The sequence below is a fragment of the Elaeis guineensis genome, chromosome 5 (genome assembly GCF_000442705.2).
Source record: "Elaeis guineensis isolate ETL-2024a chromosome 5, EG11, whole genome shotgun sequence".
Classification (NCBI taxonomy): Eukaryota; Viridiplantae; Streptophyta; class Magnoliopsida; order Arecales; family Arecaceae; genus Elaeis; species Elaeis guineensis.
The window spans coordinates 114,109,632-114,397,989 of NC_025997.2; the positions used below are offsets into that span (position 1 = coordinate 114,109,632).

A 288,358-nucleotide genomic window follows, 5' to 3' on the forward strand; every position below is an offset into this window, starting at 1 on the left:
TAGAACTTTTAAAGGATCTCCTCAAAAAAATAAAAATACGAAAAGAAAATTAATATGAGAAATCACAGGACTGTCAGGCTGCTCGTTAATCTTGGTCTTGTCATCTCCCGTGAAGTTTCATCATCCATAGCTTTTCTTTTGTTGCTGTTATTATTGCTGCTGGTGTTGTTGTTGTTCTGCAGCACCTCCTGCTGTTGCTGCTCTTTATATTTCCCCTTGAGTATATGGGGTTTGAGCCTTTTCATGTCTGAGAGCTGTACTGGCTTCAGAAAGAATTCTTCTGCTCCTTCTTCCAAGCATCTGGCCAGAAAAGGTGCCCATCAGACCACTATCTCTTGATACGAATTTAATCAATTTATGTGTGGTGTGGAAGTCAGGGAACGAAAACAGAGCAAGAGTTAGGAAAAGGTTTCAGAAGAAGGCATAGTTTGGGAAGGCTTCCTTACCAATTTGGCTAAGCAAATTTCATAGGCATCTTGGAAGACATAAAGATTATATGAAAGTTGATACCGCAATCACTTTTACTTGATTTGGTTCTCAATGGAATATTGGATGATTGAGATTGGCAACAGAGAGGAGAAAAGACCCCAGATTTGTCTGACTTAAAGCTTTCATCTTTATTCTCTTATCAGAAAAGTTAATGACTTGGGAAGAGCATAAAATTTTCATGCATTCTTTAGTATCCATCAAACAGATTACTAACTTGAATGGCGGGAATATTTCACATCAAAATAGTTCCTCCAGTTGTGGGAATGAAAGGAGAAAAAGAAGAGACTTCATGGGAGCAAAAGAAAGTCCCTGTCACACTAAAAATCTCTTCAATTCTTACTGCTTTTTCATTCTTCCTGATTGCATCACAATATAAGTTACTAAAATTTTAAGAGGAATCACAGAGGTTAAACATATTTTTTCTAAAAAATCTATCTCCTTATTTTTTGTCTCCTTTGAAATATACCCAAAGATTGCAGAAATTCTACAAAATCAGAAAAGGAGATATTATGCTCACCTGTTGATCCTGGAAGGCACATTCTCAGATGACATGATTACAACTGGGATGTCTTTCAGAGAAGATGACTCCTAATTCAGCAATCAAAAAATCCTCATGAGTTCCACCATAGGTGATGCCAAAACCAGACTAAACAATTCCTCCATATCAACATAAAAGAATAAACAAGCAAAGAGTATTCATGGGAGACCATCTTTTACAAAGAAAAAAAGAAAAAAGGACTGTTGACCCAAGCAACAATAATAGGTACCTTAATTCTCTTGAGAAGATCATAGCCTGTCATTTCAGGCATGCAGTAGTCTGTGATAACCAAATTTATAACCTGAAGAAAAGTGACAAGACAAATCCAATTCATCAATCACCACTCCACCAAACATCTAATTGTTCACAATAAAAAGAGGGAAAAAAAAAACAATGAAAGGCATAAGAGAACCTATAAAGCCATACATGCTGGTCAGAAGAAACAGGAGGTGAATTGCTCTGATCATCCTGCAGACCCAGGAATTGCAAAGCTTTGCTCCCAGAATCCACTGTAGTAACTTAATAAAAACAATAAGAAAAACAAAACATCAGCTTTTTGAAACAAACCAATACTAAATACATTTCTTTTTTTTTTTTTTTTTTTCCCTCATCAGAATACCTTGGTATGATGAGGTCTTGAGGAGCCTCTCAATCAACTTTCTGTCAAGAAGGTTGTCATCCACAGCTAAGACACGGTACTGAGTCTCCGTAGCAACAACAGCCATGGTGGCTGACTACTCTCAAGAATAAGAAGAAGAAGAAGAAGAAGAAGATGGAGGAAAAAGAGGGAGGGATGGAATATGAGGAGGTGGTGTGGGGATGGCTTCAAGGATGTTTTTTATATGACTGATCCCCTGGGAAAGGATGGAAGGGAAATATTATAGAGCGCCACCCAAATCCCACCTCGTGGAAAGCATGATCCGACCAGATCTCCTCCATATCTTTCCTGGAATCCACCTCAATTGACCCATTATAACTTTGAATTGGAGAGAAGGAAAGGACCATGCCACCCCTTTCCTTTCCTTTCTTTCCCTCTCTGTCTCTTTGCTGACTCCTCTCTTGCTGTCCTTTTGCAGGTCATGTCTTCCTTGTTGGCCACCCAAGATCCGTTAATTGACTCGTAGATTTCACTTTAAACAGCATTGTGCTTGCCTCTCTCTTTTTTATATTTTGCTCTTTCCATTCATATATTATATATTTTTTTTAATAAGAGCCTAGGGTGGTGGTCGGTTGGATGTGGATGGGCTGAACGTTAATGACGTATAAAATCTTATTATTCTTTTCTTAGATGAAAAGTGTTGACTATATTTAAGCAAGCCAATAGAACATTTAGGGCTTCAAACGGGTCTGATATATCTGATCAGAGCATGCTTGATCCCCACCTAATCCGATTTCATATTCGGGTCTTGAGACAATGGGTGGTCATCAAGAATAAAAAGAGAGAGAGCAAGTGAGAAAGAAGGGAAGAGATAGAGAGAGGGAGAGCTAAGGAGAGAGAGAGGAGGGAGGGGAGTACTTATTATTGGAGATGAAGGTTACGATTGGAGAGAGAGAGAGAGAGAGAGGAGGTGTGAAGGCCAAGAGACAACAATGTGGACTAGAGAGTCGTAGACAAACAAGGAAGGAGGTTGGAAGCATTGTGTGAATGGTTGCTCTCATCTTTAATGGAAATCAACAGAAAACGCTGAGAAGGACCACTCTTGGTGGAAATCAAGATACTGAGGGTACTGTGGAAGATGAAGAGGCCAAAAGGAGTAGGAAGCTTACCATGGAGAAGGCTGACATAACCAGATGGCAATGTCTCGATCTAAGGATAGATTCGAAGGACGTTAGGAAAGGAAAAGATGGAGGAGATCACACAGCCTGTAAAAGGTTAGGGATGGACAGTAATACTACGAGTAAAAATAGTTTTTATTTCGCAAATTCAAAATCAGATCGAGCCTAGTTAGGTAACTAATATAGAAACTCAACCTAAATCTAGATAACATGCAGATTTGGTGGAGCCAGATTACGGTTCATAAAACTAAGACCCAACTTAAAATGTTGGATGGATCTAATTTTATAAACAGGTCAAATTAAGTAAAAATGGATTGACTTGGGGGTTGGTCCACAAGTCAATCCAACCCATTTGCAACCTTAGAGAGATTTAGTCCGCACTCTTAAATCTATGCTAGATCACAAATTGATTCTCATGGTCTACCTCAAACTATTGACCTACAAAACTATATTTACTGGCAGGAAAAATTATGAAAAAAGATAAAATATTTCAATTACTAAAAAATTTTTACAAAACTGTTTATAGACTTTCTAAGCTTATTTCAATTTTAAGAAAATAAATAAACTAGTTTAAAAAAAATATCACATCAAATACAATGCAAATTTTTCCTATTGACTCAATTTGATTGGCTACGCATACTAGCACGGATTCGGCCTATCTTAATTGGCTAGTTGGTATAGGCCTGGCTGGATGGAAGGAAAAGTGGTGAGGGCCCACCCGTTGCAGGCTTGAGATTCCCTGACGTTGGCTCCACCTCTTCTGTTTCCAAGTTGAGCCAAAACGAGATCATGCTGTCATCCCATTCTCTCTTTCTTTCGCTCCATCCCTTCTCTCACTTCACTGATTAAATTTTGTTACCACACAATTCCAAAACAAATTCATCACTTGTTACATTCTGGAGTTAGGGATGTAGTCAGCCATTCACACGTTCTAGCTTATAATTCACACATCTGCCTTCACTACATCAAAAAATTATTTTCTACATTGCATGCACCTCATGGCGGGCACACCATCAATCACAACTACTTTTTCTATACTAATACATCAAGATGCATGCTTGATGAATGAAACGATAGAAATGAGCGGTTATAATTAATAGCATGCACGATAATATGGTGCAGACAGTGTAGAATATAATTTCTCTACTACGTGAGGCTATCATACATCACTGGCATATGCAATATATATGAGATAGTGTAGATGACTATGATAACAAGGGAGAAATAGTTGGTGACTATAATCTTATCTCGTAAATTCATTATATCATTATTAGTTGATGTGCTTGTCTTCTTTTATTCACTTAAAAAAAGCTTAATTAACAGCTTTTTTTTTTTTTTTTGAGAAAATAGAAATGTGATCTTAATATATGGGATTTGCATGATGCATTTAATAAATAGGCACTTGATTGTACTATAGTAAGATATAAATGCAAGGGCTACAAATGAGGTTAAGATTGAGTAAATCATGTTATAGACATTTAATAGAGACAAAAAAACATTAGGTTGGCTATCTTACGAATAAAGATGCACATAAATAAATAGATGCATTATGAATATAAATTGAAAATAATCATCCCATATTTAAATTAGTCATATACTAAAAAGAATCTATTGATTTGAATATTTGTTGATTTCGAATTAGATAATAATAGTATACTAATTTATTATATAGCCACAAATATAAAAATATGGGTATCCACGTGCCAAAAGTAATACTAGAAATGGATACAAAAACAGCATGATGGAAACGTGAGTGTTCCTAAATCTTATGCATTTGGCTTTTATTGAGTAGGTCTATATTGATCATTAATTTTTTTAATTTCCTAATCATATCTCTATATATATTATCAATTTTTGTGGGACCATCTTTGTGCAACTCCACTCTAGTATTCCTTTCTCTCTTTTCCCCTTTGCAAGGTTCAAGCTACATTCTTCCCCCCCTCTCTCTCTCTCTCTCTACCAATGTTCATATTCATTCATCCTCTTTATGAAATCCTTTCGTCTACCAACCTTCCCTTGCACCCCTTGCAAGCCTGAAACATGCACCACATTGTGTTATCTAGCTATCAGGTGGGTGATTGGGTTCCATTGCTGCAATTTTAAGCGGATATGTTTAGCAATTTGGATATTGTTGTGAATAAATGTATTTCGACATGGGCGTCAAATGAAAAATATTCTAGTCTATCCTACAAATTGTCATATGTTTGAAACAGATATGGATATGATAAATATTCAATTTTATATCTGCATTTGCTCGAAAAATATGATTAATGCAAATATTCACTCTGATTTGCATTTATATTAAATATATGTTGTTCATATCAAATCCATATATTCATGCCATATAAATTGATTGACAAATGTATCTATGGCATGAATATTGCAAGTGACCTTTTAATAGAAAAGTATTTCTCGAAATAATTACGAGAAACAAAAGCTAATACGTATCCAATTCATGTCATATCCATTTTCAGCCATTCAAATTGAAAATTGCTCTGTGCGACTCAGTGACTTCAAACAACATAAACTTACATGTTGGCTCGTCAGCTAAATGTTTCTATAGAAATATAGAGAAATTCAGCTAAATGTTTGGAGATTATCAAATAATCATTGTATCCTAGTCATGTTTTATTTTTTGAGACAAAAGTATGCAATTTCTGGCTCCTATCCAATTTATTGAGATGATAAAGTTAAAGTAGCCTAGATATTAATCTATGTCCCCAGCACTAGTTATGAATCTTAAAATCTACCATAAAATAAATATAGACTTGCAATGGAATTAGAAGCGTCATTGTTTGACATGCCCAAGTTGCATCGAACTTATATAGGACACGCCAGCTCCAATCCATCCCACATAAATATGGTGTGGCCCAAAAAACAAACTGTACCAAAAACATGTTGCACTGATTTGTATCATCACGCCTATATCATAATTCACAGCCATGGCTGCTGGATCCCACCATTAACACCGCAAAAACATAGGATTTTTATCTAGGAAAAGATATTAGTCAAGATATTGGTTTATCTCACTCCATTTTGATAGTCTTCCCCACCATTTTCGTGAATAGGAGATATCAGATTGCATGCGTAGTTCGGAAATGAGATGAAGAGGTTGGACAAGTCTTTTACGCTGATAAATATTAAACATGAAATTGCTTATCCCTAATAGCATGGTCAAATTTGGATAATCATAGATCAATAGTACCTAAGATACAATAGAACAAGGATTATCTGGATGTTTTATCCTATTTATATTAGTAAATTGACCAGGCTAATCTTTATGAGTAAAAAATAACCATGAAGAAAATTGTGTTGGTGTCTCCAATCCAACAGGTTACGATTAGGGCCAGACTGGGCTGGGTCATATCCCTGCTCGATCCTGGCTCAAAAAAAATTTTTGGATTTCTAACCGGATTTAAGCCTGATTATTAAAAAAAAAAACTGGCTCGAGCCCGATTGGGCCAACCCGAGCCCTTCGTTCCCTTCGCTGAGCTCCACTCAAACCCTCTCCCAGTTCAATCTCCTTTCCTTCCACCACAACCCCAACCTCTGCAGCTCCCAAATCAAACTCTCCTATTCTAAAGCACCGACCTTTCCACCCTCCAACAGTCCAAAACCCTCCATTTCTTTGACCATGAATGCCTTTCCTCCTATTATCGCTTCCAATCACCAAAAATGCAGTATCAAAAGACTCATTGCCATCGTCACCAACTCCATCACCGAAGTTTTGGTCCTCTCTACATGCTTAGCATTAGCCGTATCCTGGGTGTTCAGAAGAAAACGGCAAATCATAGCAGCAGGAAGTAGAACTCGGGGAGTAGGAGTATGTAAGTCCTTAGAAGAAGGCTGCGGCGACGGAGGAAGAGGAGTGGAAGAGGGCGGTGGCGGCGGCGGAGGAGGAGCAGGAACGAAGGGGGTGTTCTTGTGGGAAAGAGAGGGGTTTGGAAAGGTGGTATTATGCAGCTGTTTGGGGGAGATGTATAGCCTGGATGAGCTGCTGAAGGCGTTGCCAGAGATGCTGGGGAGGGGGGCGGTAGAAAGCACGTACAAGGCGGTGATGGAGTCCGACTTCGTAGTGACAGTGAAGCAGTTCAAGAACTCGACCCAGACTATGTGGAGGAGTTCGGGCGATGGATGGAGGAACTCGACCGCCTCCATCATCCCAATCTAGTGCCTCTCCGGGCATACTTACAGGCCAAGGAGGAGCGCCTCCTTGTCCACGATTGCTTTCCCAATGGCGGCCTCTTCTCCCTCATCCATGGTACGCCTTCCCTGCACCTGCTCCTCCGTCGGTCGCCGCGTGTTCGCCTTGATCGCCACCACGGCCACTGCGTACTCTGCCTCGATCTCCATCGGCGGCGCAGGAGGAGGAGGCCCAGACCCCGAAGGGAGAAACCTCACGAAGGGTCGCAACTCGCGAGAAAAGGAGTGCAGGTCCAAGTGAAACCAGGGCGGATCTCGGAGCATATGCACGGTGGATAGCACGCCATCAGGAATTTGTGAAATACAAGTCGTAATGTGGCGTGTTATTGATCTATTGGATTTCCCTCTATAACTCCTAAGCGGACTGGACTTCTGGACCGGGCCGGTTCCCAATCATGCTAGACTTCGGTTCGGACTCAGATCATATCAAACATATATCCGAGTCCTGTCCCAAATACAAATAAACTCTATAATTGAGCCCAAACAGATTTGAACCATATCGGATCTAGTCCGAAGTCCGATTCGAAATCGGACCAGTTCGAATCCAGTTCTAGCCATATTTAAAGCCAGTTGCATCATAGTGCAGCGTAAACATGGTAGACTAGAAATTGTTTTTCTAAAAAATGAAAAGAAATATCGTGTAATCTTGAAATTAGCTATATCCCTACTCCTGAATTGGCTACCCTATGTTCTAAGGCCCCGGTCAATGGCCATTCCAGCTAGATATTAGCCACAAAGAAAGCAATAAGATTTCCAAATTAAACACTGCCAAAGCATGGTAACAACTGTTGCATACTAACTTCTTAAAATTTAATCCCAATATTGAAGTCTTGAATCCAATTGAGTCGAGGCTTAGAATATAGGAGGAAGAAAGAGTTTGGATCCTCTCCAGCTTGCCATCATGCGCTCAAATGCTGGATCCCTCCCTAGTCTACTCAAAAGAGAAATCAACTCTGCTTTTGGGTGGCAGGCCTGGGTACCACCTACCCTTCCAACATCATTACCAAGTAGCCTTCTGCTAGCTCTGGTTGCCTACACGTGTAACAACCGTGGAAGCTTCTTATCCCTCCTAGATTGCTACCCATTAGGTTATATTAACTTTAACTAATAACATATATTCTGTTGCAGTCGAGGATCCATAACTCGATTTGTGAGAAGGATAACCATAGGCCCCAATCAAAAATGTACGGATGGAAGATATCCTTATTTTTATCATAGCCTTCCTAGTAAAGTACGAACGGAAGGTGCCTTTATCATTTTTAACATAGACTGATATACAGATGGAAGGAGACCTACAATTACAATGGTGTTTTCTTATCTGATGTGCCACTATTACGATCAAGAGCTCATAGCTTGACATATGAAGTATTATCCATTCTGACCCATATGCCTCACTATTTTGTCTTTCAAAAGATACTTTGGTCGAGGTTGAAGAGAGGGCGACTAAGCCTCACATAGGGTTGCTGGCATTAGAGTGACCTGCAAAACAAGTTCAAACCAGAGGTTGTGGCTCCGATGAGGACCCTCCAAAGCTCAAGTTAGAAAGACAGAGAGCAAAGAAGCAGCAACAAATTCTCTGAGAAGGATAAATTGACTTACCTCCGGTCGTCGGAGCTCCGATTGTTTATATAGAAAACTGTCAAATAGTTGGTTGCATAGCTGCGAGATCGTACGATCCTGAAGCTACAGGGCCATTAGATATGTCATCGTAGATGAGATAATTCAGTCCTTAATCGCTCCCGCGAGATCAAAAGAGTCAGTTACGACAGAACCTATTCATTCGGGGTGAATAGCTGTTGCACACGTTAAGAAAATAAGTCGACCAAGGCAATAGGGGCAGCTCGTATGCGAAACGGACCGCACGGGCACTTCTGCTCTGCATAATAGTTGGCAACCGTGGCGGCATCTTGAAATGAAGTATATGCCGATCTAAGTCACTCATGATGACCATCGATCTGAGGCACTCATGGGAACTACTGTAATATTATCCCTATACTCCTGAGTCTGAGAGTCGGATGAAAGGAGTACCCAAAAGTGCCTCAAGTCCAGAAACGTTCGCGCCTCCGTATTCATACCTATCTTCAATATTTAAAGTGAGTGACGTCAGCTTAGCATAATTGATGCAGACGACTGTGATCGATGGGACCATTTCGACGACGGTCCTTTCAAAAATTTAATTATCCAATGGCCGCTTTTCATTGTCTTCTCCTCCTTTAAATTTGCACTTCAAGGGTGTTGAAAGGTGATAGCAACCTTTTTCTGCTCTGATTGTCTATTGTGATTTCTGAAAGCAAGATGGATCCCTAATACGTAAAGAGGCTTGAATTGATATCGACCCATGAGAGACAGGCCAGGGTTCTGCCTGCTGATCCACCAGCTCCGGTGAAGGGGCAATATTCAGGTTTCGACTATCGAATCGGAACCTACAGTTAGGAGAAATGAAGATCCCACTCCGATCGTCAAGCCTGCGATTTCCTTGCCAGCGATCGTGGGGGTCGCACTCGAGGAGAACCCATCAAAGAAAATATTGATGGAGCAAGCACAGAGAGAGGATGCGAGCAACCACCCATCAGGAGCTTCTGCAAAGGAGATACGAGTGGAGAGCACGATCGATCTCCTCGAAGGGATGCTGGAAGCGGGCATGGAGACTGATGAGTCCCAAGAGCTGGTGATGGCTGCCCGATGTACCCCTATGGCTATCCTCCATGTGGGTCCCTTGCAGTCGGCGTCTTCTGCTCCCTCAGTGATAGAGGATCTCCAAGCCATGGCAAGACTCCTGAGGGATTTTCTTCCTCCATTCAAGAGGCAGCCTTTGGATGGACGAGGAGTGCAGCAGTAAATGTTGGGCGCCCTTAGATATCTCATCCAGGTTTAAGGTCTCCAAACACTTTTCTTTCAATCTTCTACCACCTGCAATATTTTTTATGTTTATTTATAAAATTTTGCACATGTGGGATATTACCTTGCTAATTTTGTCAGCTCCATCACTAATGATCCATCCTTGGAACTTACGACAGTGAGGGAGGAGATTGATTTATTGAGATATCAATTAGAGTGGATGGAGAGCAAGAACGGTGAGCTGGCAAAGGAGCTTGACTCTTCTGAAGAGGCCCTTCATGAAGCCTGAGAGACAATTAGTCGTTGAGATGAGAAATTGAGGCAAGTTGAAAAATGGATTGAGGCTCTCGAGCGGCGAGATCTAAAGTCGAAAGGAAGGTCGAAGATCTCAAAAGACAAATTGAAGGGCTCGAGAGATAGAGGTTAGAGGCCAAGAGAGACTGTCACCGGACCCGTGATGCTTTAGAGTAGCTAAGGAGGACACTCAGGAGAAGGAGAAATCGAGATCCTTCCCTCTCCAAAATTCATCCTCGAAGGAGTCCCAGCGAGGGCCCATCCAAGAGAACCAGAACTTCAGAAAGGATGAGCCACAGAGAAAGAACGCCTCAGGGAGATGGGTGCTCTACTCCTAAAGGGGTCCAGGCATCTCCAGAGCTATCTGCTAAAACTCGAGAGATCCCGTCGGAGGTGGAGCATTTGAAGAAGAAATTGAAGGAGAAGAAGGTAAACCACAAACTCCTTTGAAGCAAATTCATAGAGCAGGGGCTTTTACTAAAAAATGCCGAAAACAGAGAAAGTCGGTTGGCTAAGAATGGAGCCAAAATCATAATCCAAGCTTGCAAGGCGGCATTCTTTGCGAGCTTCGAGAAGTGTAGAACCATTATCCGGGCATATTTTTCCTCAGTCCACGTCCAGCCCCTGCAAACCGACTGTCTGGATGAGAGTTTGTTGGCTGTGACGATAGATAGTATGGAGAGATTTACAAGGGCATCCCACTTCCCTACCGAGGCAAGTAAAATCGATGTAGCCGTCTAGACTAAGGGAGATGTTGGCATCGAGGAAACTGTTTCGAAGATAGTTGCCCAGGTGATGCTTTCAAGTAGTGACTCGCGTCTCCTCTCTTTTTTTTATCTTTTGTAATCTAAGCCTTCCAGTCTTATAATAGAATTTTCATAGGAACATATAAATATATTTGTTTTTGGTTCCTTGTATGGATGGATACGAGTCATGCTCTAACGCATACTGATCGAGTGTAAATACATACTAGGCACCTAGCTACAATTTGAAATCATAAAACTTGATTAGGGTTATAATTTAAGCAAGTGCATAATCCGAGCTATATTTCGAGCAAGGCATGGGTCGAGACATAATCTGAGCTGAAATCCGAGCTAAATTAAATTTAGCTAAAGTTAGAACCATAAAATGTAATATAAGTCATAATTCAAATTTTGATCCATACCAGATATCTTATACCTGTCGTACAAATTTTGAAAAGATTGGAACTCGAATCATATCCGTGTGAGAGGTGTTGGCGTACGTCTCCGCACATTCCTTCGAAAGTGGTGTAAAGCATGATTTGCCTGTCACTGACTTTAACTATCAAATCGATGGCAAAAATTATATCTGTCAGTGGTTGCCACGCATCATGCGTGCGTTCGTCTTCTGTCGATTCATGTCTTCTATAATTAATGCGCTGATGGGAGATGACTTTTGGAGTTTTCACTGATCTAGAAACTATTTAAAACATCAGACGAGACCAGATGTAGGCTCTACAGAGTTTCTGATCATTTTTTTTCTTCTCTTTTGGTGTAGGTGCTTCTTCTTTCTTCCACCATCCTCTGTATTTTTCTCTTCACATGAGAGAAATGGCCTCTAAAGATTCTGACTTCATGCCATTAGGATTCTGATCTGAGCTATCTAAGAGGGACATAGTAGTACTTCATGAGCTGTACCAGATTCTTCTGATGTTTCAGCTAGAAGTTTCGGATCCAGACGGTCGAGTCTGCACACCACCTTCGAGATGGATGAGCCTTTATGAGTATTTTCGGGCAGGGTTGTGACTTCCTTTCCATCCCTTCTTTGTGGCACTCCTCCGATTCTTCGAGATATCACTGTGCACGGTTGTGCCGAATGCATGATGACATATCCACAGCTTCGCTGTAGTATGTGTCTTGTCGGAGATCGATCCCAGTGTTGCATTCTTTTGCTTAGAATGCTTTCTTTTCAACCTTAGACAGCACCCGGACTTGCACGGGTGGTAGTACGTGACGCCACAGATGAGGAAGGATGGCTTTCATTTATCATTTTAGGATGTACCTTCTACCATCCATGGTTGCAAACAGTGATTCATCTTCATCTCTCAGATGTCAAGAGAAGATTGAGGCTTTGCCACCTAGGACGAACCACAAGAGAATGCATTAAAGGAGCCCCCAATGAACGAGTGCTTGGAGCAAGATTTGGCAATTTTGTATGGCTTCAAGGTCCCAGATCTGAAAGAGTTGCTATCAGTCCAGATACTATTGAATGTAAGCATCAGCCAGGCCATTCCCCAAGATATATATGGGTCGGCTACTTAGGCCTTGAATTCTTTTAATTTTCATTACTCCTCCCCTGATAATTTGATCATCTCGATTGCAGAGGTGGTTGCTGGGAAGAGCCCAAGTTCACCAAAGAAAATGGAGAAGAAGGTCCCATGAAAAAGGATAGCTGAGCCCACAGGTGGGTGGATCACTCATGTCAAAGTTGGGAGTCCTACGCAACCAACTCTAGAGTTAGAAGAATCCAGACCTCCTTGCGCTGGCGACTCTGGAATCGTGCGGGCGCATGGTGGCTCGCCTGCTGCCTTGCCGCGAGCAATCAGGAGGGCCAAGCAAACCAAGATTTGGAGAAGGTAATTCTAAGCTTGCCCGTTCCTCCAAGTTTGTCGGCTCCACCAGTATCCACCATTATTGATCCCTCCTCAGGCAAGGCAACAGCTGAGGCAGTCGGTGTGTCTGGAGCCACGCCGATCACTAAGGCTCGAGGCTTCAACCTTGAGGGACCCCAAGTTGGCGAGTGAGGTGCTCTCCAGAATGCTCCTTTCTGCTGATACAAACGAGCTGCTAAACATCCCTTGGAAGGAGATGAGGAAAGCATCCATGAACTATCTCATCCAGGTATGCTAGAACTCTTGTAATTTCATTTACTTTATATATATGTTTAGTGTTTACTCACATGGGTCATTTTTTTTTTACCAGCTCACCTATTATTTAAATGGGTACATAGAGAGTTCTCATGAGCTCGCAAAGGAGAAAAAGAAGTTCGAGCTTGAGGCTGAGATGCTCAAAGGTGCAAAGGAGAAGGCTGAAAGGGAAGCTGGACAGGCCTCCATGAGAGCCAACACCATCGATAGGAGAGTCGAGGATGCTGAAGCTGCATTAAGGAGAGCTATCGAGGAGAACTCCTGATTATGGGGGAGAATAAAGGAGCTTGAGGCCCAACTGGAGGCAGTGGAGAAGAAGATAGCGGAGGCTGCTTCCAAGACTATTGAAGACTTTCGGACGTCAGAGGAGTATGTGAAAGGTTGTGCAGGGGTTTCATGCATGTATTTCAAAATTTTTTAACGGAAGAATATTAGATTAAACTATTTAATCTATAAATGCATGCATAAGATTTAATCTTAAAATTTCTACAAATGGATCTATGACATGAATTGATATGCATAAAAATCTGAAACTAAAATGACAAGCATGTGAACTAAAAAATAATATTTAGTAATAGATCTAATCTACCACTTTTAGGATTTCGAACCCAATACTTGAGTATGGATAGTCGAACTCCACGATCGAGAATGTAGATCTAGAAGTCCTCTCTAGTCACTCGCAGTCACACAAGCGTCCGACCTCTATGGATGGTCCACACAAAGCCCTTGGACTGATCAGCCCTCCGTGGGAGTGCTAGCTCGCGTAGTCAGCTTCTGATGGTAGATCTGATTTGATCTCTTCCTTCGATCGCCTTGAACTTTTTTGATGTCGAAGATGGATCAGAGAAAGATGCTGGATGGTGGAGAAAAATCTGATGAAGACTATCTTTTCTTTGATTTTTTTCCCACCCAAAAATTCTAAAACAATTTTAGGTCTCTCATCCAAGAGGAGATCGGTCTCCTCCTTTGTTCATGCCAAGGAAGATAGAAGCCCACCCAAACCTCATGCCCCAAAGAAGGTTTTTGGCCCCTCTTTCCCTCTGGTATCTCACGATAAAAAGTTCTCTCTTATTGGCACACAAAATTATGGTCTTTTTATGGTGGTCGCACAAACCATATTAGATAGGATAAGAGCTGGAGTTTGTTGCAATTCAAATCATTTTAAATTTTAATTTGACTCTAACTTTTTCTTACCCTTATCTAACTTAAAGAGAGACTTATCAAAAAAATTTGGGCATAAAAAACAAGCAGAAACACTTCTTTTTCTCGCACACAATAGGCACCTTCAAAAGAAGCCAATGTGTGGAAGGATAGAGATATGGTTTTAGGTTGAAATTCAAACCATGTTGAATTCAATTCAAAATCAACCAAATCCTATCCTTAATGGAAGATAAAAGAAGAGTTAGCTTCTAATTTTCTCATAAACAAACTGATTTTGTAAGGTGAGAAAAGACATGAGATTTTTTGGGTGGCCCAAGGGAGAAAGTCTCATTCATCTGGGACTCTAGGGTTTAACCAATTAGATTTCTTTCAAACCTAATCCAATTAAATCCAAATAAAATATGATGAATCTAATCTAATTAGGCTCCTATAATCTCAATTAAATATGATTAAATCAATAAATTAATTGAGCCATAGATCCGATCAAATCATGATCATTTCTCTCTTACGGATTAGGTCATCTCATAACCTAATCAGACGTGATCTGATTGAATCCAATTCAATCAGACTTGATCCAGACTTTAATGCTCAATTAAATTGAGCTAATTAGTAATCTAATCACTAATTAATCTTTCATTAATGATATAATCCAAGTCCTATGGGAGACTTCAGCAGAGTACCCGTCCAGTAGGACTCTTCACCAGATTAGCCATGAGATCGGAGAAAAACTTCTAATGTGTGTGACCCCATAGGTTCAAACCTAATCCGATAGCACAGAAATAGATTTCTGTACCAATCGAAGTAACCATCTAGCAATGATATCCGACGTCCGGATAGGTCGAATGTATGCAAAGCAACACTCAAGAACCTATTTGGATATAGTTACCGTATAATTCATCCCTCTGACTCTTGATGCTATTAAACTGTCAACTCTCAACAGTACATCTATTATATGTCTCAACCTAATAATTTCTGTGACTCCTCATAAGGATTGCCCTAGTCAAGATCTTACTAAATTGAAATACAAAGCATTCTTTCCAATCCTTTAGAGTGGTCAATTTCATCTTGATTCACGCACCGACTTCACAAGTACTTGTCTATGCCCAAAAATCTTCTGATCCTAAATTAAAAAATCAGATAGTCTGGCACCAAAGCACAGTGAGTTGCTTGCAAATCATCGTGGTGATCTCAAGTTGGAGGGACATTTTTATACATATCCCTTCAGAGTGACTCTTGACTGCAGAGTACTCTAGAGTTGGTCACATTCAATAAAATATACTCCTACATTTCACCTGCATGCCATACCAACATCTATATGCTCCTTGGTTAAGAGGACAACCAACCTATATAGCATACAATGTCCTACACTTGATATATCTATCATCCTAGTAATAGCATATCATTTGGTCGCGAACTTATTTAAGGACTAAATGATAAATCCTCCTTTATCGATTTAAAATAGTCCTAAAGACTTTCATCGTAACACAGAAGCTCGATATAGAAGATGTACAAGTTTATGATGAAAAAATTATCAAATAAATATTTTATTAATTAATTTATATACAATTATATCAATAAGTTCAACCGTCAATAGACTGACGATTGACTTTGGGATACAATTTCCAACAACTCTCACTTGGACTAAAGCCAATTGATCAGTATCGTATACCCATCTTTGATTTATAGTCTTTGAACTCTTTGACACTGAGAGCTTTAGTAAATGAGTCAGTCAGGTTCTCCTTTCCATCAATCTTCTGAAACTCGATGTTATCTCGATCCATGATTTTTTGGACCAGATGAAAATGATACAGAATGTGCTTGATCCGTTGATGTGACTTCGGTTCCTTCGCTTGAGCAATGACACCAGTGCTGTCACAGTACAACAAGACGGGACCATCAAGGAAGGGTGTCACTTCAAGCTCGTTGATGAATTTTCGTAACCACACAGCTTCTTTCGCAGCATCGGATGTCACGATATATTCTATCTCGCAAGTAGAGTCGGCCACAGTGTGCTAGTTGGAACTCTTCCAGCAGATTGCTCCATTGTTTAGGATATAAATATATCCCGACATACTCTTGCTGTCATCATGATCCGACTAAAAATTGAAATCTGTAAACTTCATAAGTTTTAAGTTGGATTCTCCATAGATAAGCCACTGATCCTTAGTATTTTTCAAATACTTAAGGATGGTCTTTACGAACTTTCAGTGGTTCTCACCTGGATCGAATTGGTATCTGCTCACTATCCCTAGTGAGTATGTCATATCCGATCGGCATATATATCATGACGTACATAATAGATCTTACTATTGAAGCATATAAAATTCTACTCATACGTTCTCTCTCTTGAGGAGTTGTCAGATAATCACTCTTTGAGAGAAAAACTTTTTAGCCTATCAGAATATAGTCTTTCTTAGAATTCTCCATGCTGAACTTTTTTAGCACAATATCAATGTATGTCAACTGGGATAATCCAAGCAATCTTTTAGATCTATCTCTATAAATTTTCATCCCAAGGATGAAAGATGCTTCTCCCAAATCCTTCACGAAGAACTGTGATGACAACCAAACTTTTATTCCTTGTAATACAGAGATGTCATTCTTGATTAAGAAAATATCATCCACATACAAAATAAGAAATAGTATCATCGAGTTATTAACCCACTTGTATATGTAAGATTTCTCTCCATTCTTAATGAAGCCATACGTTCTAATCATTTTATCAAAATGCATGTTCCAACTCTGAGATGCCTGCTTAAGTCCATAAATGGACCTCTGAAGCTTGCATATCTTAGACTCATCTGTGGATATGAAACCTTCAGATTGTATCATATACACCTCTTCTTCTAGATCTTCATTTAGGAAGGCTATTTTCACATCCATTTGTCAGATTTCATAGTCCAGATATGCTGCTATCGTAAGCATGATCCGAATGGATTTGAGCATTGTCATAGGAGAAAATATCTCGTCATAGTCAACATCATAACGCTGACGGTAACCTTTGGCAATTAGACGATCTTTATAGGTCTCTACCTTCTCGTCTATGCCCCTCTTCCTTTTGAAGATCCACTTACACCCTATGGATTTTACCCCTTCAGGTGGGTCAACCAATGTCCATACATTGTTAATTTTTATGGACTCCATTTCGAATTTCATGGCTTCCAGTCACTTTTCAGAGTCAGACCTCTGTATCGCATCCATATAGATAATCAGATCCTCATTGTTCTCATCAAGTTTAATTGGATCACCGTTTCGGACCAAGAAATCGCAGTATCTATCCGGTTGACCCGGTACTCTACCAGATCTCCTTAAATATATTTTCATAACAGATTTTGGATTTGATCTAATCAAATCCAACTCTATGGGTTTACTAGATTGTGTCGGATCTTCTACCAATCGAACTTCATCAAGTTCAATCTTTGACGTATTAGTTCCTTCTCCAAGAAACTTCTTTTCTAGAAAGACTGCCCTATTACTGATGAACACCTTTTGTTCATCAGCGAGATAGAAGTAATACCTCTTGGTCTCTTTTAGATACCCTACAAATAGATACTTGTCAGACCTAGGTTCAAGCTTATCAATTTTCAAACGTTTCACATAAGTCGAACATCCCCAAATCCTAAGATGAGAGAGTGCTGGCTTATGCCCTGTCCACATCTCCTATGATGTTTTACTTATGGACTTACTTAAAACTTTATTTAAAATATAATAAATTGACTAGAGTGCATTCCCAAAAAGAGATCGACAGATTTGCAAAGCCCATCATGGATCAAACCATATCTAACAGGGTTCGATTCCTTTTTTCCCATATACCGTTATGCTGTGGTATTCCAGAAGGGATCCATTGCGAGAGAATCTCATTCTCTTCTAAATATGTCAGAAACTCACTGGAGAGGTATTCTCCTCCTCGGTCGGATCGAAGAGTTTTAATACTCTTTCCAGTTTGTTTTTCTACTTCATTACGAAATCGTTTGAACATTTTAAATGATTCTGACTTATGTGTCATTAAGTAGATGTACCCATACCTTGATAGGTCATTTGTAAATGCAATGAAATAATATTATCCACCTCTGGTACTGGTGTTCATCAGTCCACATATATCAGTATGTATCAGACTTAGAACTTCACTAGCTCGCTCATCTTTTTCAATAAAAGATAACTTGATCATTTTTTCAAGAAGACAAAACTTACATGTTGGAAGTGATTCACAATCACTAACTTCAAAGATTCTCTCTTGTGTCAACCTATTTATTCTGTTCTTGTTAACATGACCTAACCTATAGTGCCAAAGGTAAATATCAGAGATATCACTAATTCTAGGACGTTTGCTGCACGTGTACATTACATTAACACATTGTGACAATATGTAAATACCATTGTTCAGCTATCCATTCATCACATTAACATCATTCATAATGATATTAAAATTATTTTCTTTCATTGAAATTTCATAACCATATATGGCCAAGAAGCCTACAGAAATAATGTTCAATAAAAAGGAAGGACAAAAGTGACATTCACTAAGAATAATTATATTCAACTTAAATACAAACTTAATAATTCTTAATATTAGAACTGAAACTGATCTTTCATCTCCAACATTAAGAAATCTTTCGCCTTCTTCAAATCTCTTACTGACCTGCAGATCTTACAACAAATTGCAAATATTAAAAGGACTTTCAGTATCTAACACTCAGATAACAGAATCACAAATTGAGAAATTACAAGGTGTTATCATATAATTATCTTGTCCAGCAACAACTTGCTTCTTTTTCGATCTGTTTGGATCCAAGGAGGCAATGTTGAGGACAATTCCTCTTCTAGTATCCCTACTTCTTACAGTAGAAGCATTCCACCTAACTTTGATTGGACTTAAGTTTTTTGGTATAACTGGACTTGAGTACCCCAACACTTTGCACCTTTTTCTTATTCTTCTTATTTTCTTTCTTTTTTTAAAGGATCAACATCCAGAAGAAGACCCTCCCACTATATTTACCAACTTCTTGTGGAGCTGGTGATCTTTTTCAAAGTTCTACAGCAATCCCAGCAAATCATGGTCATTGACCGCAGGCTTTGTCATTTGAAAATAAGTAAAGAAAAGGAGGTAGGACTTGGACAGAGAGTTCAAAATGGCATCTTTTTTCAGTTGCTCATGCAAAAAAAAAGTCGAGCTTGTTTAAGTGCTCAATCATCTCGATCATGTACAGTACATGATCGATGATTGACGCTCCTTCCCTCATTCGAGCGCTGAAGATGGCACAACTAGTCTTGTGCCTCTCAATGTCGTCTGATGTGCCAATAGACTCGTTCAACATTTGCAACATGTTCTGTGGCTAAGCATTCTTGAAACGATGGCTGAACTCATCATTCATTATCGCCAGCATAATACAACGAATCGTAGTTCGATCGTTGAGCCACTTTTGATAAGTATCTCTGACCGTGCTATGAGCGTTCAGAGCTGGCTCCTCGAGTGCTGGATCTATCAACACATACAAGATCCGTTCGTGCTCTAGGACTATTTTGAGCTTTCGATACCAGCTATCAAAATTTGATCCCATCAATTTATCACTATCTAATAGTGATCGGAGTGACAAGGTGGTGGCTATAACTGTTAAAAAAAAAATCAAAACCTAATTAGTATACGAATTGATTAAGCCTAAAGACATAGATTTTAGTCTAAAGGTTCTCCCACTATTTTATTCAAATTATCTACCTCCAATTCAAGAAATTACATAAATTTCTTAGTGGGTACTAGAATCCACATGGACTGCATATGGGCCCGAGTATGGCTTGGCCAACCCCTATACACCCATGGGTAGGTTCTTAATCAATTGCTTTACCAAATAATTTTTAGTATTCAATTTTGCGCCTGACACCTCTTCAGCAGGCGTGTGGTGCCTCCACTGAAAGTTCTGGTTAGGTCTAACCACTAACATGCCAGAATTTAGTGCATCCGATAAATGAATAACTAGGTCTGAGTGTGGCTCGACCAACCCGACCATCATCAGAAAGACACAACTATATCAACATATTATGAATGATAATTCTGACAGCCATATGAGCACCAGATGTGTGGTGCCTCCAATGATCATCTAAACTGTCGGACTCATTATCATCCAACTTAATGAAAGGCTATGATCTAGTTATCACCATAACTATTTCATTTTAGAGACTTAACAATTTTAGAGGATTTCATTAGTTGAATTGAAAGATGAGAAGAAACTTGATCAGTTAATCTTAATCCTCCCACTGACTTCACCAAGTCAGATTAAAGAAGATCAAGCATAAGCTGGTCCAGCCAAGCAGTCATGAATCCTCCCACTGATTTCACCAAGTCATGAAGAAGACTCAAGATAAGTTAAACTAGGGGCACCTAAATCAGTCATATTGATTTCCTAGTTAGCATGGATCAACCTCAAACATTAAGTGATCTAATTAAAACATGATTTACTATATTGGCTAGGTAAGTGAGATCGATGGGAGGGATACACCATTAACTCAGTATAAATTCAATCTATGCAAATAGCTCTCAATTAATGACCACCGATCAAAGCTGTCATACTTACCGTAGACATCAACTGATTAGTCATTTTCAATTTGATCAACTTATAGACTTGAGTTCGACTACGGAACCACGATCAAAGTTCATATTGGTCTAATCAAAGATATAAACTTGACCAACTACAACTATTGAAATTGATCGAGAGAAGAAATTGATCCAATCAGAATTAATTTTTAATTAGATTTAATCAATTACTAACATGGTCCATTATCAATGATTTCTAATCCTAGATCTAATTCAGTTAAATGGATTTGACTCGAGCTAACCTATTAACCCATGAATTATGAAATTAATGCCTTAAATCTTTGATTCTCAATTCTAGATCATTTAATTCTTAATTAAGTTTTAGACTGACATGGGTTCGGATTCGATATTTAAAAATAGTTTTTGATTTTGTAAAATATTTTTACAATCAATCATCTAATGATCAAAATATTAATTTTAGATCTAATATATATTATTTTAGATCTAAAATAAAATTTTAAATTTTTTTTATTATTCATCATCATGAAAAAGATCGTGCAGCATCCCTACACGCCATAGGAGATCCCATCGAATGGATAAATAGAGTTGCAATATCTTGATTTCTCTAATGATCGGACGGCTATGAAGATCTATCCAATCAGATTACTATACTACTTAGATATTAAATTAATTATTTATATCTAATCTAAATAATTAAAATTAGATTATATACAAAAATAAATTCAGGTCATAAGAAAACCTTGCTCTGATACCATTGAAAGGTTGCGCAGGGGTTTCATGCATGCATTTCAAAAATTTTTAGCAAAAAAATGTTAGATTAAATTATTTAATCTACAAATACATGCATAAGATCTGATCTTAAAACTTCTACAAATAGATCTATGATATGGATTTATATGCATAAAAATCTGAATTTAAAATGACAAGCATGTAGACCAAAAAACAGCATTTAGTAATAGATCTAATCTACCACTTCTAGGATTCCGAACCCAATATCTGAGCATGGATAGTTGAACTCCATAATTGAGAACATAGATCTAAAAGTCTTCTCTAGTTGCTTGCAGCCACATAAGCATCCGACCTCTACGGATAGTCCACACGAAGCCCTCAGACCAATCAGCCCTCTATGAGAGTGATAGCTCACACAGTCGAGTTTCGATGGTAGATCTGATTTAATCTCTTCGTTTGATCATCTCGAACCTTTTTGATGTCGAAGATGGATCAGAGGAGGATGCTGGATAATAAAAAAAAATTTGATGAAGACTCTCTTCTCTTTGATTTTTTTCTCACCCAAAAATTTTAGAACAGTTCTAGGTTTCTCACCTGAGAGAAGATCGATCTCCTCCTTTGTTCATGCCAAGGAAGATAGAATCCCATCAAAACCTCATACCCCAAAGAAGATTTCTGGCCCCTCTTACCATCTGATATCTCACGGTGAAAAGTTTCCTCTTGTTGGCATATAAAATTATGGCCTTTTTATGGTTGTCGCACAAACTAGATTAGATAGAATAAGAGCTAGAGTTTGTTACAATTCAGATCATTTTGAATTTCAATTTGACTCCAACTTTTACTCATCCTTATCTGACTTAAAGAGGAATTTACTAGAGAAATTTGAGCATAGAAAACAATTAAGAACACTTCCTTTTCTTGTACACAATGGGTGCCTTCAAAAGAAGCCAACGTGTGGAAGGATAGGGATATGATTTTAGGTTAAAATTCAAATTATTTTGAATTCAATTTAAAACCAACCAAATCCTATCCTTAATGGGTGATAAAAGAAGGGTTAGCTTCTAATTTTCTCATGTACAAACTAATTTTGTGCGGTGAGAAAAGGCATAAGATATTTTGGGTGGTGCAAGGGAGAGAGTCCCATTCATCTGGGACTCTAGGATTTAACCAATTAGATTTCTTTCAAATCCAATCCAATTAGCTTCAAATAAAATATGATGAACCTAATCTAATTAAATTTTTATAATTTCAATTAAATTTAATCAAATTAATGAAGCCATAGATCCGATCAAATTAAGATTATTTCTTCCTTACCGATTAGGTCATCTCATAATCTAATCAGACCTGACCTGATTGAATCCAATTCAATCAGACTTGATCCAAACTTTAATGCTCAATCAAATTGAGCTAATTAATGATCTAATCACTAATTAATTCTTCATTAATGATAGAGTCTAAGTCCAGTGGGATTCTTCAGCAGAGTCTCCATCCAATGGGACTCTTCACCAGATTAGCTATGAGATCGAAGAGGAACTTCTAATGTGTATGACCCCATAGGTTCGAATCTAATTTGGAAGCACAGGAATAGATTTTTGTACCAATCGGAGTAACAATCTAGCAATGGTATCCGACGTCTGGATAGGTCGAATATATGTTGATGTATTATATTTTTATAGTAATTATTATTATTAGTTTTTAATGATTTTGATGAAATTGGTATAATAATTAACTAAATAAATATAAGAACCTGATATGTTTTATATCAATTGCAGGTAATTGAGCCAGGTCACATCTAATTGGGCTTAACCATGTTTTAAAGGTCAAATTAAGTAAAATTGGTTGAGTCCGATTCAGCAGGGTTTGTCATCCGGAGTCATCAGGTCTTGCATCAAAATCAGAGTCTATCTCAAAGCAGAATAACCAAATCAAGATATCAATAGATCCCACACCTTATCCTTTTTGGCATCATCAGCCAGAAAAGAAACTAGAGATGCAAGAAATAAATCAAGCAGTTAATCTCTCCCATCTAGTCAACCAATCTAAATTCTGGATATTTTGATGTGAGGACCCCTAAAAGGCAAGCTACAGGACTCCAAATTGAGCAAGATTAGATCCTACAAAATTTTGAGAGAAGCAAGAAAGGAACATAATTTACAGAATTGAATTTGGATTCTAGATGAGGTGGCAACGTAGGTTGAAGTTGGTAACAATGTTGGACACAACAAGAAACACCCGATACACCCAGATTCTTCTTAGTGTTTCTTGGCACAAAGATCTGATATGGCAATCAATTTTGGATGGCAAAGAGCTATCTTGGAAAGAATTAAATAAAAAAAAATCAGAATCCAAACTAATTCTGCATGAGGAGCAAACTTAGAAAGAATTGAAACCAATTCTTGAAAAACTTGATTTGGGCAGCCGAAACCTTACTTTGTTTTACAGATTTTGTGGACCCAGGAAGGAAGAAATTCTTCTCCTCTAATTAACCATGCCTCCTTTCCTTCTTTTACTATGAAAATTAGAATAAAATCAAAAAATTTGGGCAGCATAAAGAGTAGATGGCTGGTGGTTGCTTAAAGCCTATCCAAAGGAGGAGAGATTCTATATCAAATAGAAAGAATGATATATAGAATAAAATCATGAGAAAAATACCATCTTAACCCTAGCCCTAGCCCTATTTAAGAATCCTAAAACACCAACAAGAGGAGGAGAAGAATCATCTTTGAAAGCTAGAAATCAAGCAAGGAGAGTTTGGGGTATCTGGAAGATTTGAAGAGAGGATTCATTCGGCTCTGCAATTCCTTCAGAGTTTTTAATTCTTTCTCTTGTTTACTTTGAATTTATTTTCTAGAACTCATTGTTAGGATGATTTTGGAGTTTTATTCAAGTATACTTGAGTTTGATTTTGATATGATGAAAAGCTGAATTTCTAGCTAGGGTACCTGATGTAGCTTGGATTTAATTTTAATTTCAGAATCTTGTATTAATTTTCTTTGTTAATGTAATTATTTATTATTTACACTTAATGCTTTTAAGTATTATTATCTTTGGTACTTGATTGATTTTGATTTATAATTGGTACTGAGAAAGAAGATTATAAATTGGAGTTAATAACAAACATCATAGGAATAATAATTGGAGCGGGAGCAGAAGATTTGACTTGTGGGATTTTGGAAATAATCATTGTGCTTATTGAACTAATTGAAATCTATTTTACTATTGGAAGATAGATTATAAATTTTAATTAGTATATTTAATAAGACTCGAGAGAGATTATTAAATAATTTAGGATTATTTATCTTTGCATTAATAATTAAATTTGGATTATTAATCGAAATAGCTGGAATTGATAATTGGTCCAAGTAAAATCAGATATATCCTAGTGCTTTATCAATCGAATTTTGATTCAGCTTTCATTGAGTTCTTTAGAGTTAATTTTATTTTCCACTGTTATTTAGTTTCGATCGTTTAGATATTAGTAAAATTAGTATTCATTTTTGATAATTAAACTCAGTCTTCGTGAGAATGATCTCTTATTTATCATTATATTACTTGAGCAATTTCGTGTACTTACGAAATAGGCTATCAAGTTTTTGGCACCGTTGCCGGAGACTGGTGCTTTAATATCAAGAATAGTTGATTTTACTAGTAAACTAGATATTTTATTTATTAGATATTTTAAAAAAAAATCACTGACATTTCATAACGCTTAACTAATATAGTATAACCAAAAATATATAAAAAAAAATCAAACTTGATTGGACATCTTGTTTCTTTGCATTGCATCTCCATAATTAACTTTAAGGGCACTTAACCCATTAATCAGATAAGGTGGGGATTTGATCACCCTTCCTTAGCCCAAAAATCATATCCTTCATCCTGCATAACCTAGTCCTTAATCTAAAATCAATTAAACATTGGCCCTAGGATATTCGAGCTCAATAGGACAAGAAAGCCCTAAAGTTAGACCGGGTTCGAATTGATTAATTGCTCGATGTCTAAGGCAAGTGGTTTAAGAAGGTGGTTTTCAATTGGTTTCGTTGTCTGATCTGACCAACTCAGTTGGTGTCTAAGAAAAGCAACAAGCAGGAGACCTCCCACATCTTACACTTACCTGGCCGAGATAGTTAGTCAGTTTTGGGCTTGGAGTGCATGAAGACGATCTTGGAATAGTTAGGAGCTGTCTAGATCTAGATTAATCCTAGGATAGAAAGTTTATTTTGTGCTAACTTGTTTGTCATTAAAATTTAAACCTAATTAAAATACTCTTCTCTTTCATCTCTAGATTTAGGACTCCTCAGGACTCATCTCTAGAACTCTTTTCTCTCTCCTTCCTCTTCTCTCTTCTCTTAAAAAAAAAAGATAATAATCTTTCAAAATTACAACTTAGAAAAGAGAATTGGATCGACTTATGAGAATTGAATCAAATCCCATTTCAAGTCAAAAAATTGAACGCACTTGTAAACAAAACATTAAAGCCGTCAGAGAAGGGAAGAAATCTAAGGCAAAAGTAGATCCAAAAATGGCTGGAGATCCAAGGAGAGAAGTAATCCTAGTAGGAAATAATGAGGTTGCTAGAGAGGCAAACCCCAGGGCACTATGGGATTATGCCATGCCTACCGTGAATGGAGCTTCATCTAGCATCACAAGACCACCTGTGCAAGCAAACAACTTTGAGATCAAGCCTGCTTTAATCCAAATGATCCAGACAGCAGTTCAGTTTGGAGGATTGCCCAATGATGACCTTGATGCGCACATTGCAAACTTCTTGAAGATATGTGATACCCTTAAGCATAATGGAGTGTCAGATGATGCAATTCGGTTAAGATTGTTTCCGTTTTCACTTAGAGACAAGGCTAAAGCATGGTTACAGTCTCTTCCTGCTGACTCGATCACCACTTGGAATGACTTAGCACAAAAATTTTTGGCAAAATTCTTTCCACCTGCTAAGACTGCCAAGTTGAGGACTAACATCCAAACCTTCGTGCAATTCGACATGGAGACCTTATATGAAGCCTAGGAAAGGTTCAAGGATCTGCTTAGGAGGTGTCCACACCACGGGCTGCCTAAATAGTTGGTTGTACAAACCTTCTACAATGGGCTGAACAACCATACCAGAATTAATATTGATGCTGCTCTGGAGGTTCATTGATGGGAAAGTCGCTTGATGAGGCCTATGATCTTTTGGAGAAAATGGCCAACAACAATTACCAATGGCCCAATGAGAGAAACATGGCGAGGAGACCTGCTGGAGTTCATGAGATAGATGCTATTATTGCACTCAATGCAAAGGTAGACACTCTTTTCAAAAAATTAGATCATTTATCTATTAATGCTGTCAATACTCGTGTGCAGACCTGTGAGATGTGTTCTGGGCAACATGCTACTCGAGATTGCTCGATTGATAGCTCATTCATGCCTCCAGTACAAGAACAAGTGCAATATGTGGCAAACCAAGGAAGGCAACAGCACAATCCATACTCAAACACCTACACGCCTGCCTGGAAGAACCATCCAAATTTTTTCTGAAGAAATCAACAGCAACAACAGAATTATCAGAATAGAGGACCACCTGATTTTTCATAGCAAGAAAAGAAGTCTAACCTGGAAGAATTGGTTGCAACTCTCACCAAGGCCACTACTGATTTCATGGGTGAAACTAAGGCAAACTTTTAAAACCAGCAAGCTGCCATTAAAAACTTGAAAATACAAATGGGACAGTTGGCCAACATGGTAGCTAACAGAACTCAAGGGTCATTGCCTAGCAATACTGAAATGAACCTGAAGGAGCATGTGAAGACAATTACCTTGAGGAGTGAAAAACAACTAGGGGAACAACAAGGGAAAGAGTCTGTTAAAGAACAAGTAAAGGAACAAACTCAAGAAGAAACTATGATCAAAGAGAAGCTAAAAGAGAAAAAGGAAGAGCTAGTAAAGTCCTACAATCCACCAGTTCCTTTTCCTCAAAGGCTCAAGCAAAGTAAGGATGACATGAACTTTCTGAAGTTTTTGGAGGTCTTCAAGAAACTACACATAAATATTCCATTTGCAGAGGCATTAGCTCAGATGCCTAGCTATGCCAAATTCTTGAAGGTCATCCTTTCCAAAAAGAGAAGGCTAGAGGACCATGAGACAGTCATGCTCATCGAAGAGTGCAGTGCAATCATTCAGAACAAGTTGCCATCAAAATTAAAGAATCCAGGGAGTTTTACAATTCCATGCAATATTAGCAATATCGAATTCACTGAAGCATTGTGCGATTTAGGTGTTAGCATTAACTTAATGCCTTTATCTGTTTTCAGGAAGCTTGGACTAGGGGATGTGAAACCGACCAGTATCTCATTACAACTAGCTGATCGATCGGTGACATATCCTAAAGGCATAGTGGAGGATGTATTAGTCAAGGTGGATAAATTTATCTTCCCAGTGGATTTCATTGTCTTAGATATGGAGGAAGATAGAGAAGTTCCTTTGATATTGGGGCGTCCATTCCTTGCAACTGGCAAGGCACTTATAGATGTCCATGAGGGTAAGCTTACTTTAAGAGTGGGACAAGAAGAGATAATTTTTAACGTGCTTAATTCTTCAAAATACCCTCTTGAGAATGATGAATATTTTAGATTAGATGTGATTAATAAATTTGTTAGTGAAATAATTGATAATTTTGAATATGACTTGATTGATGGTGTTAAAAATAAATTTGAACAGTTAATTGAGCATGTTGATGTATTAAATGATGTTGAGAAAATACAGGATTCAGTAGAGGCTAAGCCAAACCCCAAGCTTAAGCTTAAGCAGCTCCCTTCTCACTTAAGATATGCATTCTTGGGAGACTCATCTATTTTTTCTGTCATTATATCTGCTCATTTGTCTGCTGAACAAGAGAAAAAATTGTTGCATGTGTTGAAAAAGCATAAGAAAGCACTAGGCTGGTCTATTGATGATATTAAGGGAATTAGTCCCAGTATATGCATGCATAAAATTTTAATGGAAGAAAACTACAAACCTTCAATTGAGCATCAACGTAGGTTAAATCCTAATATGAAGGAAGTAATTAGAGCTGAAGTAATGAAATTACTTGATGCAGGAATTATCTATCCTATTTTTGATAGTAGTTGGGTGAGTCCTGTTCAAGTAGTTCCTAAGAAAGGGAGGATGACTGTTATTATAAATAATAAAAATGAGCTAATACCTACTAGAATAGTCACTGGTTGGCATGTGTGTATTGATTATAGGAAGTTAAACAAAGCCACACGAAAGGACCATTTTTCTTTGCCTTTTATTGACCAGATGCTTGAGAGATTGTCTGGATATCCCTTCTACTATTTTTTAGATGGTTATTCAGGATATTTTCAAATTCTTATTGTACTTGAAGATCAAGAAAAAACTATATTTACTTGTCCATATGGAACATTTGCATATAGGAGAATGCCATTTGGGTTATGTAATGCACCTGCTACTTTTCAAAGATGTATGATGTCTATATTCTCTGATATGGTTGAAAAATTCATTGAAATCTTTATGGATGATTTTTCAGTTTTTGATCCTTCTTTTGATATGTGTTTGACTAACCTCTCCCAAGTTCTACAACATTGTGAAGAAACTAATCTTGTATTGAACTGAGAGAAATGTCATTTTATGGTGCAGGAAGGAGTAGTTTTAGGCCATAAGATTTCATCTAGAGGGATAGAAGTAGACAAAGCAAAGGTGGAGGTCATTGAGAAATTACCACCACCAACATCTGTTAAAGAAGTGAGGAGTTTCTTAGGGCATGCTGGCTTCTATAGAAGATTTATAAAAGACTTCTCTAAAATTACCAAACCTCTTTGTAAATTATTGATCAAGGATGCGCCTTTTAAATTTACTGATGAGTGTTTGGTTGCTTTTAACAGGTTAAAAAAAGAATTAATCTCAGCTCCTATCATCACTGCACCTGATTGGAATCTACCATTTGAACTCATGGGTGATGCAAGCGACTATGCTATAGGAGCAATCTTGGGACAAAGAAAGGAGAATAGACTTCATGTGGTGTACTATACGAGTCGAACACTGAATGATGCACAGTTGAACTATGCCACCACAGAGAAAGAGTTGCTCGCCATTGTTTTTGCTTTTGATAAATTTAGGCCATATGTTATAGGTGCAAAAACAATAGTGTATACTGATCACTCAGCAATTAAATATTTACTTGAAAAGAAGGATACGAAACCGAGACTAATTCGTTGGGTGCTCTTATTGCAGAAATTTGACTTGGAGATTAGGGACAAGAAAGGAGCAGAAAATCTTATAGCAAATCACTTGTCTCGGTTAGAGTTAAGTAAAAAAATTGAGAACACTGAGGTACCCATTAATGAGTCATTCCCTGATGAGCAATTATTTGTGTTACTCACATCTAGTACACCTTGGTATGCTGATATTATTAATTTTAAGGTATGTGATATTATTCCTCCTGAATTTAATTATCAGCAAAAAAAAAATTTTACACGATGCAAAATATTATTTTTGGGAGGATCCATATTTATATAAGTATTGTCCAGATCAGCTTATTAGGAAATGTGTGCCTGATGATAAAATTAAAAATATTTTAAAATACTGCCATTCATTAGAGTGTGGAGGCCATTTTGGACCCAACAAAATAGCTGCTAAAGTATTACAGTGTGGTTTTTATTGGCCTAACCTGTTTAAAGATGCTATTGCTTTTGTTTCTTCTTGTGACCGATGTCAAAGAACTGAAAATATTTCTTTTAGACAGAAAATGCCACTAACCAATATCCTTGAAGTAGAACTATTCGATGTGTGGGGATTAGATTTTATGGGGCCTTTTCCACCTTCTCATTCAAATCAATACATCCTGGTGGCGGTGGATTATGTATCCAAATGGATTGAGGCAGTAGCACTTCCCTCTAATGATGCCAAGAGTGTGCTCAAGTTCTTAAAGAAATATATATTCACACACTTTGATATTCCAAGGGCTATCATCATGGATGGAGGTAAGCATTTTTGTAATCGTTATTTGGATTCTCTATTGACAAAATATGGTGTTACTCATCGTGTAGGAACACCATATCATCCCCAAACAAGTGGACAAGTAGAGATCTCCAACCGTGAAATTAAAAGAATATTGGAGACTACTGTCAACTCATCAAGAAAGGACTGGTCCCTAAAATTAGATGATGCGTTATGGGCATATAGAACAGCATTCAAAATGCCAATTAGGATGTCCCCGTATCATCTAGTTTATGGAAAAGCATGCCATTTACCTGTGGAGCTAGAGCATCGAGCTTACTGGGCAACTAGGTTGCTAAATTTCAATATGAAAGCTGCTGGAGAGAAAAGGTCATTACAGCTTAATGAACTTGATGAGTTCCGCCTCCATGCATATGAAAATGCAAGAATTTACAAGGAGAGAACGAAAAGATGGCATGACAAGCATATTGTGAGGCGTGAATTCCAAGTAGGACAAAAGGTGTTGCTGTATAACTCCCACCTAAAGCTATTTCCAGGCAAGCTTCGGTCTAGGTGGTCAGGTCTATTTGAGATTATACAAGTTTTTCCACATGGAGCTGTTGAGCTGAAGAGTGGTGATAGGACCTTCAAAGTCAATGGGCAATGGTTGAAGGAATACATAGATGGAGGATTTGAGTAACCAAAAACCTCCATATCATTGACATAATGCATTGGGATAGTCAAGCTAACGACTATAAACTAGCGCTTCTTGGGAGGCAACCCAAGCAAAAAAATTTTTATTTTTTTTATTTTTTGAGTCAATTTTAATCCTCACTATATTTTCAAGATTTGAATGGACGTTGTTCACTTTTTGTAGGCACATTGAAGAAGACAAGAGAGATGAAATGACTGAGGATGAGTTGCAAACTCGCACAAGCGCATAGGCACGCTACAAAGGGGAGTACCCCTAACCTTTAAGAATGCCTTGCTATAATATGTATTGTGATGATGATCTTATCATTGAGCACAATGTCCAATTCAGGTTTGGAGGTGCATTTGCATGAGCATTTCGTGTTAATAATATAGGATTGCCATTATGTTTGCATCTTTGTCTTTATTTTTTTAATAAAATTTATTAAAAAAAATAGAATGTTGATTCATTGATCACTTGTAAGGATATAAAGGGGGACAATTTTGTCTTTGTGTTATTGTTTGACTATCTTAGCTTTAAATTTGAAAGTCAAATTCAGAGATTGACTGTTTTAAACTTGTAAATACTTAAATAAAATCTCATATAGGAGATAGTTACTTTGCTTCGTCAATCCTATTTGTGAGCTTTGTTGCGTTTGTTGAAATAAAATGTAGACAATTTACTTGAGAGAAATGATATAGGCATTCCTTTGGCATACTCTTTTTGATCCCTTGTATTTTCTTTTCATCCTATCTCATATCTACTGTTCATATTTTTTTTTGAGAATAAATTGATTATAATGGTTAGAGCATACTGAATTTTTAGTTTTCCTTCCATTCAAAAAAAAAAAAGCATAATCTACTCCGCTGTTTCAAGTTGCATAGTAACTCGGAGCTTTCATGAGCCCCATGTTTGCTTTTACATCAAACAGTGACTTGAATTATGAGTATACAAAGCACTTTGAGTATATAACTTGCTGAGTAACCGGGTGCCTTCATCGCTAATGTCGATATTCGCATAAAAAGGCAAATGATGACTTAAGGAAGAGTGCCAAAGTGTATAGGCTATTCTAAAAGTATAAAATAAAATAAATAAAGGAAGAAATATAAAGCATAAGTAATTGAGTATGCTCTGATTTATTGTGGTTAATTTATTTTCACTTATGTGACCATAACCATCATTCTTGTTGCTTGCTTTCCATTTTTTTTTACCCGAAAAAGTCCTATTGATCTCTTGAGTACGTTATTTGCACTAGTGGAGATGGGCTGATAGGATTTTGCATTCAGGATTGGATGTTTGAATCGAATTATTTTATTAAAACCTAAAGGAAGCAGGGTAGCTATTGATTGTGCGTAATTTTGTTTGAGTATGAATGAGTTTGGAATAGTTAGCTTGTGGGTTTGCCTTTCAGTTTTGAGTTGGCATGGTTAAGCCATGGCATTTGGGTATTACTTCTTTGTGTCTAGATGGATTTTAAGTATATTAATGTTAAATAAAGTTTTTAGCATTAATTTTTGTTTTAGATTCTCCTTTTTTGATTTGGACTTTTCTTTTGCTTGGGGACAACCAAAAACTTAAGTTTGGGGGTATTTGATGTATTGTATTTTTATACTCCAAAATCATCCTAACAATGAGTTCTAAAAAATAAATTCAAAGTAAACAAGAGAAAAAATTAAAAACTCTAAAAGAATTGCAGAGCCGAATGAATCCTCTCTTTAAATCTTCCAGATACTTCAAACTCTCCTTGCTTGATTTCTAGCTTTCAAAGATGATTCTCCTCCCCCTCTTGCTGGTGTTTTAGGATCTTTAAATAGGGCTAGGGCTAGGGTTAAGGTGATATTTTTCTCATGATTTTATTCTATATATCATTCTTTCTATTTGATATAGAATCTCTCCTCCTTTGGATAGGCTTTAAGCAACCACCAGCCATCTACTCCTTATGCTGCCCAAATTTTCTGATTTTATTCTAATTTCCATAGTAAAAGAAGGAAAGGAGGCATGGTTAATTAGAGGAGAAAAATTTTTTCCTTCCTGGGTCCACAAAATCTGCAAAACAAAGTAAGATTTCGGATGCCCAAATCAAGTTTTCCAAGAATTGATTCCAATTCTTTCTAAGTTTGCTTCTCATGCAGAATTAGTTTGGACTCTGATTTTCTTTCATTTAATTCTTTCCAAGATAGCTCTTTGCCACCCAAAATTGATTGCCATATCAGATCTTTGTGCCAAGAAACACTAAGAAGAATCTGGATGTATCGGGTGTTTCTTGTTGTGTCCAACATTGTTACCAACTTCAACCTACTGTAGCCACCTCATCTGGAATCCAAATTCAATTCTGTAAATTATGTTCCTTTCTTGCTTCTCTTAAAATTCTGTAAGATCTAATCTTGCTCAATTTAGAGTCCTGTAGCTTGCCTTTTAGGGGTCCTCACACCAAAATATCCAAAATTTAGATTGGTTGTCTAGATGGGAGAGATTAACTGCTTGATTTATTTTTTGCACCTCTAGTTTCTTTTCTGGCTGATGATGCCAAAAAGGATAAGGTGTGGGATCCATTGATATCTTGATTTGGTTATTCTGCTTTGAGATGGACTCTGATTTTGATGCAAGACCTGATGACTCCGGATGACAAACCCTGCTGAATCGGACTCAACCAATTTCACTTAATTTTATATTTAAAATATGGTTAAGCCCAATTAGATGTGATCTGGCTCAATTACCTATAATTGACATAAAACATATCAGGTTCTTATATTTATTTAGTTAATTATTATACCAATTATCAATTCCAGCTATTCCGATTAATTGCTACAAAGAGGAGTACCCCTAACCTTTAAGAATGTCTTGCTATAATATGTATTGTGATGATGATCTTATCATTGAGCACAATATCCAATTCAGGTTTGGGGGTGCATTTGCATGAGCATTTCGTGTTAATAATATAGGATTGCTATTATGTTTGCATCTTTGTGTCTAGATGGATTTTGAGTATATTAATGTTAAATAAAGTTTTTAGCATTAATTTTTATTTTAGATTCTCTTTTTTTTTATTTGGACTTTTTTTTTGCTTGGGGACAACCAAAAACTTAAGTTTGGGGGTATTTGATGTATTGCATTTTTATAGTAATTATTATTATTAATTTTTAATGATTTTGATGAAATTGGTATAATAATTAACTAAATAAATATAAAAACCTGATATGTTTTATGTCAATTGTAGGTAATTGAGCCAGGTCACATCTAATTGGGCTTAACTATATTTTAAAGGTCAAATTAAGTGAAATTGGTTGAGTCTGATTCAACAGGGTTTGTCATCCAGAGTCATCAGATCTTGCATCAAAATCAGAGTCCATCTCAAAGCAGAATAACCAAATCAAGATATCAATGGACCCCACACCTTATCTTTTTTGGCATCATTAGTCAGAAAAGAAACTAAAGGTGCAGAAAATAAATTAAGTAGTTAATCTCTCCCATCTAGTCAACCAATCTAAATTCTAGATATTTTGGTGTGAGGACCCCTAAAAGGCAAGCTACAGGACTCCAAATTGAGCAAGATTAGATCCTACAGAATTTTGAGAGAAGCAAGAAAGGAACATAATTTACAAAATTGAATTTGAATTCTAGATGAGGTGGCTATAGTAGGTTAAAGTTGGTAACAATGTTGGACACAACAAGAAACACCCGATACACCCAGATTCTTCTTAATATTTTTTGGCACAAAGATCTGATATGGCAACCAATTTTGGGTGGCAAAGAGCTATCTTGAAAAGAATTAAATAGAAGAAAATTAGAGTCTAAACTAATTCTGCATGAGGAGCAAACTTAGAAAGAATTGGAACCAATTCTTGGAAAACTTGATTTAGACAACCGAAACCTTACTTTGTTTTGCAGATTTTGTGGACCCAGGAAGGAAAAAATTCTTCTCCTCTAATTAACCATGCCTCCTTTCCTTCTTTTACTATGGAAATCAAAATAAAATCAAAAAATTTGGGCAGCATAAGGAGTAGATGGCTGGTGGTTGCTTAAAGCCTATCCAAAGGAGGAGAGATTCTATATCAAATAGAAAGAATGATATATAGAATAAAATCATGGAAAAAATACCACCTTAACCCTAGCCCTAGCCCTATTTAAGGATCCTAAAATACCAGCAAGAGGGGGAGGAGAATCATCTTTGAAACCTAGAAATCAAGCAAGGAGAGTTTGGAGTATCTGGAAGATTTGAAGAGAGGATTCATTCGGCTCTGCAATTCCTTCAGAGTTTTTAATTCTTTCTCTTATTTACTTTGAATTTATTTTTTAGAACTCATTGTTAGGATGATTTTGGAGTTTTATTCAAGTATACTTGAGTTTGATTTTGATATGATGAAAAGTTAAATTTCTAGCTAGGGTACCTGATATAGCTTGGATTTAATTTCAATTCCAAAATTTTATATTAATTTTTTTTGTTAATACAATTCTTTGTTATTTGCACTTAATGCTTTTAAGTATTATTATCTTTGGTACTTGATTGATTTTAATTTATAATTGGTACTGGGAAAGAAGATTATAAATTGGAGTTAATAACAAACATCATAGGAATAATAATTAGAGCGGGAGCAGAAGATTTGACCTGTGGGATTTTGGAAATAATCACTGTGCTTATTGAACTAATTGAAATCTATTTTACTATTGGAAGATAGATTATAAGTTTTAATTAGTATATTTAATATGACTCGGGAGAGATTATTAAATAATTTAGGATTATTTATCCTTGCATTAATAATTAAATTTGGATTATTAATCAGAATAACTGGAATTGATAATTGGTCCAAGTAAAATCAGATATATCCTAGTGCTTTATCAATCAAATTTTGATTCAGCTTTCATTGAGTTCTTTAGAGTTAATTTTATTTTTCACTGTCATTCAGTTTCGATCATTTAGATATTAGTAAAATTAGCATTCATTTTTAATAATTAAACTCAGTCCTCGTGGGAACAATCTCTTATTTATCATTATATTACTTGAGTGATTTCGTGCACTTGCGAAATAGGCTATCATATGTAAAGCAACACTCAAGAATCTATTTGGATATAGTTGTCGTACAATTCATCCCTTTGACCCTTGATGCTAGGATGACTTAGAGTTTAAACTGTCAACTCTCAACAGTACATCCATTATGTGTCTCAACCTAATAAATTCTGTGATTCCTCACAAAGATTATCCTAATCAAAATCTTACTAAATTGAAATACAAAGTATTCTCTTCAATTCTTTAGAGTGGTCAATTCAATCTTGATTCACACACCGACTTCATAAGTACTTGACTGTATCCAAAAATCTTTCAATCTTGATTAGAAATTTAGATAGTCCTACATCAAAGCACAGTGAGTTGCTTGCAAGTCACCGTGGTGATCTTAGGTTGGAGGGACACTTATACTCATATCCCTTCAAAATGACTCTTGACAGTAGAGTGCATCGGAGTTGATCACGTTCAGTGAAATATACTCCTATATTTCTCCTGCATACCATACCAGCGTCTCTATGCTTCTTGGTTAAGAGGACAATCAACCTATATGGCATACAACGATCTACACTTGATATGTCTATCATCCTAATAATAGTATATCATTTGGTCGCATATTCATTTAAGGACTAAATGATAAATCTTCCTTTATCGATTTAAAATAGTTTTAAGAAATTTCATCATAACACAGAAATTTGATATAGAAAATATACAAACTTATGATGAAAAAATTATTAAATAAATATTTTATTAATTAATTCATATACAATTATATCAATAAGCCCAACCGTCAACAGACTGACAATTGACTTTGGGATATAATTTTCAACAGTATGAGGACGAGAAAGTCGAATATTCTACTGATGCCTATAATGCTGGAAAGCAGTCAATCTGGGACAGAGTCTCCACCAAGTATTTGAAATTGGATCTGAACTTCTTAGATAAAATTTGAGATCCCATCACAGCGGATGTCTTCGTGACAGGTGCCTCAACTCCAGGTGCCGCTTTGTAGCCTTCTTGTTTTTCTTTTTTGTAATAGTACCCTTCATGGCCATTGTAAAATTTAAGAGAAATAAATAAAATTTATCTTAATCATATCTTGTCCTTTTTACTTGTGCATGCCGATCCGAGGCGATCATTTGTTAATACCGCTTCAAAGCAATTAGTTAATAATATCGCTCCGAGATGATTGGCCGAGTGGTAACTTCATTCTGCTCTTTTGATATGGGTGATCATGGGGAATGACAATCGTTGACTTTTTTGATAAGGTTATATCTAGGAGAGAACACAAGATGTGTAAAGGCATGCCACGTGGGTATGCCCCGATTTGCAAAGTGTCATTAAAATTTATTTTTAATAGTAAAAAAGTACATCATTAATTGCTTGATGGATAGCCATGCCTTTTGCGGCCATCGATTGATGATTGATGCGGACATTGGCATCTATAAATAGGGAACCAAGGGTGAAGGAGCCCTAACTTTCTTTTTCTATGAAAATCTCCCTCTTCATTTGCTGCGATGTCATTATCTCTAAAGTTTTTGCCTTTGGAGGAGGTCAAACGATGGGTGAAGGAGCGGAATGCCTTCGCGAGGGAGGTGAACAGAAGATACCTGGCCTGGGAGAGAGAAAGAGCCAGGCGGGCTGGTGCATCCTCCTCTCGTAGGGTGCCTTCTCATTCACCTCCCAGAGGCTAGCTCACCCCCTAGTTCAAGCTTATTCCTTCTGCAATCCAGGTGCGTTGTATTGTAGAGTTTTAAGGCTCTGTGGAGTATAGGAGAGAGGTGCTCAACATCGCTGCTACTGCATTCATCCAGAGCTTTGATGACTGAAAGATCCGTCAGTAGAAGATAGTGTCGTATCTGGAACTTCACGATATCCAGACTGGCAATAGTGATGAGAGGGCGAAAACCTCTTCGAGTGAGGATTGAGCTACCTTGTCTGATTTTCTGTTATTCTCTTTTCTTTTTATTTTTTTGTAAGGCAATGCTCGAGGTGCCCACCTTTTGTAAATATTTCAAATAATAAAAAATTATCTTGCTTTCATTGCGCTTGTCTCGTGTCTGTGCTTATGTTTCTACCTTAGCATATGGAGGCTAGCTCTGACTTGAGGAGCCCAGGATTACTTTAGTCGTATGCAGCTTCGATCTTAAGAATTTAGCTAGGCTCGCTCTAATCTAGGAGTTTTGACTAAGTAGTATCTTGAACCAACCTACAAGCCGTTATGTGCTGGGGCTGATTGAGAATAGTTGGAGAAAGCAGAGACCACTCTAATCAAGAGGCGGCTACTATTCAACTCATAATGCGAGCAACTATTCGTGTTCGGCTCAGATCATGAGAAGTGGTCTGTGCTTGGTTCGTCTTATGAGTGGCAGGCTCAGCTCATTTTGATCCAAGAGGTAGTATGTACCTACGTTATCTTGTACTTATGGCATCCTGTGCCCTCTTCGATGGTGTTCTGAAGGTTTGGTTAGTTAGTCCTCGCGAGAGGTATTGTGTACCTACAGCATCTTGTGTACTTCTCGTCGACATTCTGAAGGTCTGATTAGTTAGTCCTCACGAGAGGTATCATGTGCCTGTAGTATTTTGTGCCTGCGACATCTTATGCACTTCTCGTCGACGTTCTAAGGGTCTAGTTAGTTAGCCGTCATGAGAGGCATCGTGTGCCTGCAGTATCTTGTGCACTTCTCATCGATGTTCTGAGGGTCTAGTTAGTTAGCCCTCACAAGAGGCATCATGTGCCTGCAGCATCTTATACATGTGGCATCTTGTGCACTTCTCATCGATATTCTGTTGCTGCTGAAATTAGTCGAGGTCAGAGAGAGGGCGACTGAGCCTCGCACAGGATTACTGGCATTGGAGTGACCTGCAAAATAAGTCTAAATTAGAGGTTGTGGCTTCAACAAGGACCCTCCGATGCTCAAATCAGAAAGATAGAGAATAAAGAAGCAGCAACAAATTCTCTAAGAAGGATTGATTGGCTTATCTCCGATCGTTGGGGCTCCAGTTGTTTATATAGAAGGCTGTCAAATAGCTGGTTGCACAGCTGTGAGATCGTACGATCTCAAAATTGCAAGGCCATTGGATATATCATTGTAGACGAGATAATCCAACCCTTAATCGCTCCTGCGAGATTAGAGGAGTCAGTTACGCCAGAGCCTATTCATTCGGGGTGAATAGCTATTGCGTACATTGAGAAAATAAGTTGATCGAGGCAGTAGGGGTGGCTCGTATGCTAAACAGACCGCGCGGGCACCTCAGCTCTGCATAACAGTTGGCGGCCATGGCGGCAGCTCAGAATGAAGTATATGTTGATCCAAGTCACTCATAGTGACCATCAATCTGAGGCACTCACGAGAACCACCATAACATTATGATAATGTTATTCTAGATGCCAACAACTGTTAGCTCATAGGGTATGCAGACTTGATAAGAAAAATTGAGCTTGGAATCCAATTTGATTCTGTCCACTTAGTAAGCTCCAAGGTTTTACATCCAAATTCAAATAATAATTGGTATCAAATTTTTTAAATTTTGATTTGACACATGATTTTAGTAGGTTAACTAGCCAAGGATTAGCAATTTCCAAAACTAAAGAGATTTTAAGCACAAAAATTTACAGTAGATTGCAATATGAAAGGAGCGCATGATATGGAAAGTGAATTATCATTTTTGGAAAAGAATCTAGTCAACATTGAAACATATTTCAATTTCTATTTATGTTTAGTTTGATTGAAGTGTAATCAAAATCTAGATATCAGTTGGGGTTTTGGAATGAGTTAGCAACAAGCAAGAGTTATGGAGAGCATGAATGAGAAAAAAATGTAAATCCAAATATGGAGAAAAAAATTAACAAAATTATGTAGCCAATACACACATACATACATACATGTGTGTGTGTGTGTGTGTGTGTGTGTGTGTGTGTTTGTGTGGTTTGTTCTTCAATATTAAGGTTATCGAGTTTTTCGATTTGAAAATGGGTAACCAATAAGAAATCAGATTCTATATATAGATGTTAGAGTAGGGTATGCCTTAAAAATCATTTGTATATAGTTTTGAATATTACTTGAAATAATATATGCATATTTCATATGTATAAGAATTAAATAGTATTGGGTATGTATCATGCATAAATCATAAAGCTAGAAAAGAGTATACGAGGGTTCTAGGAAAGACACACTAACACTTGCACTTATCTTTGGATGTTTGATAAGTTCAAAATGATCCATAGACTCCATATCTTCAATATATAAAAGAAGTTTTAATAAGAAACTAGCTTCTTTAGCTGCATATTGAGAGCAAAAGATGCTTAAAAGTAAGTTTAATTAGAGTGTAGATTATAGATTTAAATTCATGGACTTGATCAAGTATCATAGGACCAACTAGATTAGTGGGAAGAGCAACTTCTGAGTTAATAAGAATGTTTCAAACTTGTTCATCCTTCACCTATTGAATTATATTAATAAAATGAAAACAATGAAAACCTATATAGCACATGATAGATGAATAATGACATGGATGCTAGAGACTCAAACCAACAGAATCTTCAACAATTAGCTATACTCCAACCATATGTAGAGTGTGTAAACTATGCAATTCAACCAACATTAATTGCATACAAAGGTTTCCAAGAACTAGCAGTTGCACACATACTTAAAAGCTCGAATTTCAAGCCATGTAAAAATAGACTTTAGCAAACCAATTTTTGCAAAAGGTCACTAAAGAAACAAATCTGAAAAAAATTCACATTTGTTTGTTTTAGTTTGGTTCAAGAAATATTTGTTCCAAAGAAATTTTAAATGTCTAGATTTGATCATTTACAAAAATAAGAAGAATAAAGCTCTGTGTACTTTGCTATAATAAGCAACTTTTATATTTGTATCTTTTTGAGGGTAAAGCATACTTTTATATACGATTTCTATACTTCTTTTGCTTTCTTTTTACATATTGAGAATACTTCAAAAGATTATATCTTCAATTCTAAAATTAATATTTTACTCCAGAGTCAAACTAAATACCATAGTTAAAATAATATTATGAATAATATAAAATTGCATTTGACTCTTGAATAGCACTTACAAGAACTTACAATTTTGTTGAACTAGTTAAAGCTAGCAAGCAAAGTCAAGAAGGGAAACATTAACATAATTAACAAACTACTGTACCAAAAATATCAAGGAAGGCTTAGTTGAAAATAGCACAAAGATACGAGAATATTGAGAGAGCAAAAATACAACAAAGTTCAACACAAACACAAAAGATAGCATCAAATATCAGTTCATTATTTTTAGACCAGCAATTTTAACTCGAAGGAAAGGCAAATCATGTTTCCACATACTTCTAAACTAGAAGAAGACCACCAGACATTAAGGGCAGAAATGCATTTGGGGGAATCACGTTTAATTCCCTATTATATGAAGGATAGAAGTCTTGTAGCCTCTTGAAGTTTTTTTGGCTACTACATATTCAAGAGCGACACTAGTTCTCCTATAAAACTTCACCTTGATCTCTCTTAGGTCCTCCTCATCTATGACTATAATGTGAGTTAGTGCATCTTTGTCAATGTCAGTTTTGTCAACTGCATATCGTAGAACATAAAATTCTAAAAGATCGAGATAATTAAGAAAATAATAGAGCAAGGATTATTCAAAAAAAGTTGGAAACATGAAATAAATAAGGAAGAACTTTTATTTTGATTGCTACTCACCTTAACAGAATAGTTTTTAGGACAAGTGATGCAGTAGATTGCTATGTGTAATGTCAAAGCAAATTCACTTGGTGATTCATTAGCCAAAGCCTTATCATTGTATATAAAAGAATGATATTATTACGATAAAAATATCATATCACTAAGACTCGCTAAAAGATGAATTCATCTAATAAAATATTCATCTGACGTCCTAATGCATACAACTAGATAAACCGATATATAGTTTCTAGAATATAGTGCTCATCAATAAGCTATCTAGTATATATTATTTACAGTACATATCAGTAAGAAACTCAAGAAAAACCTTATGGGCAGGAGAAATTATGCGTGGGATTTGAAAGAAGAGAAAGAGACTCAAGAGCAAGACCTTATGAATAGGATAAATAGCTTGATGAGAAAGATAATGGATGAAGAGGCTTGATGAGGAAGAAAGAGGATACAGATGGTCTTTTCTCATGAAAGGTCTCCCTTGGGCATGCAATTTTGTTTTCTTTTTTCAATTTTTCAGTTATGGAACCAATAGAATCCATTATTAGGAGAAGTTTCATTCCTATCTTATTCTTTATGCTCTTATATTGACAAAACCAATTGTACTTTCCCATTTGTTTCTCAACTTTAAAGAAGAGATTAAATGCCTTTTTATGGGACAATGCTTCCAATTTGTTCCAAGACAAGCATGTACCGCATTTTTCCTTAAAGTATATATTTTATTAATTGCCTTCATCTGGTTGTTTTAATACCTTTCTTATTTTATTCCTACACACATGTATACATACACATACATACATACAAACATATATATGTATGTATGCATGTGCATGTATAGTTTGATTGTTAAATACATTTTAAAGGTCCACAGTATTATAGAAATATCATTACTAAATAGCAAATAAAATTTTGTAAAAGATCTACTTACCAAAAACTATTTTTTTTTAAAAGCTTTATAAAATCTACTACCAACAGTAATTTCAAATAGAATCTTATGGGCCACCATCATAATAATTATAATGGTCATCATAGTAGCATCATAATAAAAGATTAGGAACAATAATAGAAAAATAACATTGTTATTTTCAAAGCTCTATCTATTAGTAAAAATATTTTAGGTAGTCTAAATATTTGAAAAAAAAATTAAAAAATAATTTCATGAAAAAGAATAATATTTTATTTTAAAAATAAGTTGCAATCAATAATATATAATAATGTCTCTAACATGAGTTGTGTTTTGTTACAATGACTATTGTTATTGCTAGTCCTCTAGCTAATGTCAGATCGATTGGAGAAGAGATGTAGATTGGAGCTCGATGGTGGCTTGACCTACAAAATAAGTCCTTGACTGATTCTCTGATACTCAAGTTGGAAAATTAAGAAATAGAAGAAAGGAGCATGTTGTTGGAAGAGAAGTGATTGCATCCCTTGAGGGTCCCTCTTGGCTCTCTATTTACAGACGAGGGCAAAAGTGCCATGAGGAGTTTGAAAAATTAAGTTCTTAGCCTTGTCTTATTGAGCGAGATATATTTATTATTTTCTACCTTATTTGAAGTGATGCATCGTTATCTTTTGCCTTATCTACTCACAGCAAGCTATCATGAAAATTTTGAGATTGTCCTGCTGGCATAAATTGGGCAACCACATCAAGTATAAAGATTTTTTGAAATACCAACTTGGGATGGTCTCGAGAATATCTTAGGTCAGTCAACATCAAGGTTGGATCGACCTGAGGTTCCCTATGCATCAGCATCAATTGAGGAAAGAATTTTCCATCTGCATCATATGCCCCTACTCTCAAGTACGAACTAAAATTAGGTTGGATGAAGGAAGTACTTTCCATCAATTCTCTCAGTCCTATAAGGGATGCATATCGTGTCTCCATTTTCTCAGATGAAACGTCATGCCTGACTTTTTCGACTAGATGAAACATCAAATTCCTTAATTATTTTATCAGTGAGAGGTCACTAGGATTTGCTAGGGAGCGCCAGTGTCAGTTATTTACTGGGCTTGGCAGAACCGATGCGCGCTTGTGCTGTTTGAGGGCTTCATAAATGAGCCCCCTGAGGAAGGTCTGCTCGGCCACCCAGATGGTGCCAAGTGGCAACCATCCAATGGTTCTAACTGAAACAACCTTTTATCTGGGCCATCCATGACTTCTATAAATGATGACCCTATTCTCCTCATTTTCACTTTCATTAATTTACAAGTTTCAAGTTCTGAGGCAATGATAATCCCTGGTGGAAGTTCGAAACTCTTTCTAATAGTTCTCCAGGGATCTTCCTAGCTTAAACGATTCCAAATCAGCTCTGGTGTCATTCTTCGATCCTCAGATCCTTTTCTTATCTTTCTTCTCTCCTTGTCTCCATACTTTTGCTTTCTATTTTTGCCTCTTTCTCTTCCCTCTCTTTTTTTTGTCACTTTAGGATAGGCAAGTCAGGGAACACAAAAGGGAGCTGGTCCTCCAACTCTTCTTCCTCGGGATATAGTTTTCAGGAGTCGAATACTGGGCACAAGACCAAAGAGGAGGCCTTTGTGCATAGGTGTTTTCCATCGGTGCTAGGCTCGGATGATCTAGAATTGATTTGAGCTTAGTTCCAGATCCCATCCGAGTACTATCTAGAAGTTTTGGGACTAAATGGTCAGATTTGTGACTCTCCCCTAGGTCAGCTCAAGCTTTAGGAGGAATCTTTTTGGACTAGGCTAAGACTTTCATTTCAACCTTTCATTGTTCAATTTTTTCAATTCCTCTACATGTCCTTGAGTTCGATAATACCAAACTCATGGCACTTTGTTTGCACTTCATAGATGTTTGCTTCTTCGCCAAAGTTCAGCCATCAATCATCCTATTCAAGGCATTTTTTTACCATGAAGAGGCATCTCTGTGCAGATGACTAGTGGTATATTTCTCCTTAGAGAGGAGTTGCTCCTCTAATCTAAGGTATCCCCTTCTCTATCCATAGTTGGAAGGAGAGGTTCTTTTTTATCTCTTGCCCTTCAATTGAGGATTGAGGATTTGCCTTTTGGGGTCGGCCTAAAAGATTGGTACTCTGAGCTCCAATTTTAGAAGATGAGGAATTTTGATGCTTCAAGATCTTGAGTGAGTATAAGGTTCTACCATTGAAGGAGCTGCTGTCAGAGCAGATGCTCTTTAATGTCGAACTTGGTGACACTAACCCTCAAGGTGAGTCTCCATCTTCTTTAGTTAGTTTTTTTTTTTTTTTGAAGCTGACTTACCTCGGTTCGGTACAAACATAAGGTCAGAAGAGATTGAAAAGCTGAAGAAGGCATCCCAAAAAAGAAAGAAGACCTCGAGTGCTCTCGAGGTTTAACAGAAGTTGTAGTGGGGTGATGCTTCTAGGAGTAGGACTGATCCTGGTCACGCATCGAGATAGTTGGGTGAGAGAAGCTCATCTTTTCCAATCGAGGTAGTCCTTGCCTTCCTAGTTCAAGCTCGTACACCAGGGATCACACCGATGCATCGATCTTCACCGCTCGGCCCCCAAGTGATGGGGGGCCTCATCAATCATCCATCCAAGTTGGAGTGGCAGGCTCGGAACCAACCCCTACTTTGGCTGAGGAGGGATTGGTTATCTCTTCGGTTATGCCTTGGAGAACTAAAGGGTCGCCCATAACATAGTTCACGGGTTTCTACTATCTGCCGACATTAAGAAGGTGGAGAAGTCGTGCTTCAACTTTCGATAATAGGACACTTTGGACTTCTACATCCGAATAAATTGTACTTTATATTTTCTTCTTCTTTGTATTTTTCTATTTTTGCGAACTAGCTAACCTTTCCTTTTTGCAGCTTGGCCATCATTTGATGAGATTTATGCAAGCGGACAAGTTGTCAAGGTCTGAAGTCATCGAGGCCCTTCATAGAGCTGAGGCAGTGAAAAAGAGGGCTTCCAAAGTGGAGGAAGCCAAGAAGAAAGCTTAGTCTAAGGTAGAAGAAGCTGAGCAGAGAGCCTGATCTAAGGTCAAGGTCGAGAAGAAGGCTCGATCCAAGATCAAAGCTGAACTGAAGCATCTAAGGGAGGTGCTAGAAAAAGCTGAGGCAGAGCTTGCCTTGGAGAAAAAGAGGTGATGCACGGCCCAAGAAAAGGATGTCAAAGTTGAGAAGAAAGCTACGGGACAGGCCATCAAAGTAGCTTATCAGACGATGGAGGGTTTCTGCACCTCAAAAGAGTTTACTGAAGAGAATGTCAACTTTATTATGAAAGCCTTCACTGTCGGATAGGAAGTATGTTGCCAGAAGGTGGCCAGCCATCTCCTTGAGCTAAACTTATCCTTCTTGGATGAGGAGAATGATGAGGTTGCCGAAGACCCACCTCAGTTGGAGCTCGCCGAACCATCACCAATGCAACTATGAAGCCCCCAGCCAAACATGGTCTCGATGTTGCCGCTGATGCCTCTACCGAGGCTTGACTCTTATATATCTTTTCTTTTGATTGATATAAAGAAAGTTGTCATAAAACCTTTTGTTAATGAAAAACCTTACCTTCCCTGATTGGAATCTATCTTTTCTTTGGTCTTCTTTTTTACTCACTTTCCATTTCGCACAACTGACCTCTTGCTTCTTCTATGGGCACTCGATAGACTATGATCAATTCAAATCTTCCATGGAGGAAAAGGTTCAGGAGGCTAATGCTTGGGTGAGGGCTACTGAGGGAGAGGCAACCGAGCAAATAAAGAAAGTAACGAAAGAAGTAAAGGAGACTATCAAAAGTGTAGTTTGGCTTGAGATCGAGATCCTAACTGTCATAAAAAGCCTAATCTCCCTTGCATATCCAGTTAAACTAGAAAAGTCGATGGATAGGGAGCTTAGGAAACACTTTGAGGATGTGATCAAGATGGAGAAATTGGTGATGAAGGAACTTGTAGTGAGACTTTTGAGAACATAATTAAAATAGAGAGATCGACAGTAGCGGAGCTCAAGGAGAAGATTAGACTGGTCGAGAAGTGCACTATCATAGAGAGGACCAAAATTCTATTTGAAGCCGCAGAAACTTCTTGGTGGACTTTCGACCTTAGTTTCAATGACTACATGACCATGGTCCAACAACTTCATTCCATGGCCAACTCTGACTCTCATATTCCTTCAGAAGGTGAGGACGAGATGGACATCAAGTTCTAGGTTGCTACAGTGTGCAAGCCGAAGTCATTGCCACCCCCAAAGTTTAAGCTTACTTGTTTTTCATTGTTTATTTCTTTATTTTGCCATGTATATATCAGGTCAGCATTTCCAAGCAAAGGTTGTAGTTGGTCATGCTGACCTTTTGGTTAAATAAATGGAATGCATTTTGTCTCCATTATCTTGCTCATTAATCTAGCAATATTAACCTTTGAGGGTCTATCTTGAAGTCAAGTGCTTCATAGCATGTTAGTAGCTTTGGGTTAAGGGCTGACGTTAATCTCACCTTAGATGCCTTTCATGCATAGGTCATAGACTACTTTAGGTAAGTAGCTTTCAAGTGACCAAACATTTCAGCATCCATTATTGCAAGGGTCTATGGTTTGCTCATTCAGCTCTTAGGTTAGGTCAAGTTCACAAACATGCTGGGCTGCCATGGGTCCTCTTCATGAGGTTACCCTTCACTTCCCAAACTATCGAGGCTTTCAGTTTAGCTCGTCTCAAGAAAAGGGGCTTTTCACCCTCAGTCGTTCAAGATTTTCGGTCAGAACCGACGCTTTAGGATTTCAAAGATCCTCTGATGGGTTTATCTTTCACTTCTTGGATGGATAAGATTTTCAATTTAGCTCGTCTTAAGATGAGGAGTTCATGCTCATGCTCATCCAAAATTTTTGATCTAGATCAATGCTTTTAGGCTTTTGAGGGTCCTCTTATGGGATTATCCCTCGCTTCTTGTACAGCGATTGAAGCATTTCAGCTCAGTTCATCTTACGATGAGTAGCTTCTTGCTCATGGTCATCCAAGATCTTCAACCTGGATTGATGGTTTTAGAGCTTTGAGGGTTCTCTTATGAGGTTACCCTCACTTTTCAGACGGCTAAGGATTTCAGCTCAGCTCATCTTAGGATGAGGGGCTTCTCGCTCATGATCGTCTGAGGTCTTTGATTTAGATTGATGCTTTTAGGACTTCAAGAATCATCTTATGGAGTTATCCCTCACTTCTCGGATCGACAAGAGTTTTAGCTCAGCTCATCTTAGGACGAGCGGCTTCTTACTCATGGTTGTTGGAGATCTTCAGCCCAGATTGATGCTTCTAGGGCTTCAAAGGTCCTCTTGTGAGGCTATCCCTCACTTTTTGGATAGCCAAGGTTTCAACTTAGCTCGTCTTAGGACAAGAGGTTTCTCGCTCATAATCATTTGAGGTCTCCAACCCGCATTGACGAAGAGCATTTTTTCCTATTTTGATTTCATAAAATTCAATGAGAAAAAAAAATACTCTTTATTGAAGGAAAATAGTTGTTATATTGATAATACTTTCGTAGATTTTCAAAATTCTATGGTTGAGGTAGTGGGATCCCATCAAGCTATTTCAGATGATAAGTCTATGGCCTAATGACTTCACCCACTTGATAGGGTCCTTTCCAATTTGTGACAAGCTTTTTCTAGTCACCTGATTGTGATACTTCGGCTCTTCGTAGCACTAGATTACCGACCTTGAACATTTTTTTCTTGACTCGAGCATTGTAGAACCGAGCTACCTTACGCTTGTAAGCCACCATCCTAATACAAGCATATTTTTAGATCTTATCAAGTAAATCCAAATTGGCTCGAAGTAGCTCTAGATTAGTTAGTTCGTTGAAGCTTTCCATCTGAGGTGATGGGACACCGATCTCGAGAAAGATCACCACTTCCATCTCGAAGGTGAGGTTGAAGGAAGTTTGCATGTTAGAAATGCATGGGATAGTTCGGTAAGCCCAGAAGATGTGATGAAGCTCGTCCGATGAATATCCTCTCATCTCATCCAATCTTGCTTTCAGGCCCTACAAAAGTATCTGGTTAGTTACCTCGGCTTCTTTGTTAGCTTGCAGATGGCCGACCAAGGTGAAGCGCTAAGTGATACCTAGCTCTCGACAGAACTTGATGAATCGAACATTCTAAACTATCGATCATTGTCTGTGATCAAAATCTGAGGAAGGCTGAAGTGGCAAATGATGGATTTCTAGATGAAGTCCCTTACTCTAGCTTCAACAATGCTGGCTAATGGTTCGACATTAACCCACTTGATGAAGCAATCAATGGTGACTAGCAGAAATTTTCATTGGCCTGATGCCTATAGAAAGGGGCCTAGGATATCCATTTTCCACTATACAAAGGGCCAGAGAGCTCCAATGGGAGTTAGAGACCCAATAGGTTGTCATTGTACATGGGCATATCATTGGCACTGGTTAGATTTCCTTACCAACACAGGTTCATCTTGCTATAAAGTTGGCCAGTAATACCCTTGAAGTATTTGTAAGCCAAGTCCTCCAAGTGATTCCCGTATATTTCTTTATATACCTCATATAATGTGTAGTCGACTTCGGATGGATGCAAGGACTTGAGAAGAGGTAGGGAGTATGACTTCTTGTATAGCTTATATTTATAGAGAACATAGGCGAGGCTTGCTATCTTATCTTTCAAGCTTCATTTTGGTTAGCTGATAATATCTTGTCCTTAAGGTAGTGAATTAGGGGATCAATCCAACTTGGCTCGGGATTGACCTACAGGACGGAGGTGGGCTCTTTGATGCTGGGCTTCTCCAGGACTTCAGAGAAGGATTTCTTATATAAATTGGCTAGTGTTGAGGTGGCGAGCTTGAGAGCAAGTCGGCAGGAAAATTCTCCATCCTCGAGACCTATTAAATGCTAAAGTACTCAAAAGCTGAGGTTAAGGCCTCATTTGGCTAAGCTTTTGGAGGATCAGAAAGTACTTTCTGACCCTTCAAAAATATTTTGGATGATTAGAGTAGTGTTTGATAAAAAAATATAAAAGTTATTTCAATTTTATCAAAAAACTGAAAATATCTATTTGAGAGAAGTTCTATTTTGGAGCTTTCCTTCAAAAGCACTTTCCACATTAGGTCAGAAAGCTGTTTTAACTTTTTAAAATTTTATATTTTGACCAAAATATCCATAGAATAATTTCATAATTACATTTATATTCTTATAAAATATAATACACCATTTAAGAATCCTAACACAGAAATGGAACTCTAATCGTCTTCCCCTTCTTTCTTTCATATACAATCAGGATATTTTTTCTGCATAAAAGGAATCCTAATCTATCTTGACTCCTTCATTTTTACACAATCAAAGTATTCTTTCTTATTTTTTTCTGATTGTTTAAAATTATAATTTTTTTTTAAAAAAAATTGGGTTCGTCTCTATTTGCTATTATTTTTTGGATTTTTTTCTTCCATGATTAATTTTTTTCTCCATATTTCTCTCTCCATCTTTAACTATGACAATAATAAGGTTTCCTTCTTTAACTTGCCGACGCACGTCTTTTCCCATATTTTATTCTTGTATGCCTCTCTCCATTCCTATCTTTTCTCCCGTCCATATCAAATTTTTTGTCTCTATCTTTTCATTTTTCATGTGTCCCTCAAGAGATTAAGAGTCTAAAGTTTTCATCACAAGGATTTGGATACATCCTTGCAACTCTGTACTATACAAAACTCATGATCATATATTCATATAAGAGTGGTGTTTCATTATAGTTATAACAGCGGTAATTGCCAATATTTATTCAATACTCTAGTGGTAATATGGCTATATTGATGTATTTAAAATACTATATTATTTTTTTGTATATGTCAATAAACTCATAATGTTCTACATGCATCAAACAAAATCTCTTCTACTACTATTGAGAACAGACAATATAATATTTTAAATCTATTTGGAGATCCAATTTAAATGGCATCTTTACATCAGCTAAAACAGTCATCACAATAATTACAGCCCACATCTTTACACTATCAATCCATTTAAGTACAAATCCCCGTGATTCCTTTCCTTTCCGACTCAGAGCATAGAGTACAATTTTTTTTAGTATAGCAATCCCATTTTAATTTTGAGTCTATTTTTATTTTAATTATTTTTTATTTTTATATATGAAACAAATAAGAATCTAAATATTCAATAATTATATTTATTATAAAAATAAAAAAGATGGAGAATATTATAGAAAAGATGTGGAATGTTTTGATTTAATATTATTTTATATTTATAAGATAGAATTTTTTTTTGATAAATTATGTTTCTAGTGTTGGGAATAGTATCCCAAAGCCAATCGTCAGCCTGTTGACGGTTGTGCTCCTTTTGTATTAGTACATGAATTATAAATAAATAAAAGTTATTTTGATATTTTTTCATCATAAATATTTCATCTTCTAATGAACTCCTGTGTTGTGGTGAAGTCCTTAGGACTATTTAGACTCGACAAAGGAGGATTTATCGCTTAGTCCTTAAACATGTTCGCGACCAAATGATACGTTGTTACCAAGGATGACAACGTTTATCGAGCATAGGTCATTGTGTACCATATGGGTTTGTTGTCCTCATAACCAATGAGTGTGGAGATACTGGTATGGCATACAGGTGAGATGTAATGGTACATCTGCACTGAATGTGACCAACTCCGGAGCAATTTCTGCTGTCAAGATTTGCTCCGATGGGATATGGGTATAAATGTCCCTCCGACCTGAGACCGCCATGGTGACTTGCAAGCAACTCACTGCACTTAGGCACTGGACTACCTGAATTTTTAATTCAATGACGGAAGGCTGCTGGGTGTAGTCAAGTACTTGACTTGTCGGTGCGTGTGTCAAGATGGGATTAACCACTCCAGTTTAGAAGCTGTGTACAGTCGTGTTTCAATTTAGCAAAACCTTGGCCAGGGTAGTCCTAGTGAGGAGTCACAGGACTAATTGAGTTGAGCATGATTCGGATGATATCATCAGGGTTGACAGTTTAACCCTGAGTCGTCCTAAACACAGGGGTCAAAAGGGATGAATTATATGGTAACCATATTCACGTAGGTTCTGAATGTTGTGATTGTGATTATTCGACCTATCCGGTCATCGGGTACCATTGCTAGATGGTCATTTCGATTAGTACAGAAATTAGTTCCTGTGCTACCGGCTTAGGTTCGAACCTGCGGGGTCACACACATTAGTGGTTCCTTTCTAATCAGATGGCTGATTATGAGTCTTATGTGTCTGAGACTCTATGATTTAGAATTAGGATTCTCTGATCATGAGTTTCACACATTTTAGGTACCGGGGTCAAAATTTTGAATTTTAAATTTTGAATTTGAAATTTGAACTCTTTGATTAGGGTTTCATATCGATGGTCTCTGATGCCTGATTGCCCATCGGATTTGGACTCAATATTTATGAGAGATTTAATTAGTAATTTGATCATTAATTAACTCAATTTGATTGAGTAATTATTTTTGGATCAAGTCTAATTGAATTGGATTCAGTTTGGATTGACCCGATTAGGTTAAATGTTGACCTAATCGCTAAGGTGGTTTAGTCCCTGATTTGATCAGGAGTTAGGTTTAGTTAATTCTTGATTTGATTAAGATTTTATTGAGCCTAATTAAGCCTAATTAAGTTGAATTTAATTTATTCTAATTGTGCTTAATCTATTTAGATTAGGTTGGCTCAATTAGGTTCAAACCACCTTGACTTTTCTCCCTGCGCCACCTCACTTCTTCTGTGCATATTTAAATTCACGAGAAGCAACTTCTCATGAATTTTCTCCACACAGAAGCCATCCCATGCCCACCCTTGTGTGCCAAATATTTAGATAAAAATAAGTTGGTTGGCCATTCAAATTCAAAAGAAAGTTTAAATTTGAATGAGCAACCAACTAATCCATGTGCCATGGTCTTATCTTGTGCGCCCCATATTTTACACGAGAAAATATTTCTCATGTAAACTCTCCATGCACAAATCAACTCACGCTCCTTCTTTTCTCACGCACAAGTGGATAGGGATGAGTTGGTTTTGCATTTAAATTCAAATTTGATTTGAATTCAAATGTGCAACCACTTATCTTTATCCTCTCACGTGGATAAGACACGTTCGACGATATTTTAAAAAGAGGAGAAAGGTGGGAAGTGCGTAAAAATTTTAGGAGAGAAACTTTGGGGTGTGAGGAAAGTTTGTGTGCAAGGTGAAGGTCCAAAACCTTCCGAGAGAAAAAGAAAGAAAAGAAAAAAAATTGAGCACAGGGTTTCTAGTGTGTACCCTAGGGTTTCTACCTAGGGTTTGGGAAGTGAGATTGGTGTGCCACGAGTGTTGTGAGTCCACCAAATTTCAGGGAAAGATCCATCAGCCTCTCAAGCAACCGTGCAAATGATCTGAAGCATCCGAGGAGTCGGCACACATTGATCGAAGGAGTTCGATCAACATCTGCCATCAAAAGGGTGAAATCACGAACTAGCATTCGTGAGGAGCTGATCAGATGGGAGCTTCATGTGGATGATCCACAGAGGCCAGACATTTATGTGGCTGTGACGTGATGATCAAAGCCCCCCGACGGTGATCAGATTACGATGATCGACTACCCGCAAAAGGTGATGTGTTCTGAACACAGTACTGTAAAAGGTTTACTGATTCAAATTTGAAAGACTCTATAGGGTTTACAGACTCTAGTTTCCAGTCTGATCGTGATGATAGCAAGAGTGTGTCAGGATTTATTTTTACCCTTTATGGTGGGACTGTCTGCTGGAAGAGTTCCAAGCAGCACACTGTGGCTGATTCAGTATGCGAGGCGGAGTATATTGCTGCATCAGATGCTGCCAAAGAAGCGGTGTGGCTGAGAAAATTCATCACCGAGCTCAGAGTAGCACCCTCCCTTGTTGGTCCAGTTCTGCTCTACTGCGACAGCTCTGGAGCCATTGCTCAGGCGAAGGAACCAAAGGCACACCAGCAGACGAAGCATAATCTGCGCCGCTACCATCTCATCCGGGAGATCGTGGATCGAGATGACGTCGACCTTCAGAAGATCGACGGGAAGGAGAACCTGGCCGACCCATTCACTAACGTCATTGCAGTGAAGGAGTTCAACGACTACAAGTCGAAGATGGGTATTAGATACTGCACCGATAAGCTTTAGGCCAAGTGGGAGATTGTTGGGAATAGTGTCCCAAAGCCAATCGTCAGCCTATTGACGGTTGTGCTCTTTTTGTATTAGTACATGAATTATAAATAAATAAAAGTTATTTTGATATTTTTTCATCACAAATATTTCATCTTCTAATGAACTCCTGTGTTGTGGTGAAGTCCTTAGGACTATTTAGACTCAACAAAGGAGGATTTGTCGCATAGTCCTTAAACATGTTCGCGACCAAATGATATGTTGTTACCAAGGACGATAATGTTTATCGAGCATAGGTCATTGTGTGCCATATGGATTGGTTGTCCTCATAACCAATGAATGTGGAGACACTGGTATGGCATACAGGTGAGATGTAATGGTACATCTGCACTGAACGTGACCAACTCCGGAGCAATTGCTGCTGTCAAGATTTGCTCCGATGGGATATGGGTATAAATGTCCCTCCGACCTGAGACCGCCACGGTGACTTGCAAGCAATTCACTGCACTTAGGCATTGGACTACCTGAATTTCTAATTCAATGACGGAAGGCTGCTAGGTGTAGTCAAGTACTTGACTTGTCGGTGCGTGTGTCAAGATGGGATTGACCACTCCAGTTTAGGAGCTGTGTACAGTCATGTTTCAAATATCTGGATATCTGGATAAAAATATCTGGATAAAAATAAGTTGGTTGGCCATTCAAATTCAAAAGAAAGTTTGAATTTGAATGAGCAACCAACCAATCCATGCGCCATGGTCTTATCTTGTGCGCCCCATATTTTACACGAAAAAATATTTTTCGTGTAAACTCTCTACGCACAAATCAACTCACGCCCCTTCTTTTCTCACGCACAAGTGGATAGGGAAGAGTTGGTTTTGCATTTAAATTCAAATTTGATTTGAATTCAAATGTGCAACCACTTATCTTTATCCTCTCACGCGGATAAGACACGTTCGATGATGTTTTAAAAAGAGAAGAAAGGTGGGACGTGCGTAAAAATTTTAGGAGAGAAACTTTGGGGCATGAGGAAAGTTTGTACGCAAGGTGAAGGTCCAAAACCTTCCGAGAGAAAAAGAAAGAAAAGAAAGAAAATTGAGCACAGGGTTTCTAGTGTGTACCCTAGGGTTTCTACCTAGGGTTTGGGAAGTGAGATTGGTGTGCCACGAGTGTCGTGAGTCCATCAAATTTTAGGAAGAGATCCATCAGCCTCTCAAGCAACCGTGCAAATGATCCGGAGCATCCGAGGAGTCGGCACATATTGATCGAAGGAGTTCGATCAACATCTGCCATCAAAAGGGTGAAATCACGAACTAGCATTCGTGAGGAGCTGATCAGATGGGAGCTTCGTGTGGATGATCCGCAGAGGCCAGACATTTATGTGGCTACGACGTGACGATCAGAACCCCCCGACGGTGATCAGATTGCGGTGATCGACTACCCGTAAAAGGTGATGTGTTCTTAACACAGTACTGTAAAAGGTTTTCTGATTCAAATTTGAATTTCAAATTTAAATGCATGCTGTTGTATCATATTTAGATCCTAGTGTAGGGTGAATTAGTATTAATTAATGAGATTAATTAATAATTTTACTGTAAAATAGTAATTTTGAAAAAGATTTAAAATTACCATTTTGCCCCTGCACTAAATTTTCGCTACATCTAGTCCTTAAACTATATCATATTTTTTTAAATAGTTCTTAAACTATAAAATCATAACTTTTGGTCTCCAAAGTTTTTGAACCGTTTTAATGTTACCCTTCATTCTATTTCTAGTAGCTTTCTCTCATCGAAAATCCTGTTTGGCATTACCGATGCATATGTGGCTGATTGACTTGAATAAGTGGCACCGACACTGAGCTGAAAATAAGTTAGTTTAAAAAAATGATGATGTGGCATCCATCCTCTTTCTCTTCCTCCTCTTCCTTATCATCGTCTACCTCTTCGCTATCCTGTCCCTTGCACAGCCGCAATGGTAGGAAACAGGAAGCCGCTACACCACCGGAGGATGAGCAGGAGAGACGAACAATGCAGAAGTAAAGCAGAGAACAGACCCACCGCAATCGGGGATGAATCCATTTCAAGATCAAAAAATAAAATAAAATAAAATTTCTTCTTCAGTCTCCATCTCTCCCTCCTCCCCATCACTTCTGACAGAGCCATCAGCCATGGCGGTCATCTCCCCCATGGCATCGGCTTCCCTCTCGGCCCTAGACCAGGAGCCCTTCGATCCTTCCATTGATCTCCTGGCCTGCTCGATGGACTTTGGGAGCCCTGAGATGCTGGTCCTCACCTGCTCCCTCTCCGACATCAGCACCATGACCCGCCTCCTTCACGAGTGCATTGCCTACCAGCATGGTCTCGATATCTGTCTCGAGTCCCTCCTCTCATAGCGCCCGAACCTCGACCACCATCTCCTCTCCCTCCACCAGTCCTCCCACCTGATTCTATGACATCTTTCCAGATTTGGCGAGTCTTTACTCTGGTTCTGGGATTATTTGCAAGGCCTACCCTTTTCCATCACCACCGCTGCTGCCACCACCCCCATCACCGCCATCACCTTTGCCATCATCATCAAGAAAGACTAGCAAGCGATGGCTGGCTTTCATGATCGTGGGATCAGACACTGGCTTTCATGCCAAAAATGGAGGGGCCCCTTCATCTCCCCTTCGGGGTCCAAATCCTGAATATTCCATCGGTAGGGTTCGCAAGTTCTGAGGCGACAGAGGAGCGGTCCATCATCATTCAAGGACAAGGCGGCAGAGTTCACCTTTGCCTTGCTCGCCACCGCCATTAAAAGTTTCTCCTTAGAAACCAAAATCGCTGATGGGGCCGGAGTTGAATGGCGGTCACCTATCGATGAGGGCAGCAGGGATGATGGGATATATGGACTCCGAGTACTACGGGCTCCACCATTTGATAATGAATAGCGATGTCTATGGGCTTGGGGTGGTGATGTTGGAGGTGTTGATGGGGAAAAGAGCGATCTTTAAGCATGGGGATGGTGGGGATCTGATGAGCGTGGTGGACTACATGGTGCTGAGGATTGTAGCTGGGGAGTTGGCACGGGTGCTGGATTCGCGGGTGTCGTCACTGGGGGTGAACGAGATGGAGGTGGTGGAGCTGGTGGCGTACACCACGATGCACTATGTGAGCCTCAAGGGGAAGGATCAGCCCTTCATGGCAGACGTCGTCGCCAACCTCGAGAGATTTCTTACGCTCTACGAGGATAGCCATGGCAGCATCTCCAGTGCCAGCATCTCCCTCACCTTCGTCGATTGAACATAATTTATCCAAAAAAAATTTAATCCCTCCCCATCATGTAAGCACGCTAGTACCAACTATTCAAAAAATTACTACATAAATACCAGTTCAATGAGAAACAACTAAATCGGTGAGACAAAATCATCGAAAATCGATCGAAGGGCAATATTAAGATGATTCGAAAAAATCTTGGGCCAAAAGTTACGATTTTGTAGTATAAGGACCATTTAAAAAAATACGATATAGTTTAGAGACTAAAAATATAATTTATTCCTTTTTTTATCTTTCTATATGCATTGTCATTGTCAATAGGTTATACATATATATATATATAAGGTGATGTTTTAGATGTTGGATGTTTCTATTGCCATGCCATGATATTATTATTATTATTAATAAAAGTGAAACTTATATTTATTAATTTTTAATATAAATTATCTTATAACATATGATTGAAATCATGATTTTTGATTGACAAAGTATTTTATGTCTTATATATCACTACTACAAAAATGGCCTATGGTAGTGATTTTAACCGCTGTCGTAGTACAAAAAATATAATTTTTTTTTTTTATCTTTCTATATGCATTGTCATTGTCAATAGGTTATACATATATATATATATATATATATATAAGGTGATGTTTTAGATGTTGGATGTTTCTATTTCCATGCCATGATATTATTATTATTATTAATAAAAGTGAAACTTATATTTATTAATTTTTAATATAAATTATCTTATAAAATATGATTAAAATCATGATTTTTGATTGACAAAGTATTTTATGTCTTATATATCACTACTACAAAAATGGCCTATGGTAGTGATTTTAACCGCTGCCGTAGTACAAAAAATTACTGTCATAATCTACAGCAGTGATTGTCTAACCACTGTCGTTGCAGCCATCACCATAGGCCTATGACAGTGGTTTTTTAGATATGGTAGCAGTTATGTCAACCGCTACCATAAATCACCTAAGGCGATAATTTTTTTACCTACTACAACGGTTTCTAAACCGCTCCACCATGGTTTATGCTAATCGCTACCTCAACGACGGGCAATCAAAGAACAATATTATACAATCAATGTCTCTTATGGGATTTGAACCTGGACCCTTACCCAAATTCGATGCTTGATTTTACCAAAGAGCTACCACTACCATTATGCTACAATCTATTTTTTTTATATATTTATACTCTTACTTTTTTTCTAAAGGCCATAACTTTTGATCCAGATGTTGGATTTAGATAATTTTTTTTTATTTCATATAACTTTTTGAGATCTATGCGACTGTGATGATGATTTCATAAAAAAAATATTATTTTATCTTTCAAATTGAAGTTTTATAAAAATTTAGACGATACTTATAAATAATTTTAGATGATTATATGAATCTATAATAGTGAAATCAAATTTTTAAGCATATCTTTATCGTTCATTATTTAAATAATTATCGTTAGAGTATCATTAAAAAAGACCACTTCGATTCAATAGTCCTAGCTATATCGATCATTAAAATTTAATTTCGATGGCTACGAACGACTGCATAATGATCTGATAGATAGAGACCACTAATGGGTTCAAAAATTTACGATGATGATCTCGATGATATTTATAGCATACTATCAAAATTTTATTTCAATCAAATATCATTATCATTATCAATTTAGCATAAAATAATATCATTCGTTAAATAAAAAATGACTGATCAAAAGACGAAACAACGTCCGATTAAAAAAAAAATTAGATAAATAATCTTTTCTACTACTTTAATTATTGATATGATGGTAATCATAAAATTTAAATTATACTTATATGAACTATCTAAAACTATATGTCGCTTGCTACTCATTCTTAAATTTCTTAAGTAATTATACTTATGCTTTTATAAGATATATTCAAGTAGATTCTAACATATACGCATGGTTTGAATTTTATGATCATCACTATATAAATAATTAAAGTGCTAACAAAGATCACTTATCCAAAAAATCATCTCAATCAGACGTCGATTGACCTTGTGATCATTCATTTTTTATTTAACAGTCAAAATCAATCTGTGCTAAATTGATATGCTAATGATATTCGATTAAAGTAAAATTTTGATAGTATACTATAAATATTATCGAGATCATCATCGTAAATTTTTAGATCCATCGATAGTCTCTATTTATCAGATCATCATACGGTCATTCGTGATCGTCAAAATTAAATTTTAATGATCGATAAAGCTAGGACTATCAAATTGAAGTGATCTTTTGTGAGGATACTCTAATGATAATTATTTAGATAATGAAGATATACTTAAAATTTGATTTCACTATTACAAGTTCATATAATCATCCAAAATTATTTATAAGTATCGATTAAATTTTTTTAAAACTCCAATTTGAGAGATAAAATAATATTTTTTTTATAAAATTATTATCACAGTCATGTAGATCTCAAAAAGTTATATGAAATTAAAAAAAATTTATAAAAATCTGATCTCTGGATTAAAAGTTATAGCATGACAAAGTTTTTACCTACGACAATGATTACTCATAACCACTGCGATAAGTATAACCTACGGCAGCGATTACAGTAACCACTATCGTAGATCACCTACCATAGTGGTTATTTCGAATCACTACGATAGGTCGAATTTATCGTAATGATTCAAAATAATCGCTATGGTAGGTCAGACCTACCACAGTGGTTCGAAATAACCACTGCGGTAGGTCAAATTTATGGCAGTGGTTACAATAACCACTACTGTAGATCTGATCTATGATAGATAATCATTGCAGCAGGTAAAATCTATGACAGCAGTTACAGTAACCGCTACTGTAGGTCCGACCTATGGCAGCGGTTATCCGTAACCACTGTCATAGGTTGTGCCTACCATAGCGATTATAATAACTGCTATCCTAAGTCAGACCTATGGTAACGGTTACATATAACTGCTACTGTAGGTTCTATGGCAGTGGTTTTAGAAACCGCTGCCGTATAAGCACTGCCATAGCTCCTTTTTGTAGTAGTGTTTGTTGTTGCATTGTGTCAAAAAAAATTACCCAAGAAGCATCAAAATATGTTTGCTGGTCCATTAACTTAAGATGACAATAAGAAGAAGGCAGTTTGGAATGATAAATTGATAAAAGAGTTTATCGATATTTGTGTTGATGAAGTTGAAGGTGGTAATCATTCAAAAACACATTTCAATAGGCTAGATGGGCTAATATAATTAAAAAATTTAATAAAAAGACTAAAAATCAATATGACTACAAATAATTCAAAAATAAATGAGATAATTTGAAAGCAAACTGAAGCATCTGGATGAGATTGGTAGCAAAAAAAACAAGGCTTGGATGGAATCCTGTTAGAAACACAATAGATGCATCGGATGCATGGTGGAAAAAAAAGTTGCATGTGCAAATAATAGCATATTGATGTTTGTAAGATTTTATATTATGATTTTAAAATAGATATTGATAATTATATATCCTTAACTTGCAGAAAATTTTTGATGCAGCTAAGTTTCGAGAATGTGGTTTACAACATACCATGAAGTTGGATAGGTTATTTAGAGATACTAGTACCACAGGAAGGGAGCTTGGATGCCAGCTTTACTGATATAGGAGAATGTTGACAGCATTTTTGAAGCTCATGATAGGCTAAATGGAGAAAATATTGATATGTTTGAAGATTTATGTGACATGGATGAAGATCTTAATCTGATTGTATATGGAATTGATGATCTTTTCATTGATATTGATAATGTTAACCCTACCCTTGCATCTTATCCCACCCATGGAAAAGGAAAAAAGAGAGTTAGCCCTAAAAATCAAGATAAAAAATGCAAGAAGATTGGGGGTGCTGTGCAATTATCTCTGGAGTTTAGTCATCTTGTTGATGTGATAGAGAGAGAAGTATAATATCATTCAGAATAACTGATAAGTCTAGATGTAAAATTGATGAGGTGATGAAAATAATACGTGCGATGCCTAAGATGGGAGTACAACCTGAATTGCTTCTACTTACTGTGGAAGTGCTTCTTAAAAGAAAGCATAGGAGATATTTATGGCTCTCGAAGATATCTATCTTTGGATTGAATGGCTCAAGTGAATGTCAAATCTATGAAACTAATTTTTGATATACTAGCATAATGATATATTTTTTGTAGTTTTAATTATGAACATTTATGTTAGAATTATGGTGGATTATATAGATCCGTATTATGTTTTGGATAATGTGTTGTAAATATCATGGCTATTATTGATATTATGGATGGTATGTGTTGGTATTTTATATTGTTTGTGTTATTTATATTTTAAATTTTTATATTATGAATTGTTTATTTTTTTATTGATATTTTGTTTTAACGTAATATTTTGTATACAGATATGGATAGCACTGATAATAGTTCTAAAAAAAATTATGTTAGTGAAGATGAGATAGTTGATGGTAATGAATTTTATACATTTGTGACTATAGCTGCTAGTATGGCTAATAAATATTACTCAAAATATGTTGATAAAGAGTCTTGTAGGATCTCTTATCAAACTAGATATAGATTTGTATCAAAGATTCTATAAGATAATCCAGATAGATGTCAACAATAATTTAAAATAGAGAAATATGTACTTATTGATCTATGTAAGAAACTGAAAGATATATATGGTTTGAAAGGTTCTAGAAATATTTTTGTTGAGGAGTTGGTAGTCATATTTTTGATGATTCTAGAATATGGGTTTGGGAATAGGATAGTTCAAGAAAGATTTTAATATTCGGGAGAAACAATTAGTAAACATTTTATTCATATCTTAAATGCTGTCTTCAAAATGACCAGGGATATTATTAACCCAATTGATAGACAGTTCAAGAATGTTCTCAGTAAAATTCATGATGATAATCATTGATGGCCTTATTTTAAGTATTGTGTTGGAGCAATTGATGGTACTCATATGGTAGTAAAAATTTCTCCATCTAAGCAAATACCATATATTGGCCGAAAAAGAATTCCTAGGCAAAACATTATAGCTTACTGTGATTTTGACATGGTTTTATTTTTGTTTGGGCTGGATAAGAGGGTACTGCTCATGACACTTATGTTTTCTTAGATGCTATACGCAAAGAAGAGCTCAACTTTCCACACCCACATAGAGATATGTATTTTAATTAAATATATTATAATAGTAGGCATATATTTTATCTTTCATGCATAAGTGTTAAATTCTAACTTATCTATATTTATATAGGTAAATATTACTTAGTGGATGCAGGATATCCTCACATGTCCAGATATATGGGGCCTTACAAAGGGGAAAGATATCATCTACTAGATTTTCGATGTGGAAGTCAACCAAGGGGTGTGCATGAAATCTTTAATCATATGCATTCCTCATTGAGATGTACTATTGAGAGAATATTTAGATATTGAAAAAGTAGATGGAGAATATTAAGTACAATGCACAACTTTTCTTATTATAAATAAGTTCAAATTGCGGTGGCTTCCATGGCTATTCATAATTTTATTAGGAATCATGCAATTAAAGACTTTATAGTTTCAGCTTATGACAATGACGAAGATCTACTCCCTCCAGCTTGTTTAGAGATTATGAATCACAAGAAGAATCGAGTTCGGAGCAAAGCCGAGCAATGAGTAACTATGTGATGGATGTTTTGCGTGATCAGATTACTACTCTTCTTATGACTCATCGACTTCTTTTTTTTATAAAACTATACATGTAACATGGATTTTATCCCATGTCATTCATATTTTGGGTTTGAGAAAACTTGCATCTTGCATTTTTATTACTACTAGAATCAAGAATGTTAAACAATTTGATGATATTAATAGTTAATACATATTTTAAAATTTGTTATGAATATGGTGGCATCAAATATATATTTGATTTATCAATATTCATTGATATTATTTTATTGTGTATAAGAAAAATATTGGATAGAAAAGAAATCTAAAATCTCATTTTTTACAAGTGTGATTGTATGCATTATATTATACTATAAATATAATGTTATATTACAATGTATCATACTATTACGATATTATATGATAATTTTTTTTATTATATTATAATAATATGCTATATTATATCATATTATAGTAATGTTATAATGCATAATAATATTTTAATATATAATAATCTCATAAAATTTTATATCACATTGTACTATAGTATTATATTACATTATGTTATACTATGTAATAATACATTACCATGTTATATCATACAATATTATTTTATATTTTTGCTAAAGTATACAATATTATATTGACTATATTATATTAATATAATATTATATTATACTATTATTATAATATATTTACATAGTAATGTATATTATATTTTGTTATATTCTACAGTATAATATTATGTAAAATTCTTTATAGTCATTTTATCATACCAAAAGTACTTTAATGGTTTGATTACTAAATACATATTAAAGTTTCATAGTATTTTAGAAATATAGTTACCGACCAACAAACTACTTTTTCTTAAAGCTCTACTTCTCAAAAGTTCTACTTTCCAAAAGCTTTAGATTTAAAAGCTCCAAAAGCTCTACTGTCAATAATAATCCCAAACAGGACCTAAATCTTTTGTCTTAATTTTTTCATCCATGCTTTATATTCACCTTGAACTTATTTGACTACAAACTATGAGTCACTGCAGACTTTCAAGCATAGTATTCCCACCTCCTTTGCCATTTTAGGCCTTATGGTTAGGGCCTCATACTTTGCATTATTGTTAGTGGTCGAAAATTAAAAGCATAAGGCATATTCAACGATGTCTTCCTTCGAACTAGTGAGAATCTATCCGGCTCTTGATCCTACTAAACAGGATGATCCATCCACATGCATGGTCCAAAACTCTCCAAATTTTTTTTTTTGAATTAGTTTCTACCGGCTCTTTTTCGGGAATAGTACATTCTAGTATGAAATCTATGATCAACTATGCTTTAATTGAAGGTCGGGGTTCAAATTTCTGTCAAACTCCAACAACTTGATGGCCCATTTGGACACCCAACTAGATGTATCAGGTTGGTGGAGCACAGTCTTCAAACATTGGTGAGCGAGATGATAAGTACGAAGATCATCTTTTCGAGTCTCAAATATCTTTTTTCCACATTATGCAAAACCTTACTGATATAATAGATCATTTTTGGATGTTTCCCTCTTCACGAACAAAGATCGAGCTAATTGCCATAGGTAAAATTACTAGATATAAGTGTAGCTCTTCACTTAGCTCAGTTTGCTAAGTGGGGCCGAGTCGAGATAACTCTTCAGTTCGTCGAATACCTTCTGGCACTCCTCGATCTATAGAAAGTTCTTTGATTATTTAAGAATCTTGAAGAAGGAAAGATACCATACAACTAACCTAAAAATAAATCAGATAAGGATAGCTATCTTACTGGTGAGGCATTGGACCTCCTTTACCGATCTTAATGGATTCATTTCTAGCAGAGCTCTAATTTTCTCAAGATTAGCTTCATTACCTTGGTCTTGACTAGCATATCATCCACATAGACTTTCATATTTTGTCAAACTGATTATTGAAGATTCGATCGGTTCACCAACCGCTGATAGGTGGCACCTACATTCTTCAAACCAAAAGGCAGAACTTTATAGCAAAACAAACCTCGATCAGTGATAAAAGTGATTTTCTCTTTATCCTCCAGTGCCATCCAAATTTAATTATAGCTAGAGAAGGCATCCACGAAGATCAAAAGCTTATAGTCTGATGTGGCATCCATCAACTGGTCAATTCACAACAGTGGACAGCTGTCCTTTAGCACTTTTTGTTTAGATTGATGAAGTTTATGTAAATCTATTACTTTTCATTTGTTTTCTTCACAAGGATCATGTTCACTAGCTAATCTGGATAGATCACCTTTCTGAAGAACTCGATATTGAAGAGCTTATCGATTTCCTTGGCAATTGCCTTCTGCCATTATAGGATGAAGCTGCATTTCTTTTGCTTGATGGGTCGATATGCAAGATCCATATGTGGCTGATGTACGATCATCTTGGGATCTATGCTTGGCATATCAGTGGTCGATCAGATAAAGATGTCCGCATTTTTCTACAAAAAGGTAACAAGATGATATTTGATTACCTCATCCAGACATGATCCAATCTGAACTATTTGCTCCTTGTTCCCATCCTGAAGGAGGACCGCAACAAGATCTTCTACAAGCTCTTCGCATTGGTCTATTGACTTGTCATGAGAATCTAATCCTTCGATAGAGTGATCTTCTGATAGTGTGACTCCTTGAAGAAATGTCATGTAACATTTCTGTGCTAGGGCTTAATCACCACGAAGCTTGTCAGTCCCATGTTCGATTAAGAACTTTATCATCAAGTGGCATGTCGCGACCATGGCTTAAAGCATATTTAGTCCTAATCATCCGAAGATGCCATTGTAGGCCAAAGGGGTCCTACTAACTAAAAAGTTAAGCAATACTTTGGCTTGTCGGGTGCTCGACCTATGGTTACTGGTAGCGTGATTACCCATTCTATGGGCATAACATTCCTAGAGAAACTGACTAATGGGGAGTCAAGCCTCCTCAATCGATCTAAAGTAAATCCTATCTTAAAGAATGCATCATAAAATAATATGTCAACTGAACTTTTATTATTGACTAAAACATGATATACATCAAAATTTGTATTATTAAGAGATACAACTACCGCATCATTATGTGAAAACTAGACTCCCTGAGCATCTTTTTCAGAGAATGTTATTGCCTCCCTGATCTTCTACCTTTTAGTTGGGGCTATTGATCTTTCTGCCATGCTACCGACTTGCCCCCCAGTAATAGTATTTATTATCCCGACAAGTTGGTTTTTTGTGGGTTCTTCTTGCTAAGATGGTTTAGGGAGATAAGGTGAATCTAGTGGAGCTTCATGTCGCTCTCTTCGATACTTCAGAAACTTATCCAATTGCCCGTGCTTGATAAACTTTTTGATCTCATCTTACAGTTGGATGCATTCCTTAGTGTCATGATTGTGATCCCAATGATGTTAAGTAGTATTTGATGGAATCACATCAGATTGGCTCGACCTATATTTTTTTTGCCCTCAATATCTCCATCAATGTTTGGGCATTCAGAGGAGCATAGTTGGTGAATCTTTTTGATAGTGACATATTCCACTGACCTTTAGGAGGAGTCCATTGTCATCAGTTTCATGACAACATTCTGGATCACTGGCAGTAAGGTAGAATCTTGGATCATCAATGATGAGGTGGGGTCCATGATCATTGGTCCCAAGATGAAGACCTTGATCATCGGTCTCGAGGTAGAGTCCTTGATCATGCAATAGTTAGAGATCTTTCCATCTTGGTGGGCTTCATCCATTTTCGCACTCTTTCCTCCTTTCTTTGACTTTCACCTTGGTCAGAGTACTGTGTAGTTCGTAGGCCTATTTTGTATTGGCATACTTTTCTGTTCGAGTCAGCACCTCAGCGAAATCCTTCGGATACCTCTTCTCGAACAAGAAGAAGAACTAACACTTCTGAAGTCCGTCCTTCAAGATAGACATTGTGATCGACTGATCAAGTCATGCACTTCAAGTGTGGTGTATTAAAGAAGCTCACACAAGCTCAGAGGGATTCTCTTTTTCTCTGCTTAATATTTACCAATGAGTTCGATCTCTGGGCTACCTCCTACTGCTAATGAAGTAGGTGGTGAAAGATTGGCTGAGCTGCTCAAAGATATGCATGGATTTCGACTTCAGACTAGAGTATCAATATGAAGCCACCTTTTGCAAAGTGGAAGAAAAAACTTGACACAGTATCCCATCAATGGCCTCGTGTAAGAGCATCAAAGCCTTAAAGCTCTTAAGATGGTCTATACGGTTAGTTGAACCATTATAAGCCTCCAATTACGGCATCTTGAAGTTGGTAGGGATTAATCCTATATGATCTTTATGCTAAAAGGTGGGTTAGCATTGAAATCAAGCTTATCATTTTGAGCTAGGATTTGGTTGCACAAAGCTTCAATTTATCGGTTCATCTCTTAAAACTTACAATCTATGTTGACATCTCGAGCAATGTAGGCTTCTGAGGGCCAAAGTGGAGATCAACGATGAGATCGGCTCGAAGTGGAGTCTTTTCCAGATTATAGAGTTGGGGATCGTCTCCTTTTCTGTATGGTTGAGGCTAGCTATTCAAACTCTGCCTCTCTTATCCTGCGATACACAGAAGCTAAGGCGGTGCTAGCTGAGGCTCCGTTAACCTGTTGCATCATCTACATCATAGCGATCAAGGTTTTCACCTGCTGCATAAGTGAGTTGAATCGACTGAGATCTACTCCCATGGTTGGTTAGGAGGGTGGAGGTGGCACCTCCATTTGTTGTGGGAGCACATGAGAGTTTGTAGGAACTTCGCCACCCTTGAAGTGGTGGCGTTGGAGCAGCACAATAAGGTCTCCTTACATTGTGCTATAGCAATCAAATATCTGCTCTTTGCTCCTTATAAATGGATCTAAACCCTTCTTCCAGCACCTGTCTGTGATGTTAGTCTTCTGGCTGATGCTGGATCGGCTAGAGAAGAGATGTAAGCTGACACTCGATGGCGGCAGCTTAACCTGCAAAATGACTCCAGAGTTGCTTCGATGGGGACTCTCCAACGTTTAAATCAAAAAATTAGGGAACAAAGAGAAGAAAAATATTATTAGAAGAGAAATGATTGCATACCTTGAGAATTCTTTTTGGCCCTCTATTTATAAATGAGGACGAAAATGTCATAGGAAGTTAAAATATCTCAGGTCGATCACCATCAAGGTCAGATCGACTGAGGTTCCATGTGTGTCATTATCAACTAAGAAAAAATTTTTTTATTTACATTAACTATTATTTTAAATCATTATCTTTTTCTTACAAATGCAGCAGAAATTCCTCTCTGATGGACCATGCCACCTAATATGTGTTTTGAAATATTTTAGTATTAAATGGTGGCAATTGTAATAGTTGTATAATAGTATTTAATTAAAACTATACATAACAGCACACTATTATTATTTTTCAAATTATTATTCAATTAATAGAAATTATTAGCTTTCCAAATATGAATTCTGAAAGTAGGATGTTAAATTACGATTATTAGAAACAATGCATATGCAAATAATAGCTGTACGATATAACAAGCGTCATCTCATTGACCATCACCATATAAAAGTAACGAAGAGGCCGAAAAAGTTATAAGGGCCGTCATTTTAGATTTTAGCAAATACAACGGAAATTCCTACCAGATGAAACACAAATACAAATAATAGCCAATATTATAACCCGCTATAACGACCATCAACTCATTCACCGTCACCATGTAAAAGTAACGAGGAGGCCGAAAAAGTTAGAAGGGCCGTCATTTTAGATTTGGCAAATGCATTGGAAATTGCTGCCAGATGAAACGCAAATGCAAATAATAGCCGTACGATATTATAACCCACTCTACCCGCTCTAACGATCGTTATCTCATTCACCGTCGCCATATAAAAATAACAGAGAGGCCGAAAAAGTTACAAGGGCCGCCATTCTAGACATTGGCAAATGCAAGGGGAATTCCTGCCAGATGAAACGCAAATGCGGCTGCAGCCAGTCAGACCGCAGCATTTGATCGACCCCTTCCCTTCCACAACCCTGGATGCGGACACTACACGTGGCGAGCCCTTACGCCACCACTCTCTGTGCCCGCCTAAACCAACTGTTGTCCGACACGTGGGCCGGACATGACTTTCTCTCTCCCCCCTCCTCGCTCGCTCTCTCTCTCTCTCTGTCTCTCTCTCTCCGTCTGGAGGTCTCGGTAGCGTTGGGGAAAATCAGGTGGCGGAGAAGAGAGGCGAAAAAACGGCGGCTGGGTTGTGCTTTCGGATATCCGCAGTGGATTCGGTGGTTTTGAGATGTTAGGATTGGATCCTGGTGGCTTGAAGGGTTTGGTTTCGGGGTTGGAGCTTCTCCACTGCTGCTGCTTCGAAGATGTTTGATTGGAACGATCAAGATCAGGTCTTGCAAGTCTCTTTCCGTCTCTTTTCCTTTGTTTTTTAGGATTTTCTTGATTTTTCCTCCTTCTGATCTTCTTTCTTGATGTTGTTTCGTTATATGATTGTTGAATCTCGGTTTCGGAGATCTGTAGGGGAAAATAAAGATTTTTTTGGACATCTTTTGACTTATTTTCAATTTGGTTTTTATTTGCTGGATGAATTTGTAGCTCTATCTGGAGGAAAGTTTCTTAGTTTGTAGTCATTTTGTTTTTATTTTTATTAAATTATGCGGTTTGTTCTGGGTTTTGAATCTTTACCAAGAATACCATTTTCTTGGATATCTGCAGTTTTCCAACCGGAAAAGTACAAATTTAGGATTTTAATTCGTCAAAGAAAAAAAAAAACACTAAAATGAGGAATAGGCGTAATTGAAAGGAATTTTGAAAATGTAAAAAGGAATATACCGGGCAAGCTCTTAGAGGTTTATTGAGCATGGAAAGATCACAAAAATTCATGGTTCTATTGTGGTTTGGACTGCATTGGGCTATTATATGAAAATTGCAGAGGATTTTATTAGTTGTTAATGACTTTTGATGGTCGTATTTATATAGTGTTTTATATGGGGAGTGTTCTTTGAGAAGTTCCCAACTGCCAAAGCTGATAATTGTAGCTGCTATCAGGATTTTGAGGTTTGAATAACATGATTATTATTTGGCGGTCAAAAAGTTTGACAGGACACGCATAAGTGGCAATATAAGCTCCTTCCTAGTTTATATTTAGGACTGGTGTGCAGGGAGATGAGGCTATTGGTTGCTTTAGACTGAAGCATATGATGAAATAAAGAAATAGTGGAAGAAATCTAGATATCTTTCCTGGCCTAGTAGACCACAAAGATTTATATATTCCTTTTTACAATATGATCAACCTTTCCAAACTGCTCCAAATTAAGCCAACTCCTCATTTTACTAACTTCAACTATGAAAGAGAAACATACTATAGATAGGCTTCGTAGACACCATCACAAGAAGGCACAAACACAAGGTACTTTTTGACTATCAGGACATCACAAGATTTTCAATATACTATGTTGGTTACTGAAGGCAAGTTTGAGTTTATATGCCCTTTCTTCTCCTTTTCTTGACAAGGATCTCGGACCTTCATAACCCTTTTTCAGACATGACATCTATTGTCTCCCAAATCGCTCCATCCATGGTAAATGAAACGAGAAATGGTTTTATCATCTTCACAACATCCACCTACCATTTTTTTTCATTTACCATTGTTTTGAAGGTGTCATAGGATAGGATTTACCCTTAATAACAAGCTGAAGGAAAAGGAGGTGAGAAATTAAAAGGGGGGAGATATATGTCAACTTTTCCTGTAGATGCTTGTTAAAGCTTGTAGCTAATGCACTCTATACTTGAAAAACAAAGTCCTAATTCTATTATGACTTTCTTGTGCAGCTTGTAATCAAATTGGGACTCCTCTGACTCTTAGGTTGTGTTTGGCTGTAGAATAATTTAACATAAAGTAAATAGGTTATTTTACTCTGAACCCACTTTGCTTTGAATATATTGCTGCACTGTACATGGTGGAATAATTTACTCCTAGTTATATGGGAAAGTAGCTTTCTACCAAGTACCAACATCCTAAAATGCTCACTTTAGGCCCCAAAATAAATTAGTTAGTTTTCTATGAAGGAAAAACATGGGTATGCATGCAAGATCAACAAAAATTTTAAAGCAGCGGAAGAGATCTAATCGAGCATGCATCTTTAAGATCACATCTCACAAGGCCAGATTTATCACGTCCTTAAGATCAAAACATAAAATTAAATCAAATATGAAGATCAAATCTTCACCTTAGCACAAATCGATCTTCATCACGGTTTGATGATCATGGATATCTTCTTCTCAAATTTTTTGAAGAGTCGCACACACATTCGTCCTCTACAGGTATCCACGGGAATGATCTAGGATGCTCCTCTTGATCTTGATCTTGATCTTTCTTCTTTAATAAAAATCAGCATGCAACCTTGAATCTATGGGAGAAAGAGAGAACACCTTTCTCTCTAGGCTTGAACATGGGACGCCCAACCCTTGGGCGTGTGGAACAAAGTGGACGCCCAAATCTTTTGGGTGTGGGATGTGAGGGAGAGAGAGAAGAGGCCTGAGATAGAGAGAGGGGGCGCAGGCTTTGGTTCTCCAGGTTAGGGTTTTGAGATCTCATCTCAAGGGATATATATAGAACCAAAAGGACTCCTAAAAGGTTTCAGACTATGACTCATTCAATGTCTTAATCCAGAAAGACTCTTGGTTCCTTGTCAAACTTGGTGTGCTCATTAGTTGGATGCCGTCCCTCCCTCTTTTCTCACGCACAAAATCAGATGGGGTGTGCGCCCCATCTCTCCTCTCCTTTCTTCACGCGCAAGACAAGGGTGCGCCAACTATTGGCGCCCCTTAAACCTTATCCACATGGGGCGTGAGCTCCTTTATTCCATAGCCAAAAAACTAATGAGGACCCAACTCTTGGCGTCTTTATGCATGCATTTAACTTGGTCAATCCCTATCCAATAGGGATTCCAAGTCTCAAGAGAAATTAGGTTTAACCATATGCTAGCATGATTTTCTTAAACCCAATAAGATTTCACAAATCCTAATCTAATTGAAACTACATAAGCTCGATTGCATAATCTTAGACCAATTTTTTTCGTGTGACCCCATAGGTTCAATTCTGTCTGATAGTGAGATATATTGTGATTCCATTAACAATATCATTGAAACTTCTTTCAATAGATTAAAATACTTTCAATTCAGCCAATTAAGAATTATTGATCATCTAAATAATTCTCATTAGTCTCATTATCCACTGGTGATATCTTGTAGTATGTAGTGACAATCTAGCAGAATTGAATAGATGAACCTTTAGATGCAGATACCGTGTGATTCGAATCTTCTATCGTGAGTTCCGACAAAATGGAGGTTATGGATAACTCGTTAAATCCCTCATCTGTCACATGTATGATTCAATCGATTTGAGATCATTTGTAAAATCCTATAAAAATTTTTTTTCATCATTCACACTGCCATGGTCATGGTCTTTGGAACTCAATCTCATGATCCACATAAGACTTCTCTTTATCTATCAAGATCGATAGATCTCATCTAGATGCACATCTTATTCCTACAATGAATCTACTACAGCCAATATACACCGTAAACTTTTGAATGACTAAAAAACCAAATGATAATGTGTCAAACTACAATAATCTCATTGTGAATGGCCGAGGCACCGCAGGTCTAAGAACTAATCACACCACTACAGCATCGAGTAAGTCACTAACGAGTAGGTAGATAGTCATATTCAGTATCCTTATTCTCTAACAACCATCTGTACTTTCGCTTCAGTATCTCCACACTATAGACTCGAGATTCATCTACTTTAAAAGGAAGCAATCCATGCATCAATCTATCCGGATCAATCACCGTCCCCATAATGATCCACTGATCAGAATTAATTTATGAATTAATCATTAATAATACATATCTCAAATTTTCAACTCTTGAGAATATGTGTCATTATCTTATTAATTCATTAGACGATTCATAGACACATTACACAATATGAATAAAAATATAACCCAATTTTATTTCATTATAAGTCAAAATTTTAAATTATATCCTTAGAAAGTTTATATGTGTCAGCCTAATTGGCTTCTAGGACATACATCTAACAATCTTCCACTTACATTAAAGTCAATTGGCCACAAATCTAAGTCCCATCTTCTCAAGATGGATTTCAATTTTTTGCTAGCTCAGCTACTTAGTCAATGGGTTAGCCACGTTATCCGTGGAGTCAACTCTTTGTATCTCGATGTATTTCTTTTCGAAGTAATCACAGATGAGGTGCAATCATCGCTCTATATGATTGGACTTCTGATGAGATCTCGGCTCCTTAGCAAGAGCTATGGTATCATTATTGTTGCAGTAGAGTGGAATGGCATTTGATGGCATCACACTCAGATCCGTAACAAACTTCTTGAACCAGAATCTCTCCTTAGCAGTTTTCGATGCGGCGATGTATTCAGCTTCCATGATGAAGTCCGCTATAATAGGTTGCTTGAAATTTTTTCAACTTACAGCACCATCGTTGCATAAAAAAATATTGCCTAATATCGATTTTCAATCATCAATATCAGACATAAAGTCTGAATCAGTATATCTTTCTATCCTTAACTCTCCTCCAAAGATCAAAAATATATTGTTAGTCCTTCTTAAGTACCTAAGGATACATTTCACAGCTATCCAGATTTTTTATCTGGATTAGACTGATATCTGCTTGTGACACTCATAGCATGAGCTATATTAAGTCGTGTACATAGCATGGCATACATAAGACTCTTTATAGCCAATGTATAAGAAATTTTGCTCATGCGTTCTATCTCTTTCGATGTGTTGGGGCACATCTTCTTTGAAAGATGAATCCCATGCCTTAAGGGCACAAGTTTCCTCTTGGAGTTTTCGATGCATAAATTTCAAATCTAATCTGAATTATAGATCTAATTGAAAGCATAAATTTCAGATGTAATCTGAATTTTAGATCTAATCTTGATTTTAAGAGCATGATACTGAACTTAAAATATGTAGTACCTTAAGCTAAGTCATATAGGAGAAGAAAGGATTAGTAGACTAGAGAAAGATGGGCTTTTAAGCCCATTGGCTATTGAGTCATATCCGATCTACGAATCTTGCCTTTAAGAAAAAATGACAAAGCTACCCCTTATGAGACAAGGAGAAAGGACCACTAACATGCTTGCCCTGATACATATTGATGTGTGCAGTCTATTCGACGTATCGGTTAGAGGAGGTTATCTCTACTTCATCATCTTTACCGATGATTATTCATGATCTGGATATGTATATCTAATGAAACACAAATCTGAAATTTTTAAAAAGTTCAAAGAATTCAGAAATGAAGCAGAGAAGTAAACTGAAAAATTCCTTAAGGCTCTTGGATTAGATCGAGGAGACGAATATCTTAGAGAAAAATTTTTAAGTTATCTCAAAGAATATGGCATAGTCTCACAATGGACTCCACTTGGAACGTCTCAACTCAACGAGATTTCAGAATAAAGAAATCGAATCTTATTAGATATGGTTCAATTCGTAATGAGCTTCACTAACCTTCTTTTGTTTTTTTGGGGTCATAGTTTACTTATAGCTTATTATCTGTTGAATAGGATTTTCTTTAAAACCGTTCCTACCACACTGTATGAGATATGATATAGTAAGAAATTGAGTCCGAATCATCTCAGAATTTGGAGATATCCAGCCCATATCAAAAGACTATAGGCAGACAAATTAGATGCTAGATCTTTGAGAGCTCGTTTTATAGGATATCCTAAAGAGTCTTTAGGATATTATTTCTATCTTTCAGAAGATGACAATGTGATTGTGAGCCGACATGTCATCTTTCTTGAAAAATAATTCATTCAAGATGGAGATAGTGGGAGACAGATTGGGCTCGAAGAGAAAGTCTCTGAAAAATAACGAGTCTCAGAACTTATAGAACCTATTCAAGCTGAGCCAATACACGCATCTCCTCCACCTAGCAGATCTAATAGGATTTCCTATCTTTCTGATAGATACTTAGGTATCATCATAAAGAATATAGAGAAAATATTTCTCGTAGAAAATATGGTATATAGAGATGACCCCAAGACCTATAGTGAGCTGATATCAAAAAATGACTTCGAAAAATGGTTAGAGACTATAAAGTCATAGATTGATTCAATGCACTCAAACCAAGTCTGGACCTTAGTGGATCCATCAGAAGGTATAGTACTTATTAGGTGTCAGTGGATGTATAAGAGAAAGATTGGTTTGGATGAAAAGGTAGAGATCTTTAAAGAAAAACTCGTGGCTAAAGGTTATAGTCAACGTGAAGGCATTAACTATCAGAACACTTTTTCGCCAGTGGCTATGCTAAAATCTATTCGAACATTGCTTACAATTACAGCATATCATGATTATGAGATATGACAAATAGATGTGAAAACTGCTTTCTTAAATAGGCATCTTGAGGAAGATATCTATATGGAGCAGTCTTTGGGTTTCACTTTCAGTGATAGGGATCACAAAGTCTGCAAACTACAAAGATCCATTTATGGACTTAAACAAGCATCTCAGAGTTGGAATGTTCGTTTTAATGATATAATCAAATCGTTTGATTTCATCAAGAATGAGGAGAAACCATGTGCGTTCAAGAAGATCAGTGGGAGCGCTATGATTTTTCTCATACTGTACATGGATGACATCCTTCTGATTGGAAATGATGTTCTCATATTGATCTCAATCAAGTTGTGGTTGTCTAAGGAATTCTCTATAAAGGACTTTGGGGAAACATCCTATATTTTGAAGATTAAATAGATCTAAGAGGATGCTAGGCCTTTCACAGAAAATGTATATTGAGGAGGTGCTGAAAAGGTTCAGTATAGAAAACTCTAAGAGAGGACTTGTGCCCTTCAGGCATGAAATTCATCTAACATTCTACGGTTTGGCATGTTAAATGGAATAAATGGAGTGAACATGGTTTTATTCCATTTAACCCTCCTTTAACCTGCAACCGAACACAGCCTTAAAGAGACTGAAGAACATAATGTGGCTTAAGACATGTTGTCTTCATGGTTTTGAATCTTTGGTGCTGTTTGGTAATAAGCAAAGAGAAATTGCTTAGAAAGCTTCTATTTCATATACTTCTAAATGTCGAGTTTTTCTTTATCATTTTTTTACTTTGTTGCTTGCCTAGCCATCTCTACTATGTTGAGGGAAATGAGGAAGCAGAAACAGCAATAGATGATCTCCAAGTCCAAAGTACCTGCCAACTCAAGTTTCAAATGTTAAGCATCCCCAACGGTGCATGAACTATATTAAAGGAATGAAGATAGAGTCACAGAAGTGAAAAGTACCTGTATCTGAAATTTGTATGGACAAGCCCCAAATCTTTGAGCAGACTGAATCTTAAATTGGCCCTGTTGAAAGGGCTAAGCCAAAGATAGTTTCTTTTAGTTTAGTTTATACTAGTTTAGGAGTAATTGGCCTAACTTAATTTGGAGATGTCGATTGTCTAAACCAGTTTAAATATACAAATTATCATTAGCAGGCCAAACTTGCAGGAAGAAGGTTCAACATTAAGTGTTGGGCTTTCACTAAAATCAATGCAATCAGTTAGACTTTTGCTGAAATCAATCCAACCGTGTAACTGGAAGGCCCATTAGTGCCAAGACTTGGCTAAGATTTGGCCAATGTGACCAATCTTGAGGAACAGGCTGACAATTTCAAATGTTGGAACTTGGAATCAGGCTAGTTGCACAGGGAGAAGGCTTACTAAGCATCAGATTTATACAATAGATGGTAAACTCTGCAAGAAGCATTTGAAATTGGGAAGTAAGAATTAGACCTAACCCACATGAATGCTAACTTTCTTAGGATATACAGTAAAATGACCAACCTTGCAGTAAGAATGCCAATGAAGCTATGTATTCTAACTGGCATTAGGCCAACCCTACAGAATGAGGCCAATCAAGTGTTGGACTTATCTAAAATTAGACTAACCTCAAGGAAGAATGCCAATCATGCTTAGTGTTGGAACTTGAGCTAGGGCAACCCTGCAAGAAGAAGGCTTGTCAGGTGTTGAAGACACAAAATGAAGCCCAGAGTTAACAAACTTAAGCCATCAGTGTAGGATGAAGTCCATGTTGTGGAAAACATCTCTTTGTTAGTTTTATCCATGATTAGCTAACTTCGTAGGAAGAAGGTCAGATCTACCTTGGAGAGGGTAAATGAAGCTAATTGCTTTACAAGTTAAGCAAACTTGCAGGATCATGGCCATGTAATTTAAAATATATCTTCATTAGGACTTTTTTAAATTAGGCCAGCTCCCCATAGAGAAGGCCCAACATGTCTTAAAGAGGGTAAATGAATCTATGCATTTGCACATCTAAAAGCCAGCCATGCAAGATGAAAGCTATGTTATGCAGAACACAGCTTCATGAGGTCTGAGATCAATTAGGTGAACTCTGCACGAAACAGGGCTAAATATATCCTGGAGAAGGTGAATGAAGGCAAGTGTTTGTAAACTAAACCGATCTTGCAGGGTGAAGGCTATATTATGCGGCAGGTATTAGTAACAGGCTAACAGCACTTGGTTAAAATTAAATCAACCCTCCAAAGCAAATGCATTTTCATCCACATTTCATTTGGATTTATTTTGTATGAGGCCATCATTGTAGGCAGAAGACCAAACTTATTTTGGAGAGGTCATGCATGCTAAACGTTTGTAAAGCATATTTTGCTAGCACTTTGTCAAAATTAGACCAACCCAGTAGGACAATGACCACGCTATGAGAAGCACATCTGAGAAATTTTCCAACCTTACAAGTGAAGGCTGTGCATCTTGAACTAATGTGCTTGACAATATTTTAGCATGGTAATATACAAGACTCAGTCTCATAAATGTTGATAAGCACTCTTACTTAAACTCTAGTATCAAAAAGAAATAACTTATGCTAGCCACATTCATAATTTGGGCCTCCTTTGAAGGAAGATAGCCTAGCTGCTTAGTGCTTACTAGACCCTCTTAATAACCTCAAGGTTCTCTAATTTAAAGAAATTTAATTAGCAGTGGCATTGATAGACTTGGAACTCAGACTGAAACAGAATAGATATATAAATAAGGGAAAAGAAAGGAAGGAGATTGTTCTAATGCAGCACAGCGTGCGTAATGATAGTTGGGATAAGCATGGTTCCTAATGCAGCATTAAGCAAGATGCAGGACCGTTGCACTGAGTATTACAAGAAAAGTGAAATACTGTGCTTTTCTCTTCTTGTTCCCCATATAAATGCCCTCTATACTCTTCAATAGGCCAAGAAGCTTGCTGAAATTGGGCGTATCATGCATATGTCATTATGATGATAGTTGAGAATTATGCAATGGTAGCCGTAATAGAATAACCTTGAATAGATTATACAAGAATGTTTGACAATATTGGATAGGAGTGGCCATGAAATAAGTAGAATATTAGTGAATGGAATATTAGTGGGTGGGTATCTACAGATATGGGACAGAATTCAATTGTGATAACTGGCAAAAAATTAAGAACTGAACTTGTAAAAATGAAGGGAACAAAATGCGCTAATAGCCTAATATAAAGATGAAATGATCAGGATCAAGGAACATAGGGAATGGCAAGTTGAAAATTGTTTAAAGGACTGTTAGTTGGTTTATATTGAAGGAAGGCAAGGGGTTTAACTTCCATCACATTAGGATGAGAAAAGGATGAAACAGAGTAAAGAACAGCAGAGGAGACTGTTATAACCAGCTTTCAACGTTGCCTTTTCTTTCCATGATGTTTCAGCTGCCTAAACACGATGGACGCTTGAAAGAAGACAGCAATAGGCATTGGCTGGATTAGAGGGGACATACAAAAGGAAAATCTTGATGAAGGTGGAAGTGGAATAGTGAGAGAGAGAGAGAGAGAGAGAGAGGGGGGGGGATTAAAAGTTTGCCACTCCTCTATTTCTTTTATTTCTGAAAAGAACTTTTCCCTGTCTATTTTTTTTATATTATCTGAGAATCTTATTAGAAAAATGGATGAAGTGGGACAATATTAAAACAACATGGAATGGTTGAAACTTGTTCGCAATGATGAGAAAGAATAGATAGAAGAATCTTATACCGGTGTACTGCCACATGTCAGTGTTGACATTAATATGGGTCCATTTGTATATTTGAAGTTTTAGGCATGCATTAGGTAAGAGTAAGTGGGCTGTTAGGGATGTTTGTGTAATATCGGAATATAATTTAAATTTAAATACATGAGGGAGGTGCATTGTTTATTCTGGGCTTTATAACTATTATAGAGGTATGGGGTGGACTGTACCAACCTAATAAGTTATTAGTACAAATATCGGTCTTGGTAAGCCTCCTTTCTAGAAACAATACTATTTGCTGTGCAGGCTGGTGTACTATACTGTACCAGAGAGGTACTGCTACAAGGCTTGATGCCAAGACTTAAACAGTGACAATCAGCACTCTTAGGTAAGTACTTTACAGTTTATACATAATAAAATGTATGGGGGTTTATTTTGTATTGGCCCATCGAGTGGGTTATAGTATCATGATGGGTCATGCATCTCAGATGCAGTTGTGGTCTGTCATGAAACATACAAAAGTGGATATGACAGCCATGACATATCATGCATCTTGTGTGCAAGCACATGAATAGGATTTGCCATTCATCATGAAAGTTACATAGAGTTGTTGTTGTCAAATGAAGAGTATTAGCAGGAAGAGTGCGTTGTGTTTAGATGGACTTGTAAAGGGCCATTATAACATGCAAGGATTATCAGGAAAATTAATTCAACTTATATTTTGGCCTGCCTTGAGCTCATAACAGTGTCCGACAAATTGAATCTTTGGATTCTCATGTTTCATTAAAAAAGGAATAAGTTGGTATTCAAGAAAAAGTAAGGGATTATCTTGTAAAAGTCCCTCTATAAAATTAGAAGTTTTTGAAGTAATTAGTCTTCTAATAAATTCTGGTACTTTGGCAAATTAAAATCTAAATATAAAGTGAAATTTATTGTATCCACACGTATCTTGCATATATGATTATAAACAAATAGCTAATTAATGAAAATACGATCATATTTTTTCGAAATTATTCTTTTATCTCATTTTTGTGGATTTTCATACTTAATTTCAGAATAATGTGTATTGTAAATTTCCAGATGATCTCTTGCTTTTAAGTTCTCAAATTCTACATGGATCGATCCTCCTTTGTTTTTTACGTATTATGATATACAGATTTTCTTGAATGCATGTGTGAAATTGATTTCTTGTAAAAGTCCCTCTATAAAATTAGAAGTTTCGGAAGTAATTAGTCTTCTAATAAATTTTGGTACTTTGGCAAATTAAAAGCTTAACATAAAGTGAATCTTATTGTATCCACAAGTTTCTTGCATATATGATTATTAAACAAATAGCTAATTAACGAAAATACGATCATATTTTTTCAAAATTATTCTTTTATCTCTTTTTCTTTTTGGATTTTCATACTTAACTTTTGAATAATGTGTATTGTAAATCTCCGGTTGATCTCTTGCTTTTAAGTTGTCAACTTCTACATAGATCGATCCTCCTTTGTTTTTTAAGTATTATGATTTACAGATTTTCTTGAATGCATATGTGAAATTGATTTCTTTCCCCCAAATATGATGGATATTTGTATTTTTCAAGCTGAAATGCATGATCTTTGCTGCTTGTCTACCATACAAGCTATCAAATATCAATCTTATGAAAGAAAGCCTGCTCCCACCAATATGCAGACCAAACAATCCCAGATCCTTGAGATTTAATCTAAGTATTTTATGCCTCCAAATGCATGATGTAGACTCACATTCAGTTAGGAAAGAAGTTGGGAAAGAATTGAGAGAGTGCAAAGCTTGACCTGTCAAACTAACATAGACGTGTTCAGATGATTTAATCATTTTATTAATTGTCCACTTTCTGACTGTGTGTTGATCTATGATTCAATGCAAGTTTTTAAATCCTGGTCCTAGGCCCTGTATGAGTCTAGAGCCAGATCGGGATGCTATCAGGACTAAGGTTCACATTTCACAATCTTGATACCAGACAGCATATCAATACCATGCTGATGCAATGTCGGCACATCCAGAATGGGGACAGTTCAGTACATCAAGACTCAATACGCTCCCTGTACCCACTTTTGGTCGGCACTGGTATGATATGGTTCACCTGGTATAGAGCAGTATGTATTGGTTCGATGAACCTTGATTGGGATGGTACCATCCTAACATTTGGGATGAGTTGGTGTATGATGATTCACTTAAATGCCTTTTTTTTTTTGTTTTTTGTTTTCTTTATTTTTTCTGTTGTGTGTTCTTTTGATGATTATTTAGAAGGCTTTTAAGGTTTGTTTGTCAAAATTCAAGGTTTGGTGGTTTCTAGCTAGATTTATTGACAATGCCAACGTGAGCTAGCTGATCTATATCAAATTTTTATATTTTACTTTGTGACTTGAGTATGTCTGCTTTGGAATCTTGTGTAGCATGAAAATTGTTTTAGTTGTATATGTAATATTTATATATTTGGAAGATGAGACTTTAAATGTTATGTTCAGCATGTAAACAGGGAAAGATATCATGTGTGTTTTGTGTATCTATGTACCTAACTACCTATTTTTACATATTCATCAATTCACAAGTGCAGATCCCATCAAGGGTTAATGTATTCTCATCTTATTCAAATTTGACTACTGTTATGGCTTGCTATCTGGTTATTATCTTCTCTTTCTTCAGTAACCTGGTTTTGAAATAATGAGGGTGCAAGTCTTTCTTTGAAAATTGAGCTATTCGCCTGCACCCAAGGGGATGAAATTCAAACTGTGAATCCTAAATGAAATGATCAGATCATTTTTAAGCATTCCAATGAATTCCACTCATCTCTTTCCAAGATCTGTCCATACATGTTTGAATTGTTTGTAGGATCTTTTGTTTGGTTAGTGCATTTACACGTGCCGATATGCAAGTTTTTAATGTTCTATTTTGTGTTTATTTTCTGGCCGAGCTAATTATTCCACAATCATCAGCAAGAAGGAAAAACAGTATTGTTCAATGTAGTTTGAATTTTCTTTCACAAGTATGTGCTAAGGTTCTTATTCTTGTTATTCTAATTTTTCAGGTAGGTGACACCATATGGGGTGAACTAAGTGAGAGTGAGGACCATATTGTACCTTATCCTAAGGGCACTGAACAGAGTACATTTCTTAATTTTGGAGATTATTACAAGAAACAGAAAAGCGAAGAAGCCAGCACTGTTTTAAGGTCCACTGAGCAGACGGCTGGAGCTAAAAATGATCTTTCTAGATGTAATCTGGAAAATGATTCCACCTTCAAAACAAATGAAGAAATTTCTACTCTGAGACTTGACATGGATTCATGGCCTGATTTGCCTTCCTTGAGTCCGGCACTTGGTAAAGGATACCATGATGAACATGGTCAGGATACTTTACCGATGGAATTGATGAACAATTTCGATGGAAGTACCGACCTGAACAAAGCAAGAGGTAATATGGGATATTTTTTCATTCTAGCGACATTCCTCATTACTATTATTTATTTTCTTTAAATGAGTCATTTAGTCTCAACTGGTGGTACAGTGCAGCTGGATGGTAAATCTGAAATGTTTGGCAACAATCATGAAGATAAAGAGAGTGACAGTTTTCTTGATTGTGATTGGGCCAACATCGGAGACTTTGATGATCTTGACCGAATTTTTAGGTAATGCATGTCAACATGGATTGGAACTAAACTGTTTATTCATACATCTTGATGGGTTCCTACTGCATATTTCGAGTGATGATGCCCATATTTTTTAATACAATTTCATTATTTCTCCCCCTTAGATTGATGATATTTACATCAAAAATGTACTCACATGTCATGTTTCTGCAGTAACAGTGATCCCATATTTGGACGTGAAATGGTTGGCAGTGGAGGGGAGTTTCTCTCTTTATCTTCAGATGTAATTAGTGGCACCGCACAATCAATTCTGGTGCCTGTAAGTCTCCATGTTTTACAGAACCTATTAAGAAGACACCACAAGTGATATCAAATTATCAATTATTCATGAAATCTGTGATATTGCCTCTCATTTACAATGATAAAAGAACACTGACACCTTTGGCCTGCAGGAGATGTCATTAAGCGGGGAACAGCCTTTTGATCATTATTCTTCATCCTTTCATTTTGATGATCTTTCTGGTGGAAACAGAAAGTCAGAAGAGAAGGTATGCTATGTTAAAATATTCACGTTCTTAGATAACTATGCAGGTATGCCTGTTGGGTACATTTCTTATCCATTTTAGCAGATAGCAGATAATGCCATGAAACCTGAGGAGCAAGCTGAATATAAAACCAGTGTTATCAGTGACTATTGTGGAACACACAACCAGTACCCAAGCAAGGTAGTTTACTGTCAAAATCACACTATATGATATATACTAAATTTAATCTTATGAAACAGAAGTCATTTGCATTTAACCAAATTCCTGGTCCGAAAACCACTGAAGCCTTTTTCTAATTTTTGATAATATAGGGTACCATTCTTGACTCAATTTTTCCTTCTACAAAGTCTCAGGATTCATATCCTCGTCTTACAATCGTTCTATCAATTTACTGACTGTAGACACAAATCTGGCTATAAATTTGACATGGGCACTGAGGATTGCAGTGCCTTAAAGGCTTAAACTAACCTAGTTTTATTTAGTATATTGTGAAGAAATGTATGGTAAACTGGCTGTGATTGGTTTTGGATTTTTCAATTCTGTAAGATCTGCTATCTTGGTTTATTTATGATGCCTGTTTGTTTTTAAGAATTAGCCATTGGAGCTAGCATCCACAATAATTTGAATTCCAAAGAATATTTTGCTCTTTCCCTCTTTGAGGACATGCTGACAATAATTTGTACCTGAGAGAATCTTCCATACATACATAAATGTCCTTTAATATTATTTTGTTGACTCTTCTATTTCTGGGTTATAATTTTTTCCTTAGAAATGAATGTGGTTCCTTGTATTTGACCTTGTGATTTCACGAATTTGTCTATAGATTCTCTCCTGGTGCTAGGTGAATTTTGAAGAGTTTTTCTCTAGTCAGAAGTGCTTAAATTTTGACCAACTATGTAGGTGTCTCTGAATGCTAGCTAGTTTTTGTAGGTCCCATGGTAGGCAACTTTCTTTTCTCAAGTTTTCTTGGCCAAGAGTTTGCATTGATTCTTAGATAGCTGATGTCAGGATGACAAATGTGAGTATGCTCAATTCTTACATGAAGCCTTCTTGACCTAGAGTTGAATTCTATAGCTGACCCCATTTCACTTGGAAAGGGATTTGATGCCGCTGCCAATTTTCTAATCCTGTATCAGTTGAAAACCCATCACCAGTAATATTCATCTCATATTTATTTCTGTCCTTGAATCCCATGTTAAATCCTATGTTTGGGGCATACCAAACTGTAATGGATCAGAACTGGAGCTTGGTACAGGCCCAAGAATTGACCTGAACTGACCCGTATTGGTCCATACCAGTCCAAACTAAGTGATGCCAACACATACTGGGGGTGTGTACCATACAGACCATGCCGACCATAACATACCAGACTCATAATGTACTGATACAATAGCCAGTACCAAGATTGCAGACCTTGAGCCAATTCTTGCTATGTATGTTAGATGCTGATGCACATCCTTAGACATGCCATATGGCTGTTTGTATTTCTGTCAAAGGTATACTTGTAAAGGCCATCACAAATTGTTAATTTGTGGCAGTATGGTTTGTTACTTTATTTTGTTTTTCTTTTTTTTTTTTTTCTTTTTTTTTTTTTTTACCTATGTCACATGTTCTTTTTGTTTAGGATTATATCTTGTATAGGGTGTTGCATTTCTTTTCAAATTTTAATGCATCAGCCAGAAAATATATTAAAGACTTTTTTGTAATGTGTCATGTTCAATGCATCAGGTATAACTCTTATTGTTGCCAATCTTGGCAGGATGATGGCCAGAAGAAGGTCTTAAGGTCTCATAAAAAGGCAGAAGAAAGAAAAATGAAAAAAACTCAGCCAAACTTAAACAGTACATGGTCCCATAATGTTCGCCAAAGCCATCAATCTCCAAATCCAAATATTGGTACTTTGGTTGAGACTCCTTTACAAACCTTTCAATGTCCTGCCGTCATTCAACAAAGGCAAGTTGGTGGTGCTGAAAGCATGGGACATCTTGGCCCCTCTAATCAGTTTCTGTTCTCTGGATATGGATATTCTCCTTGTCATTTTCCTGCCTTTCCTCTTATGCCACATATTCATTCTCAGAGGAACCAAATGAAACGAGTTGTTAATTGTAAAGTTTTTCCAGATTCCTCAAAGAATTCAAATTCTTTCGGCAAACCACCCGATATACCTTCAAGACCATTGAAAATGACACCTCAAGAAAAGATAGAGAAACTGAGGAGACGCCAGCAAATGCAAGCAATGCTTGCAATTCAACAGCAACAACAGCAATTGGGTCATCAAATTGCAGGTAGTGACGGTTTGGCCCCTCAAACAGGTTCACCAAAGAAACAAGGTCAGGAATCTATTACAAACTCTGCTGTAGTTGATGATGGTGCAAATAAGCTTTCTGCATCTAATATGAGCATGTTAGTGGATCAAGATGAGTCCCAAAGGATCTTGACATCAATTGATGATCGCTTGTTGGAAGAAAGCATATACTATGAACTTCAAGATGTCCTGGGGAAGGTAATATTGTCTTTAACACGGGGAGTTACCTTTAAAACATGCCTCAACCTTATTCTGTTTTATGACTTGTATAATTTTTTTCCTTGTTGAACTGCAGTTGGACATGCAAGTCCGACTTTGTATTCGAAATAGTTTGTTTCGTTTGGCCCAAAGTGCAAGCAAAAGACAAAGTGCTGGTGATAGAAGTAGTACCAACGAAAGTAGCAAAGATGAAGATGAAGTTCCAGCAAATCAGGAAACAAACAGACAGAACAGGTCTGTTATATCAAAGCATGACCTATTTTTGACTTTTGATATCATATTTGTGTGTGGTATCAGAAGAACAAAATATTTCTTGGTCATTCATAACCAGGCTATTGTTATTTTTTTAATCCTAATAACCAATGTTGTTCAATCAATCCAAAGAAATTATTTGAATGTGTTGTTCAGTCCATCCAAAGAAATTATTTGAATGTGTTATGTTGATCTTTGTGTAGAATATTATAGATATCTTTAATATATTAGTCATTCTGCTTGCAACATGTCTTCCAGTTCCCATTGAGGCATAAAATCTACATGAGACATGCAAATTTTATAGCTGAAATATGATGTCAGAATTTTCCATCTTAGGAAACTTAACTGTAAATTTGTGATGGTATCAAGTTCTAGATCATTTTGAAGTGCAAAGCATGCTTGATGCTTCATTTAAGTCAGCCGCCTTTTTGCGTCATAGTCACTATTCAGGAATGGACAAGACAGAACACCTGAACGTGTTATGTTTCTCTTAGATTTTTTGAATGAGACAAAAGAAACACCTTTTTGTTGATGAAAGACATTTAAAGTTAAGTGCTAATTTCTATTTATGAATTGGATATTCCCTTTTGGCTTGAACTAACATTTTGTTCATTGTAGCCGAACTTGCACAAGGTTTTCTTGCCTGAGGGCATATTTTACTCATCTTCATTGGTCGTCTCTACTTTTTATTCTTGATGGCCAAGATTTACCGATTTATCTTGTCTCGGAACTAAAAAAAAGATTTGAGATGGATGATGTTGTTCATAGTGGAGTCATTGTTGGATGATGGAGTGGAGATATGCTGTCAGGATGCTTTTTCTTTGATGCATTGCTTGGTGACTTTAGGAAAAAAATTATAACATGGTGACAATGTGTGTCAGTTTATATGGGTTAAAGTGTTGGAAAATATGTAGGGTTGAAGCATAAAAGATTAGCTGGGCATGAAGGAGAACATTGGGATTGATCTGTGGTAAAACTTGGAATGGTAGGCCAATTAAGTTATGGTGGCACGAGAGTTGGAGTTGTTAAGGATGAAGTGATGGAAAATTTTTAGCAATAGCATGTGCATGTATAATGAAGACAAAAGGAGGCCATGATACGGAGAGTTGCTTGAAGCTACGTCCAAGGATGAAAGTAAGAGTGATGACACACATTAACTTGGATGGATATTCTATAGATATATTAAGGAAAAGCATGTAACAACACTTATGTGTGCCTACATAGCAAGGATTGGCCAAAAAAGGTACATGAAGCCAATCATAGATAGTTAGAACAGACATGATGATTATGATTATGTACATTGTAATAAAACTATTTTGGCCAGAGTGCACCTTTAGGTTCATTGAAAACATAGTAACCATTATCAATTTTATGCCATTTAAGGCTTAAACTATATTAAAGGGTTTATCTAGACAATCAACTTTCTTTTAAATCATGGTTAGTCATCAATCATTACTAGTCTCTTAAGTTTTGGGGTATTTATCTCCTGCACTTCTATAATGGTGCTAGTCAAACAATTGTCATTCTTAGGTTTTCTGCTATTTATCTTTAGATTGAAAATTACTAGTGACAATTTATTGAGGTTAAGTAATCCAAACCTAAATGTTGCGTATCTGGCACTTGGAGAGCTCCCCATTGCTTCCTAGTCCTTCCTACCTTCACATAATGAAAACACAAAAAAGGGAAGTTGGTAGCTATCTCATTCACTATGAAGCAATAGCAAGCTGCTCAGGCTTATTCAGCCTCAAGGCCCTTGACCCTTCTTGATCAACTGCAATGCTAGCACTCAACGAGCGTAGGGTTCGGTCGCCACTTTGAGAATCATGCATGAGTTGGGGAGCTGGACCACTGTGGAAAAGGGCTCTCCGTGGATGGTGACATGCTCAAGGAAATTGCTATGCTGAAAGTGATGTTGAGAAGTTGAATGATACCATGGTCATCATTTTCACCCAAAGGATCTTGGCAATCTTAGGTACTTCCTTGCATGAAACTATGGAAGTACTAAGTTAAAGAATGTGATTAGCAATTTATGCTAAATGAAGCATCTTGTTGATCTTCAATTGAGATGCTTGAATTTGAATCTAACAATTGTCTATGAACAATCTTGGATGATCGAAGAAGGTACATTGGTTTTCCAGTTGTTGGCTTCTAGTTGATTTACCTTATGGCTATACAACAGTATGTTTCTAACATAGTTATAGATAATATGTTGGTAGTAAACTTAAAACAGAGAATCCAGTGATAGCTCCTAGTATATGCAACTGCTTTGTTTGAATATCTCTTCTACCTGAGATGAAAATAGAAGTCAAATTTCAATTGAAGTTGTAAAATGGGTGTATGACAAATAAATTGCTGATCAAAACAAACACTCACATACATAATAAAAGAAAAGGAACCTTTGCATCTATATACATTTTGGTTTCTCTAATTTTATAAAATTGAATTCTGGTTAATATGGTAAAAATTGGAGATTAAATTTGCTTTACCATATAACAATCCAACAAGACCTTAATGAAAAGATGTTGGTGAAGCAATCAACTGGTCATAGATTTTTTGTACTAAGAAGACTTCCAAGCAGGGTTTTCTCCGATCATAATACGGCTCTGTAATTCGCTGCTTCATGTAACATGAATGAATGCATGGTCTGCTAGTTCTAGGAATACACTTTCATGCATAAAAAGGAAATGTGCATTTAAAGTAATCCATTAATGGAACTCAGAAGGCTTGGTCACCTCTTTTTTCAGACAAAGCTCCACTTTGGCCTTTGGATTTTTTTTTTTTTTGGTTAAGTGTTCTGCCTTTCAATTTTTTTATATATTTAACATTTTTTTAAAATTTCCTTTAGACTCTGTTGACATGCCTGCTGACCATCTTTATCTCATTTTCTTTTCTGTGATTTTTCTGCCTGCAAATGCAAAAATAAAATGTAGAGAATCTCAAGTACTCCACAGGGATATAAAATCTTCGATTTCTATTGCTTACCCATTTGTGATATGTTCTACTTTATTACAGATATTCACAACATGCAATGGCTTTTCCGTCATGGAAGTCTGACATTTCCCACCAATTTTTTTTTTCTTAGTTTAGAAAATCATGCGGAAATCTTACACTCTCTGGCTTGGCTGCTTTGTATTACTTATATATTCTTAAGATGGACCATACTTTCATTTCTTCTTTGATATTTTTTCCTGTTTGCTTCACAAGCTAGCATAAGTTTCTTGTACTTATTCTTATGCTTTTAAATTCTCCCCTTCACACAACAGGGATATTTCTTGACTTCATCAGGAACTTTCATATATTGTTGCATTTCCTGGTTATGCGACCAAATTCATCCTCTTTATTTCAAGCAATAAGGAGATTACCTGTCTTCATTATTATGTTATTTGAGTTAAATATGTTTGCTATACTTATTGAAGAACTTAACACTCCATTAACATCCATAAACATTTTCTTTTATGCTTTTCTATATGTTGGAATGTATGAAAAGCTTCTAGATGTGAATTTCTCCTAAATCTGTTTTCTATGAAGAATCCATTATTTTTCCTTCCAGATGCCAAAAATTGCCAGGTGCAGAAGCAAATACAAATCCCATAGACCGAAGTGTGGCTCATTTGCTCTTCTACAAGCCTTCTGAGTCATGTATGAGATCTGTGAAAGATGAAATACCACAATCACCCATTTCTTTTGACCCTGGTAAGTCTTTCGTTGAGCTTGAGACAGGAGACTTGTCATATGCTCTTGAATGGAAAAACTTGATGTCTTTTGAACTTATATCCAACTTAAAATCATGAATATCGCTGCATTGCATGGTGGAGAACAGCTTCAAAGATGCCTCTACACACTCATGGGAGTAATTCTGTGGAAAATCCAGAGAACATTGGAGAAATGGATGCGCAACCTTCAGTCTGAAGTAAGATGTATTAGGTGAAGTTCTTATTAAGTCTCTACTTGGCACATTGTGTATGTATTTCTTTTTATGCTTGATGAGACTGGTTTCTGTTAATGAGTTGGTTTTCCTTCTCAGAATAAGCTGGTTGGATCTTGTTGTGGATGCTGGCGTTCTTTTGCTCGGTAATGGTCCTACAATACCGGGACAAGCTTTCCTCTTTCTATGTATATATATTAAGTGGCCCTACGGATCTTCGTTGACCGGACGATAAAAGCCAGTCAAGGGTGTTTGTATGCATGCTAGTGGTGTGCAATAAATTCTATACCTGAAGTGTGTATATGTATATGTTCACAATTATGCTGGAGATGGCTGCTGAAAGAAAATATTCGCCATTGTCTTTGTCAACTAGAATACATCAGCCAATCCGTCTCCTGACTAGTATTTATGTGCACCCTTTGTGACAGAAACTTCAATCTTTTGTCCTCCAGAAGACTTGGAAGCTGCCTTTATTTGACATTGTATGATATTATGTCCTTGATCTGGTAACTCGTTGAAGGCATTTTTCGCGAGGAATCCTTGTCCAATATTAACGTAAAACTTCCAGTGCTCCCGTTAAAGCTTATTTGAACAGAAGATATCCATATAACTACCAAAAAAAGAAACCATCAGAGATGGTGCTTCTTTATAATTGAAATAAGTGGCTGCTACTCGGATGTTGTCTATTTAAATAGAATAGCAAGGATGCGTACGAAATGACGCCAATATTTTTTTTTTTTTCTTTTTCCCTTTTGGGAGGTTGGGGAGGTGCTCCAAGCGGGTGATTTGCTTCATCAACATGGTCGATTTCTTTGATGTATTGCATTTAGAATTTATACAAAGCATAATCTGCATTTAGGATTATAATAGATTAAAGAAGAATCTATAGCAATTCTTTCATGACAGGCATCTTTCGTAAAGGAAGCATCGTTATCAAGTTCATCGGTACTACGTTGAATCAAGTCATCTATTTTTTGAAGTAATTATTGGTCGACATAACTTTCACTGGAAGGGCTTTTCGAAACGTCTCGAGCCAGTTCTTTGCTTCTGGGAAGAGTGAAGGCTGCATGTGCGCATGTGTTGGGTCCACCAATCAGGTCCAGAATCACACGGGAAGTCAGAGACAATCTCCCAGGGCGTTACGTATGGACACAACGACTGAAACGAAGAAGGTAAATCTCGATTCCTGGGCATCTCATTATAAAATATAATTAATCTTCCACCAAATGTCTTACGTCCATATAATCGTAAGTCAATCCAAGATCAACTTCATCACAACCACATCAGTTAGATATCTAATAATCTGTTATCAAAAAAAAAAAAACAATAATAAAAAAAAAAAAGTAAATGACGTGCCAACATCTCATAGAACAGCACCAATGGCCGAAAATGAGATACACTTCATGCCATGCTGTCACATTTCCAGCAACTATGGAAGATCAAATTTAAGTTAATAATCATACAAAATGGTTAACAAGCACATGTACATAATCGAGCCAAATCTGGCAAATTAACAGATTGTTCGATAGAAGATTGTGGTCAGAAAAAAAGTTCAGAAACTTAGGTGACATCCTATCGGTTTGTTAGCAGTTCCCTATGGAGCAAGAACCAGATAATGAACTAACAAAGACAGAAAACTAAGCAAATAAAACATGAATGATCATTGGTACCCAAAAAAGGGGGGAAAAAGGTCAATTCAAGCTAGCAATCCATGTGACATGCAGAGTTAGAAACAAACAGCGCATTGCAGAACTAACATTTGGTTATATTTCCACAAGTTGTTATCACATGATACAGCGGTAAGTGACATGAGACCGAGTAAGTTCTCCATCGTACGTCACCTTCACAACCTGTCCCTTCTGAAGACCATAATATCGAGCAATTGCATCAGTTTCCAGCATTCGAGGAAGCTGAAATACAAAAGTACAATAGTATTAGGTATTGAAAGAACGAGCTGGTTTGGGTTAGCCATAACCGATACCCAAATTTAAACAAGCTGCTGCCTAAAAAAAATAGAGCAAGTAACATGCACACCCTAGATATGCTACCATTTCTTAAAATATTCGAGCATTTTTTATTATTTTAGAAGATCAATGAAAAATCATGATTTCTTCTTCAATGCATAGACCACCCCTAAATTTACAACATATTACGAATCATGATATAGTTAAAAACAATGACAGATCTTCCCTTGTTTTAGCATTTTTTGGCCTATTTTAGGCTTTTAAAAGAAAAATACAGAGAGATAGAAAGAAGATTTTGCATTTTTTTCCTTCTTTGATATGAGCTGTCGACCTACAAAATATCTCCTTCCCCATCTTTTCCTCGTTCCCATACACTCCAAAGCCTTCTGAAATTCATAAGGAGAGAGTGGTTGGGAAGGCCATTTCTCCTCTTCCTCTTCCATTATTCATTTGGATCGGTTCCTGCCGAGTCCCAAAACCAATCACCCTTAGCTACCTGGTTCTGTACTGGTTCTGTGCAATATGCACCGAACCAGGCAGTTCAAGTCAATTTTGGGAACCTTGGTATCACCAACAATTGCTAAATTACTATGTTTGATAAAAGTAACATATATTAAGCATGTTTACCCTAGTTACTTATCTCAACAAATAAAAGAAGCAACTCACATCATAGTCCTTATCTAAGTAACTAGAGGCCTATTTGTTATTCATCCTGTTGAAATTTATCATCCAAAGCCTAGTTCTGCAATTCTAGATACCTATTTACTCCTTTCTAAAACTCAGCACATAACACCGTTTCCCTCAATTATATACTTCCAAATCATGGTCACATTGGAGACAACTCCTAAATCCCATACTTCAAAGTTCACCCATTTGTTTAATAGTTATATCAAACTGCTTTCACTACTAGACAGGTCCCTCTCGCTATGCTATATTGTCTATCATGTATGGTCAGCAGAAATAGAAGAGTTTTCGAGAATAAGAGTCCCGACTTGTTGTTTTGAGAGCCTTACACCATGCCTTGGACTTCATCAAGGCTAAATCATTAAATGGGTGGATGGATATTAGGAAAATCTGGGGTTCTGTATATGTAGTTTCTGTGTCCCGTTTAATTTATTTCATTTGGAGAACCCCACCCCCAAATTTTCTCAAAATCAACTTCAATAGCAGTGTTAGAAACAAGGGCCAAATTGGAGGAGGCTCATCATTCATGACTCCAGAGCAGCCTTTATGGTAGCAGGTTCTCATCTCCTAGACATTAGTCCCACTAGCTAAATTGAAGGCTGCATAGGAAGGGTTGGTGTACAACATCACTGTTCTGCAAGCTGATCACATCATATTGGAAGGGGGATTCTAGAACGGTCATCTTCCAGATCATGGCAGAAGATCATCAGCAATGGCTGCCTATTCATCCATTTGCTGATGGACATTTGGAGACTTAAATCGAGTATCACATCATGTATAGTCAAGCATATTTTTAGAGAGGCACATAGGGTGATTGAGCTAACCATAATGGATCCAAGATTTGGGATACCTACTCTGCATTACCTGGTTATCTTCAGGGCATTTTGATGGCTGATGTGACCGGTTGTATTTACTCAAAGTCTGTGTAAAGTAACTGGATCAACAACCAAAAGAAAGACAGTGCCCTTAATTTCATAGACCCAACAATCAGTTACACAAAAGGGCATTCTTCAGCTCCATAAATTTTTATCCATCAAGCCTTTTGCCCATTGCTTATTAGCACATCTTGTCAAAAACATCTTCAACATAATTATCAGTATAAGAAGAATATTGAATCACTTTGTCTTGGGCCTCTCAGGCACTAAGAGTTTTTAAACATTCCATTCACCAAGAGAAGAAACTAACCTTATGCAAATTTTGACCACATCAGTCCCTTTGTATTAGAAGCCCATCCCCTTTGCATCTAACCAACAGCAATCAAATCCATATATACAATGCATTTTCAAGGTCAATTTTAGCGAAGAACAACAGACTCCTCTTTGTGCTGCTGGGTAACCAATTTTTTATCCCAAAAGTTTAAGTTAATAGGGAAAGAGTCAACTATGTATATCAGGCTGAACACCTATCCAACATGTGGAGCAAACCACACAGCAAGGGATAATTGAGTCTGAAATAGACAAGAATCAAGATAATAAACTGGGGATAACTAAAGAAATAATTGAACTAGAGGGATTCAAACTTGACCTCCAATAAACCAAAGCTCTGATACCATGTTGAATAACCAATATCCAAAGGCTTAAGCGGATAGGTAAATGTTCAACTACGCATATCAGGCTTAGCACCTATGAATTATGATAACCTTTTAGATAAATCAATGATGCAGGGAAGTATTTATTTAACACTTGTATTTAGAAAAAAAAACGAAAAATATATCTAATGTATAACTAAAAAAAAATTGGATCAAAGTTTAAAATTGCAGATGACACGAACCAACATATGGCATAATTAAGCCATAATTAACCTGAAACTTGGATTTGGTCATCATCCAATTTCAGTTATTTTGGTAAAACCAGTAAATATGGCTAAGAATTCCTACCTTGAAGTTTCTTGGAGTAATTTATCACGGTCTCAGAATGTGTTTTCATAAGATTCAACTCAAATTTTGCAAATCTTAAGCAGAAAGCATGTAAGATTTGGATTGCAAGAAATCTAAAAGAAATGCTATCTTAATTTTTACATTTAAGACATAAAAATTAAGCAAGATCTTGTAAACCATGCTTACAATCAAAAGTGTCATATGAGTAGGCGAAATCTGCAAATTAGACTATTATTAAATGAAATATTGTACTTTTGAAATAACGCCAAATCTGTTCTCCTACTTGCAATTGCAATGTTTTTTAAATTGTTCTATTTTCGAAGTTTATATTTCTATTTTTTTAATTACTCAAACAATAAAAGATGTCAAACTGTTGATCTTCTAGAAGATACACCTAAATATTTTAAACAGTAGAGTAAATTCGAAAGAGACCATTTACTTTTCTTTATTTATTATGAACTTCCCATTTTTTTTGGATCTTTTATTACCTGTCAGCCAAAATTATGGAACTTTGAATAAATCAAATGATGCCATTGAAAATTCCACTACAGATACTCATTATGCTCAATTGGAAGTAGAATCAAAATCATTAAAGTCGACTGGAACTACATTATTAGAGTAGAATTTAACCCTGAAAGGATCATGAGGCAATAGATGTTTGAACTCAGAGCGAGAGTGTACAAATAGAAGAGCAGGCACCACACTGTATCCACAGAAATAGGATCTCATAACAATTTTCCAGAAATAAGACTGCAAGTAGATATTCACTGCAAGAAACTTGCCATGATTTCCTAAAGACCATCAAGCATGTCTCAAGTCTGAAGGAGAAATATCCAATGGCTATGTTCTAACATCATCTGCCTAAAGAGGACTAGTTTGGGTAGATGAAAATAAGTGATTGTTATTCTATGGGTTAAAAACAAAACATCATCTGAATTAACGATCTCTTAAGAGTAGAGAAGCCAAAATAGGATCTCATATCTCATAAAAAGATGGATATAACATTGGCAAATTAACAAGATGGAGAATTCATAAATGCAAGAAACACCACATTGATTGGAACCTCCAAGTCTGGCTGTACCTGGCTATCCTCCACGTTGTACTTCTTTAAAAGCTTCTGTTTCTCTTCTTCTGTAAGCACATCATGCCTTGGCTTCAAAACATGCTTTGTAATGTTGACCAGCAATTCAGTGATCTGCAATATAAAAGCAATACATACTGATAGAATACAGTAACCATCTAGATCTCAACAAACATTCTAAGTTGTGGTTACAACCTACATGGCCTGTTTATGAGGTAGGTTAAGTAAACTGATTCATTTTCCAAGGAACTATTATGACTTTTTTCCTTTACCAGTCAGATTATCATTGTTTTATGATTGTGCAACTTATAATTCTGATTTTTTTTAAAATAAAATAGTATTAATATAACAATCCACATCTATTTGGATCCAAAATGCATGTTTCGGGTCAGAGCAATTTTTTAGACATGTAAGAAAAGTGAGAACAATTCCTTCTTTTTTATAACTGGGATCTTCTTAGTGAACAACAATGCAGTAGAGATTCAATATATTTTCTACATATGGAGCGCATGCATAATTATAATGAAGGGTGAAGATGATCAATGAGCGTTTAATTTTTTGGAGGATAAATGGAAGCAAAAATTCAATAAAGAAAGAATTATGTAATGGGAAAATGAAAAGTCCACATTCTTAATCCATTTTTCAAAATGACAACGAAAAATTTAGATAGTAAAGATAGAAAGAAGAAGAAAGATAAGAACATATAACTATGCAAAAACTGGAGATGATTCTCTATGTAAGAATCTCATGGATGCAAAATTAAGGTGGAGTTTTTAAACCTACAATTATATGGTTAGCTGCAATTGTACTTGACAATGTGAACCCAAGGACTAGGATTTCATGAACAATGTGACAAGGACACATTCTTTTGAAAATGCATGAGGGTTATGAGCTTCAAGTGCTTTTTGTTTGGAATGTCTAACTTCTGAAATCTGGGAAATCAAGCTTTCAAATGAGAAAAGATTTAACAAAAAGGAACGTGTAGATTTTATCGAGAAAAAGACTGCTAGAGGGTTAATAGATTATCTGAACAGGATACGGACATTAGTACCTGCTTACAAATTTTTGTCATGAAAAGCGCCAAATGTGGTCCCAACCATGATCTAGGAGGGGGAAAACTAAAGTAAGAATAGCCATCTAGGGCAAAGAAACAAGAATTTGTTCTTGTTTGTAAGTTTAATGTATTGGTTATTTTTCGCTAGTTATTAGCACTAGGAAAACTACAAGACAGCTTGAGAAGCTGCTCATGCAAGAGTTGAAAGGGTCAGAAAAGGAAAAAAAAGAATAAAGAAAGAAGCTGAAGTAAGGTACAGGCTCAAGAGAATAGCAAAGGAGGAATTATAGAGCTACAATGAAAGAGCCCATGCAGGCATATGTTTAGTCCCATAATAGCTATGCATTGGAAGATCTTGGATACCCATACAGAGCCAAGAAACCCAAATAACACCCTCGGACTAGCATTTTTGGGTGAGATTATTACAAAAAGTATCAAAGCGAACCCAATCTATGGCCCAAATGAACTAAAAGACAATGTAGCATGGGCCCTTTCATTGCTGACCACAAGCTGATTATAGTGTTTATCATTGGATTTGATTGGATTTGGACCCTTAACCTAGCAAGGATACCAAAGCTTAAATAGGAAGAGTATCTGAGAGTCCCTACAAGCATGTATTTAGCCTTGGATTGGCTATGCACTAAGAAGATCTTGGGTACTTGCATCAGCCAAGAAATCAAAAAAACACCTTCTTGATTTGTTGGTTGAGGTCCTCATTCGTTACATATGATGCAAGTGTTTAGTCCGACATCGACTATGCATGGAAGATCTTGAATGCTTATACAAGGTTAAAGAATCCAAGTAACACCTTTCGACTAATCTTTTAGGGTGAGGTCCTAAGTCTTTACACACAATGAAACCTCTTTTTATTCTCTACTAAGAAAAATGCTTCATAGGTAGTTGTGCCTTTACAATACATAAGTAGCCAAGGAAGTTCACAGTGCTTGTGTGAAAGGTGGAGGGTTTACCAGGACATGTAAAATTTACTTTATAGATGATAGAATAAGTATTCATGAACATTATCAATAAAACATATTTGTATTTATTTTAAAATACATTTATGAAAACATGGGAATGTAAGATATATTTGTAAAATATATCTTAAAAATAAAATATATAAATTTTTGAGCATGTGTTCTTTGAAAGGTATATAATTGAGCACGTGAACTATGTTGGTTGAATATTCTTTTATGTTATTGGCACTTCAAGTGCAAGATCTGGTGAAAGAGACATTAGAAAACTAAACCCACTAGCAAAATTGTACAAAATTGTTCGAATTCAACGTCAATGTGAGTCATCCACTATCAAGAAAGGTCACTAACAAGGGGTCCCCTACTCCTTTATTTGTGATAGCTGCAACACAAATTGCTGATGAAAATAAGGCTCTAATAAGACATGATTAAATACTTTCAAAGTTGGGAACATTAGATATTTATGCAACAATATGAAGGAGACATCAAATCAAATAAATAATCACATCATTGCCATAGTTCGTGGATATCATGTGGTCGTGCCAACTTGTTGTCCTATAACAAAAATTAAGTTAATAAATTCATCTCTCTCTCTCACCCTCTCACATTCCTCACCCCTATGCCCTCTTAGCTTTTTGAGGTTTTTACTAATAGCAAACCTGGATATAGATCACAGTGCTCAAAACTAATATATGACAATTGATGTAATTAAGTTTGCCACCTAATTTTCATAAAAAGCCTAATTCTTTGCAATTAATGCTGGTGCCTTCAAGAACAACAAAAATAAGCTTCTTGACCAAATCAACATGCCCTTTAAATGGAAACATCTTCCCACACATAGTCTCTACTTAGCACCTCCCAATTAACACAAGTACATTACATCCATCTCAAAGAGTTTAGTCAAAAGTATAAGTTGATATTAACTATTTTCTGATTCTGAAATATGAACATTGAAGATTAAGCATGCAATGAAGCCAAACTTTCTTAAAAAAACATAAATAAACATAATCATGCTCCCTAGATACAACGAGCAGCGTTGGGACAATGCAGTTATATAAACAAATATGCAAGCAGGAACATGCTATCCACCTTGCACTTTTTCATCATGCAATCATGCCAGCTCAATCATCCATGGGCAACCATAAATAGATTATCCTGCAAAATCGGAGTCTAGGTATGCATATAGGCTCTATCTTGCAAAGCATTGTTGCTGAATCAAATCACAGTTTCTATCCTTTTATATATTATATATTGTATGGTGTGTATTGTTTCCAATAATCAAACACCTGTGGGTTCAGAAATTATTAGACAAGTAATACAATCAAGTGGCCTAAGAATCCTAAGATCAAGTCTTAATTAGGTTGCTGTTCCAACACATTGGTCATATCAACACGATAACCTTCACAAGTCCATTCAATAAAACTACCATATATCCCATGTTGAGACCTGACTATAAACTACATTGACTGCTCATAAGATCCACTGGTCAAGCCAAATCCAAGCCCAACCTCAATAATGAGCATCCAAACAAAGAGCTCAGTTTGTATTCTGGTGCAGTTTAAGCAAAGACTTAACTGCTTCTTGCCAACATAAAAGATGATATTGGCAGCGGCACATAGTAAATTATGAGGCAACTTCAAAAATTCATTGACAAAATGACATAACGTATTAAGGTTTCTGTAACTCAAGTCTCAAAATTGAGTACATGTCCCTAAAATATCTAACTCCCCATTATTCAAAGATTCCAACCGCCAACAATACACTAATAAAAAAGAACATAGCTATGTATGTTACGATACACTAACAGAAACAACAGCATAAACTAAAGGCTCCTTCCATGCAAATGCAGGAAGTATATTTTAAAAATGGAAAGATGAATAATTTGATTCCAATTTTAAGAATCACATAAAGAACCTAATGAGAGCAAAATACTGCACATCTTGCATTTTAAAGAAGCATTGTAATTAGACCATGTCTTCCAAAAGGTTTCATTATGTTAGTAAACCCAATATACTTTCAGGTTTTCCTCACAGAAAAGGTAATATATATATATATATATATATATATATATATGAAAAGTATGTGAGTTTGGAATTTCAAACTTACATGAAATGTCTCCACTTTAAATTTGAAAATATCTTTGATTGCTTCTCGAGCTTTCGATGTCATTTTGCTTTGGAGAATTAATATTAACCCATACAAATTTTCTTTACCAACTTGCATGTATATTTCACGTATCACTGCCAATTTGACAGGTTCAGTTCCACAAAATATAACATGAACCTGAAGCAAGAGAAAGGGCACACCACATCAACAAAGAGATGCCTAGGTTCTCCAAAAGGTGCATAAACAGACCTGAGCAATCATATTCTCCAACAACAAAAAATAAATGAATAAATACAGAAAACAACAGTAGAGGAAACCCACTCATAAAGAATAAAATCAATTATTAAACATAAAAAAGAAGATGAAACACTGGAAAAAAGGCATTTTGATAGAAGAAGGAAGCATTGCCATTTTTTAAGTGTAGGGAATACATGAAATTGATAGCTTAAGGAGGGGTATATCAAAATGAACAATACTTCAATCATCAAAATCAAAAACACAATATCAGACAACATTTCAAGATTACAAATTTAATAGCATCAAGATAAATTTGGCAGAATCTACTTAAAAAAAGGAACACATCTTCTATGAGGGTTTCAAGTGGGGAATTTGTGGTGGTGTTACAAATGTATTAGCCAAAACTAGGGATTTTAAAGATATCTCGTGCTAGACATACACTAGAGCTCCAAGTTGGATTCTCAAACACATGAAAGAGATTGGTTTCACAAGGCCATGAAATCAAAAGACTAACTCACAAAAAATAAACTCCATCAAAAGAATGCAGACATACGGTGCAAGATGACATGGGTAACAAAACTCTAGCACCAAAATGACATGAGATAGCATCAGGAGAACCATGTCTAGGGTTTTACAAGGGCTTAAGTAAATAAAACCTACATATATGATCATAATTAGGTTTCCAGAGTCTAAAATATGAAGGCGGAATTCATAGCTGACAGGCGCTTTATTGTTATGGTAATGATCATGGCCATAGAAATTGATATGGAGCAACCATTAGCCAGAATTCAGAATCGCGAAGCTAGAAACTAAAGATTTCATGCCAACCTGAATTAGGTTAACTTCGAAGCATCAGGTTCAAAGAATAGGAAAACTGAATTTAATTCATAACTTTAATGGCATATAATGAGATCATCACGTGGATCCGAGGGACTGTCACTTTCAATCGTGAACATTTCACCAAGAAAAAAGATTAAATGTCAACAACATACTGTTTCGAGTCCACTTCCTTTTCACTTTCCTCCCCTCACCCCCACAAAAACACAACAAAAAAAAAAAAAGGTGAAGATAATGGATGATAAAATGTGGGAATAACATCTGAAATCATACCAATCTTAAGTTCTATAAATTGTACGACAAAACGGAGGAAATGCATGTGGGTGAATGTAGCATTATTTGCGCACAAACAAAGCAAACACAGCGTAGAATCAAAACGAAACAGAAAGGCATCATCCTAACATAAAGAAGAAACTTAGATAAACCAGGAATTGGGGAAAAGAAAGGATTTCAGAGAGATAGCGAGAGAGAGGACCTTGTTGTTGGGCTGCGAGGAGAGGGAGTAGGAGAGGCTGAGGCGATTGCGATCGGGGCTCTCGCCGTACTCGGAGCGGAATTCGTCGAGGGTGAGGTTGATCTGCTCGGCGGGGATGGGATAGCCACGGTCGCGGAGCATCTCCAGGACGGTGCGCCGCGCCAGGAAGTAGCGGCAGCTCTCCACGCTCCCCTGGTCCACGAACGAGTTCATGCACCCAAGTCTCTCTACCTCCATTTCTCTCTCTCTCTCTCTCGGTGCGATGGAGCGGCGGTGGCCGAGCGACGAGGCGGCGCCGGTGGCGAGGACGAGAGTCGGAAGTCTCAATCCCGCCGGGGGAAGGGAAGGATGATGGAATGGGAAAAGGTACTTAGCTCACAGCTTTTGTCGTTATCTGAAATGCCAGTGGGCTTGACTGGGGATTCCAACCTGTTTCATCTGGACCGTCCCTTGAAAAAAGAACGGTCTGTATCTTGGTTTTTTTTTTTTTTTTTTTTTGGTAAAGAAGAATTTTTCTATTTCTTTTTAAACATTTTATCATGAATTCATCGTGATCAAGAAGGCAAGAGGGTACAAATGTGCGACTGATGTATTTAGCTCATAGGAAGTGTAAGCACCCGACTGAATGGGACTCGGGGAGGGCTTGCCTCATACAAGTTGTGTAATTGACATTTTTGAACCTGTGTTAGGATACCTGTGACTGTGAGGACTGTATATTTAAACGGACATTGCCTGTGGGGACAGCAATTTAATCTGTCTTAGATACTCAATCTGATCCTATTTGAATGAAATAGATTTTATCTAATCAGAAATAAATCCGAAGTAGGCATATATATAACGAAAAAATTTGTTCCGAACTCAATCTAAATATATATTTCTTCACAAATCTCTTTCACAAGATAAAAAAATAATTTATATTAAAAAAATTTATAATTTTATGCACTTTGATCTAGCCAATCCATCCCATCTAATTCTATTTGTCTCGTCTTGCCATGAGACAAATATGAAGTAAATATAAATAATAGTCTATTTAATCCATATCCAATCTATTACCACCTTTAATTGGCTGTGCACAGAATAAATTTTAAATATTGGATTTGAATATAAGTAGACCATGATGGTTGCTTATAGAATAAGACAATAATTATTGCTCATTTAGTTATTTTTTTGGAAAAAAATTATTTATTTGTTAAATTAATTTTGTGAAGGAATTGTGATTAATCTTCAAAAGGAAGTTATCATCTAGGACTAGAATACTCAACCAGTAAGACCCCTCCTAGTATTTATTATAATTGCTATTATTAGGTCGTTGCTTCATCACCAAAGGTAACTTTCTCCTTAAATGTTACAGTCAATAATCAACTTAAAATGACGCCAAGAGGAACATACCAGCCTTATGTACTGCACACAATTTAAAAGGTTAACCGCCTCCTGCTACTTTTTAATGTTAAGATACTGTATCCACGATTATTTGGCTTCATTTTCAGAAAACACCGCACAGTATTGAATTAATTTTTTCACCACTCTTATATAAAGGAAAAACATAGTAAAAGTTCATAATTATATACGCAGCCACATGAATCATGGTCAATGCAGTAGATTTGTTTGACAGGCCACCAAATCTAGTTGATCGAATTTTATTGAACATTAAATTTTTGAATTCCATCTAACATTAGCTTTACTGCAACATGGTTTGTTCCAAACATTTCCAGTATCCTTTTTGCCTCACTGCCTGATGAAAAGGTTATCAGATAGACATGGATTTTATTTGGGTAGGACAGCCCCCAATTATGTTTGACACCAGGTGGCTGCTTCATGTTTTCACTAAACACTATCAAATATGCATGTCTCTAGTGCTCTTCCATCTCTTGTTGAAGTACCTTATGACACACATCAGGACTATAAGGACATGTTTGGTTGAGCAACTCCCATTCTAATCATTGGATTAGAAGAGTTGCATTCTAATTCTGATTCCAAAAAGATAATGAAAATGTCTTAATCTCTTAAAATTCAATTCCTACTTTCTCCTTAGTATTCAAATCTCATTCCGATTCCGATCCCGAACCAAACACATTGAAAGATATGGCTATTTCAATTCCCATTCCAATCCATTCCAACTCCGGTCATACATCAAACATGCCAAAAAAGAGATTTCCACAGTAAAACCTCCCCAATTTTTTCAAAACTGAATATATTGCACCTGTCTTTTTATCAGAAGGATTCTGGTTGAATTGCCCATCCGCTACAACAGTCTTAGGGGATGTGAATGAGGCATAGAAAAGAGAGATTTCTCTTGGGTTCTCAATGTAACTAAAATAAGGTTACATCAGCCAACAGTGGTGCTCCAGTGTTGATTAAAATCATCGCCATTGGTTCCAAAACCAATCTTGCCTCAGAAGTGAATGTCAGAGAGGATATGATTCACTGGGAATCACCACAGAAATTGATGCCGACACCTTGATTTTTTTTTGTTTGCAATCCTGCCAATGATGGTACCTGATAAATGTTTTGCATGGAAGCTTGGGCATAGTGTGCCAAGGTTCCAGGGGTCACCCCATTGCCTATATAACAATGTACCTTATTATGACACTGGGAAACTATGATATCACATTCTTTCAAATCCAATCATTAGAAAATTGAGGATTTGGTGGCTAGATAGTTGAGCTCATGCCATATGGAACATCCAGCAGTATTTGGATGTTGGATCCCCTCAGGGACTTAAGAGCAGAATGATTTGGTTCATAGAGCCTCATCCCTATGTTGTTCTCTGATCTATATAATTGCACCACCTCAGAAGGCTGAGTTAGGGTATCAGCTACAATTCCATAACAAACACCAACACCTGAAATAAAGAGACCAAGTTTAAAAACGTACTCCTTTTGATTCCCTGTGAAAAGAACTTCTAAGTAACAGTTCAACTGGGGGCCTGTAATACTTACAAAGCTATATGCTTGTATTCTCATTTGTTTAAAGTTTGTACATTAACCAAGTTTGGACAATCTCATAAGATGCATACACACAATTAATGTTTTACTTACCAACAAACAAAAGGATTCATGTAGAACTGAGCAATGGAAAGGCTATTGGGAATTTGGCACATGCAAGAAGCTCGAGAACTCCAATATATGGAAATGTTATTGGAAGGTTGGCATGAGAGCTCCTTTATTTATATATATACATGTGTGTGTAAAACAAAATATGACTTAGAGTGCTTAATGGTCATTTCCAAGCAATGCATCCATGGTTTGAGTTCTCAGGTGGTGCTATCCTTTAAGATTTCAATCTGAATCATAATTTATTTCAAAGGTTCTGTTGGTGCAAATCCTAGGTTCACATCTCAAATCAACATATGTACCTTTTCTTTTCCTACAATGAATGGGACCGTCTTCTTCAACTTTACATACAGTTCATCCACCCTCCTAAAAAGATTGAAATCTCAATCCTATAGGTCAAAATCCATAATAGATATTTTGATTTGAGAATCTATACCATTGATTATATTCATAGAATTATTAAGAACTAAAAAGTCAGGCATTTGGAGTTCTCTTATCTCTACACAAAACAGGAATAAACCGACATCATTGTGATAGTATTATTGTGCCAAACTGTCATAAAACATATAAACCAAAATCCTATACTGTTGATCATGATTTAAACCTCATAAAACATGTACATACTATAATTAATAGACTTGGAGGCTTCCAAACCATATATCATGCAAAATATCATATCTTAAACAATATGTAAGTGACTTAGTTTCCCAGTTTTTCAAGTCTAAATACAATCCTTGTCAGACGACTCTATCAAAGATTTTAAAAAATTTATAACAACTCTCATTAAATTCCTCTTATAAAAGGCTTAAAAAATGCTAAATTCTATATAGGAAGGGATTGTGATATTAATGGTATAGGAAAATAAGAAATGAGCAGAGATGGTATGCAAAAACAAACATGTTCATATTAACCTCCAAATCAGCAGGAGAGAGAAAAGATGATTTAGCAAAAAGGAAGAATTCATAAATTTCTAAAAGGATATGTTACTAGATTTGAATTCTATGAACTTTTGAACTTTCAAGAGAGGAGAAAGATGAACCAAGAATTCAAAATGAGATCTAATATATTAAAAAAATAATTGAGTTAATTATTTTCAAGTTATTTTACACATTTTAATGGTATTTGTGAGATATTATGACTATCCACTACCATGAAACATGTCAAAATTTCCCTAAGAAGGAAGAGTACTGAAGGCTCAAAAGGCCATTTAAGGGCCACTTGGATCACTGTAGTGCAAAAGATGGCTTTTGTGTATAAATACAGTAAGTAATGGTGGTAAACCAGGTATATCAAACAATATTGGAAGAATGAACACTAGAAAGCCACTGAAACTACCTGATAATGGATTAGTGGTTAGATGCCACTGTCCACCATGTATCAAAGGAGACTTTAATTCACTTATATAGAACTAGGTAAAAGGATTGCACCCAAGGGCATAACCTTAGATTAAGCTGTTGAGAAGGCCAATGATGTATTCATATTGAAGTGTGGAATGGTCAAAATTTTAACCTGTCAAACTTATGGTGATGTGTAATGGTTGATGTTTCCCTACCTTCCTAAATAGATCTAAATAAGTTTATGCAAGTCAATAATCTGATAAACAAAAGGGTGGTTCTGGCAAAATAGGAGGAAAACCACTTGAATAGCACAGCCTAATCCTTATCATGACACTTGCAATTTATGTAAAGGTTTCGCTATTAAATAATGATAACAAGGTAAAACAATGACATAGCAATAGGAGTCCACAATATAAAAATCACATTTTACAAATTGTATCAAACACAAACACCGACATCATAAATAAAGATATCATAAAAGATCAGCATAAGCAGACAACATTTTATTGGATTACAAAAAACTACATGTCATAAAATTTAGACTAAATAACAGACTAACATGATTGGCTGTTTGACTTAAGAGGACATCAGGCTCCTGGCTAGGTTATACTTCTGTGCTCACCTTAGTCCTTGCATTCCCCTTACTCTTCATCTATCATGTCAGATTGGCTGAAAACATATGAACTTTACTTAGAAGAATATATTTTTCTAGATATAACCTAGAATTACATTGTAGCTGAGGTGTCCGTGTAAGAAACCTAGACAACACCAGGTGGGCTCGCCTTGACTCTAACCAATCTGCAATTGAACCTCCCAATGTTAATTACAGGTCTTTGCCAATCAACATCGGACACATTCACATAGATAGTATGACCAAATCATGATATGAGACAGATGGGCCTAAGGAGAGACTTCATAAAATTAGATTGATCTAAACACAAATATGATCCATACTATCTCCAAGACCCCAAAAAATAGAAGCACAAATACCAAGATTCAGAAGAATAATAGGATCATGAGCTTCAGAATAAATTATCTAGACTATCATTCAAAGCATATATTAAAGCACACTCGAAAGAAAACATTATCTTGCCATGTTTCCCTAACAAAAAGAGTTTTACCTTCAGATGGACTCGATAAAATAGAATCAGCAGCAGGTTCCCTATATCTGACATAACATGTATATGTTTTATGGTGTAACAGATTGGTTTTCCACTAATGTACTCATGCATTCTTGCAAGCCATTTGAGCTTGCCTGCAAGCTCGCAAGAATACATGATCAGAAAACACATTACATGGATCATCTGGACCCACAGATTCTCACTGTTCCTTCCAAATTTTCCCAGTCACCTTCAGCTTTAATTCCTTCCTATCCCCACCCGAGAAGAATAGGGCCATGTTTCGGTGGATGACAAGCCCATCATAGCTATCACGCACCTTCTTGTGGCTGTCTCTTATGCTTCGAGGCACCCCTTGCCAGATTATCTTGCGTCCATTACCACCAACCTCAAGGCTGTAGCTGTAATTTTTAGCCTCAGACTCATCCCCCATGAAGCGCAAGAATGCTATGTAAACAGGTGCCATGGCCATCTGGAAGGCCTCAAAATGAAGGCAGAAGTATTGTCCAAAGCAACTGAAGACCTGATATACCACAAAAAAGATGTGAATCATCACTGACATATATAGCACAGAAGATGAAACCACAAAAAAAATGATACCTGATATGTTTTTTTTTAAAAAAAAAAGTGAGAAACACAAAAAGAAGCTCTAAATCTCATTACGTAAGAAACTGTGGACCATGATATGTGAATCACTAGTGCTATAAATGGAGCAGAATAAGATTCACAGAAAGCTCATAAAAAGTGAAGCAAGATATCAGTAGTTAGAAACCCAAATAGGAGATCAGAAGATGCAGTGAATAGATGGATGAACTCAAATTAAAAAGATTCGTAAAATCAAACATTAAAAGCCTGAAAATGGGCCTAAGAAGCTTCATTGCTAAGTGTAGATTTCTTTTGTTGTAATTTCATCTCAACGGAAGACTAAATATCAGGTCCAAAATTTTCTAATAAAAGGTTTAATAACCATCCAAAAATGTCCAACCATAAGCAGACTTGAATCTGTTATGGAACTGGATTCAGATTCTAAAGAGATGATTTGAATCCAGATCCATCAGGATCTTATCCAAATCCACCCTGTTTCCTCAGTCCTAATTATTATCATGTCAACAACCATTATACAACTATAATCAAATAAAAATTAATACTTAAACAAGCTCTGGATCCAAGAAAGCAACCAATTTCTGGCCCTACTTCTTTGCGTCACCTGAATAACTGTCATGTGCGTCGATGGAGGACTCCATGGATGCTGGTCTATATTAGACTTGCTGAATTGGACCTGGGAGGAACTACATCGTGGAACTCCACCAGTCCCTGGTTCCTTGGGAAATATGTGCAAACCAATCAGTTTCACTCAGCACCATCCCAGGACGGACCAACCCAAGCCAAGTTTGCCCAATACCAAGCAATACCTACCTAAAAGGCTCCTGAAGCCTATTTTTCTGTTATTTGCTTTTGAACAACGAGAGGAGGAAAGATGGAGTGGGGAAGATGGAGAAGGCAACAAAGAGCTCAAATTCAGCACCATTAAAATAAATTCTAATAAAGTTGGTGTTAATTCTGCTACAGGTACTATTGCCACTGAAATCCAGAACTCGGTCGAAGTAGCTGGAGCGGTGGCGCATCCTTCCAGGGAGGTGACCTACAAGATAAGTCCTGACCGGAGTTGGCTCCAGTGGGGACCCTCCGATGCTTAAATCAGATTTCAGAGAAACAGAAGAGGAGCATCGAGAGAGATTGTGCGCACGTATCTTGGGGTCCTCTGAAGGCCAGTTTGTAGGCGAGGACTGAAAAGCCGTTTCAAATAGGTGGCATGGCCGATTTGGGTGCGATATTACGAAACTTTCGATCAAGATCTTCGGGATTGGGCAGTTACACTTGCCTTATCAGTTTTAGAGCCAGTTGTGGCACCGTAGGCACTTTTGAATTTAAAATGAGGGTGCCGATAGGATCGGGCCGACTTTGGTTGAGGAGGCTTCGAAGTGGCCCAATGCATGTAGGCACCGAATGATGGTAGCCGGAGTCAGTTGTATTCGCTGGGATAAAAATTGGTGAGTCTGAAGCATATCTGCTACCGAAGTCTGAAATCGGATTGTTCGGATGTTAGCCCACTGGGGGGACTGGGATTGGTTGGTGGAGCTTTGATTATCAGCCGAAGTCAAGGTCAACCAGACTCTGATGCTCTGATTGGGAAGATTGTCGAGTGTAAGGATTACCATGGGCCAAAATTAAGATCGGGGATGTCCGAAGCTAGGTACTGAACGACCTCCTTCAGAATCCTTCCAAGATTCGGAGAGACATATTTACTTTCGGGATCAGACATTCATCTCCAACAATACTGTGGCACCGACTCTATAAGCTTCACCATATGTCCGATTCATGTCTTCGGCCTGAATAACAGATTACCCCATAACACATGCCCCCTACTCCCGAGTTCGATTCAGAAGAAGGAAGTACATGAGTAGCCGAAGAGGTCACATCAATAGGTAATCATGACCATAGGAAGCGGAGTAATTGACGGAATTCGAAGGCTGGCATGCCTTGTTTCCAGTGCAAAATCTTAATGAGCCAACTGTCACCTCTTGCTGACCAACAGGAACATGCCAAGTGTCGATCATCGGACTGCTAGGCCGAATTTGGTATCCAAGCTGTTCTATCCTTCTGCGCCTATAAAAAGGAGCCGTATCCCTTGCCTTCTTTTTCTTATGCTTCTAGATTTCTTCAAGCCTTTCTTTTTCTTTCTTCTCCGATCAGCGTTCCTGTTTCAAGAGCTTTTTCGATCGTCTTGCTGCTCCGAGAGTCCTTCCAAATCGCCAGTGGCTCCCTTTTGATCCACCGTCTCCATCTCCTGTGCTGTCATAGGTTGGTTTTCTTCCCCTCTCTCTAATTTCTCCTCCATTTCTCAAGTCCGATTAGTTTTTCTTTCTTTTTCTGGAACAACTTTCTCCTATTTTCTTCCTATGCCTTCCAATGGCCGATTTTGGGAGTCTCAGCGAAGGCTGGTCTTCCAAGTCGTCTTCCTCTTTGAAGGAAGCTCCTATTAGTTCGGGCAAAGGGCGTGGTGTTGTACTGTCTTTTGTTTCCGACACAATCAGTTCCAAATTGGGCCCGAGGGACTTGAGTCTCATCCGCGCCCGATTTGGGATCCCTCCTTCATTTGAACTAGAACCCCCTGGTCCTAGTGATAGGATCAATAGTCCCCCTCTTGGTAGGATCGGCCTGTATGAAGAAGCCTTCAAGGTCGGACTTAGGTTATCCATTCATTCTTTTGTCACTGAATTTTTTCGCTTCTTTGACATCTCTCTTTGTTCTGTTATTCCGAAATTTTTTCGTTTCATCATCGGCTTTCTTATTCTTTGTTCCAAGACTAAAGTCCATCCTTCTCTCTCTCTTTTTCAATCCTTTTATACTATAAAAAGGCATACCGATGATTGGTGGTACGTCTCTCCTCCGAGGGAGGTCTCTATCTTGATAAAAGGGGCTCCTTCATCGATCCATGGTTGAAAAGATTGGTTTTTCTTTATTTCGGAGCCTTCCATTGAAGAGTGGAGACTTTCGTATTGGGGTCGGTTGAAGGATTCTGTCTCTCAAATCCCGAAGCTTGGGGATGAGGACTTACAGCGCTCCACAACTTTACGAGGGTACAAAATTTCTCCACTAAAAGAGTTGTTGTCAGAGCAGACTCTCTTCAATGCTGGCATCAGTACAACTGACCCCAAAGGTGCGGATTTCTCCAATCTTCCCAATGCTTAATCTTTTTCTTTTTACAGATGCTGATTTTTTTTAATTACAGAAATAAGGCCTAAGGAGCTGAAAAAGGGTTCGAAGAGGGCACCCTCTTCGACCACCGTCGAGGCCCAAAAAAAGTCAAGACTTCGGGCAAGGCGCAAAAGAAAGCATCCTCCACTCCTGCTCAGATGAGGGTGATATCAGTTCCTCCTATCCAGTCTCGCCCTCCGAAGCCCGCTGCACTTCCTGCTTCCTAGACTGATTCAACCCAAATGGGGTCCGACCTTACTGGAGTGTCTATGGAGCGAAGACAGGGTTCGGCTTCGCCATCTGCCGGGATATTTTCAACGATTGGAAGACTGCCAACAATGTCTTCCAACGAATGATTTTTGACACTGGCCTAGAGAAGGTCGAGGGGGAGAGCTCCACACGACAACAGAAGCGGATAGTAACCTCCTTTGTTCAGATGAGTTGTTCCTTCCTTATTCTTTTCTCTTTCTTCTTTTTTTTTAACTATTTGCTCCCTGAATGTAGATGGGTCACTACACCGCTACCCTCATTAATAGATTAAGGGACACAGAGATAGAATTGATCGTGGTGCATGAAAAGCACAGGATGGCTGAAGCCTTTGACGCCAAGGCAAATGCAGCTGCTGTCGACACCCAGTCCAAAGTGGAGGCTGTCGAAGCTAAAGTTGCTCGCCTGAAGAAGGCATTGAAGGAGGCTACAGCTTCGAAGGTGGAGGTTGAAGCTGAGCTGGCTTCGAAAAAGGAGAAGCGGCAGGAGGTGCAAGCCAAAGTAGCTGAAGTTGAGAAGAAGGTAGAGGATCGGGCTGCCGAAGTCGGGCACGTGGCGATGGAAGCTTTCCGCGCATCCAAGGAGTTCTCCCAAGAAAAAGTTGACTTCGACCAAGAGGCCTTCAACATCAGGTGGGACATCTACCGCCAGAGGGTGGCTGCACGCTTTTCGAAGATAGACCTAAGCTTCCTGGATGAAGAAGAAGAGGAAGAAAAGAGAGAAGAAAAAGAAGCCAAAGGAGGAGGGCGAGGAGCCTCAGAAGGAGCCGCAGGAAGTGAGGCTCCTCCATCTACTGAGGCTGCCAATGGACGCTCCGAAGTGCTCCCACATCAGAGGTTGTGCCGGCATCCATTCCTATCGAAACTGTGCCAGTTTCACTACCGCTAGTGGGGTCGGAGCAACCGATTGCAGTTGTTTCAAGTTCGTCCGTCGATCCTCACACTGAGATCGAAGATATTTAAATCTGTACTTTTTCTTCTATTTTTCTATCATTGTAATGAGAACTTTCATATCAATAAAAAAATGATTTTTACCTCCATATTCTTCGATTTGTGTTTGCTTGTTGTGGTATTTATCTCAATTGATTCGGTGTGATTGCTGCAATCGTGCGTTTGTACAACTGCATTAAGCGTTTGTCAACAACCTTGCCTTTAAAGACTTGAATCGAAAATCTTGAAGAAGACCTCTATCGGGCTCAACAAGATGCGACCGAAGCGAAAGAGAAACTCCGAAAGATGAAAAAGAATAAAGATGAAGCTTCAACAGAGGTGGAGCACCTAAGAAAATGCCAAGGTAAACAGATAGAAAATATTTTGTCAAAAAGCGCAAGTTAACGGAAGAGCATAATAAATTCATGAAGTCTGCTGGAAAAAATAACTGGAAGATGGCTGCGACGACAGTTCTTTACAGCGAACAATTATGAAAAGCCCAGGATAAAATAGTAGAACTGAAGTATACTATAGCATCGGACAAAATCACTAGCGAAGTCAGGGCAGACTCGACTGCACAGATCGATCAACTTCAAAACAATCTTCGTTCGGCTGAGAACACGATCAGAGAACTCAACCAAGCATTGGATACTGAGAGGTCAGCAGTCGATGTTATTAGATGCAAAATTATCTCGACTCGGCAGACCTCCACTGACCTTTTGGAGGCTTTGAGCAAGGACAGGTCTGCGATGATCGAGCTTCGTATCAAGCTTGCGGAGAGTATGACGGCAACCAACCATGCTGAAGCTACTATTAGGCAATTGGAAGATAGGCTCGCTATGACTTTACGCAATACAACTCTCAAAGTCATGGAGGTATCGACCATGGTCGTGGATGTCAACTTCGAAGAGTGCAGGAGCTTAGTCAGACGACATTTTTCGAAGTCGACTCTCACCTTCATACTCATACGGGTCCAGCAACTGGAGAAGCATCAGGTAAGGCGGTTGGAACAGTATCAGATGCCGAAGCTCCGTCAGTCGAAGGCAGATCTTCCGAGTGATTGATGTACTTTTTTTTCTTGTAAACATCTGTTTTATAGCTTCTGTAACAAATCTATTAATGAACTGAACTTGAGATTTTTGTTTCACCTGTATTTTTATGCTTCATTGATTTTGTGCTCGCATAGTTTAGAATTACTCGCGTACGATCCTTGTATTGAGAAATTTTATGAAGATACTCATAGACTGACTGTAGCCTTTGCTTTGAGAGTCCTTAGAGGTTAGCTCTTCGAAGGTTCTTCTAGGTTATGCTTCGTATGTTTCCGAAGTTGGTTAGCTAAGGATCTTTATAGGTTAGCTCTCATTTGCTGTCAAAATTAATGGACCGAGAGTCCTTATATGTTAGCCCTCCGAAGGTCCTTTTAGATTAACCTTCGCTTCTTGTATGACTAAGATTTTCACGGATGCTGGCTCGCTGAAAAATGAACGACCTTTGGGGGTCCTTGTAGGTTAGCCCCCGCTTCTTAGTTATCGAGATCTTCTCCCATGTAGGTTGGAACGACAGAGTTGAATCGACGAGCATCGAGGGTTCTTACAAGTTAGCCCCCACTTCTCGTACGACTAAGATTTTCATAGGCATTGGCTCGTTGAAAAGCGAACAGCCTTCGAAGATCCTTATAGGTTAGCCCCCACTTCTCAGTCGCTGAGGTCCTTGTTGTTAATGTCTTGGATCGATGGACTTCGAAGGTCCTTTTAGGTTAGCTCTCACTTCTCGTATGACTAAGATCTTCATAAGCGTTGACTCACTGAAAAGTAAGCGGCCTTCGGAGATCCTTGTAGGTTAGCCTCCGCTTCTTAGTCACCGAGGCCTTCGGCTGTTTGGTTGCAAGAGACAATAGTATTCTTGAAAAAGGATCATTTTATTAGTTAGTTGTTAAGTTATATCATTGATAATATATTCAGAAGTTCTCCGAGTTTCATGGCTGAGGTAAGGGTGTTCCATCCAGTTGCTTGAGGCGATAAGTTTTCGATTTGACAACTTCGTCCACTTAGTAAGGACCTTCCCACTTCAGAGATAATTTTTCGTGTTCTGTTGATTGGAAGACTTCGGCTCGTCATAGAACTAGATCACCGACTTTGAATTCTTTGCTCCGAATGTGGGAATTATAGTACCGTGCCATCCTTTGTTGATAGGCCACCATCCGCACTCGTACTTTCTCACGACTCCTTCGAGCAAATTTAGGTTGGCACGAAGCTGCTCTGTATTACTCTGATCATTGTAGCTCTCGACCTAATGCGAAGGGAGTCCGATTTCTATGGATATGATGGCTTCCATTCCGAAGGAGAGGTTGAAAGATGTCTCTCCTGTGGGTGTCCTTTAAGTGGTTCGATAGGCCCAAAGCACGCTATATAGCTCGTCCACCCATGCTCCTCTGGCTCGATCGATCCTAATCTTCAGTCCCTGCAAAAGGGTACGATTAGTTACCTCAGCCTTGCCATTGGCCTGCGGATGTCCCACTGAAGTGAAGTGTTGGGCAATGCTGTAGCTTTGACAAAACTAGACAAATTTGGAGTCCGAAAACTGGCATCCATTGTCGATGATCAGCACCCATGGGAGATCGAATCGGCAAATAATGAACTTCCAGACGAAGTCTGTTACTTTAGTTTCCATAATTTTAGCTAGGAACTCAGCTTTTATCCACTTGATGAAGTAGTCGATGGCCACAAATAAAAATTTTCTCTGACCTGATGCTGATGGAAAGAGGCCTAAAATATCTATCCCCCACTATACAAATGGCCAAGGAGCGACTATCGGGACTAACAGAATAGCTGGCTGATACTGAACATTAGCATTCCGTTGACATCGATCGCAGCACTCGATGAAGTCAGCTACATCATCCTGCATCGTAGGCCAGTAATATCCCTGCCGAAGTATCTTGTAGGCCAATGACTTACCATCCAGATGGTTTTCACATATCCCTTCATGCATCTCTCGAAGGGCGTACTCGACTTCGAAAGGATGAAGACATCTGAGAAATGGTAGGGAGAAGGATCATTTATAAAGCTGGCATTCATAAAAAACATAGCAGGGAGCTTGATGCTTGATCTTCTGAGCCTCAAAATGTGCAAACAGCACTCCATCCCGTAGGAAGCAAATGAAGGGGTCCATCCAACAAGATTCGTTGTCGATCTGCAAGATTGAGGTAGGTTCTTCAGTGCTGGACTTCTTTAGAACCTCAAAGAATGACTTCTGGGGGAGGTCTTTTGGTGCCAATGTTGTCAATTTGGATGGTAGATCGATCTTCGAATTCTCGGACCTAGGTACCTGCTGAATGTCGAAGTCAGCAAATATCGGAGTTAGGTCCTTCACCCTCTAGAAGTACTTCATATTCTCCTCCTGGGCCTCAAAGTCTCCCTTCACTTGTCTTGCTACCAGCTATGAGTCAGTGCAGATTCGAAGCTTCTGCACTCCAAGCTCCTTTACAATTCTCAATCCGACAAGGAGAGCTTCGTACTCGACTTCATTATTAGTGACTAAAAATTCGAACCTCAAGACATTCTGCAACAAATCCTTCGGGCCCAAGAAGCAACGACCTGCTCTCGATCCTGCAAAGTTCGATGATCCATCCATATGCACTACCCAAAGATCATCTAGTTCCCCTGATGGACCTTGTTCCACCGATGCATCTTCTTGCTGAGTTGGTTCTAGCATTTTCATGTCTTTCGAGATAGTACATTCCACAACGAAGTCTGCCAAAATCTGAGCCTTAATAAAGGGCCAAGGTTGGAACTTTATCTCGAATTCTACAAGTTCGATCGCCCATTTCGTCAGTCATCCAGAAGTATCAGGTCAATGTAAGACTGCCTTGAGCGATTGATCAGTCAACACCGTAATGGGATATACTTAGAAGTAGGGTCGGAGCCTTCGGACTGCAATGATGAGGGCGAAGATTAGCTTCTCCAACCTGGTATATCGGGTCTCTGCATCATGCAAAACTCGACTGACGTAGTAGATTGGCCTTTGGATTTTATCCTGCTCATGGATCAACACCGCGCTTATGACAGTTGGTGAGACCACCACATATAAGTAGAGTTTTTCATCAATCCGCAGCTTGCTAAAGAGCAGTGTGGAACCAATATATTTTTTCAACTCCTTGAAGGCTTGTTGACACTCTTCGGTCCATTGAAAGTTCTTCAGTTGTCTCAAGGTTTGAAAGAATGAGAGACAGCGTTCAACCGATTTAGAGACAACCAGTTCAGCGCAGCCACTCTGCCTGTGAGGCATTGAACTTTCTTTATGTTCTTAGATGAGGTCATCTCCTGTATGGCTCTGATCTTTTCAAGATTGGCTTCTACCCTCCTGCTGGACACCATAAGCCTAGGAACTTGTTCGAAGTAACTCCGAAGGCTCACTTAGCTAGGTTCATCTTCATCTGATACTTTTTCAGAGTGGCGAAGGTCTCTTCGAGGTCATCTATGTGGGTTCTAAAGGTCCTGCTCTTGATAAGTATGTCATCCACATAGACCTCCATATTCCATCCGATTTGATCCTTGAAGATCTTATTCACAAGGTATTGATAAGTTGTACTTGCATTCTTTAAGTCGAAGTATATAATCCTGTAATAGAAGAGACCTCGATCAATAATAAAAGTTGTTTTCTCCTCATCTTTGGATGCCATCCGGATTTGATTATATCCTAACATCCATGAAGGTGAGGAGTTCATGTCCTAAAGTGGCATCCATCAAGTGGTCGACGGAAGATAAGGGATAGCTATCCTTCGGACACACCTTGTTGAGATCGGTGAAATCGATGTATATCCGCCACTTGCCATTCGCCTCCTTCACCAAGACCACGTTCGCGATCCATCTTAGGTAGGTTACCTTCCGGATGAAGCAAGTATCGAGTAACTTATCCACTTCTTCAGCTAATGCCCTCTTTCATTCAGACACGAAGCTACTTTTCTTCTGTTTGATGGGCTGGTGGTTCAAGTTAATGCTTAGCCGATGCGTCATCACCTCCAATTCGATACCTGATAGATCAGCTGAGGTCCAGACGAACATGTCTGTATTTTTCTACAAAAAGGAGCAAGATGTTTTTTAGTTATCTGATCAAGGTTTCACCCGATCTGGACAGTGTGCTTCTTGTTGCCATCATTTAATGGGATCGTCTCTAGGTCCTCCGCTGGCCTTCCACATTCTTCAAATAGCTCGTCTCGGATGTCCAGTCCATCCACTAGATAAGTTTCAGAAGGTCCTATGACACAAAGTACGATAGTGTAGTACATCGTGCTAGGGCTTGATCTCCACGAACTTCGCCAACTCCGAACTCGGTTGGAAACTTCATCTTCAGATGATAGGTGGATACTACCGCTCGGAGGGCATTAAGTCCCGGGCATTAAAGAATGGCGTTGTAGGCCGATGGTGCCCGAACCACCAAAAAATTAACTTAGGCTTTGGATCGTCGGGGAGATCGTCCAGCTACTATAGAGACAGTTATGACTCCTTCAACAGGCACCACATCTCTGATAAATCCTACAAGAGGTGAGTCCAGTTGTCCTAGGTGTTCAAAGGGTATATCCATTTGGGAGAAAGCATCATAAAACAATACGTCTGCCGAACTTCCATTATCAATCAGAATGCAGCATACATCATAATTTGCAATATTTAAAGATATAACCACCACAACATTATGCGAAAACTGAACTCCTTGAGCATCTTTTTCAATAAAGGCAAAGGACTCTTCAGTTCTCCTCTTCTTGGTAGGTTTGGCCGACTTCTTCGCTCTGCTTCGATGCCCCCCAGTTATTGTGTTTATTATTCCGACGGGAGGTCGATCTCCTAAAGGTTCTCCTTGCCACTATTCTGGTGGACGAGGAGACCTCCGTCGTTCTTTCGACAGCTCCTGCCGACATCTGATGAACCGATCCAGATGCCCACGCTGAATAAGCTCCTCGATTTCATCCCGAAGTTAAAGATATTCTTCAGTGTCATGGCCATGGTCATGATGGTGAAGATAATACTTGTTGGGATTTCGACGATCAGGATGGGTCCGCAACTTTTCTGCCTGAGGGATCCAATCCCTAATCTTCATCAATACTTGGGCTTGGACAGCGTTCAGCAACATATAGTTTGTGAATCTCCTAGGTGGAGACACACATCGCTCTCCTCTAAAGGAATTCTTTTGTTGGCAGTTCTATGGGAGAGTTCGAAACTTCCAACGTCTGGGTGGAGAGCGAGAGGGCACATTTGCCGAGGGCTCATCTTCAAATGCCTCATCGGCCCGCATGTATTTCTCTGCCCGAGCCAACATATCGGCGAAGTCACGAGGATAGGTCTTCTCCAGAGAGTATCGAAGATCATTCTTCAAAAGCCCACCCTTCAAGGCTGTCATGACGATCGATTGATCTAGATTGTGAATCTCTCTAATACAGCCACACTAAAGTGACTAAGATAGGATCGGATTGACTCTCCCTCTTTCTGCTTGATGTTGATTAGGAATTTAGATCCTTTCGCTACCTCCTGCTACTAACAACGTGACCCACGAACAATCAACTCATTTGGTCAAATGAGTGGATTGTCCACGGCTTCAGGCTTGAATACCAATGCTGAGCTATGCCCTTCAAGATAGATGGAAAAGCTCAACAGAGAGCAGCTAATGTGAGACGATTCAGATCTAGAGGAAGCAAGCATTCAAATTTATTAACAATTAATAGATAGCTAGCAAACCAAAGACTAAGAAAATGATTATGCTAAAATCGAGAAAAGACCATTGATGTGCATGCATGTTGATCTGCCCCTAGATCTAGATTCGAACCACAGATGATTGAGAAACCATCTAAGATTAGGGCATCAGATCACGATTAAAAGAATTCAAATCTAATTAATAAAGAAACAAAGGATTAACTCTCTACCATAACGATCTACTCAGAAATCTATTTAAAAGCAAGAGATCTCACAACACATCGATGAAGACTTCTGGATGAGGGAGGATTCGAACGTCGAATTAGGCTGTGGCTGTCAGCAAATCTTTTCATTATCCAAGGTCACGAAATCCGATCCAAACTTGCAAAGAACTGTCCGTAAGGAAGGGAGATGCTGGTTGGGATCCTGCAGGTTTTGATGGGATTCATCGAGGAGTCATTCTTCACCTTCAAACCTTGGAGAAATTCGAAAGAGAGAAGGTACAGAAAAGGAAGGAAGAGAGGATGATAGGAAGAGAGAAAAGGGGGATAGAAGAAGGAAGAATAATCGACGGAGCGAGGGAGAAGAGAAAACAAAAATATTATTCTCAATCATCTATTCTTTATAAGACCCTTTGTTCCTTTTTAAAAAAAAAAAAACTCTAACAACCTGAACAAAAGGTGCGAAACCCCCGAGTGAGGAGGGCGTTAAATCCCGTGCGTGAAGTGGGGAGGGGCATTGAGAAAGGATTATGGCGAAAAAAAATCAGATTACTTGTTCTCATGCGCACATCCCTTTTCTTTTTGTTTTGTCGCACAAAACCAACCTCAAATGCCCAACCAGATAAGAATCTGATTCAAATTCGTGCATCTTTAAGGTGACTGACTCGAACTAAACATGGTCGACTCCAACCAGGACTCAATTACAAATCAAACCCAATTTAAAGACCAAATTTATTACAGGACTCAAAAGATAAAAATTATAGGACTCAAAATAAAAATGACAGGAGCTCTATCAACAATCGAGCCATAAAGAATCACGATGATTGGTGTCAACACCAATTCTTCCGAGCTGAGGAGAATTCGACTCCATCGAATAAAGGCTACCTCGACTCTGATAGTGCCCGAGTAAATCAAGATCAATTCTTTGCAGTTCTTCTCGGGTTATCCATGTGTCCTCAAACTCAGGTCGGCCTTACCAACGAACCAGATAGCTTTGACATCCTTTCCGCCTGGTGGAAATTATCTGCTCATCTAGAATTCTTTCAATACGATCGTGTTTTGCAGAAAATTTTGGCTATGGACACTCGGGTTGGGGTTCACTCTGAATGGATGGATTAGGCTCAAATGGATTACTAGGTATCGTTATTGGTTCTTTATATTAACCAAATCTGAAACATTAAAAGTAAAGCTAATGCCATAATCAGATGATAAATCTACAACATATGCGTTTGGTCCAATTTTCTTTAAGATCCTAAAGGGGCCTGCTCTATGTGCATGCAATTTCTTGATGATTCCTAAAGAAAACCGTTATGGTCTAACCTGAATCATAACATAATCACCTTCAGCAAAATCATGAGCTCGTCAGTGTGAATCTGCTAATTGTTTATAAATTTGATTGCTAACATTAAGTTTCTCTATAATTTCTTTGTGCAGATTCCTAACGTGTTGTGCAAATGATTCTACTATCTCAGACGTTTTAGTATGCAAGGGTACAGGAATGAGGTCAATCAATTTTCTAGAATGATGGCCATACACAACCTCGAAGGGACTCATGCCAATAGTCCTATTAATAGAACTACTGTATGCAAATTCGGCTCTAGGCAACAGCAAGTCCCAATTTCTCATATTCTCACCAATTAAACACCAAAACAAATTTTCTAAACTTCTATTTACAACTTCGGTTTGATCATTAGTCTGGGGGTCATATACTGACAAAAATTTCAATTTCATCCCCATTAAGTGCCACAAAGTCTTTCAAAAATAGCTAACAAACATAATATCCCTATTAGACACAATCGCTTCAAGTAATCCATACAATCGAACAACTTCATCAAAGTAAAGACGAGCAATTCTAAAGGCATCGGAGGCCTTAGAATAAGGAAGAAAATGAGCCATTTTTGAAAATCGATCCACTATCATACAAATAGAATCATTCTTTTTGGCTGTATGTAGCAATCCTAAAACAAAATCCATGCTCACATCTTTTCATAGACAATCAAGAATAGGTAGTGGGGTGTATAAGCCAGTATTTTGTCTACGCTGTTTAGCTACAGCGCGGTTCGACATTGGACAACAATTTTGGCTACATCTCCTTTCGAACTCGGCCAATAAAACTGATGTTCTATGGCCTCTATAGTTTTGATCCTACCAAAATGACTGGACAAACCTCCCACATGCAATTCCCAAACCAGAAAATCACGGACAAAGGTACATAGGACACAACTTATTGTTTTTGAAAAGGTATCCATCCTGAAAGATATATTCACTAATTTCTCTAGACAGTCCTTGTCGGAGTGAAGACATAATTTTTCCAAAGTTCGGATCGTCATCATAATCCTCTTTCAATTTCTCAAAGCCGATGATCTTAACACTCACTGCCAATAAAAGATCCACTCTCTGACAGAGTGCATTAGCAATTCGATCCTTATCAATAACTACTGCCGATAAAATATCCATCCTACGAGAGAGCGCATCAGCAGCACGGTTATCAACACCAGCATGGTGTTTCAACACAAAAGTGTAAGACTGAAGGAACTCAACCCATTTTTCATATTTAGGGTTTAACTCTCTCTGAGAGTTGAGAAACCTAAGAGCTTCGTGGTCAAAATACAGGATAAATTCTTGGGGAAGCAAGTAGCGCCTCCAGAATCTAAGAACTTGGACCACCGTATAGAACTCCTTATCATAGGTGGAATACCTGCACTCAATGTCATTTAGCTTTTCACTAAAGAAAGCCACAAAGTGTCCCTCTTGACTAAGGACTCCACCAATTCCTACTTTGGATGCGTCACAGGCAACTTCGAAAATCTTAGAGAAATCTGACAGGTATAACACAAGAGCGCTGGTCATACGATCCTTAATTTCATGAAAAGCTCGATCAGCAGCCTTGGTCCATTCAAAGGCTTCTTTTCTTATACAATTTGTAATAGGAGCCACAATTGTTCTAAATCCTTTAATGAATCTTCGATAAAAAGCTACTAAACCGTGAAAACTCCTAACATTGTAAATGTTTTGGGGTACAGGCCATTCTCTAATTGTATAAACTTTTTCAGGATCCATGGACATACCATCACAAGTCACAACAAAATCTAAGAAAACAACACATGTGGTCATGAAGTCACATTTCTTGAGATTTGCAAATAGACTTTCGGTTCTAAGAGTTTGACACAATTGATGGAGATGTTCTAAGTGGTCTTCCTTAGTCTTGCTATAAATGAGAATATCGTCAAAGTACACGACCATAAATGTGCCCATAAATGGTCGTGGCACTTGAATCATGAGTCTCATAAACATGCTAGGGGCATTAGACAAGCCGAATGGCATGACCAACTATTCGTAGAGACCATCTTTAGTTTTGAAAGCTGTTTTTCACTCATCTTCAGACCTAATTCGTACTTGGTGATACCCAATTTTCAAATCAATTTTGAAATACATATTAGATCCAGCAATCATGTTTAACATATCATCAAGCCAGAAAATTAAAAATCGATACCTTATTGTTATTTTGTTAATTGCCCGGCTATCCACACAGATTCTCCAAGTTCCATCCTTGTTGGGAGTCAAGAGTGCGAGTACCGCACAAGGACTAAGACTTTCTCTAACAAATCCCTTCCTAAGAAATTCTTCTACTTGACGTTTTAGCTCAGTGTGCTCTGTGGGATTAAGGCGATAGTGGGGCAGATTGGGTAAGCTCCCGGAACAAGATCTGTTGCATGTTGGATATTCCTCATAGGCAGCAAGTGATCCGAGAGATCCTCAAAGAAATCATCTTTAAAGCTTTCAAGGAGGCTTACTATCTCCTGGGGGTGATGACTTGTGCCCTTTGTGCTAACTTCCTTAGCAGCTAGAATCCAAATAGAAGAATTTTCTCTCAAATCTTTTTCAAATTTTTTTGCACCGATTAAATGTAAACTCTTGTTCTGCTTTTCTTCTTTGGACTCTAATGAGTTGTTCTTCTTTATATTCCTAGGCGGTGAAGGATATAACATAATTTTCTTGCCTCCGTTCACGAACATATATGAGTTGGATCGACCATGAAGCGTTGCATCCTGATCCAACAACCAGGGCCTTTTTAAGATTATGCTTCCTTCATCCATGGGCATAACATCACACCACACATTTTTCTAAAAAGACTAAAATTTAATGGGAACCAGACAACGGTGCCTAACTGGGATGGACGATGCATCTATCCAGGCGATCTTGTATGGTTTTGGATGATCTACGAGCATCAAACCAAGTTTTCACATAGCATCAGTCGAAATAGCGTTGATGCAGCTACCACTATCAATGATGACCTTGCACACTTTATTTCTCTGAACTATGAAAGTGTGAAAAATAATAGTCTTATGCCAATTTTCACTTTCTTTTGGCTGGGCTAAAACGCAACTTACTATACCCATTCTCTCTTCAGGATCAACTTCTTCCAAAGCACTTGGTTCCTCATAAGCTTCAGCTAATTCTGTATCTGCTATGTATACCTCTTCATCTCCTAACAAGTTTTTGGCATTCTCTTCTTCGGACTCTCCAATGTGGAGAGCTCGAGATGGGCACTGACCAGAAATATGACCTAATCCGTTGCACTTAAAGCATCAGGTTTCGGAACTACTACATCTTAGGTTCTCTATAAAGGCTCCTTTGCCTTTATCATCCTTTCTTGGTGGGGACCAACAGGTAGGGAACGATTGGTTGAGATCTGATTATAGCCGGGGCTAGGGGTCTGATTAAGGCTAGGTTTAAGACCAAGAATACCAGGTTTACGTGACTCAAGTTGTCAGGTGACCGACAACCTTTGGAATCTCTCATAATTCTGTGCTAATTGATAAGCTTGTTCTAAGCTACAGACCTCGCGCATGAACAATTCTCTTTGTATGTCATCCCTTAAACTAGCTCTAAATCATGACAAGGTGATAGATGGATCTTCACTAACACCACATCGCATAAAGTATTCATCGAATTTGATGATGTACTCAGTAACAGACTTGCTACTTTGGGTCAACCTTTGCCATTGATCCAAGAGATGCTGCTAATAGGAGGTAGAGAGATATTTTTCACGAAATTTATCTTGCATCTCGTCTCGAGTACTTATGGCTCTGTGCTATGATGGCTATCCTATTGCCAATATAATTTGGCGTAACCTAGAAGTCTCATTTTAGCGAACCTGATATTTCTCTCCTCAAACATGTCGTACCATTCAAAATAATGATTCATGTCTGCCTCCCAGTCAAGGTACTTATTGAGGTCCAGACGGCCCACAAAGCTTGGGGCTTCAACCTTGACACTCCGAAGTATTCTCTCATCCTGATCATTATGATCGTGATAGGATCGAATCGCCAAATTGCGACCTCTATCAAAACCAAAATGGTCATGTCACTCTCTAGGGTAGGCATCTAGGAGAGGGGTAATCCTAACACGTACTTCTATGCCATTCATTCTTTCTTCTACTAGGATCCCTACTCTCGCATTCAAATTCTTGACGAAACCACCTATGGCATTTAACCTTTCGGTAATGTCCTTAAAGGTCGTGACAAAATCAAAATCCATTTCGTGACTTGACTCTGGGTTATCTGGATGATATCTAACTCTGGACCCAGTAGACATGCAGTACAACCGATTCGCAGTACCACCGACTCTAAAGATTTTCTAGATTTAAAAGCTCAAATTACTATGAATCAATCGAAGCACAAGTAGATCAACATTCGAATCCTTAGGCTGGCAAGGTAAAAGGTAGAATATGTGGGAGGCTCCCCTTGATCTCGCGAGGTCCTAATTAAGTAACCACAATTCACTTAGGCATTGTCTTATACCTTTTGCCTTAAACACCAGCTTACGAAGTCAATTGTAGACCAAACTCGCACTAAAACTCATCGTAGTAACTGAACTTGACTTGTTTTGACCCTATTCTTTTAACGTCTAATTGATTTTATCTTAGGCTTGGGTCAATGTGCATGAGGTTAATTGTTTTTGGGCCAAGAAAATATGATGAAATCCTTCCCTTATCTTATGATGGGAGTGCCCTTAAGATAGCTTACAGATGCAAACAAGATGCAAATATTGGTTCCAAAATAAATTAAAACAGTACCAACTAAGTTATCAAACTAGAAATTGAAATTAAGTTACTGAAAATATGAAGTTCAAACAAACATAAAAATTCTTCCTAAGTGCAAAAAATTTTAGATTTTCAAAAATTCTGTTTTGGATCGCAGAACCCTCCGGTTGAAGTTCTGCTATAGAGTTCTCAAAGGATAGTTTTCACAGTTTTCAAAGCATGACTAGATTCCTTTTTGAGTAAGGATTCCAGAAAACCAAGTCTTGGAGTTTTTTTGGATGTTTCAAGAGGTGTGAAATTCTATCTTTTTATAGGTTGCGCAAAACAGGACAGATCACAGAATTCTATGCGCTAATCTTCAACTAACAAACAAATCTGGCACCAATCTCAGATCTGTTTTCCAGATTGTCATGACAATCTTCATTATCGAATCTAGTTTTCAAATCATTAAATTTCACAAATTTCTGATTCTCCTATAGATGGAAAGTTTATTTCTTCCAAGGATGCACAAAAAATTTTTTGAACAATTTTCAGGTGCAGAAATCAGGATGTGTAAGATTTTTCAGAAGGATCTTCAAGGATCAAATGGTTTCAGATTCTTATAAAATTTAAAACCCCACGTAACAATCAAGTCTAGAATCTACACAGAAAATTTGAGAATTTTTTTAGATCTCTGAAAATGGGAATCGTAGTTCCTCTGAGGATTGCGTAGGGTACCAATATGCAGGTTTTGATGTAGAAAACTACCTAAATGCAAAACTTTAGCCCTAATCTAACCATACTCTGATACCAAACTGATATGGGATGATTCAGACCTAGAGGAAGCAAGCATTCAAATTTATTAACAATTAATAGATAGCCAGCAAACCAAAGACTAAGGAAATGATTATGCTAAAATTGGAAAAAGACCATTAATGTGCATGCATGTTGATTTGCCCCTAGATCTAGATTCGCACCGCAGACGATTGAGAAACCGTCTAAGATTAGGCATCAGATCACGATTAAAAGAATTCAGATCTAATTAATAAAGAAACAAAGGATTAACTCTCTACAATAACGATCTACTCAGAAATCTATTTAGAAGCAAGAGATCTCACAACATGCCGATGAAGACTTCTAGATGAGGAAGGATTCGGACGTCGAATCAGGCTGCAGTTGTCGGCAAATCTTTACGTTATCCAAGGTTATGGGATTCGATCTGAACTTGCAAAGAACTATCCGTAGGGAAGGGAGATGCTGGTTGGGATCCTGCGGGTTTTGATGGGATTCATCGAGGAGTCGTCATTCTTCACCTTCAAACCTTGGAGAAATTCGGAAGAGAGACGGTAGAGAGGAAGATAGGAAGAGAAAGAAGAGGGGGATAGAAGAAGAAAGAATAATAGACGGAGGAAGGGAGCGAGAAAAGAACACATAAAGATAAGAAAACAGAAATATTATTCTCAATCATCTATTCTTTACAAGACCCTTTGTTCCTCTTTTAGAAGAAAACTCTAACAACCTGAACAGAAGGAAGGTGCGAAACCTCTGGATGAGGGCGTTAAATCCCATGCGTGAAGTGGAGAGGGGTGTTGAGAAAAGATTATGGCGAGAAAGAAATCAGATTACTCATTCTCACACGCACATCCCTTTTCTTTTTGTTTTGTCACACAACTAACCTTAAACGTCCAACCAGATAAGAATCTGATTCAAATTCGTGCGTCATCAAGGTGACTGACTCGAAATGAATATGGTTGACTCCAACCAGGACTCAATTACAAATCAAACCCAATTTAAAGACCAAATTTATTATAGGACTCAAAAGATAAAAATTACAGGACTCAAAATAAAAATGGCAGGGGCTCTATCAACAATCGAACCATAAGGAATCACGGTGATTGGTGTCTACACCAGCAGCATCGATAGTCCTGTGAAAAAGGATTAGAGCTTTGAAGATCTCCAGATGGTCCACGAGATCGATAGTCCCGTGATAGCTCTCCAGCTATGGCATCTTGAAGTTGTGGGAGAACGGTTCTAGCACGATCCAGATGCTGAATGGCGGGTACGTATGGTATCCATCATCCCGCATCAGAGCCTGGTTGCGGAGTGCCTCAATCGGCTCGTTCATCTCCCAGAGCTTGTGGTTGATGTCCACATCTTGGGCAGTACAATCCTTCGAACACTATGAAGGAGATCGCGGTTAGAGGTCGAGTCCTGCCTAGAACAGGGACTCAGAGACCGCCGCCTTCTTCGCTCTAGACTTCAAGGCTGGCTATGGCGAGTCTGCCTCCCTCGCTCAGGGCTCTGCAGGGCGATCTGCGATCGCTCTCATGGTGGCGGCACAAGTTGCTGTACAGGGTTGGCTGGTTGCGACTCCGCCACCGATGCAGCGTTAGTCAGCTATGCTGCTATTGCTGCTGGTGCAGCATTGATTTGCTGTGCCGACGCCGCCGCTGCCGATGCGGGCTGCATAGCTTAAATGGCAGTGGTCAGGGTCTGTACCCACTTAAATAGCAGGCTGAACTGCTCCACACTAACGGCCACCACTGGTAGTGGAGGCGAAGGAGCCTCTTGGGGTTGTGTCTGGGCCTGGGGATTGGCCGTGTTCTCTGCCTACTAGAAAGTGGTGGTGTTGGATCGTTGGAAAGATGTTATCCCTATTAGAAAGTGGTGGTGTTGGATTGCCGGAAAGATGTTATGCGCAAGGCTATGATCTCAATCTCCTGCTCCTCAAAATCGGGTCTGGATCCCATCCTCTAGCACCAAGCAGTTGCCATTGAAATTCGAAACTCGATCGAAGTAGCTAGAGCGGTGGTGCGTCCTTCCAGGGAGGTGACTTGCAAGGCAAGTCCTAGTCAAAATTGGCTCCGATGGAGATCCTTCGACGCTCAAGTCAGATCTCAGAAAAACAGAAGAGTGCTGAGAGAGATTATGCGCACGTACCTTGGGGTTCCCCTGGAGGTCATTTTGTAGGCGAGGGGTGAAAAACCATTTCGAACAAGTTGCATGGCCGATTTAGGTGCAATATGATGAAACTTTCGATCGAGATCTTCGAGATTGAACAGTTACACTTGCCTTATCAATTTCGGAGCCAGCTATGGCATCGCAGGCGCTTTTGAATTTAAAATGAGGGTGTCGATAAGATCGGGCCGGCTTCGATTGAGGAGGCTTCGAAGTGGTCCAATGCATGTAGGCATCGAATGACAGTGGCCAGAGTCAATTGTATTCGCTAGGATAAGGATCGGTGAGTCTGAAGTATATCTGCCACCAAAGTCTGAGATCGGGCTATCCGGATGTTAGCCTGCTGGAGGACTGGGATTGGTTGGTGAAGCTTTGGTTATCAGCCGAAGTCAGGGTTAGTCGGACTCTGGTGTTCTGATTGGGAAGCTTGCCGAGTGTAAAGATCACCAGAGGCCGAAGTTCGGATCGAGGATGTCCGAAGCTAGGTACTGAATGACCTCCTTCAGAATCCTTTCAGGGTTCAGAGAGACATCTATTTCCTGGATCGGATATTTATCTCCAACAGTGCTGCGGCACTGGCTCTATAAGCTTCATCATATGCCTGATTCATGTCTTCGGCCTAAATAACATATTACTACCTAATAGGTACCATAAACACAATCATGGAACCTAAAACCTTTCCTAAGTCTAATGAATGATACAAGTAGACCCTAAGCAACAAAAACAACTTGGAGAAAATGGTGTCTTAATGCAGTACCAGGACACCAAAGTGGGCCTTGTGTCGAGGTCTGCTAACATACCAATACTGTACCAACTCAGTCACCAACAGGTGTCGCACCAGAACTGGTACTTCAAAGAAACTTGGTTAGATATATAGTTTGACAATTAAAAGGAGACCATGACCTTTAATTGATGAAACCTACAGTAGCTGGTTCAGCCTTGTTTGTTAAACTTGAATGTGACTTGGCACCCACAGAATTAGGCCCAAGCTCAGCAAAAATCAAAACAAGATCACAAGCAAGACATACCCACTCAGCTCATTTTGGTCATTATCATTCGACGGTTTTTATATAGATGTTTAAGCCTCTTTCATTTATCACAACATTAAAAAGTCAATACATCAATTGACATCTAAACTCCAAGAAAGATTAAAATGTGGATGTTCTATATAAAGATCAGCCCTACTATTTGACTAAATTCACAAAGAAATTGCATGCTTAATATCTAAAGATATACAGCATACAGCCATCAATTCAAGCAGAACCATTATCATCCTCACACAGCTAGACTCATTAATCAAAAGCGACGCCTGAAAGTTCAGGCTTCTCCAATACGGGATCAAGCTCAGTGTACACAAACTAGACTCAAATAGACTCACTAATTGAAAGAGGCATATGAAAGTTCATGTTTCCTCGGTAGTGGCTCGAGCTTGGTGTATGCAAACAAAGCTGGCTAGTTCATTACTGCTTCCTAGTTATAGGAACATGCAGGTTGATGTGATTTCAGCTCATGGACCCAAATGAAAGCTGGCTCATCAATAAACAATCCATATAGTGGGAGGCTGGAAGCTGTTGCACCAAAATAAATACCATGTCATATGAAATGTGCAAGTTACTGTATTTTACAAAATAATAGTCAAAGAAGGCATGGGTAACACAGTCCAAAAAAGAACAGAAGAGAACATAATCACAAGAATCACTAGCCATAAAGAATCATTGCACATCAAAAGCATATTTTTAAAGTTAGAAAGGTACCGTTAGCATCCATGTTGCATTCTCAACCTCATGTGGATTTGATTTGACATATCGGTGGTTGAATGTGCTCCCATTGTGCATGTCAACCTTGTGATCATCTTTCAAATGGCTCACCAAATGAGGAATATCACCTACGATGGTGCAATCAGACCCCGCATAGGGACAATTATAGGGTCTATATACGCATACTGATTCATGTTTCGGCTTGCAATAATAAGGATAAATCCCATTACAACCAAAGCTCTGATATTTGCATGGAAGCTCAAGAGAAGCTGCCACTTTCTCCAGAGCAAGACATCTAATATTGCCCAATTCATGCCTGCAAGTAGGACACTTATTCTGTACTCTAGGTTTGCATCCAGAACACAATGTATGACCATTCGAACACTGCAAATGCCAAGAAAGGACCTAGTTATATGCACCACTATTGAAGCTATGCTTGAAAATATATAACATATGATAGAATCTGGTCTTTCAGAAGAACAGGTGAAACAAAACTGCAGATTTAATTTAAAAAAAAACACAATGAAAAACCAAAAAATATGAGTAGAACAGATGTACCAAAAGAAAATAAAGAGGAGTTGAGAATAAAAATGACATAAGATGCTGATTGAATGCACAGCTCCCCCTCTCCATGTGATATCTAGCACACATATCACAAGGGACGAAGAGAGAAAGTATGTGTGTGTGTGTGTCTAATAGAGAGAGAGAGAGAGGGAGTTTGGGAAAAGCCATGCATCCACAGTCACATGATTTTAGGGATAGAAAACCAATCAAGAAGTGCTTTTTGGTATCCTTAAAAGTCACAGAAATGCATGATGGAAAGTTTCTCAGATCCCACCAACTTTTCTTCTTGCCTATCCTTAGTCAGCCCTCCCCATGCATGTGTTGTCACACCAAGATAGGAGGCTTTCATCCAACCAGGCTCAAGAAGTAGAGATGAAATTGGTGTTAGTAAGCAGATCTTGATGAAAAATACTATCGCCCTACCCTTTTTTGCAAGGTTAGCCGAATCAGTACTGGGACACATACCAACCAGCAACCAGTTCGGTACCATACCAAAACACAGTACAGCTAGGCATGCCCATTCAAACCAGCATGCCACATTTTTTTGAGGGGGGAGGGGGTTTGTTTTCGATTTTTTTGGTATGATATCTAATCAATTTTTTGGGATTTCTTGAATGATCTTAAGCCCAAATTGATGTTTGTTGATATTATTTGATATTTGTATCACTCCGACATATCCTAATCGTGTGTGATGAAGAGTTTTATTCGACATGATGCTATATCAAAGGGGGACAGTGTTATACATTATAATGACTAGCCTAGGGATAGCCTTATAAAGACTAGATATTATTGAATCCTAAAATGCTCAAATCAATTAAAAAATATGAAAAATAAAATGATACAGTCAATTATATATATTTAATCAATACATAGTGAGATTTAGAATCTCATCAAGCGCCAATATCGCTCATAAATATCCAAATCATTTACGTAATTTGAAGGAACATCAACCCATTCCTCTAACCAAGAAACATTATAGTCCTCTACGCTCACCCCATAAGGTATGCATGCTGAATTATAACTAGTGTCAGATCTCTTGCTGAAGCACTGACTTTGAAAGGTGTCCTTAGGCTGATAGTACAACTGTAGAGGGGCCATCCAAATATGCGGGCAGTAAAATTTAATCCGTAAGATGCTAAAAACTGTATAAGGTAGTAGCCACTGGAAGATGATGCCTCAGACATACCATACCCATATCCATATAGATTATAAGCCGTCTATGGCTGTGGATAAGAGGATCCGAGATACAAGGATGAATGTGATACATCTATGGATCCAACTTCATATGCGAGATCATCTATAGCTGCATCGTATCCTGAAAACCTCAAAGAATCCATCGCAATCATATCCTCGTAGACTACCAACTCGTGCACATTATCTCTATCCTGTGTGCATGCGCAAATTGGAATTCACCAATGAATAAAAACCACCTTGCAATTGTCTCATGAAAGATGGTCTCATGACCTCTGCTCCCTCCCTGACCACCAGATCCATGACCATTAGAAGAACCATCATCACCGCACCGTCTGATCTCTAAATCTAAGTGAACTGATTACTCCACCCCCTCCATCGGGACTGCAACTACCTTTCCTTTCCTTTATCTCTATGCTGAGCAGCTGCCTACCAACTCATGCACTCGTATCCTTGTGGACTCTACCAACTCGTGCGTTGTGGTCACTATCCTGTATGCATGTGTAAATTGGAATTCACCAATGAACGAAAACCACCTTGCAATTGTCTCATGACCTCTGCTTCATCCTTGACCACCAAATCCATGATCATTAGAAAAACTATCATACCTGATCTCTAAATCTGAGTGAACTGATTACTCCACCCCCTCCATCAGGACTATAACTACCTTTCATTTCCTTTATCTCTATGCTGAACAGCTGCCTGCCCTTCCGTCGTGTCTCACTGTAGCTGTCTATGCTGCGAGGATGGATGTTGTAGCTGATTAGTTACAAACCTACAGGAAAGGTTGCTTCTTGCCCAGTGCTCAACATCCACTTCAACCTCACTAGCTACAAAACTAACTACTCATGAAAATAATCTTGGCTTATCAAGCTCCAACTCATGCTGCTGGCCCACAAGCCATCAGATTATTGGATCTTCATCATAATCAACAAAGTCACCCATAGTCTAATCCGAGTACTTCAGCTCAACTTCCTTCTGAATGCATTTAAGCCTCAACCTCAAATTATAGTGAATATATACAAGGTCGTTGATGCATTTTGTGTCAGATGGTTCCTCCACTTGTTATAGATAAGAGCGAAGATCAACCAATTACGCTCATAACCACTAGAGAAGACCATCTGCAAAAGGATTCGATAGCAACTCACTTCATATTTCTTGTCATTAAACCAAATGAATTCACCATTCAGCTACAAAAGCATTAAGCAAAATTTAAAATAAGATTGTAACACGTTAGTAGCCATATAATTTTAAATAAGAGATGTCGTCATTGATATCTAATCTATCTGGATTTATCTTTGCTTTGCTTACGACTGCTACACTGTCTCCAAAGCTTTTTGTGCCTTCTTAAACACTTTCTTCTGTAAAAAGAATACTTGTTATAATATGTTATTTGGTTAAAAAATACAGCTAAGTTAACAAAAACTACTTAACCTAGCTTACTTCTACTAAGTATATAGCTGCGATTTCTGAATCAAGCTCTATCTTATATATCACATTTCATAGGACAGTCAGAAGCTCCTTATCCATATCTATCCTATATACAATGTACTGAAACCTCGGATTCAGATAGTAAGCTCCAAATAAATTTTATAATTATGTAGATATACTTGTACAAATACAAGAGCAATTAAATTTTCAGAATGTTCTTGATTTGCTACTTACCTACTAAATGCAAGTTCCTACCCATCTGATAGTCCCACCATCACTCAATGATGTTGATATACTTCTGGGCATGTTTCAGATCCATCACACTGATTTGATACTTTGCCCTCTCCATCATGTGATATAAGAAGCTCATTTGGAGGTATCTCTCACTATCCATGATCCAAAGCACCTTATATACAAGCTTAATAACCTTCATTATCTTCTCAACCCGCTATCAAAATGTCAATCTCGCCACTAAGTTCTCGACAGTGCTTCGCTCAATGCCTGCCCTAACGTATCTACTCTGCAGTCATTCAATACTAACAAATATCTGACGCAGGCCTACTTTCTTATTAACAAGACTACCAAGTGCTATATAGTTCATAGCGAACCATATGACACATGCTCTCAAGATCTCTCCCCTTATGTACCTCTGCATTAATGACAAGACCCATGTATGGTTATAGATGAATCTAAGAATAGTCTATACTGACTCCACTATCTCCTGCACCCTATGAAACTTTCTGATATCTATCAATATAAAGTCGATACAATGTGCAACATATGAGATCCAGAAAATATGTGGTCATTGCTCCATCAAGATCTCCCCTATGGCATTATATTATGGCCCATTGTCAATGATAACTTGCACGATATTTCGCTCTCCTACCTAATAGATCACCTCCTTCAATTTGAGGATGTACATGGCATCACCCATCTGATCTGAAGCATCAATGGACTTCTAAAAAAAATATTTTTTTATCACAATATATTAAGAAGTTAATAATACTCGCCTGATAAGACTAGTCCAACCATCATACATCACCGTCAGTCCACAAACTGGCCACTTGTTCTAATATAATGCAGTCCATTTTTGTAGCTCCTTGTTGCTGTCAGGAAGCACACTGTAAATGTCCTTCAGTTTTGAAGGATCTACACCTGAACCTGCAACCCATATAGATGCAATAGCAGAGGGATAATATGTGATGCTAGTTGTATGCATTAGAATATGGTTGAAGTGAAACCAGGATCCAATAGCTCGCCACATATCCTTCTTTTGTTATTCTTCACCATGCTATCAATCCTCTATTGCTTAGAGTCCTTACTGAAGAAGATATATGGATCCAAATCATGGATACTGGCTCCTGGTGGAATCTCTGAAGGACTTTTTTCTACTATCAAAAGCTCCCAACATAGACACAGACGACTCATGACTCTACTTACAAGCTCTCTAATGGAGGAGAGGTCCTCCAGAACTCTAACTCTCCTCCAATACTTATAGAGTTCGATGCTGACTCATGAGCCGATGGTCCAAATTGAGCCATATGCCTGGCCACCTCCTCAAGTTGTCACTGACCATCCAAGCTCGCCTGACTGGTAGCTTGAATCTATGACTTCTCATCATCTGGAGTAGAGGCTTCCTCTAACTCCCTAAAGTGAAAAGAAAACGGCTCTACAGCTTGGTGGTCCACCTCCACCTTCTTCGAAGTTCTCTCCTTCGCAGCTCTGAAATAAACAAAGTGTCTCTTCGTTAGCTATCGAATCTCTTGTGGATATTTTCAGCTTATAGCTACATATATTTTCAGCATATAGCTACATAGGGATAACCACCAGTCAAGTACTGGTTCAACTTAGCCATCCCTCCTCTCCTGAACTCTATATTGCACTAATTGCATTTCCAATAGTGCCAACCCGAGAGCATCTACTCGTAATCCCAACCAATGTCACGCTCTGAATCTTTCTTCCTCGATGGATCCATTCATATAAGTTGAACAAACACGTTAGTTTAATAATTATGTAAAAAAAATAAAATTTTATTTTCCTTATTTAAATTCTTTTTGAATTAATTTTATATTTTTTTATTATTTTTAATTTTAAAAAAATATTTTAAATTCAAAAAATTAATTTGACCCTAGATCTATGTAGAATCTTACAACAAACATTACATATATTTTTCTAAACCCATGAACGTGCATGAAATACTACTTATTTTTCAATTTTACTCAAATTTAGGCCTACGCTATTATGCACATGATGCATCAAATTTGGTAAATGGACACCAAATTTATGTAGAGAGTAGCTTCATAATATTCTAGCTTCACAATTATTTTTCAAATTTTATTTTTTAATAATTTTTTAATCCAAAATATATTTTTAATTTATAAATATATATATTTAACAAAAATAAATGATTTTAGTCACATAATGTACATCATCCATAGATCTACAATATATGATAAAATCATACCAAAATCAAAAATTTTTAGCATAATCTCCCCTTCTCTTTCTAATTTCTATGAATTATCAAGCTTCCCAAAACAAAAAGAGAGGGAAGGGAGTAAGGGATGTGAGGAGAAGCCTGCATACCTTGAACCTTTAATTTCTCCTTTTTTTTTGTCTATTATTTTGCTGGCGGGGGGAGAATTTGTTTTGAGCCCTCTCTTGCTCATCCTACTTTTAAACAAAATGGGCCACTTTTCACTGACCGATTCGTACCGGCCGATTCAGCCATGTACTAAACCAAACCATCCAATTTGGAGCTTTTTTCGATTTTTGGGGCCGAACCAACCTGATTTTGCACGGAGGCTAACTACATCCCACCAATAGGTCTAACCAAAAAAGAAATTATGAAGCAAAGACCTACAATAAAAATGTGTTTCTGTAACAAATATTTTGAAACAATAGTATCGACTATAGTGTTCGTGGATACATTAATCCACTTCATTTCAGTTGCACTTCAATAATAGATAATGCTAGAGCAACCTAGGCTAATCTAAGTACAATGCAGGTTGCTTTATGTTTTCCCGTAATTTCTCTCTTTTTCTTTCATTTATTTTAAAGATTTCCTCTTGCCCACTTGGTTTTTGCAGTTGTGCAGCTACTTCATTTCCTCACTCTTTCGGCATCAGTTGCAAAATATGGTTGATATATGTACAACTGGTTCCCTTACATCAAATTTTATGGACCTAAAAGAGTGCAAACAGAGGGGGAGCAACAACAATGGCATAAATCAAATCCAAAAAATGTATCAAAAATTCTCAATTTATTTCCAGACCATCAAGTTGACAGGTAGACTAGATGCAACAATCTCGTTTGCTGACTTATTTAAATTTGGAAGTATTAAACAATGAGATGTTGAGGAAAAACAAGCTACAACATATCCTGTTTTGCTGGCCTTAGGCATAACACATTGATGCATGAATAGCAGGACCCTTGGTGAATTATGTGATCCCCTTAAATTGCATGCTGTTGCCAATCATGCATGGCCATGTTGATGCACAAACCAAGCACATAAATGGCTGTGCATCAGTATAACAATTTATACAAATAAAAATATTACATACTATTATGATATGTTGTAGGACAGTTCTATTCACCCATAGAGAGTATTATCATATCCTCCATCCCTTAGTAGAAGAAAACTATTCAAGAAAATTAGTAACTATTTACTCAGGTACCAAGCCATTGTTCTGGTGAATTATCTATATGGCCTTTGTAGACACAAATATAACATGGAACATAAATGATACAATGAAGAATTCACATCCAATCAAATACTTACAAATGGTAACAAGGTAAGACCACAAGCACAAATGTGCCCTATTATAAGGCTCTAATTTCACAAAAATGTAAAAATGAATGCATGGCAATGAAGAGTCAAATCTTAAGTACCAAAGGACAAACTAGTATCAGCATATTCAATGATCATGAAAGTATCGACGGCTTTGATTTCTCCATAGGGCCACACTAATCTGGAATCTTGATGGTGTTGCAGTTCTTATGCATAACAGACTCCCTACATTTCACTAAAGATTTGGGACCCACTGAAGAGAAGCAGCAGTCTTTTAAAATAAATAAAAACTGAACAAATGAGCACTTTAGAGTCCAACCACATGCAGTGTGATTCAGAGGATTCTACATTTTATATGGTAAAATAGATATTTTCTGGTAGAGGAAACTATCCACATAATAACCAACAAACTAAGAACCATAAATAACAATTGAGAATAAACGGATTTTTGCTTTTTGGTGAAACAATGTGTAAATGCTTAAGAGTTGTATATCAAGCAAACCTGATGGATGGGTGGATACATAGCATTCAAGCAAACAGGACATTCTAGGAGTTCATAGACACTGCTAGCAACAGATGCACTTGGCTTTGGTAACTGATGAGCATAGTCATTCACATGCTCATTGATATCCATCATGTCTTCATTATCCTGAGAATCACTAGACTCAGGATTAATTCCCAAATCATTAAAAAAGGTACTGCTAGATGACATGACTAGCCAGTACAAACAACTGTAAGACCTGTTTCCAAGAGAAAAGAAGCCACGTCAATGTACATTTTTGATTCAATTCAGGTTATGGTTCATCATAGTTTTCAAATTTCACTATATCAAACTAAAATGTGCTTTTTTACAGTTTATGAGAAATGATGCACAAGATAGTCTCTCCTTTGTGGCTCAAACATACCCAGTTAATTTGTATTTGAGAAGAGTTAATGTGCAAACAGTCATTCTCACTAACAAAAAAAGCTTGCATGTCTGATTCTAGTAGGTATTACAGCAATAGTGGAAGTAATGTCCCAATAGGAGTTCCAAGTTTTTACAATGTAATGACAAAAGACCATTAAGGAAAGGATAAAAACAGCATTAAGTCATTATGGGATTATATACATGTGTGACCTGTATGTGCGCATGTGGCAAGGTTTAAAAATCTAAGCTATCAATTCTGTTCCGGCTATAACAGAAGTTTTGCTTCCAATTTCAAAAATTTCATCCAAAAATACATTAAAAAAATTCATAATATATTAATAAATTAGGGGAATAACAAAAGAAAAACAAAAAAAGTCAAGAAAATAAATTAAACATTTCTTTGTAGGTTATTATATTGTTTGTGGTCTTTGGATATATAGTTTCGGTGATATGCCAAAAAAAAAATTATACCTAGTTAAAAGCTACATCATTTGATCTCAAATTTTTTTCTCATTAAAACTGGAAGAGATGAAAGCGATATTGTCTATGATGTTCAGGATCTAGGGGAGTCCGACCAAGTGGAGAAGAGGAAGGAAGAAAATTCTCAAAATTACTATGTAACTAAGCTTGTCATGCTTTCATATCTACTTGCAAATCCAGGATATATCTTATTTTTTATAATTCCCCTTGAAATAATAGAAGATCTCACATCATTTTTTTTCATTTAATTACAATATAAGATATGACAGCCATATGATCTGAGGTCCAAGCTCTGGGGTGGTCAAACCTAGTGGAGAGGAGAGGAAAAAACTTCTCTAAATTCTGTGAATAAAATTTTAGTTGTTCCATATCTACTTCCAAATCCAAGTTTTGTTTTGCTAAAATGCTCTTTGGAATAATGAAAGAAGCAGAAGAAGAAGATCCAAGTTTCATTTTATTAAAATACTCCTTGACATAATAGAAGAATTGATGTCACATCAATTTTTTGATTTACTGACAATGTAAGACATGACAGCCATAAGATCTATGAGGTTCGAGCTCCAGGGTTGTCAAACCTAATGGAGAGGGGGAAAACTTCTTTAAGCATCTGTAATTAAACTTATAATTATTCCATACATACTTTCAAATCCAAGAAGAAGAAGAAGAAAGAAAGTTTGGAATCTTTGAACCATGATATATAGTTGTGTTTACTTGACCATACATCAGTCATCACAAACCTAGGTCAAATTTTAAAAAACAGCCAAAAAGTCACCATGGCTATCTTCAATAATGGGAAGCCAAAGAGCTAAAACCTATTCCTATCTAACGAGTAAAGGCTAATATGGACTCCACCATTTAGAAAAAAATTTTCAAAATATGTGCATGTTATCTGTATCAAAGGGTTGAGAAGTGCCAAGCTGATTCTAGTTTGCAATATAACAAAGACCTTGAGGCTTTATTATTGTTATGCTCATCCAGGCATTAATATTTGTTCGCAAAACTGATACAGCACATATTTGCTACTGATCCACTATAGTACGCTGTAATATCCTGCTTTTAATTAAATCTTCTACAGGGGCCTATTTCACACACCTCTAGGCCAGACACTTATATAAACACATTGAGGTTCGCCGAGAAGCGGCTTGAGTGAGATGAAGAGACTTTGCTTTGACAAGACATGAAGAACATATTACAAACTCATTTATATCCCTTTACAGAAAATCTACAGATAAGGCTTTGATTCTTACTGATATTATATGAAAGAAACCCAAGTAAATATAGAAATTAGCAAGAATCACTTTAGGGATAAGACAGAAAATCAGAAGTAAGAGAGGACAGGTAGAACTTGAAGCTCAAGAAGATTTATGATATGAAAAAATTTGGCATGCAGTGGTATAGATATGAGAATCCCTGCATGCAAATCCTGATTGAAGATAAATGATGTTTATTTTCCACTACTAGGAGGCAAAAAAAATACTGGAAGGCATTAGCCTACTCAATGCATCCACACAACATAAAAGTTAGCTACATTATTGACCCACTACCACATGCTTTTTCAAACAACTTTTTCTGTCAGGTGCTGGTGAAGTCATAGAGTCCATCCATTAATAATGAAGAATCACAAGGCAATATACATATACATACATACATGCATGCATGCATGAATGTGTGTTTTTGTGCGCAATTAAAAAATGACAGTTTCTTTAAAAACAAGGAATATCCCACTATATTCCTCTGATCATTTTTATACCAAAAATGCCCTCCCACTTTTCTATAATAGCTAACTTATCCCTTATTAATTTTAGCTATTAAAATAAATTAAAAAAATTGAAGGATTTTAGATTTCTTTTGAACATCCAACTTGATAAAATGATGAAAAGTTTTGTTCCAAATTGTATCATACTTGTGGAGAATTATTTTCTAAGACTAATTTGAGGGAAAAATGATATCATAAAAAACATGGAAAGATTTTGGATTGCTTTGAAAACCTAATTTGATAAAAATATGAAAAAAAAATTATTCAAAATCAAATCGTATTGTAAGGATTATTTTTCAAAAGCATGATATCACTTCTTTATTTATTCAACATTTTTATACTTTGTACATAAAATGTGACTTAAGATTCTATTTTCATTTTTTCCCTTGTGCATGAATTGCACATGCCGGGTTGCTACTATGTGTTTTCATGCAAAAAAAAATAATATCTCTTTATGTTTAGTTTAGATTTATATTTTGTGCATATTGTGACTTGACATTTTATTTTTCATTTTTCCCTCAAGCTCGTATTGTGGGTGCCTGGTCACTAGTGTGTGTGCATGTGTGATGATTTTGATCTATCTTCCTCTCCTCCCATTGCAAAAGGTTGTCACAGATTTTGATTTAGTTTTTCCAAGAGCAAATAAGAATTACATGCCAACCCTAGAAACAAACTTTGGCATGGGGTTATATATCTTATCATACACCTTGACTTTTATGTTTATATGTGCGAAGATGTTAATCTATCTTCCTCTCCTCTTGCAAATGGTAGTCATGAGAAGGGGATTGCATGAAGATATTCTATTTTCTATGGGAGTGAAATGCTTTCCATTTGATCTTGTCAAGCATTAATAACAACTCCATACCAACTTTGGTACCGAATGTTGGCATAGGATTATATCTTGTCATATACCTTAAGCTTTATTTAGATATCGAAGGTTATAACAACAACAAAAGTCGCATTTCAGTAATTATGTTTTGAGATATTTTCCTATTTGGAGGGTGAGCCTTGGTGCAATAGTAAGGATGCTCTATTGTGAGTCTGTGACCTGGGTGCCACAAGTTCAAATCACAGAAACAACCTCTCCACATATAAAGGTAAGGCTGCATAAACCTAGCCGCCGCTGCCTTTGTCTCACCATTTTCTCACACATCGCAAAAATGCAACAGTAAAGACAGATCAACTATTGTGTAGTTTAATAATTAAGAAATCAATTCAATGAAGCCAAGCACGGTCAATGGATAAAATCATTTATACTTTCATGTCAGCAATTAATAATCTTACTCACTAAACCATTTTTTAGACATAAGATCAGGCCACTAAACCAATTACAAGATCGACATTACACATGCATAATGTCAGGCCAGATTCATTATTACAGAAAACAATCATGTACATAAATTATAATGAGCACTTGTACAAACTTGTCTATGACAAATGCATTTGTCAGCTCTTGAATCAAAATTATCGAATTGACACAATAAAATGCTATGTGTACACTCTGTGGAACATTAAGTATCATAGATATCAAGATGGCATGCACATGCAAAGTCCCACGTATGCTGCTTCATCTGATATGTGCTGTAAGTGAATTATCATTTTATTTATCAGAGACAAAGAACTAAAAGAAAGCTAAAGACAATGTATATTCATATATAACTTATAACACCACAACTCCTAAGTACTATATATTTATTAACCATTAACTAGATAGGCAAACAATTTTCATTGATTATTTTGTGTGTTTTTGGTATCCATAACATCATGGTGGCCAAACACCAAGATGAGTTAATGGGCATGTACATTTCCTACCACAACAGATGCCATGCATTGCATCTTTCAAACTGATTCACTCACAATTAATATGCCCTTCATTTTGACTTGAGATAGCTTATGGATAGCTTAGGGATCTATTTTGCGCTAGGTGTTATTTTTAAATTTTAATTTCATTGCCTAATGCCTATTGCTGGATTAAAAACAGCCACAGCTTTTAGGACCCATAAGTTCAGATCAAGTTGTTCCGATACGTTATACATAATTTTCAGCCATCTTGATAGTACCTGTTTTTGGGGATGTGCCAGATGCACCAAACTGGCCTGCTTAGACCAAGAAATAATGACCTGGAACAATTAAAACAGGAAGAAGGGCATAAATATCTTTTACTTTTCCATTTTGTTGAATGTAAGTTTAATCAAGGCTATGAATTGAATAAGTCGATCGATAGTTCAGTTATGTCCTGATTTCCTAGGATTTGAATATTAATTGCATATGTCATGAATAAGAATGTAGTGCCATGCCAGTCCATGTTGTATGGCACATATTGTACATGCGACATAAAGGCATGATGCAAAGACGCAAACTTCTATACATGAACATCAGTTTCTATTGGCCAGTGTCAGTGTGTACTTGCAGAGAACCAGCATAGGTAGACATGACCCGGGACAGCCTCAATAATACTGTTACAGGCCCTCACAGATAGCTGGCTATTTGAGCAGCACAGCATGGCATGGCACAATACTTACCTAGCCATGCTAGCCATGACCAACATTAGTGCAGCATACCGTATTTTAATCCTGGTCATATATATGTGGAGAAGGGCCACCAAATATTCCAAAAGTTAATTGAACAGGTTCTAGTTTCTTCTTCAGACCTATCCCTCTGTTCTCTCTTTCACTTAGTAGATAAAGTTCCCATCAACTAAGACATAAGCATTTGCATGAGGGGCATAATGCATTTGCTGATAAACATCACATTGCTCTCTTATGGAGATTGCCTCTGCAAAATCAATTATCTGTTTCAGTTTTCTGCAAATATCACATATCTGACTTAAATTTTAGACTTCTCCTTGTAGAATTGATTGTCTTGACCTATTCTAGAGCACCACGTTATCGATTACAAATGTACAAATGCAAATATGGTATCATCCTTTCAATTACAAAACCTCAATGGAGCCAATTACCAAAAAATCATCAAATTCCAGCAAACTGTTACACAAAAAAAAAAAAAAAAAAAAAAAAAAAAAACCAGAAAGCTTTTTTACAAAGTCGCATGTACCATAGACCTTATGTTGGGCGAGTGGTCCAGTCCCCTAGTACGGTTTATAGAAGATTATCAAACTTGGATGCAACAAACATATCTTTTGACCCTATATTCTGTATGGATTTCAAAAACCCACGAAAGCAACTAATTGATCAATTTTGCTGACAATGGTCTCATTATGATTTCTCCACAAAAGCCCACAACCCATCTTTTCAGATTATGTTCTTTATTCTCCCTATAAATGGTGATTTATGACCTGCCCAGCCAACTCCCCCAAAATCTGCCTCAAATAAACAGGTTTTGCGGAGGGTTTTTCATAATTGTCATACGAGTTACCTGGCACCAACCTAATATAACTAGGTTGGCAACATGTCACCATGGGTTGGGCAAACCCTTAAGAAACATCCCTATGTGCCCAAGAAATTGGTAGCAGTGCAATAGGCCGTGGGCTAGCTGACGCTTGCTTCAAGTGATTAGGAAGGCCATGCAGTTTATGATGAAGAAAAAGAATAAATAATATTGAGGAGATAACTGGATAACATAAGGATTATAAAATTGTCTTGTCAGCTTTAATTTTCCTTCTTATCTCTCACTTGATTCTGATGCCTAACTCTAGATTTCCTCTTCTTGACCCTATTGTTTTTCATTTTTTGATATATATAACACATAAACGAAGCTCTTATTAGGTTGATAGGTTGACACAGGCCCATATACAGGGTGAGTATGACTTTCTTTCCGGCTCAACTATGAATTAGTGAGACCCAAGCTGAGGCTCTTTTGAGTTTTGATACAACCAAAATCCAGCTTGACTTAGCCCCTTGCTATGCTAATTCTTCTACCTGGATGGCCAACTATACCCAACTAATCTAACTTAAATTTTAGTCAATTAATGTCTTTTCCATCAATTCAAGCATATATAATGTGTTCCTATAGAGATTTCTTCTCCATTTTGTCAAAAGGTAGGGGTGAACCTTAATATAATGAGTCCTCCTCCACACGTGGTTCACTGTAATAAAACCCCTCCCCAACCTCCCAGTTCAATTTTTTAAACGCGCCGCCTCCCGCACCCCCAACCCTCATGATGGTTCAAGCCCCCCCCCTCACAATCAAACGGTTTCTTTTCACCCCCACTCACAATGATTCAAGAGCATGCCCCCCCTGCTACTTGCGACTGTTCAAGGGTTGCAATGGTGTTCAACAACATGCTGCCCCCCGCTGCTCATGATCGTTCAATGGTTCCAGAGCCTGTTGCCCCCAGCAGCTCACGACTGTTCAATTGTTCCATGGTGCCAAACTTGCTCTCTCTCGGCCATCACCTGTAAACCCTCAACCCTCTCTCTCTCTCTCTCTCTCTCTTGCTTAGGGTTAGGGTGAGAGTTTAGACAGCTCCTGTCCCTCCCTCCCTCTTCTTCTCTTCTTTTCTCCCTCTCCCCCTCCCTCTTTATGTTTTTTGTATACCCCAAAACACGACTGTATATATATCCATACCATCCCAAATCGTTCATCGGCCAATATGCTCGAGTACCAGCTCAGCAAACCTTGGTACCATGAATAAGTGAAAAAAAAACTTACCATTTAACTCACATAGCACACATTTACCATTAGATCTCAAGCATCTATTTAAGCTATCATAAAAGAACACTTCCAAGGTTCGGTCTTAGCACAATAGTGAGGTTGCCCACTCCATTGTGACTTGAGCGTCCCGATTCAAAATATGGGAATAGCCTCTTCGCATGAAGGGGTAAGGTTGCATACATCTAATGATCCAACCCTTCCTAAACCCAGCAATGGTGGCAGCCTCCTGCAGTAGGGTGCCTTTCTTCAAAGGAACACTTAGAGACATAAGGCAAGTGGAGGTTTACATTCTTTAATAGTTTTGGAGGCCAAACAAGTGAACAATCTTGAAATGCAGTCCCTCATGATAGAAATCAATTTTGAAGTTTGGCCTCCAATGTCTCTTCTTGCTACTTGAATTATCCGTTGAAACTACTACTCATGATCTATTGTTTTGGGTTTCTAATACCAATACTAAGTTCTCGAACATTCAGGCATCATGGCTTGGCATCTATATTTCCAGATTTCTCCTTTAAATAAATCCTTATAGAGTTGTTCGGCCTACTAATTTTCATGTCCTTCCAGCTTACATTTTGCTACCATTTTAAGTTAGGATTCTCTTCTTTTCTCCTCTTTAATTGTTTGATTTCTTTCCTTCAATTGCTTGGAACAATAAATATTTAACAGACATGCAACTTGCTCCTCTTTCATTAAGATTAACTACCTCCAATACAACTAGAAAGCTTTTACTGAAACATGCTACAATGATTATTGTCTAGTTTCATAGTTGCCACTGATATAGCTCATTGGGTTCTAGATTATTCTTATTCAGCTATTTAATCCCTTGTGACACAAATCCTTAAGCAAGTTAAACAATTAGAAAGAGTTACCTTTTCCAAGCATCGAGCTTCTCTACCTCCACATCTATTGCAGCTCAGCTTACTCAGCCTTGATCATTCCTGTGATATTGTTTTGTGCATGATCTGTCTCATCCATCAGATTGTCTTCTCATCAAGATTTGACGGTGCTTCGCATGTTTTATCACTCAATACAACATGATAATTCAATTTTCTAACTCTTAATTGTTCATTAGCTCTTTGTAAATTTCAATCTGTCAATCTTGACATGTATATGGTGAACTCTTCCATTGATCTCAGAGATCTTCTAAAACAAAAAGAAAAGGAATCACATTTTTGTGCAACAATTAGTATTTGCCAAAAGGCTGGCTTTTTTAACATGTGAAAAATCATAGCAGCTGATAAGTCAAATATTTGTACATTTATTTTAAGTATTTTTGGTAATTAATAGTGCTAACATCTTCTAAAAAACCTAATTTCATAATTAAATTGAATTTTTTTACAAAAATAAATAATTTTAAAAAATATGAAATTAGAGCATCTTTATGAAAAATAGATATCAAACTAATTGAGTAATTTAAGCATCAAAATAATTGAAGAATTAATAAAAAATTTAATTCATATTTTTTTCTATTTTCAAACACAAAATTTGAGCAAAATTAAGCAAACATACCCAAAAATCAATTTTAAAAAGCCTTCGATACACGATGAACCGACTGGCCGGTCCATAGAATCAGGGGCGTGGTCCACAAGCACAGTTTTGCAGTCCACATCGCGGCTCATGGTGGGCAGCTGAGTTTTGCGCGATCCGACGAATGAGATTGCGTTGAACACCCGATCGGACGGTTGAAGACGTGCTTTAACATATCCAACGGTGGTGGCCCACATCGTTTGCATGAGCCGATGGTTCCAAGTGATCCTAAGCACGATCGGACGGCTGTGGTTGGTTGCCGGTAAAAAAACTAAATAGAGAAACTGATTTTTGCACAATCCGATGGTCCAGAATCAATCTCAGGTGCAATCTGACAGCTGACATTGAATCCGACTGAGAACTAAAGATCTTTTGTGCTGATCAACGGTCGAAATTCAATCCATCACCCGATCGGACGGCCAGTATCGATCCCGATTGTGATAAGGAGATAAGCGGTGATTTTTCATGCGATCTGGGCAGTCCAAACACGATCCGACAGCCAGAAATATTGTACACATGTTGGACACGTTTTTAAGGGGTTTTAGGATTCCGTTTTCTATCAGAAAAAGGTAAAAAATTCATCTATAAATAAGGGAGTCCGGGAATAAGAGAAAAGCAAAGAAAAATAGTGGAGAAAATAAGAAAAAATAAAAAAAAATTAGGAGAAGTTTAGGAATCCAAAGAGAAGAAGGAGAAAAACCAGTTTGCTCCACGGAGTACGAAGGAAGGAGAGATGGTCAACCATCTTCCTGATGAGACTGCACCGATCAACTTCAGATCTTTGTTACAATTTTATTTTATTTTATTATTTTTTAAATTTTTTTGTAATTAAATTTTAATTTTAATTAATACAAAAATTAATTTTATTGCACTTTTAAATTTTTGTTCTCTATTTTTATTGCAAGTAGATGCTAAGATCTAGTTAGTAGATCTTAGTACCAATTTATTTTTATACACTTTAAATTTCTTTCTTTTATTTTTATTGCAAGTAAAAACTAGGATCTAGATAGTAGATCCTAGTACCTGATTTATTTTTTGTACTTTTAATTTTTATTTTTCGACTTAAATTGCTTTCCTCAAAATTTTATTTTCTTTTTATAAAAATCAAAGTTATTAAATCAAAGCACTGCCTTCTCTATGGATTTCACCCAACTCGCTACTTTCTACATATTTTTAATATTTTTAAAAAAATAATCAAAATTAATTTGATAATCACGATGTCCTAACGACAACATCGAGACATCAATTTTTGGCACGGTTGCCAGGGAAGGCACTAATTTTAACATTTGATTTCTTTGATTTTCTTATGAATATAGCTTACTAACTTTTTTTTATTTTCTATCTTTTTTACAGAAAAAAAAAAAAAGAGAAAGAGAAGAAAAGAAGGGTGAATGGCTATTTTTTTTAATGAGATCAATCCTAACCCTAACCCTAAACTGCTTTCTTTCTTTTTAATATTAATTGCTATTTTTTTTCCAATTAACATAAAATTCACCCACATAAACCTAATAAAAATCGCATGACAAGAGTAGAAACTTAATTGTTTAGAAGCATTCATCTTAGATTTACTTTTGATGATCGCTGGAGATAAAGTAAGCTTTCAAGTTTGATTAATTTCATGTATATAATTTAGTTGCATGGAACTTCTTGTTTGAAATTGGTTATGCATATTCATCTCAAATCAACTTAAGGGCAACACCCATTAACAAGATGAGGTGGAGCTTTCATCACCATTCCTTAGTCCAAAAACAACCAACCAACATCCCACATAAACCCAAGCCTAATTAAAATTAAGTAGACGTTGGCCCCTAGGATCAATTGTGTTCAGTTTGAGTATTGTGGTGAAGTCAAGTGCAAAGTAAGTTTGGACTCACCCCTGAAACTGGTGTCTAAGGCAAGAGGTTAAAAAGGCTAAACCTAAGTGGACTCGTGGTTATTTAATTGGTTCTGTTAGCTTACCTGGCCAATCCAATTAGTGTCTAAGGCAAGCAACGGAGGGACTCCCATGACCCCATCTCTTACTGGCTAGTTGAAGAAAGTGAGAACTGACCCAACTTGCATCTAGGCTAAACTACTCTACATCGAACTGTTAGGTCTAAGAAACCCGTAGGTATCCTAGATTTAATTGCTTGCTAACTTGATTGCAATTAATACTTAACCACAACTAATTCTTCTCATCTATCGTCTCTAGGTCTAGGGCTTTCTTAAAGTTCTCACCTTTAGGACTTATCTCTTTCTTCCTTTTCTCTTTCCTTTCTCCCTTTTCTTAAAAAAAAAATCTGAACCACGTATATTAGAGTTTGCACTGGTACATGCATAGTAGGAGATCTCTTTATCCTGACCTAGTTGAACCTAATTCTGAAATTGAACGACTGATCTACATTAAATCTGAAAACCGAATGGCTGGAAACCCTGAAGAATCACCTAGGCAGATGAAAGAATATTTTATTTCTTCCACCTATAATCCATCGACTTGTATCCACTTACCTAATATTCCTGCAAGTCATTATGAGATCAAATCGACCATAATCCATATGCTCCCATCTTTCTATGGGAACACCAACGAAGATCCTTACAAGCATCTAGATGAGTTCTTAGAAATTTATTCCACGGTGAAGATTCAAAATTTTACTGATGATGCACTTAGACTGACCCTATTCTCTTTCTCACTTAAGGACAAAGCCAAGTACTGGCTTGGCACAATAGGAAGATCAATCCGAACTTGGGTTGAAATGCAGCACGAGTTCTTAAGAAATTCTATTCCATAAGTCGAACCAACATCATGAGGCAAGCCATTACTAGATTTGCTTAGCTTTCAAGAGAACAAATTCATGAGTCATGAGAGAGACTTAAAGAACTTATTAAAAAATGCCCACACCATGATCTATCTAAGTGGCAAATTGTTCAAGCTTCCTATGAGGATTTAGGTGATCAGTATAAACATATGGTAAATGCATCTTGTAAAGGAGCATTCATGAGTAAGAGTGAGGATGAAGCCTATATCTTGTTTGAAATCTTGAGTGAAAACTCGATCAACCATGCTTCATTATCTTCCTATGAAAGATCGATCCCTCACCAAAAGTAAACAGAAATTTTTGAGATCAAACAAACAGACTTTAGTTCTAAAGCTGATTTGAATCTAATAGCTCAAAAATTGGATAAAATCGACCTTCTTGCCTAAAAGTTAGATCAGTTCTTAATCTTAGGTCAACAATCTTCTGCACAATATACACCATCTTCCAATTATCAGGAGATTTGTTCTATCTGTGCTAGTCCAATCCATAATATGAGTGAATGTCCCATGGCTGCACAGTTTTCACCTTTCATCCAAGAACAAGTTCAAGCTGCCTAAGGTTACTCCAAGCCTGTCAATGATCCATTCTCAAACACATATAATCCAAAGTTGGAGGAACCATCTCAATTTTTTTTGGAGACCCCAACAGACTCAGGCTCAAACCCAAATTTCTCTCATGCAAAACTTTCAAAATAGACCCCAATATCAGAATTATACCTATAATAAAGGTCAGCCTAGTCAGCCTACTCAGTCACCATATCACAATCAGCCATCATACCCACCTCCTCCACAGACCAATCTAGCCGATAATAAATTTAATCAACTCCAACAATTGATTATGACCCAACAACAATCTATCACCAGGTTAGAAGCACAAATAAGATAGTTAGCTGAGTCTATCATGAGGACAAAATCAGGTTAATTGCCAAGCCAACCGATACCAAATCTCAGAAACAATCCATCCATCCACCAACCACCTAGATCTAGTCATCAATCCAACGTTCCACCTAAGAATCCCCAATTTGAGAATGCCAAAGCAATTTCTGAGCTTAGAAGTGGTAGGATTCTTAAGGACTCATATCAAGACCAGGTGAGAGAGGCTAGTACTGATGCTAGCCAAAATGAGAACTTGGAAGAAGAAGTTAGTACCGAGACTAACCTAATAAAAAAATCTGAGTCCGAAACTGATACTGATATTGATTCTAATCTGAGTGAGAAAGATAAAGGAAAGAAGAGAGCGGATGAGTTACCCAAGACATATAAACCAAGAGTCCCGTTCCCTTCGGCCCTAGAAGCCGATTCTTTTCGCAAAAAGCAAGGAGCACGCAATGAGGAGCTAATGGAATTGTTTAAGCAAGTTCATATTAATTTACCCTTCCTCGATGTGATTCAACACGTACCGGCTTACGCTAAATTTCTTAAAGAACTTTGCATCCAAAAATGTAAGTCACGACCACAAAAAGAATTGTGCTGTCTGAGGATGTAAGTACAGTCCTGTTGAACCCATTACCTTCGAAAATGAAAGATCCTGGTGCTCCTTTGATTTCATATGTTATAGGAGGCATCACCTTTGACCGAGTCTTGTTAGATTTAGGAGCTAGCGTCAACCTACTTCCAACCTCGATCTACGAACAATTTGGGATAAAAGAACTGAAACCCATATTGGTTATTTTGCAGCTAGCTGATAGATCTGTAAAGACATTCGTGGCCTGATTAAGGATGTCATAGTAGGAGTAAACAAGTGTTATTTTTCAGTAGACTTCCTCATACTTGATATGGAACCATCCCAAGAGATGAATGAGAATCCTATAATTTTAGGTCGTCCATTCCTAGCCACTGCCAATGTCAATATCAATTATAAAACAGGAGCCATGGACATTTCTTTTGGAGATCAAAAGATGAGAATTAATATTTTTAATGCCTCGAAGTACACTCAAAAAGAGGAAAGCTGTTCGATAATTGATCTGATAGAAGAGATAGTTGAGTCCGATATCTCCTTAAATTTGATGGAAGATGATTTTCTGGATGAGCCCATTGAAGAAACCCAAAATCAGAATGTAAATGCCTTGTTTGATTCACCCCACCCATCACATCCATTGCCTTGGTCAATGAGAATTGAGCCCTTACATGAGTTAGAAACTGAATCACTACGTCCTTCGATTCAGGCCCCACCACAATTTGAACTAAAACCTTTGCCTGAATCACTTATGTATTTTTAGGACCTAAGAAAATCTTGCCAGTAATCATTGCTTCTGACCTAACCCCTGAGCAGGAAGACCAATTGCTGAATGTGTTGAAAACACATAGAGAGACCATAGGTTGGATCGTTGCTGATTTGAAAGGCATTAGTCCGTCGATATGCATGCACCACATTTACACAGAGGACAATGCCAAACCCATCTGAGAAATGCAAAGATGACTCAACCTGAATATGCAAGAGGTAGTCAAGAAGGAGGTAATTAAATAGTTAGATGCCAGTATCATTTATCCTATTTCTGATAGCCACTAGGTGAGTCCCACTCAAGTTGTTTCAAAGAAATCTGGACTCACGGTTGTCCGCACCGACCATGGAGATCTAGTGCCAACACGACTTTTCTACTAGATGACGTGTCTGTATAGATTATAGAAAACTCAATGCAGCCACCCGCAAAGACCATTTCCCCTTACTCTTTATTGACCAAATCCTAGAGAGACTAGCTGGCCAACAATATTTCTGCTTTTTAGATAGATACTCAGGATACAATCAGGTAGCAATCTATCCAGGAGATCAAGAAAAGATCACCTTTACATGCCCCTATAGAACCTTTGCTTTTTGTAGAATGCCTTTCGATGCACCCACGACCTTTGAAAGGTGCATAATGTCAATATTTTTGGATATGGTAGGAGATTTCTTAGAGATTTTCATGGATAATTTTTTAATCTTTGGAGAATCCTTTGAGAGTTGCCTCAACAATTTGAAGAGAGTGTTAAAACGATGCATTGAGGCCAATTTAGTTTTAAGTTGGGAAGAGCCATTTCATGGTTCAAGAGGGGATCGTCTTAGGGCATATTGTGTCAAAAAGATGGATTGAAATTGATAGAGCAAAGGTCGAACTAATTTCTAAACTCTCCACCCATTTCTGTCAAACAAGTTCGATCTTTCCTTGGTCATGTAGGATTCTACCATCGCTTCATCAAAAACTTTTCCAAAATATCCCGTCCTTTATGTAATCTGCTCGCGAAGAATGTTCCTTTTAACTTTGATAAAGAATGTCTTAAGGCTTATGAATTTTTGAGAGAAGCTGTGACCAAAGCCCCAATCATCCAATCTCCAAACTGGTCATTACCTTTTGAGATAATATGCGATACTTCAAATTTTGCCATAGGAGCTGTCTTAGGTCAAAGGATAAATAAATATCCCATAGTGTCTATTATACCAACAAAACTCTGAATGAAGCCCAAATAAATTATACCACAACTGAAAAAGAGTTACTAGCTATAGTGTTTGCCCTAAAGAAGTTTCGATCATACCTGTTAAGATCAAAAATCATAATTTATTCGGATCATATGGCTTTGAAATACCTGCTCTCAAAAAAAGATGCTAAACCACGATTGATTAGATGGATCTTACTGTTACAAGAATTTGATATTGAAATTCGAGATAAAAAAGATCTAAAAATATTGTAGCAGATCACCTATCTAGGATCCTAATTGAAGATTATGAACCTGCATTAATTGAAGAATCTTTTTCGGATGAGCAACTTTTAATAGTTTCACACACAAAGGCCCCTTGGTTTGCAGATATTGTGAATTACTTAGCAGTTGGACAAATTCCTAATGGTTGGTCTAAGAATGAAAAGGATCGATTCTTTGCTCAAATAAAGTATTATTTTTGGGAAGATCCTGAATTTTTTCGAATTTGTGCTGATCAAATCATTCGTAGGTGTGTTCCTGAATCTAAACAATCAAGTATCTTGCAATTTTGTCACACTCTTGCTTATGGAGGACATTTTTTTGGACGAAAAACTGCGGTCAAAGTATTGCAAAGTGATTTTTACTGGCCCACATTGTTTAAAAATGCCTATACTTTTAGCCAGAAATGTCTTAGGTGTCAAGCTTTAGAAAATATTTTAAAAAAAGACATGATGCCTTTGAACCCCATCTTGGTAGTTAAAATTTTTGATGTTTGGGGAATTAATTTCATGGGACCCTTTCCACCCTCCAATGATTTTGAATATATTTTGGTGGTTGTCGATTATGTTTTTAAATAGATTGAGGCAATGGCAATACGAACCAATAACCATAAGGTAGTCATAAAATTTGTTCAAAAAATTATCTTTCCTAGGTTCAGATTTCTATGTGCTATCATTAGCGATGGAGGTACCCATTTCACAAACTACCAATTTCGAACACTGCTGCGAAAATATGGGGTCACACATAAGATAGCTACACCATACCACCCACAAACAAGTGGCCAAGTTGAAGTATCCAATAAGGAGATCAAGAAAATCCTGCAAAAGACTATTAGGCCCGATTGTAGAGATTAGCCAGATCGATTAGATGATGCATTATGGGCCTATAGGATAGCTTATAAAAATACTATTGGAATGTCTCCCTACAGATTGATCTATAGAAAAGTATGTCATCTTCCGATAGAACTTGAACACAAAGCATATTGGACAATCAAGCAACTGAATTTTGATTTGAAACAAGCTGGTTCTAATCGAATGTTACAACTGAGTGAATTAAATGAATTGAGACGAGAGGCTTACGAAAATTCATGGATTTATAAAGAGAAAATGAAAGCCTTTTATGACAAACATATTTCAAGAAAAACCTTCAAGCCAAATCAACAAGTTTGATTATTTAATTCAAGGCTAAAATTGTTTCCAAAAAAATTGAGATCTAGATGGGATGGACCTTATATAGTAAATCAAGTATTCCCACATGATGCAATCAAACTTTATGATCCTAAATCTGAAAATTTTTTTAAGGTAAATGGCCAAAGATTGAAACCATATATTGAAGGAATATCACTAAATCGAACTATTGATCAAGTGGTATTAACAGATCCATACTGAACTGAGCTGTATTGTGTCTGGTTGAAGACGGTAAACTTAGTACTCCTAGGAGGCAACTCAGATCCTTGCATTTTACTTTTATCTTTCTTTTCATTTTTTAGGAACCCGACTTGTGTCTGGCTGAAAACGGTAAACTTAGCGCTTGTTGAGAGGCAACCCAATATTTATTTATTTTAAAAAAAAAATTACAGCCTTTATATTGTTGATGAGCCCTTTTTCTCAGACTGTTTCTCTCCTTATATTTTTCGATATGTCCTCATGGTTTGAATTTATTTCTTTAATTTATACCATTAGGGACAATGGTATTTAAGTTGGGGGATAGAAAAAATCTCTTGAAATTTTTGAAAAAAAAATTAAAAATTTTGCAAAAATCTTTTGAAATTTAAAAGAAAACTTTTTGAATAAATCATATGTCAGGAAAAAAAATCCTGAGCAAAATAGACTAAGAAAAAAAATGATAAAAATTAAAGAGCGTTTGCTAATGACTGTAGTGAGTCAAGGAGTAGACTAGTTAGTCAGACTCTTAACAATCTATTTAGGTCACCTAAAGGCTATTTGCACTTTCAAATGTGCATACACACTAACAAGACAAAGTAGGTGTTGATTGTAAGGCCAACTGAAGATTCAATTATCATTTAAAATTGATGATTAATATACATCCCATTAAAGAAACTTGAATTTGAAGAAAGAGCTACCTGCTTAAAATAAAAGTACAAAACACAGAGTATATGTAGATTGTCCTAAGCTTAGTAACCGGGTCTCTGCATCTAAGTCAAGTATGGAGGTTCGCGTCAAAAGATAGAGAGAAGGCCAGGATGCTCAGCATTAAAAAAAAAAAAAAGAGCAGTGTGAAAGCTACCTTAGTTTATGAGCTTAATTTGGGGGTGTATAGAAAATTAGCCAATATAGGTGATAAGAGAAGATACATTTGTCCTTTACAAGCTAGCACCCAAATGCTAAGTTAACCATCACAAGCACCAATACTGTAGATTTTTAGATGAATTCTAAGAAAGTTTCTAATTGTACTGACTATAAAATTTGCTTCTGAAACTCAATACTTGTTAGTAAATACTTGCTAAATTTTTTTGATTTTCAATCTTAGATCTATTTTTGTAAAGGAGATCTTACTGAAACATGGTGATACTTTTATTACATTGCTAAGGGACTAGCAATGAGTAAGTTGAGGGGTATGATAAGTCATATATTTATATATTTATTTAAATATTTTTGATAATTATGGTGCTAACATCTTCTAAAAAATCTAATTTCATAATTAAATTAATTTTTTTTATAAAAATAAATAATTTTAAAAAATATAAAATTAGAGCATATTTATGAAAAATAGATGTCAAGCTAATTGAGCAATTTAAGTACCAAAATAATTAAAAAATTAACAAAAAATTTAATTCATATTTTTTTCTATTTTTCAAGCACAAAATCCGAGCAAAATTAAGAAAAAATATCCAAAAATCAATTTTAACAAGCCTTCAATGCACCATAGACTGACCAACCAGTCCATGAAATTAGGGACGCGGTCCACAAGCACAATTTCACGATCCACATTGCGGCTCATGGCGGGCGGCTAAGTTTTACGCTATCCAACGGTTGAGATTGCGTTGAACACCCGATCAGACGGCTGAGGATGCGCTTTACCATATCCAGCAGTGGTGGCCCACATCGTTTGCACGATCCGATGGTTTCAAGCGATCCTGACCGCAATCGGACGGTTGTGGTTGGTTGTCGATGGGAAAACTAAATAAAAAAGTTGATTTTTGCGCGATTCAACAGTCCAAAATCAATCTCAGACACGATCCAATGGCTGACATTGAATCCAACTGAGAACTGAAGATCTTTTGCACTGATCAACGATCGAAATTCAATCCATCATCTGATCGGACGACCAGTATCGATCCTGACTATGATAAGGAGATAAGCAGTGATTTTTATGTGATCTGGGTGGTCCAAACACAATCCAATGGCCAGAAATATTGTACGTGGGTTGGACACATTTTTTAGGGGGTTTAGGACTCCGTTTTCTACCAGAAAAAGGTGAAAAATTCACTTATAAATAAGGGGATCCGAGAATAAAAGAAAAGCAGAGAAAAATAGTGGAGAAAATAAGAAAAAATTAGAAAAAATTTAGGGATCCAAAGAGAAAAAGGAAAGAAACCAGTTCGCTTGACGGATTACGAAGGAAGAAGAAAAGATCGTCAACCATCTTCCTAATGAGGCTGCACCGATCAACTTCAGATTTTTTTTTACAATTTTATTTTATTTTATTTTATTGTTCTTTTTAAATTCTATGTAATTGAATTTCAATTTTAATTAATGCAAAAATTTATTTTATTGCACTTTTAAATTTTTGTTTTTTATTTTTATTGCAAGTAGATGCTAAAATCTAGTTAGTAGATCTTAGTACCAATTTATTTTTATATACTTTAAATTCCTATCTTTTATTTTTATTCCAAGTAGAAGTCAGGATGTAGATAGTAGATCTTAGAATCTGATTTATTTTTCATACTTTTAATTTTTGTTTTCTGACTTAAATTACTTTCCTCAAAATTTTATTTTTTTTATAAAAATCAAAATTATCAAATCAAAGCACTACCTTCTCTGTGGATTCGATCCGACTCGCTACTTTCTACATATTTTTAATAATTTTAAAAACAATCGAAATTAATTTAATAATCAGAGTATCCTAACGACAACATCGAGACATCAACAGCTTTTTAATTTACATATATTTCTAAGCCACTACAAAAGTTGCTAACTTGATACTGAAAAACCATAATAACAAGTGAAAATATTAAAATGATTAGAACAAGAAGATGAAACAAGCTTTTAAGCTATATGGTCATGGATGATGAGCACGATCCTATAATGACTCTATGAAAGCATAAATCCAACCTTCCACAGCCAACAAGTCATCCACAGATTAAACAGACAGATCCTAAGCCAATTGTAATGTTGTTAATCCACAGTAAAACAACATTCTTGGCCAGCGTTAAGCCAATAGAAATGTACATTCGACTAGATACTAGCTTTAAAATTAAAAAATAACTCCATCAATTAATCACAAGTAAAGTGTCACGAATTCTAGTAACAGAAAGATAAATGAAGAAGGGAAACACACTACAGAATCTAAAAAAAGTTGAAGACTGAAAGGTAAAAAAATAGCAAAACATGGCCAAATGTACCACATCCATCAAGGTAATTGGACTGGGCGATTGTTGACATACAGATGAACTAGTACAAGCATGAGATCAAGCGTACAACCATGAAAATGGATCCACTAATTAAATTAGAGGGAGAGATGGAAATGCACATGATTTTCTTAAAGGATGATTTTTTTTTCTTTTTTTTTGCTATGTTTTGCAATGTTCAATAGAAAGATGTAAAAATAGGACATAATAAATGCTTTGAAAACAATTCAATATTTCTGGAAATAGGAGCAGGTGCCATCATAGATGAGGAGAAAAATCTGACGACAAGAATAGTAACCATTACCACATTAGATCATACAGAAAGAAAACCACAACCCACCCAAAAGTTTAAAGAAAAAAATCCGATCTTTAAGCCAATGTCGCATCAAACTCGACAAGAAAACCACAAAAATTAGAAATTGAACAGGATCAGCAGATCTTTGCTTCCATCCGTACCTTTCAAGTCAAGAGAATGAAGAAAAGGAACCGCCAGAAGATCTAAACCCCCGTTTGAGCAGCAAATTCTTAGGGTTGGGAGATTTGGGACGAGAGGTTTTCTCCCATTAAAGCCTCCGGTCACTGGAATTCCCTCTATCGCCAAATATATTGTCCCGGGTGAGGCGTGGTGTGGTGTTCCGCGGTCCACCGGGACTCTAAACCGGTACATCGGGTGGGAGTGAAAGCGTAGGTTCAAAGTATTTTAAAGATGGGGACGCGGCAAAGGCGTTGGAGAGGGATTTGCTTCCCACACGCCGACAGTGATCTGTGATAGTAATGTGAGAGTGTCCTCATGAAGTTTCTATGCGGCGACACTGATCCGCCGTCCATGTATGCTTCATGATCTCTGGCACGGAATCGAGGAACCTCCGAAGGACTTGCTTCGTAAATGCGGACAATGAACCGTGATAATAATGTGAGGACGTCCGTATCGAGTTTCTATGCAGGAGCATAGATCTGACGCCTTATGTTTGTGTAATAAATCCCTTCGCTGGGCATAAGTTGGTGATTTTTTTTTTTTGGGTAAAGAGATGATTTTTTTTTATTGATCATTGGTTAGATTGACTTTTTTTATGATAATAAATCATGTGAAACAACTCGAATTATATATACGAACCCATCGTCCAATTCAAAAAAAGCATGTAACTTGATAAAATTTGCACCAAGTGCAACCCGAGCATTGTGTAATTGTTACAAAACTATAAAATTTTTTGAATTGGATAATGAGATCTCACATTTATGATCTAAATTATTGGATGTGATCTATTATCATTAAATTATTTATAACTTGAAGATCCCTAAATTATATATCAAATGATGAATTTTTTTATATTATTTGAATTTTCTAGTTTTTGACCATTCGATATATAACCTGTGGATCTCCAAATTATATGAAATATAAAAAATTTAGAGATAGTAGATCATATCAAGGGTTCTTCACTAAATTGTTCGAAGCTTATACCTTTTTAAATACAATCGTAAATGTTATGTCTGTCATATTTGTAGTATTTGTTTAATAAACTACTATAAGTTTTTGATGATTTAATACTATGTTAAATTTATGATTTATTTGATAAATAAAAATTCAAAAAATTGGTAAGATCGGATAAGTATTACGTTATGAACCCTTGAATCAAAATCACTAATATGGGACTCCTATCATCTAAGGGCTAGATCGTATCTAATGATGTAAATCTATAGGTCATGCTAGGTGCACCCCACACCCTCTCCCCCCGGCCCACACACAGGTATATAATATATTCCTATTTCATTACCAAAAAAAAAGAAAAACTTTTAGTTCTTATGTTGTGTACAAAGACATATAAAATAAGCATAATTATATAGCGGTAGGGGTGGCAATTCTTAGCCCATGCAACTTGATTCAGACCATTGTAGATTGGAATGGGTTATCTTTTGATGGAGTATCATCTAATAAGAGATCTAAGTACACTACTGTTTGATGCAAATATTGAAATTAAAAATTTTATTTTTATTAGGAATAATATTTTTATTAAGATGAGTTTTATAAGAACTTCTGTATTTTTATTTCTATACTAATTAGGATTTCTGTTCAGATTTTTATTAGGATTTTGGGTCTATGAGTACCTACTAATATGTAATTTAGAATCCAAGTATTGCATTATTAAGATTTGAGACTATTGAGTTGCCATTCTTTCTCCGATTCTTCCTCCTCTTCTTCTCTTTCTTTCTTTATTTTCTTTTCTCCTCTTCTTTCTTTGTCCTGTGTCATTTGTCTAATAAAATGATCAAATTTATGTTTGGATTTTTAATCCACTTAATAGAAAAAGCGGGCTCAAATGGATAAATTTTCAACCATTATGCATCCGACTTAACCAGTATCTGCTCCAACCCAACTTGCTTGCCACCCTCATATATTAGGGAGCAAATCTTGAACTGATTTTAATAAAAGACTAATCATAAAATGGTAATGAGACTAAGGGTTAGAAATCGATTTTTATGGATGATCAATAAATGCTAGGACTACAAATGGATCGGATCACATCAAAGCATGCTTGACATCGACCTAACCTAGTTTTAGTACGTTCAAGTCTTGATTTTGATCCTGGACCTGACCTGTTGGTTGATTGGGTTAGGTTGAGATTAACTATGATTAGAACATAGTCCGATTGGGTTTGATCAAGCATTTAGTCATCATTTTATAATCAAAACATAATTACTTAATAACTAATATAAGTTATTAAATATTTTTTAAAATTAAACTACAAAGACAACTTAAATATGAATTTCCATTCATTTTTTAAAAATTTGATCCAAGTAAGATATGAGTTTACAATCCATAATTTTAAAAATAAATATTCATCAACTTAAGAACCTTATCCATAAGAATTCGCCAAAATAAAAAATAAATATTTAACTATAATCAAGTGAAAATGGGTGAAAGAAGATGGGATTGCTGAGATAAAAAAAGAGGAACTCATTGAGAAAAGATTCATTTGATGAATTCCGAAAACATTTAGGAAGATGGAGCAAGGATTTTGTATAATTTAGATTTAGGGTCAAGTCAAGCCCCTCTTAAATTAGATCAAATCTTATACAAGTTTAGTCGGGTTAGGTCTGAAAATATAAGATCCAAGCTCAATCTGGTCAATTTTTGACTCTAACCAGATCCATGAGTCTCCAAAAATGAATAAGGTTAGGTCTAATCAGGTTGAGACCGGTCAAGTTATGGGTCACTCAACCTGGTTTCAATCCTATTAATGCATAAACTAATGAAATTTTTAAGGCCAAATTTGTTAGTGATCCGTAATTTGACTTCCATTTGACTTTTAAGCCTTTATGATAAGAAATCTTTTAGATGAATCTTTTAGCCCCTAGTTTTGATTGGCCATTTGGATTTTAACCCCTATACCATATTTAAGTGTCTATAAAATAGATATAATTGTCATAGGAAGTAATTGTTAAATAAAACTCAAAAAACAATCAATAATAAAACAACAATTTAATGAACAAGTTAGAAACTAGTACGTCATGTCGACATTAGGAAAGTTACTTTTGAAATTTCAAAAAACAAAAAATAAGGTGTCTCCCTTTTCCTTGAAAGATATTTTTAATTATTTTGATATAGGATAACTCACGATAGTTCTTTAAAAAAAAAAAAAAAAAAGAACTTCTAAATTGAGATTCTTAAAGTTCTCATGAACATATTTATGTAAATAATTATAAATGCAGGCATATGTGAATGTATCATAAATATAGATGTATTTGGTGTGCTTAGGCATGAAAAAGTACGATGCGTAGATATATTCCACGTATAGATTTATGTACATGTATAGGAAGATATATCAAACAACCCATGTTTACACACATGTATGACTCAATGAAATTGTAAACATAGAAGCTAAAACAGGTGCACTTGTTTGAATTTTCTAGAGAGATAAGGGAGAAATATATGGAAAAGTTATGATGAGTGTTGGAAAGGTTTACTGGCATAAGAACCAACAGGAAACAGGTTAAGGCCAATTTGGTGAAAAAAGTCATAACATCTCACACCTTGTGCAGATCTCTTTAACTTTTGCTCGACTAAACAATCCATGTAACTTGGATTGAGAACATTCTGTATACTATCTAACAATATCTACCATATTCTATTCAAATCAAATTTGGACACAAATTTATGTATCCGATCAAATCCAGATCTGGATGTATAGCTATAATTTTTTTCATATAGATTTTGATCTAAATAATTTTTATAGGATACAATTTAGATCTTAAGATTTCTTTGGATTAAGATCAGGTAATCGAATTAGCCTATCGAATTTGGATATAGAGCTATGATTTTTGTCAGATATAGATTTTTTTTTTTTTTTGTTGAATATGGATTTGGGTCCGAATCCCAAATTTTTTTGGCATCCAAATTTGAGTATTACTATTGAAGCATAGACTTAGATACATAACTATAATTTTTGTCAAGTACATGTTTGGATCTAGATAGTTTTGCCTAATATAGATTCCAATTCCAATATTCATCTTAAACCATGTCCAATGATAATTTTTGTCAAATATGGTTTTGGATCTGGATCTCAAGATTTCTTTCTAAATCTTAAGATTTGTTTGGACCCGGATAGGAATATTAAACCATGTCTATTAAACAAAGGATCCAAATATACATCCAAAATTTTTTCAAGACAGGGATTTAGATCTAGATAACTTTTGCCATATCTTAAGAATTTTTCTGATTCTAGATCAAAATATCCATGTTAAACCATGTGTTCATCTAAGGAAAAATATTATCATTTTTTTTTTTTTTTTGATTGAGAGCTTTCTGATGATTAAATCAAAACCTAATGTTTTCTTTATGTGATTATATATAACACTTATTTAAAACTCAATCATATTCTTAAAATTAAGTTATTGGAAGTATGTTTGGATATTTTAAATAATAAGTTATTTTCATAAAATGATCAACAAATATATTGCATTTATTCTTTACAATATTTTCAGAACTTTGTTTTTTAATAAGTACATGATATCAAAATCCTCTACATATTCATACATTGTATATAATTCTCTTTCAAGTTTCTTGAAAAAATAGATAATGGATGATTATTTTCTATTTATGCTGCAATTTCAGAATAGTGTAGAATAAAAATCCATGTGATTGAAAATATATTATTTAATATAAAAAATTATCAATATTTTTAGTGCAAATCCGATTCAACCAATTATCCTAGCAGTCAGACCAATGACTAGTGACCTATATTTTTGGCCAAGTTAGTCAATAGTCCAAATTTAATTACTTCACCTTAGACCGATGCCTGGTAACCAATGTGTCAAATGTGGTCTGAATAATGGATCTTGTTACTGTTCTTTACAATTGTATTATTGATATTAGTTCTAAGAATTTGGAGACTATTCTTCTAATAAAAGTGAGTATATTTTAGTTCTTTTAACTACATGGGTTACTAAAGATTGGCTATTATTGAGTGATTAAATAGATGAATTATAATTGCAAAACTAACATGATACATTACCATGCAAATGCAATTTATATCTTCTTAGATTAAATAAAAATTATTGATGATGATCATGTTTCTAATCATATTATCAAATTGAACCAGCAACATAAAAATGTAACTAGTTACTCAAATTCATTCTATATTATGTATTGACCTTTCCCTCAATAACTCCAGTTTTTGGACTCCAATCTAACTACTTTCAACAAAGAGGTGATATTCATAAATAGTTCCATATCCAGTGTAAAGCTAACAATGCAGCTATTATACAAGTAAGGATGAAATTGAATAGAAATTTGGATCATATACCTTCAACAATATTAAGTATTAACAAAAGTTGATCTCTTTGTACTCTCAAAGAAATTTACACCTATAAGTAATGTCTTTGATATATCATGACCTCAGAAGAATTTTTGACACAAAAAAAGATGTTCTTTAGAAGATATCATACAAACCAAATAAAAAATTAACATATCTACAATCTTTTAAGCTTTACATATTTTTAAGCCATTTCTAGTGAGATATTATATATTTTAGGTGTGATATTTAATTTATATCCCGAACTATAAAATTTTTATACATTTATTAGGCATAATTTCTCTCTACAAAACAAGGGCCACAAAAGACCAATGAGCATACATACATTCTTTTTTGCTTATTGAGTGGCATTTTGAGTGATTGAAAAAAAAAAAAAAAGAAAATGGATAGTATCCTATACATCAATCTTTAGATCAAAAGACTAAAAGAAAATAAAGAGAACAGATTGACACCAACTAGTAACTTGAGAATCTTTCTAAAAGCCTTCTTCAAAGATATGATCATTCATTTGCACTGAAGCAGGGGCTCCCAATACATAACAAATAAAGGCACCAAGCACCATGGTTGAGTTTCTGTTTCTTTTATGGTAAAAAGATTTTATGAACAATGAATTCTTTACATTTGGGGTATTGCTATAATCAAGTCTATCTATATTGATAAAATTGTGCATAGTAAAACTGCATCGATGGAATATTTTCTGCAAGAAAAAATAAAAAAATTAGAGAAATTGAGCAAAAACATCATGAAGTGATGCAGTTTAAATCTAAATTATTATTCTACATCAAGTGTGAATTTTGAAATACACCATCTATATATAAAGAATTTTGCCTAGCTAATAGAAAAAACATGTATAAAACATAGAAATTATGGAGAGGTTATATCTACTTCTCATGGTGAAATTAAATAATTGGATTGTGAGAAAGAAAAAATTATCTGTCAGATGACCTTGTTTCCAAAATATTTTTCACGGAACTTAGTTAGAAAATTATGTAGTTTAATATACTTGCACAAGGTCTAAATGACTATATAGAAATATAAACTATTGCTCTAACAATTCAAAGGACAATCATAAATAGTGCATACAAAAGCAAAAGATTAATATACAAGTTTTCATTGTTAATTTGTTAAATAAAACATTAGAAAGAATCTATTGTTTTTGACTTAGTTATTTATTGGGATCTTAAACTCCTCAAACCTCTTCTTAGGAAAGGACTGTCATTTTGATTCATTTAATTGTTATTATTAACTAAAGAACAATGCCATACATATATTTCACTATATTATTTCTAGCACCAAATCCTGAATCAAGATACTTGGGTTTTTCCAATAAATCACTAACCTAACTAGAAATTTACCTTCAAAAAAGGTATATTTGTTAAAATTTGTTGGATCGAGAATAATAATTACATATTTTTCTTTGAAAACTAGAGAGATTTGTAATATTTTGCATCATGGATGTATCATAACGTATAAAGGATAAATTTTGTATTGAAGATGACATTATATTATTTAGAAGTTCATTTGTTTTATTTTTTTCTAGGTGCTATATAAATAAATTTCACAAATAATTTCATTACCTGCGAACATTAGACCATTATCCAAAGCCTCATCTTTTATATCTTTTATCCAAAAAGACACAAGAAGTCAATCCTTAGACCTATATCTCATCAATCAATATTTATAGCTATCGTCTCCTAAATATCAACTTAGAATTATGAAGCTGGAAGCACAAATAAATTATAATAAAAATATTATCGCATAAATAGACATCAATTTTAATGAACTAAGATAATGCCATCATTAAATTATGCTTTAAAGTTTGAACTGTCAAAAAATATATATATATATATCCACCATCTCTATGGAGAATTTTAAATTTATCATTCAACTCCTACAATAATTACTATGAGGTGATTACCTAATGTAACAACAATATCACATTGCTTATAGATATATAGAATTAGATTTTAATATGAAATACATATTAACTCTCGATATGAAAGGCAAATACATATCAAATATGGTAATAGAGACACGAAAGCTTTAAAAACCTTACAAGATTTGTGCAACAACGAATATTAATTGCTAATTGATATGTATACTTCTCCTTGAATATTGATGTTGACACTTGGATATGAAAGCTAAATGCATACCAAATATAGTAATAATATGAGAACTCAAAAAGTTTTACATGATTTATTGAACTACTATTAACCAATATGAGAAAAATCAATGATGATTATTCCATCAAAATATAAACTTGTAGCATAAGTTTTTTATTCAATTAGTCTATGCTTGTCCTTAATGTGAAGGGTAGTGGACACTCTAGATTAATTATTCATAATAAACTAGAGTTGGAAATTTTATTTATCTCTAAAAGAGAAATATTGTGAATAAAAGGAATTAGCTTGGCACATTTATTATCCACATCATCACTAAAAAATCCTTCTTCCACCCACACCAACCACCAAACAACCCTTTCATTCTTTCTACAAACCATCTCAGTACGTGTTGATTTATCAAGAGTTAAGATCAATTTACAAGGAGCATATGAAATATTTTTTTAAAGAGTTTTCTAAAAGAGAAATATTTTTTTTGAAAAGGAGATATCACGTGTTCTCTAAATTTTTTTTAAAAAAAAAAGAAAGACATGCATCTTCTATTCAATGTCTCCTCATAATATAATGATATCTGACTAACAACTGACTAAATTATCTTTGTAATTAGAAGTCCACTTAAATCTTATTTCCATCTAAATAAATTCTAAAATATTAAATTGAGCATTTCCATCAATTACTCCATCAACTTAGACTCTAGCAACTTCAACAACAAGGCATCAAAAGACTAAACTTCCTTTCATCTTTGAGAAGTCCAAATGACACAACATTTTTTTTATCCTTCCAAAAATCCAGAAAGTTTTGATCCATTGTTTGCTTGACATTTTACATTTTCTTGAACATTTTTCCCCTCGAGGATACACTATCACCACCTCACCAAGATGAATAGCTCTGAAATTTCTAACCTAATCTGCATCAACTTGAAGTATTAAGATTTCAGTCCTTACCAGTTCATTCTCTTAATTGTCTAGTAAAGATTAGTCTTTGAACTCTATAAGTATTCTCCCAACAAAGTCATGGAAACAATGAAGCTTCATTTCATAAATGACTTCAAACAAGATTTTACCCATTAGTAATTTCTTTTTCGAAATAATTAGAAGTGATCTCTAAATTAGAAAATAAAACATTTCACTGTTTTGTCTTTTCTCCAACCAAGCTACTCAACAAATTCTAAGCATCTATTATCATCTCTAGCCTACCCATTGGCTGATGATAAGAAATAAAATATTCATGTCTTATTCCAAGCATGAATAGAACATAACAAAAGTTGGTCAGATTGGCACTGATACGTGACTTCTTGAAGTACTCCAGATCCAAATTATTCATGACTGAGATTTCTTGCAAAGAAGAGAAGGGGACACTCTCAAATCTCCCTCTGAAATAAAACAAAATCAAGCACCAACTTTTTTCCTAGATGCTCTAGGAAGTAGTATGCTATCATTATGTTGTTGTCCCTTAGTTGCCCGCCTTGTATCATCTTGAACATAATCCTACTTCATATAAAGATGGATTTGAGCCATAAATACTTAACCTCCACTATAGCTGATATGGTGTTTATGTCAATATAACCACCAGGACAATTTCATAAAGTTCTCCCAAGGTTTATGTCAGAAGGACTCATTAAACAGCTTATTTTCCCAAAAAGAGAAGTCTATTCAAATTCTGGCTACCATGCCATACAAGAAATGTGTTAGAATTATGGAATTCCTTGAAGGAATCAAAACCAAGACTATCATATATATGACAACCACTGAAGAAGTCTTCAAACTAGGGGCATGACAAATGCTTGCTTGTACTTGATTTATTCTTAAGATCATAATTTAACTAATACAAGAAAGTCTCCAAGTAACCCACCAGAATCATATGAAGTCACAGGGGAACCATCATCATGGCAAATCATAAACTTCTCTGACCCAATTTTGCCGCCAGTGTTTGTGATCATAGATCGCCAGATAGAACTTCTAAGACAAGTATTGTACCCCCTGGAACACTTAGTCTCTTACATACAAAAGCATATCTTTTTAGCTAAAAAATTCAACAGCAGTAGCTTATGATGCAAAAAATTTGCTTCAAAGATAGTAAACAAGATCATCACAGATCCCTCCTAGATCACATTAACCTTATTGTTTTGCTTCTTTTGGATATGATATGTAACAATTAAATGCATAGCCGTGCTGAGATAGTTAATGCTTGGAGAAATGGCAATCAATGTAAACTGCAAATGCATCAGATCTTGGCAGGTGTGTCTACTTGCAATGCTTTTAAGGCCTTAGCTGTGTTTTTATTTATCCATGTATTTTATACACTTATAAGATAACATCAACTGGAGTTTCTGTTAGGAAGCAATACCTAGATCAAAGTCTAAATTGTTCTACAATGCTACATATGGAAGGGCATATTATGATATTGATACTTAGCACAAACAAAACAAGACTTGTAAGTAGATGCTTGAAGGGTGTACAAAGACATATTAAGAATAAATCGGAAAGATTATAGTGACAAAGAGATGCTAATTCTGTGCCCAAACTTGGCATTCATTGGTACCAAAAATTAGATGAACTGATCAATAGATTCTCCAAAATATGAAGATTTGCTTGAAAATATCTTGGATTTTTCTTACGCATGTTAATCTTGACATTTGTGTACCAAGGATCCAATTTTGGATATGCATTATTCTTTATCAAAAACATTATATCAAAAGACAAGTTGTGCTGAATTAAAGGCATCCATCACAAATTAACATTATAAAATTATGTCTTATGAAAACGAGTATTACAGAAAAAACCTGAGTTTAAAAGAATATCAACTGAATTGACATTTTTCTCCATGAATTACTGTGCACATATGTATTATTATCAGACATTCTAGGGCATGAGAAGATAGCAAATGATCATTGACAACACAAATTTCACTGAAAAAGAATGGTCAATACATATTGATACATCACCTCCCAAGATGCACCAGTCTTTAACAAACTATTTGTACTGCATGATCTAGTAGATGTACATTGACACATTAGACTATTATAAGATTTAATCCTATCATATCTAGTGGGTAGTCTCCTTAGCTTTTTTTCTTTTTTCCAAACAATAATATTTCCCAACCCAGATAAACAAAATCATATATGACATGTGATTTACCCCATTTGTGAGCTAGCTCTGTTATTACATAAATTGTTTTCTACTCAGCAATCATCCATGTTATCACATAAATGTTCCTCTCCAACTAGAATTTGCATGAGGGGATAAAGCCTAGATCTAACAAACAAACTCTCATACGTGTTCATCATGATTTTCTCTTCATTTAATTTCTTGGCGAGAAATTAGATGAGTCAAGCAGTCAAAAATGTGAGTTTATCTCTTAAATAACAGAATATTGAATCGAAAACTCACAGCAAAAATAAAATAAACTAAGATAAAAATTAAAACAATAAAAATTCTTATCAAAAACAGTTCATCTGTTAAAAAGATCACAACCATTCATTAAAGATTTCTTCACCTTTTTTCCCATCTTTAAAACTTACATCACATGCTGAGTCTCGAAGTGCTTCATTTAAGATCTGCTAGCATTCCACCAACACAAACATAACAGAACCAATCCACCGTAGTACTAGATCCTCTAGACCACCATGGACAGTTTCAATCTCTAAATATGATTTTTGTTCCATATTATTCAATTTTCTTGTAGCTAGCGCCATTAATTATCGAAATCAAATCTATAAAGTATTTGCTGAAACTAGATTTCTACCTAAATGACTCGTCATTACCTCTTCATCTGATAATTAAAGAACCAACAGCATTTACCACCTGTAAAAGATCATTCAGCAGGAAAAGTTCCGATATTGATGGCACTCCATCTTGTGCAAATTTTCATCCATTCATGCTCCAACTGAGGCATCTGTCTGAAACTACTGCTCATAATCCCATCCTTGTATTATGATCTCTCTCTGTTCTTGATCTCAGATATTTCTGAGATGTAAATTAAACTAAAACCACAAAACTAAATCATATTAAACTTTCAGTTTGGTATTTACAAGATGCGTACAATGCAATCATCTGGCGCAGTCGACGAAAAGGCATCAAGTCTTGAGTCTCTTTTCTATGAAGCTAATAAAAACAGAGTCTGCCCTGAAGAATAAAACAACCACAAGAGTACCCAAAAACAAGAAATATTGATCGAATTCTCTTATCCAACAACTCCATCATATCATATCATATGTACCTTCCCTATGATCAGATGAGAGCTACCGTGGAATCTAAAAACTAGGCAGTTTCATCAAATCATCAAATAATCAGCCCCTTCGACGCAATCAATGCACTCAACAATCAAATATATATATATATATAATTCCTATCAAATAACCTACTGTTTTTTTTTATCAAATTTCTAGCCATACAATTCAATTGCACCCAGTAGAATCCCAACCATAACTTTGCCACAGTGAACAAAGAAACAACACAAAAAAACACAATTCAGTAACCAAAAAAAAGGAAGATCCAAAAACAATGAAGGGGATATGAGTGATTGGAAGTAGACCTGAAAACAACTGGGGAACGATCAAAGACTCATCCAATGGGGAACGGCCCGATGTCGCCGGTCCTGAGTGCCTGAGCGATGTCATCGGCGACCGTCACACACGACGAGATCCAATCCTCAAGAACCATCCAAACCATGTTCATTATGTACACAGCCAATCCCCATGGCATTGCCATGCCCCCACCCCAGTCCCAGACCACTCCTCCTCGACTTCTGATCACTCTCTTCCTCCAATCCAATTCTCCACAGAAACCAACCAACCTGCCCATGACCAAACTCCAAAGTGACAATTCAAATATCGGCAGCAAGAGCCGATTGGGCGCAAAAATATAATAAAAAAATTTACTTTATACGGGAAGTTTCTTCCTTTTGCGGACGGATTCCTCATTTTAAACGTATGACGTGTAGGACACAAACGGGCGGAGAAGGTTGTTACAGTAGAAAAGGAATCTCATTATTTGTCATTTATAACAGTTGTTTGTTTTGGATTCTTGCGACCATCGGATATGGCTACTGATGACAGGTAGGCCATGCAAACACTCCGGGTTTTTATTTTTCCTTTTTTTTTTTTTCCTGTCATGTCTGGGATTTAGGTCGAAAGGAAGGAACAAAAAGGGACTGTGCGATTTAGATTGGACGATGGAGATCTGGACAATACTTGTCGATTGTTATGGGGTGTGGGGGCTGATATATGACAGGCTACCAAACTTCTCCCTGCTAAAATCTAAGGAAAAAAAAAAGGGTAGATAGTCGGGTTGGGTGGAGGAAATATGGATAATCTTAAGCTTACCATTTATAATCCTGATTTGATTCATGAATGGGAATGGGGACATTTTGACTGGAAGGAGGTGGAGGTAGGTAGATTGAAGACAATTCTGTGATGATTGAGGATAAAAGTATGAGTGCTGGATGGTGACAGGTGGGGATGTGAGCAGATTATCAATGGATAAAATGGAAACTGAAACCAAAATTCGCTACAATCTTTCCAAACTGAAATAAAAATCGAATGATTTTTAAAAATAAAAAAATTGTAACCGTCACTGAAATAAACAACAAAATCCAAACTAAAATCAAAAAACAAAAAAACAACTAATTTTCTTATTTATTTCAAAATTTTCATATATAAATAATTAAATGTAAGATATCATCTATAAATTTCATAAAATAATTTATACCAAATTATTTAATAAATATATCTAAAAATAATAATACAACCAGTCTCATGGAATTAGTAATTTGATTTAAATTTTTACTGAATATTAAAAGTATTAAATATCAGATATGTTTGGCTTCGGATTAAGTTTTGAGTTCGGGTTTAGTATTGTGTTCGGTTTCCAATCAAAGAATTATTGGAATCAAAATCGAATGATTTTTAACTTTTTAACCTATCATCAAAACTATCCCATTTAGTTTTGATTAAAACCAAGGATGGATATAATATTGGGATATATGACAACTCTAAGGATGGGTGAGTTTTAATAGAGACGGAAGGATTGAGCTATGTGTCAAGAAGAAGGAGAATGGGCTCCATACCTGCAAGCAATTTGAATGCAAAGAATGCAGGGGGGGCTCACTAACAAAGTGCATTGTGTTTTGGCATGTCCTAATTGAAGATTGGGAGACCTGCCAAAGTTTTTATGTGTTCATACCGAACACTTTGGTTTGAATTACTTGACTTCTTCTGACCCTCGTTGTCTCTATCAATGTATATTGATGCATCTCAAAATATTAGCTAATGTGATAATTTATCCATTAGTCTTATTATTTATTTCCTATTTAATTACTACTCAACTTATCCCTACAGTTTATTTCTAAGATAGCACACTCAACATCAACTTGCAATCTATCATACACTCTGATCATCTGATAGTACTTGCTGGCACAAGTTCATTCTTTGGCTTGAGGAAACCAGTCATATCCTATTCAATCCAGAAGTTTTGGATCTGTACATCATGATCTCCCTAATTTGCATGACAAGAAAATCTAGGCCAAAATCAAATAGTTGAAGAAAAACAAACAATATGGAGCCTTAGCAGCATGCAATATTAGAGCATTTAGTGTGGACAAGTTCAATGCACATAGTGTGAAATATCAATAATGCATATAGTAAGTAGAGGTGGCAATTTGGTCCGATCCATCAAGTACACGATCCGATCTGATCCGATTCGAATGGGCAGATTTTATCCGATCTGATTAAAATCTGGAGTGGGTATGGATTTTAGAAAAAAAAATCCAAAGTGGATATGAGTCAGATATGGGTAATAGTATGTCTAACCCCGAATCCGACCCGATACAACACCCCCCCCCCCAAATCCAAATATCTAATACAAAATTCTAGCCATCTAAGCTTTCTGTATTCGGCTGCTCCGCTTCCCTAAGCTGTCATATTCGGCCACTCCAAGCCTCCAACTCGATTGGGACTCTTGAGGATGGAAAAAGTAGAGAAAAAATTAGAAGAAAATAAAAGAAAAATAAAAAAAATAAATAAATAAAGCGGAAAAAATTGAGAGGTAAATATTTTTCCTGCATAGATTCTCTTTTTTTTTTTACTTTTTTTTCTTTTTTTTCATTATCTTTTTCAAAGATCTGTGGGAAAGGAGAGCACTTGAGAGAGATTAGAGGGATTTTCGAGGTTCTGATTGAGTTTTTTTCCTAAGTATATGGGATTCTGTCCAAGTTGTGGCGGTATGAGTTGGTTCCTTGAGGTTTTGAGAGCTTAAACTTGGTAGAAGCTTTGTAGGGTTGGGGATTTTTGATTGAAAAGATTTTTTTTTTTTACAAAATTTTTAATTTATAGGGCTCTGCTCTATTGCATAATTTTTTTAAAAAAATATATAGGGATTTTGGATATATCCGATTTGATCCGATCCGATCCATTCTTGGAGCTCGACCCGATTCGATCAGACCCAAGATGAGTACGGGGCAGATATGGGTATGAGTTTTTTGCTGGTGGGACAGATATAGGTATCGATCGATCCGATCCATATCCAACTCGTTGCCACCCCTAATAGTAAGGAGTATCAATGCACGCTGCAGGAAGTGTTAGTGTACACGATAGTATATGATAAAGCAAAATTTTAATACATATTATCTTATTATATATCCACTATTTCAAGTTTCTAGTTTATATGAAATAATATATTTTTAGTAGAATATATCTATGCTTGTTTTAGTTAGTTATGATGTTCATTACATTGCGTCTAACATCATGAAAAACTAAAAAATAAACAAAGATGTATTCTACTAAAGATTACTATCAGCTTGAAATAACACAATTTTGTACTAATCTTTATTTCTTGTATTTTTTTTGTTATATATATATACTATGTAAATTATGTATGCCTGTCATATATTACACCGATATTGGCTACCATGTGCACTGTACTCCTTGCTATGTTTATTGATATTGCTCACCGTGCAAAGAAACTGTTCACTAGATGCACTGTATTGCAAGTTATTAGTGCTTCATATTGCTTTTTTTTTTGTTTTTTTTATCATTTCATTGTCTCCTACCTTATAAAGGACTTTCTCGCTGCAAACTATAGTTTGCAATGAATGAAACCTTTGATAATTACTTTATAAATAAAATAAATTCATGACAACTCTACATGGTTCATAATCACCATTCAGATGGTATTATGTATGTAAATGATATATTTCACATTGTATTACATTAATCTTGTAATTAAGTATATTATAAATTAACGTCATATTAATTCTATATACATATTGAAAACTCAAATTATATACTAAAATAAGGCGATGCAAAAAATTTGAGTTACTTAATTCATTAAAAAAATGAAAATTAATCTTATCTCTCCTTCAAAAAAAACATCACTGACAAAGCACTACTCTCAAGTTCCTATATAATATAGATGGGAGATGAAGTAGGAATTACAAATATTGCTCTGGTTTGGTTTTTCTGTAAAAAAAGATAGAAAGAAAATTTGAGAGAGGATAGGATGAACATGGAGAGAAAGAATTAAAAATTAGAAAATCTAAAGAGGATGAATAAAAGGGTTTAAGAGAGAAAACATCTTAAAAGCCAACAATCAAGATCAAAAAGATACTAACTTACCAATTTTAGTAGTGCAGAGAGAGAAGTTGACCTTTGAACAGAGAAAACAAGGAGATTGGCTTTTTGGCATAAAACTAAATCCTACTTGAGATGGGATGGTGGAAGGAGATCCGCGACAAAAATGAAGCTCGGAAGGAGACTAGACTCTATAGAGACTTCTAAGGCTTTAGAAGGTGTTTTATAAACTTGATAGTTTTCTATCCATATTTAACCAGAGTGAGTTAATTTTTATAAAAACTAACAATAGTGGCTGATTTGAATGTTACCTTAAAATTATAGTGACTATTATAGAACAAAAGAAAAAGGTTTCTAACCTGTAATTTCTAAAAAGGTATAATGATTGTCCTGCAAAAAAAATCCTTCTAAATACTTTCTGCCTCCGAAAATAGCTCAAAAGCATCCTGCCAATACCCCAATTCCAATTTTAACTAAATAAAAGATCATTAAGAGAAGCTTACAAACTAAAATGCAAATGATTGCTCCATGTCGAACCTTCTTTTTTCTTCTAAAAGATTCCTATTAGATATTAAACAAAATAAAGGAGAAGATGGTTCAGTGAATTAGGATTTTTGTTATTTGTTATAATATATTTAATGTTTATAACAAGTAGTTAGTTGTTGGAATCTTGTGAATAGTGGATAGCTGACAGGCATAAGAGGAGAAAGTTGTAATCTTGTATACAATTGCCATCTCTGTCACATATCTGCCTTCTTTGAAAGAGTTAACAGAGTCTCTAAAAGATAAAGAAGGCATCAATCCTGTGACCATGTGAGCTTGTAGAGATAACCTGTGGGCTGCGACAAGCTACCGACCGTTCGGATAACTAGATTTTGGATGGTTGCTTCCATCCTCTGTGATGATACCCAAACTCAGCAGTTTCCAAAAATTTATGCAAGGCCCTTGACATGGCTTTTAATTGATAAAAGATGTTGTAGGCCACCCATAGGATTTTATAAAGATTATTTTCCATATCATGTTGCTATAAGCAACTATTTAAGTTAAATTTATAAATCTTTTTATCTTAAAATTTTTACAAATATTTATTTTATATTTTATAATTTATTTTGATATCACTATCGACCAAATATTAAACCTTCCGCATTTTTAATCTGTGCTTTGGGTCTGACCTATTATTATATTCCCAATCAGTAAAAAAAAAAAAAACAGTGTTAATTCTGATTTTACTTCATATACAACAAGAAATATTATACTACACATGGATGAGATGGGAGGAACATCCAACTCAAGCATTATGCAATATAAATGCCAAGCATTTAAATAATAATGATTAATTAACTCATTATACTTGCTACAATGTGATAGCAATTGTACCACAATTTTATTTTATTTTATTTTAAGAAATACAATGTAGACATCATTACTAGAACTCAAACCCTCCATTATCTCAAATGAAGAAGATGAGCCAAGACTAGGTCAGAAAAATTAGAATACCATTATCAGAATTGAACTTTGTTTGACTGCATGACAAATAAGAATACTAAACCACCGTAGTACAATGATTGCCTAAAGCTTTGAGTTGGACAGAGCATTTGGACCCGGTCCAAAGGCATTTTTCTCACCTTAATTATAGGAGACAGATGTGTTACAGTGGGTTTACAAAGTTGAACATGAGGACTAGAGTGGGGATTTGGGGAGACAATGACAAGTATATGTATAGATACTTGAGCTCCACGTAATGGCTAACATGAGTGGGGTTCCATGTCAAATTTCAGTAATGCATTGGCATGGCATTAATGTGTAGGTAATCATTATGGTTGATTGCATCTTTTGCACAAACTGAGGATTCACCTTTCTTTGCACGAGTCTGCTATGGAGTTCAAGAGCTGTACAGGTGGAGGATGTGATCCAATGGTTGGAATTGCAAAAAAAAGATGAATCATTCTTTCATTCATCGATGGATATAGTTAAGCAAACTTCACAACGTTACAAAGAACTTCAGGACGATTAAGAAGCAATTGCTTCTTGTACATATTTGGAAACCCGAACCAAAATCTCGTTGTATATATCATGTATGCAGGTGGTTTGGCTGCCGGCGGAGTTTAGATTAGTGATTTCCTCAACAAACAAGAAGTTTAGATTAGTAGTTCTTTACACACCCATGGCATCTTTAAAACCTTGGGGTGGCCATGAAGTGATTAAGCGAATGATTTACCTATGCTTTCTACCATATAATCCAGATGACATGGTGCATGTATGGCGCAAACATGCACCATGTCATGCCAGTATCAAGTGGCTCTTTGCTCTTATCATCTCAACCAATATAAAGTGATGCATCTCATGCACCGAGGCTTACCTCACCTGCCAAACCCTTCTAGCAACCAGAAATCCCATATTAGAATCCCAGGCGGTGCAAATCCAAATATTGGGAGTTGTAAGTAATTATAGTACGGATAAACCGTCCACCCTTTTTATGAAAGAAATATGAAATTATCGATCAATAAATTATTAATATATTAATACTTAAAAAATTGTTGCAATTATAATTGGATTTGATTGGATTGAATATATGATCTGATTATAAGTTCTAATTCAATTAGGATAGGATGGAATCTTCGAGGGATATTTATGTGGGCCTTCGATTTTATTGTTATAATCACAAAAGTACAATTACATCTGAAATTAGAAAGCAAGAATGAGAAAGAAAAAAGAAAAAGAAACAGAGAGAAAAAACTCAAGAACAAAGAAACATGCAAAGAGTGGAATTAGACCTGCACAGAGATTGGGAATACACAAGAATTATTCAGGAAGGAAGGAACCGACATCGCCGGTCCTGAGGGCATGGGCGATCTCATCGGCGACCATCATGCATGTCGAGATCCAGTCGTCGAGGGCCACCCAAACCATCTTCGCTATGTCCACAGCCGAGGCCCATGGCACTGCCATCACCCTTCCACCCTTGCGCTCTCGCTTTCTTTCAAAAGACAACCGATTTCAATTTCTATTGCTATTATCTTTCCTTAAAACAACTTTAGACAACCTCTCAACCGACTTCAATTTTTATTGCTATTATTAATTAGAAAGAAGAAAGAGAAGCCCTCAGCATAAGAAAATAGCTACCCAGGAATGATTGGTACGAACTAAAATAAAAATTACTTGTGTGGGAACTCTTTATCTTCTTGATATCTTCTTGTGACATAGATTCCTGTTAAGATATATATAAAAAAACGAATGGAGAAAAGAAGTCGGTTAGAAGAATAGACATCCCATGTTTTATTTTATTTTATTGTTGTCACGGTGCATGTAAGGATGACAGATGGAAGAAGAGAAAGTTCTATTCTCTTCCGTCTTTGTCTCTTGCTCAGAAAAAGACGTTGACTAGGGACTAGAAGGGACGAAAGGAATCGAAGTTATCCATCTGGTGACCGTGTGATTCGGATCATATAGCTGAGATATCCAACCTGGGACATGCCACCAACGGCTTCGATAATTGAATGCTGCGCTTTGCTGCCGTGCTGCGAAAACACTTTCAGTCATTTTTACTGCTGACTTTTTTTTGGGATCGTCCAATTTTAAGATGGACATCATTGATTCATTTATCAATAATCAATTTTAACTAATCATGTGGCTGGTATACTAAATAACTCAAATTTCAGATGAAATCAAACTGATGGACCCCACCCTCTCTCTCTCCCCCTCTCTTCCTTTTTTTTTTTTTTTTTTTTTCAAAAAAGTTATCATTGAAAAATATATAAAATAATATTTTAAAAAAATTATATCAAATAGTAAGCTTAAAAAAAAAATGGTGAAATAGACTCAAAAAAAAAAAAAATTAATTTATAATTTAGATACCAATCTATATATATATATATATATAATGAAATATTTTTTTCTGTGATGTGTGTGATATAATTGAATATAATGTGATAAGAAATAAAATAAATAGAACTTAGTTCGGGAGGTGGATAAAATACTGCTCTAAAAGAGATTTCGGCCCTTTCTCGTGCGAAGATCTGAGCCACACATCCTTCTTTAAGGTACAATCTAGAAGCCAAACACTCCAATATCCGTTAGTGGTACGATTTCGAACAGACGTCGATCAACTTCGTCCTCAGCCCAATCAATAAAATGAACGAAAGAGAGAATTTTTGAAGATGGAAGAGAAATTTTTGAAGATAAGAAGACTCGATATTTTTTTTTCCGTACGAAAACTAAGAAAAGGGGGATGCCTTTTATAAGCGCAGATGACCGCGGAAGCTCCATGTGCGAGAACAGCACACGGAACTGCTGCCCGCATACGGAGAGTTCGCGAAACGACTGAAGAACGACCGCATGGAACGTTACCACGCGATCCTCTCGTGGAACGACTGAACGGCATGAACAAATACGCAAACGTGGAGAGCATGCAACAGGAGTTTTGAAACTCCGAAAAGTCAACAATCCCCCACAAATTTCAAAACCCATAAAATATTTAAATTTAGTAAATATTAAAAACTTTATTGGGCTTTTACTGTGCTTAGTACAAGTACCTTCTAGGTTTGAACTTGCATTTAATATAAAATATACACAGTATGAAGACGAACAGATCAAATTGCGGGATAGCACTATTTAGGCCATGCGCTTATCTTGATTTTCATGAGAGTTACTAGAGATTCATCTTAATCCCATAGTCGTGGCCTCACGACTACTCTCACTAAGGTAGATCTTCTAAAGGTACGTATAATAAAATTGTACCTTGCTAAATTTTCAGTCTTGGATCTATTGAGAGCTATGCTCAACCTAACCATTACATATAGAGCACTATACCATAGGGATGGGTTGGAGACAAACTCCAAGAATCAGTGCTCTCAGATGTCACCTCAGAGATTGTTACCCTTGGAACCTTGACCTTGGGATCTCCAAACGTAAAGATAGGGGTCCACTCTGGTGACTAATATATGGGCTTAAGCCCCATCCTCCTCGATGTCTCAAATATCAAAGCCATTGAAAGACTTTTGGTTAAAAGATCAGATAGATTATTTTTTGATTTTATAAATTAAAGTGATATCACATCTTTCATTTTATTTCTCACAGTTTTGTATTTGATCAGAATATGATTGTTTATCTTTTTATTTGATGTCTGCTGATTTAACAGATCTATTAGAGCTCTACAATCACAATTTATTGGTACTATAGATATTTTGAATGGAAGAATTTTAATATCATTAATTAAATCTTTTAGCCACTGTGCTTCAATGCAAGTAGTATCAAGAGCAGTTAATTCAGATTCTAATATGCTTCTTGTTATTATTGTTTGTTTCCATGAATCCCAAGATACTGCACCTCCTCCAAACATGAAGAGATAACCTGTGGTGGACTTAACATCTAAATTATCTGTCACCCAGTTTGCATCACTATATCCTTCTAGTACTTCTGGATAACTTGAGAACAAGAGAGAGTAATCTAGAGTTTTCTTCAGATATTTAAAGACTCTGTCTAGGGCTTTCCAATGTTCTTCACTAGGATTGCTAGTATACCGACTTAGCCTGCCTACTGCATAAGCTATATCAGGATGGGTTCTATTTGCTACATATAACAGTGATCCTATCCTCTGGGAATACTTTAATTGTCTTACAGATTCTCCTAACTTCTTAGTTAAATGAGAACTATGATCATATGGGGTAGAGACAGGATTTAGATCAAAATATTTGAACTTTTTAAGTATTTTTTCTATTGAATGTGTTAGGTTTATAGCTATTTCGTTATTTATTCTGTTAAGTTTCATTCTTAAAATTATATCAGCTTCTCCTAAGTTTTTCATATCAAAATTATTTGACAAATAATCTTTAGTTTCTTGTATTATTTTTAGTGATATTTTAAATAATAGAATATCATCTACATACAGGCATAAAATGATAAAGTTTGAGTTATTTCTTTTATAATACACACATTTATCATGTTCGTTAATCCTAAAGTTATTACCTAAGATAATTTCATCAAATTTAATATGCCATTATCTAGGAGCTTGTTTTAATCTATAAAGTGATTTAATTAATTTACATACCTTATGTTCTTGTCCTTTGACTACAAAATCTTGAGGTTGGTTTATATAGATTTTTTCTTCTAATTCTTCATTTAAGAATGCAGTTTTTACATCCATATGATGAATCATTAATTTATGCATTGATGCTAATGCTACCAAGGTTCTTAAGGTGGTTATCCTAGTTACAAGAACATAGGTATCAAAATAATCTAAGTCTTTCTTTTGGATGTATCTCTTAGCTACTAACCTCGCTTTATATCTTTTTACTGTTCCATCTGGTCTTAATTTTCTTTTGAAAATTCATTTAGTTTCTATTGTTTTATTTTCAGGAGGTAAATCTGATAAAATCTAAGTTTTATTCTCTAGGATTGATTGAATTTTACTATTTATAGTTTCTTTCCAATATGATAAATCTGATGATGACATAGCTTCATCATACGTGCAAGGATCATCCTCTACAAGATATGTAAAGAATTCTTCTTCAAAATTTTTTTCAATTCTGATCCTTTTACTTCTTCTTAATTTAGTTTCAGCTTCAAGTTCTAGTTCCATAGATCTAGAAGAAGATGGTTCACATTCTAGGGATTTAAAAATTTTAGTCTTAAAAGGAAATATGTATTCAAAGAAAGAAGCATCTCTAACTTCTAGGATTGAATTATAACTTATATCACTAATATCTGATTTAATCACTAAGAACCTATAGGCATTACTATTTTAGGCATAGCCAATAAAGACAGCATCTACAATTTTAGATCCTAGTTTTCTCTTTTTGGGTTCAGAAATATTTACTTTAGCTAGACACCCCCATACTTTGAGAATATTTAAGTTAGAAGCTCTACTTTTTCAAAATTCTTAAGGGGTCTTACCATTATCCTTAACAGGAATTCTATTTAGGATGAAGTAAGAAGACAGAAGAGTTTCCCCCTACAAGTTCTCAGGTAGACCTGAGCTAATCAACATAGTGTTCACCATATCCAAGAGGGTACGATTTTATGCTCAGCCATACCATTGGACTGTGGAGAGTAAGGAGCAGTTACTTCATGAATTATTCCATGTTCTTAACAGAACAAAGAAAAGCTATTTGAAATATACTCCCCTCCTCTATCAGTCCTAAGAATCTTAATTTTCTTTTCTTATTGATTTTCTACTTCACTTTTATAAATTTTGAATTTATTGAAAGTTTCATCCTTAGATTTAATTAGGTAACAATAGCAGTATCTCAAAAAATCATCTATAAAGGTTACTATATACCTATTTCTACCACGGGTTGCAGTTTTGGAAGAGTCACATACATCACTATGTATCAATTTCAAGATTAAAGAATTTCTTTCAACTGATTTGAATAATTTTTTTTGGTTGTTTAGATTCAGCACATATTTCATATTTAGATGTATCTAAGATTGATTTGAGAATTAGCTTTAAAAGATTTTGTTGTTAGCTTTAAAAGATGTATCTAAGTATGTATCACATACTTCATCATTTTGTTGTTAGCTAACACTAGCTATTTTAAAAGATTTTCTTAGTAAACTGGATTTATTAAATCAATATGGTGGAAATTAATACACCCATATGAATTAGGAAAGAAAATATCAAGGAGTTAAGATGGAATAGCTATCATAGTCATCTACGATATCGATTTAGCATGATTTACAATATATGATGCTATTCAATCAAGAGTACTATTAGGGTGCATTTGGTTACACTTTTTGATTTTTGATTTTAAAAAAATATTTTTTATTTATTTTTGCTGTTAAGTAAAAGTAAAAAAGTAAAAAGTATGTTTGGTAATTATATTGCTATAAAGCAAAAGGCAACATTGGGGATGGTAGGTGAAGAGCTTGATGAAGGAGAAGGGTTCAAAAAAGAAAAGAGAAGGGGGTGGGGAGGTGAAGAGCTCGATGAGAGAGAAGGATTCGAGCTCTTTACTTTTTGGTTTGGCATTTTAGATGTGGAGAAGCAAAAAAAAAGTAGAAAAATAAGTTTTGAAAAATAAAAAAAAATTATTTTATATATAAAATAATTATTTTGATTATTTTGATTTTTACTTTTTACTTTTCATGATGTTACTAAATATTATTTTTTGATTTTTATTTTTTAAAAATTAAAAAATAAAAAAATTATTTTTTTAATGACTAACCAAACACACCCTTAAATTCTTTATAGATATATTTCACTTCAAAGGTCTTAAAGTAGTCCTCATGCTCCAGCACTCGTCTCGAAATGGATAAGTACTGATCTCTGCACATATGATGTTGTTTTAAGGGTTTAAGGGCCTCTCCCATGTCATTTCTTTGGTGAATATTGCCCATGTAGCATATTGTTCCATGTACTGCATGAGATCCATTTAATCATAACCATCATCAAATATATGGACCGTCATGATTGGAAGACCTAATTAATCCATATCTACCTCAAATTGGATAGGATCCAAACCTATGTTCACCTCAAAACTCAGCTGAACCTTTCCATTTTCAATCTTTCCTTGACACATGTGATGCAACAAGCATTAATCTTGCCACATATTTACTGAGATATCTTGTTTATTGTGTAATCCTTTTCCTTAAGGCATCTGACGCCACTATATTTGGTCGACCCATTCATCACTATAACATCAATCTTTTACTTAATCAAAAGGAGCTGGCTTGGCAAACCATGGACTCATTTTAAGATGTTCTTTTATGACCTTTCATCCCTCTATTTTTTCATCTTGTCTCGAGTCTGATCTCTCACAGTTCTCTATGAGAAAAAATCGGTTTGAATTCCAATTTTATGTCAATGATGAATTGAAAAAATTTCCCAATTAAACTTGCATGGGGGAACGTGTCAACCCAACCAGTATAAATGAAAATACAAGATATTTGAATGTACTGATGACTGTCCCACTACAACAACCAGACTTCACCATTCATCTGCTTACAATAAGAAAAATTGTGATTACCATAATATAATATTGGGACCAAATGAAAGAAAATCAAACAATAATGTCTTAACAATGCCATTATATATAATTCATTATTTATTATTTTATTGGCCCATAACAACAAACAGTCATCACTGTTTCATCATAAACAAATGCAATAAAGAGGATTGGTCAAAAAACCACCTGTGGCAAAAGCTAGGATAGAGGCCTGGACCAATGCCTTGGGACCCACTACTAAACCAAGTATCCCATGTTAAACACAGGAAGACATAAAGATGGCTTCCGAATCTTTGCTGTTTACGTGTTTCATGCAAGGTGGAGGGAACCGAATATATATTAAATTGGAACGAGGTGAACAGAAGCCAACATTAAATGATTGCGACCTGTGTGCGTGGTGAATGACTTCAAACATCTTGGGCAAGGACTGTTTGGAGGGATTTGGAGAGAGAAAGAAAAATGTGGATAAGGATAACTGGCTCCTTGTCCCCATGCAAAGGAGATGGGTCTCATGTCGGCATCCAATCTATGTTGGCATGGGCCACTTATAGGGTCTTTGGAATCTCGATTTTAATGCAAGTGGTTCCACAGGGGGCCTAGATTGGATCAGAAGGTGTGCATGGATGATATCTCTCTTTATTCTACTATATGATTTTGTCGAGGATGATCACCATCATGAGCAATTATGCATGGTATCATAATGAAAATGGCAAAACAAATCTAAATAAACCTAGTGAACACAGCCTTTGGCTTGGGCTGCAATCATATGATCTCTGCCTGCAAAGTTTTTAGGTGACGATGTTAAACATTTCAAAAAAAAAAAAAAAAAAAAAAAAGAAATCAAACCTATGAAGTCGATCAATTTTCGCTTCAAACTAACAGATCTCCAAATGCCCCATAAAAATTATAATTTTAAGACTGAAAAAATAAAAAAAAATAGAGAAGAACCTTCGACCTTGTGGTTAACAGCCACACGCTCTAACCAACTGAGCTACTCCAGCCTGGGCTGAAGAAAGAAAAAATATACTTCTAAATGTTTTGACCTAGAATGATTAGATTTCCACGTGCCATGATCAAAAAAAGAAAACCCTATAACCCTCATTCCGGTATATATTTGAAGAATGCTGGAATATAATGCATCCTGACTCTCTTAGTAATTTTTACAATTGTACAAATTACTTTAGATAAATTCTAGAATTTATGCAAATTAGTGATCTTTGAATTTATATATTAGGAAAGTAGATTTTGTCAAAAAATATGGTTCACTTATAAATAGACTATTATTCCAATATTAATTTACGGCTTAGTGGTATATAAACCGTAACTTTATCTTTATGAACTAAGGTTTATTATATCATGTAGAAAATTAATTTAGGTGATGCAAGGAAGGTTTATAATCAAATAAATTATAGCTCAATGAACATTTTTTTTTGGGTACATTAATAGGAAAAAAGATACATAAAGGTGGGGAAGAACTCATATAGCTGGCTGTTGCCATCTTTTTTTTTTTTTTAAAGAAAAAAGATTTGCTTACTATAAGTTGTGATTGGAATTAAGTGAATTTTGGATTCATTTGAACAATGTGGAAAATGCAAGATTGATATTGCAGCGATTCAAAATACAAAATAGATATCCACAACCCAATAGAGAATGCAGGAGTACTTATTTTTAATCCTAATTTAAAACAAAAAGAAATTAAGAATATTATTGCCAATTTCTTCATTTAATTTTTTTATATGGAAAGAGGAAAAGTTGGTCAAAGGAGTGATATGGAAGAGAATGAGAAGAAATAAAAAATAATTAAGTAAATAAATTCTTTTTTCCTTCTCTGAATTAAGCTATAGAGTTTTTTGCATATATAGTACATTATTTCCTTTACTTTTCCCTAAAAAATGAAAGAGGAGGTTGAATGGGGTTTAAAGTTTCTCAGCTCCATAATCGAGTAGGTGCTTTATACTTATTGCTCTCCTCTTTCACTGCTTCCATGAAACTGCACTCGCATAGAAGCATGATGGGTTACCACGAAAAAGAGATTCTATCTTGAACTCTGACTCTTTTAAATTTATATATTATAAAACTATTAAAAAATAGAGCTGAGATTTTTTAAGAGATATAAGTTAACAAAAAATAAAATATTAAGATAAATTTGAAACCTAGAGTTTCCATTATGATAGTGTCGAACCGTGCATGTGATTGCAAAAATCAAAGATCATGGTTGAGTTGTAGAAAATAGAGCAAGGAGTTTCCTTTTTTTTTTTTTCAAAGGATCAATCATATCAAAATTCCCATACTTTTGCAAATTTTTATTTTAATCCTAAACTTCAATTAGCATAATTAGGTTATCAAATTTTTAAAATTTTATAATTGATTTTCTAGCTATAACTTCTGTTGGATGAGCATAACCAAAATGATCCCATACTATCACATGTTGTCAAAGAATTGCAGATGTGGTACTAAATTAAAGTTTGGATAAAAATAAAAAGATTTAGAGTTTTTGGCATGATTAATTCTAAGAATTTTTATCACATTAGCAATATATTTTTAATGATACGAGATAGCATGTGACTATCTCCATATTGTAGCCATAAAACAGAAGTCATAGTTAGGATATGAATTGTTAAATTTGAGATATAGATAACTTAATTGTACTAAATCTAAATTCATAATAAAAATTAAAAATCCGCACAAGTTTAAGATTTTTTGTATGATTTATCTATTTCCAAAAGAGAGAGATACATGAGCCACTCAATTTCTTTGCAAAGAAGAGAGGGATTTTTTAAAAGGAGGAATCCAAATATTAGCAAAATATATAGTTTACATATGTCCAAAAAAAAAAAAGAGGGCACACATGGTGTGATATCAAAAAAGAGAGTGCATGGTGGCTCCACCTATCAAATAAAAATATTTTTTTAAAAAATAGATAGAATCAAAATGCATGGTAGAACCCAAACTAGATCCAAAAACTCATCCTAATCCGAGCCTATAATAACATTGGGCAAAGAGCTTTTTTAATTATGATTAGGTATTTTCTAACTAGAAGTTTGAAAGTAAGTCAGGCATGGGTCAGAACTTCGGCCCAACTCAAGTCATTAGGGTATAATTTTTTTAAGTTGAAATGATTTAGACTGGCATGTTATAATTTTGAATATTAGTTTTTGATTGGTTGATAACCTTTCTAACACTAATTATCTAAACTATTTTGGAAATTAGCCCATAACAATAGTAATGATCAGACTTGATAGATTAGTTTAGGTTTATTAAAGATTGGTTCTTGCAAAATAAATTAAATTAGGATCAAAATGGTTGATCCAAATTCTAATATGATAGTGGGTGGTTAGGGATCAAGAAGTCAACCCTATCTCATGCCATGTATGAGTCAATATTTTATATAAGTCTTTACTTGATCTGACTTGCACCATAGTCAAATTGGGAGAGTTTCTACTACAATAGTATTTGAATGTATGGTAGATGATAATATTTTTTCATGATTCTGTTGCTTTAATCCAGATAAAAAGCTCGATGTATGGGATCATTCCCAAAATCATTAGATTGCCCTCTTCACACAAAAGAGCCTAATGAGTTTTCACATTGGCTTCTAAAAGATCCCAGTATGCTGGCATCCTTGCAATGATAATAATTAAGCTTACTTTCCCATTTTATATTTTAGTAATATAATAAGTTAGTTCCATCTTATCATAAATAAACTAAATTTAAATTTGATGGGCGAATTACAGCAGCCTATTTCAAGTAGAGTCCAGAATCTGGGGTAAAACTTATAGAAGAGATGGGTCCATCCAAAAGAGATTTATGAGTTTTCACATTGACTTCTAAAAGATGCCGATATGCAAGCATCCTTGCAATGATAATAATTAAGCTTACTTTCCCATTTCACATTTTAGTGATATAATAAGTTATTTCCATCTTATCATAAATAAACTAAATTAAGATTTGATGGGTGAATTATAGCAGCCTGTTTCAGGTAGAATCTAGAATTTGGGTTAAATCTTATAGAAGAGATGGGTGTACGTTGTATCTTTTATGTGAAACTATGATTGATCTTTTTTTATTGTGTGAACTGTTGGATTACGTTTTGCATAACTTTTAAAGTATGACTCCATCTCGTAATCTATGTTAATCGATGGAAGAAAAAAAATTAAAAATTTTAAAAACTATATAAAATATGATCCAACGATTGATATTGCAAAAGAAGATTGATCATTTTTTGGAGCTAAGGATACAGCCCAAACCCAGAAGAGATAGAACGAGGTTCTGAACAGATCTTTGGGACCACTACCAAACAGGACACAATGGCTTTCTACGGCTAAGTTGTTTACACGCTTTACTCTGTACGGAGGGAACTGGATATATGTGCATTGGAAGGAGATAGAGCCAAGTGAAGGAAGCCAACATCATATGATTGCACCTTATGTGCCCCCGGATGAACAAGCACATATATCTTTAGCTCAACAAAAGACATATGGGTACTATTGGGGAGGATTTGGTGGGAGAAAGCAAAATTTGGATTAGGATGATTGAGCTCCATGTCCCCCATGCACAGGATGGGGAACATGGATGGGGCTCTATGTCAATGTCCGTTTCATGTTGGCATGGACTCAATGTGGGATCTTTTGTATTTGGACTGCATGCAAGGGGTTAGCCGATAGGCCTAGATTAGGCAAGATTATTCCTATATGCAAATGGATGCTTTAACCTTAGGATGGCCACCCAATAAGTGATATATCTATCCATTCTACTACATAATTGGAAGTTTATATTGCAATGTATGTCTTAAGCCAACAGTCTTGTGCATCACAAATGCCATGCTAGCTTGTTAATATGTCATAGGGTGTTTAGTTCCAATGGACACATAGTTAGGCATTAGGTTGTTTTTGTTTTAGGAAATGGACGTGATCATAGATTACACAATGCATGTTGTACCGACATCATCACTGTTCAAGGGATTCTTGAGGCAAATGATTGCTTGAACAAGCTGACTTATCATGGGAAATGTCTTGATAAGTTGATCATCATGAGTAATGATGTGAGGTATAAAAAGTTCTTCAAAATTTAGGTACATTGCAAATCTTGATAGGTCAAAAGAAATCTGAATAAGATCATCGTTCCGTTAGAACTAGTTATTTTCGGTAAATTATAGAGTGGTATAGCCATAAAAAAAGTATCACCAACTTTTCCTATTTGTAGGAATTTCTTGAAACTAAGGTGGTAGACTACACAAGGAGCATGGAACAGATTCCTAACTTTAGGATTTATGAAACTACCTTGCATGCAGAATCTGCAAAGCTAAGTGTGCAAGGACTGTCTATGATCCAATTGTGAACCACCTTGGAAGGCAAGATCACCATACAATGAGATGTTGAAGATGTTCATGAGTGCCAGTTGATCATGCAAAGTAAATCTGTTGTCTTTGATGACAGAAGGGCTCAAACTTTGTGTAACTGGAATTAGACCTAGGAGTCAATTCTGGACTCTAATGATCAAGCGTTTCCAACTTATACCCATCGAAACACATATCCAAGATTTGGACCCACAGCTCGAGTATATAGGATTTTAAATTGGGAATATTTCGCCGATTAGGTTGAGTAATGATCTTGCAAAAAGTAAATCCAACTTAGACTCTAGGAGAGACATCAAGAACTTAGTTCAGGTCTGCGTAAAATTGGCCCAAAGGTTGTGATCGCATCTAAGTCATCTGGATTTGGACTCAGCTTAGCTAACTTGCAGCCCTACATATGAACATGCATGAAGGTTGACATGATGGTTGGGTTGGTCACTGGATCTTAAGCATAAAGCATAAAGCATGAAATATAGGGAGCATGCTTCAGCGTTGTTTCAGAAATCGTTTATATTTTGTGTTCCAAGTTATATGCACTAGAGGAACCATGGTGTGAGGCAGGCTAGCTAGCAAACTGCAAGTGTCTCACAAAATTTTTATATTGTAACATGGATCTTGACGAGGCCTAGAGGCAATCTTGGACTAGAGTCAGATGCAGGTATCTCACAAAATTTTATATTGTAACATGGATTTTGATGAGGCCTGCAGGCAGTCTTGGACTAGAGTTAGCCCTTCCTTGACCCCAAAAATTGCAGTTCTGATGAAGGCAAATTTGATCTTCGGTTTCGATAAACATGAGGTTTTAGAAGAATTTAAAGGGACTAACTTAGGGCCCTTTGGTATTTGCTTTTTTCCTGTTTTTGTTTTCTAAAACTCAAAGAATAATGAACCAGACTAAAGAACATGTATGATAAAACCCTTCTGTTTTTTTTTTTTTTTCCTCTGAAAAATTTATGTAGGATCACTAAAAGCATTTTGATAGCAAGGTTTATTTTTTTAAGAAAGGAAGAATAAAAGCAAGAGCGGAAGTTTCATTCAAACGTTATCTTCAACATTAATCTCCCTGTGGTATTTCCCTAATTTGTACAGAAATAACAACCAAAAACGAACAACAATACCAAACAGGCCCTTATCTAAGGTCTTGGATATTGATATTGGTGCTTGCATGGTTTTGAGGACACTTGCGTGGTGTTATTTTTTTTTCATAGAAACCAGGATAGGCATGACAAGTGAGATTAATAAGATTACAAGCATGTAAGTGGCAATTAGTCAGTGAGAATATGAGATCACACTGCTGTTTATACATATTAAACCCATCAAGCAGCAAGCTGAAAATTGTAAGCTCGATGGTTTAATCAGAGGTTGCTAGAAAAGATTGGTGGCTTCATCATGGGCATCACAGCAGCAAAAAGGCGCATCATCCAATGTTGACTGTATTAAACACTATACATCTGATCCTTATCATATTATCACACTTACAATGAACCAATCTGCTTTGAAGTTAAAATAAATGATAAAGATTGTTGTCAGAGTTGAGAAATGCAATCAAACGAATACCCTGTAGTCTGTTCTACACAAAAAGGACCACAAAGTGGTTCAAGTTTCATGTAGCAGCTTCCCGTGACCTTGTAGTCAATCATGGATCTACGTTGTCTTTGCTTGAGATAGTTACACATTCAATAAGCAAATCCAGGTGACATTTATCCAAGGAATTTGGTGGAAATAATAAGTTGAAAGTGGCATAAAATATTCCTTGATGCTTTCTATAAATGCAATGACAAAACCAAACAAGAACCTGTCCCCTTCCTGCCGTCTGGTTATCACTTCCTGAACTAGCAATTCCTTTTGCATGGATTTTCTGATGCATGATGCTAGGACGAAACATTCCATCCTCCTGATATGGCAACTGGATGCCCATGCATGCAAAAAAAATTAATCTTCCTAACCACCGAGCCGTGAACCATCACCGGGCAAGATCACCCAACAATCTCACAAACTCTGAGCACTTACAGTATACATTGGAATGCAAAGCGGAAGTCCAGCCATTATTCCGTCCTCACATCAAGCAATCAGCACAACTGTTCAAAGCCTCGAAGTGGCAGTTCACAAAAAGCACCATGGTATGAATGCTCATCAGTTTTTCAACTGCCAATCAACTCAATTCTACAAGTTGGGTCACTGGATTGGAATCTTCGTTCTGAGATCTTGGTACTCTAGGATGTTAGCATAGGATGATTCTTTGTCTCTAGTTGCTAATAGAGCTCTTGTCTTCTCAAGCATATATCTTCTGAAGATCCCGTCTCCTCATCAACATCCTTCGGCAACTCCCCATTTCCACTACAAAGTCTGGCAGTCAAATTTGGGGATAACGACGCATGCATACCTGCATTATGTTTGAAACAGACTTCATACAATGAGAAATCATTTGAAAGCAAGCAAAGTAGAAAATCAAATTAGCTTGAGGGATATGGCAAAGCAGGTCACACACTTCTTGACGAGTTCCTGTCATAGTCTTTCGTTACATGTAATAAAATGGTTCCAGAAAGAACAACAATGAAGCCACAAATTTCAGAAATGATGCTTGCCATGCTTTGTCCATCCCAATCCTGCAATCATATTTGAACTTGACTTTTAGTGACTCACCAACCAATGATCAGAACACCCAGAAAAAAGTCCCCAAAAGAAATCTTTCTCATAAAAAAGGGGAAAAGAAACTCTAGCTGGATGGTGGGTGTTGTGGTTCTAATAATGTGGAGGGCACCAATAGTCCTACATCAGTTGTGTCAAGGGAGACTTGTACTTATAGAAGGGGATCATCCTTCCTACATGAGGCCCATAGGCTAAAGCGGATAATACCTTATGTGTCGGGCTGAGCCCTTGTCCACAACAATGGTGCAGCAGGTAGGGGTCGAGGTCTGCCTCGGCTGACTATGAGACTCCTCGGACTGTACATATCGGAGTCCTCCTTGACTGAGGGGCTATGTTGTAGTTCTAATAATGTGGAGGGCACCAATAGTCCCCCATCGGTTGTGAGTCAAGAGGGACTCGTGCTTATAGGAGGAAACCATCCTTCCCACATAAGACGCATTTTGAATGACAAAACCGTGAGGCCTGTGGACCAAAGTGGATAATACCTCACGTGTTGGGCCAAGCCCTTGTCCACAACAGTGGGGTCATAGAACCCAAATGTGCATCACAAATAAGGTGAAAGTGCATGGGTGTTTCTATTGATCTGATTTATGGAGACAATCTTATGCATTAATATACATGCATACCACATAGCCCCATATTAATATCTTCCTAATTACTTATCACAAACGTGCACTTGCTTTATTCACAAAAATGAAGACATCAAATGATAACTCACATGTTAAATATGCTCCCAAACAAACAATAAATTGTTTGGAACAGACAACCTGAACATTACTTCTAGGAAGTTGAATGACAAGGCACAATTTCACAAAATTTCTGGTCATACAAGTCATGTAAACATCCAATAAAAAGTCTGTCATTGCTGCAACAACAGGAACACGTCAATCCTATATGCAGCAGGCCTACAGTCTTCCTTTATCACGATAAGCAAGCAGGATATAAGTTCATTATTGAGGGGTGGGAGAACAACAACCTTCCTACAAAGGTTAGATCATTTGTTTGGTGTGACTTTTGGGCGACAATTATCCTGCAAGTGGTGCTTAGCTTATATATTTCAAAACGAAGGGAAGACAATTCTGACAACTGCCAGACCACAAACAATTGTCAAACAAAAGATTGATGATAAAACATGAAACTTCTTGAGCTTTGTCAATGTGAGCCGAGCAGTTACATTGTTAAAATAACACTGATGCCAGACCTCAGTAAATCATCTATAATTTCCAGTGTGGACGCCAAGCATATGCAATTGCAAGATCAGTGCTTAATGGAATGATTACAACTCTATGCAACAACATCTTTATATAAACCTGCAATTAGTGCAACTATCAATGATACCTTGAACATTATGACACTCGCAAGTATTGTAAGCGTCGTGAACATCACATAGTATATTGGAGACACAATGGCAGTATTAAAGGTGTCCAGAGCCTGAAAAATAAAAAAAATGACTCAATTGAAAAAAATATCTAGCAGATGCATAAGAAAATTAAAATAAACATTTTGATTTTCTGGATTTAGATAAAAACTCTATCAGCTACAAGATGAGATAGCTTTGTAGCGTAACAAGATAAGATATATTATGTACAAGCAAATTGTAGTCAAGCACATTAAAGCCACTATCCAGGTGATTATTCAAATATGGTTGCATGATACCTAGAAAAAAGGTTGAAAGGAAGAGTATATGTAAAATTTGGTTCCTTATGAGATCAATGGAGAACAGTTGCTAATACTTTCTTCCACTTAATGGCATTCACTGTATTAACAGTTGCACAGTTAAACTGCTTTGGCTGCTAAATTAGTTTCAGTTTCTTACCAAATTTAAAATGTGATGCATGCACACAGATTTCCTAATTCTTAAACTACAAATATAATTAGAAACAGGAATATATAAAAGCAGAATATTAATTGCTGCCAATTTTTACAATGTGATATATTTATCAGATGCTTCTTCAGTCTTACAAACTGTAGAACTTCTTGTGATTTATCAGCACCTGTATCCTAGCCACTGCATACTTTGAAGTTAATGCAGCTATCTAGAACTTTTCTGTTTACTTGCACTATGATTTAGTAATCACCTCCTTAAATTGTCTGAGAGATAATTACTCATTTGGTTGATGTTATTAATATAAACATTGTAAGTCATGTAGAATTTTCATCATACAACTAACTTGTCAAAGATGATCATAATATCAAGATGTCCATTTGTGAAAGCAAATCTACAATTGGGCCCTTACTAAGCATACCATAAAAAAGCTGTCCAGAAAGAAAAATATTCAGTACCTAATCTTAATCATCTTAAAACACATTAATTCCCTAGACTTATCCAGACATAGAGGAACTATCACTTAATCTAACAAACAAGAAGGGAACTTTCATACAACTGGCATGATAAATCCCCAACAGATACAAATATTACTTGATAAATATGGGGTGTGATGACAACATTCCACATGGCAAACATGATAATAACATTCACAAGGCAGATGTTTAAATGGCACCTGTTCCCCTTACATCCTCCTCTATTTTTTCTGCTGTCACGAAATCTTAATCCTTGGTTCCTACAAATCTAGTTTCAGAACTTTGAGTACTCAGTATCAATAGTACCCTTATAGTTATGGTTGCATCTTGCTCTCTTAAGCTTTCCTACCTTACACTGCTTCTCTCTTACAAAATCCATCCATCCCAAATGTGCCAACATATCAGAGATGTTTTCGGTCTCATATGGCCATCTATATAAATGATAATCAGTGCATATAATGGACATAAACACAGGTAAGATAAATTTAGTTTTCTTCCTTTTTGTTGTTTCTTCTTCTTCTTCTTTCTTGTGGGGTCCAGGGGGACAGTGGGGGGTGGAGGTGGCTTCAATAAGGTGACCGAAGGATGGATGGATGACCATGATGGGCATGGCTGGCTGACATCCAGATCAAAAATACAATTCTTATTTAAAAGCAATCTGTACTTAAGAAAAACAAGAGGAAAAAACACAAAAGAAGCTGCATTTGGGAAGAGATGAGTGGTGGATTGAAAAAGATTGAGTGTTGCAGAGAGAATGTTTCACAAAGGTATAGTTGGTATTTTATATGTGCATATCCTGCTACTTCTGTATTTATTTCTCCCAAACAACCCATATCATGCACTGAAAACTTTTCTATTCCTCAAAAATCAAAATTGTAATTTGGGAATGTCCCTTTTCAACTTCTACCCTTTTACAACAGCTTTTTAAACAAATTATTCTCAGATCAGGTAAAATATTTTTCAGAAATTTTGGATAGCTAGTCTCTTAGTCCCATATGATCTATTTACAACTATTAGTGTGGTAAACCTGAACCCTAAGCTCCAGGGATCACATCAGTTTGGGGCAGTTGAAAATGCATCTGCACAGATGTGTTGATCATCATGGATTACTAAGTGGAATTTGCAGCCAACCCAATAAGCCGACTTTGCACTAGTATTAGGCTTAAGTATTTGGAGCCAACCTCTATGAGGTTTAACTTAAATTTAGAAATTGAGCACTGAAAATTCAAGTCAATCCAAGTCTTCTTTGAGCTGTAAATTGAAAAAAAATAAAGAGGCCCAAATGAGTATTCAGTAGAGATCTGCTAGCTAGATTTTTTTAAGATTTGATGTGAAGGGATATAAATTGGAGCAAGGTTCACCGTCCACTATCAAACCCTATACTGGTAAAGTCTTGATACAATATCACTATGCCCGGTATAGGGGTCAGTTTGGTGTATTGACACTCGGTATGCCCCCCATACGATGCCTAGCATACACCGATATGGACTGGTAAGGCATACCATGATTTGGACCCTTGATATTGATTTCTAGCTAGTCGATCCCAAGGAAACTATTCTGCCCCAAAGGAAAATGAAGAGAAAAAGCAAATACAATGAAGGAGGAGAGAGAAGGGTGGCGTCTCTATGCAAGCGAGTTGTCTCTCTGTTTTCCTTCACCTTTGCCTCCCCTCCCATTCCAATACCAACATACTCAAGTTCATTAGTACTTGACTAGTCGTTGGTCACAGAACATAGGGCAATGGGTTTACCCAATTTACAACTCACCACTATTCCACCATTAAAATATGAATCTCTCTCTCTCTCTCTCTCATCTAATATGAATGATAGGGTCAGATCAAATTGTAATGCACAGGTATAAATATCAAGACCGGTATCCATCCTATTTTGGTCCCAGTTCAATGTGCTACCAAGATGGTGGAGTAGAATAGGTTGGACAAGAACAACTATCAACAACGAGAACAAAGAGGAAAAATAAAAAAATTAAAAATTATATCCCAGGATACCAGGCCTTCCCAAGTATTGATATGCAACCATCTCACACCATCCTAGCCTAGAGAAGTCTGGGACAAAACAAAAAAAATCTAAAAGAACCTAGTCTAGAGAGACCTAGAGTCCAGATGTGTCCTAGGACCCAATCTCTCTCCAGTCCAGCAAGGTACAACCATGATGGACCATGTCCTTAATCCTTGTTCTAGTGTATAATAAAAGGCATGAACACATTAAAGAACAAGATCCAAATCCTTTAATTAAAAAATATTCCTCCATTAGCATTGATCTATTATCAACCTTCGAACTAGTCAAATTGTACATTCGAAACTAAAATAGTGACTACATCTTAATACCTTCTCTCTTAATAAAAATATATCTTATTTTTGATAAATGAATCTTTTATAACATATCATTTAGTGTTATAATGGTTGGTTTTGATGTTAATAACCACAACACATCATTTTTTATCTTTTTTTTTTAAAGTTCATTTTTTTTGCATCAATTGCCCCTAAAAGAAATTGTATAATTTGAGAAATAATTTCCTTATCAAGTGAAAGGTGATTAAAAAAGTACTATCATTATTTATTTTATTATTATGTATTACTACTTTAATAGCCATCATATAATAATTTTAAATATCAAATTATTAAAACAATATATTTGGTAGCAAATAACAGTTGTTATTTGCTCTTATAGCTGATATAAGAAGAAGATAGATTTATAACGATCACTTATTAGTAGATATATCAAGTGTTATATTATTTGTTCTTTTAATGATAAGTGAGTATAAGTGATAGATAATGGAGGATCTTACTATTATCAATATTAAGTATCAATTACAAAAGTTCCAATGATACTTATATAACTGATCATATAAGTATAATTAACAACTGAGAATTTTATCTAACTACAATAGATAAATATTATACTTACCCAAACTGTATTACATTATTACTATACTAGTTTAGATAATTAACAAGAGTTTCTGCTTGGCCATCATTAAAGCTCACTGTTTAATCTGCAATAGAAATTTGGCTATTGAAGCCTTCTATTTGTTGTAATTTGTTACACTATTATATTACATTTCAACAATAGTTGCAAAGAGGAGATAAAACCGTATTTTGCATATCATACAGGGCTGGTATTATAACAAGTTTATAATTCCATTTGGAAATCAACAATTTTTTAATGACCTACTGAAAATGTTCCATGGATTTAGAGATCTATAAATTAGTAAATAAATTATCATAGTCATGTCTATGTGAGGGAAAAATACAAAGAAAGAAGAAAAAAAGGTGAATGAGATTTATGAATATCTAGCAATACAAAATGAAAATTTATGAAGCTAAGTTCTCCACACACCACATGGACGCCCCTATTAATAATGTCACTAAGATGGTTCTATATTTAGAATAATAAATAGGGCTCTTATAACTACTATAGAAGGAAGACAGGCCTTCAATGATCACTTATTAACAAATATATATTATAAGTGATTATAATACTATCTCTTTCTTTAATGATAAATGTGTATAAGTGATAGATGATGGAATTTTTTACTATTATCAATATTAAGTATCAATGATACTTATATAACTGGTATAAGTATAATTTATGACTGAGTATACTAAGTATTATAAATATCTAATCTAATATTACTATATTAGTTTAGACATTTGATGGAAGTTTTTGGCTAGCCATTATTAAAGTTCATTGGCTAATGTGCAATAAAAAATTAGCCATTGAAGCATTCTATTATTATATTTCTATATTGTATTTCAAGAATAGTTGAAAAAAAGCAAAAAAATGTACCCATGTATAGCCCAAGTTTTATGCTAGTATACTTGAAGATGAACTCAATCCCTTACAGCATCTTGAGTTAACAAAACAAAGTACAAATAAAAGATATTTATTCAGATACAACATACATTCCCTTTTCCTTAAATGTGAGATGTTTGTTAGCAGTAAAGGACAAAAAGGGGAAAAGGTCCTTTTGAATTTCTAACCTAAAGAACAAACCAAAATGAGGAAGAGAAGAAAAGAAACAAAACTATACAATCTTTTGAATTTGTCCCACCTATCCGAGCAAACCTATCCAACCCAGAAAAAAAAAGGGGACTTGGCTAATGGTTCCTTGTCTCGAAATTGTGTGAATATAAAATCTTTTCTAGTTTAAAAAATGCATCAGGTTCAAGTCTTTAAATTCAGATCAGCAACATGACTATTTATATAGGTTGTGTCTAGATTTAGGGAGAGCTATAAGCTACTAGCTTGTTGGTTGAAAGCCCATAAATCTAACAAATAAAATGAGCCACTCAAAGAACTTTTCCACCTTGCTCAATCCCAAAAAGCCGTCCATTCTCCCAATCTTTCAACTCCCTTCATTTGTATTTTCCCTTCTCCTTATTACGAAAAGCTAAAAACCCTAACCTGATACTCCCCGATAACACTACCAACAAGCTCAGTCCAACATTTCGCACAATAGCTGACCGCCAAACAGCTTTGCTACCTTGCTGAGACCATCTCATTGGATAATCGCCCCTCCAATACTCACTTAATGACCAACCGCCAGATGATATGCTACACCTTTTCCCCTATCCTGTCCGCTACAATGCCCTCCCCCCTCCCGACACACATTACAAGCTACCACTCACCATCCATTCTGGAACCCCTTCTCTCCTCTTTGCAAATTTGACAAAAGATGACCCTATAGCCCATCTCTCTTCTTCCAACCTTTCACTTTAACCCGATGTTTGATTGTGGTCATGAGAAGAAGGATGGATGACCTCCATCCACTATATGGTTTAAAAAATTTTAGGAAGAATAAATAAAAAAAGGGAATGTCCATCCATCCGGGCCCATTATTTTGCATCCTACCAAATTGGGGGAATGCAAGGATAGATGAAGCATATGAGGGGTAGATTTCTACATTGACAAAATTATCCTTTATTAACTTTTGGACAAAATATATATATATATATATATATATATATATATATATATATATATATATATATATATATATATATATATATAATCTTACCTATACTATTTATCCTATACTATTAAACTTTATTACTACTTATTTTAATTTTAGCACATAGTTTTCATAATTATAAGTAAACAATTAAAATTATCCTTATCTCTTATTTATATTCACTATTTTTTAGTTAACTGTTTGTCCAAAATTAATTGACTATTTAAATTAAATTACAAATTAATTATTTATTTATATAATAAATATATAAATAAATTTATTCATATATAATTAATTTATAAAATTATTTACTAAATTATTTTTTTACTTAATCATAAATTATAAAGATCATAATTTATATATTGCTCCAATTATTTAGTAAATAAGTATTATAAATTAATAATACTTCTTTAGAATGGTCGTTCAGTAAAGCTGTCTATAAATATCATCCATCTTTCTTTTTATTTCTCTTATACCAAACAGAGGAGAGCATCATTCTCATCCATCCTTTCATATCTTACCAAACATATGAGAGGATGAATTGAATCTTCCATTTTGTTTCCATTCATCCTCTCTCTTATCCATTCTTTCTCCAATTCATTTTTCATACCAAATAGAGTGTAAGGCTTCCATCAATAGCCTACCTCCCTCCTCTCTGTGTGTGTGTCCACGTGCCCACAATCTCAAGAAACTACAAGCTTGGCGAACCACCATCCCTTTAGTTGATCATTTCTTAGTTCTAGTTTTGCTCAAATCAAGGTGGATCCAATTTGGCCAACGAAAATGAGGTTCTGGTTCTCACAAACAATTTTGTCTAAAATCTAGTTTGAGATTATTAGATGATCAATTGTAACATCAAATTGTTTTCCAACTTGGATTCAGACTAGAGCCCCTTTCTTGACACCCCTAGAAAGAGGCTTGAAGGTTATGTTTCGACAATAAATAAAGCCTCCTTGAACCAAGTATAAATGAAAGATCATATGCTACAAATTGATATCTCTACCTATCATTGGAAGAGCTCTCTTTGTTTCTTTCCTTCCAAAATTCACCATATTAAATGAGTACAAGTGAAAGATCATATACTAGAAAATGATATTGATATCTCTACTTATCATTTGAAGAGCCCTCTTTGTTTCTTTCCTTCCCAAATTCACCAAATTATATGAGTATTAACTCCAATAAATGTAAACATATGCATGCATTCATATTTTTTTCTTCTTACAACTCAATAAATCCCATTGTAAAGACAAATTAACACATCTCCAACTAGAGGGTTCAACCACATGATAAACTAAATCATATGTGATAATACCATGAAAATCTAAGATAGTTACAAAGCTAACCAACGAGGATCAAATATTAAAAAGGCATGTTCACCTATAGCAGACATCTCAGATGATTTTATAACTAGAGCAATGACTCCCAAGTCCCAATTCTTATCTTATTTATACAAGCCACTTTAGGGATCGGCAACTATTCACTTTCATTGTGGACACTTTTGCTCAAAGCATTCCTGCCCAAGCTTCTTACTATAAGCATTTTTATCTGCCCACTTCTCTTATCTTTCATCACAAGTCAAAGTCCGTAGTCTAACAGAGACTGCTTCTAATATTTATTGCCAGAAGTATAACATGTTACTAGATTCTTCATCATATTTTTCACAACTCATGAGCTTCCCCTAGGAATTCATTTGGTTTTATCACTCAATTCTCTTACTAGAGATCAACCTCATGACTTTACTATGATCATCTTTAACTTCTCTACTAAAGAATATTTTGAAGCATAGAGCATTGTCATCAAATGAAGGTGGGCTCTGGCACAATGATAAGGTTGCTCCATTATGACTTAGGTGTCATAGATTTCAAATATAGAACAATCTCTCCAAACATAGGGTTAAAGCTATGCATATCTAACCCATCCCGCACTTCGTAACGGCAGGAGCCTCATGCACTAGGACACACTTTTATAACATTGTCATCTGGCTGTTAATTATCCCCTAACATTTCTATCCATCCTTCTTATTTGAGTACTAAGAGCAATTGCTGCCAATTTGAAAATGGAATCAAATCATTATAACACACATAGTCATGGTGAAGCTGGAGGGCTCTTTGCCATCAACACATGTTGGTGAGCATTATTATAGTTTTAAATCAAAAGTAGCTGACCAATAGGCAATTTTAGACATAACCCAAGAAACAAGACAAACTACGTTGTCTTCAGCATTGTGAAGAACAAATCCCATAACACATTAACATATATAGCATATTGTTTATTTTGAAAGAATTTATTTGATTTTTTTTTTTAAAAAAAGGAGATTGTATTTCCTCAATCTTATTGTTCACACTCAAAGCTATTTGAAAGGTAGTGGAACTAATATGCACCAAAAGATAAGTCCCCGAATATATTCATTTGGCTTGGTAGCAAGAGGACTGGTAAAAAAAGAAAAGAAAGAAAAGACAGAAGCAGTTGAGTTACAACCTTATTAAGCCAAAACATCAACCAGAAAAAATCCCAGCAAAATTATAGCCACATTATATACAATGGGAACAATTATGCCATTACTCACCTTGTTAAGATAATTCATTTGTGTTATCACACATGTAAGCACTACAAGCATAAAAAACCATGTCTCGGGATAAATTAACTGATTCATGCCCTCAAAAGTCAGTTTTAGCGAAGTACCCAGAGCTTTGACACTCATTACCTGCATATGTCAAAAAGTTTTATGCTTCAACATACATCCAGTCTTAGCTTTATTTTGTGTTAGACTAGATTGAAATAAGGTATGTAAACAAGAAAGTGGCAATATATTAAAGATACAACCATTACCGAGAGAGAGCCCATCAAAGAACAAATGCCCGTGTAGATTAACACATTTGTATGCCCAAAGCGTGGAGCAAAATGGAAAATTAGCACCAAGACCAATACAATAACCGAAGCCACATACAGCAGGAAAGCTGAAAAACAACCAACCCAATCAATCTGTGGTCATCACAAAACAAGTCCATCAATGGACAAGGCAAGTATATCATAAACCTAATTGATATAAACAAACAAACAGAGTGAAGAAATGTGCTTACCTGTTTGCATAGCCAATTTCCATATTTCCTGAACTGAGCTGATTTCTTTCTCCTGTGGTGCGTGAATGACAATCACCACAGACCCTGCAATGCACATCACACAGCCCAAAATCCCAAGACTATGCAACTTCTCCTTCAAGATAAAGTGAGCCAACACAGCACTACATAATCCATTGAGATGTCATCAGCAAGTCAACACTTACAGGTGATCAAAACAGCATCACATTCAAATACACAGCGGAAGACTTACCTCACAATTATGCTCAATGCACCGAGAGGAGTTACAAGAACTGCCGGGGCAAATGCATATGCTATAAAATTCGCAACTTCTCCAACAATCACTGAACAAGATAACATCTCATGATTGAGCGTTACGGGACCAAAGCTTCGTGAAATCAATAGTCGACAACCAATCAAAAGATGAGTTACACTATATAATTGAACAAAAGTCATGCCCAAGAACCAGTAATCTAATATTTACCCTTTTTTTTTTTTTGTTTCAAACCATGACTTTAAATGAATCGATTATGCATGACGCTACGATATAAATTAAAAGGTATTAAAGTTAGAATTTGTATGCAAGAAGGGAAAGGAGATTGGCTTACTTGTGATCATGCCAGCCCACCAGAGGGGCTCCAAGAGATAAGAATATCCACCAACACCTACACCACAGAAGATATCCACATCGCATGATGAGAACAACGAATACCCGTCACAAAATCCATATTGAATCAAAGAGAGACCAAATTTTTTTTTTTTATTAGAATGACCGACCTGCTCGAATCCCCGAGGCGGCAGCAGCCCTTCTAAGGCCCTTCTTCTTGATGATGAAGCTGGCGCCGATGAACCCGCTCGACAGCAGCGCCAGCACGAATCCCTTCGGATTGTCCGTCGAGAATCCCATCCCCGAACACCACACCAATTAAACCCCTTTCTTCCTCTTTCTTTGTCTCCCCCTCCTTCCGATTCCCAATTCTATTCATCAAACTAATCTAGTAACGATTGGCCGCTGTGTTACGGCTTTTGGAGTCATCAGGAGATTGGATGGAGAAAATTTTATTAAAACACAACAAAGAATGGAAGCTAGCAACGTAGCTTCCCTTTTGTTTCCCTTTCTTTTTTACTGGTCTACAACTCCATATGGCTGGATTTTGTTCTTATTCTAGGGCTAGAGAAGGAAGAACGGAGGGGAAGTTTGGAATTTTGGGGCTCGAGAGAGGGCCGGGCCGATCACCCAATGGAAGTGGTCGGATCCGAAGAGAGGAAGGCTAAAGTCGTCATTTTACATATTTAGGAAGCAATTATTGCAGATGGATCTGATCACATGTTCTCTTAGAACAGGAGATATCGGTATCTGCGAATCAATCCATGTAACGATGAGGGGCCAACTTTAATTCCACGTGGCAATCAACTATTCGATGGAAGGATTGAGCGGGGAACGATGGGATCCCAGAATGGTGGTGTTCAACTAACACACATACGAACGAACGAACTCGACGAATCGGGGTTAGCGGCCCAAATATTGCTCATAGAGGTGGGGCCCGACACCAGCAGCAGTGAAGACAGATGTTAAATCATATTTGTTAGGTCATTCGTCTGATGAATTTAGTTTGGTGTTTTGACCGTTAACGTACGTACCTCCAATTCAGGATATTCACAGAAACGCCACCACGGGCGTGGCCGCCGGGTGCGATTGGATAAGTTTGGAGTTTTGTTATAACGCGGCCATTTGATGCACGCATCACGACTGTGGAAGTACAGGTTTATCTCAATTGAGCGGTCTGGATCAATTATGAAGTACTGATGAAATTTCGTGGCTAAATCCAAACCAATCAACACTATAAAAATAAATAATTAATTAATTAATCGTGTGGGCTTTGGTTTCCAATCGCTTGCTTGCACGTATTGGCTTGCGTGAATACTATAAAGTTTAAGATGACAACGGTTAAGAAAGGGATCCATGATAAACGATGGCCTTTTGATTTCGATCTGAGGTTGCGGTATGCTGCAATGACGCGGCTTGGTCAAACTGGAGTGCGTCGTCAGAGGTCAACTCGATTCAACGACTCCGGGACCTGGTATCCCTTCGGCGGCTCTTCCTTTTTAACACCGTCAGCGACATCACCATCGTGGATCACCTGCTCTCCTACCGGGGGTGGGGGATTTGGCGGGGTGCAGGTAGGGCTGAAATGGAGATCATATATATATATATATATATATATATATATATATATATTAATGAATAAAAAATTATATTTATTTTATTCGGTGAATAAAAATATTAATATAAATCTTAGTTGGATATAAAAAATTTATATTTATATATATTAATGAATAAAAAATTATATTTATTTTATTCGGTGAATAAAAATATTAATATAAATCTTAGTCGGATATAAAAATTTAAATTTAAATTTATTTTAAATAGATATGGATGTAAATAAGATATTCAAAGTATGGATAAAAATATAAATATAAATCAAATAATTAAAATTATAATTATATAATCAAAAATATTACTAAGTGAATAATAAACAAAGTTAATAGTGTGTTAATATGATTATTATTTTTTTTATAAATTTATGAGCTTTACATAAAATTAAATAGGATTATAAATAAAATTGGATATTCGGATACAAATTGAGTAGTTATTTATTCATATTTTTTTTGATAAATATAGATATGGATATCAAAATTGATCCGAATAGATTGGATTATTTGATCTATTTTCACCCTTGATGCAAAGAATAAGGAAGGACAAAAGATACGAATTTCTTGCAATTTTTTGATCCCTATATAAGATTTAGTTGCGCGCTCATATGCATCCCGATCTCTATATTTCTTAATGAGATGAGAGAGAAAGTTTTACCACTAAAAAATTTAATAAAATTTTTTAAAAAATCGAATATGCCACATCAAGAAAGGTCAGATACAAAATCCCACTCTGTTATAACATTTTTTATATAAAACCCCATTTTAATTAAAAGTACAATCTGAGTTAGGTTTTGAGATACATGAAACATCTTATAACTCATTCTCAGCCTCTAATGGAGTTCATGTGGATCGCATGATGTTTCTTAAAAGGCTTTAGAGATGAAACTGGATAGTATTGTTGGATGTATGCTCTAAAAGTCAATCTTAGCTGACATAATTCATATCTCTAGGATATGATTTTGTACTTATTGGGCAGTTATATTATCATTCATGTTTATGTGTCCACGAATCATTCAAAGGATTAATAAGTATTGGAAATAGTGTCCCAAAATCAATCGTCAGTCTGTTGACGGTTGTGCTCATTTTTGTATATGTACATGAATTATGAATTAATAAAAAATATTTTAGTATTTTTCATCACAAAATATTTCATCTTCTAATGAACTCCTATGTTGTGGTGAAGTCCTTAGGACTGTTTAGACTCGACAAAGGAGGATTTATCGTTTAGTCCTTAAATCTGTTGCGACTAAATGATACGTTGTTACCAAGAACGATAACGTTTATCAAGCATAGGTCGTTGTATGTCATATAGGTTGGTTGTCCTCTTAACCAATGAGTGTGGAGACACTGGTATGGCATACGGATGAGATGTAAGGGTACATCTGCACTGAACGTGACCGACTCCGGAGTTATTTCTGCTGTCAAGATTTGCTCCGATGGAATATGGGTATAAATGTCCCTCCGACCTGAGACCGCCACGGTGACTTGCAAGCAACTCACTGCACTTAGGTACTGGACTACCTGAATTTTTAATTCAGTGACGGAAGGCTGCTGGGTGTAGTCAAGTACTTGACTTGTCGGTGCGTGTGTCAAGATGGGATTGACCACTCCAGTTCAGGAGCTGTGTACAGTCGTATTTCAATTTAGCAAAATCTTGACCAGGGTAGTCTTTGTGAGGAGTCACAGGACTGTTTGAGTTGAGCACGATTCGGATGATCTAATCAGGGTTGACAGTTTAACTTTGAGTCATCCTAAACACAGAGGTCAAAAGGATGAATTATACAGTAACCATATTCATGTAGGTTCTGAGTGTTGCGATTGTGACTATTCGACCTATCCTGTCGTCAGGTACCATTGCTAGATGGTCACTTCGATTAGTACAGGAATTGGTTCCTGTGCTACCGACTTAGGTTCGAACCTGCAGGGTCACACACATTAGAGGTTCCTATCTGATCTGATGACTGATGAAGAGTCTTAATGCTCGTAGACTATGAGTCCTACGTGTCTGAGACTCTGTGATCGAGAATCAGGATTCTCTGATCACAAGTCCCACACATTTTGGGTACCGGGGTCAAGAGTCCTACTGGTTTGGGACTCTTCGATCAGGATTACATATCGATGAATTCTGATGTCCGATTACCCATCGGATTTGGACTCAATATTTATGAGAGGTTTAATTAGTGATTTGATCATTAATTAACTCAATTTGATTGAGTAATTATTTTTGGATCAAGTCCAATTGAATTGGATTCAGTTGGGTTTGACCCAATTAGGTTAAGAGTTGACCTAATCGTCGAGATAGTTTGGTCCCTGATTTGATCAGGGGTTGGGCTTAATCAATTTTTGATTTGATTAAGATTTTATTGAGCCTAATTAAGCCTAATTAAGTTAGGTTTAAATTAGTCTAATTGGGCCTAACTTATGTGGTTCAATTAGGTTGGTTTAAATAATGAAACTACCTTGACCCATTCTCCCTGCGCCACCTCACTTCCACTGCGCTCATTTGAATTCACGAGAAAGAAGTTTTCATAAATTTTTCCTCACGCAAAGCCCTCCTCACACCCTACTTTAATGCACCAAATGAGTGGATAAGGATGATTGGTTGGCCATTCAAATTCAAAACAAAGTTTGAATTTGAATGAGCAACCAATCTTAGCACCTTGACCTTATCCTCTTTTAGTGCCCCATTTATTACACGAGAAAATATTTCTCATGAAATCACTCACACACAAATTAAGCCATGCCCTCCTCTTCTCACGCCCTTAGTGGATAGGGATAAATTGATTTCCATTTGAATTCAAAATTTGATTTGAATTCAAATGTGCAATTATTCATCTTTATCCTCTCACGTGGATAAGACGTTTGACATTGTTTTAAAAGGAGGAGAAGAGTAGGGCATGTGCAAAAAAAATTTTGGAGAGAAAATCTGGGCATGAGGAATCCTTGTGTATAAGGTGAAGGTCTATATCCTTTCGAGAGAAAAAAAAAAAAAGAAAGAAAAAGTGTGCGTAGGGTTTCAGTGAGTTCTTCAGGGTTTCACCTTGGAGTTCGAAAAGTGAGAAGGTGAGCTACGAGTGTCGTGAGCCCACCAAATTTCAAGAAGATCTTCAACATCCTCTCAAGCACATCTGCTGATGATCCAAAGCATGCAAAGAATCGACAGACATCGATCGAAAGAGTTCGATCAGCATCGACCGTCGAAAGGGCTCTACAACGAGCTAGCACTCGTGAGGAGTCGATCAGACTGGAAGCTTCGTGTGAATGATCCGCAGAGGTCAGACACGCTGTGTGGCTGCATCGCGATGATCAGACTCTCTCGACGATGATCAGATTGTGGCGATCTACTATCCGCACAAAGGTATTGTGTTCTGAACACATTACAGTAAAGTGTTTATTGTTCAAATTTGAATTTTAAATTTAAATACATGCATGCTATATATCATATTTAGATCCTAATATAAAATAAATTTTTATTAATTAATTAAATTAATTAATAATTTTTACTGTAAAATAATGATTTTGAAAAAGTTTTAAAATTACCATTTTACCCCTGCACTGAATTTTCCCCATAAATGGTATCAGAGCAAAGTTCTTAGATATGATATATATATTTGCATGCGTATATTAAGTTATAATCTAAAAGTTTAAATTTAAAATTTAAAATTTAAAATTTGAATTTTAAAAGTTGTTCGAAATTCAAAATTTAAAAATTTGAAATTCAAAATTTAAAATTTAAATTTTAAAATTTGAAATTTGAAATTCAAAATTTAAAAATTTAAAATTTGGTTGAAATTTCAAATTTCAAATTTAAAATTTAAAATTTAAAATTTAAAATTTAAAATTTAAAATTTAAAATTGGTATATTTAAATATACTTGATCTAAGTAGCAAGTAATCGAATTGGGTTGATTGCCATCGCCATCCGGTCATAAGAGAAAAGTAGAGTTTAAAGGTCCTCTCTTTCCATTCGATGGGGTCTCTTATGGCGGTAGGGGTGCTGATGCAATTATATCCCATGCAGATGAAGTAGCGAAAGGAATATTCATGATTTATTTTGATTGAGTTATTTTCTGTTATGTAATTAGCAATAGGATTGCTATTTATGAAATGTGCTGATCTATTTGTGTAATGAGTCAACATATTTGGTGAACAGAAAATAAAATCTTTCAAATTTAAAAATTATTTTCGAAATGTCAAACCCTGACCCATCAGTCCAAATACGTAATTAAAAGAATTAAGTATTGTCTAGTAGGTCTAGAATTATGAATTAAGACCTAAGACAATTGCATAAACTTGTGGGTCAATGGGTTAGATGGATTAGGTCCATAATTGGGTTAGACCTAAGGTTAGCTTAAAGAAATAGACTAAATTAGAGTAATTGGTCAAATCTAATCAAAAGTTGAATTAGATTAGGTCAAGGATACTCTAGACTCAACTCCAATAGTTGTAGTTGAATGGATCCATATCTTTAACTAGACCAAGATGGACTTAATTCATGGCTACACGGTGGAACCCTATTTACTAAGTTGATCAAATTAAAACTAATGAACCGGTTGGTGTTTAAGGTAAGTTTGGCAGTTTGACCAGTGGTTTTTAAGCGGGAGCTACTCGCAGTGATTCGATCTCTGACGAGTTAATGGCTTCTCCCCACCACTGATCTCACTTACCTGGCCAACCTGGTGAATTAGGTTTTGATTAGATCACTTGATGATTAGGACTCACCCATGTCATTAGGTAAATCAGTTTGACTGATTTAGGTGCTCCTAATGCCAGCTTTAAGTAAATCTTTTTTAATCTGACTTGGTAAAGTCAGTGGGAGGATTGAAATTGACTGGATATTTTCTTCTCATCTATTCTTTAATAAAATCTTCAAAAAAAAAGTATATTAGGTCCTAAAAATGATTAAGTTATATTGATAACTAAGTCATAGCCTCTTATTAAGTGAGTGATAATGAGTCCATTAGTTTAATAATCATTGGAGGCCCAAAGGCCTGGTGCTTATTGACTAATGGAATTATCATTCATAGTATGATAATTTGGTTTGAGTCTTTCTGATGGTGGTTAGGTTGGCCGACCAAAGTCGGGCTTGATTATTTATTGGTCCGATTCACCAAATCAAATCATGTTAATGGTTGGACCAAACCAGATTTTTTCAGTGGAGGCCAAAGCCTACTGATTAGGTTCTGGGACAAAATTAATTACTAGAAGTTGTTTAGAGAAACAACTAGTTATGAACCTACCCATAGATGCACATGGGTTGACCAACCAAAGTTGGGCTCGTGTGTAGTCTGTGTGGATTCTAGTACCCACTAAGGAATTGAAGTAATTTTTCGAATTGGAGGTTGAGGCTACCAATTCATAAAAATACTGGGAGAAACTTTAGACTAAAGTCCAAGTCTTTAGTATTAATAATTTATATACTAATATAGGTCTGATTTTCTTTTATGCAGCTATGGCCACTACCCTATCGCTCCGGTCATTATTAGATAATGAAAAGCTCATGGGATCTAATTTCGATAGCTGGTATCGAAAATTAAAAATCATCCTTGAGCATGAGTGGATCCTTTATGTAGTAACGAATCCGGCACCTGAGAAGCCAGCCCTGAATGCTAGAGGGATGGTCTGAGACACTTACCAGAAGTGGCTCAACGACCGCACCAACATCTGGTGCATAATGCTGGCAGCAATGAATGATGAGTTTAGTCGCAGGTTCGAGAACGCCCAGCCACAGAAGATGCTTTAAATGTTGAACGACTCTTTTGGCACGCCTGACGATGTTGAAAGGCACAAAACTAGTTGTGCCATTTTTCAATGTTCGGATGAGGGATGGAGCCTCAGTCACTGATCAAGTACTGTACATGATTGAAATGATTGAGCGCCTAAGTAAACTGGATTTTTCCCTGCACGAGCAGCTTGGTAAGGATGCGATCCTTAATTCTCTGCCTAAGTCCTTCCTTCCCTTCCTTACTCATTTTCGAATGACAAAGCCTGCAGTGAACTACCACGGCTTGTTGAGGTTGCTGCAGAACTTTGAGAAGGATCACCAGCTCCATAAGGAGTCGGTGAATATTGTGGGAGGGTCTTCTTCTGGTCGTCGACCCTTTAAGAAAGGGAAGAAGAACAAGAAGAAGAAGAATAAGAAGGTGCAGCTGCATGCTGGGACGTCTGCACAGGGTCAGACCAAGAAGCGCAAGCCCGACCAGAGCCAGATGGAGTGCTTCTTTTGCAAGAAGCAGGGGCACTGGAAGAGAAACTGTCCTCTATACATTGCCTTACTGGACCCGAACAGGTCAAAGAAGAAGCAAGGTACTTATATGATAACACCTTGCAACTTTTTCATTTGTGATACTACTGCCTGGGTATTGGATACCGAAAGCTCTTATCATATTTGCAATTCGATGCAGGGTCTGCAGGTCAGTAGGAGATTTGATGAAGGCGAGAGGTTCCTGAACGTTGGAGATGGAAGCAAAGTTTCAGTTTTAGCATTAGAAATCATGAACCTTGTAATCAATTCTCGAAATATAATTCTGAGTGAATGTCAATATTGTCCAAGTTTTTTATTAAATATTATTTCTGTAGGCCTTTTGACCATGAACGGTTATCAATTTTTAATAAAAAGAAACATTTGCAATATCATTTTGAATGGTGTTACAATATTTATTGGACAACTTTATAATGAAATTTACTTTCTATCACAACCTGTTAATATGGTTCAAACCTCCGATAAACGCTCTAGAATAGATAATGTGTCAGAAGTCTACCTTTGGCACTGTAGGCTAGGTCATATCAATAAGAACAAGATGAACAGGTTGGCTCAAGAAGAAATTCTTGAAGTAGGTGATTGTGAATCACTTCCAACCTGTGAGTCCTGTCTTCTTGGTAAAATGACCAAGTCACCTTTTACTGAAAAAGGTGAGCGAGCCAGTGAACTCTTGGGTCTGGTACATTCTGATGTATGTGGACCCATGAGCACAAGTGCAAGAGATGGATATTTCTACTTCATAACCTTCACAGACGACCTATCGAGGTATGGGTATGTCTATTTAATGAAGCATAAGTCAGAGTCGTTTGAAATGTTCAAACTATTCCGAAATGAGGTAGAAAAATAAACTGGAAAGTGTATTAAAACTCTTCGATCTGATCGAGGAGGTGAATACCTTTCCAATGAGTTTCTGACATATTTTAGAAAGAATGAGATTCTCTCTCAATAGACTCCTCTTGGAACACCACAGCATAATGGTGTATCTGAAAGGAGGAATCGGACCTTGTTGGACATGGTTCGATCTATGATGGGGTTTGCTGGTCTGCCGATCTCCCTCGGGGATATGCGCTCGAATCAGCTTGTTACCTTCTAAATACAGTTTCGAGTAAGTCTGTAACCAAAATGCCATATGAGATATGGATAGGATGTAAGCCAGTACTCTCGCACCTTAGGGTTTGAGGGTATCCGGCTTATGTTAAACGTTTAATTACGGACAAGCTAGGACCTAGGTCTGACAAGTATAATTTTATAGGATACCCAAAAGAGATCAAAGGATATTATTTCTACCTGGCTGATGAGCAAAAGGTATTTGTCAGCCTTAAGGCAATCTTTTTGAAAAAAGAGTTCCTTGGTGAAGGGACTGTTGCCTCTAAGGTCGAACTTGATGAAGTTCGACAGGTGAAAAAAATTGACACAAGTTGCTGAATCTGAATTGGATTTGATTAGATCAGATCTGGAGCCCATTGTTCAAGCACCCTTAAGGCGATCTGGTAGAGTACCACGTCAACCGGATAGATACTATGGTTTCTTGATCCGGGACGACGATCCTATCAAACTTGATGAAAATGATGAGGATCCGATCACCTACATAGATGCAATGCAGAGATCCGACTCTGAGAAATGGCTAGAGGCTATGAAATCCGAAATGGAGTCCATGAAGGTCAACGATGTGTGGACATTGGTTGACCCACCCGAAGGAGTAAAACCCATAGGGTGTAAGTGGGTCTTCAAGAGGAAGAGGGACGCAGACGGAAAGGTGGAAATCTATAAAGCCTGTCTGGTTGCCAAGGAATATCGTCAACATTATGGTATAGACTATGACGAGACGTTTTCTCTTGTGGTAATGCTTAAATCCATTCAGATTATGTTTACGATAGTTGTCCATCTAGACTATGAAATCTGGCAGATGGATGTGAAGACAACTTTCTTAAATGGAGAGTTGGATGAAGAGGTGTATATGATACAACCTGAAGGATTCACATCCACTGATGAGTCTAAGGTGTGCAGACTACAGAGGTCTATTTATGGACTTAAGCAGGCATCCCGGAGTTGGAACATACGTTTTGATAGGACGATCAAGACGTATGGCTTCATTAAGAACGGAGAAGAGCCCTGCATTTATAAGTGAGCTAATGGTCCAGTAGTGATATTTCTTGTATTGTATGTGGATGATATTCTCTTAATCGAAAATGATATCCCTGCATTACAGAGAATAAAGATTTGGCTGTCGTCACAGTTCTCCATGAAGAATTTGGGAGAAGCTTCCTACATCCTAGGGATGAGGATCTATAGAGATAGATCTAAAAGGTTGCTTGGTTTATCCCAGTCTACGTACATAGATACTATGCTGAAGAGGTTCAGCATGGAGAATTTCAAGAAAGGCTATCTACCGATAGGCCATGGAATTTCTCTCTCGAAGAGGGATTGTCCGACAACACCTCAAGAGAGAGAGCGTATGGGTAGGATTCCATATGCTTCGGCAGTGGGATCTATCATGTACGCCATGACATGTACACGATCAGATGTGGCATACTCACTAGGGGTAGTGAGTAGATACCAATCTGATCCAAGAGAGAATCACTGGAAGGTTGTTAAAACCATCCTGAAGTATTTAAGAAATACTAAGGACCAGTGGCTTGTTTATGGTGAATCGGACTTGAGACTTATAGGGTTTACAGACTCTAATTTTCAGTCTGATCATGATGACAGCAAAAATGTGTCGGGATTTATTTTTACCCTTAATGATGGGGCTATCTGCTGGAAGAGTTCTAAGCAACACACAGTGGCTGATTCAGTTTGCGAGGTAGAGTATGTCGCTGCATCAGATGCTGCCAAAGAAGCGGTGTGGCTGAAAAAATTTATCACCAAGCTCGGAGTAGCACCCTCCCTTGTTGGTCCAGTTTTGCTGTACTGTGACAGCTCTGGAGCCATTGCTCAGGCGAAGGAATCTAAGGCACACCAGCGGACGAAACATATTCTGTGCTGCTACCATCTCATCCAGAAAATTATGGATCGAGGTGACGTCGACCTTCTGAAGATCGATGGAAAGGAGAATCTGACCGACCCATTCACTAAAGCCATTGCGGTGAAGGAGTTCGACGACTACAAGTCGAAGATGGGTATTAGATACTTCACCGATTGGCTTTAGAACAAGTGAGAGATTGTTGGGAATAGTGTCTCAAAATCAATCATCAGCCTGTTGACGGTTGTGCTCATTTTTGTATATGTACATGAATTATGAATTAATAAAAATTATTTTAGTATTTTTCATCATAAAATATTTCATCTTCTAATGAACTCCTATGTTGTGGTGAAGTCCTTAAGACTATTTAGACTCGACAAAGGAGGATTTATCGTTTAGTCCTTAAATCTGTTCGCGATCAAATGATACGTTGTTATTAAGGATGACAACGTTTATCAAGCATAGGTCATTGTGTGCCATATAGGTTGGTTGTCCTCTTAACCAATGAGTGTGGAGACACTGTTATGGCATACAGGTGAGATGTAAGGGTACATCTGCACTGAACGTGACCGACTCTAGAGCTATTTCTGCTGTCAAGATTTGCTCTGATGGAATATGAATATAAATGTTCCTCCGATCTGAGACCGCCACGGTGACTTGCAAGCAACTCACTGCACTTAGGCACTGGACTACCTGAATTTTTAATTCAGTAACGGAAGGCTGCTGGGTGTAGTCAAGTACTTGACTTGTCGGTGCGTGTGTCAAGATGGGATTGACCACTCCAGTTCAAGAGCTGTGTACAGTCATATTTTAATTTAGCAAAATCTTGGTCAGGGTAGTCTTTGTGAGGAGTCACAGGACTGTTTGAGTTGAGCATGGTTCGAATGATCTAATCAGGGTTGACAGTTTAATCCTGAGTCGTCCTAAACACAGAGGTCAAAAAAATAAATTATACAGTAACCATATTCACGTAGGTTTTGAGTGTTGCAATTGTGACTGTTCGACCTATCCGGTCGTCAGGTACCATTGCTAGATGGTCACTTCGATTAGTACAGAAATTGATTCCTGTGCTACCAGCTTAGGTTCGAACCTGCGGGGTCACACACATTAGAGATTCCTATCTGATCTGTTGGCTGATGAAAAGTCCTAATGCTCATGGACTATGAGTCCTACGTGTTTGGAACTCTGTAATTGAGAATCAGGATTCTCTGATCACGAGTCCCACACATTTTGGGTACCGGGATCAAGAGTCCCACTGGTTTGGGACTCTTCGATCAGGGTTATATATCGATGAATTTTGATGCCCGATTATCCATCAGATTTGGACTCAATATTTATGAGAAGTTTAATTAGTGATTTGATCGCTAATTAACTCAATTTGATTGAGTAATTATTTTTGGATCAGATCCAATTGAATTGGATTCAGTTGGGTTTGACCCGATTAGGTTAAGAGTTGACCTAATCGTCGAGATGGTTTGGTCCTTGATTTGATCAGGGATTGGGCTTAATCAATTCCTAATTTGATTAAGATTTTATTGAGCCTAATTAAGCTTAATTAAGTTGGGTTTAAATTAGTCTAATTGGGCCTAACTTATTTGGTTCAATTAGGTTGGTTTAAATAATGAAACCACCTTGACCCATTCTCCCTGCGCCACCTCACTTCCACTGCGCCCATTTGAATTCACGAGAAGGAAGTTCTCATAAATTTTTCCTCACACCAAGCCCTCCTCACGCCCTACTTTAATGCGCCAAATGAGTAGATAAGGATGATTGGTTGGCCATTCAAATTCAAAACAAAGTTTGAATTTGAATGAGCAACCAATCTTAGCGCCTTGACCTTATCCTCTTTTAGCCCTCCATTTATTACACGAGAAAATATTTCTCATAAAATCACTCATGCACAAATTAAGCCACGCTCTCCTCTTCTCACGTCCTTAGTGGATAGGGATTAATTAGTTTCCATTTGAATTCAAAATTTGATTTGAATTCAAATATGCAATTACTCATCTTTATCCTCTCACGTGGATAAGACGTTTGACATTGTTTTAAAAGGAGGAGAAGAGTGGGGCGTGTGCAAAAAAAATTTTGAAAAGAAAATATGGGCGTTAGAAATCCTTGTGTGCAAGGTGAAGGTCTATATCCTTCCGAGAGAAAAAGAAAGAAAAGCAAGAAAAAGTGTGCGCAGGGTTTCAGTGAGTTCTTCAGGATTTCAGCCTGGAGTTCGGGAAGTGAGAAGGTGAGCTACGAGTGTCGTGAGCCCACCAAATTTTATAGAGATCTTCAACATCCTCTCAAGCATGTTTGCTGATGATCTAGAGCATCCAAAGAATCGACAGACATCGATCGAAGGAGTTCGATCAGCATCGGCTGTTGAAAGGACTCTACAACGAGCTAGCACTCGTAAGGAGTCGATCAGATCGAAAGCTTCGTGTGGACGATCCGTAGAGGTCAGACATACTGTGTGACTGTATCACGATGATCAGACTCTCCCGACGGTGATCAGATTGCGGCGATTTACTACCCGCACAAAGGTAATATGTTCTGAACACGTTACAGTAAAGTGTTTACTGTTCAAATTCGAATTTCAAATTTAAATGCATGCATGCTATATATCATATTTAGATCCTAGTATAGAGTAAATTCTTATTAATTAATTAGATTAATTAATAATTTTTACTGTAAAATAATGATTTTAAAAAAATTCTAAAATTATCATTTTATCCCTACACTGAATTTTTCCCACAATAAGATGATGACACATATTCTCAAAGAGTTGAGAATTTGAGGCATGTGTCATTGATGCTTAATTCTTAAATTGCTCCTGGTCATAGGATCATCATGGGGATGGTGATTGATCCGGATAGATCAGTACATGAATCACTTTCTTCGGATAGATAGGTTTCGAGTCTGCAGTATAGAGACACTAGAGTGAAAGTGCAGGTGGTTATTACAGAATAACTAGCACTGAACGTGACCAACACGAAAAATCACATGGATGTCTGCTCATTTATTAGTGACTTTCTCGATGCTGTAGTTGTATGATTGATCTTTTGACCTGAGATGACACTACTGCTCGTAGTGAGACTGCTGGAGTTTGACTGACACATCAAAATGGATCTCAAGATACTCTTGTAGTGGATTTTGGCGGTAGTTGGTTCACTGTAGGAGTGAGATGTGCATCAAGATGGGATCTATCGACCCTAGTAGAAGGGAGTAGTCTTATGGGATTTAAGAGGCTGGATCCTTAAGTCTCGACCATAGCATTATGATTGATGAAAAGAGTTTTCATAGAATCACATATGGACTCAAGCTGATTGAATCTATCATATGCTCGATGTTGAGATTTGACGATTCATCCATGACCTGCCATCTGATCGAAACTCATGATAAAGAGACTGTATCATGTACTAACTGTAATTATAGGTTCATATTTTATTCTACTGGATTGTCACTACATACTGTTGGTGTCACTGGTAGTTGTGAGACTCACAAAGATCATCTTGATGATCAATGATCCTTGATGGGCTGAGTTGAAATTATTCCAATCTATTGAAAAATATTTTAATGATATTGTGATAGAGATCACAATATATCTCACTATAAGACAGAATAGAATATATAGGATCACACATAAAAGAGATTTTTGACTGATCAGATGGTTGAATTACGATTATGAATCGTAACAAGAATTGATTATCAATTTGATTGATAATCGATCCAATGCAAATGTTGTATTATATAATTTACTAAAGAGTTAGTGAGTTATAGAAGGATTAATTAACAATAAGATTACTAATGGACTCAATTTGATTGAGTAATGGAGCTTGTATCAAGTCCAATTTGATTGGATTTAATTTGACTCATTTTGAGATTAATTTGATCAACCCTATAGGGTTATAGGACACCCCAAAAGGATTGAATTATTAATCTCAATTGAATTAAGATTTGGATTTGATCCAATTCTTAATTAGACTAGGATGTATGTATTCCTAATTAGACTAGAAATCTTCATTTTCATACTGCATCAAATTCTAATTGGATTAGGATTAAAATTCAGCACCAAGGAAGAATACAATAGGACTAAGATTCCTCCTCCAATTAGGAGACATCTAATCTAAATTAATTGGACTCCAAATCAGATTTTAATTCTCATCTTTTTGAGTCTAATCTGATCCTAATTTGATTAGGATTCATTTCGATTTAATTTGAGTTTAAATCAAGAGTCCCATGGGTTTAAAACTCTTCCTTTTCTTGCACCAAAAGGAGTCCAACTTCAAACCAGTTTTGTGCACCATAAAAGCCCACACCCCAAACCAATTTAAATGCCACTTTTTCTCCTCCTTTTGAATGTGTAAGAAAGAAAAAATATCCTCTTAATCATCATGAAAAATCCAGGCAAATTTGAGTTTTTTTGGGCGTCACAAAAAAAATCAAGAGTCCTAGATGTTTTGGACTCTTGATTCCTATCCAAACTTGGTCTCTATCCCTTCCCTATTTAAACTCCACCCCTTGGATGGTTTTAGAGGTGATTAGCATCAGGTTGGGATGCCAAAAAGGAGGCTTGTGCGTGGAGAAAAAATCAAGGAGAGAGGAGGACGGCGTGATGCTTCTGGGCGTGAGGTTTGTTATGGTTTCTATCTCTTCTTTCTTGCAACAACCAATTGTTGGTTGTTAGGACATCATCTTCTCTCCCTCTTGCCATGTTTAGACATGATTGTCTCCTCCTTCTTTTATCCAAAATTTGGATAAAATTCTTACATCTCTATTATAGAGATTTGGTACATGGATTTTAGGAAGAAAAGAGAAGAAAAGGTTCTTCTCATGATCTCTAGCTTAGAGATCAAGATCTTTCTACATCTTCTTGTTCTCTAAGAGTGTCTTAGGAGAAAAGAAAATTTTTAACTATCAAGATGTGATCTTTGCAAGGGAGCTAGCACCTCGATGAGATCAAAAGATTTATGATCAGATCAAAGTCTCGTATGGATACTCGTAAAGATCGGGCGCTTGTGTGGCTAGAAAGGATTTTCAAAGGACATCCATGATCATCTGTTCACATTGAAGATTGATCCATGTCCAGGTATATTTTTATTTATTTTTCTCTATTTAATTTTTATATTTGAATCTTATCTCACATATGATGATTCTGATTATGGTTTGAAGATATGATCTTGTGCATACTTAGATTAAATTAGATTTAATCTGAAAAAATTTTAAATTTCACTACATACTCTTTTTACAAAATCATGCATGCATAAAACCATAAACTTTCAACAGTGGTATCAGAGCCACATCATATGCATGAGATTTAGATTTAGATTTGAAATCTGTAGAAAAAAATTTTAGATCTGAAAGATTTTGATGTTGTTCTGACATAAGGTTGCCCGGACATAACTTGTTATGCTGTATGGTTGTCTTAGAACGATATTAAAATTTTCAATTAGATTGAATTTTAGATCTAATTTTTTCAGCATATATGTGATATATATTTTGTTATTTAGAAAAGGAGTTTTGAGATCTATTTTGATTCATATATATGATATATGAAAGTAAGTTTAGGGCTAAAATTTATTTCTATGACCTGAACTTGTTTATGATACATATTTGTATGCATAATCTGAAATTATTTTGAGATCAAAATTTACTCTTTATGCAAAGAATTTAGATCTGAAAATTTTGATTTAAGATCTGAAATTAGTGTTTGCGCATGAGGGATTGGTTATGGATAGATCAAGTTACGTCTTGTAATTGAATTACATAAAAAAGTTTTTGATTTGATCATATTGGGTCTAAATCGATTTAACAGTTGATCAAATCGAGTCAAGTATTAATTAGGGTGAGGTTAATAGAGCTTAAGATCCTTCAATTATTATGGATCGAATCGATTGATACCCATATGTAAAATCAATTAACTTAAGGACCTAATTCGGTTCTATGGCTCGAGTCTGATTCACCTAAGCTGATCTATTCGGATCAATTGTCCAATTGGTGTCTAAGGCAAGTAATTGAAAGATGATTATTTAATTGATTTCGTTCGCTTATCTGATCAATTTATTGGTGTCTAAGAAAAGCAACGGGGGGACCTCTACTAATCTTCACTTATCTGGCCAATTTGGAAGATTGAGTATCAATTATGGTTGCTTGGTGGTTTGATTAATCCCATGCCAATTACATTAGTTATATGATGATTGATTAGATGAGATCTAAACTCAAATCTTTTCATAAAATATTAAGTCTAAGGTCTTCTACCATTTAGATATACGGGCGTGCTACCGACGTTGATTGTTCTCGACTGGTTATAGTGGTTCAATTGCATCGAAAATATGTAACTACTTTATTAGCAAAAAATTACTGTGGGGTAAAGATGGGGTTGGGCCCAATAATTGTTAAGTGAGGGACCCAATAACGATTTTGTGCCTGCTTGTGAATGGTGGGTCTGGCTTAATTAAGGAGTGCGGACAATAACTGTTAGGTGAGTCCACATGACTTAGAGATCAAGTGGCTGCAACATGCTTAGAGAAGCATCTGGATAAGTAGTTATCCACGTATCGGTATTTATTCGTGTTACCAATAACTGTTAGGTGAGGTACATGATATTGGTGGGATGCGACACCCACTAGAAATCTAATTGTCACATCAGAATTTTTGTTTCTTCACCTAAAAAGTGTGGGAGATCTGATAAAATAGTGAGAGTCTCTTTTTGCATCTAAAAGTTTCTAGAGCAAATCAAAAAATAAGTACAAACATTCAATTAGAATCTTTGCTCTCTGCTGTTCATTGTGTCAGCTTCCAACCCTCTAGCTTGAATCTTAGATATCAATCAATTAATCAAAATTGAGTATATAGACTGGCTCACAAATCTAAGAATTATTTTTAATTTAAAAAATTAAGTAATATTCTCTATCAGATTATTCTATTGTTAATGGTTCGTCCAACCCATAGTCAACGAACTATACTTGATGAGTGGATGGACAATGACAATTAAGATAGGTGCTATGCATGAGCATATGTTCACTGCCTACGATATGTTGATTCATCTACAAGTATTGTGAGGTGATCAGAGTCATACAGCGTATGTGATGCGTGATAGGCAATCAATCTACGATCGTTATTTGATAATGATCAAGGACATTAAGGAGCTCAAAAGGCTCGACATAATCATGCACAAAGAATTGCTTATGGATTTGATCCTGCGATTCCTGATTAGCTTATATGGGTAGTTTATTATAAATTACCACATGAAAGATCATCATGTCACCTGATCTAAATTGGTCAAAGTGTTGATAACAAAGAAACCTTGAAAAAGTTCAGAGATAAATACCTGGAGAGCCTAAAGAAATACGCACCTAGAGTAGGTATGTCAAGATTGCTCAATACTGTCCTTACGATTTTCTCTTCTTTCAATTGAGTTATGGACTCTAGTGTAGAGTTGATGAAAAGATCGAGAGCAGAAGAAGTAACCCTTGAATTGGCTATAAGGCAACAGTTGTTGCTGCAGCCATGGGTATTTGTCCTTTGCGATCATCGTTTGGATTTAGTTCTTAGAGATGGTCTCTATCATTTGCATGGTGATGTATATGTGAACTTAATTGAGCAATTAGTGAATGCCATTAGATCTGAGAGATCTAGAATTGAGATAAAATTTAAAGTATATGTGGAACCTATAGTTAAGTCGTATTGGAGAAAAAATGATTAACAAACTGAAAAAATATGGATTTGGACTCATTGACTGTTGAGTCAAATCTAGTTTGTGCATCATCTCTTTAAAAAAATACGACCAAGCTACTCTTATGGGACAAGAAGAAAAAGACCACTGAGATACTTATCCTTGTACATATTTGATGTGTGTAGCTCATGTGATGTGCTAACCAAAGAGTTGTCTCTACTTTGTATATGAGATACAAATCTGAAATTTTTGAAAGGTTCAAAGAATTTAAATGTAAGTAGAGAAATAAATTAAAAAATTTCTATAGATACTTTGATCGGATTGAGGATGTAATACCATTGAATTTTTTTTTTTTCAGTTGTCTCTTAAAATGGCATAGTTTCATATTGAACTGCTCTTAGTACATCTCAGCTCAATGAGATAAGAAGAGTCATGGGACTATATGAGATATGATCTGATCCATAATAAAATTCACTGATTTATTTTATTTCTTTAAGGATATACTTTATTTCTATGAAATTAGATTCTCTCTAAATATGTTCCTGCATCACCGTATGAGATATGACATGGTGAGAACTGAATCTTGATTATTCTAAGATTTAAGGATGTCCAGCTTGTATTTTGCACAGTACTTGGATATGTTAGAGGATAGATCTATAAAGCTCATCCTAAAAAGAGTTTGGGATACTACTTTCTGAAAGGATCACAATGTGATTGTGACTCGACATGCTATCTTCTTGAAAAAATTATTTTACCAAGATGAAGTAGTGGGAGGAAAGTTAAGCTCAAAGAGAGTGTCTCTGAAGAGCAACGAGCTTTAGGACCTTAAGAACCTATTCATCATGAGCCAGTAGATGTATATTCTTCCTCCACCTCGTACACATAGTAGGATCTCCAATCCTCTCAAAAGATACTCGGGTATACTTAATAGATGATGTAGAGAAAATCATTTCTCATAGGAGATGGGAGCATAGAGATGATTTCAGAACCTAGAACGAGGCGATGTGAGACATTGACTCCAAAAAAGGATGTGAAATAATTTTTTTAAGTAGAGATCTTTTGAAGATTTCTATATGGAATAGCTTATGAATTTTACTTCTTGTGATAGGTGATCACAAAGTCTATAATAATCTTGAAGTTGGAACAAGTCATTTGATGACATGATCAAGTTGTTTGATCAGAAAAAAAAAATTATGATTTTCAAAAGGATCAGTGGGAGTATCCAAAACTGACATTGGTGAAAATTTGGTTGAATATAGATTTCTCCATAAAAGATATAAAGCGAGCATCCTAAAGATTTATAGAGATAGATGCAATTGGATGCTTATGTTTTCACAGATAAAGTACATGATTGAATGCTGAAAGAGTTCAACATAGAAATCTCAAAGAGGGGTCTGCTATCCTCTCGGGCATAGTCTATGCCATGTAGTACTTGAATTGATTATACTGTGAATGTCACAAGTAGATATCAGTTGTATCCAGGCCGAGAGTGCTGGATTGCTGTGAAAATATCCTTAAGCTCTTGAGAAGTACTAAGGATATGCTCTTAATTTGAAAAAGGATCAAAGCTAGGAGTGGAAGGATACATCAATTCAAATTTTATATCTAATATTGATCGTAGAATATCTACATCATGGGTGTGTTCCTATGTCGATATTTTTGGAAGGATTTCAAATAATCGATCGATAAAAACTGAGTACACTATGGATGTGTAGGATATATTCTAGTTTTAATATTAGTTATAGAATTGATTGTCATGCCATTAGATGCCGTGACATTACACTGCAAAGATAATGGCACCATAGTCTTTGCTAAGGAGCCTAGGTCTCACTAGATATCAAGCACATAGAGCAGCGGAACATGCAACTGCCTCAAGTAGAAATATATAGAGATGCAGAGAGCAAACTTCACATGTGATGTGGATGATCCACTGATAGGTTACTTAGCCAACATAAGACTAAAAGCTTATCTTGTGAAGATAGGGCTTGGTACATGGCAGATTGGCTTTAATGCAAGTGGGAGATTGTTGGATGTATGTCCTAGAAGTCAATCTTGACTGACATATTTTATATCTCTGGGATATGATTTTATACTTATTAGACAGTTATATTATCATTCATGTTTATGTGTCTAATAATCATCCAAGAATTAACAAGATGATGACACATATTCTCAAAGAGTTGAAAATTTGAGGCATGTGTCATTGATGCTTAATTTTTAAATTGCCCCTGGTTATAGGATCATCATGAGGATGGTGATTGATCCGAATAGATCAGTGCACAGATCACTTTCTTCGGACAGATAGATCTCAAGTCTGCAGTGTAAAGATACTGGAGCGAGAGTGCAGGTGGTTGTTACAGAATAACTAGCACTGAGTGTGACCAACACGAGAAGTCACATGGTTGTCTGCTCACTCGTTAGTGACTTTCTTAATGCTGCAGTTGTATGACTGGTCCTTTGACCTGAGATGACACTACTGCTTGCAGTGAGGCTGCTGGAGTTTGACTGACACATCAACATAGGTCTCAAAGAGCCCTTGTAGTGGATGTTAGCGACAGTTGATCCACTATAGGAGTGAGGTGTGCATCAAAATGAGATCTATCGATCTTAACAGAAGGGAGTAGTCCTATAGAATTTAAGAGGTTGAGTCCTTAAGTCTATGGCCATAGCATTGTGATTGATAAAAAAGGTTTTCATAGATTCACATATGGACTTAAGCTGATTGAATCTATCATATGACCGATGTTGAGGTTTGACGATTCATCCATGATCTGCCATCTGGTCGGGACTAACGATAGAGAGACTGTATCATGCACTAACTATACCTAAAGATTCATATTTTATTTTGCTGGATTGCTACTACATACTGCTAGATGTCACTGGTGGATTGTTAGACTCACAAGGATCATCTTGATGATTAATATCTTTGGTGGGCTGAGTTGAAATTATTTCAATCTATTGAAAAGTATTTCAATGATATTGTGATAGAGATCATAATATATCTCACTACAAGACAGAATAAAATCTATAGAGTCACACATAAAAGAGACTTTTGACTGATCAGATGGTTAAATTATGATTATGAATCGTAATAGGAATTGATTATCAATTTGATTGATAATCGATCTAATGCAAATATTGCATTATATAACTTACTAAAGAGTTAGTGAGTTATAGAAGGATTAATTAGCAATAGGATTGTTAATGGGCTCAATTTAATTGAGCAATAGAGCTTGTATCAAGTCCAATTTGATTGGATTTAATTTGACTCATTTTGGGATTGATTTGATCAATCCTATAGGGTTATAGGATAACCCCAAAAGCATTGAATTATTAGTCTCAATTGAATTAGAATTTGGGTTTAATCTAATTCTTAATTAGACTAGGATGTATGTATTCCTAATTGGCCTAGAAATCTTCATTTTCATGCTGCACCAAATCCTAATTGGATTAGGATTAAAATTCAGTACCAAAAAAGAATACAATAGGACTAGGATTCCTCCTCCAATTAGGAGATATTTAATCTAAATTAATTAGGCTTCAAATTAGATTTTGATTTTCATCTTTTTGAGTTTAATCTGATCCTAATTTGATTAGGATTCATTCAGATTTAATTTGAGTTTAAATCAAGAGTCCCATGGGTTTAAAACTCTTTCTTTTCTTGCACTAAAAGGAGTCCAACTTCAAACTAGTTTTGTGCGCCATAAAAGCCCACACCCCAAACCAATTTAAATGCCACTTTTTCTCCTCCTTTCGAATGTGTAAGAAAGAAGAAATATCCCCCTAATCATGGTGAAAAATCTGGGTGAATTTGAGTTTGGTTGGGCATCACAAAAAAAATCGAGTCCTAGACATTTTGAACTCTTGATTCCTATCCAAACTTGGTCTCTATCCCTTCTCTATTTAAACTCCACCCCTTGGACAGTTTAAGAGGTGATTAGCATTAGGTTGGGATGCCAAAAAGGAGGCTTGTGCATGGAGAAAAAAATCAAGGAGAGAGGAGAATGGCGTGATGCTTCTTAGCGTGAGATTTGTTATGGTTCCTATCTCTTCTTTCTTGCAACAACCAATTGTTGGTTGTTAGGACATCATCTTCTCTCCCTCTTGTTCATATTTAGACATGGTTGTCTTCTCCTTCTTTTGTCCAAAAGTTGGATAAAATTTTTACATCTCTATTATAAAGATTTGGTGCATGGATTTTAGGAAGAAAAGAGAAGAAATAGTTCTTCTCATGATCTCTAGCATAGAGATCAAGATCCTCTTACATCTTCTTATTCTCTAAGAGTGTCTTAAGAGAAAAAAAGATTTTTAACCATCAAGATACGATCTCTGTAAGGGAGCTAGCACTCCGGTGAGATCAAAAGGCTTCTGATAAGATCAGAGTCTCATGTGGATACCTGTAAAAGTCAGACACTTGTGCGACTAGAAGGGACCTTCAAAGGACATCCATGATCATTTGTTCGCGTTGAAGATTGATCCATATCCAGATATATTTTTATTTATTTTTTTCTATTTAATTTTTGTATCTGAATCTTATCTCATATATGATGATTCTCGTTATGGTTTGAAGATATGATCTTATGCATGCTTAGATTAAATTAGATTTAATCTGAAAAAATTTTAAATTCCGCTGCATATTCTTTTTGCAAAATCATGCATGCATGAAATCATAAAACTTCAATAGGTACAAGGGAGTGTTATGATATAGTGAAGCAATGATCAAGGATATATTGCTCAATGGGACTCTTCTAAAGAAGCATCTCAAAAATTGCTAGATCAATTTGAGTAACTAGCTATGGATTGGAGGATATGATTTTACACGAATTGGAGTTAAGGCTATGACATCGAGAAGCAACTAGATGTGGATTAGAGGATGATAAGATTTTATACAAATTAGAGTTGAGGTAGTAATATGGAGTTTGTGTAGTTCTAACACTTTATGTAGATGATCTATTTATATTTGGTTTAAATTTAAAAAGTATTGAAGAAATCAAACCTTTGTTAAAACAAAGTTTTGATATTAAAGATATGGGTCAAGTGGATGTGATTTTAGGCATAAAAGTTACTTGACAAGATAGTAAAATAATTTTGACCAACTATATTATATTAAGAAAGTATTTCATCATTTTAACTATTTTGATTGTAAATCTAGCAAGGTACCTTTGAGTACCCAATCTTTAATAAAGAACTAGCAGGTAACCCGCGCTTTGCAATAAGACTTAAAGCGAAATACATTTAAAAATACTGTAATATTGATGATAAATGTTAAAAAGACATATTCTTTTGAGATCAAACAAAAATATTTTAAAATGCATGAATATTTACAACAAATAACAACATTCTTATTCTTTAAAAGTTGGATGGTCTTTGCTTGAGCTGCAAAATAGAAAAAAATAAATGTTAGATCACAAAGTTGCCCATCTCCTCAAACTTGTAAAAAAAGATGAAAATAGTAAGATAATGACTGTCCATAAATTACCCTACACAATATCTCTTAATAGCTGGTGGTAAAGATGGATCTCTAAATAGGGCATGAAAAATTTATTTAAATTTATTATTTAGAGAGTAGTAGGATAATAATAAAAAAATATGAAATGTTATTGAGCTATGGGCGATGGTGCTTTTGCAGTAGGACTTTCTGAAAAAGTTTAATTTGAACTTCCCTATCTGGGGTTAAGATAATAACTTCTTCTAAATTTTGAACCAATGAAGATCCAGCATCAGAATTATGATGAGGATCTATCAAACCAAGGCCATTCTTATCATAAATTTTTATTATTTTAAAATTTAAAGAATTATCATTAAGGTTCTACGAATCAAACATGACTTAGAAGATATATGTACAATCAAGAATCTTTTTCATAACTAGTGGAAGGGCAAATATGTCGGATCTTGAATCTAATACAAGATTAATAGATACTATATGAATGAGCTGGTAAGCCAATTTTCTAAATATAACGAAAGTTGTGACACCTGTATCATCTTAGATGGTGGTATTCAATTTGTATCTTACAAAGGATGATAGAACTTTATGGGATTCATTTTATGAAAAAAATACTAATTTATTGAGAGGACAAAATTGTGACATCCTAAATCGTGAATATGGTGACAATGAAGTTTGCATTCATATTTAGCATTTATCTATATTTATGGCACAATATTTCATTCATAATACACTTGAGCATTAGACTCTTAATTGATTAGTATTAATGAAGTATAAATTTATTGATACTTAATGAAAAAATTTATTAAGAGATTGAAGTAACAATAGTGATATTGAAGTTGAATTTGGATGACTATTTAAAGTAGAATGAGCTGATATTTAGCAAGATACTTTAGGTATGTATATATGTGTGGCATATTGTGATGAGCAGACTCAAAATTTAGATGAGTCGACTCATCTGTAGGAAAATAGCAAGTCAAGGTGGGTCCTAAATATTCTCAAGCTTTGATTTAAAAGGAATTCTTAAGAGGTTGATTCAACAGTTTTATTTTATAAAGAAAAAGTTGAAAACTCTTTTAGCACCACCTCAGCATATCCATTAATTACTGGTCTTCCATATGTTTGACAAGTGGTAAGTTGCTTTCTTATTTTATTTTGTATTCCAAGCTTTAGCCACATGTCTCTCTTTGTAGTTATTTTAATTTTTTAATTAAAATAGAAAGAATAGAGAGAGAAAGGGGCTGGAGAAGATAATATTTTCAGCTACAAATCAAGAAGAATTCAGCTAGAAATGAGGATTTCGATTTGAAAGAGAGATTGCTGAAATTGCTGATTTTGAAAAAAGAGAGAAACTTGTGTGATTTCAGCAGGATTTTAACCACTTGAGATAAAGATTTTAATCCTTAAACTAGATTTAAATTAAACCTTAAATAATTCCTATCAGATTTGAGTTTTTGGTAAATCAAATTAGGGATTTAAACTTGAATTGGAGGATGAAATTCTGCTACTAATTTTAATGAAATCAGTCTGAAATATTTTACCAAATGAATTGAAATTTGTATTAGCTGAACTTGGGATAAATTATGAAAAATAAAAAAACACTTGAATTGCTAGGAATTCATTAGTTTATATTGAAGTTTAACAAATCCTAAACTAGGATTAATGGAGTAGAACAAAAGTAAGATTAGTAGGGCTAAAGAATATGCATAAAAAGCAAAAGCATGCATTCTTATGTTTATATATCATGTAAGCAGTGCATTAATAAGTGTATACCAATTTTATAGGAGAGGAAGAGGGCTCAAGAGGTACTTTGGGTGAATCAAGCACTAAGATGGTGTAGTGGCTATTTAAAGGTGAGTGAATATTTCTATCTAATCTTGATATTTTTTTTACCATATTTTGCTATGAAAGAGATTAATTTTGAAGAAGAAAGCTAGATTTTTATTATTCTACTACTTCTATATATATATGAAAGCATGAAAATAGAAAGTGATTCTTATTTGAAATGTTGTTCAAGTATATGTATGTGTATGTGTAACCGATTTGGACAGCATAGTATTTTTGATGTAAAAATATTTTTGAATCTACTTATCAGTATTTGAAAAATCTATTGAGCATTATTTTGAAAAAACTACCTATAGGAGTGAACAACCTATAGGGTGTGCTACAGTATCAACGATACATACAGTAGAAAAACAGCCGATACCACAAACAGTAGAAAAATAGCATAAATTCAGCATGTCCAGTGGGGCTTAGTAGTATAAGTTGCTATGTATCGGCTTTCCATGAGAGTGGTGTAGTCGGCAGTAGCTCAGCAGTATTTTCTTTAAGCAAAATGATTTACTACATGGTTTTATTCTTGTTTAGCATATAAAAATTTTGAAAGTATATTAACAGTGTAAGTTATATGTTATGATAAGTATTAAAACTGATTTTTTTTGGTTTTCTACTGTTAGATGGATTATCCATTCACTGGAACTTAGGTCTCATTCTTCCTCACTTCTTTTTATTGCAGATTTGGAGCACTTTAGCCAGGCATAGAAAGTAGAGCATCAGCATCTATATTAGAAGGGGGTTGGTCATGTCGACTAAAGTGAAGAGCATATTTTTGGATATGTTAGCTGGTGAGAGGAACGTTTTGGCTATGTTAGCTATTGGAAAGAATATTTTGGGAGGTGTTGTATATTTTGAATTGTTAATCCATAAAATGTTAATATATTATACTTTAAAGCCACTTGTATACAGCTATGAAATGAAAAATAAAAGCTTAAAGTGTGTTTTGAATTATATTGAGCTGATTTGTGAATTATGTATAATTTGAACTGTAGCAGGATATGGTAGATGAATAGGATTTATTAGTAACTTATGAACCATGGCATAAGGTACTGATAAAATTCTTTTCAACTATTATACCCTTGCCCAGTTAAAGGAGTGGGGTGCGATCATTATTGGTATCAAAGTAAAGATAGTAGATGGCATGGGCATATGTGTAGCATAATCAAGTGCAAATTGTATTGCCTAGCTAATTAACTTAAAAAAGAGATGAGTGGTCTTCGAGTTGACTCGATTGGTTGATGAGTCGACTCGATTCTTAGTCGGTAGAATATGGCTTTTTATTTTTTTTGTCCTCTGAGATCGAGCTAGCTCGATTTCTTTTGGAGTCGACTCATTTCCTCTTCGAGTCGACTCGATCTCAGGCCGTAGAAATTGGTTCTCTATTTTCTATGGTAGAGTCGACTCGATTTGATTTTGAGTTGACTTGATGCCGTGCCAGTCATGTATACCAGCTTTCAAAATATATCGAAGTCGACTCTAATTCATCTTGAGTCGACTCAATTTTTTCAAGTGACTTTTTTTGCATGAGATTTGTCTCCAATTCATATTTTATTTGCTTAAGATGTTTTCAATTGCTTCTAATTCCATTTTAATGGTGTTTTCTATCAACAAAAATATTTTTAAGAAAAATTTGAAAGGTAATAGTGTACCTTTATGTTTCAATATTTGGTTGTTAGTAAAATCATCTTTGAGGTTAGCAAATTTGATTATTTCAATTATATTTTGTAGGAAGATAGTACAAATAAGATCAGGACCTGATGGAGAACAATTACCAATGGGTGATAGAGGCCTAGGGCGGGCCTTTGGTAGGGGTAGAGATCGAGGTCAGGGTAGACTAAGAGGAGTTGATAGAGATGGCCAACCTCATAGGACATCATTTTGTGCCTCATCTTCTGCCCCGAGGGTGGAGATAGAGGATTCACAATTATACGATCATATGTATGATTCTTCATCCATTACATCAGCATCGGCACTTCCAGTACAGACATAGACATCTATTCCTAGATTACAAGAATTAATAGGCATGATTACTCAAGCTGTTGCTATTACCATGACTTTTGCTCATAATTTTCAGTCTCAAAATATAAATAGAGAAAGAAATTATGAAAGGACTAGAAAATTGGAGATAACAAAATTTTAGGATGCTATAGATCCAATACAGATAGAGAATTGGTTTCAGAGGATAGAAAGGATGTTCACATTGATGAAGAGTATCAATGAACAAAAGTTGAGCATTGCTACTTTTCTACTAGAAAATTGAGCCCAACACTGATGGAGATTCTATGTCAATAGGCAGCTGTAGGATTTTGTTATATTCTATAATGATTTTAGAAAGAAATTTTATCAACAGTATTATTCCACGGTATATCAAGATTAGAAAAGAAAAGAATTTCATAATTTAATATAGAAGAAAATAATAGTAGTTGACTATAAAGCCAAGTTTACTGAATTATCTCACTTGACTCCAATATTTATAGAATATGAAAAAGAAAAATACTGATTGTTCCAAGATGGGTTGCACATTGAGATCAAGGCAAAAACAAAAATACATAATTATGATAGTTTTACAGAGTTGATTGCAGGAGCCATTAGGATGGAAGAGATTGAAAAAGAATTTTATAGTCGTAGGTAGAAAATGGGTAAGAGAAGTGCATAGAGTTTCTCCGTAAGTGCAGGGGGAAGTCAGCCATCAAAGAAGGTTAGTATTTTTGGGCAGTCCAATCAAAATTTTAGAGCATCAGTGGAGTCAGGTGTGGATTCTTTTGCTCTTACCAGTCTGAAATAGAAGAGGATAGAATGAAGATTTGTGTCACGGTCAGCAAGAAGTAAAGTGACAGTAGAAAGGGAGAATCAGGATAGCTCTAATAGGAGTGCCGGTCCAGTTGCTACTTCATCAAGCCAAGTTTTTTCAGTGTGCTAATTGTGGAAAGTTTCATTTTGGAGAGTGTAGAAAAAAATTTAGAGGATGTTATAGGTGTGGATAAATGGGGCATCAAAGGAAGGATTGCCTTAGAAATGCTCAAGCTAGGGGTCTTCCACCAAAGCTAAATGCTCCCAAGGATTCCAAGCTAAGGGTGGTAATTATATGACTAATGCACAAGCAAATCAGGTGGGAACTAGTACTAGTAAACAAAATGCTATGCCAGACAGATCAAGAGTTGAAGCAAGGGTGTTTGCTATGATTAGGCTGGAGGCACAAGCTACTCCTGATGTGGTGACAGGTATGTTATCTATATTTGATCATGATGCATATATATTAATTGACCCTGGATCCACGCACTCATATCTATCACCTACATTTTTTGTACATGCTAATAAAAGTTTGAGTTTATTAGACTATAGTCTGATGGTATCCGTGCCAATGGGAGAGTCATTTGTTGCAGATTAGATATATAGGAGTTGTTTGGTTAGAGTGGGTGAGTATGAATTAGTAGTAGATTTAATTCCTTTAGATATGAATGAATTTGATGTTATTTTTTGCATAGATTGGTTATCTACACATCGAGCAAGGGTAGATTATTTTAGAAAGAAAGTGGTTTTTCAGACCCTAGAGGGCAGTGAGGTGTGTTTCTCAGATGAACGTCATGTACTTCCTTCATATGTGGTTTCAGCCTTGATAGCTAGTAAATTACTCAGAAAAGGATGTGAAGCTTATCTAGCATGTGTAGTCAATACAGAGACAAGCAAGCTGAAACTAGCAGACATTCCAATGGTTTGCAAATTTTCAGATATTTTTTCAGAAGAATTTTCAGGATTACCACCAGATAGAGGGATTGAGTTTGGCATTAATTTGATTCCAGATACCAGACCAATTTTCAATGCACCATACAGAATGGCTCTGATAGAACTAAGAGAGCTCAAGATATAGTTGCAAGAGTTATTGGACAAGAGATTTATCAAGCCGAGTATTTCACCTTGGAGAGCTTCAGTGTTATTTGTTAAGAAGAAGGATGGCATCATGAGATCGTGTATTGATTATCGACAGCTTAATAAGGTAACCATTTGGAATAATTATCCGCTGCCATGTATTGGTGATCTGTTTGATTATCTCCAAGGGGTTAAAATATTTTCAAAAATAGATCTCAGATCAAGATACCATTAGCTTAAAATTAGAAAAGAAGATGTATCAAAGATAGCTTTTCAAACTAGGTATGGCTATTATGAATTTTTAGTAATGCCATTTGATTTGACAAATACCTTGACATCTTTTATGGATTTGATGAATCGAATGTTTTAGCAGTATTAAGATAGATTTGTGGTTGTCTTTATTGATGATATACTAATATACTCTAGAGATGAAGCAGAACATAGAGAACACTTGAGAATTGTTTTACAGATACTTCGAGAGAAACAGTTGTATGCTAAGTTGAGCAAGAGTGAATTATGGTTGGACAAAATGATTTTTCTTGACCATGTGATTTTGGTAGAGGGTATGTTGGTTGATCCATAGAAAATTGGTGCCATTGTGAATTGGGAGCCGCCCACCAGTTCAACAAAAATGAGAAGTTTTCTGAGTTTGACAGATTATTATCGAAGGTTTGTTGAAAATTTCTCAATCATTGCATCCCCAATAATAAAATTGCTTAGAAAGAATGTTAAGTTTGAGTAGACTGCTGAATGTCAGAAAAATTTTGATGAATTGAAGAGATGATTGACCACAGCTCCGTACTTACTTTTTTTTCTAGTGATGGAGATTATGTGATATACAGTGATGCTTTCCACAAAGTTTAGATTGTGTATTGATGCAGCATAGAAAGGTAATTATTTATGCTTCTCGACAGCTTAGACCACATGAGTTGAATTATCCTACTCATAATTTAGAGCTTACTACGGTTGTATTTGCTCTTAAGATATGGAGATATTATCTATATGGGGAGAAGTGTCAGATATTCTCAGATTATAAAAGTTTGAAGTATATATTAACCCAGAAAGAGCTGAATCTTAGCCAATGAAGGTGGATATTGTTTATCAAAGATTATGATTGCACAATTGATTATCATCCTGAAAAGGCTAACGTGGTAGCAGATGTGTTGAGCCGAAAGTCCACTTTGTCTCATATTAAGGCCATGTATTTGCCATTGATGGTAAAGTTGAGGGCACTGGATGCTGAATTGTCAATGAGAGATTTCAGAGCTTTGTTAGCTAATTTTTGGATTGGACCTATTTTGGTTGAGGAGGTACATAAAGCTCAAACTTAAGATCCTCAATTAGTGAAAATTATAGATGCTGTTCAGAATGGATCTCGAATAGATTTTATAGATAGAAAAGATGGTACTCTAATGTATGAAAATATTGTATGTGTTTCAAAGGAAAGGGATCTTAAGAGATAGATAATGAAAGAGACTCACTGTTCAGCTTATGTTATGCATCCAGAAAGCACTAAAATACATCGAACTATCAAGCAAAGTTATTCATAGAACAGTATGAAGAGAGAGATAGTTGAATATGTGTCGAGATATTTGATGTGCCAGTAGATTAAGGTAGAACATCAAGGCCCAACTGAAAAATTACAGTCACTTCCTATTCCTGAGTGGAAGTGGGACTACATCACCATAGACTTTATTTCAGATCTTCCAAAAATAAGGAAGGATAATGATGCAATATGGATGATTATTGACAGATTAACTAAGTTAGTTCACTTTCTTTCTATTAAGATGACTTTCACACTAGATAGATTGGCAAAGATATATATTGATGAGATTATTAGCAGACATGGGGTTCCTATTTCTATTGTATCTACCACGGATCCTAGATTCACATTACAATTTTGGTCGGGTTTGCAGAAGGCTTTGGGTACCAAATTAAATTTTTATACTACTTTTCATCCACAGACAGATGGGTAGTCAGAAATAACTTTTTAAACTTTGGAGGATATGCTATGAGCATGTGTTATAGAGTTTTCAGATAGCTGGGATGAATATTTACCACTAATGGAGCTTGCATGCAACAACAACCGTCACTCCAGTATAGGTATGGCATCATATGAAGCTTTATATGGTAGAAAATATAAAACTTTAATGTGTTAGAATGAAGAAGGAAAAAGAAAACTCTTAGATCCAGAAATAATACAGATTACAGCTGATCAGGTCAGATTAATTAGAGAAAGATTGAAGGCAGCACAAGATTGGCAGAAAAGTTATGCAGATCCAAAATATAGAGATGTGGTTTTCAATGTGGGTGATAAGATATTCCTTAAAGTTTCTTCTTGGAAAGGTATATTATGATTTGAAAAATGCAAAAAGTTGAGTCCAAGATATATTGGACCATATGAGATTATAGAGCGTATCGGATCAGTGGCGTAAAGTTTGGCACTACCATCGAAACTTTTTCAAATTCATAATGTGTTTCACATTTCAATGCTACGAAAATATATTTAAGATCCATCACATGTTCTATAGTCCAGATTAGTTGAATTAAAAGAAAATTTATCTTACCCAGAAGAACTAGTACAGATCTTGAGTAGAGAAGAAAAACAGTTGGGTTCTCGAGTTATATCATTAGTTAAAGTCTTATGGCAGAACCACAGTATGAAGAAAGTTACATAGGAAAGAGAAGATGAAATGAAAAGCAAATATCCAAATCTACTCCAAATTAATGGTAACAAAATTTTGGGATGAAATTCTTTTTAAGGAGGAAAAAAATGTGACATCCTGAAGCATGAATGTGGTGACAATGAAGCTTGCATTCACATTTAGCATTCATCTATATTTATGGTACAGTATTTCATTCATAATACACTTGAGTATTAGACTCTTAATTGATTAGCGTTAATGAAGTATAAATTTATTGATACTTAAGAAAAAAATTGATTCAAAGATTGAAGTGATAATAGTGACATTGAAGTTGAATTTTGATGACTATTTAAAGTAGAATGAGCTGATATTTAGCAAGATACTTTAGGTATATATATATATATATATATATATATATATATATATATATATATATATATATATATATATATATATATTTGTGTGTGTGCGGCAGGTTGTGGTGAGCCGACTCAAAATTTAGGTGAGTTGACTCATTTACTGAAAAATAGCAAGTCAAAGTGGGTCCCAAATGTTCTAAAATTTTGATTTTAAAAGAATTCTTAAGAAATTGATTAATTACTGGTCTTCCATGTGTTTGACAAGTGGCAAGTTGTTTCCTTATTTTATTTTGTATTCCAAGCTTTAGCCACATGTCTCTCTTTGCAGCCATTTTAATTTTTTTAATTAAAACAGAAAGAATAGAGAGAGAAAGAGGTTGGAGAAGGTAATATTTTTAGTATGAAATCAAGAAGATTTCAGCTAGAAATAGAGATTTCGATTTGAAAGGAGAAAGATTACTGAAATTGTTGATTTTGGAAAAAGAGAGAAACTTATGTGATTTCAGTAGGGTTTTGACCACCTGAGGTAAGGATTTTAATCCCTAAACTAGATTTAAATTACTTGAATAATTCCTATCAGATTTGAAATTTTGGTGAATCAAATTAGAGATTTAAACTTAAATTGGAGGATGAATTTCTGCTGCCAATTTTAATGAAACTAGTCTAAAATATTTCAGCAAATAAATTGAAATTTGTGTTACTAAACTTAGGATAAATTATGGAAATGAAATGCAGTTGAATTGCTAGGAATTCATAAGTTTATATTAATGTTTAGATAATCCTAAACTAGGATAAATAGAGTAGAACAAAAGTAAGAATTAGAAGGGCTAAAGAATTTGCATAAAAATCAAAAGCATGCATTCTTATGTTCATTTATCATGTAAGCAATGCATTAATAACCGTGTACCAATTTTATAGGAGAGAAAGAGGGCCCAAGGCTTGCTTTGAGTGAATCAAGCACCACGATGGTGTAGTGGCTATCTAAAGATGAGTGGATTTTTCTATCTAATCTTGATATTTTCTTTACTATATTTTGCTATGAAAGAGATTAATTTTGAAGAAGAAAGCTCGATTTTTGTTATTCTATGGCTTATATATATATATATATCTATATATATATATATATATATATATATATATATATATATGCAAGCATGAAAATAGGAAGTGATTCTTATTTGAAATGTTGTTCAAGTATATGTACGTATATGTGTAATCAGTTAGGACAATATAATATTTTTGATGAAAAAATATTTTTAAATCAACTTATTAGCATTTAAAAAATCTATTAAGTATTATTTTGAAAAGGCTACCTATAGAAGTGATCAATCTATAGGGTGTGACATAGCATCAGTGATACATACAGCAGAAAAATAGTCGACACCATAAATAGCGAAAAAATAGCATAAATTTAGCATGTCCAGTGGAGCTCAGCAGTATTAGTTACTATGTATCGGCTTCTCATGGGAGTGGTGCCCTGTGGTGTAGTCAGCAGTAGCTCAGTAGTATTTTCTTCAAGCAAAATGATTTACTACATGATTTTATTCTTGTTTAGCATATAAAAATTTTGAAAGTATATCAGCAATGTGAGTTATATGTTATGATAAGTATAAAAGCTGAATTTTTCTATTTTCTTACTGTTAGATAGATTATCCATTTATTAAGACTTAGGTCTCATTCTCCTTCATTTTTTTTTATGACAGACTTAGAGCACTTTAGCCAGATATTGAAAGTAGAGCATCAGCATCTTCATCAACATCCATATTAGAAGGGGGTTGGTCATGTCGGCTAGAGTGAGGAGCACATTTTTGGATATGTTAACTAATGAGAGGAGCATTTTGGCCATGTTAGCTATTGGAGAGAATATTTGGGAGGTGTTGTATATTTTGGATTGTTAAACCAGAAAATATTGATGTATTATATTTTAAAGCCACTTGTATACAGCTATACAGCTATGAAATGAAAAAAAAAAAATTTAAAGTATGCTTTGAACTATATTGAGCTGATTTGTGAATTATGTATAATTTGAACTATAGCAGGATATGGTTGATGAATAAGATTTACTAGTGACTTATGAATCGTAGCATAAAGTACTGGTAAAACTCTGCTCAACTGTTATACCCTTGCTTGGTTAAGGAGTTGGGTGTGACAATAGTAAACTTAAAGAGGTCATAATTTTACCATGATACTGGAGGTTGGTTATCTCTACCACATTAATTATACCAAAAAAAGTGACCATAAGTTTTCACCGTAGATTTACAGTTAAAGTAGGCTTTATACCACCAGCCATAAGAGGTATCAATTGATTTCAAGTTACCTTGCATATAAATTTTTTTATCCTAAAAAAATATCGAATAAATTTAAGATTCTTGGTTAAGAATATGTTTGAGCATAAAAGAATTTTGGATTATACCCAAAATTTGTCCAATTCTAATTCATGCAATTCTTCGATCATTTTTCTTTTGACAATAACTTCCTCTCGAGGGTCGATAATAGTTCATTGTTCTTTCTGCATAAATATAATTAGAGTAACTAGCATTTCAAGGCTATATATAAATTTTTTAGCCACATCCAAATGTTGTTATACAAATTCTATATTTATAGAGGGCAATACTATGAAATCATATTTCATAACCTATTTCAATAGTCAATAATTCTAGGTATTGGGGACCTATATAGTATCTGGATGTAGAAAATGATGATAAGCATATCCTTTCTATTAAAGAATGTTGTCCAGCTAGACAATCTAAGAGGGGGTGGGGCGAATTAAATTTTCAAAAGTTTGAGCAAGTATGTACTAATTCGCAAAACTAATTAAATGAAGTGTAGTGAATTCTATATAAATAGAATACGAATTGAGAGAAATAGCCACACATACAAATATAAAAAAAATTATAATAATTTGGTGCACTCCAATTACCTATGTCCACTTCCTAAGCTCCTTGAGATTTCTATTATATTATCAAAGAATACAACAAGTTTATTTTGACGGGCTCACAAATAATCTAATTGGTTTAAACCCAAATCAACCAATCAAAATCTTTATAAGCCTTTTCTTTAGGTCCTCAATCCAATTCAAAGGTTTGGATCAAGCCTTTCTCTAAGTTTCAGACCCTTTAAAACTTAATATGATGAATATAGTAAAAAAAAATTTTACAATAGGAGAAAAGCTTCTTAGTGAGTTGGTTATTGTCATTGATATTGCTTGGAGAAGACTTGAAGGCTTGCACTTAATGTATGCTTTTCTCCTCTTAATTGCTCTCATAAAATTCAAGAAAAATTGGTTAGAAAATGGTTGAGCTCTTTTGAATGTAGTAAGTATTGGAAATGGGCTTCTTTTTCTTTAAAATATATTCTTTCTTGTGTTCACTTAGTTTTTCTTATATCTTAATTCAATTCTCAATGAGTTTAATGCACTTTGGACCCAATTGTAGCCATTCTTAGTTGTTGGAGAAGAAAACTAGTCATTAAATTTTTTTCTGAATGAAACAAGACTTTCTGCATATTTAGCCATTTGAACTTTTAGAAGCTCAGGATCGACTCACAGGCTCAAGAGTCGACTTACATTTACTAACGTAGAACATGAGTCAACTCAACTTTAGGTCTTCAAAAATAAGCATTCTATCTTCCTTGAGAGAGTAGGCTCACCGGATGAAAAGTTGATTCATCCAAGTCCAAGAGTCAACTCACTGTTTCAATAAGTCAGCTCTTGTATGGTGTACCAAAAATCCATCTTCTATCCCTTTTAGAGAGTCAACTCATGGGTTACATAAGTCGACTCACAGTGCATACTAGAGTTGACTCATTGTTGAGAATTATGTCCTAAAATTAATCGTTTGATGATTGTGCTAATTATAAAAATATATGAATTGATAAATAATAAAAATTATATGATATTTTTCATCACAAGGTTAAATCTTCTAACGAACTCCTATATTGTGATGAAGTTCTTAGGACTACTTTGATCGATAAAAGAGAATTTATTACATAGTCTTTAAATTGATTCGCGATCAAATGATACGCTATTATTAAGATGATAGCGATATCAAGTGTAGGTCATTATGTACCATATGCATTGGTTGTCTTTGTAACCAAATGATGTGGAGACACTGGTATGGCATGCAGATGAGATGTAGGAGTACATCATCACTGAATGTGACCAACTGTGGAGCACTGTACTGTCAAGAGTAGCTTACGAAGGATATGGATATAAGTATCCCTCCGACCTGAGATCACCACGGTGACTTGCAAGCAACTCACTGTACTTTGATATCGGACTAACTGAATTTCTAATTTAGTGATAGAAAATTTTTGGATGCAGTCAAATACTTGTCAAGTTGGTGCGTGAGTCAAGATGGGATTGACCCCTCTGAATTAGTAGGAGATATGCATCAGTGTATTTCAATTTAGCAAAATCTGGATCCGAATAATCCATATGATGGATTTGAAAAAGATTGAAATACAATGTGGATGACTTATCTAGGATTGACAGTTAAATCTTAGGTCATCCTCAAGCATTAGGATCGAAGGGATGAATTATATGGTAACCATATGCCAATAGGTTCTTGAATGTTGCTTCGCCATCATTCGACCTATTCGGACGTCGGATCATCATTGCTAGATGATTACATTGATTGGTTCAGAAAGTTATTCCTGTGCTACCAACTTATGTTCAAATCTATGGGATCACACTCAAAAGAAGTTTCTGACTGATCATATGGCTGATCAACGATTGAGAATCATTCAAGGACTTAATCATCAATTCGATTGATGGTTAACCTTATGCAAAAGTTATAATAAATTAATTCATTAAGTATTAGTGAATTAATAAAAGATTAATTAGTAATTAAATTACTAATTAGTTCAATTTGATTGAATAAAAAGAATTAAATAAAATCTAATTGAATTGAATTCAATTAGGTTTAACCCGATTATGTTATGAGATGACTTAATCGTTAAGGGAGAATTATCCCTGATTTGATCAGAAATTTGGTTTAATCAATTCTTAATTTGATTAAGATTTGATTAAAAATTTATGAACCTAATTAGATTAAATTTTATATATTTTATTTGGACTAAACCAGATATGATTTGGTTTGGATTCAAATAAGCAAACTTAGAGTCCTTATTGGAATAGGACTCTTCTCCCTGTGCCAACCCAATTTACACATCATATATCTCTGTGCACAAAATTTTTTTGTATAAAATTTTTTTATACCAAAGAGTTCTTTCCCTTATCTATCTCACATCCAAATCTAATTTGGTTTTGATAAAAGAAAAGTTCTAAAATTAGATTTTAAAATATTCCTTATCAGGAGAATCTATTCTCATCTAGATCAATCTCTCCATGCCAATAATTTTTTTTCTCCTTATATGTGTGATATTTTGAGGATATTTTTTTTAGAAGATTAGTTAAAAAATTAATTTACCATAAAAAATATAGAAAGGGATGTCCCATATTTTTTTGACATATTTTGAGATGTGGAATTGTGAAGGGAAGCAGAATCCTGTAAGAGTCTAGGATCACTAGGACTCTTCACCCCACCTCCTTACGTGCCTATAAAAGGGGCTTTTGTGGTTTCTTTTATGTGTGTAAGATACCAGAAGAGAGCTCTTTTTGTGGTGAGAGTTTGGGCATGGTTCATGATGTAAAAAATAGAGAAGAAGATCCTCTCTCTTGGGGTGTGCGCAAAAATCTGAATTTCAGGTTTTTGGTTCTAAGGATTTGGAAAGAGAAAATAAATTAGAAAAAAATTATTTTCTTCTTTATATTTTTTTTACCTCTTTATCTTCTCTAGAGGTTCATCTTCAATCTTTGAAAAGATTTCAAAGATTTGAAGAAAATATTCAGATCGGTTAAGAAGAAGATCTTCACGCGAGCTAGCACTCTCCAGAAGACCGATCAGATCGGGACTTTGAGTAGATTTTTCATAAGGGCCGAATGCGTGTGTGGCTGCGAGCAACCAGCAAGGACCTTCTCTATCATATTTTCAATAGTGATGATCATCGATCTGTGCTCAAGTATCGAGTTCTGAACTCAGATTAGAAGTAGATGTGATCTACTACTCACATGTATGCATGCTGATTTTATCTTCAGTATTTTTTAGATTTTATATGCAACATAACATATCATAAATCTTAGAGTAGGTTGATTTGATGATTAGATCATATACATATTAGATTAATTTGATTAATCTAGTTATCTTTTGCTGTAATTTTTTCAAAAAAATTTCAAAATACATGCATGAAATCGCCTACGCATCCCAACAATGGTATCAGAGCCTAGGTTCTATATGATATAATTTATGTGCATATTAAATCTCAAATTTAATTTTATTTAGATTTGATATATGATATTTTGATCTAAATTTAATTAATGATTGGTCACACAAACTGATATAAGGTTGTCCTGCTGTAGGGTTTACCTTTTACAGTGAAAAGGTTGTCCTAGTTTGTACTGATCCTTGATAAAATCTGATTTTATGTCATGCATGTGATATTTATGATTTGATTTAGATACGATCTAAAGTTATAATCAGATCTGATGTAATTTAGATTAGATCTAAAGTCAAGCATATATAATATGTGATTAGATTAGATGATCCGATTAGCAAGTACTTGGATTCAGTTGATCACCAGGTCGTTTGATCATTAGAGCAAGAAAGATTTAAAGATCCTCTTTTCTCATTCGATGGGGTGCTCTTATGACGTGTAAGGGTACCATGTGATTAGATCCCATGAAGAAGAACATGAAAAGGAGAACTTATTTTTTTGTAAAATCCTAGATCTTGAAACCCTAAGCTTGTTGTATGTGATACAAAGTTGTATGAAATATAAGATATCTAATCTATGTGATTAAAATTATTTTAATTATGATAAAATAAAATTTTAAATCATAAAAATTTTAGATATGATCTAAAAGTGTTATGATTGACTTTATTTTAGTGTTATGCAAAAATTTTCAGATCTGAAACTCCTTGAATCGTGCTCGCACAAGTATCGAACCGATCTAATTTTGAACTAAGTTGACCCAGTTTCTTTATGTAGTCAGCTCAACAGTGATTGAGTCGATCCAGTTTCAGAATAAAAAATTTTTGCATAAAATTTATTATAAATTATTTACAAAATGAAAGGATGAAATTATTTCAAACCATAATCTTAACTATGTTGATGCAAAACTTAATTGAGAATTAAGTATTGAGTTGATTAGATCTAGAATTATGATTTGAGATCTAATGTCATTCGCATAAAACATGAGGGCATGGGTTAGCTCAAATCAGATCTTCTTAATTGGGTTAGACCTAAGGTTAGAATCAAAAAGTTAATGGACTAACTAAAGAAATTGATTAAACCTAATCAAATATTGAATTAGATTAAATCAGAATTTTTCTAGAACCAATAGAATAGTTGTAGATGGTCAAGTCTATATCTTTGATTAGACCAAATGGAGCTTGATTATGGCTCAGTGGTTAAATTCGAATCATTAGGTTGGTCAAATCAAAATTAATTAACCAATTGGTGTCTAAGATAAGTTCGACATTCCGACCAATGGTTTTTAATTGAGAGTAACTTACTTGGTCATTTCGATGGTGTCTAAGGCAAGCTTAGCAGATCCTCCTACCGATCTCACTTATCTGATCAATTTGGTGAATTATATCTTGATTAGACCACTAAGTGATTCGAGTTGATCCATGTCATTAAGATTAATCAGTATGACTGATCTAGATGTCAGTTTAACCAGCATAATCTTAATCCAATTCAATAATTTGGTGAAGTCAGTGGGAGGATGTGATTTACTGATTGATCTCTTCTCATCTTTTCTCTAAATTGATTAAATTTTTTAAATTATTAGGTCTATAAAATGAGTTAGTTATAGAGATAACTAGATCATAGCCTCCCATTAAGGTAAATGATAATGTGTCCATTATTTTTGATTGACATTGCAAGCGCCATCCGTCTGGTATTCTCTCTAAATGATAGAATTATCATTCATGATATGATGACTCTATTTTACTATTTGATGATGGTCGGATTGATCGAGCCATCCTCGGATCGATCATTGATTAGTTAAAAATACTGAGTAGATTCATATTAATAGTTTGATCTAATTGAAACTTTCAGTGGAGGCCCATCGCCTACTGAAATAAAATTTGAGTCAAATTTATTTAGAGAAATAATTAATTGAGAACTTACCCATAGATGCATATGGGTTGATCGAGCCATCCTCGGACTTATATACAGTCTGTGTGGATTCTAGTACCCATTAAGAAATTAAGGTAATTCTTTGGATTGGAGGTAGAGACTACCAATTCGACTAAAATAGTGAAAGAATCTTTAGACTAAAGTTCAAGTCTTTAAGCTTAATCAATTCATAAACATAAAGATTTTATATTTTTCTTTCAGTTATGGCTATATGTACATTGCTTCATTCGCTGTTTGACAGTGACTGACTTATAAGACCCAACTTCGATAGATGGTATCGGAAGTTGTAAATAGTTCTAGAGCACGAATAGATCCTAAATATGATTATGGATCCGACACCTGAAGTTTTCACATCCAACATATATGATGCGATCAAAGGCACTTATCAGAAATGACCAAATGATCATATCACCATGTGGTGTTATTGAGAGCAGCAAAGAACATAAATTTAGTTGTAAATTCGATGATGCTCAGTGGGAAGAAATTTTTTAAATGTTGAAGGAGTTATTTTGCACCTCTGAAGATATGTCTTTAGTGTGGCAATAATTTTTTGAGAAAGAAAAAGAAAAAGAAGGTACAAAAGAATCATGCTTGGGCTAATAAGTTCGAACTGACAAAAGAGTCTAAGATTAATCTAGTCTGGCAGAGTCTCTTGACCCGAACAGGCTAAGAAATCAGCAAGAAGTTGCTGAACAAAGTGCTTATATGATAACACCTTATGATTTTTCTATCTGTGACACTACTATCTAGATATTCGATATCGAAAGTCCATGCAAATTGTTGCAACGACTTCATGTTAGTAGAAAATTTAAAAACAGCAAGAGATTTCTGAACGTTGGAGTTAGAAGTCATATTCCAATCTTAGTTTTAGAAGTCATCGAGCTTATTTTCAATTCTAATAATATCATTTTAGTGATTGTCACCATTGTCTAATAATTTTTATGATATTATTATGAATGATTTCAAAATCATGTGGATAATTGAGAAATGACATTTATGAATAGTTACAGTCTGTTAGTGTATTGTACATAATTAAACAAACTCTCTAAAGAAGAAATGTTACAAAAATCTACCTTTGGCAATTTAGGCTCGGTCATATAAATAGGAATAGGATCAACAGGCATTAATTCTCGAGGTCAATAATTGTGAATCATTGTCAATTTATCAATCCTATCTCTTTAGTAAGATGATCAAGTCACTTTTTGCTGAAAAAAATGAATGAGTTAATGATGTTCTGAATCTGATACATACTGATATATTAGATCTACAAATATGTTTATCATAAATTTAGATTATTTAAAATATTTAAATAATTTTATAATAAAATAAAAAAATAAACTGGAAAGAGTATTGAAACTCTTCGATCAGATCAAAGAGGAGAATGCCCTTTCAGTGAGTTTATTGATATATCTAGAAGAGAATAGGATTTTTTCTTATTGAAATCGATTTTGTTAGGCATAGTTCGATCCATGATGGAGTTTATAAGTCTGTCAGTCTCTTTTTAGGATTATGCTCTTAAGACTGCTTGTTATGTTCTGAACTAGATTCTAAATTTATCAGTTGCAAAGACTGCATATGAGATATGGACTAGGCATAAGCCGATACTTTTTTATCTTGGAGTTTGGGAGTATTTGTTTTATGTCAAGCATTTGTAGACAGATTAGCTTAGATTTTGATCCTATATATATATTATTTCGTAGGATAACCCCAAAGAATCTAGGGAATATAACTTCTACGATGCTAAAAAATAAGAGTTGTTCGGCATTCCTTTCAGAAAAGGAGTACCTTGGTGAAGGTATCGATGCATTTAATATGAAACTTATAAAGTTCGACAGGTAGAAGAACTGACATAATCTAATAAATTCATAGAATCGGATCTGATCAGAGGTACTATTAAGAAGATTTGGTAGAGTACTGCATCCATTAGATAGATACTTCAGTATCTAGATTTTGAAATGTGATCCTGTTGAACTCGATGAGAATAATAAAGATTTGATCACCTACATGGATGCCATGCAGAGGATCGACTCTGATTAATGGCTTGGAGCCATAGGTCTAAAATGGAGTCCATGAAGATCAATAGTGTATGGACACTCATTGATCCACTTGAAGGGGTAAAACCTATAGAGTGTAAGTGGATCTCCAATAGGATTAGAGTAGCGCAGATGAGAAAGTGGAGACCTACAAAGCTCGTCTAGTTGCCTAAGAATATTATCAACATTATGATATTGACCATAATGAGATATTTTCTCTTATGGCAATGCTAAATATTTCAGAGTTGGAACGTGTATTTTGATAAGTGATCAAAACGCATAGCTTCATTGAGAACGAAGAAGAACCCTATAAATATAAATGGATTAATAGTTCTATAAGTGTATTTTTTATCTTATATGTGAATAAAATTTTCTTAATCGAAAATGACATTCCTTACATTACAGAGAATAAAATTTTTGCTATTATCATAGTTCTCTATAAAGGACTTAGGAAAAGCATCTCTCATCCTAGGGATGAAGATCTATAAAGATAGATCTAAGAGGCTACTTAAATTTTTTCAGTCCAACATACATAGAATATTTATGAGTAGAATTTATTCTATTATTACACCATGTATGAGATCGGATATGGTATACTCACTAAGATAGTGAGTGGATACTTACAAGATCTGGATAAGAATCACTGAAAGATCACCTTAAGTATTTAAGAAATACTAAGGATCGGTGACTCGGTTATGGAGAATCTGACTTAAAACTTATGGAGTATGACTCCAGCTTTTAGTTGGATATAATAATAGCAAGAGTGTATCAGAATACATTCTTACCTTAAATAATGGAGCAATCTATTGGAAGGGTTTCAGGCAAAAAAATATAGCCAAATTCAAATTGCGAGGCATAATGCATTGCAGCATTCGATGCTTGCAAAAAAGCTATATGATTGTACAAGTTCACTGACAAGCTAGGAGTGGCACTCTCTGATGATGGTCTTGCTATATTGTACAGCATCGGAGCCATAGCTCATGCCAAGGAGCCGAAGTCTCATTAGCTTACTAGGCATTTTGCATCGCTACCACCTTATTCGAAAAATCTGTTAAGATGACGTCAATCTTTAGAAGATCGACGAAAAAAAAAATTTGACCAACCCATTTACTAAAGCCTCGGTATTTAGAAGTTTTGAGATGATAAATCAATGATGGGTATATAATACTATACTGATTGGCTTTAGTCCAAGTGAGAGTTATTGAAAATTATGTCCTAAAGTCAATCATTTGATGATTGTGCTAATTATAAAAGTATATAAATTGATAAATAATAAAAATTATATGATATTTTTTATCACAAGATTACATCTTCTAACGAACTTCTATGTTGTGATGAAGTTCTTAGGACTACTTTGATCGATAAAGAAAGATTTATCGCGTTGTCCTTAAATTGGTTCGCGATCAAATGATACGCTATTATTAGGACGATAGCGATATCAAGTGTAGATCGTTGTGTACCATATACATTGGTTGTCCATACTGATATAGTATGTCGGTGAGATGTAGGAGTACATTATCACTGAATGTGACCAATTGCGGAGCACTCTGCTGTCAAAAGTAGCTCACGAAGGGTATGGGTATAAGTGTCCTTCCGATTTGAGATCACCACGGTGACTTACAAGCAACTCACTATACTTTGATGTCAGACTAACAGAATTTCTAATTTAATGATAGAAGATTTTTGAGTATAGTCAAGTACTTGTCAAGTCGGTGCGTGAGTCAAGATGGGATTGACCCCTCCGAATTAGTAGGAGATATGCATCAGTGTATTTCAATTTTACAAAATCTGAGCCCGAGTAATCCATGTGATGGATTTAAAAAAGCTTGAAATGCAATGTGGATGACTTATCTAGGATTGACAGTTAAATCTTAGGTCATCCTCGAGCATTATGGTCAAAGGGATGAATTATACGATAACCATACGCCAATAGGTTCTTGAATGTTGCTTCGCTATCATTCGACCTATCTGAACATCGAGTCATCATTGCTAGATGGTTACATCGATTGGTTTAGAAAGTTATTCCTATGCTACCAGCTTAGGTTTGAACTTATGGGGTCATACTCAAAAGAAGTTTATGACTGATCATGTGGCTGATCAATGATTGAGAATTATTCAAGGGCTTAATCATCAATTCGATTGATAGTTAACCTTATATAAAAGTTATAATAAATTAATTCATCAAGTGTTAGTGAATTAATGAAGAATTAATTAGTAATTTGATTGAGCAAAGAGGATTAAATAAAATCTAATTGAATTAGATTCAATTATGTTTAATCCGATTAGGTTATGAGATGACCTAATCACTAAGAAAGAATTATCCCTGATTTGATCAGAAATTTAATTCAATCAATTTTTAATTTGATTAAAATTTGATTAAAAATTTATGAATCTAATTAGGTTGAATTTTATATATTTTATTTGGACTAAACTAGATGTGATTTGGTTTGGATTCAAATAAGGAAACTTAGAGTCCTTATTGGAATAGGACTCTTCTTCCTGCGCCAACCTAGTTTGCATATCATATATCTCTACACACAAAATTATTTTGTGTGAAATTTTTTTATATCAAAGATTTATTTTTCTTATCTATCTCACATTCAAATCTAATTTTGTTTTGATAAAAGAGAGGTTCTAAAATTAGATTTCAAAATATTTTTTTCAGGAGAATCTGTTTTCATCTAGATCAACCTCTCGATGCTAATAAATTTTTTTCTCCTTATATATGTGATATTTTAAGAAGATCTTTTGTAGAAGATTAGTTAGAGAATTTATTTACTATAAACAAATATGGAAAGAGGTGTTCCATATTTTTTTGTCATATTTTGGGATGTGGAATTGTAAAGGGAAGCAAAATCTTGTAACAGTCTAGGATCACTAGGACTCTTCACCCCACCTCCTTACATGCCTATAAAAGGGAATTTTGTGATTTCTTTTATGTGTGTAAGATACCAAAAGAGTGCTCTTGATGTGAAAGAAGTTTGGGTATGGTTCATGATGTGACAAATAGAGAGGAGGGTCCTCTCTCTTCGGATGTGCGCAAAAATCTGAATTTTAGGTTTTTGGTTCTAAGGGTTTGGAAAGAGAGAATAAATTAGAAAAAAATTATTTTTTTCTTCATCTTTCTTTTATCTCTTTATATCCTCCAAAAATTTATCTTCAACCTCTAAAAAAATTTTAGAGATTTGAAGAAAGAATCCAGATCGATCAAGAAGAAGGTCTTCGCGTGAGCTAGGACTCTCGAGAAGACCGATCAGATTGGAGCTTCGAGTGGATTTTCTGTAGAGACCGAAAGTATCTGTGGCTACGAGCAACCAGCAAGGATCTTTTCTACCATGTTCTCAATAGCGATGATCGTTGATCCGCACTCAGGTATCGAGTTTTAAACTCAGATTAGAAGTAGATGTGATCTACTGCTCACATGCATGCATGCTGATTTTATCTTCTGTATTTTTTAGATTTTATATACAACATAACATGTCATAGATCTTAGAGTAAATTGATTTAATGATTAGATTATATGTATGTTAGATTAATTTAATTAATCTAGTTGTCTTCTGCTGTAATTTTTTCAAAAAAATTTTGAAATACATGCATGAAATTGCCTACGCATCCCAACACTCATATCATTCATCCGGAGCATGATTCAACTCCTTATTCTCAATTTGGTTTTTCTCATTGAATTCATCTTCAAACTTGATTTTCTTGGCTCAAACACATCCCAAGTGATTCCAAAGCTTACCAAAAATATTAGCTTCTTACAAAATCATTTTTAAAGTAAACTTCAAAGACATTAAATCCTTTTTATATTCTAATATTTTATAATTATCAAAATAATTCCTTGGGTTAACAATCTCTTTCTTTTTTATAATGATAAAATATTGAGCATAAAAAAGAAAAGATAACATAAAATTTGCTCATGGTAATATAATATATTGCTTTAAATTTTAATGTATTACTAGAGTATCAAAATGGATAAGAGACATAACTTTATATATAGAATTTTAATGATTTTCATTGAAAGAAAGAAATGATATTCAACCAAATCAAAAACAATATTCTTAAGTAATGTTAATTGAGAAGTTGGTTGGGAGCTGTGGTCCAAACATGTGGTATCAAAATATTAAGAAATTTCAGAAGTTTAGAAAGTTTTTCTTTTTTTTATGAAGACATAAGGCTTTCAATATTTCAATACTCTCCCTTAATAGTTACTCATTCGACACTCCCCCTTTGTTTATGCTTTCAAAATTTTAATACTTTCAAAGAAAACTCTAAATTATGCCTAATATTTTCTTTTATCTCTTCTCCTTTTTATCATCAACAAAACAATGAAGCAAGAAGAGAACAATATGCACATAATGAAGTCATTGCACAAGATACAAAAGTGATAAAGTCATTTCTTCATTGCATAAGTATGTATCCATATAAAATTTGTATCATTTACAAAAAGTTCTTTCAAACAATACATCAAAGATACATGATTTGCATACAATTAAGAAAGTAAAAAAAAAAGAAACAAGCAAAATAAAGATAAGTAGGATAGCCTAAACCTAAGCAACCTACTCATCATTAGAGTGAACCTCGATGTGACTCGAGGAATGTGCTTTACATAAGGAGGAGGTTGCTCTTCTATTTCGGATCTTCAAAGAGGGCCCCAAGCATAGAGAAGGGAACCCTGCACTTGGCCTAACAGCAGAACTAAATGGAGGCCTAGATGTGGTCTCAAGCTATGGCTGGGGAGGCTGTCTAGTGTCTAGGGGTAAGCTGAGGTCTCGGGGGTGAAATATGAGTAATGAGGATTCCCATCTATACTTCAAGCTATTTGATGGCAGAATGCAAGATCCCGACACTATCCTTCTAAGATATGATGGCACTGTCGATCCTCCTAGGCAGGCATGCCTCCTCTCGTGCCAAATTAGAAGTAGTGTTTGGATCCTCAGCCCTATCTCTAGGCTCTCTCTAGTGCCTTAACTCTCTCAAACAACTGCCTCATCTCCTACCTAAGCTCATCATAGTGTCTCTAAAAATTCTGTCGGAGCTCATCATGGTGGTGCTGTGGTCCTGTCTAATCTCAAAAAAGAAAGTGTCCAGCCACTAAAGAATATGCTTAACTGATGCTGCTAAACTCTCCTGTTGAGGTGCTCAGGTGTATGAGGAGTCGCTGGTGAATACGGTGAAGTTGGTGAAGCTGGCTCAGCTATTGTTGGTGGTGGTAAAGTCTGAAGCTCTCTGTTGGTCTAAGGCTCACTGGGTGCAGCCTCATCAACATCATTCTTGATTGGCCCCTGCCTAGATCCCCTTTGCACCCATCATCTGTCCAACTGATGGTACCCCATTTGATAGAGTGACTGTTCGTTGTACTAGTCAAAGTGCATCAAGGTCTTGGAGTTCTTTTCCTCCAAGTCTTCTCCAAACTCTTTGAAGATAAGATACCATATGACAGATATGCTCTATTTCTTCCAGCTGCCTCCTTGATTTGTTAGTATCGGTCAACATGCATCAAGGTCTTGGAGTTCTCTTCCTCCAAGTCTACTCCAAACTTTTTGGAGATAAGAGTGAAAACCATACCATATGACAGACATGCTCTATTTCACCCAGCGCCTCCTAGATTTGTCCCATCATCATGTGAGGGAGGTTAATTGGGGCGCCTTGAATCATATAGTACATCACTGTTATGTCTCTCTCAGTAATGCAATCAAACCTTTTTATTTTTGGGAAAAAAATTCTGCTAACCATATGATGGAGAAGATGCATTTTTATTGGTAGTTAATTGGCCAACAATCTTTTAATCTCACAAACATCTTCTCTCTCTAAAATACACTTCAAGCCATCACTTTTATTTGTCAATTTTGGAATACAAGTCCTAGCCCATGGCATCTCCAAATATTGCCCTAATCTACTCTCATTTATCACAATCAGTACTCCCTTCACTATAGAATCCAAGGAACCAACACCTACCCTCAGATTTTCAAAGAATTCCCTTATAAGACTTGGATAAGTGGGCACCTCAAGGGAGCAAAACTTCTCCTAACCTAGCAGTCAAATCTAATTTCTAGTTCTAAAATTTTTTTGCTTCAAAAAATTGAAATCCACTTTCCTCTCGGTGGTGACAACCCTTAAAGCCATAGGTGCATAGGGACATTGGGAAAGAGAGGGGGAAGGCATGGCTCGCCTCTCCTAGATGTCATTTCTCACTTTGGCCTAGTGCTCGAAAATTTCTGCAACCCTAGCTCTTTTAGAATGGATGACCATTTGCTTCCTAGGCCCCCATCTTGCAAGATTCACCCCAAAAACCAAAGAAAATGGCAAAGGAAAAGGGTTTTGGAAGAGGGAGAGGAGTCGAGAAGGGTTTTGGAAGAGAAGGCTTGGAGGAATAAGAGAGTTGGAAAGTGAATAGGGCTTTCAAGGATTTCATTAAAAATAAAATCCAGACGGATGAGTCGACTTGAGCTATCCCATGAGAGTCAACTTGAGCCACGAGTCGACTCATAGTCTTCTATAAGAGTCAACTCGAGTTTAGTCTCATTTTGAGAAATCAACTCAAGCTGATCTTTATATTGATTCTAAATATCCTGAGATGACTCAAATCTATTGAAAAATATGTCCTAAAATCAATCAGAATAAAGATTGAGTTCCTTTTGTATATGAATTATTCATTGATAAATAAAAATTATTTTGATATTTTTCATCACAAAGTTACATCTTTCTTATAGAACTCTTGTGTCGTGATGAAGTCCTTAGAACCATGTTACTAATCGATAAAGAAGAATTTATCGTATAGTTCTTAAACATATTCGCTATCAAATGATACGTCATTACAAGACGATGATATTTATTGAGTGAAGATCATAGTATGCCATATGGCATATAGATGAGATGTAGCAGTATATCGTCACTGAATAAGTGACTCACCGGCTGAGCATTCTGCTGTCAAGAGTTGTTCGCATAGCATATGGGCATAAGTGTCCCTCAGATCTAAGATCACCATAGTGACTTATAAGTAACTTACTATGTTTTGATGTCGGATTATCTAAATTTTTAATGCAGTGATAGAAAGCTACTAGGTACAGTCAAGTACTTACAAAGTCTGTGTGTGGATTAAGATGTGATTGATCCCTCTAGATTATAGAAGCTGATGTATCGCTGTATTTCAATTTAGTAAAATTTTGATCACGATAATCCATGAGATGGATTTGAAAGATTAAAATACAAGGTAGATGAAATACTCAGGGTTGACGGTTAATCCTAAATCATCCTAGAATATTTAGGATCAAAGGGATAAATTATACGGTAACCATATGCGTAGGTTCTGAAATATTCTCTTACGATTATTTAACCTATCCAAATATTAAAAATTATTACTAGATAGTAGCTTCAATTAGTATAGAAAATAGTTTCTGTAATATCGGCTTAGTGTTCGAACCTATGAAGTCACGCACAAAAGTCAGATGACGTAGAAAAGTATTGGCCTATATTTATATGTCCAATTTAAAAATATTTGACTTGATTGAACATATAGACTAACTTGATTGAGAATTAAGTTATGGATCAAACAGAATTGAAGAGTTGACTATATCTAGCTAGCACTATATATGAGGTTCAGATTCAATCTGGAGGATGAACAGTTTTTGATCTATGATCCAATAAGCCTACGAGCGATTAAATTTAAGTGTTAATTAATTTTAGTTTAGATATAAATTAATTAGACTTAATTAGATTCAAAATTTCAAGTTAGACTTGGTCCAAAATCTTAAAAAAATTTAAGATTGATAGCCTTTCGAAATTATTTCGAATCAGCTTCGAATTGAATTCGAATTGATCCAATTTTGGATGAGATCCTTAGAGTCTATTTTTACTGAAACTCTCTCACCTCTATGGCCGACCAGCACTTGGTATGGTGTTGGTTGTGGGTCATCCCACATGGGTGTGGGCGTGGGTGCATGTAGGCACCAAGTAAGGCGCCAATCCTTTCTCATGTATGAGTCATTCTTTAATAAATTATGGATTGATTCAAAGTTTGTTTAAATTAGGAGTCCTAATCTTATGGGTCATGGAGAATCATCTATTTATAGGAAGGGTCTCTATCTATGGATGAACAGCAATCAGATTGTGAGAAAGAGAGAAAGAGAGAGAGGCATTAGAGAGCTTGTGGGCGTCACCCTTGGACGTCCTCCTTCTTGCCGCCCCTCCTCCTCCTTGCTGTGGGCCCCATTGTGGGCGTTCTCTTGCTGGTGTGAGCCATCACACCAACACCTTTCTTTTCTTTCTTGGTGGCCTTACAAAAGTACTTCAATCTGAGGTTTCATCCCACTTTCCTACAGAGCTTGGCGTACGCACGAAGTACAGAGCCTACAGATCCAGGCCTATGCAAAGGTTTGAATCCAGATTTTGAGAATTTGATCCCTATTTTGTTGTAGTCTAGATAAAGATTTGATCTTTAGTTAGTTTAATATATGAAAAATTTTAAATGCAATCCTGGTTACCCATTAGAAACTGAAGGAAACGTAGGTAGTGCTATGCATGCAATTTCAAAATTTTTGTGCAGTGAAAAAATAAGATTAAACTATTTAATCTAAATCAAATACACAAGATATAATCTAAACTATCATATCATGAAGAAAATATGAAATATGATACACTTTAGATCTGAAAATAAAAACACACATCGATCTCATCGATATTGAAATCCTAGATCTAACTATTAGATCCAACGATATGATCAAAATAGGTTAGAGATGATTACCAAACCAATTAGATTTTGATCTTCTCTAGTCTAACACTTGGAAAGGGTGTTTCTTAGAGCACTAGCAACCACATGAAGTCATCTGGCCTCTACAAAAAAATTCACGTGAAGACTAGCGCAGATCAGGGACTTGAAGGTGCTCGCCTGCAAGCAACTTTGACAGCTGGTTTCTTCCTTCTTCTTCAAGTAACTTGGATACTCCAAAGCAAGAGAGGATCTAGAGGAGGAAGAGAGGAGGAGAAGAAGAAGCTCTAAAAGTAAAAATCAGCAAGAAAATTGATCATAGGACGTCCAAGAGAGAGGATCCCTTTTTATAGACTAGGAATTAGGATTTTTACAAGGAAGGGCACCAATAGTCCGCACCAAAACTACCTTTTGACATCCCAAAAAATTTCATAAAAATTATTAAGATGTGGAGAAGGATTCTAGAGTCTCACAATCAAAGGATTCTTTAAGAAAAATAAGAAAAAAAATGATATGGCACCAACAATATTCCATGTATGAAAAATCTCTTTCCTAGTTTATATTTTATCTCTAATTCGGATCGCATTCGAATTTGACAAGAGATAGGATTATGAGTCATCAACCATTGCCACCCACCCTTATTGGGTCTACTACTTTGATGCCAAAAAAGTCAAGCCAAATCCTATTTGGTGTAGGGGTAAGCGCATGGGTCCATGTATGGCGCAAGGAGATAAGGATAGAGTCCTAGTTGATAAAGAATCTTCATTTCTAATTCAATTCTAATCCAAATCAAATTTGGATTGAACCCACTGATAGAAATGAACCTAATCCAATTAAAAATCTAAATATCTCATTAAATTTTTAACCTAATTAAAAATTAGTCGAGTTCAAATCCTGATCGAAGTAGGATCAGATTTCTCTTGTAATCAGGATTGATTATATCAAATCCACTCTGAGTCGAACTGAATCTCATTCAATTAGACTTGATTTAAAATTTTTTACTTAATCAAATTGAGTCAATTAGTAATTTAATTATTAATTAATTTTTTATAAATAACAGAGTCTCAGTCCCAGTGGGACTCTACTCCAAAGTTCCAGCCCCAGTAGGACTCATCATCAGAGTCACGATCCAATTAGACTCTTCAGCCATATGATCTAACCAAATCTTCTATTGCATGTGACCCCATTGGTTCGAACCTAAGTCGGTAGTATGAGAATAACTTTCTATACTAATTGATATAACCATCTAGCAATGGTGACCCGACGACCGGATAGGTCGAAGTATTGTAAAGCAATCTTCTAGAACCTACTGATGTATGGTTACCGTATGATTCATCTCTTTGATCCAAATGCTCAAGGTGACCTAGGGTTTAATTGTAAATCCTAATTAAGTTGACCACATTATATTTTAATCTTTCAAATCCATCACATGGATTATCCTGGTCAAGATTTTATTAAATTGAAATACACTGATGTATATCTCCTACTATTTCAGAGGGATCAATTCCAGCTTGACTCACACACCGACTTGTTAAGTACTTGACTGCATCCAGTATCTTTTCATTACTGAATTAAAAACTCAGATGATCCGATACTAAAATATAGTGAGTTACTTACAAGTCACCATGGTAGTCTTAGATCTGAGGGATACTTATACCCATATCCTTCTCGAGCTACTCTTGACAGTAGAGTGTCCGACATATGATCACGTTCGATGTGAATATACTCTTATATTTCATCTGCACACTATAATAGTATCTCCACACTCCTTAGTTAAGAGGACAACCAATTTATATGACACACAACGACCTATATTTGATATCACTATAGTCCTTATAATAGCATATCGTTTGGTCGTAAATAATTTTACGGATTTAACGATAAATCCTCTTATGTCGATTAATTATAGTCCTAAGGACTTCATTACAACACACAAGTTCAAAGATGGTCAATTTGTAATGAAAAAGCTAAATAATTTTTATTAATAAAAATTCATATATAATTTATAAAATGAGCACAATCATTTAACAATTGACTTTGGGACATATTTTTCAACAACTCCTACTTGGACTAAGCCAGTCGCTACAGTATCGTATATTCATCTTCGATTTGTGATCATCGAACTCTTTGATCTTGAGAGCTTTAGTAAATAGATCGATCAGATTCTCCTTCCCATCGATCTTTTGAAGGTCGACATCACTTTCAGTGGTCTCTCCTGGACCAGACTGGTATCTATTCACTATCCCTAGTGAGTATGCCATGTCTGGTCTTGTACATATCATGGCATATATTATAGAACCCACTGCCAAAGCATATGGACTTCTACTCATATGCTCTCTCTCTTGAGGGATTGTCAGATAATCCTTCTTCGAGAGAAAAATTCTTTGACTTATCGAAAGATAGCATTTCTTGAAATTCTCCATACTGAACCACTTCAGCATGGTGTCAATGTATGTGGACTGAGACAATCCAAACAATCTTTTCAATCTATCTCTATAAATCTTCATCTTAAGGATGTAGGATGCTTCTCCCAAGTCCTTCATAAAAAATTGAAATGATAATCAGACTTTTATTCCTTGCAATACAGAAATGTCATTTTCGATTAAGAGAATGTCATCCATATACAGAATGAGAAATACAATCATAAAATTATTTATCCATTTGTAAATGCAGGATTTTTCTCCATTCCTAATGAAGCCATACGTTCTGATAAATTTATCAAAACGTATGTTCCAACTCCTGTATACCTGCTTCAATTCATAGATGGATCTCTAAAGCTTGCACACCTTGGACTCATCTGTAGATGTGAAATCCTCAGGTTGTATCATATACACCTCTTATTATAGCTCTCCATTTAGAAAAGCTATTTTCACGTCCATTTATCAAATTTTATAGTCCATGTATGCCGCTTTTCGCAAGCATAATCTGAATGAATTTGGACATTACCACAGGAGAAAATATCTTATCATAGTCAATACGATAATGCTGACGATAATCTTTGACAACCAAATAGATTTTATATGTCTCCATTTTTTCATCTGTACCTCTCTTTCTTTTGAAGATCCACTTACACCCTATGGGTTTAACCCCTTCAGGTGGGTCAATTAATATCTATACATTGTTGACCTTCATAGACTCTTTTTTGAATTTTATGGCTTCAAGCTATTTATCAAAGTCGGACCTTTGCATTGCATCCATATAGATGATCGGATCCTCATTGTTCTCATCGAGTTCAACAGGATCTCCGTCCCGGACCAAAAAATCGTAGTATCTGTCCAGATGATGCAATACTCTATCGAATCTCCTTAATGGTATCTCTACAATAGGTTTTAGATTTAATCTCATCAATTCCAATTTTGTGGGTTCACTAAACTATGTCGGTTCTACCTGTTGAACTTTCTCAAGTTCAATCTTAGGGGCATTAATCCATTCTCGAAGGAATTCTTTTTCTAAAAAGATTGCCCTAGGACTGACAAACACCTTTTGTTCATCAGCAAAATAGAAGTAATACTCCTTGATTTTTTTGAGATACCTAATAAAATTACATCTATCAGACCTGGCTCCTAGTTTGTCCATTTTCAAATATTTGACATAAGTTGGACATCCCCAAATTCTAAGATGAGTAAGCGCTGGCTTCCGTCCATTCCATATCTCATATGGTGTTTTACTTACAGACTTATTAAGAACCCTATTAAGCACATAACAAGCTGACTCGAGTGCATATCCCCAAAAGAATATCGACATAATAGAAAAATCTATCATGGATCGAATCATGTCCAACAGGATTCGATTTTTTCTTTCCGACACATCATTGTGCTATGGCATTCCAGGAGGTGTCCATTGAAAGAGAATTCTATTCTCTTTAAGGTATGTCAGAAATTCACTAGAGAGATATTCACCTTCTTGATCTGATCGAAGAGTTTTAATACTCTTTCTAGTTTGTTTCTCTACTTCATTATGAAAATATTTGAATATTTCAAACGATTCAGACTTATGTTTCATCAAGTAGACATACCCATACCTCGATAGGTCATCTGTGAACATAATGAAATAGTGATACTCTCCTCTGAAACTTGTGCTCATGGATCCACATATATTAGTATGTACTAAACTTAGAACATCGCTGGCTCATTCATCATTTTCAGTAAAAGATGACTTGATCATCTTTTCAAGTAAACAAGACTTACAAGTAGGTAATAATTCATAATCATCTTTATCAAGAATTTTTTTTTGAGCTAATCTGTTCATCCTGTTCTTGTTGATATGACCTAGTCTACAATGCCAAAGGTAGACATCCATGACATCGACAATCCTAGGGTGCTTATTTGACATGTACATTATATTTGGCCTAGATACAACATAGATTTTATTGTTCAACTATCCACGTAAAATTGTAACACCATTCAAAATGATATCATAAAATTTTTTCTTTATTGATATTTCATAATTTGAATTAGCCAAGAGGCCTACAGAAATAATATTTTAAAAAAATTAGGACAGTAATGACATTTATTTAGAACAATAGAATGAGATTCGAATATAAGCTTGATGATTCCTAAAGCTAGAATTGAAACTGATCTTCTATATCTAACATTCAAAAATCTCTCACCATCTCCAAATCTCTCACTGACCTAAAGATCCTACAATGAATTGTAAATATTAATGGAGCTTTCGTTATCTAATACCCAGATCATTGTGTCAGAAAGAGAGAAGTTACAAGATGTTATCTCATAAGTACTTTGTCTAGCAATCGATTGCTGCTTCTTCTTTGGTCTATTCAGATCAAGGGAAGCTTTATACTGAGGATAATTTTTCTTCCAGTGATCCTACTTCTTACAAAAAAAGCACTCTACCTGACTCTGATCGACCTTGAACTTGGGCTTCTGGGTCTGACTCTCAGCACTTTGCATCTTTTTATTTTTTATTTTTTTCTCTTTCTTAAAGGGACGATGACTGCCTGAAGGAGATCCTTCCACTAAATTCACCATCTCCTTATGGAGCTGGTGATCTTTCTCGAAAGTCTATAGCAACCCCAACAGATCGTGGTAGTTGACTATAGGCTTCATCATTCTAAAATGACTGAGAAACGATAGGTAGGACTTGGGCAGAGAGTTCAGGATCACATCCTTCCCCAGTTGTTCATACAAAGGAAAGCTGAGTTTGCTCAGTTTTTTGATCTGCTCGATCATATGCAATACATAATCCATAACAGATGCACCTTCTCTCATTTGAGCATTAAAAATAGCATAACTAGTTTTGTGCCGCTCAACATCATCGGGAGTATCAAAGAAATTTCTCAACACTTGAAGTATTTTTTCTAGCTGAGCCTCTTCAAACTTTCGACTAAACTCATCGTTCATGGAGGCCCGCATGATGCAACGAATCGTGGTGTGGTTGTTGAGCTACTTCAAATAAGTGTCTCAGATTGTACCTCATGCATTGGGACATGCTCCTCAGGTGCTGGATTCATAATCACATACAGGATCCGCTTATACTCTAGAACGATCTTTAACTTTCGATACTAGTTATCGAAATTGGATCCCGTTAACTTTTCACTGTCCAACAGTGATCGGAGTGATATATTTGAGGCCATATCTGTACACACAAGAAAAAATCAAAACCTAATTAGTATATGAATTTGTTAAGCCTAAAGATATGGATTTTAGTTTAAAGGTTCTCTCACTATTTTATACGAATCGATAGTCTATCTCCAAGTCGAGGAATTACTTTAATTTCTTAGTGGGTACTAGAATCCATATAGACTGCATACCAGCCCGACTTTGGTCGGCTCACTCATATGCATCTATGAGTAGGTTCATTAATCAATTATTTTACTAAATAATTTTTAGTAATTGATTTAGCCCCAGATAACTTTTCAGTTGATTTTGATCTTCTCTGCAAGCTCCTAGTTGGGTCCAACCATCAACATGATCATACTTATGAATCTGACTACCAAATGATTAGGCCTGACTTTAACCGGCTAACCTGACCACCTGGTAGAGAGACTCGATCAAATCATCATATTATGAATGATAATTCTAATAGTAGATGAGCACCAGGCCTTTAGGCCTCCAATGATCATCATACTAATGGACCCATTATTATCCAACTTAATGAAATGCTATAATTCAGTTATCACCATAACCAGCTTATTTAAGAGATCTAATAATTTAGAGAATTTAATTTTAATTTTTGAGAAGAGAAAAGAGAAAAAATCAATCAGTAGATCATAATCCTCCCACTGATTTCACCATGTCATCGAATCGGGTTAGGGTCATGCTGATTGAAATGACACCTAGATCAGTCACACTGATCAACCTTAATGGCATGGGCTAACTCGAATCATTTTGCGATCTAATCAAAATCTAATTCACCAAATTGATCAGGTAAGTGAGATCGATTGGAGGATCTGCTAAGCTTGTCTTAGACACCATCGAAATAGCCAGGTAAGTCGCTCTCAATTAAGTCTTAGACACAGGGCATGGGTCCATGTGTGGCGCAAGGAGATAAGGATAGCATCCTAGTTGACAAGGACTCTTCATTTCTAATTCAATTCTAATTCAAATTAAATTTAAATTGAATCCACTGATAGAAATAAATCTAATTCAATTAAAAATCTAAATACCTCATTAAATTTTTAATCCAATTAGAAATTAGTCCAGTCTAAATCTTGATCGAATCAGGATCAGATTTTTCTTGTAATCAAGATTGATCTTATCAAACCCAATCTGAGTCGAACTGAATCTCATTCAATTAGACTTGATCCAAAGCTCTTTGCTCAATCAAATTGAGTCAATTAGTTATCTAATTACTAATTAATTTTTCATAAATAGTAGAATCTCAGTCTCAGTGGGACTCTGCTCCAGAGTCTCAGTCTCTGTAGGACTCCTTATTAGAGTCACAATTCAATTGGATTCTTCAGCCATCTGATCTGGCCAAATCTTCTAATATGTATGATCCCATAGGTTCGAACCTAGTCGGTAGTATAGAAATAACTTTCTATACTAATCGATGTAATCATCTAGTAATGGTGACCCGACAACCGGATAGGTCGAAGTATTGCAAAGCAACCTTCTAGAACCTACTAGCATATAGTTACCATATAATTCATCCCTTTTGACTCAAATACTCAAGGTGACCTAGGATTTAACTGTCAACCCTAATTAAGTCGATCATATTATATTTCAATCTTTCAAATCCATCACATGGATTATCCTCGTCAAAATTTTACTAAATTAAAATACACTGATGCACATCTCCTACTAATTTAGAGGAGTCAATTCCATCTTGACTCATACACCGACTTATTAAGTACTTGACTGTATCTAGTATCATTTTGTCACTGAATTAGAAACTCAGATGGTCTAATACTAAAATATAGTGAGTTGCTTACAAATCATCATGGTGGTCTCAGGTCTGAGGGATACTTATATCCATATCCTTCTCGAGCTACTCTTGACAGCAGAGTATCCGGCATATGATCACGTTCGATGCGAATGTACTCCTACATTCTATCTGCACATCATAACAGTATCTTCATATTTCTTGGTTAAGAAGATAACTAACTCATATGGCATGCAATGACCTATATTTGATATCGCTATCGTCCTTATAATAGCATATCGTTTGATCACGAATATTTTTAAGGACTTAACGACTAATCCTCCGATGTCGATTAATTATAGTCCTAAGAATTTTATTACAACACAGGAGTTCAAAGATGGTCAATTTATAATAAAAAAATTAAATAATTTTTATTAATAAAAATTTATATATAATTTATAAAATGAGCACAATCATCTAACGATCGGCTTTGGGATACATTTTTTAACAGAAACAGATTTTTTTTCCTTCAATTGGTATCAGAGCCAGACTTTGATACATGGATGCATAACTGATTTTTTTGGATTATTTACATATTGTATATAATTAAAATTTTATGTTAGATATTAAATCTAATTTAGATCTATTTAAATAAAATTTATGATCTGATTTTGATTGGATTATAAGAATCTAATCAATAGTTTATTAAGGTTTGTTATAAGTTATAACAAAATTTTATTATTACTGAATTTTATTAGAATAACAACCTAATTTAAAATCTATTTTAAATTAATTTTAATAAAATTTTAATATTGTTATTTCAATTATGAAGTTGGACTTATTTGAGATCTGAATTGAATCTATTTTGATAGATTTTTAGATCTAATTTCTAATAAAATTCTGTATTATATCAAAATAGATTTAATCAAAAAATTAATTCTTATGCATTTATGTTTGCATCTAATTAATTTTTTATATGATATCAGATCTAAAATTGATATTTTATAATCAGTGTAAGATATATTTTAGATCTGATATGATATATATGATATATTAAATCTAATTAGATTAGATGAAGAATATAATTGATAAGTTCAAAGATATGTTCATGATATAAATTATTTTATCAAAATTATATGTTGATGTGGTTGCATATGAAATTAGATTTCAGATCTTAGTAGTCCAGTACTCGAATTGATGAGATCATTAGACTGTTTGGTCATAAAAGATCAAAGAGAATAATATTTCTTTCTTGTCCATTCTATGGGTTCTCTTATGACATATAGGGATGTCATTGTGATCCGATTTTATGAAAAAAAAAATGAACAGATTTTTTTGAATTATTTTGATTATAAATATATTTAGATTAGATCTAAAATAATTTATGATTCATTATAATAAGATAAATTCAGATATAAAATTATTTTAGAATCTGAAAAATTGTTACATTAGATGTAATCGATATTGATCTAAAAATTATCATGATACATGTGATGTATGTATGAAGTTTAGATCATATCTATATATATTTAATTATTAAATATATTATAAAAATTTATTTTCATGACTTGAAACATATGGTATGCTTCACTTGAAACTCTGGTAGAATAATTCTATAAACTGAAACACACATTTCACACACTTAATTCTGAATTAAATTTGAACGATCTAGATTTGAGAATTAAAAATTATTAAAACACGACATAAATTGATGGACTATGGGTTAGCATGAATCAGATCCTTTTATTGGGTTAGACCTAGGGTTAGAAACTCATATAGACTAAGTAGAGAAATTAGTTAAATCTAATCAAGAGTTGAATTAGATTAGGTTAGAATTTTTCTAGATCAACCTCAATAGTTGAAGTTTGATCAAGTATATATTTTTGATCTTAATAAATAGACCATGATCATGGCTCCGTGGTTGAGCCTGAATCTTTTGGTGGATCAAATCGAAACTAATTAACCAGTTGGTGTTTAAGATAAGTCTGATAAATTCGATCGAGTGGTTATTAATTGGGATCTACTTACCTAGATGGCATCTATGATGAGTTAATGACATATTCCTTCCATTGATCTCACTTATCTGGCCAACATGGTAGATTATATTTTGATTAGATCACTAGTCGATTCGAGCTGACCCATGCCATCAAGGTAAATCAATATGACTGATTTAGATGTCTTTAGACCAGTTTGTGTCTAATCCTCTATATGACTTGATGAAGTCAGTGGGAGGATTTACAACTTATAGGTCGATATCTTCTCTTATTCTTAAGTCAATGAAATCAAATTTTCTAAATTATTAGGTCTTTAAAATGATACAGTTATGGAGATAACTTTTTCATAGCCTCCTATTAAGATGCGTGATAATGAGTCTAATATTTTAAATAGGCATTGGAGGCGCCACACACCTGGTGTCTATTATGTATTGGAGTTATCATTCATCATATGATCATCTTATTTTACCTTCAGATCAATACTCAGATTGGTTGAGCTATACTCAGACTTGGACATCTATTTGTTGGATGCACTTAGTGTTATCATGTTAATGGTTAGATCTAACAAAGATTTTCAGTGGAGGTGCCACACGCCTGCTGAAGGGATGTCTGGGGCCAAACTAAATTGGTGAAAGTTGTTTGGAGAAATAATTGGTTTTGAATCTACCCATAGATGCACTAGAGTTGGTCAAACCACACTCGAGCTCGAATGCAGTTTGTGTGGATTTTATTATCCATTAAGAAATTAATGTAATTTCTCGAGTTGGAGGTAGAGGCTATCAATTCGTACAAAATAGTGAGAGAACCTTGAGACTAAAGTCCATATCTTTGGGATTCAAAGTAATTCATATACTAATAGATTTTTATTTTTTCTTTCAGCTGTGGCCAACACACTATCCCTTTATTTATTGTTGGACAGTGACAAGCTCACCGAACCCAACTTCGATAGCTCATATTAAAAGTTGAAGATCGTCTTGGAGCATGAAAGGATTTTGTACATCCTTATAGATGAGGCATCTGAAGAACCTACTATCAACACTCCTCCTGTTGTGAGAGATGCTTACTTGAAGTGGCTTAATGATCGTACAACTGTATGTTGTGTGATGTGGGTAGTCATGAACAATAAACTTAGTCGTAAGTTCGAGGATGCACAGTCAGAGGAGATCATTCAAAAGTTGAATGAGCCCTTCAGTACCCCTGAGGATGTGGAGAGACACAAAACCTCCTGTGTAGTATTCAATGCCCGTATGCGAGAGAGGGCTTCAGTCATTGATCATATACTGTATATGATTGAGCAGATTGAACATCTGAGCAAACTTGATTTTTCATTGCATGAACAGTTAGACAAGGATGCTATCCTCAACTTGCTATCAAAATCCTATCTATCCTTTCTTAGTTATTACAGAATGATGACACTTACAGTGAACTACCATGATTTGCTAGGATTACTGCAGACTTTTGAGAAGGACCACCAGCTTCAGAAGGAGCTGGAGCATATTATAGGAGGTTCATCTGTTGGTCATCGATTCTTTGGAGAGAAAAAAAAAGAAGGTGCAGAAGACTCATGTCGTCGATCCAAAGTAGAGCAAAACATCGAAAGTCGACAAGAGCCAGATGAAATACTTCTTCTGTAAGAAGCTGGGTTATTGAAAAAGAAATTATCCTACTTACATAGCCACCCTTGACCCAAACAAGTCTAAGAATAAGAGAAAGAAGCAAACGGTTGCTTCATAAGATACTTATATGATAACTCCTTATAATTTTTTTATTTGTGATACTATTATCTAGATATTAGATATCGAAAGTTTAATTAATATATACAATTCATTACAGAGACTGCAGGTAAGTAGAAAGTTTCGAGAGGACGAGCGGTTCTTAAACAATGAAGATGAAAGTCTTGTTTCAGTTCTGGCTTTGAAAACTTTACAGCTTGTCTTCGAGTTCAGTAGTGTCATGTTAGATGATTATCATTATTGTCCCTCATTTTTTATGAATATCATCTCTGTAGACTTTTTGGCCAAACTTAGTTTTAAGTTTATAATAAAGGATGATTTTTATGATATCATTATGATGATACTGTAATTATGCGAAGACAATTAAGACATGGCATATACATAATATCATGATCTGTAGGGACTGTAATGTACACATCTAATAAACATCCTAAAATAGATAATATCAGTGAATTCTACCTTTGGTATTATAGGCTTGGTTATGTGAACAAGAATAGGATTGACAGGTTAATCAAGGAGTGTATCCTTGAAATAGATGATTGTAAATCATTACCAACCTGCAAATCCTATCTACTTGGTAAGATGATTAAATCACATTTTAAGAAAAAAGATGAAAGAGCCAACGATGTCCTAGGTCAAATACATACTGATGTATGCGGATCTATGAACATAAATACCAGAGAAGGATACTACTACTTCATTATATTTATGAATGATCTATCAAAGTATGGGTATGTCTATCTTATAAAGTATCAATCAAAATTATTTAAAATATTCAAATAATTTTATAGTGAAGTAGAGAAACAGACTGAGAAGTGTATTAAGACTCTTTAGTCAGACCAAAGAGGTAAGTACCTCACCAGTGACTTCCTGATATATCTAGAAGAGAATGGGATTCTCTCACAGTGGATCTCTCCTAGAACACCACAACATAATCGGGTATCTGAAAAGAGAAATTGAATTTTGTTAGACATGATCCGATCTATGATAGGCTTTACGAGTCTCCCAGTCTTCTTTTAGGGATATGCTCTAGAAACTGCCTGCTATATTCTGAATAAGGTGTCGAACAAGTCTGTCGATGAAACTCTGTATGAGATATGGACGGACGTAAGCCGGTGCTCTCACACCTTAGGGTCTAGAGGTGTCCAGCTTATGTCAAGCATTTAAAGATAGATAAGCTTAGACCTAAGTTCGATAAATACTTATTTGTAGGGTATCCAAAGAAAACTAAAGGGTATTACTTTCACCTCACTGAAGAATAAAAGGTGTTTGTCAGCAACAGGACAGTCTTTTTGGAAAAAGAGTTTCTTAGAAAAAGAACTAATGCCTATAAAATTGAACTTGATGAAGTTCAAGAGGTGGAAGGACTGACATATATGGAATTAAATTTGATTAAAGAATCGAATCTGGAGCCAGTAGAGGCACCATTGAGAGAATCCGATAGAGTACCGCATCAACCGGATAGATACTATGATTTTTTGATCTAAGACGGTGATCCAATCAAATTAGATGAGAACGATGAGGATTCGATCATCTATATGAAAGTCATGCAAAGGTCCGACTCCCAGAAATGGCTTGAGGCCATGAAGTTCAAGATGGAGTCCATAAAGATTAATAGTGTATGGACACTAGTTGATCCGTCTAAAAGATAAAACTCATACGGTGCAAGTGAATTTTCAAAAAGAAAAGAGAAGCAGACGGGAAGGTAGAGACCAATAAAGCTCGTTTAGTTGCCAAGAATTACCGTCAGCATTATGGTATTGACTATAATGAGATGTTCTCTTCTATGATAAAATTATGCTTGCTATAGCTACACATTTAGATTATGAGATATGATAAATGGATGACAAAATGGCTTTCCTTAACAGGGAGCTGGAAGAAGACGTGTATATGCTACAGCTTGAAAGATTCATATTCACAGACGAGTCTAAGGTGTGCAAGCTTAATAGGTCCATTTATAGATTTAAGCAGGCATCTAAGAGTTGAAACATGTGTTATGATAAGGTGATCAAAATATATGGCTTCGTTAGAAATAGAAAAGAGCCTTGTGTCTATAAGTGGGCTAACAATTTTGTGGTCATTTTTTTTGTACTGTATGTAGATAACATACAGTTAATAGAAAATGATATCTCAGTTTTACAAAGTGTGAAGTTATGGTTATCATCACAGTTCTTCATAAAGGATTTGAGAGAAGCATCCTATATCCTAGGGATGAAGATCTGTAGAGATAGATTTAGAAGGTTGCTTGGACTGTCCAATCCATATATATTGATACCATGTTGAAACAGTTTAACATGAAAAATTTCAAGAAAGACTATCTTCTGATAGGTCATGAAATTACTCTCTCCAAGAAGGATTGTCCGACAATCTCTTAGGAGAGAGAGCATATGAGTAGAATACCATATACTTCGGCAGTGGGATCTATCATGTATGCCATGACGTATACGAGATCGGATGTAGCCTATTTACTAGGTGTAGTGAGTAGATACCAGTCTGATCCGAATAAAAATTATTGAAAGGTTGTGAAGACAACCCTTAAGTATTTGAGAAATATTAAAAACTAATGGTTTATCTATAGAGATACTAATATGAAATTTATGAGATATACTGATTCTAATTTTCAATCAGATAGTGATGACAGCAGAAGCGTGTCAAGCTACTTATTTACCTTGAGTAGAGGAGCTGTTTACTGAAAAAGTTTCAAGCAACATACTGTGGTTGATTCTGTATGTGAAGTAAAATACATTGCTGCTTCCGATGCTGCAAAAAAAATGGTGTGGCTGAGAAAATTCATCACCAAGCTTGGAGATATACCTTTTATTGATGGCCCCATCCTGCTGTACTGTGACAGCACTAGAGCCATAGCTCAGGCGAAAGAATCAAAGTCACACCAGTTACCAAGCATATTCTATGCCGCTATGACCTAGTATGAGAGATCGTAGACCGAGGTAATGTCGACCTTTAGAAGATCAATAAAAAGGAGAATCTAGTTGACCCTTTCACTAAAGCTCTCAGGATCAAAGAGTTCAATGATTTCAAATAAAAGATGGATATAAGATACTGTCTCAATTGGCTTTAGTCCAAGTGGGAGTTGTTGAAAAATATGTCCTAAAATCAATCGTATGATGATTGAGTTCTTTTTGTATATGAGTTATTCATTGATAAATAAAAGTTATTTTGATATTTTTATCACAAAGTTACATCTTTCTTGTAAAACTCTTGTGTTGTGATGAAGTCCTTGGAATTATGTTAGTAATCAATAAAGGAGGATTTATCGTATAGTTCTTAAACATGTTTATGATCAAATGATACATCATTACAGGATGATGATATTTATCAAGTGGAGGTCGTTGTATGTCATATAGGTTAGTTGTTCTCTTAACTAAGGAGTGTGGTGACACTGATATGGCATACAGATAAGATATAGGAGTACATCATCACTGAACAAGTGACTCATCGACTGAGCATTCTGCTGTCAAAAGTTGTTTGTATAACCTATGGATATAAGTTTTTCTCAGATTTGAGATCACCATAGTGACTTGTAAGCAACTCACTATGCGTTGGTGTTGGACTATTTGAATTTCTAATGCAGTGACGATACAGTCAAGTACTTACGAATTTTGTATATGGATTAAGATGGAATTAACCCCTCTGGATTGTAGGAGCTGATGTATCACTATATTTTAATTTAGTAAAATCTTGACTAGAATAATCTATGAGATAGATTTGAAAGATTGAAATACAATGTGGATGAAACACTCAGGGTTGACAGTTAATTCTAGATCATCTTAGAGCATTCAGGATCAAAGAGATGAATTTTACAGTAACCATATACGTCAGTTTTAAAATATTTTTTTATGATTATTTGACCTATTCAAACATCGAAAATCATTACTAGATGGTAGCTTCGATTAGTACAGAAAATGATTCCTATGCTATCGACTTAGTGTTCGAACCTATAGAGTCACACACAAAAGTAAGACAACATAAGAAAGTATTGGCCTATATTTATATATCTAATTTGGAAGTACTTGACTTGATTGAACTTATAGACTAACTTGATTGAAAATTAAGTTATGGATCAAACATGATTGAAGAGTTGACTATGTCCAGCTAGCATTACACATGAGGTTCAGGTTTAATTTCGGAGATGAATAATTTTTGATCTATGATCTAAAAAGTCTATGAGAGATTAAATTTAAGTACTAATTAATTTTGGATTATATTTGATTTAATTAGACTTAATTGGATTCAAAATTTCAAGTGAGACTTGATCCGAAATCCTAAAATAATTTAGGATTGATAACATTTTGAAATTATTTCGAATCAGCTTCGAATTGGATTCAAATTGATTCAATTTTGGATGAGATCCTTAGAGTTTATTTTTATTGAGACTCTCTCACCTCCATGACTGACCAGCACCTGATATAGTGCTAGTTGTGGGCCATCCCATATGGGTGTGGGCGTGGGTGCATGTAGGCGTCAAGTTAGGTGCCAATCCTTTCTCATGTATGAGTCCTTCTTTGATAAGTTATAAACTGATTCAAAGCTTATTTGAATTAGAAATTCTAATTTTATGGGTCATGGAGAATCATCTATAAATAAGGAGGGTCTCTACCTATGAATGAATAGCAATCAGATTGTGAGAAAGAGAGAAAGAGAGAGAGAGGCGTGAGAGAGCCTATGGGAGTCACCCTTGGACGTCCTCCTTCTTGCCGCCCCTCCTCCTCCTTGTCATGGGCTCCATTATGGGTGTCTCCTTATTGATGTGAGGAGTCATACCAGCAACTCTCTTTTCTTCTTTGGTGGCCTTGCAAAGATGCTTCAATCTGAGACTTCATCCCACTTTCCTACGGAGCTTGGCGTGTGCGCAAAGTAGAGGGCTTGCAGATCCAGGCTTATACGAAGGTTTGAATCCAGATTTCAAACATTTGATCCCTATTCTATTGTAATCTAGATAAAAATTTGATCTTTATTTAGTTCAATATATAAAAAATTTTAGATACAACATTGGTTATCCACTAGAAATAGACTTTCTTTTTCTTCAATTGATATCAGAGCCAGGCTTTGATACATGGATGTATAACTAATTTTTTTAGATTATTTACATATTGTATGTAATTAAAATTTTATATTAGACATTAAATCTGATTTAGATCTATTTAAATAAAATTTATGATCTGATTTCATCTAGAACAATGTCACCTTTGCTGATTTCATTGATGCTTACCAAGCTAAGCTTGAGCTCTAGGAGGTCATCATCATCGCTGAAGATCCAGTAGTCATCATCGTCGTCGTGGTCAGAATGGGTCAGGGCTTAGATTTTTTGTTTTAATTTTTTGGGAGAGGAAAACCTGATTGGGTTGGCTCAATCAGGTTAGGGCTGAGCTTCGGCCCGAGCTTGGGCTTGAGTTTTTCAAAAACTTTCAAGCCTAAGCTTGGCTCGAAGCTCCAAAAAAATTTTGAGATGGGCTCAAATAGGGGTATGGCTTGGCTCGGCACGATCTACTTCTAGCTCTATATGTGATTCTTTAGGATTAGATTGGAATCTAGCACATATGCATATACTAAATAATATATCTGTTCTACTATAGTAAGATAAAGTAAAGATCCAATTATACCTCGATATATCTATTGATCAATACTTTTATCATTTTCATCTTTATCAAGCTAGCACGAGGGGCTCATGGGTGTGTTAATTTTTTTTTGCATTCTCTATCCTAAATTTTTTAAATATCTTCTTGATGTACTTGGTTTGATTGATGAAGATTTCTTTCTTTGTTTGTTTGATTTGAAGATCGAGGAAGAAATTCAGCTCTCCCATTATGCTCATTTTAAATTTATCCTATATTAACTCAATAAACTCTTGATAAATATTTTAATTAGTAGCATCAAAAATAATATCATCTATATATATTTGAACATTAACAAATCATTTTCTTTTCTTTTCAAGAATAGAGTTGTATCTACACTATCTCTAGTAAAATTATTTTCAAATAGAAATTTACTTAATTTATCATACTATGCTCTTAGTGTTTGTTTTAAACCATATAATACTTTGTTAAGTTTGAAAATATAATTTGAGAAGGCATGATTTTTAAAATAAGATGGTTGCTCTCCAAAAACTTCTTCAACGATATAACCATTTAAAAAAATATATTTTTCACATCCATTAGATACAATTTGAAATTCATGTAGTAAGAAAATGCAAGTAATACTCTGATTACTTTTAATCCAGCTACTAGATCAAATGTTTCATCAAAATCTATTTCTTTTTCTTGGTTATATCTTTTTGCAACTAATCTTATTTTATTCCTAATTACATTACCTTTTCATCCCACTTATTTCAAATACCCATTTTGTGCCTATTATGGTGTGGTCAATTGGTCTATTAACTAAGGTCCATATATTGTTCCTCTCAAATGGATTCAACTCCTCTTACATAATAAGCATCTAATTCGAATCATTTTCAATTTTTTCTATGTATTTGGGTTCAATTTAAGAGACAAAAGTAAGATAATCATTAGTATCTCTAAGAGAAGCTCTAGTTTTTGCTTCTTCAAAGGATCACCTACGATGAGATCCCTAGGATGGCTATGTGCATACCTCCACTCCTTAGTAGATCATCATGCTTCTTACTGGTATTTTCTTCAAGAGTCTTCTCTTACTCATCATCTTTGGTTTTTTCTTTATTTTGATTGAGCTTATCTTTTAAGTTGAATACCTTCATCTTATTTTCTAGAATTCTTGCATCATTATTAATAATTTTTTTTCTTAAAGATAGATCATTAATTTTATCAAACACAATATGTATAGACTCTTCACCAAACGATGTTCATTTGTTGAAGACTCTATAAGTCTTACTTGGTATCAAATTTTAAATTATTTTTATCATTATTTAGGATAAAATATTGATAATCAAAAATATGAAAGTAGCTAATATTAAGTTTCTTATCTTTCCAAAGCTCATAGATGATTTTCTTTAAAATTGCTCACATCAAAACTCTATTTGAAATATAATGTGCAGTATTTATAGCTTTAGTCTAAAAATATTTTGGAGATTTTTTTCACATAGCATGGTTCAGGTAATTTCTTTTAAAGTCCTAGTTTTGTCTTTCAACTACTCCATTTTATTGAGTAGTTTTGGTACAAAAATTATGTTCAATATCATTTTTATTATAAAATTTTTTAAAATATTAGTTTTCAAATTCAATGTCATGATCACTTCGAATACAAATAATAGTTAGATTTTTTTCATTTAAAATTTTTCGATAAAACTTTAAAAAAATAAAAAAATATTTTATCTTTATATGTAAAAAATAGAACTCATATAAAATGAGAAAAATCATCTATAATCATAAGTCTATATCTTTTCTTTTCTAGGCTTGTAGTCCTAATATGTTTAAATAAGTTCATGTGAATCAATTCTAAAGGTCTAGAAGTTAAAACTATATTTTTTAGGTTTGAAAGATCCTCTAGTTTGTTTTTCAAATTGGCATGCATCATAAATTTGATTCTTTTCAAAATTCAATTTTAGTAAACCTTTAACTAAGTCTATTGTAATCAATTTTAAAATTATATTTATGCTAGCATGATCTAATCTACGATGTCACAACCAACTAGTCTCTTTGATTTTGACATCCATTGCGATAAGATATTGACTACTCTTCAATGCAATCTAATCAAGATCAACCAAATAGATGTTGCCATCCCTATGTCCAATGAACTCTATACTTTCATCAAAGCCAAAGGGACTAGAAATAATACACATAAAAGATTCAAAAGTAACTTTGAAATTTTTATCACAAAGTTGATTTATACTAAGCAAATTATATTTTAAACTATCAAATAGTAGAACATTCTCTATAAAGATAAAAGAAGTAATGTTTATTTTATCAATTCTAATGATTTTGTCTTTGCCATTGTCGTTAAAAGTTACTACTCTTCCTTCCTTTATTTTAAAGGTGATAAATTGATCTTTCTCATTCATCATCTATCTTGAACAACCACTATTAAGATACCATCTTCTTTTAGCTCCCTTGACTACAAGACATTCCTACAAAATGATCAAATAACTGATTTAGGTGTCTAAGTTTTTTTGAATCCTTTAGGATTAGCAATGAAGATTTCTTTTGGGACTCAAATCTTTCTAACTATTTTAGTATTTAATTTTTTAAAATTATATGAATAAGCTTTGTGTCCTACTCTACTATACAAAAGCAAGTAAATTTGTAGTATGTAATGAAGAACTAGTAAAAAAAATTTTCAAAAGCTTTTGCTTGTTGTGAGGATTAAAAAATCAATTCCCACTTTATCAAAAATTATTTTTTGGTTGCTTAAAATCATTTATAGTTTTTTAGAGTTATAAATAAACTTACCAACTAATGGTTTAAATTTTTCCACTTCCTTCTTTAAAGAATTATTCTCATCCATCAAAAGTTTATTACTTTGTAAGACTTCTTTCTTTTCTTTTGATAATGATTCATTCTTCATTTTCAAATCTTTATTTTTTTAGGCTTGTTTTTTTGAATGCATCTAGCAATTCATGAAATGCATTTTAAAGTTCATTAAATATGAAATTTAAAATATATTTAGATGTTACCTCATCATCTTGTGCCATGGGACTTAAGTTTATAATATTTTGATCTTCTCCATCTAAGCTATATTCATCACTGTCACTCTATGTGGCGATCATTACTTTTTTCTTAGTCTTCTTATATGATTTCTTTAAGGTTGGGTTGTCGACTTTGAAATGCCATAGTTTCTTACATTCATAGCAAAGGGGTTGCTTCTCTTTATCTTTATCTTTGCTTGGCTCTCTCTTGGCCAAAATTTTTTTCTTGAATCCTTGCTTTTTCTTGTCTATAAGTCTTCTAAATTTTCTAATAACTAGGGCCTTTACTTGAGGATGATTGTTTTCTTTTTTTTATCCTCCTCATCATTGTGCTGCTTCATGGCTAGCTCGTATGTCATCAATGATTTAAGCAGCTCCTCAAGTAGTAGTTTTTCAAGGCCTTTACTTCTTGGATGATAGCTACTTTAACTTTCCAACTTCTAGGCAAAGATCTGAGTATTATCCTCACAAGGTCACTATTAGAATATAATTTATCAAAGCTTTTGAGGCCATTTATAATATCTGTAAAGTGTGTGAACATATCAATAATAGATTCATTTGATTCCATTTAAAATAATTCATATTTATGCACAACAATGTTGATTTTTGATTTCTTGACTTGGTTTATACCTTCATGATTGACTTTAAGTCTATCCCATATCTCCTTTATAGAATTTCAAATAGAGATGTAGTTAAACTTGTTTGCATTGTCTTGTCTTGATAATTTCAAATAGAATTTCAAATAGAATTTCAAATAGGATATTCATTGTCTTGACAATTAGCCGTTCTAATTTTTTATCCACTTCATCCTAATCTTTCTCTAGCTTGGGAGTGTCAATGTCATTGACAATGATAATGGATGTATGTGGACCATTGATTATGATACTTTGTAAATCATAATTAAGTACTTAGATGGAGATACATATGCAAGCTTTCCAATAGATGTAATTGGACCCATTGAAAAGTGGTGGCTTATTTGTAGATTGCCCTTCGACAAGTGAAGCATCTAATTGAGTTGCTATAGATCTTATCTCTTGATCATTAGATCAAATTATTGAGTACCAAGTTTTGATACCACTTATTGTCTAGCTAGATAACCCAAAAGGAGGGATGGTGATTTGGGTTTTCAAAAATTTAAGCAAGTATGTGCTAGTTTATAAAACTAATTAAGTGAAGTACAGTGAATTCTAGATAAATAGAATACAAATTGAGAGAAATAACTACACACACAAATACAAAAAAATTTTATAGTGATTCGATGCACTGCAAACATCTACATTCACTCTCCAAGCTCTTGTTTGAGATTTTCATCATATTTTCAAAGAATATAGCAAGTTTGTTTTGCCTAGCTCACAAACAACCTAATTGATTTTAACCAAAGTTAACCAATCAAAATCTTTGCAAGCCTTTTTCCTAGGCCCTTAATCCACTTTACGAGTTTGGATCAAATCTTTCTCCAAATTTCAGACTCTCTGAAATTCGTTGCAGTGAATACAGTAAAAAGAATTTTTATAATAAGAGAAAAGTTTCTTAATGAGTTAATTATTTTTGTTGATGCTTGCTTGGAGAAAACTTAAAGGCTTACACTTAATGCACACTATTCTCCTCTTAATTACCCTCACAAAATTCAAAGAAAAATTGTTGAAAAGTGGTTGAGCTCTTTTAAATGCAGTAAATGCTAAAAATAGGCTTTTTTTTCTTTAAAATTTGTTATCTCTTATATTCACTTAGTTTCTCTTATGTATTAATTCAATTTCTAATAAGTTTAATATACTTTGAACCTAATTCTAGCCATTTTTAGTTGTTGGAGAAGAAAACTAGCCATTAAAAATTTTTCTGGATGAAATAGGACTTTCTACAAAATTGATCGTTTGAATTGTCAAAGGCTCAGGAGTCGAATCACAAGCTCAAGAGTCAACTTATGAAGGTCTAAGAGTTGACTTGTGTAGAACATGAGTCAACTTGACTTTAGATTTTTAAAAATCAGTGTTTTGTCTTTTCTGAGAGAGTCAGCTCATTAGATGAAGAGTCGACTCGTCCAAGTCCAAGAGTCAACTTACAGTTCTAATGAATCGACTCTTGCAGGATGGGCTAAAATCTATCTTCTATCCCTCTAAGAGAGTTGACTTGTGGGTTCCATGAGTCGACTCATGGTGCATGCTAGACCTACATGCCAGTTCCTTTGCATGCCAAAGTTGACTCATCCGGGGCATGAGTCGACTTCTTGTTCTTAATTTGACTTTTCTCATTAAATTCATCTCCAAACTTGATTTTTTTGGCTCAAATATATCTCAAGTGATTCCAAAGCTTACCAAAAATGTTAGCTTTTTATAAAAATTTTCAAAGCGAACTTCATAGATATTAAATCCCTTTTATACTCTAATATTTTGTAATTATCAAAATCATTCATTGAGTCAATAAAAAATATATTAATCTATTAGTCATTTTTTCAAAAAAAATAAAGATAAAGAGAAATGAAATACCTTCGTATGTTCTCACAGTCATGCCAACAAAAATGGTAATAACTGCACATTCATTTATTCTTTGTCATATGATATTCTTATCGAATCCTTCAGCAAAATTTCTTCAAAATGTAATCCAATTTTTTTTTATTCTATCGATCAAATAAGATGACTATGAATGTCTTGTGATATTTTATCATATTACATAAAGATATGTAAGAAAGGAGCGTTTAGTTCTGACCTTAAATTTTCAATCTTCAAATTTCTTTTGTCAAATAATTTTTGCCTTATATGCATTTGATCAAGGGCCTCAATGGCAACAATATAACTAATGATATCTGCAAAGCTAGTAGGCGAATATAATCACATCATACCTCTTTTATCTTAGGAAAAAATATATATACACACACACATACATACAGACATACATAAATACATATACATGTACTAAAAAATACGATACCATGAATGGTATTATCTATAACAAATGTTTTCTTGTTAAATAGAGATTGTTGTAATTTCTAGCAAAAGCTCATCAAAGTCAACAAAATTAAATTTTTGGAGGGGAATAGAATCATTATTATTGTTAGTTTACTTGACAATTATTCGCTAATTGATATAAATGATATAGCTATGGACAACAGTCCTAAAATCTCTTTTATTCAAAGTAATATTAAAATTTTGAAAAAAAAAAACTCTTTCCTGATTAAGCAAATTTTTAAACTGCTTGACATCTTCTCTTCATATTGATGCTTGAATTGAAGTTCCCTATATATTATATATGTGTGTGTGTGCATATATATAAAAAAAAATACAAACAGGCAATAAAAGAATAACACAAGCTTTTTCATTAATCAAAATATAGTCAATGCTCATCAGTTGATTTTTAATAGGAGATTTTAATGGCCGATCCATTCATTGATCCCACTTTAACTTTTAAACCCTGTTGACCACTTTTATAACAATCGATCCATATTTTAATACCCTTATAACTTTAAATCCATGAAGGACAAAAAAACCCTATGTATTTCTTTTCCCCCTTCCACATGGGGTCTTCCTCTCATTCATTTAATTATGTATTATGTTAATTTAACTGTGTGCAGTGGCAAATTAACTGTGTATCATGTTAATTTAACTGTCTATTATATTTAATTAATTATATATCATATTTAATTAACTATATACTATATTTATTTAATCATTTATAATATTTATTTAACTATATATAGTGATAAATTAACTATGTACTATATTAATTTAACTATGTATAGTATTCATTTCACTATGTGCAGTATTCAGTTAACTATATATCATGTTAATTTAACTATGCATAGTATTTATTTAATTAAGTATAATAATAAATTAACTATGTATCATATTAATTTAACTATATATAGTATTTATTTAACTATATATAGTATTCATTTAACTGTATACAATATTAATTTAACTATATATCATGTTAATTTAACTGTATACAGTATTCATTTAACTAATATAGTGATAAATTAACTATATACCATATTAATTTAACTATATACCATATTTAGTTAACTATGTACTATATTAATTTAACTATGTATAATATTAATTTAACTATGTATGATGATAAATTAACTATGTATCATGCTAATTTAAGTTATACTATATTTAGTTAACTATGTACTATATTAATTTAACTATGTATAGTATTTATTTAACTATATGCAGTATTCATTTAACTATGTATCATATTATTTAACTATCTATCATATTAATTTAACTATATACTATATTCATTTAACTGTATGCAGTGATAAATTAACTATGTATCATATTAATTTAACTGTGTATCATATTTAATTAACTATATATCATATTAATTTAACTATATATATTATTTATTTAACTATATAGTATATTAATTTAACTATATATTATATCAATTTTAATTATGTACAGTGTTCATTTAACTGTATGCAGTGATAAATTAATTATGTATCATATTAATTTAATTATGTATCATATTTAGTTCACTATATACTATATTAATTTAATTATGTATAGTATGTAATTAATTATGTAGTGACAAATTAACTATGTATTATGTTAATTCAAGTTATATTTAGTTAACTGTGTACCATATCAATTTAACTATGTATAGTATTCATTTAACTGTGTGCAGTATTCATTTAATTATGTATCATATTAATTTAATTATATATCATATTAGTTTAATTGTGTACAATGTTCATTTAATTATGTGCAGTGGCAAATTCATTTAATCTGGACATACTTAAGTTTTAATCAATAAGATTTTTTATTATAGTGGTGTCAAAAGGGGTTCAAAAATTAAATTTTTATTCTTTATTATTATTTTAGTTGGTGAAAATCTTACCTGATGTGATAAGATATTATTAATATCTCATCTCATCACTCCAATCACTCCCATCACTCTATTTCTTCCTTCTTACCCCACCTCCCATAGCTGTTCTCAAACATCAAATTTCTCTCCAAATATCTATACAGATCCCTCCACTCAACTCTTCTTCTTGCTCGCAGTCATCACTTCTAATTAATATGAAATGACTTCAATTAATATGATGTGAAAGAACTCTAATTAATATAATATGATATATGGGCTCTAGCTACGTATTAAAAAAGGACCCTCGCTGTGGTAGTCATCCTCTTTGTGGCCGGATAAAGGTTTCGCAAGATAGGCTTCGGTAATCCTCCTTCTTGTGGTTGGATAAAGCTATATATTAGTGTTCGATCATTGTCAGCTTTCTCCTCTCCCTCTCGACTATTTCTCCACCATCACCTCCTCCACCATCTTCTAATAGTTCACCACTGCTCTCTATGATGGCTCGATCCCCTGCCTCTCCCTCGACCACCAGCTCCTTGACGACCACTACTCCCTTAGTAAATCTCTCTCCTCCTCCCATCTCTCCCTCTTAGCCTCTAAATCTAATACCTCCCATTGTGGCCATCGCAATCACCACCATGACCATGTGCTCCCTGTCCTCCTCTACCACTAACCTTGATGATCCGCCATCGTCGTTCATGGCCTTTGACGGTGTCTCCATCGAAAAGTGCTCCATCGATACGATCTCTAGCATCTCATTCCCCTCCATCTCTGCCTCCCTCTCTCTTTGTCTCTGAAAATAATTAGACCTAGCTAAGAGATATATTCGATATTTTTTAAAATAAAATAACATCAAAAGGATATCTTATTACAGTAGGTCTAAAAGGAGGGATCGGGAGTTATAGTTTTGGTCAACAGGGAGTGTTCATTAGAGTGGCATCAATTGAGGGATCGATAATTAAATATCCATTTTTAATACAAAGATTTATTGAATCCCACATCCTCGCAAGCCTGACTTTGATTTTTTAGTTGCATTTTTCAAGCGATAGGTCTGATAATAAGGTATATTCCATTTCTCCTTCTATTCTGCTAAAAAAAACATGCAATAGAACATAAGAAGAGAAAAATTTATTAGATCATTTTATATCACTTTAAAATAATAAAGGCACCTGAAGAAAGTTTTAAAAAAAATTCTTTATGAACAATATTTTTTTGTATAATCTTCAAAACCACCATACTCATTCTTGATTAAAATTTTGAGGCCATGACGTGATGTGACATACGAAATTGCTATATAGAGCTGACCATGAGAAAATATAAGTTTTGACAAGTATAATCCTACGAACTTTCATGTGTGGCCTTGACTTTTATTAATTATCATAACATAACAAAACCTTACTAGAAATTGTCATCTTTTGAAAATAAATGGCTATTTTGTTTCAATAACCTGTATTATAATATGCGGAATATAAATGTTGCTATTGATATGGCTACCTATGATGATTTTTGCTTCGATCACTTTTGAAGTTAAATGTGTTACTATTAACTTAGTACCATTGCACAGACATATACTCTGATTGATATTTCACAACAATATTATAGGATAACTTATTTTCAGCTTTCGTTCATGATGTTGGATGCCATTAAATTTTAGAGAGTTTAGGAATTTAGCAGGATAAAGAATATCTTCAGTGGTAGTACGCATTGATATTTTGCATATTGTATCAGAGCTTAAATATATCTTCTCTTCTGATGGTACTAAAAAAAGCATGTACATATTGGTTTTATCAATCATTTGATTTATTGATGTAATGATAGCTCTCTCTTTCAAATATGTAGGATCATCATAGTTTCTCACAAAATCAGGGTATATAGAAGAAGCAATGCTTTTGATGGGGTCTTCATTATCCTTTATAACCAAATCATTCAAAATTTTTAGCCAGTTCTCTTCTTCCTCTTCTTCACTTACTTTAATGGCAGACAATTTTTCATCACCAATATCTAAAATTTATTTACTAAAATCAAACATTGATATTCTAATTCTTCGTCCATACCACTATCTAATGGACACATATTTTTTTAGAAGATAAAATTTGTAGTGCTATCCAAAACACTAAGATAGTTAAAATTTCTATTGTTGTTTTACTTTATTTCATTTTTTTTATCTATATATATCTAGGCTTAATGGATCTAAACATATTTTCAGGTACTTTATGATAGCGATATCAGAAGAAGTCAAGGATTTGAATTTGTAACTATTAGCTTTGTTGAAGATTATAAAATAGTCATCTAGAATCTTGACATAAGTGTGAGCACTCTCTCTCTCCCACACACACATACACCCAAAAAAACTAAAGGGATACTATATGTTATCAGAAAATAATCATAAATTGATTTCATCAGTCAATGAATGTAGGGTGGATGCATTATGCATATAATATATCATGCTTATATTTGTAGTGTTTCCATACTACAAAATATAAGAAAAGGATGAGTCTCCTTTATCTCACATGGATCCAAAATACAAAGAGAGACAATCTAACCCCATGTATCATAGGTCGAGTACCAAAATACAAAGGGAGAGGATCAAACCCTTAGATCAAGGACCAAAATACAGGGAAAAAAAAGTCACTGAAGCCCTATAGAGTAAGGACCAAAATATAAAAAAGGACAATCATACCCTTTTAAAGACTATTTTCCCCTATAGATGATTCGAAGTTAGGATGAAATATTTTTCGAATTTTTTTTACTTCCTTTTGGAGCTTATCGTAGTCAGCTCTCAGTTTTTAATATCTTTTGATAGATAAAGGATAGTCCCATTGCAATTATCTATGTTCTGCATCAAGATTATCATGAGCATTGGGGAATCTCTCATACATATATTTTGTTAGGACCGTAGCCCCTAACCAACTTCTCAAAAGATAAATATCCCATTGGGAGGTAGGGTTTATTAGTCTTTATCTACTAGGCACAGGAACTTCACATCTGAGTTGACCCACATCAAACTAGATCACCCTCAATCAGCAGGCTGGGCAATTAGATCCATTTAATCTTACCAACCAGGCACCAGTCGATCCTCCTTATCAACTCATATAATTATTGCCAATACATCAGCCACCTTCAGCTACCAACTCCAGCTTGAGTCTCACTGAACTCCTTCGGCTACCATCCTCTTCTAGAGTCTCATCGAGTCTTTTTCGATTACCTCACCGAACCTTCTCGACTACCATCCTCTCTTAGAGTCTTATCGAGTCCTCTTCGGCTACCTCACCAAATTTTTTCGACTACCATCCTCTTTCAGAGTCTTAGCAAGTCCTCTTCGGCTACCAATCTCTCTCTGAATCTCATCAAATATGTACTAGAACCTTGCACACCACATGTTAGGATCGTAGCCCCTAACCAACTTCTCAAAAGGCAAATACCCATTGAGAGGTGAGGTTTATTAACCTTTATCCACTAGTCACAGAGACTTCACACATGAGTTGACCTGCATCAAGCTAGATCATCCTCAATCAGTAGGCTAGACAGTTAGATCCATTTAATCTTACCAACCAGACACCAATCGATCTTTTTTGTTGACTCTCATAATTATTGTCAATACATCAGCCACCTTCGACTACCAACCCCAGTTTGAGTCTCTCCGAATCTCCTCGGCTACCATCCTCTTCCAGAGTCTCATCGAGTCTTCTTCGGTTACCTCACAAAACTTCTTCGGCTACCATCCTCTTCCAGAGTCTCACCGAATCCTCTTCGACTATCTCACCGAAACTCCTCGACTACCATCCTCTCTCAGAGTCTCACCGAGTCCTCTTCGGCTACTAACTTCTCTCTGGATCTCACCAAATATGCGTTAGAACCTTGCACAATAATTTCTCTCTCCAATGATATTTTTTTTTTAACACTCTGGGGACCTGCTGGGTTTCAAACCTGCAACCTCGCTCTAATACCACATATTAGAACCGTAGTCTCTAACCAACTTCTCAAAAAATAAATGCCCCATTGGGAGGTGGGGTTTATTAGCCTTTATCCACTAGGCACAGAGACATCACACCTGAGTTGATTCATATCAAGCTAGATCATCCTCAATCAGCAGGCTAGGCGGTTAGATCTATTTAATCTTACCAATCAGGCACCAGCCGATCCTTTTTGTCGATTTTTATAATTATTGTCAATACATCAGCCACCTTCAGCTACCAACCCCAGTCTGAGTCTCACCGAACCCCTCGGCTACCATCCTCTTTCAGAGTCTCGCTGAGTCTTCTTTGATTACCTCACCGAACTTCCTCAACTACCATTCTCTGTGAGAGTCTCATCGAGTCTTCTTCGGCTATCTCACCGAACCTCTTCAGCTACCATCCTCTCCCAGAGTCTCACCGAGTCCTCTTCGATTACCAACCTCTTCCTGGATCTCACCAAATGTGTGCTGGAACTTTGCACAATATATCTAAGATATTTTTTTTATCTTTATAGTTAAAATTTTTGATTTCAAAATTGAATATATCCTTCAACTTTCTAATTACAAATCTAGCGATGATTTCTTTCGATTCAATCTGATATTTACTAGATCATCCCCAAATCTTAGTCACCTCGGATAAGTCCTCCTCTTGTGCTAGCACAATATCAGTAAACGATCTTAGATTCTCTTCATCTTGCACCTCAATTCTATAGATCAATTTCAAAAGAGTTATTCTAGATGTGATTTCTTCTAACATGAAGTTAGATGAAATCTTAGCTACATCGATCTCTACAATTGTAAATATCCATCAAATCAGTAATTAGCAAAAAAATAATATTCAAAAGAATAATATCTAATAATACAATATAAGAAATAGAAACAGATAAGGAATACATATAAACTGATTTTTCTATAAAACACACACACACACACACACACACACACACACACACACACACACACACACATATATATATATATATATATATATATATATATATATATATATATATATATATATATATATATATATATATATATATATATTTCAAGATATAATTATAGAAATCCAAAAATGGTCATTAAAGATTTTTATAAATGATATGGAGTTGCAATAAGATGACAAAGAATATATCATCGAAAATTTATGGTACAAACCTATGGAATAATATAGCTCAACTATTCATTATGACATGATATAAGGCAGCAAAAAAATGTAATCCAAATGTTTATTATCAAAGACATATATACATAAAACAAGAAATATCTTTTGTCCAATAAACAACTTCATCAATGCATAGCCATCTTCCGTAATTGCTATCCTTGACAATCGTCAACTTCGATAAAAGAAAAAAAAAAAATTACAACAAACCATATGTAGCTATCAGAAAAGAAAAAAAAAAACTTTCTTAAAAATCTATACTTAATATTTATGAATCATTAACAATATTAATATCATGATTATTATCATTATTAGTATTACTATATTAGTATTAGTATTATTACTATCAATACTATTAACATTTATCTAGCAAATATCCCCTTAGTGGATGCCACTTGCTCCACGCATGCGTGAGCATCGATCCACTCCCACCCCCACTAAAGGGCATTTCAAGAAAAAAATAATAATCTAAAATCCCTCTCTACTGATCCCTCACCCCATCAACCCTTCACCCTTTCACCCCATCCCCTTCCCTTACCATACTGTATCTTAGGACAACCTTCCGCTCCCTTCCATCCTACCCTCCCCCTGGTGTCAATTTGTCTTTAGTGTGGTGACTTTTCCTCTTACATCAGTCTAAAGAAAATCACTAGAATCGTGACTCGTACATCATTTCAAGGCAAGAAAGTCCATCCCACATGTTTTCTTTCCCATCTTCCCTTCCTGACCTCCTCTCATTTGATTTTTATTTTTTTCCACCCATAGACATTCAATTTCTTTTTCGATTTTTCACCGATTCTTCTTTCTTCCCAACATTCCTTTCCAACAAAAAAAAAATCTTGCCATATTCTTCTTCCTCAATTTCTCCTAGGATTTTATTTCTAGCATTTCTTTGCTACTCCTCTATAATGATTTTCTTTTTCCATTTGATGCTTTTCAGCCCCTATCCATCTGTTCATCCTTCATCCAATTTTTCTCAACAACTCTTTTCCAAAAAAAAAATCCTCACCATATTTTTCATGTTTTGTTTTGATTTTTTTCCTCTAAAACCTTTTCCGATGCATGCTTCCGATTTCAATCTTCTCTCCCTCATTCATCCTAGATTTTTTTTCTTTCTAAAAAAGAAAAAAAGGCATAAAAGGGAAAAGAAGAACATATCTAGATATTCTTCAGTCTCCTCATTTGCTTTCCCGCAAGTATTTTTTTCACTCATATATCTTTTTTTTCAAAAATAAAAAATTCCAAAAAAATGTTCTAGAGAAGTTCCTCAATTTTTCTTCTAGCAATTTCTCTGATATTTTTCTTTCCTTATAGACCATTTTTTTTGGTTTCATGCTTTTTAGCTTTGATCCGCCGGTTTGTCCTCCATCCAATATTTTTTAGAAAGTATCTAAAATACATAAAATAAAATACCAAACACCATGAGTATTCTTCAAATTTTTTAAGTTTTTATTTTTATTTTTTCTTCCACTTATGCATTGTTTTTTTATATAATCTTGATCCATCCATCCATTTCTTATCCCTTCTTTTTTTTAAAAAATAGAAAAGAATTTTGAATATTGGAACACAACAAATACCTTTTGCTCTCCTTTGTCAAATGTCCTCCATTTAAAAAAAATAATTTTTTTCATAAAAATTGACCCTATGTCACATGCCCCTCAATCACCAAATTAAGCCTTTATTCTCTCACAAAGCACCTGAAACCAAAAAAAAAAGAAAAAAGAAAAAAAGCAAGGCCCACCGCATGTTCTGAAACCAAAAGAAGAAAAAAGCAAAGCCTGCCATGTGTTCTCCCAATACTAAAAAAATGCCATTAAAAAAAATAAAGAACGTGGGTACTTTTTTTTTTTTCGATCTTATCTTTATCATTTATAAAATTAAAAAAATTGAAAGCTACCTAAAAACAACCACCTCCTCACCTCTCCCGCCCTAGTCTTTTTATCTCAACTATTGAAAGTGGAAGGCTACTGAAAGCACCCCCCACATGAAGGATGTGGGTAGTAGAAGGCCACCAGGAGCACCCCTATACCAATAGAGAATGGGAGGATGAGGGTGTGCTGGGGAGCTACTCATGGATAAAGAGAAATAGGGATAAGAAGTGTATTGGATATGCATAATTAGCCCTGGATCATTTGAGATGATGATATCAATCATCCCTTCAAATCTCAAAAGGATTCATTATAGATCTTGCCACCCCCCTCACATCATGGTGTCCATTCTCTTTATCTTTTTTTTTTTGGCATAAAACAAACCCCAAGTTTCGAAATGCCAAGCAGATGAATTTTTTTCCCTCTTCTGGACTGAGGTAAGGATTAAATTAATATCTTCTCTAGCCGACATGTCATGGCAAACTACATCGCATTTAATAGCCATATGAATCCTATCACATCAAGGATAGCAGCAAGAAGAAGCTACATTTGTGATAGAGTAGCACTTGTAATAAAGGGAGTAAAAATGCGGCACCTCCATTACATGCCGCTTGTCACCTTTTGGGGAGTTTTATACTTTCCTTTAACGTAGTGTATAGATGAAGGAGAACCCATTGAGCAAGAGTAATATACTAGTATTATGGGAAATCTCATATATCTCATAAATTATACAATACCCAATGTAGCATATATTATGGAAAAATTAAGTAGGTTCACTTCTAATCTTAGTGTAGATCATTAGAGAAAAATTAAAAGATTATTAAGATACATAAAAGATAGTTTGCACTATGGACTATGTTATGATCGTTCATCACCTATATTAGAATGTTACTCAGATACTGATTGGGCTTCAAGAAAATATTATTCTAAATCTACTAGTGGGTGGATATTTACCATGGAAAGTGATACTGTTACTTAGTCTTCCAAGTAATGAACCTGTATTACTCTATCTTCAATGGAATCTGAATATATTCCTATATCTTTTGCTGGTAAGGAAATAGTATGGGTTAGGAGATTTTTAAGATAAATTTCTTTTGTCAATACTCCAATACAATCCATTACTATGTATTGTGATAACAAAGTAGCAATATATATTGCTACACATACTCAAATATTTAACAAGACTAAGTATCTTACTATGAAATATCATCATATTAGAAGAATGGTGAAAAAAAGTAAAGTGGTTGTGAAATATCTTGTAGCTGAATTTATGTTGGTAGATTCATTTACTCCCCTAAAGATTGATTTTGATGATGATAAAGAGTTTTGAGTATAAGTTATAAAGTCTAATTTTATTTATGAGGATGTATAGATTTATTGTTCTTAGTGCTCATAATTTTTAAATATTTTTAAATATTTAAATAAAGAACCATCACTCAAAATATTTGTGAAGAACATCTTGGAAGGAATATTAATGAGGATTAAAATCAAGTTAAGAAGGCAAGTCTAACCTAAAAATCAAATTAGAGAAGAAAGACTGTCTAAAAAGTTATGGAACACTTGGCACTCCAGCTGATTCAACCTAGTGGAAGTCTGAGTCGACCAAGTCTTAAAAGATAGCAACAGACAGAAGGCTAAAATTTCAAGCAGTGTTTAGTGAGCTGATCCAGTTTAAATTAAGCCGACCTAGAGGATTAGCGAGCCGATCTAATCTTAGAAGATAAATATGATAGAAATATAAAATTTTGGATTAGATCTACTCAGCCGATCAAGTGGTCACTACATCGATCTAGAGATCAACTGAGCCGACCCAAATGGAGACTAAGCTGATCAAGTCGCAATGAAGCAGTCAAGACAGAAAGTCAGTTTTTCAGCCATCTGATACTGAGTCAATCCAGAGGAATTTTAAGTCGACCCAGTGAGGGACTGAGTCAACTCAGAGAAAATTGAGTCAACTCAGTGACTGTAATGGTTAATTTTTCAAAATTATAGCTTTTTACTCCCAACGGCTATTTTCTTCATTTCAATGATTAGAACATTAAATACAGCCATACCAGATGACTTAAAATGATGGAAAACTTTAGGGATATTAAAAAAACCCTTGGGAAAGAGTTGAGAGTGCTTTTTTGAGAGTTTATTAAGTTCCATTGAGAAAACCAAAGAAGTGAGCTGAAAAGAGAAGAGAAGAAGTTACGTTTAGAGTTATCCTTTATCCTTCTACTATAAATCATTTTCACGCAAATGAGAGCAAGAGTTAACTGAAGTGAGAAAGTGATCAAGTCAAGAGTCAAAGAGCCTCACCATCACTCAAGCATTCAAGAAGAAGTCAAATGATTAACTATCATCATTCAAACTTCTTTTGATTCTTCAAAGAGTTTTATTTTTCTAAAATTAATCTTTTGTATTCATTTTTGGGCTAATTGTATTTCAAGTTTCTTTGAAAAGAAACTTGGGTTGGTCCAAGCCTTCAGTTGGATATTGTTGCTGTTTGATTCATGAGCCAAGGTTAAAATCAATCATGATTGATTGTTAGTCTGGAGAAAAATAATCACTCGTGAGGTTTTCATTGATAATCCAGAAAAATCAACTGAGTTGATTGTGAGTCCGAAAAATAATCTTGCATAGTTTTCTTTGGTGAGCCAAGAAAAATCAATTGAATTTGATTGTAAGCCCGACAAACAATCAGACTATAATTCTAATTTTGAATTATAGTTGAATTCTTAAGTAGTTTACTTGGTGAGTGGACATAGGTGCTGAGTTTGGTACCAAATCACGATAAAATTTATGTATTTATGCTTGTACTTACTGCTGTTATTCTTTATATCTTTTATATTTTCATTTCTTTTTACATTCAAGATTATATTATTTATTGTGTGTACATCACTTAGTTTGCATATTAGTCATTTAATTTTTGAAATACCCAATTCACACCCCTCCCCCACTCTTAGATAGCCATACCTGAGCAACAATTGGTATTAGAACAGATATTCTAATTTTTTGATTTAAAATTGTAGAGCTAAAGATCTCATGACTGATCCATTTGGTTCTTTGTTGGGTGAAGAACACACAATGATTAGACCTCTTTTTTTTAATGGCACCAATTATACTTATTGAAAAGCTAGGATGATAATTTTTATTCAAGCACAAAGCTATGACATATGGAGTGTCATACTCAATGGTCCTCGTACACCTACATTAATTGTCAATAATATGTGTGTGCCTAAATCTGAAAAAGATTGAAATAAGCTAGATAAGAAGCTAGTTTAATTAAATGCTAAAGCTGTAAATATTTTATATCGTGTATTAGATAATAATGAATTCAATAGAATATCAACATATTTATCTGCAAAAGAGATTTGGGATAGACTTGAAGTGATCCATGAGGTTACAAGTCAAGTCAAAGAATCTAAAATAAATATGTTGGTTCATAAATATGAGCTGTTTAAAATGGAACCTCATGAGATAATAAGTGATATGTTTACAAGATTTACTGAAATTATAAATGAGTTAAAGAGTCTTAAAAAATACTATTCTAATAGTGATGTATGTAAAATTTTTAGATCCTTACCAAAGGCTTGGAAAGCAAAAGTAACAGCAATTCAAGAAGTCAAGGACCTCAGCAAGCTTGCTTTGGAAGGGTTAATCAAATTGCTCATGATATATGAGCTCAATATGAACCAAAGCATGGACGAGGAAGAGATGAAATAGAAAATCTTTGTACTCAAGTCATCGATCATTGAAGAAAGTTTAAGTAATTCTATCGAGGATTCAAAAAATGATGAAGAAATAATGATGATTATAAGAAGATTCATAAGATTCATGAGAAAGAAGAAAAATTTTGAATCAAAGAAAAGAAAAAGATTCAATTTGAAAGATATAGAAAAGACTATCCCCTACTAAAAAAGAGCTCAAAGAAATTAAGAAGGAAAGCTATATTTAGCTAATTGGAGTAGTAGTGAAAGCTCAAATTCTGAAGAAAAATCATCCTCAAGTGAAGAAGAGACAAATCTATGCTTGATGGCTCACAATGAAGAGGTAAGTTTAATTCAATCTAACAATTTAACTTTTGATGAATTACATAATGTATTCTCTGAATTATTTAATAATTTCAAAAGGCTATCTAAAAGAAACAAAGAGCTTAAGAAAGAAAATCAAGATTTGAGTATAGATAAAGGTAGATTAGAAGAAGATAAGAAAGAATTGCAAACTAAACAAGATGACTAAATTAAATAAAATGAAAGTCTACAAAAAGAAATAGATAGATTAAAACCCATAGTAGATGAAAAGAATGAATTACTAGTTAAATAAAAAGATTTGTTAGAAAAGAATGAAACTTTGAAATATAAAGTAAATGAGCTAAAATCAATTGTAGATAAACTCCCCATTAGTTCACAAAATTTGCATATATCAATGGATAAACAAAATATGACATCTAAAGCTAACTATAACTACTTTACAAAACTAAAGTCTTCAAAAATTTTAATTGACAAATATCATTTTGATAAAAAATTTATTACATACTTTAAATGCAACAAAACTAGTCATGG

The 288,358-nt window shown here is 35.5% G+C and overlaps 6 protein-coding genes, 1 long non-coding RNA gene and 2 pseudogenes across 24 annotated transcripts in view; 4 read left to right on the plus strand and 5 right to left on the minus strand.

Annotated features, from left to right (window-relative positions):
• LOC105045540 (two-component response regulator ORR3) overlaps window positions 1-1,882 on the minus strand; it is a 2,146-nt gene extending 264 nt beyond the window's left edge. Inside the window, exons 1-5 of the mRNA XM_010923854.4 lie at window positions 1,647-1,882; window positions 1,454-1,545; window positions 1,257-1,328; window positions 1,007-1,077; window positions 1-300 (exon numbers count right to left, since the gene is read on the minus strand). The exon at window positions 1-300 is cut by the window's left edge and continues 264 nt beyond it. Coding sequence (XP_010922156.1) covers window positions 63-300; window positions 1,007-1,077; window positions 1,257-1,328; window positions 1,454-1,545; window positions 1,647-1,752 — 579 coding nt within the window. The 5' untranslated portion in view covers window positions 1,753-1,882 and the 3' untranslated portion in view covers window positions 1-62. The remainder of the gene's footprint in view (window positions 301-1,006; window positions 1,078-1,256; window positions 1,329-1,453; window positions 1,546-1,646) is intronic.
• A 58,081-nt stretch (window positions 1,883-59,963) lies between these two features.
• Window positions 59,964-61,241, plus strand: LOC140858036 (uncharacterized; annotated as a pseudogene).
• Window positions 61,242-61,504: 263 nt separating this feature from the next.
• On the plus strand, window positions 61,505-62,283 carry LOC140857850 (uncharacterized; annotated as a pseudogene).
• Window positions 62,284-68,869: 6,586 nt separating this feature from the next.
• LOC105045541 (protein LNK2) lies at window positions 68,870-90,126 on the plus strand. 7 transcript variants are annotated; one of them, XM_073258118.1, is made up of 12 exons: window positions 68,870-69,126; window positions 81,867-82,251; window positions 82,327-82,465; window positions 82,640-82,745; window positions 82,879-82,974; window positions 83,056-83,151; window positions 84,731-85,301; window positions 85,380-85,474; window positions 85,572-85,729; window positions 89,298-89,440; window positions 89,568-89,671; window positions 89,772-90,126. In XM_073258118.1, exons 1-11 carry the CDS (start codon window positions 69,100-69,102, stop codon window positions 89,654-89,656), a joined length of 1,905 nt encoding a protein of 634 aa, XP_073114219.1. In that variant the 5' UTR covers window positions 68,870-69,099; the 3' UTR covers window positions 89,657-89,671; window positions 89,772-90,126. The 7 variants fall into 7 exon arrangements, with proteins under 7 accessions (XP_073114219.1, XP_073114220.1, XP_073114216.1 ...); XM_073258119.1 differs by having other exon boundaries at window positions 85,389-85,474; XM_073258121.1 differs by adding an exon at window positions 79,121-79,202 and having other exon boundaries at window positions 68,884-69,126; window positions 84,731-85,474.
• A 1,184-nt stretch (window positions 90,127-91,310) lies between these two features.
• LOC105045542 (DNA-directed RNA polymerase V subunit 5A) lies at window positions 91,311-101,317 on the minus strand. 2 transcript variants are annotated; one of them, XM_010923864.4, is made up of 4 exons: window positions 100,958-101,316; window positions 99,409-99,585; window positions 95,278-95,391; window positions 91,311-91,582 (listed from the first exon to the last, which is right to left on the minus strand). In XM_010923864.4, exons 1-4 carry the CDS (start codon window positions 101,192-101,194, stop codon window positions 91,457-91,459), a joined length of 654 nt encoding a protein of 217 aa, XP_010922166.1. In that variant the 5' UTR covers window positions 101,195-101,316; the 3' UTR covers window positions 91,311-91,456. The 2 variants fall into 2 exon arrangements, with proteins under 2 accessions (XP_010922166.1, XP_073114223.1); XM_073258122.1 differs by lacking the exon at window positions 91,311-91,582 and adding an exon at window positions 94,839-94,899 and having other exon boundaries at window positions 100,958-101,317.
• A 1,682-nt stretch (window positions 101,318-102,999) lies between these two features.
• LOC105045544 (E3 ubiquitin-protein ligase DIS1) lies at window positions 103,000-157,421 on the minus strand. 5 transcript variants are annotated; one of them, XR_012141584.1, is made up of 6 exons: window positions 156,832-157,421; window positions 141,238-141,297; window positions 136,537-136,774; window positions 129,059-129,445; window positions 106,469-106,988; window positions 103,001-103,799 (listed from the first exon to the last, which is right to left on the minus strand). XR_012141584.1 is itself a non-coding variant. In XM_019850468.3 (4 exons), the coding sequence occupies exons 2-4, from the start codon at window positions 136,744-136,746 to the stop codon at window positions 106,668-106,670; spliced, it is 918 nt and encodes a 305-aa protein (XP_019706027.1). In that variant the 5' UTR covers window positions 136,747-136,774; window positions 156,832-157,416; the 3' UTR covers window positions 106,346-106,667. The 5 variants fall into 5 exon arrangements, 1 of the variants encoding a protein (XP_019706027.1); XR_003800933.2 differs by lacking the exon at window positions 141,238-141,297 and adding an exon at window positions 144,661-144,931 and having other exon boundaries at window positions 156,832-157,420; XR_012141585.1 differs by lacking the exon at window positions 141,238-141,297 and having other exon boundaries at window positions 103,000-103,799; window positions 136,537-136,683; window positions 156,832-157,419.
• Window positions 157,422-162,461: 5,040 nt separating this feature from the next.
• On the minus strand, window positions 162,462-176,090 carry LOC109505828 (uncharacterized). 4 transcript variants are annotated; one of them, XM_073258123.1, is made up of 3 exons: window positions 175,646-176,068; window positions 173,231-173,317; window positions 168,839-169,099 (listed from the first exon to the last, which is right to left on the minus strand). In XM_073258123.1, the coding sequence occupies exons 2-3, from the start codon at window positions 173,314-173,316 to the stop codon at window positions 168,868-168,870; spliced, it is 318 nt and encodes a 105-aa protein (XP_073114224.1). In that variant the 5' UTR covers window position 173,317; window positions 175,646-176,068; the 3' UTR covers window positions 168,839-168,867. The 4 variants fall into 4 exon arrangements, 2 of the variants coding, with proteins under 2 accessions (XP_073114224.1, XP_019706111.1); XR_012141586.1 differs by lacking the exons at window positions 168,839-169,099; window positions 173,231-173,317 and adding an exon at window positions 162,462-162,882 and having other exon boundaries at window positions 175,646-176,090; XR_012141587.1 differs by lacking the exons at window positions 168,839-169,099; window positions 173,231-173,317; window positions 175,646-176,068 and adding exons at window positions 162,462-162,882; window positions 166,157-168,826.
• Window positions 176,091-188,583: 12,493 nt separating this feature from the next.
• Window positions 188,584-201,389, minus strand: LOC105045545 (probable magnesium transporter NIPA3). 4 transcript variants are annotated; one of them, XM_073258125.1, is made up of 9 exons: window positions 200,939-201,386; window positions 200,770-200,826; window positions 200,415-200,505; window positions 200,165-200,325; window positions 199,914-200,041; window positions 199,651-199,788; window positions 191,154-191,246; window positions 189,655-189,772; window positions 188,584-189,570 (listed from the first exon to the last, which is right to left on the minus strand). In XM_073258125.1, the coding sequence occupies exons 1-9, from the start codon at window positions 201,066-201,068 to the stop codon at window positions 189,419-189,421; spliced, it is 1,068 nt and encodes a 355-aa protein (XP_073114226.1). In that variant the 5' UTR covers window positions 201,069-201,386; the 3' UTR covers window positions 188,584-189,418. The 4 variants fall into 4 exon arrangements, with proteins under 4 accessions (XP_073114226.1, XP_010922170.1, XP_073114227.1 ...); XM_010923868.4 differs by having other exon boundaries at window positions 188,584-189,549; window positions 200,939-201,383; XM_073258126.1 differs by lacking the exon at window positions 199,651-199,788 and having other exon boundaries at window positions 200,939-201,389.
• A 14,687-nt stretch (window positions 201,390-216,076) lies between these two features.
• LOC140857851 (uncharacterized) lies at window positions 216,077-227,474 on the plus strand. The gene is made up of 4 exons (XR_012141250.1): window positions 216,077-216,221; window positions 216,528-216,678; window positions 226,492-226,560; window positions 227,223-227,474. It is a non-coding gene; the product is annotated as an uncharacterized lncRNA (long non-coding RNA).
• The last annotated feature ends 60,884 nt before the right edge of the window (window positions 227,475-288,358 follow it).

Bases quoted from the DNA above. Each gene is read 5' to 3' on its own strand.
- LOC105045541 (XM_073258115.1), top strand. From the start codon at position 69,100: ATGTTTGATTGGAACGATCAAGATCAG. The intron at 69,127-81,866 runs GTCTTGCAAGTC...CTAATTTTTCAG, and splicing joins ATTGGAACGATCAAGATCAG to GTAGGTGACACCATATGGGG. The intron at 83,152-84,730 runs GTAGTTTACTGT...CAATCTTGGCAG, and splicing joins ACAACCAGTACCCAAGCAAG to GATGATGGCCAGAAGAAGGT.
- LOC105045542 (XM_010923864.4), bottom strand. From the start codon at position 101,194: ATGGAGGTAGAGAGACTTGGGTGCATGAACTCGTTCGTGGACCAGGGG. The intron at 99,586-100,957 runs GTCCTCTCTCTC...CTCTTGCTTCAG, and splicing joins CCTCGCAGCCCAACAACAAG to GTTCATGTTATATTTTGTGG. The intron at 95,392-99,408 runs GTAAGTTTGAAA...TTTATATTGCAG, and splicing joins TTAAAGTGGAGACATTTCAT to ATCACTGAATTGCTGGTCAA.
- LOC105045544 (XM_019850468.3), bottom strand. From the start codon at position 136,746: ATGTCATCTAGCAGTACCTTTTTTAATGATTTGGGAATTAATCCTGAG. The intron at 129,446-136,536 runs GTTTGCTTGATA...TGGCATTTGCAG, and splicing joins TGTATCCACCCATCCATCAG to TGTTCGAATGGTCATACATT. The intron at 106,989-129,058 runs GTACCTTTCTAA...GTGGTATATCAG, and splicing joins ATGCAACATGGATGCTAACG to GTCTTCAGTTGCTTTGGACA.
- LOC109505828 (XM_073258123.1), bottom strand. From the start codon at position 173,316: ATGCTTTTGAGCTATTTTCGGAGGCAGAAAGTATTTAGAAGGATTTTT. The intron at 169,100-173,230 runs GTTAGAAACCTT...GGTCATGGGCAG, and splicing joins TACCTTTTTAGAAATTACAG to GTTGGTTGGTTTCTGTGGAG.
- LOC105045545 (XM_073258125.1), bottom strand. From the start codon at position 201,068: ATGGGATTCTCGACGGACAATCCGAAGGGATTCGTGCTGGCGCTGCTG. The intron at 200,326-200,414 runs GTAAGTCTTCCG...TGGATTATGTAG, and splicing joins GCATTGAGCATAATTGTGAG to TGCTGTGTTGGCTCACTTTA. The intron at 189,773-191,153 runs GTATCATTGATA...ATATGATTGCAG, and splicing joins CGAGTGTCATAATGTTCAAG to GATTGGGATGGACAAAGCAT.